The sequence below is a fragment of the Netta rufina genome, assembly GCF_964035555.1.
Source record: "Netta rufina genome assembly, chromosome: 15".
Lineage (NCBI taxonomy): Eukaryota > Metazoa > Chordata > Aves > Anseriformes > Anatidae > Netta > Netta rufina.
The window spans coordinates 8,277,692-8,555,201 of record NC_140138.1 but is presented as its reverse complement, the minus strand read 5'-3'; the positions used below and the strand labels follow the sequence as shown (position 1 = coordinate 8,555,201).

Sequence of the window (277,510 nt, the reverse complement as noted above, 5' to 3'; positions counted from 1 at the left end):
GTTTAGCTTAAATTCATCCCTTCAAGGTTTTAGATTATTGTAATCTAAGTGCTTTGTTTAAGAGATGGAGGAATTATCCTAGAAATAAGCAAGTATTTAAAGCTCTGAATTTGATAGCATGGGAGAAAAACACCCACTAATTAGTAAATGGGATGCACCAAGTTTAATTATGTAAAACAAAGAATGTATAAGGTGATTTATTGTAACTAGAAAGTTTTCACCTGCCCCCTTTGAAAAAGTCACAAAATCCAGTAAGAGCACAGTCTTTTAGGCTGTTAGACTTCAGAGCAGGCATGTGGAAGCTCACATGGGTCCATTTGACCCAAAATGTTTGCAAGTCTGGGGCCTAAATGCACTGCAGTTATTTTGCTGATGCTCTAAAGTCAGCATTTTTGCTGTTGCAACTTTAGAGCATTTTCACTGCTGCATTCACAAGTGGAATTAAATTCCTCCCCTACTGATGGGGACGATCCCCTACTGATGATGCCTTTCAGTTCACTCAGCAGTACATATGCATTCCTCCACTTCGAAAGGTTGGTTTTCTTCTGCTGAAAGACTGCTAAGGAAGAAAACATAAAAACTGAGATCTCTTCTCGCTACTCAGTAGATAATGCGTGGCAGAAAAACAGAGGCGCACTTTGCTCTTGCTGTCATTTCCTCTGATTGCTTTCATTCCCTTCCCATTTCTCATCTGAGTCCTGCCATCAGGAGCTGTAGCTGGTCAGCAGCAGCTGGCAAAGCCACGCTCCTATCTAGTGCTCTTTTGGCCTCCCCTGTACATCACTGACGCCCCACAGAGACACAATGCTATATAAAACAGGCACACTTTACTCAGGCAAAATTCTTAACAGCGGTACGACTTCTAAATCATATGGGGGAAAATGCTTTCTTTGCTTTCCAGGAGCCTTTCAAGCACCTAAGATTGCTCAGCCTGAAGTTCTCAGAGCTCTCCTGCCTTTATGGGCACACCTTGTAAACCAAGTGGGTTCTGAAGAGCTGCTTTGAGAGTCTGAGGCTACAGCAAAGGCAGAAGTCAGGGGTGTTGTTCTTTGTCAGATTGGACAGTCATTCTAACACAGAAATAACAAAAGTGTTACATTTCTGCCCAGGGTTTTCATTTATTTATCATTATAATAAAAAGCTGCAGCTCAGCTGATGAAACGAAATTAAGTGGATTATGCATATTTATTCCATTTTTGTAGGCATAAATACCCAGATCCATAATTACCATGACAGAACAGGCACTGTGCCCATGTGATTTGATTACTTGCATAGTGCAGGTTGTGGAACTCCTATGAATCTGTCCTATAACTTTTTTTTTTAAACACCAAGACTTGTTTAAGAACATCTCTGTGTTGGAGGAGTTATCAAAATTCTTTGATATCTGATGTCATGGTTAATCCTGTTTCCCAGTGAAAATACCTCCTCTTCAATCTTCATCCCTCAGCTCTTAGGATTCTCTGTAGTTCCACATCTTTAGCATTTCCCCAGTTATTCCTGGTACCCTGCACAGCCCTGACCCCACATCCCACAGACTGTTCCAGCAACGTGTAGGAGCCCTGGGGGGCTGTCAGCCTGCACACATTCACACTGCCATGCTACAGCCTCTCTGCCACCTCCAGATCTTGCTTGCCAGGCATATGCATAGCACAAAAATGTCCTGGCACAGGTGAAAGGCTGTGAGCATTACAGGAAAATGCTTACCTGTTGGAAAACCTGATAATCAAACAGATTTAGGAAGGCACTCACTTACCTTCCCTGATGCTTCCTCCCTTGCGTGATCCTATGCAGCAGACAGGCTGTGGGATGAAGACAAAGAGGGCCACAACTGCACTAAAGAACCTATACAAGACCATAACACAATAGGGTTGTTGTAGGGCACTATCCCTATAAAAGTAAGAATGAATATTATCTGCTTGAAATTCAGCCAAATCAGGGCTCTTTCAAGGACCCAGTTGTGTCCTATGGCATGCAACTGTGGCTATGTCATGAGATGTAGTGTGTTGGAGTGCGCTGTCCTGGGAGCTGTAGCGGTAAATCTGTCCTTTACATAACACCTTTTCCCAAGTCATTACGGCCAGTCTACACAGACAGCTTTACAGAGTGGGGAAAAAGGGTTTGTTTGTGAGCGTCCCCAGCCTGTGTCACAGCACAGTGTGGGCTCATCTGAGTCAGTGGGACCCTGTTGTATCACAGACTCGTTATCACAGGGCAACAATCAGGTCTGTGTCATTCTTAGTCTATGTCTTAGACATTTGTATTACCAGTCTCCTTAAGAGATCTGTATTAGGCCAAAGTAGACCTCATTTGCTTTTCAAAGAGTTATAATTAAATACCATCCTAATTAAAAAGAGAGAGGAATGGGATAGCTAAAAATCACAGCAGTGTCCTTGATACAGAAAATACATTCTTAGTGTAGTTTCCACCTTTGATTTCATGGGAGCATGAAGGACTTCTTGGAAGCCCTGGCCATGCCATTCTGTACTTGAAAGAGATCTGCTGCAGTACAGCTTTGGCTGAATGAGGGCCTGGCCTCAAAATCCAGTGCAAGTTCTTATTATGTCATTCCCTTTTTTCTGAATCCTAGCTCGTGTTTAGTTGGCACCGTTTGTATGCTTATTTATTTATTTGGAATTACAGCCTTTCCATACATGAACCATTCCTTTAAAAATAATTTTTAGGCTAAAGTAACTTCATAAATAATTCACCATAGCTGCAGCTAAGTAACCAGGATTCTGATCTTTTTCCATAGCTATCCTACATCTCTGTCAGGATAGAAAGGTGCATCTCTAGCCTAAAAGTGCTGTGTATTGCAGACAAGCAAAGCATTCTAATGAGCTTGTTAGAAGGCAACCAAGGTGTTTTGAATTAATTTTGTGAGTCTGGGGCAAGGTGGTGATCCAAATATTTGTTTGTAAGTATTTCTACCTAAACACTATTAAATGTCATCCATTTTAATTAATGTATCCCTGTGAAATATTGTATGAATGTAATACTCTTTTTTGTGTGTCTCTAACTGTTTTATCAAACATGCACACCGAAAAAATGGACTATATATTTAATGTCTTACTGTCTCTCCATAGCTGAATTTCTAGCAGAGCTATGGAAGCAAAGGACAAGCAATTAATGGCAAATTTTAGTGAACAGTGTGGCACTAATTCTGGGTTAGATGTGACAGGCTTCCCAATGTCTGGGTCAAACTAAATGAAAGTACTTTGTGTCCTAGACACTGTTTTTCTAGGAAAAAAAATGCTATCTTTTTAAATCTCTGTATGCTGATGCTTATGATTTGACTTGTGTGCAGTAGATGTTGGCTGGTGGCACTGGAGCTACAGCATCTGACTGCCTATCTTTTATGCAGATTTGGAGATCTATCCTCTAAAGCTGGGTCTGACCAAGCAAGTATTTAGGTTACTTTAGGTAGGAGTGGTACGTACTCGTTTTTCTATCTGAAAACAGGCTAACGCTTAAAAAGCAGTCTATAAACTCATAGCACATGTTAAATGTCTGCAAAGTCCTCTCAGTTCTCTCGTTATGCTGCCAGGATCCACAGTGATGTGCAGAAGAGTGGGAGCTTTACCCTCAGGCTGTTAGTGCTCATGATCAGTACTTGGTATCATGGGCTTGAGGCTGCACTGAATATTGAGACAGACCTTGCAGGATTGAGCTCCCAAAACACAGTCCAGGTTGGTTACCTCCTGTTAAATATTTGGCTCGTTTAAGGTATATTTCAGGTGAGGCTGTGGTAAGTTTTTAGGTCTGTTTAACAATTGTATCTGTACATGTGCAGAGTCTATTTGCAACGGTTCCTGGGAGGTGAATAATGGAGACTATTAAAGCTGCCACAGAGCTTTCCACTTCTGTAGATTTATCTCGGCTATTTTTGGTATACAAGGTGAGAAAACACAGCACAAATTCAGGAGATGCACTGGCAGATGAGACAGGGCAAATATTTCTTGCAGAAAAAATGGACACGATCTGCACAGACCAATGGCTGTAGTTGCGACCATAACACAGACTTCAGGAACTTACTTCTCTAAACTCTTTTCCTTCACACTTTATTTTTGTCTTAGTGGATTCTTTCTACATTCACTCTCCTTTTAAGGTACAAATTTTACAGCAAAAGCTGTTACAGCATCTGTCAGATGTTACTAATACCATGGGTGGTGAAGTCTTCCATGTAACAGTCTTATTTTTGGTGTTTGGAATCAGTCCATATGACTGGACTGACTGTTGTGCAGGTGAGTCATTACTGTGCAGGTGGCTTTTGTATCTGTGATGAGTGGCCATAGCTACATAGAAAAACAGATGTTTGACCAGCAAATTTAGATGGTGAGATAAATTGGTGTGGGACATTTTAGGAGACTTGCAAACACTGTGGAATTCAGTAATACTGAAGTGGATTTGTGGGCAGGACCATTTTAAAGTAGTAACTATACTGTGTAAAATTTGCAAACGCTGCACATGCTCCCCCAAACAGGGTTCTTGTAGGTTCTGAGCCTCTCATTTCTCTTAGTCCAAAGTTTAAAGGTGACTTTCTGTAAGCCTCTTGTTTTACCCACACAAATCTGGGTCTTACACACACAGCTCAGAACTGCTTGCAAGCTGCAGTGCACACACAGACTGTGTCAGTGCCTTGCTGATTCATGTTCCCATGAAGTGTATATGCTGCACTACACTTGTGTCATAACAGGCATGTCCATTTCTTCTGTGGAGCATTTTGCTACCACCTTCACTGGAACTGGAAGCTCAGCCCTGAATTCTGAAAGGGTTTCCTTGTGGCTTGAACTTCTCTCCAAACGTGGCCTTCAGTGATGGAGGGCCTGTATTGCATTGATATTTCAACTTCTGCTCAAAAACAGTAAGCAAAACACCACATAGGTAATTGCCATATCCTATCGTGCAGTTACTAGGAGCACATAATAATTCAGTACTGTATGATGGCCACTCTGAGCTAAGCATAGAACTAATGTAAAATCCTTCAATGTCATTGGTGTATCATGGGAAATCAGGTACAGCTAACAATCTTGTTATGTTTTGGATGTAAAATATGTGATGCATGAGATGGAAGTAGCTGAACACCCTTAGTGATTAAATAAAGGTGGTATTGACCTCAGAGAGGTATGAGCAATGGTAAGGTAAGGATACCACAGGCAGCAGGTTTACAGAGTTGGATGTCTCAAGGTCAGCATAGAGCAAGAGGAAGTAAAAGACTAGAGATGGAGAACTTCAGTTCCTAGCTTTATTTTCTTTTCTAAATCTTGCTGCAATGAGAGGAAGGCTGCTTTCCTGACAAATGAAAGCAGTAATAGTGTGGGGGTTTATTCCTGTGTATACACACCCTAAGCATACATCTTACTTATAGTAAGATACGTATATACTGATTCCAGGCAAGAATCTTGTACCTTATTTTACCCAGCTGCCAAATTATACCCTATAAAAGGAGACACAACTCAGAACAAAGCTGACACTTCCTCCACAGATAAAGGATCCCATGTGGCACAGAACTCGGTGTGCATGCTTTGTGAGTCCATATGGGCCAGGCACTGAATTTATCACAGCCATCTGAGTGCTTATGCATTTCATTTCTGTTGTAACTGGATGAAGTAGAGTAACAGAGCTGGGAACTGCATATCTTCTCTCTATATATCGCTAGTGACTGAACTACCTACTAGGTTATATATTCATAATCCCTCTTGTTTTTTCTTTGATTTAATCTGTTGTAGTCTAAAATGGAGAAGAGTGACTGCATCAAGATCCTGTATTTAAGGTCTTCTTCTCCTGGCAGAGGGAAGCATTTGCATGGGTGTACCACATCACATTGGATTACAAAGAACATGAATGTAAACAGACTCCAACTTGCTGTCCTTTTCCCCTTGTTGCTTTACAGCACCACTTCCCAACTGTCTTTCCCTGAACTCGCAGGGGAAATGATGCATTTTACCATTCTCTTTGGATGTCTGTTTTTCTATCTGGATATATGGTGCAAGCATTTTGGGTACTGCCACATTACATTAATAAACTAAATTAACTAATAAATTAATAATAAAAAAAAGGAAGGTGGGGTTTGTTAGGTCAAATGCTGTTGAAGAGCGTATGCAATGACCATACAGATATGCAATCTGCATTCTTTGTTCTTGTTTATACTGGATTACAGTAACTTTGATCATAGTGGAATGGCAATTGAATGTGAGTTCACAATGCAACTTTGAAATTAAGGGAGAGCACAGTCTTTGGGTGCTTGAGATTTTATAGATGGAAATTCTGTTCTGAATTTGTTCAAAAGTGGCAGATGACTTGGAGCATATAACTAACCTTTAAGTGAGGTGAATAATCCTTGCTTTCCTTTCACCCTGCTTGTGTTAACGTCTATGACATCAAATTGAGCTTTTCACTGCATGTGGTCCGTGAAGATCCCACAGAACTTTGCACAAGACCTGGCTTTTGTACACACACTAGTTAAAGACAGACAGAGCCAAAGAACAACATTCAAAGTTTATTAAACCTTTTCAAAAACACTGACATTTTTCAGTCAACTTGAAATTCATTATTTTAGACAGATTCAAGTATTTCTTGCACATCTCACTGGACTGGCACTAGTAGTAGCAGAAAGCACTAGCGGCACAACAGATGGCAAAAGCTGTATAGATCTCAGAGCCTGTGCTATACAGAGAAGTTACCTATCAGATACAGTACCAAACTACAGGCTGTTTCACCTTCACTACAGTATAAAACTGGTTATTTTATGCTGTGTTACTGGATGGTTGTTTCTGGTGTGAAGAAGACAGGAGCCTTCTGGTGAATTTCACATACCAGTAAGCACAGGAGGTTCATTTGCATGAAAGATTCGCAACAGAAAAATACATTTTCAAATTTTAATTTTGTCAAATTCAGATTTTAAGTCTCCACAGCTATCCAGAATAACATGAAGCTAGAACTGCACCTGATCTAAATTTGTATTCTCAACACATTTGCTCTTAGAGAGAATCCATGAAATGGAAATGTCATCTGAATGCATGGCTAGTAGCTGTTGGCAGCATGTTCCCTCTTTCCTGAGCACCTATGTGACGTCTAATTCTATTCCTATCTTTCTGGTTACTGAAATCTGCATGTTCAGCTGGCATTAAGAGCAGTATAATCCCTTGAAATAGTCATAAAACCTAACTCTCTTATGACAGTTTTTGAAAGGGTGGTGGAACAAAAAGAGGACAATTCTCACACAGCTCATTTTATTATTTTTTTTTTTTTAAGAAATAACTTGTGTTTGATTCTCCTAGTAATTCAGTAATGTATGTGTCAAATGGAGTTGCACTAGATGACCTGGTCTGGACATCCAGAAGTCCCTTCTAACTTCAACCATTCTGTGAAATTAATCTTCTAAGTCAAAATTTTATCAAGAAATAATAGTCTTTAATAACTAATAGGGTTGGTCCTCCAACAGACTGAGTTGACAGAGGTGGGAAATCTTTAGGAGGTGCATCAATTTATGCACACTGAGAAATTGACCCTCCCCCCCCCCTGACACTCACACACTTCATTTTATTGTATTATGTGGGTCTGGAATGTGTATTAGTACAAACAGTGCTGGTATTTACAAAAATATAAAAACATATGTGAAATGAGATTTGGGTTACTTAACCATCAAGTAGTTTATCAAGAAAAAGAGAGAAAGTGAAAGAGAAATATGCACAATCTTAAGTTTACTAAAATATAAGAGCTGCAGGCTCTCATTACATGAAAGAACCATGCTTCACGTAATAAAAATACAGAAGAAAACCCTGAAGCCCACAGTCAGATAAATTTGAAGACAAAGCAGGATTTAGCTCAAATTCCCAAGAAAAAGCTGGCATCACAAAAGCCTAGAGCAATAAACCTCAGCTTATGTAAGCTTTGAAGCTATTTAAAATAAAAGATGGATGTTCCCATTCATTAAACGCTCTTGCTGAAGAAAAGCATCAGCATTACAAAGATCATGAGACGAGTTTCAAGTTCTTGGTTCACCTAGGGATTAAGCTTTACTAACTATACACATGCAGAAATAATTCTCTGCACCACAGAGTTGCAGCTGACTATGGCATACTGCTACAGCATGCAGCAGAACACCACCATACCCCTACTTCATGCTCCTTGTAATGTCATTATTTTCCAGTTCCATTCTCCAAATGAATTCTATTAATCCTTAACACTTAAGGCACAAGCAAAAATAAAAAGTATCTGTAAAAATAAAGTCAAATACTCAATTATCATACATCATCTGAAAATTTTAAGTCTCATTGACAGAACAGACTAAAATACTGTTCTGATCCTAAAAATATATTAACAGCAAAACACTACTAGAATTGCTTCTTTATTTTGAGGACTTTAAATATATACACACAATAACAATTTAACAGCTATAGCAGCCTGAAATGTCTATTCTTTCAAACTTCCTTTTTTAAGTAGACAGATAAAATGCAGTTAGTTCCTCTGTGGATTTCTATTCCTACTGGGATGTCCTACTTCAGGACTGCCCAATATACGCTGCGGGATCTGTGCAACAACACCCACTGAACTATTCCCATAGAGACATGTAAGACAGACATTAAGAAGAGGAATTCATCCCACCACATATGAACACATACAATGAAATTATCTACATAGGAGCAAGTCACCTTGGACTGTTAGTGATGGTAAGAAACAGACACAGTGCACAATTCATCCTACCCTAAGACAGATATCCCAAACTACCTGTTTTCCCCCAATGACTATAAGTTGAGCTTAAAGTATTTAGCCAAGTTGCAGATGTCCATGCTACAGATGTCTAAAGTCGATTAAAATTAATTATTTACGGCAGGTGCAGGTGCCCTCTTCCAGGTCTGCCTGTGCCAGGTGATGATGGAATTGCACTGACTTCTCTGTTGAGAAGGAAGCTACCTCCTTCACCTGTCTGCCACCAAAACGGACTGTATAAAGAGCCCCCCCCCCCACCTCCTCCAATATACTGTAGTTCTGTAAAGGCCACACAGGTACTTTGCACCACTCTTGACTAACGGGTCCTGCTAAACTTGGTTTTACCTGGAATAGATTGGGCAGTGCTTGTGTGATCCCTTTCCCTGTCTGACCTAAGTAGCACTGGGCTCCTGCAGTGACAAACCATTGTAACTAACACATTAAGTAGTACAGCTGCTAGCCAAAGGAGTGTACATTTATAGCCTAAGCAGGCATTGGTTTACTGTTTAGATAAGACTGAGGAACTTAGATGTTCCTCAGAGTGGTTATTATCATCACAACAAAGAGGGCTAAGTCTTGTCCTTACAATCATCATAAAGATAGGTTAAATCAGATACTGCTTCAAGCTTAAATTTTAAGGCGTAAAATGTTGTTCTAATAAACTAAGAGCTCCCTTATTATCCCTACCTACATCCAGACCTGGTCCTCAGTTGACAAAATAAGTCTATAATTGATTTTCACCATTTCCTAGCTTCCTATGTATAGTTACTATATGACAGTGTCTCCTATGAACAGAATCATAGAATATCCTGAGTTGAAGGGACCCACAAGGATCATTGAGTCCAACTTCTGAGTCTGCACCAGGTCACCGAAAAATCAGACCATGTGGCTGAGAGCATTGTCCAAACACAATTGTTCTCCCGGTTAAGAGAAAAGGAACACAAATATATTTCTACAAATAGAGTCTTTTTTTTTTTTTTCCCTCTAAATAAAATAGAGTTGGTGCCACTGTTAAGATAAGAAATTATTAAATTTTGTTCTGCAAAAGCAATCTTGCACTGATAACAATTGTCAAATACAACAATTGAGGATTTAATGTTCTATTCCCCTTTTTCTAGAGACTACAAGTTGCTTGAAAATTAAATTACAGTTAATATTTCTCCCCAGTGAGACAGTCTGACATGACGTGCAAATGCTTATGCTGCCCTGTAAGTCAGTTGTTCCCAGAAGAGATGGGCTGGCAGCATGAAAATAATTAAGTGCCAATATACAATAGGACTATTTTATAAAAAATAAACAGGCAAAAAGACACACAGTTCCTACTAACCAAAAAATGTTGAGATAATTATTCTAAACACAGCAATGAGGCTGCAGTGCGGTTTACTGACTTTCATAAGCTCACTTTAACAATGTAGCATGGTTTCAGAACTGAAGTTCTTATTTCTCTGATGGTTCTTCATCTGCATTTACCTTCTCTCTTTGGAGCCACATAAATGCTGACTTTACTGTGCCATCTCCACTCTCTTGGGAAAAACAAATGAAGGCAGCCCAGACAAAGCCACAAAGCCCAGTGTAAGCTGTGCGCAGGTAAACGGGAACAAAAACAAAGTTTGACAGCTGTGTTGGAAGGAGAGAGAGCTCAGTTAGTGCTCCAGTCAGTGTTAGGTCTTGTACTTAAACACCCCAAAACTCCACTGACTTCTCATTAGGTTAGATATCCTCTAAATGCATAGCATAAGGTTTTACAGAAAGGCTCACTGAGTTACCCTGAAACTCACCTGCACAAAAGGCCAGTACATCAGTCCTGTCTGAAATGAAAATGAATCATGTTAATCTTGTAGACTTCAACCACAAAGATTCAGTTTTTCCTACCACATTTAGCAAAGACTAAAATATATTTTATTAAAGTTAATAGAAGATGGTCAAATATAAATTAAGCTGGTTAACTTTGAGGTTGCAATATTAAACTACTAATCATCTTTATGAGCTGCCATGCAAGGAATTTCTCCAAGAGATTATTCTGACTCATTTTAAATACAAAACTCTAATTACAGTGAAGTCTTCAAAGTCACCTGACACCAAATACATAAGCACATTTACCAGATGGGTGAACAAATGTTTAAATATGTGAACATTTGTTTCAGCCATGAATGAAAAATACCACTGAACACTATTTATTTCACACGTTCAATGCTCCCTCTAGTTACTCATACACGTAAGACTTTCTTGCAAAAATCAACGGAGAATTTACTCATAGAACATCAGGTCAATAGAAACCTTATGTTTTGATAGCATAGAGTGGGCACTGTTTTTAGAGTTATCTTCTCCAGCAGTAAAAATAATCCTTTTCTATCCTACCTACATCCTACCAGTGTAAAGAGAAATGCACGTTGTACATCACAGTTTCTCCTTCTATTATACTTTTATTGTAATCTATCTTTCTTCCCATGCCTGAGAAATCTTTAAAATTCTTAAGTTGCTCAGCTCTGAAATAGCACACATTTTTTTCCTCTGTATAGAGAAATGCTAACCAAAACCAGCTATTTATATCCAAGCCTTCTTAGAACAAGGGATTGCATTTCTGAAAGTGAGAAGACTGTCAGTGAAAAGTACAGGCTCAAAATGATTCCTAAAAAAGATGTCTCTATAACTAATGTTTTTAACAGGTGTTCACGTACGTGTTGTCAACAGTATTGCTAACTAGACACTGGAGCATGCGTACTTCTTAAGAGGAAAAGTAGTACAATCTTAGCGTATAACATTCGGTGTTGTACTGTAGGGCTCTCACTCAAACAGAGCTGGGTGCAAGTGTTTTATATATATACATAAATATTGTGCAATTTTGGAATGGGAATATTTCATCCATCTGGCAGTCCTGCCTTCCCCAAATTACCTGGACTTCAGATGACTGCTGGTACTTAAAAGTTTCCTACACATAATCAAATAATGAAGTAAGATGGAGGCTGTTAGAGGAAGACATAATATTTAAAGTATTTTATGCAATAATGTTATTTTTGTTGTGTAGCTGGGTGATGAGTTAATCGCTTGTCTTACCTTATAGGTATTCCAAAATTTATTTTTACAGTCTGAAAAGATGTCCTCTTTCCTCTGAAGGATGCTCATACCTGGTGGTAAAATATTTAAGACAATCAGAAAAAAATAATAAAACGTTCACTTTTTTTCAATAATATCCCAAACTGTTCTCAAAATACATTTTGAAAGAAAAGCTGATAAATATTACAAAGAAAAAATACCATTCCTACAACCTAAAATTGCTACATTGTATATCCTCATCTATTGACTTGGCTCTCCAGGTTATGTGGCTCTCAGTTATGTGGTCTCTGCCCACGTAACTCTGCAGTGGCAGTAGAAGCAGATACAACGCAAGCACATCTTACACCCAGGAGACAGAATGAGGCACCGTGCATATTGTTGAATTGCCAGAAGTGGCCCAGGTCCTCAACAGAGTTTAGGTGCCCCAGCCCACTGAAGTCAGTGGAAAAGGGCACCTTTTTTTTTTTTTTTTAATTTATTTTGGCCGTAATCAGCCTGCTATTTTTATCTTCATAAATATCTACCTTATATCCTAATCCTAGAATAGACAAGTAGAACAATTTCAAAACCTACTTGTTGAACTCTCCACAGGCAGCATTTCAAAATTGTAAATAAATTCTAGTTGGTCCAAGCTCCTCTCAATTCTAGGCAAACACAACCTTGCAGCAGGCTCCCAACATTAAACCCAAGAGAAGAGAAAAGCAGCATGATTTGAAATTATTCGACCATACAAACTGGAGATAAAATGCAAAATAGTCAAAATAATGAACCCTTTAAACTACTCCCTGTGATGGGAACCTTCACATGTCAAACCAGGGGTCTTTCTAAAAGCTGTAGCAGCCCTTCAGAGATCACCCACCGTGACTGGAAGATGTAGCCTACATTAAGTGAAGGTGGTGGGTGTTGAAGGAAAGGTTGGACGTGGTGCTTAGGGACATGGTGTAGCAGGTGACATTGGCAGTAGGGTGATGGACCAAATAAAGGTCTTTTCCAACCCTGATGGTTCTATGAACTTCTATGTCAACATGCTTGTAGCAAATTGATCTAAAATCTAAAGCTACACGTTTGCACATAGCAGAGACCCGAAGTCACTTAGCCCACCGCAGGTATCTTTCTAGATACTTGCATGCCACGAGGTTGTCAGTATCTCTCAGCTGACATGTTACAGGCTCCTGCTGCCACCTAATTTAGGTATTTTTACCCTCCCTTCCTTCTTCGGTCCTTCACATCCTCCTGGTCCTTGGGCAAACCTCTGCTCGCATTCTGACATGAGCAGAAAGTAAAAATGTCACGTTTGACTTCTTCCTTGGCTTCCTTTCTCTCCAGTCATAAACTGAGCGAATTCCTGGCAGGGTCATAAAGCGCAGACCTCCCGCTACCATGCAGACAGTCTCTTCAGAGTCTAAAGTTTCTTCTTATTTCTTGGCTGTCAAGGTTATCCCTTACCACTGACGGCAGCGCGCTGTGCTTCTACACACCCGTGAGGCAGAGCCGGGCACAGCCCGCTGAGCCGCCCCGCTTCCCTCACAGCCGCGCTCGGCTGCCTTTCGGCAACGGGACGGCCGGGGGCGCAGCAGAGCCACTCACCCGTGTAGAAGGCACCAACGGCGACCGGGGCGGCGAGCAGCTGGTCGCACAGCACCTTGCCCAGCACGGCGGCCGGCCGGCGGCCGGGCAGCGCCCTCTCCAGCGCCCGCAGCCACACGTAGTTGAGGTTGCCGTGGAAGGTGAGGGCCAGCAGCGCCACCCGCCGCGTCTGCGCCCAGTCCGGGGGCTGCCCGCGGCCCCGCCGCTGCGCCGCGTCCCCGGCCGCCGTGAGCCCGGCGTAGAGCAGCACGCTGCCCGCCCACCCCGCCGCCATCGCGGCCGGGCCGCCCTCACAGCCCCCGCCCTCCGCAGCGCGGGGAGCCGCCGCCGTGCCCTCAGCGCTGCCGGCTCCGCCCGCCGCCGCCTCGTCAGCGCTGCCAGCGTGGAGCCGCCCGGGCCTGGCGGAAGCGGCGAGCCGCGGGGCGGCCCCGGCCATGGACGCCTCTCTGGAGAAGGTGTGCGGGGGGACGGGAGGGCCCTGAGGGGCGAGGGGGCCGCCGGGGGGAGGGGGCCGCCGACCGGGGCCGAACGCGCACGGCCCCGGGGCTCCCGGGCCGCCCCGCCGGGCCTGAGGCACGGGGCCGGCGCCTGGCTGAGGTGTGAGCACGGCTCCTCCTGCACAGCCCGGCTCCTGACCGTTCCTGGGGGCTCCCTGACGGTTCCTGGGGGCTCCCTGGCGGTTTCGTTTCCTGGGCAGCAGCAGGGCACTGGGGAAATAGCGCTGTATGCTCTTTTCTGTTCAGTGCCCTGTACAAAGCAAACAGCAATTGTGTAATGATGTCAGTCACTAAGAAACTTGATTTTGCCGTTGTCAATGAGGGTCAGAATCTGGAGGAGTTTTCTGGGACCTGTCACGCTTCTGGCTCTCATTGCACCTGCGGTGTTTTGGGAGACCTGTCCTGAAAGCGAGGAGGGGCCGGCTGCTCGGATGTGGTTTATCACCCTTGTTCGTATATGGCTTATCACCATTACTTGTATATGGCTTATCTCCGTTGTTGTATGCCTTTCAGAACAGTATGCATTTGCAGCAGCGTATGCTCTGTGTGCTGAAGAGATGTTACTGCTTCCTTCCACTTTGCATCATTTCCTGTACTCAGCATGTTCGGTTTTTTGTAGTCTTTGGAATCAGCTAGACAAGTGTGAATGGGATATGCTGCAGTAAAATGAATGAGAAGGAAATTCAGAAGGACTCTTTCTGACGTGGTTAGTAAGTAGACAGCAAAACAATTAGCTGTATTAGAATCCAAATGAAGAATGCAATGTTCAGGAGTATTTTGTTGGCTTTAAATGCTTCAGGTCTTTACTAGCACTATCAGAAGTCATGGTGACTGCTCATTGTTCTGAAAAGTTTTAATAAGTAAAACGTAACTGACTACTAGTTTGGAATATGGTCTTTACTGTGCTTGAGTCCAGCAGACTTTAAAGAAGGCACGCTAATACAGGGAAACTTACTGCTCAATATTGTTGACAGACTGCTTATAAACTGCGTGCAACTAGGTCATCACAAGCAAGGAAAACAACCTGCAAGAATTAATGCTTAAATTTTGTGATGGAGTAGAAGTCTGTGTTTTGGTTATTTGAATTCTTGATGTCAGTAGTAGTCTGTCAGGGTGAGGGCCCTGTGAAAACTTGTGTGTCTCATTTTCAGTGTACACAAATAGATATGTGTAAAGAGTTATCATTTGTTTTACTTTCTCTCTCTTTTTTTTAAATCATGGCTCTTTTTGCCTTGGATGATAAAAAGCTGTAGCACCCTGTGTCATGTCATAACCCAATTACCGTCTTCCATGCACTTAGCAGTTAGTGCCCTCTTGAAGTAGCCAAGATTGCTGTGAATCAGTAAAATCTGCACTTTATTTGGTCTTGTGTGTGATATAAAAGAACTGTTCTTCATGAATCAAATTTAAATTCATCCAAGCTGGGATATTTTTATCCTCTGAGAATGTGCATCCACTTACCTTGTGCTTATTAAGCATTATCATAATGCATCTGAATGTCTTATTTGTACCATGTCTCCTTTTTATGTATTTATGCATACAGCTTATTGGGATATAAGTGATAAGTGCTTGTATAAAAGTTCGTCAAAACTTTTTATTTTTCATAATGAAGAAGGCCTTTTATTGGAATCACCTCACTGTGGGGTGACAGTGAATGACTACACTCATTAGTTGCATGCAAATGAAATGATTGAAGTGTGTGAGAAACTTATTGAGAGTTGAAAACATTGCATGATAGGCTTGCGAGGAGAACTTGTAGAATCTGATACGCGGTTATGCACACCAACAATCTCATGGCTTAGTTTTGCAAGTGATCTTTGTCTTATCAGATACGGCTTTCTGTTTTTTAATTTATGAACATAGTGTGTCTTCAGTGGTATAATTAGAATGCTTTTTTTTTTTTTTCTCCAGAAAATTTGGTGTGAATTTTAGGTTTAATTTCTTCTGGAAGCCTATGTTCAACTCGAGAAGTTTGGGCAGCAGATCTATGATTTTTTTTTTTTTTGCTTTCTTTATATTGTGGTATGTGACCACTCTTGAAGGATTTTAACATTTTAAGTTTCAAGTCAGGTGATTGTCACTGGTAAAATAGGGCAGATTCTTTCTTTGCATCTCCATGCTGTCTCCAGCACTGTTTCCCCTAAACATTGAATAAACTGGGCATTTCTCTCAGCCTGTGACTTTTTTTCCTTTGTTCCTGCATTAATTACCACAACATCCTGGTAACTTCAAGGAGTGCTTGTGACAGCAGATGTGTGTGCCAGTCCTGCTGCATGACAAGGAAGTGATAAAGTTTAAAAGAGCAAATGCCTGTAAGCAGAAGCCTTGTGGTAATATTAGCCTTTTGCATTCAAGACTAACAGTCAGGAAAGTGCTGCTTTTTTATTTGTCATCTAAGGCATTTCTTAGCCTGCAGAATAAACACAGTATTATTTTGGCTTGAAGAATACTGATCATTGTTTGAGATTAATTTATTGTTGAGAACAGTTTTTTTTTCTTGGCTGGTAAAACTTTTTTTTTTTCTAGGCAAATATAATAACATAGGGGGGAAATAAAGGCATACTTTTGGTGAAGTGCTGTGCTGCGCCTGTGAGTCTCTTTGCACGCAGAATAGTTTATGCAGACTGTTTGAACTCATCCCTTTCTGGCATTAGGAGTACAGCCAGCAGAAGTGCAAAGTAAAGATTGTAAAACGTTGATATGAAGCAGCATTCTCACTTTTGAATTTGTAATTGGTGTTCGGTCTTATCAAAACCGGAGATGACCCCTTATCTTTCCCCTGTTGCCAGGTGACCCCGAGGTGTGACATGCTGCCTGCATTTTACAGTTCAAAGTGCTTAAAGAATAATAGATTAGTTACAAAATGCAAAAGTAAACACAAATTGTGCCTCTTAAAACATTAACCTTATTGAATTTAATTAGTGCATCTCGAAGGCAACAACAGCTAAGAATGAGATAAGTGAGTGAGTGTCAGGGTTCTGGATGAACCGGAGGGGGCAGGAGGTGTTGGGATGCAGAATGAAGGACTAAGTGGTGGCTGGTGCCTCCTTGGAGCTTGAAAGGACGTGGCATGTTGTGGAAGCTACCTGGGTAAAGGATCAGCTAACTGTGGTCAGTCATCCAGTGATCCCAGGGAAGGGCTGAGGGCAGAAACTGAGGCTATTATGAGCAGTTTCAGTTTCTGCATCTGCAAGTAACGAATGTCCCGGTTTTTAGAGTTGTTTCCTTGTTTGCATTTTTCCCTAAGTGCCTTTTCAGCAAAGGAAAAGCATACTGAAAAGAAAATCTATAGTGGATGTTGATAGTGAGCCTGGATCCACTTGCTAACATTAGAGGTGGGAGCTACTGCAGGTACGGGGAGGCTGACAAGCATCAGAGCCAACAGAGCTGGCTTGTGCTGCAGGAGACTTAGTCCCCTGCTTCACTGGTTTGCTGCTGGACACAATCTAAAAGGAAGCAACCACACCACTCCCCTGTTCTTCAGTTCTGCAGGAAGTGTAGGCCTGAGCAACCTCATGAATCATCTCAGGCTTAAACAGGGAAAAAAAAGGTAAAAATAATTAAAGCGTGTTTAATGCAAGTGAGCTCACAAGATAGAGAAGAATTTAGAAGCATGAACGTTCCATTGTGCTGGATGGAGGACAGAAGTGCCCGCAGCTTTCCCACAAGTTCTCCTAGTACTTGGCAGAAAGAACTGCAGAGCTGAAAACAAATTTATTGGGATAGTGTGCGTAAAGGATGCAAACCCTGCAGGAGGTCAAACAAATTGGTTTGGAGGAACTCGAGGATGAAGCCTGTTGGTGAAAGTGAGCTCAGGTGGGGTGTCAGTGCACCCTGCTTTAACGTTGTATTTGCTTTGTTTGTCCTGTGAAGGTTTTACTTCTCATTTACTTCTTCTTCAAGATGGGTTGTAAATATACTCATATGGAGACTGTAGGCACTCAATGACCAGACAAGCAGCTTGTTTTGAAGGCAAATTTCTAACAGTTGTAATCAAGAAGCAAGGAAGAAGAAATCCAGCTTTGCTGGCCTACCCACTCATAAACAAGCAAGCAAAGAAGAGTCCCTGAAACTTAGTCTTTTTATCAGGCCAGTAAATAGCTAGAAGTCCTACATAAACTAAAGCACTGAAATGAAATGTGAGATTTTAAGCACAGTGCATTGAAGATTGACAAGCAGTGCAATGAAAGACATTCAGGCTTCTGAAAATACATTCGCATGAAAGTGAATTACGCAGCAAACATTTCAAAATGCTTTTGAGAGTTGAAACAGTCTGCAGTTTTGCTATGTGAAGGTTCTCAGGTAGGAAGACAAAAGGCTCTTTCAGGTGCCCACGGAGGAATGCTCTGAATGAGTTTGATGGCCTGGCAGTGATGACCATGCAAACCAAGTGTAGAATTTCAGGTTGCATAGATGGGTACTTAAATTCAGATTAACACCTTCCAAGTTCTGTCTCCCATGTTTGTTTTTGTGGGTTGCTTTTATAGGATCTTGAAATTATGGTTCCACAGTTTGCTGGGAAGGGCCGGGCAGTTTGTGCAGCAGGGCCACCTCAGGTTGCACCAGGCCAGTAATGTTTCTGGCATGCAGGTTTCTCTTACCTTCATGAGAAGGATGGGCCTTTGATGCACTTGCCTTACGCATATGTAAGTTCATCTTATGCTGTTCTCTAAGTGTTATGGCTACTGGTTCTACAGTTGTGTTTGTAGATCTTACAATGTTGGAAAAGTCTTTTTCTGGTGCAGGCAGGATGCCTTTTACATCTGTGCAGCTGTTTAGCACCCCCATCACCTCCCCCAAATGGATGTGGACCTGTGGTCAGAATGTAGTATTCCGCTTGTCTGCTAGTCTTAGTTCAAGAGCAGGAAAAAACCCTCTGTTATTGCTGCTTGGGGTCTATTCACACATGACCTTGTTTACAGACTGAACTGAGCAACGTACCACATGATCATGGCATGTCATTAAAGTGTGTCCAGAATTTCCCTAACTGAGTGGCTTGCTGTTGCAACTTCACCACACCTGTTTTTCTTGCTGTTTAAATTCTGCAGATAGTCTGCTGCTTCCCACCTCCATGATGTGAGCAGAGGAGGGAGCATGTATAAAATTCAGTGCGCAGCAACAAAAGGATTCTTTTGCATCCTGTAGTTCAAAGGAGAAAATGAGTTGCTGTGCATCCACCTAGCAGTTGGAAAAATGCAGAAGGGGTTCATCTTCCATTTAAATCCATATCAGAGCTTGAGGACTTGCTGGATGTCATAGCATTTTATGTTGCTTGGCGTAACTTCTCGTGAGTTTGTCTCATGACAGAAAACTGTATTTTATGTCTTTGTTCTGCTAGCTTATTGACACAAGGGTTTCATACATGGGTAATTGCCACTGAGACTCAGTGAGTCACAAGGTAAGCATATGCAGGCTTTAACATCTGCTGTCATTCCAGCAGGTGAATTAATTGTGTTAGTAACAACCAAAAGCAACACAGAGGCTTTTTTGTAATGGTTCTACATCTTGTGTCAGCATCTCCAACAGATCTGTTAGAATATTTGCATCTAACTCTAAGCAAAGTTCAAGCAAATAACTGCCTTAGCATTGCTTGTGTTTTATGGCAACTTGTAGCAAAGTATGTGAGATTGACTGGTCATGTCAGGAAATTATGTCTATTACTCCCTTAAAAATCAGTTGTGCTCCAGGGAGTCTATAAGCCCTTTTTCTCTGGACGCTTTGAAAATGTATGGAAATACTGCCAATGATTGTATTTAGGATTTTTGCCTAGCTGTGTATGTTGTGTTCTGAGTACCAAATGCTTGCAGCATACATGTAGGTATTTTTTATCTCTGCGGTGAGGTCACAAATTTTGCAAGTTTGTACTGCTGTAACACGGCATGTGAAGAAGTCCTGGGCCTCACCGCCACTGGATGTTATAGAAGCCAGAAGTGTAAAAAGCAAACAAACAAACATCCGTTGTTAGCTGCTGGGGGTTACTGTGGGAAAACATTATGGGATGCACTGTTCTTTATTCTGCCCCAAAGCATTAGTTGCTGGCCACTCCTAAAAGGACAGAGTGCAGAGAGCTGTCAGCCTTGGTTTGAGCCAGTGAGACCGTGCCTGGCTACTGATTCTTCCAGCCACCTACCACTTGCTATGATATGAGTTAAATCTCTAAATATTTTGGTAAAAATAGTCTTTGAACATATGGTAACTCTCATTTTTTTTCCTCCTTGATCAATCCTCCGGATGAAAGTAGTGTAAAATCCTCATGCAAATTAATCCCACTTCCTTCTGCGGTTAAATTTGTTTGTGTCTGCCTCTGCGTGAGCAAACATACTGGCCTGTGTCACACCACGGATGCAGCACAATTACATGCTTTTCCATCAGTGGTAATGGAAAGCATGTGCAGGCCTTGAGGACTACTGGTGCTCAAACACTGTGCAGACAAGGAATTATGGCCCTGCCCTATGGGTAGGGTAAGCTTAAATATTAAACTTGGTTAAGATATTTTTTAAAAGCAACAACCACCAATTCCACACACATACAAAGAAAAAGAAAGAAAAAAGCCACAAAAACACTGAAGTAGCAGTTGAAGTGGTTTACTACTGGAGGCTTTGGAATAAGGATGAGTCTCTTGAAAAATGGTTGTTACTGAATTTGCAGACACTATGCTTACAGTGCGTTTGGGAGCAGGGGAAGGGAGAAGAGAGACCGATGAAAGGGTCACCTGAGTATCTTAGAGTATTTTGCTGTCAGATCTGATGAGTCGTATCAGTGGTTTTACCTTCTACCTTCATAATGGGCTACATTTAATACTCAAATATTGTTTAATATCAACCACTGTAGGTAAACCAAGCCCTGAGATGATACCTTTCACATCCTCTGGAAGCTTCTAGGTCCTCCAATCAGATATCCAAACAGATAAATATTCCTGGTCAGATCTCTTGTGTCAGTGTAGCCAGGCATCTTGGGTTCAACTTCTTAAAGAGACTTCTTCAAAGTCAAAGTAGTTCTTTAGAAAATAATACTTGCTTGTCTTTGAACTTGTTACCTGGTTTGTTGCAGGAAGCATGGCTGAAAGCACGACAGACACCAGTAGAGTCAGATTATGCTCCATTTTATTGCCCGAATAGCCTAACTTTTATAGTGAACTTAAGAGGGGCAAACAGTGTTTCACACAAGATTATTGGTCAAAAGCACTCAAACAACTACAAGAAAACAACCCCACCTGCAAGAAAACCAACCCCCTTGTGATTAGCAGTCACATAGACCTTGTCCTTGAAGCCAGCTACTGGTAACAATATTTTTCTGAATTCCTCAATTGGGCGATGTGGGAACACTGTTACGGGAACTTCTCATAGTTGCCCTGGTAGCTTGGTTTGCTCAGCTACAGCAAGCCATGGGATTTTTGCTGTTTCAAAAAATCCCTCAACACTGGTTCATGGGAAATAGGTTCAACTTTTTTTTTTTTAAAGTTCTTCCACCCCGACAGTCTCTTTAACAGGGATCTGTTGCTACCTGGTCTCAGGAGTGAATTTGTTATTTTTAACCTGTTTTGTGCAGCTAGAGGATGCAACTCAGTGACCTAAAACCTGCCTTGGTCACACTAGTCAGTTTTCAGCTTTCCAAACAGCTTCTTTTTCTAGAAGGTAACTTTCTTGTAAGAAATAATAGTGTTGGGTTTATCCACTGATCGTGGTCTGTTTGTTTTGTTTTTCATGGCTTTTTCCTGTTACTGTTATGGCAGAGGGGCTAGAGGATTTTTTTTAATGAGAATCTTGGATCTATCAATAATAAAATCCACATCATAACTGTGTTCTGTTTTGAGTTAGTTATTTTAGGTTAATAATATGTTTTCATTTTTGTCTATTTAGGATTCAGGTTATACAGCATATTATTTTAAATTGAGTACACTTGCATGTCTGATGCATGAATTTGTACTAAGTGTCTTGTGGGGACAGTAGTAAGATAAATGATGTTCTGGTCTTTCATAGAAGTTATCTTTTATTTTCCTGACAGATGGTTGACCCTACTCTAGCCGAAATGGGAAAGAATCTGAATGAAGCAATGAAGATGCTAGAAGACAATCAAAGGTATATACAAAGAATAACAACCATAAAACAATACCTATTTGTGCTCAGGGTATGATTATTAATGCCATTGTCATTAAGTGGGATAGAACACATTTTCCTGGTAGTTGAAACTGTCCTTCTGAAGCTTATACCTAAACGAACTGCTGTTTCTCAAGTAATAGGATTTTTAAAATATCTACACATGTTTTTATGCATGTTCTCTAATATATTCAGAGCAAGTCCAGCAAGTCCATTTTTTTCAGAGTTGTTAGATCTTTTCCTATTGCTGTGCAAGTAGCTTTTAATATTTTTGTAAGACAGCTACATTGATGCTGTAAAACACAAACTAAATACATAATTTGTTCTTGTGTCTTTAACATAGAAAAGCAGAGGAAGAAAATGAAAAGAAGTATGCACGGAAGGATATTCCTGGACCACTGCAAGGCAGGTGGGCAACAACAGTTTTTGGATAATGCTCTATACTGTTTAGAATATGTAAAATACAGGTAACACTTCTGTGTTAAGGCAAACAGGAGCATTTACCAGGTCTGGCATTGTAACAACTTCTGTGACTTTTTCCATATTCATGCAGGGAAAAAGAGATTACTTGTCCTTATTGACTGAAATTTTGAACTATTGGAAACAATTGGTGCATTGGTACATATTGTTGTCATTAAGACTTACAATAAATGTAGATACACCTGTGCTATAGAATTGAAATTCATTAAAACACCAAGACAATAAATTAATAACTGACACTGACAAGGCAGAAAACCTTAAAAAAAAAAAAAAAAAAGAAAATAAGAACTTAAAAATCCAGTTTTATCTAAAAGTTTTATGGAGCTTTTGTGCATATGGCAGATAAAATCATTGCATCTGAAAACTAAGACTTAAAATTTGTTGTAACTTCTGCTCTGGAAGAGGAAATCTTTTCTTCAGAAAACATGGCAAAATCTATTTAAGTCTTCTATGTACATAAATTAATCTTGTTTTGGAGTGGAGACACTGAATTAGCTTTTTCTAAGAATAAAAAGCATTTCCAAATGTCATTATGTCCTAAATGGCCTCTTGGCTAGGCAGTGGTGCTTAATTTGTTGTTTGTTTGGTTTTTTGATGTGTTTTTTTTTGTTGTTTCCTCTCACTGGTAACACAGTGGCCAGGACATGGTGAGCATACTTCAGTTAGTTCAGAACCTAATGCATGGTGAGGAGGAAGAGGAGTCTTCACAGGCCTACCGGTAAAGTCAATATGAATTGTTGCATGTGAAAGATACCTGATTTATTCTACCCTGTGATATTAAAGAGTTTACACTTCAAAAATGCTTAAATGTAAAAAGATATTATGCAACTATGTGACTTTTAAAGGTTACTTAATTACATTATATAGCAAAGCAGAGTAATGCATTAGGCTTGGCTTTCTTAAAATTATCAAGCTTTCATCAAGTTAGGGCTATTAGTAAATGGAGTTGTACAAAGGAATTCTCTCTGGTACGACAGCTCATTTCGTTTTTTACTTTCTTAAAGTTGGTTCAAGTCTGAAAGTCTTACGTCTTTGAATACCAACAAAAAATATTTATTACCTCACCCTGTAAAGTTTAAAGGAGATTTCCATTTTCCTACAAAATGGAAATAATACTAACTTATCTGTAGAAGTGTAGTGAAAACTAATATTTGAAAAAAAAGTTTGGAGATGGGGAAGAAAAACAAACAGGAAAAAAAATCAACTAATGAATGCTATGCTGTAATAACGGTCCCCTGAGTTTTGTCAGCATGAAGAGGAGAAGGTATATGTTTAATGTATATTAAAGTCACAATGCAGATAAGGAGCCTAGTTCCAACTCATGCTTGCTGATTACAGTAAACCTTTGGTTATCAGTAGGATTTACCTTGGATGGCTAAAAAGAAGCTGAGATGTTACTGTAAGCAGCTAGGCCAAGTGAAGTGCAATGTCTACACTGGCATTTTAGTATGGTAACATACAACAGCAAGATGGTGACTGGTATACTGTATTTTCCTCTGATAAATATTTAAAATTACATGTCAACAAATTCTACTGCTGTAGTAAAAACACGCAAACCTAAATTTACTGAAATGTTTGTGACTTGTATTTAGTTGGCAGTTTCTCTGTTCTGGCCTGCAGACTTCAAAATGTTGGTGAACAGGGTCACATGGCTCTACTGGGGCATAGTTTGGCTGCTTATATATCAGTGCTGGACAGGGAAAGACTGAGAAAGCTTACAACAAGGATCCTTTCTGACACTACCCTCTGGCTCTGCAGGCTTTTCAGGTGAGTCACTCCGAATAACATAAGTAAAACTGGGCAGTAATAATCGTTTCAAAATACGTGTGATATCAACAAAAGAAACTGCTATCATGAAATTACAGGTATTCTTTGAAAGATCTTTAACATATCACATTATTTTTCTTTTTTTTTAAAGACATTGAATGGCAGAACTTGTTAGGAATATGGTTGCCATAAAAATAGTCCTATAATGGCCATATGGTGGAGCTAAGGACCAAAGTGCAGTTCCAACTTATAACTGGTTGATCATTTAACTTTTTGTTTTTGAGGTATATGTTGTGTTGCTGTGGTTTGAGGTTCTTCATATTTTTGAAAGTAGTATTCAGTTAATTTGTCCTTTGCGCTTCCTGGGTCTAGCTCACTTTTCTAGGTAGGGAGGGATTCACTGATTAGAAATTCCTTTTCCCTTCCTGAAACAACAAAAAAAACATTTTATCACTCTCATGATACTGTATCTTTCGGAAAATGTTCCCAGTGCTACTGAGAAGTGTTGGCTTTATTTGTGTGTAGTACAAGATTAAATAGTTAATATAACTAAATATGTAAAGCTAACACAAATTTGTTTGAATTGTAGATCGTAAAGGATTTTATTATTAGGCTTATCTTCATCAGGATTATTTTATAAATTCAATGATAATGACTATCTGTCTGACTTAAATATGTTGAAACTTTGTGTGATGATGAAATTTGAGAAGTTGCAGGTAACCCAGGTATTTTGCCAAATGTTTATTTATATGTAGGAGAGATGTGATTTTGTAATTAATGAGGAGTATCTTTTGGAATGTGGTCCCCAAAGTTTTGTGACTCATAGGCAACAGCATTTAACAAATACCATCCTGTAAACTGTTTCATACCTTTTGACATTTTCTGTGGCTATGAGCAACACTAGAGGGATTTTCTTGTGCCCACGTTAGGTTACAGAAATGTTGCATAAAGGTGAAGTAAATGTTTACATGTGGGTCATTTTGGAATTAAACCATGGAATACTCGGCAGGATTTGTGCATCAGATGGCAGTATGTTTCAGTGCTTTTACATATACTTGCGGATAAATGCTGTTCTGAAATGTCACAAGACTGTTGATTTACTTGTTGCACAAAAAATGCTAAAAGAAGTATCTACCATGCAAGTTGCTTTATAAATTGACATATCTGCTATTTCTGCTGTTGCTGTTTTCTGTAGTTACAACAGTTAATGGATTGCCCTCAATGCAGAACACTTACCCCTTATCTATTCATTTTGCTCCTATTTCTTGACTGTAAGTTTTAATGTACTAATTTGAGTTCAATGCTTAGAAAGGGAGGAGCAGGAACACACTCCCACACTCATAAGCCCCAAAGAAATGTTCTTAATAAATCAGATTGAAGGCAAAATAGCTATAAAATCATTAAAATATTTTCAGGGAAGAAAAATATTTTATTTATGTACCCCATCTAAAACATCCGGAAAATTGCTTTGCAGTGTACTGAATAAATTGTGGTATTACTCTCAAACTTTGTAAATTACAAATGGCATCAGTAACTTTTGGCTATTATGAAATATTTATTTGTGACTTCATAATAAAGTTTGCCCATTTCTGCCCATTTATTCTATTTCATGTATCTTATTCCTATTTTTACTAACATAACTTGAAGGATGTCATGTTGCATTCTCTTTAAAATTAGTAGTCTAGAATTTACATATAATAAACTCAGATGAACCCACCCCAGCTCTTACTAAGTAAGGCTTTGAACTCTGTAAAGGAATTTCTTTAGGACTGCAGATGTTTTTTTTTCTTTTTTACTTTGTCTCCGAGTTTAAATCAATATATATATACAAGGCTTCTCTCATCATCTCAGCCTGTTTGAGTAAAGCTTCCTTCTGCTGAATTTTTCCTGTTAAGGTAGTTTTTTGCTCTTTCTTTGTCCTCCTATAACACTAACCAGTGCAGGAGCTCATTTTAGTTGCTAAACTAGCTGTTGGTTTGGGTGTTGTTTTTTTTGTTGTTGTTTTGGTTTGTTTTGGTTTTTTTGATCATATTTACTCAGATTTTCTTACAGGTATGAAAATGGGTCAGCTTATTATCATGAAGATGATCGTGAAGGTCTCCTAAAAATCTGTCGACTTGTTATTCACACACGCTATGAAGATTATACAGTGGAAGGATTTAACGTGCTATATACTAAGCAGCCCATTATATACATTAGTTCTGCAGCTAGAACAGGCTTGGGCCAAGCTCTCTGCAATCAGGTAAAGTGAATCAGTTGGGGTTTCAGCTGTCAGTAGAACCTGGCTGGCTTCATATTGCCTATTAGAAATTTACATTTTAAAAATATATTCAGACTTTTCCTGCAAGACACTGATACTTCCTATTGGCAGCACTCTTGTAAATCAGTTGGGACCAGTTGAGAAGTTTCCTCTAAAACTAATTGTCTGCCTTCAACTTATGCTTTTAAAAATTCTTCCAAAGTTTTCTCAGTGCTACTGTGTTGACTGAATACATGTACTGTCAGGCAAGCTGGGCAGTCTCTCTGCAGCTCTCCTGTTCCTTCCACATGTTTGCTTGTCATTGTCAGATCAGTGTTCCTTACAAGCAGATTCTTCTCAACCTCTTCTCTACTTTGCCTTTCTATGGACATAACAGATTTTTGTACCTTATAAAATTATGGTTCTGAGACTTAGGATGATTCCTATGCCTGTTAAATGAAAGCATGAAAAGGGCTATTTTGAACAAGGAAGCTTGGGCCTCAAAAAAGTTCAGTTCTGATTTTAGGAATAGGTTATCTTTGGTGATTTTGAGAACTTGGTTTTCCCTGGTGGTAAAAAAAAAAAAAAAAAAAAAAAAAAGCAACGTGACAAAAAAAAAAAAGCAACACATTACAGGGGAGAGGGAAAGAGAATCTTAGGTGAAACCATACTTTGATGCTTTGATGCCAATGCAATATCTATAAGTTAGAAATACAAAAATACTATGTAGTATGTTGGTATTGTTTATTAACCGCACTTTCCAAAATTATAAAACATAGGCAAAGGAAGTGAAGTTCATACTGGGAGTAACCTTGGTAGCTGTAGTGGACTGTATATTTAAATTAAAAACACTTGACTGGGAAAAAGTAGTTGCAGGTTGCGTATTTGGTCTGTGTTTTGCAGCAACGATACAGTGGGAGGGAGAGAAATTTTCTGAATATTTTCAGTGAAACGACCCACATGCTAACTCCTTGTTTATTTATTAAAAAAGACGAGCAATTGTTTCTAGATTGCTTTGCACTTTTCATAAGCCACTGGTCAGGGTGAAAAAGACCCAAACACACTGGATTCTGACCTCTTCTTCTCAACAAATGTTACCATTTTTGAAATGAATACAATTCAGGGAGAAGCGTGGTTCCATTTCAGAAAGTTTTGTTTGGAATTGGAAACAAATTACCCCAAAAAGCAGTGTTTTAATGAAATCCAGTTTTTCTTAATTATGTTCAGAACCTGTTTTGCCAAGCATTTATTTGTATGAATTTTCATATACCTATATGAGCTGATTGAGACCATACGCAGATTTTCTTGTTGCATACCTAATGTTCAGTGATATTTTTAAACTTAACATATACTAAAATGAAGGGTCAAGTTCTTGGGACTTATATTTTCTCAAGTCTTTGGAGAAGGTGAGTAGGGGTACAACTAAGAAATTAAAAACGTAGACAGCAAAGAAATAAAATTGTTAGCATAGAAGGAACTGGTCTGGGCCAAAATGACTTAGGTAATAAGTGGTAAAAGTTCATTGCAGTAAGTTGGTGTCTTTTGCAGGCAAAATGTTGCATGTAGTTATTGATTGAACCTTTTTGATAAAAAAAAAAAAAAAATGCTGCTAATAATTGGTGTTTTGGGAGCCTTTTGCTTCTGAGTACAAACAAAAGATAAGACACTACTGTTAACTTGTCCTTATCAGGTAATCAATGAATTTAAGTGATGCTGTTTTAGATTAGATTTTGAGAAGTAGTGTATGTTGTAGAGCACAAATCGTAACTGAGTAACTGGACAATCAGTCATTAATTCAACTTCTGTCAAATAAAAGTATACACACAAACTGGTCTATAACTAGTTCTCTTCATTTGATGAACTTCCTGTTCAAAGTGATGAGCATGATCAACTATATTTCAATTGCCTAGTGATCTTCCAGGTTAAAGATTAAAATGGGTAAGAGACCTTCATCCAATCCCCATGCTAATTATGCAGAACTGTCTGAAATTTACCTCTATAGCAAAGGAAGAACGTGAACATAGTGATGTGAATTAAGCAGTATGCTCAAAGTTGACAGATCGCTCTCTACTCGGTAGTAAAGTGACTGTGAACTTCCAGTGGAGTAGGGTCCATGCAAAAAGCACATTTGCTTATAGGCTACATGTATATTCATTCAAAGGGCAGCCAAGAAAGAAAGGCTTGAGTTTAGGCTGTTGTACATTGCATAGATATTTCAGTAGAAATGCTGTATGAAGTTAATGTACTAATCAAACCTATTTTTTTTTCTGAGTTTCTCCTCTGCTTGCTTTTCTCTGCTAATAATTTGATTATAAGTTTTGGCAAGAAACTTACTTCATAATGTACTAGCCAGCTTTTTATTGACATGTTTACTACTTTTTGTGTCACTTAATATGTGTGTTTCTGTGAATGCTTGAAGTGACTATTCTGAACCATGTCTCAGTTGTTCAAATTCCATCATTTTTATTGCAGCTAGGGTTACCCCTCTCTTGCATGTGCCGTGTGCCTTGTAACACCATGTTTGGGTCTCAACATCAAATGGTAAGTTTGTCTTCCTTAAGAGCTCTTTTTTTGTTCCGTTAATAAACTTTTTCCTAACAACATTATTGACATTTACTTGCTGTACTTAATTTTTCAGCCGTTAAATCTGCCATATTATAGCTGTAATAATCAGACTGAAATCTTCTGGAATGTCAGCAGCTTGTGTCTTGTCTTGTTATTTGCAAGGTACTTTTAATGTCATATGGTAATGTGCTTTTTAGTCCAAGATTTCTAGAATATGTGTAGTAGAAGGTATGTTTATAAACTCCACTATGTATTTCCATTGTATTTTTCACAAAGGTTTTTTTTGACCTTTGGCTTATTTTACCTTTTTGAGAAGAAGAAACTGCAAGCCACAAAGACATTAAGAATATCTTTCAGAACTCTAACATGCTGTTCCCTTTCACTCTTAATGCACTTTTCCAGTTCAACAGAAACAAATCTCTATTGTTTGATACACATATTTATAAACACATATCTTTTTCTTATTGATAACAGGATGTTGCTTTGTTGGACAGATTGATTAAAGATGATGTTGAGTCTGGAAAACTGCCTTTGTTGCTTGTGGCTAATGCTGGTAAGTGCTATGGACAAATAATAAAAAAAAAGGCACTATTTCATGAATATATATATATAAAGAATAAAACAATATTTTTTCTTAAACAGCTTAGTGTTTGCATGCCAAAAAATGTCATAACATATCTTAATGACCAGACAATTGTCTGTCTAGAGGGGTTTTTATTTAATTGATTCAGAGGTGGATTGTACTATTAGAGTTCTGCTTGTGTCAAATGGTGCATTAATGTAACTAAAGTTTTTTTTAGTGAACACATCTCTTATTGAAAGTCAGTTTCATGTTAATGCTTCAGAATGTTTGATGGATGTGCCATCAACTTTAGCTCTAAAAATTGCGTGTTTCTTTTAGTTAATTGAACAAAATTGTTCATTAACAAAGTTAAGTTTGAATAAAGGAGGTGGCTTACCTGCTTTGGACTTAAATATATACGTCTGAGATGTTAATCTTGGTTTCCATTCTTTTAGCTGAAGTAATACTTTGAAAATATTAAAAACCTTTTCATTTCTTTTTTTGAGGCTGCTGAGCCCTTGAGTGCCTAGGACATCTAATTTTCTGAGTATTTTTAACATACATTGGCAAGCAAAACAAGCATCTTTAATTTTATCTAGAATACCAATTGTCCATATGTCACAATGAACCAGGTATGAATATTGTGTAGCTGACTCTTTACATATCCTCCTTCCAACTCTTGCTTGTGACTTTTTTGACAACAGGATAAGAGGTCCTCTTTCATAGAGTCCTGGTTTGCAGGACCTTTGTGATAGCTTTGTTTTTCCCGTTTCAACAAAGGTACACCAGGTGCTGGGCACACAGATAAACTCGGGCGGCTGAAGGAACTTTGTGAGCAGTATAATATGTGGCTCCATGTAGAAGGGTATGGAACTTGAGATTTCTTTCTGTATAAACCGTATTTATTAAGAAGTCTGAATAATAGACAGCACATAGCTTTACAGCTAACCAGCTAGGGGAGGACAGTAGGACAATCTTGATTTTTGCCACATTAAGCAATTTGTATGGCTATAATTCTTTCCATGTATGAGACACAGATTGTTTTACATATACAGGAATAATTGGAGTAATTATTTCAGCATAGGATACTGGTTACTTTTACTCAGAATGTAATCTTATCCGTCCATTCTTTGAAGAGCTGGAATACAAAGAAAAGAGGGCTTTATAGTTCAATTCAGGGGAGACATGGGACAATTCAGGGGAGACATTATACGGTGATTATTGAGAATGAGAAAGGAGGATGAAGCGTGACAACTTCAATGAAAGTTGTCAAGAAGGCTGCCATAAGAGCAGAATGCAGTGTAACTGGGAGGAAGATTAAACCAAAAGGAAAATAAATTGGAAGAACTTAGACAATGTTATTGAAGATTCCGGTGCTCTTAGATTTTTTTTGAACCTGGAGTAGAGACTCTTTCTTTTGATGTTTCATTGTATGGTGTTATATTTGTATGCTATTTATTTCTGATACTAGATTGTTGCTGAATTATGGGTAGGAGTTCAGGGGGATGATTTCCCTAAAGGTTGGTCATGTTTTTAGATTGAAATGGATTTTTAGTTTTGGTCTTAGCATCTTGGAATTCCATGTAGCGACATCTACTGCATAGTTCATTTAAAAAAAATGCATGAACAAAAATGACCTCCCTTTGCACGTCAACAAGCAATATTAAACTGAAGATTAAAATGCTATCTTAATACACACTTAATATTTGCTAATATCATTTATTTTTATAGAGTGAATTTGGCAACTTTGGCTTTGGGTTATGTCTCCTCTTCTGTACTGGTATGTTTTACTATATCTAGAAATCTTATAATGTGCTTGAGGCTTTAAGGTCATGATCTAATCAAAATACATATGGTTTATGTTCTGCTTATTGTAATAAACTTCAGGCTGCTACAAAATGTGACAGCATGACTCTTACTCTGGGTTCCTGGCTGGGTCTCCCAGCTGTACCTGCAGTGACACTCTACAGACATGAGGATCCTTCTTTGGTACGTTCAGCTTTTCAGTCTTTATTCTCAAGACACTGAAACTTTAATTATGATTGTAGTCTTCTTCTCTAATAAGCATCATTATTAAACTTACTAGCTTAATAAGCATCATGAGCATCTAAATTATAATTTGCACAAGACCCCCTATTTAAACTGTGGTGCATTCTGTAATCTGGCAAAAATGAAATAATGGAAAAATGTTAATAGAAGATTTTTGTTTGTTTGTTTTCCTCTTTAGTCCTTAGCAGCGGGGCTAACATCAAGTCAGCCTGTAGAGAAACTTCGTGCCCTGCCCCTGTGGCTCTCCTTGCAGTACTTGGGCCATGATGGAATTGTGGAAAGGATAAAGCATGCTTCACAACTAGTAAGCAGCACTTGGTTGGTTGGTTGAACAACATAGCCTTGATAATGGCTACATTGCTTCTCTGAGTATGGGCTGGAGGCTGTACTTGAGAATCATTATCAGAATTAACAGTCTGAATCTCCAAGCAGAGAAGTTGTTCAGTTAGCAGCACAGTACAAGTGATACCCAGATGGCTGTCACAGAACACTGTTACACTTAGGATTGTTTTTATAATAACTGTTAATACATCTTTTTGATCATGATGTGTTGTAGAGGAATCAGCTAGAAATATAGTAGTTATTGACTACATAGCATTAGTTCATACTGTTATGAACAAATAATGAAAGAAGAATAGTAATATCAGGGGGAACAATGTTTCCAGAATGTATATTTTATTAGCTTTAATGTGAAATGCTTCATTTTTGTTCATTCTAACTATAAAAATCCACAATCTTTTTTTTTTCAATCACTTCTATATTAACTGTTTTGCTTGAAAACTGCTAAAAGACTTATTTTTGTACTCTTCTTGGCATTACACTGATTCAAGCAATAGTAAATTACAAAGCTTGACAAAAAGGATTTCAACACATTTCTTCAAATGCAGTAGCAAGTGTACTATTTTTGAATTAAGATCCTTCAGTAAAACTTACCGTCCAATATAACATGTATGTTAGAAAATGCCTTGTTTATATACAAAGCATTTGTATTAAAAGTATAGCGCTTTCTCAAAATTCAGAGAAGAGCAAAGGGAAATGGAAAGCTTCTGTAAAGGTTAATGAAGAAACTATTGGCACAAAAGACCTAAAAGAGTGACAAAATAATGTTAGTCATTAAGATTTTTGTGGTGTTGAAGAGTGATCTTAGCTTTTATAATAGTCTATTAATAGTCTTTAACCACACAAGAGTGTCTTCTCTAATGAAAATAATTTAAAAAGCTATCATAACCAGTTGCTATGGTAGCTTTGGGAAAATTAACTGTTCTGCTACACACTGTGCTTTAGTTAGTCAACGGAGCTGTATTATCTCTGCTACTTTGTCACCAAATACACTTAAGACTTGAAGAAAAACACTGTACACAGTGTTTTACGAGTAATGGAAAAATAATTTGTTTTGTATTACATTTATAAACAAGAACTAAATGGATCTCCAGCACCTCGTAGGGGTTTGTTAACAAATGGAGATTATGGTGGTGAGTGTTTAAAGTTTATCAGAATAAGTTTCAGCTTCTAAAACTGTTTTTGTCCTGTTCTTGTTTCCTTTCTGCTGTGGTCTTCTAGAGTCAAAGGTTGCTGGAAAACTTGAAAAACCTGGATTTCATTAAAACTTCGGTACGATCTGTATTTAATACTTCGGTTGTATAGCTTAGTCTTTACTATATTAAATGATAAAACTATTTTTTGTTCAAAGGAAATTATCTAAAAATATTTAAAACACAGTAATTAAAAATGTTTGGTATCCTTTTTAGTTAAGTTCAGGTGTTCAGTGAAATTGTGTGGCTTGGTTGTGTATGGCCTCTAGATTGTACTTGTTCCATTGCTATGAACTCTTGCACTCATTGGAGCTGACAATAACATGCAGAAATTGTCTCCAGAGCTTGATTTAATTCCCATTTAAAATGTCCATTTGTTCAGTAATACATTTATGAAACAGATAATACATTTATGACAGCAATTTCCATAAGCCTCTCAAATACATTCTGCCTCCATCTTGCCCTTGAGATGGTGCTGTGAACCCTATGAAATTCTATGCAAAAATATCCACGCTGAGGGTTTTACTCCAGAATCTGTTTCAGAAATTGTACCTGATGTGCTCATTTAAAGTTCTATTTCAGTGAAATGTCCTGTTCAATTGTTTTGTTTGTGTTTTTTTTTTTTTTTTAGTGCTATTCTGAAAGACAGTTTTTTTTAAACTGTTTTTTCAAGAGTATTAGTAGCTTTGGGAGTTGGAATTACTGTAGCACTTGCCCCTTCTACCTAAATAAACCTTGCATTTTTAGGATTCTTAGGACTCAGATTGCCTCCAGAGATTGCCCAGTCCATTTCTCCTGTCCCCAAGGCAGAATCAATTATCTTACTGCTGGAACTTTCTTGACATCCCCCAGTGATTCTTGGCAGATCTTGAAGAATGTTTTCTTTAATCATTAATGCCTGAAAATATATAAAGCTAAATTGACTTCTGTCAGTACAATCTATTTGCTAGTGAATGTGCTTAGGTTTCTCGTTTTATGGTGTTCAAAGTTCAGTTATGCATACCTTAAATCAATACAGTTCTGCTTTAACTGAATAATGATTTATTTTCCACTGTTTACAGATACGCTTACTCAGACTCCTACAGAGTTAACATCTAATACTGAGATAGTGTGAACATTGTTACTGCCATCAAAATGAAATGATCTGCTTTACTCAGCAGTCTAAAAAAATTTGTATAGTGTTAAATCTTTAAAAAGTATGAAAATATGTTTATAAAATTATTTCACTTCTTGTTAAGGTTGAAGATGAACTGAGTTCACCAGTGGTGGTTTTTAAGTTCTACCAGAAGTATTTAAATAGAGGTATGTGACTTATTTAAAAACAAACAAACAAACCACAACAAACCAACTCTCTGTATCTTCATTTTAAAAAACAAACCTGCAAATTCTAAAATTAATTTGATTTAAGTAAATTATTATTAGGTACGTTATATGTGGTACACTTCTCTTGTGTAACATGCCTTTGAAAAGGTTGTGAACACTGGTCGTAATGTAGTGATAGCTTTTTTTAGATAGACTGCAGCGTTCTAAATATGCACAGCAAGTCATTTCTCCTGTCTTGACTGGAGGAAATTTGCATATGATTTTGATCGAGAGAGCAGATGATGATAATCCCCCATAAGCTGCAAACTGCATTTGAGGGTACTGTTGAGGGAAAATCTTCCATTGCTTTTGTTCAGACTTTGTTTCTTTCAAACATTTAGTGGCTAGTTGTCAGAACCATGTTTCTCTGCTTTATTGCCGTTCTCTGTTGCAATAGTTTTGGAAATAGCAGAGCATGTGATGACCAGCTCTGTAAATCGTGTCAATAGGTATGGTAGCCACACCAAACGTGGCTCAGGGCAGAACATCCCTACTTGGACGTCCTCTCACAGGAAGAGGAATTCTGTCCTTTTGATTACAGCAGAGGACTTTCTTTATGCTGCTCAAATGCGCACATTATGAATGTGGGGACCATGTCCACCTGGGTGAAGCAAATTATTGATAGAAAATTTTGTAGTTTTATTATGAGTGTTGATTTTAATTTTCTGTGGATTTTTTTTTGTTTGTTTGGCATGGAGGAAGGTTCTTAATCTAATTAGTGGTCACATTTATGAAGTAAACCTCTTCATCATGGTCCAGTGAAATGACTTATTGGATAGCTTTATCCATTAATGCATTTGTCTGAACAGCTTTACTAGGGAGAAGTCACCCACCTGAATTCTAAGGATATAAAATCTTTGGCCCACTTCTGCATAATCTGTGCATAGAGTGGGCTTTTAAGTCCTTACTATTATTTGTGTGCAGTAAAAAGTTATCATTCAATCTCAATTTAAAAATGTAGCCAAATGCATCAAAGTAAATACTGCAGCCTGCTGTGACAGGATCCTGTTTTGCAAAAGCCCTGTTTTTATTTAGGGGGGACTTGAACCTCAGCAATGTGAGAAATATTTTATGGATTGTTTTTAAAGCTAGTACATTCAACTCTTTGACTCCTAATATTTTTCTTGTTCAACATAGCTTAAAAAATTCCTTGTTAGTCTGCTTGACATAGCGTAGATGTGTCACATTACCTAAGAAATGTACTTATCTTTTATCTGAACTTTAGGTTGCCGTTTGTTTAATTAAGTAAATACAAATCTCTGTCTGTGATTCTTGTATTTTTGAATTCAGATCAAACCCCAAGTGCTGCACAGGCTTCAACTATTCCGCACCCCATAATAAGCAATGAAGGACACATTTATGACACTTTCAATCAGTGGGTAAGAATGGATGTTTTCCTCTTTAGGAGAAAAGGAAATGAGGGTTGAGTGCTTCCAGGAGTTCCTTGGTAACTATAAAAGTTTTAGTAGACAAGCTTGGTAATTACTCCTGATCTGGTATCCTTTGCAAAATCTACTGGGCATTTGGGATTACAAAGATGAACTTGAAGTACAGTTGATTTCTCACTCCTGATTGTTTTGCTTGTTACTAACATTATTACTTCATCTTAAACTTTTGGTAGTTCTGTGTTTTTTTCCCTTGGGCTTGTGGCAATATGCAAAATCTTTCAGAACTCTTTTTAATTGGCTGGATACTTCATTGATGATGCTTGTTTAATCACGAGAAGACAGACTTTCTTTTCCAGCTCTTAACAGAATTCTGGAAACCTGTGCTCACAGAGAGCTGAGCACATCACTCTTTTGTATTAATTGCATAGTAATCATAGCATACTTAACAACAATTTTATAGAAACTTCAGATTAAAATACTTGCAGCTTATTCTGAATTTTCATGATTTAACTATGTGTCCAGCTTTTGTCCTGTCACCATCAAGCTAAGGTACTTTGTTACCAGAGGCGATTTTGAGAAATACAGGGAACTGTGCTGAGCAAGTGCTCCTCCTTAGCTGTGGGAGGAGTCTGACCTGAGCCAGTGGCTGCAAGACCAAGTTTGAATTTCTTTAACTGGACGTTGTCTCTTCAGTTAGGAGAGCAGTTGGCGCAGCTGGTTCCTGCCAGTGGGGTTGATGTGGTAGAACTGGAAGATGAAGGCACGTGTGTGCGATTCAGCCCCTTAATGACTTCTGCAGGTAACATTCACTTTACTCAACCACTTGTAAAAACTGAAATTTGCCATAAAAGTGTACATCAATCTCCTAGTGTAAAAGCAGATATACTCAAGAAAGTCTTTACTGTGGTGAGGGTTTTTTTCCCCAATAAATCTATATTGACTTTATCGTTCCTTTGTGCCTTGGTAGCAGGTGCATTAGAGGTAGCTCAGTTACTGTATGTGACATTACCTCGTTACATCTGCAGAGATAGATGCTTATTGATTATTTCTTAAAATTCATTAGCAACAGGAGAAGCTCTTGGCTTCTGAGAGTTATAAAAGAAGTATGAAGGATAAGTCATCCCCCTCTTTCCTTCTCTCAGATGCTTAACGCAAGGAGAAGATGCTTGACCTTTCTACACAGGTGTTTCAACACTGAAACACTGCTTATGTTCAAACTACAATTAATTAACCAGAAGAATTATTTACTAAACCGAAGGTTTTTCTGTAATTACTGATGTAGGAGGAAAAAAAGTCTGCATTTTGGAAAACATTGTAAATTTGATGTTTAAGCTAGCACCATATGCATACTTTGTTTAGACCCAGCAGATGCATAGAACAACTTTCAGAGGCTCAGGCGATGAATGGTGGCTCCTTTTAGCTTGCGTGGGTTGAGTGGTTTAGGCTGGCAAAACATGTGATGCTGATGTGAGAGGATCCTAGTGTATATGGGAAGGTGCACTTCAGAATAAAATTATTTGGTGATGCTGTTATTTTGTTTTTTTTTAAACGGTGTAGAAGCAAATTCATTGTATTTAACTATGGGAAGAGAGTTCTGATGCTAGCTACTGATGCAATGAAAAGGGTATTGTCCTTGTCAGTTTATAAACCCACCATTTTTCACTGCAGATGAAGAAAACGGCTGGTATATAGATCAAGATACACTGATGCTATCTTGAATTATATTTACAGTTAACTTGCAAGGTGGTTTCTTTACAGATTACTTGTTTAATTCAGACATCTATGTGTATGTCCATTCACTTCCTTTACATGCTAATACATCAGCTCTTCAGTTTTAGGGACAGAAATACAAGATGTTGATCAGTTGGTAGACTGCTTAAAGATGAAGATACCAGTATTGACAAGTACACTGCAACTGAGAGAGGAGTTTGAGCAAGAAGTGAGAAGAACAGTAGGCCTCTTGTATATTGAAGATCTCAACTGGCCAGGATTAGGTGTCGTAAGGTACATTTTTCAGTATTTTCTTCTTTATGTTTGGATAGACAGTGCAGTAGCACAAATGAATACAGAGTCTCTTTATTAGCAATTTGGATGCGTTGCTTGAAGATTAGTCTCAGTCTTTGCCCTCACTTGACATTGTGGAGTGGTTTTATTTTAAATAAAACAACTTCTTAATTTTGTTTATTATTTAGAAAAGCTGATTTGCTGTTTCTGGAAAATTAGAGTAGTGGTCTAATATTGGAGGCAGTATGTTGATCTGTTAAACAGAAATGTAATATGCAGTGTTGCTTTATTTAACTAAGCATAGCGTACATTTTTGTCTAGTATGATGTTCACCTTATATACTGAATAAAACCCTTTAAATGTGTATTCTGATCATCTGACACAGTCTGCTGGGTGGGATTCTGTACAATCAAAGCAATTGAAGTATGATCAGTGGTATTACCTAGAAATCTGTTGTGTTCAGTTAAGTTTGCATTGGCCAGTCTTCACCTCATGTTCAACCAAAAAGCTGATTACAAATGCCATTAAACTGGTTGATTTAGAATGTCACTTTAAGCTTTTGGTTTGTAAAATATAGGGATTTGTAGAAACATGCTAGATGTGCAGATCTGTGTTTTGTTTTGTTTTTAAATGTACTGTAAAGTGAACTGACTCTTCTGGTTTGGTTTGAAGGTACAGCTATCACAGTGATGGGAAGAATGATGACAAGCAAGAAAAAGAATTAGAAAAAATTAACACAGAACTTCTGAAAAAATTAAATGAACTGGAGTCGGATCTCACTTTCTCTTTGGGTAACTGCATTATTTAAAAAAAAAAAACAAAAAAACAAAAAAACAAACAACCTTCCATTCAAGCTAACAGTCACTTTACTGTTGTGCTATAACCTTTCAAGAGGTCAGTTATACATAGGTCATTATAATGGAAAATTACACTGCTGTGTATGTAGTTCCTTTAGAAACAACATCTGTAACTCTGTCCTCCTCATCACTTATTTGAGTTGGTAAATGTTCAGCAGGGTGAGCTGCTTGCACTGTTTGCAGAAATACTTGTGAAAACTGACCTATGAGCACCCAGACCTGAAAGGGTTTCATTGTCAGAGGGAATGAAAGCCGCAAGTGTTCCTCTTTGTAAACTGAGCCTTCTCGGGAAGTTTGGTATCTAGTGAAAAGCAGGTCTCATTAAAAAAAATAAAATATATATATTGACCAATTCACTGCTTTCTCTGGCTAGATTAAAGCTTCAAATGACTTGTGGTAATTAGCAGCACTTTCGAGCATATACAGTGCTACATTACAGATGTAATAATACTAATTTGTTTACTTGACACTCTAAGTCCGCCTTTAAAAACTAAGTACCCTGGAACTGTGGAACCAAGCAGTTTGTAGATGGCAAAAAGTAGCAAGTCTGAAGCATATTCAACACTGCTATTTATTATATGATTATATGGCTGTATGAAATATCCACTGTTCATCTTGTTTAGATGTTTTGTAGTCTGCATAATTTATACCTATGCAGATATTGTACTTAATTACTGAAGTGTGTGTGTGTTTGTCTTTATACGTGTGTGTATTAGGATTTCCAGATTAATAAGCAAGGGCATGGTATGTATTCTGAGAATACGTTTTTATATATCACAAACACTCGATTCTCCCTATGTTCACAGGCCCAGAATTTGGAGGACAGAAGAACTGTGTTTATATTGGCATGGTAACTGAGGATCTTGATGTGTCGGAATTAGTTGAAACTATTGCAGCAACAGGCAGAGAAATTGAAGAAAATTCAAGAGTATGTGTTAATGAATCAAAGGGCATCTCAGCATCTCTTATTTTTCCATATTAACTTCAGGACAGTTTTGTTCTTTGTGAAAATACTTCGTACTTGCCTGCAACAAACTGTATTAATTACTATGGAAGTTGTCCACATAATCCATACTCATATTACAGGATTATAATATTCTGAGGATGTCTTTATTTATGTTCACAGTCCTGTCTTTGATGGTTCTATAAAAAAACTAGTATTGAAATAGGCTCATTTTATCACTAAAATTTAAGCTGTCAAAAAAAAAAAAAAGAGGGAGCTTATGGTGAGCTGGTTGCTTTGAGGAGCTAAATGTAGGGAGATTTAAAGCTGGTATAAAAAGTCTCAGATAACTGCCCTAATACGTGTGGAAAACTTTTAAATCAGTGGCATAATAACTAAAGTTACAAATTATCTATTAAATTACTAATGCTAATGTAAGTCCTTTTTGTAAAAGCATTTACATGACTAGAGTTCTCCCTTGCTATTAGGATCAAGCATAGCAGAATACCCAAATGACCTTCATCACAAATGAATGTCTGTCCTTTCACTCCTAAAGCACTAGGCATTTAACTTTGTCAACATTAAAAAAAAAAAAAAAAAAAAAAAAAAATTAAGACATCCCACAGGCCTATTTCTGCCCCTGGGAATATTGGTTTTGCAATTACATTTTTCTGGCAGTATTTTCTGGAGCCTCTTTACCCATTCTTGACATGCTGTGCTGTTTTGAAGGTGAGGTTATAGAAGATTGGCTGTAGAGTTCCTTCATTTTTTTCTTCTTTTGCAGCTGAGAGATTAGGAACTGAATTTTGGAATATTTTGATTTTTATCCTCCCAGAAAGCTGCTTGTGCTTTGCAATACAACACATCACTGACGCTGGCATAGGCTGCCACAAGGGTCATAGTGGCAGTCATACACTGAATTTGCAAGCCGTAGTTGAGCCTTATCTGGGCTGCCACACACCTGCTTAGGCTTGCTGTGAGTCTTAGTTTGGGGCACTTCTGGAAACCAAACCACACTTCATAAGCTTAAAAATTCTCTGTCAGATTTAGCTTCTGAGGAACACTTCTGTGCTAAGCAGACGTTTGATGAATTTGGGTCACAAGCTGATCTCTAAGTAAAAGAGAAGTAATGTACCATTTTTGCTTAAAATGATGTTCTGCCCTCTGGGCATATATATATTTTAAGTCCTATACATTCTTTAATTTACAGTAGCAATGAAATAGGGCTTGTCAAATGCAAATTTAAATTAGAAAAAGATATCTGACTACTCGATTTACATTCTCAAAGCCTGAATTAAAAAATACAATTTCAATAAATACTATATGTAATAATACAGTAAATATAGTAAATATAATACAATATAGTATAGTAAATCCTACTAAATACATATAATAATTTCATATAGTATATAATAATTTCTCTTTTTATTAGCTGTTAGAAAACATGACTGAAGTTGTTAGAAAAGGGATACAGGAAGCACAACTTCAGCTTCAGAAAGCAAATGAAGAACGACTTCTGGAAGAGGTAAGACTAAAAAACAGCTATCTTAGGTAACTTGTAATAACTTGTCACAACACAGGTAGCGTGCTCACCAGCCAGTGTTTGCTTGTGTCCTTCACAGGGGCTGCTACGACAAATACCTGTAGTAGGCTCTGTGCTGAACTGGTTTTCTCCATTCCAAGCTTCACCAAAGGGAAGAACATTCAATTTAACAGCAGGTAGGACTCAGTGCATATGCAGCCATGTTAAGCTGTGTTCTAGATGTTTCCGGTTTTATACTGAAATTGCAACGCACTTTCTTGTGATGATTTGATTGTGAACGACATAATCCACCCTCAAGATGTAAAGGAACATGCTCTTTACTTCTGTAATGCTCAGTAAGAAAATCTCCTACCTTCTTGTTTAGTTTGCATTTGGTTCTTGCATGCTGAGTCATTCTAAAAAAGCTGTATTAGACGTTGGCATTTGTTAATGCAGGAATAATTGTTGGCCACATGCTCTGCAAAAGTTTGTAGCCTTTAAGTTTATTCTGAATGTCAAAATATGTAAGGTAGTGGGGTCTTCTACTATTGCTCCCATGTATGTGCATGGGTATTTTCCTTCTGTTGTGATACTTGACCTTGATTTCTGTCTGAAATCCTGGTTTCAGATGTCATGTAGCTATGGCGCAGTGATGAAGTACTAGTTTCCAGGCAGTGGTGTAATGTCTGAGAAAAGGGACAGGCTAAAACTAGCTGAGGACAAGCATGAACACAGCATTGCAGGAGACAGTAATGAATGGAATATTACAGAATATAGGGCTATTATTTTACTCATCTATCTGTAATTCATGACTGGTGATGTGAAAAGATCTATCTATAGCATGTGCATCATTCTTGGTGATGTAGTAGCATAATACTCTCAAATTATAAACTTTCCTTGTAAAAATTGCAGCAGTCTTAAGAGTATTTCTGAACTCAGCAAAGTGTCAGTTGGACCTAGAAAAATGGCCCAGCTGTGTATGTCTCTGTAATTAGCCAGGAAGGCTTTCTGCTCTGACGAGAAGGGTCGTACAGCAAGGAACTACAAGGTTTCCTTGGGAATGTTGTTCCATTGACAGCTAGACATCCTTCCAGAGCGCAGTGCTCAATAGCTTGCACCTTGGGATGTGTCAAGCTCAGTGGAAAAGGACAAGTGGAATACTGGAGGTAGCAGTGTTGGGAAGCAGGAGTGAGGGGAAACTTCATTCATCTTCGTAAGACTCAGCACGCCTGTCCCCAGGTGCTCAAAAACCAACTACACTTGAGTGGCTGTTTCAGGTCAGCCTAGGCCATACAGTTTCAGAAACACGTATTACAGATAGACTGCTGCATATTTTTATAAATACAGATGAAAAGTTGTCTATATTCAACTTCTACTTGCCCTTTTTTTTTTTAACCTGCAGGTTCTCTAGAATCCACAGAATCTACGTATGTATCAAAAGCCCAAGGAACAGGTACTACTCCACCACCAACTCCTACTTCCAGCCTTACGAAGCAAAGACTTCCTGGTAAGTTTCTACTCACTAGTTTTATTTCTAAAACTTGCTGAAGTATCCTGGCCTCAGCACACATATGAGTAAATGCACCTGTAATTAGAAGCAAGGATTTATATGGTTAGGGTGCAGGTTAGCACCCAAATAAAAGCTATTTCTTTGCAGTTGTCAAATTAAGATACTTCCTTTGTGCATACCTTGCGCATACCGCATCTCGCATTTGATGCCTTCATTGGTACTGTATTCTTCCAACACTTTACAGGTCAAAAAATTTTTAAAAGGTCTCTAAGAAATTCCGATGCCTTTAGTGAGACCAGTTCAGTCAGCCACTGTGAGGACCTGGAGAAGACGGATCAGAGACCCCCGGCTCTATCCCCTGGCCAAGAGCAGAGGTCGCCAGAGACAGAAAAACCAGAGCAGCAGCAGCAGGAGGGGACACAGACACCACCTAAAGGCACTGAGGACATTCCAAGGGACTGCACAAAGGTAGAGGAACAAGAAAGTCAAAGATAAAATCTGTACTGTGGATTTAAGACTTTGCAGATGAATCACATGCCCTGGAAGGCAGGCCATTGGTGATGCATTTAAAATGTGAACAGTGCCACACACTAGTACAGTAATAACTACTGTATCTTATTAACTGGGATTTTGCACAAATATAAATTCCCCCCATGGGACAGAGATTTGTCTTACTGTACACTTATTACAGTTGCTTTAATCCTGTACATGTCAGTGTCACCAAAGTAGTAGTGAGATTTATTAACTGCTCGTAAATATTTGTAAAAAATAAAAATAAAAATTGGCAGTTACAGTTTCTGTAAGATTTTAAGCATGATAGTAGTTGCTAACTGGTCAGCCATGCACAAGATTAAGACTACAGTTGCACCGAATAATTGTAAATTGACTTTATTTTATGTGAATATATTTAAGAAACTGCCAATTTTTCACCTTTTTTATATTTAAAATTCAGTTTAGCCTCTCCTGCAAACCATCCTAGTCACACTAGCTCTATTTTGCCTTTTTTTAACCCTTACAAAGAGCATTGCCAAGCGGTTGTGCAGTGAGTGTTAGGGATGGATGCCCATGTGTCTAGGAGTTCCTAAACTTTGCCATCAGCCGTTTTTCCCCGCTGTTGTATGACTTGACCCTGAGTACAGCGGGACTTTGAGAAAGGAATTGTGTCTGCATGCCTAAATGGCTTCTTGCTTCTACCACTGAAAAAGATGACCAATCCCTTGTTACTTTCCTTTGCACGCCAGTTAAAAACCAAATACTATTGAATACATCTATGTAGTGTAACTGGAATTCTTTTCTGTTGTGTATTTTTAAAGCTAGTTATAGTAAAGCTTGAAAAAAAATTGTGCTGGTTTCAACACTTACTTTTGAATAACAGTAACTTGCCTATAGTAGAAATTGTACAGATTCAGTGAAATTACATAGTTTATTTACACTACAGCACAAATTCCTAGTGCCCAGGACTATTTAATGCACAGGTTATGCTTTGGATACATCTAAAGCTAGGGTATAGAAGTGTTTGTCCCCAAAAAATATTGTAGTTACTTTGCTGCAAGTTTTCAGCCCCTTGTGGAAAGATCTTTGGAGAAGGTTGCTTTCCCCAAGGGAATCCCATCCCATCCCTACAGAGCTGGATATACCAGTACTGTAGTTTGCTTTGTTTTTCCAAAAGATGTTAATTAACACTAACACAATGGCTGTAGTGGTAGCATAATTAACTTGGATAATCTGAAAAATTATAATTTTTTTTTGAATTGAACTGTCACCTGATTTGACTTTCACCCTCTAGATCCAGTGGGGCTGGGATGCCACAACAAGGTTAATTTCACTGCTGGGGTAATTTACGTAAATCAGAGTGCAATTTTTCTAAAGTGCAAAAACAATTAAGTTGACTAGTCTTCCTTATTCGTTTCTTTGGTGCAATGAAGTATGTTAATAAGAGTAATTTGTTGGGGATCAAGGTATCACCACAATGATTAATTTTTAATGTTTTTATATTTGGAATTGTTAAATCAGTTTTGTTGGAATGAGCTTCATTCTTTAGATACTATCTGAATGTTTCAATAAAGATCCTTCAAATTATTAGCCTTGACTTATGGGAACCTCCTTCAAAAATATCACTTAAAGTCAGCTCAAGCTTAAGTGTAGGCAATTTTCTTTCACCTTTTCTTAGGAGAAAATCATTTTCTAAAGTACAAATTCATGCAATAATGGCTTTTACCCACTGCCTCAGCACTGCTACCTCTGTCTATCCGCACTGATCAAATTACTCTGTTAAAGCAATAAACCAGAAAGAAATAATAATACTTAATTACTTAATAATATTACTTAAATAATGCAGAACAAGTTACTTCTGTCAAAATATTTATTTTGGAAAGCACAAGAACAGCAGTGCCTATAACCAGCAATAGGCATTTTTGCACCAGCTTACTCTTCCTTGGGCAAGGAGGATGCATAGGCGTCCCTTGGTTAGATCTTGTCAGAACAAACCTGTTCCCATAACCCGTCTTGATTTTTTCTGTAGATGCGAGGTTTCCTATCAGGAAACAGGGAGCGCGATGGAAAGGGATGTTCTTTTAAAAATGTTAATGTAGATCTAATGTGGGAAACAAAGTGGGGTGGCTCAGCCAAGGGTGACGTGGAAAGATTCTGAAAAACAAGATGAGAGCAAAAGCTGCCTGAGATTCAGAATAGAAAGTTGCCAATTACTCTGCCTTTTAATAGGAGTATTTTCCACCCTCCCCAGCAGTACACTGAGGGAAGCTTTGACAGCCCATACCCATCGCTGTGCTCAGCTAGGAGGGAGAAGGAAAAATAAAAGCCAGTGTCCCAGTGCCAGGTACCTGTAAGATCTGTTGATCATCTTGTTCCAACCAGAAATCTACGTGTGGGAAAGGCCTCCAGAAATAAGGCCCAATGTGGAGCTGTTCCTTCTTGGCATCATAAATGTTGGTCAGCTGTAAGGACACAGAACAACTTACAGGGAGCCTTAAAAGTGTTTAAACTGATGAAAGAAACAGAATTAATGCAGACAATTAATTAATAATAATAATAAGTTAATTCCAGACAATGTGGAAGGCATTAAGCAGCAGCTTTTGCCTTAAGACACGTGGGTGCCACCTTCATGCCCTTTCCATTACGATTAACCAATTGTTCTGACAAAGACAAACCTAAACTGTAAGAACAAGCCCAGAACTGAATGATACTGCTGGTATTATTTATGGCCATGACCTGAATCTCATTTTACATAAATTATGCTGCCAAAACCTGTAGGGCTACAGGCGTAACAGCACATGGAAGTGCTCTACTTCCAATAAAAGGGTTACCCTTGCAGCAGAAAGTTCAGAAGAGTTTGATGTCCACTGCTATCCTTTGCCTCCACTCTTCCATATTTCCCATATGTTTTGCTGCTGCCCAAACACTACCACTGTATTTTTCCCCCTTGAACTACTGCCAGTTCATTGCCCCTCAGTGGTCTTCCCTTCCAGCAAAAATATCCAGGTTGGAGCTTTTTTCCCCTCTGGTTTTTACTCACTCTTGCTCCTGTTAAAATATGGGCTGAACGCAAATCCTCATCGGGCCCTTTTTCTGGGAAGGTTGCAGGGAAAATCTCTGCTGTTTTGACGTTCACAGCTGGTAGGAAACAGTTTAAACACAATTAATTCTCACAAAACACTGGTTTGAAATGACCACATCCACAACACTACTATGTAGTGGGAATTTTAGAACGTGTCAACTGCAATTCTTGCATTTCTCAGTACCCCAGACCCATCAGCTCTATGGTAGCACTTTTCTACTTGTTCTAACAAGAAAACTTCTCTTTCTGCCTACACCTCCAACAGCAGCAATTCACAGGACAGGCTTACGTAGTCATTAAAGGCAGCTCATTAACTATCAGAAACTGAATAAGTAACCAGTTAAAAAAAATAACCAAATTCTAATTTAACTCACCTATTCCATAAATGATTGGGAAGTGAATATCCTTCTCTTCTCTGTCATTTAGTTCTGTAACAAAAAAGGTCAAACATGTAGAGCTTTGTTTTTTCTCTGAGCAGCATTCACTTAGTTATGTGTTACCAGAGAAGAGCAGATCTGATGTTGCAAAAAAAAGACAGGAAAACAAACAAAAAACCAACACACACAACCAGGAAGCCAAAAAGAAATATGGGAAGGTCAAGGTCAATATCAATATGCCTGGGGCCTGGAGTTAGAACTTCATCTCTTAACAGCATGGCCAGCTCTGGTCAGCTGTCATTCCACTTTCTCTTCGGGCATTTTACAGAAAACAAAGAAACAAAACTACCGTGTTGCTAAGTTCAATGGTGCAAGTCACCAGGGATATTTAAATGCAATGACAGTGGAAATACGACCTGAATACAATACAAAGGAGAGGAAATTACTTCTGCCTTTCTGCAACATCACACAGTGTGACCTAACTGAATGAGTTTGTAAAGGCTCTAACAACACCAAAGGTGGGTAAGTTCCTTTCTCAGTTGCCTCTCAAGATATTCACAGCTGTACAGTCTCCTTCCACAGGACAAAGGTGGGGAAATGACCTGGTAACGATTCCAGGTGGCACTACTACCAGTTGAATTTCAGCAGCAAGTAAGGAGAGAATCCTCCCTGCACTGGCTATGGGACAGCAACAAAATCAAACCTTACAAACCAACGTGGAGGACTCGTGCTGTTCTTCCAGAACAGATTTTAAAAAGCGATATGAGAAAAGACCCCTGCACTCTGACTTCAGTGGCTAAACATACTTAAAAAATAAAAGTAGACATTTTCTTACCTGTTACGCAGAAAGTCACCAAATGAACGTCATCTGGTTGGAGATCAAATGCTCCTACAGCAACAACGATAGCAGCAATGTATAAGAGTGACTGGTGGCAAAGCAGGCGCTGTATATAGACGAGGGGGCATTATCAGTGCTGCGCACTGCGGAATGGGTGGGCAGAAAGTACCTAATGCACTGTTCCTGGATAAGGCAACAGAGCAAAGAGCAGTTTTCAGATTTGCTTCAAACCAAGTTTTACAAAATTAAAGCCACAGCTACTAAACGTAATTGACAGAAAGTAGCCATTTTTAATGGCAAGAACATGCTAAAAATGTGCCAGTTGCTCTTGTTACTAGCTTAAAGTAGCTCTGGTACCATCACATCATCTCTGCTTTAGTTCACTATACATTTAATAACTCATATTTAAATGTACTTTCCTAAAATGTTACATGTATAGTGAGCCAACCCAGCCTTTTATTAGATTTATTTTAATTCTGCTTTTCACCATCCCACACACAGGGAATTTTTAATTTTTTTTTCTCAGTTCTATTGGAAATACAAAGTTACTGTTTTAAATTGTAACCTTGTGCATGAAAATCAAAAGGTTTTAAACTGACCAAAACATTCTGTACACAACTCTCACACAATAGATAACACACAGAATAGGAATCACATCACAGCACGTGAGGGGGTAACAGGGGCACATTCCAGGACCTTTGCCAGTTCCAGTTCCCTTTGCCACCTCCCTCCAAACCTGCTATGCATCCCTGCCCGTTCCCAGTCCCAGTGAGGTTGAGGCCTCTCCACACTTGGGAAGTGCTCAGCACGAGCCAGAGAACTCCAAAAATCCCAGCTGGTCCCTTCCGTTCCCTGTTTGTTTGTAAAGCACCACTGACACTCCTCCAGGCTACAGATTTCACAGACAGACATCCATCTTTCATGAGATACTTCCCAAGTGTAATTAATTTCACCCCCCACATTAAGGTACAGAAGGAATAGTAATTAATGAAGTCCCTGCAGGTACAGATGTAGACAGTGGCAACGCCTGCCCAAGATCCCATAGCATGTCAGCAGCGGAGCCAGGAATTGAGCCCAGCTGAACTAAGCCCCAGTTCCACACGCTACAGTGTAAACCAGGAATAAGTCCCAAGTCCCTGCCCTCCATCCCACACATCGGCTACAGCAAGCCGCAAATCCAACCCTCCTCTGTGCCAAGCTCTCAGGTGGAGAAAGCACCCTGCTAAAGGAGTCCAGATGTTTTTCTATTAGATGACAGGGGGCTCAGGTTACAAACAAACTTCACCCAAATCCAGTCAGAACTATTTGGTTTGGACATGAGAGTGGAAAAAAAGGTGAACTTACTAAGAAGCTGATTAGTAAGTTTTTGTGATAACTGCCTATCATCATTGAAACCTCCAACTAGGTGCAATTCCAGCCTAACAGAGATGGAATAACAGGAAACAGCAGTTAAAAAGACATCCCAAAATGAATACCTTTACAAAATAATCCCCAGCCCAAACTACAAAGCAATTATTAGAGAAGCCTCACTTGTTAATGGCCACATGGGTAGCAAATTACAGTTGAACAGTTCTGAACATTGCAGGGATCATCCAGGAAACATCACAATTTAAAAAAATTCAAGAGGCATTGCACATGTGCAATTATGACTAACCCCGGGGCATCTGTGACGCTCAGCACCAAAGGTTTGGGCTTAATTCTATAACCACCTTTCGATGCCCATGAAAAGGGTAACTTAGATGTGAAGAAGTTTGCTCCTGTGATCTCCAGAACTATTCTGGACCACACAGCAGGGTTCTTCTCTGAGAGGTGTCTATGTAAAGAGAAGTCTTGTTTGCAAACCTTCTGACCAAACGTCTAGAAAAATGACTAGAAAATAACTAGGGACAATATCAGTTTGGGGTGGAAAGTCTCAGAAGCAACAGAAAAGTGAGAGTGAGCATAAATCACCTAACAAGGCCATAGCTCAGTCTTTCAAAACCAGGCAAGCCAATTAATAAGACCATCTCTTCTAAGTTAACTGAGCTTTTGTTCTTATCAAACTACAGAGGCAAAAAATCTCCAAATTCAGGATAAACCTTGTTAGCTAAATTCTGGTTTGGAACCCCCTCCCCCCCCCTTTTTTTTTAAATGTGATTTAAAAAAAAAAAAATCCCAGATGGATTCCCAAATCCCGAAAGGAATTCACAAGATCAAAACCAGCTATTTGGAAAATTCAGCACATTTAAAACAGAAGTTACTGGGAAACAGTAAATACCAAACCGCACAATGGCATTTTTACAGAGACACCAGTCAGAATAGAACCGTGCTTTAAATCACTGATAGAAAATACCTTGAAATCATCAGCAAGAAAATAGTTTTCATTTTCCATATGGCCCCGATCAAGAGGCATTTCCTGCGCAATTACCTTGTCTGAACCCCACAAAATCACATGAAAATTCCCCAATTTACAAACTGCAGTTACCTTTGCAAAAACACAAAGAAATAAAAAAACTGAGCTGACCTTCCATAGTCTGCAGAGTTAGAGAAAGATTTTACTGAACTCATGATGAGCGACACCTCAGCTTCTGTGTCCGATCCATCGCAGTGTGTCAAGCAGGTGGCTCCGCTACCTAAGGCGTGAAAAGACAGTTAATGACACCAGCGGAGGCTCTTAAACTGCTGTCAATTCAGCATCAGTTTACACTGCTATAACAGTGCAAGAACTATATCTCCCACCTTCTCACTTCCCAAAAGGACAGCGGCCTCCAGCAGAAGAGATGGGCTGGCTGAATGAGACCATAAGCTCTTTCCATGCCCCATTAGAAAATCAGCAGAAATGATGCAAAGGGTACAAACACTACCAAGGACCAAGCAATAGCTCAAATGACAAAACTCCAGGAAGGTAGCGGGGCGTAGCAAGGCTCTTTGCACAAATTCTACCTCTGTTATTACCAAACCCTTCAGACCCAAACAGTTAAACGCTGCCTCCGGCATCTGCGCACAGCCTGGGACGCGGCAGCCAAGGGGCTGCCACTGCCCACTGCAGCCAGCAGATCAAGTTTAGGATCGGCTCATTCTGCAACCAGAACACAGAACCTCAGGTACTGAACTAACTCTCTGAACAAGTCATTCAATTTATGCATCATGTGACATTTTGAGATTCAAGTTTATATAATGTAATTGCAGTTTACTTCATTAACGCAGCATAAATCTACGCTGATCCTACATGCATTACTTTAGAGAGGCAGGTTTTGGTCTGAATGCTTTTTAAGATACCTGTGTGTCGGAGCACAACTAAGTGGCAGGTAGTTGCATCATCTGATCCAAGAATAGAAACAGAACCTATTTTAGAGGAGAGAAAGACTGTAAGAACTTTGCAGTCATAATCATTGCTTCAGGAGAAGTGTTTACATTCCTACATACCATCCTTAGGAGTAGTCACTGCAAATTCTCTCTGCTGGACGTAAAGAAGACCTTTAGGTTCCACAATTTGAGTAGGCCGACTTCTCAGAAGTTTTGCCTTTTCCTAAAGATAAATGATAATAGAGACTACAGTGGCTGAATTCTCAGGTGTATCCATTACTTGACAGAAACATCACCTCTGAAAAGCAAAGGGATCCAGGTCAGAGATAAACAAGGCTCATTTTGGAGTATTCTGAATTTATTCAGAGTGTTCATTTTCCTGCCAGTGACCTAGTCAATTGTTAAATTCCATTGCTCCCCACACACACAGAACCCTCTGGGCTTGCTTTATAGGTGATAAAACAGAGGCACGAGAAAAAGCAGCAGGGTGTGGCTAAGCTGACACTAGATGATCTTGAAGAGCTGATCTTTAAAGAGGACAAAGTTTAAAGAGGACAGGAAACAGGTCTGCTCCTTCTCTGAAACTTCGGAAATGTAAGTTTCATTCTCCTACTGCCACAATCCAACATTTTATTTAATACTTATCAAAACACTGCTATTTATTTGCACATTCAGTAGACAGAAAACCCAGATTCCTGGGCTCTGACTGCCACAGTGCTGTCACAGAACTGCTGGGTAGGCAGGGAATTTCTATCCTGGGGCTAAAGAAAACACTTTAAACAGTTTTATCAAATTCGCACTTTTTTTTTTTTCCCTTCAAAAACATAATTTCTACAAAGAAGTATTTTCTGACGAAAACCACGTTCCCAACAGCTCTGCCCAGCAGCCCCTGGCTGCCAGCCTGCCGTCAGGACCATCACACAGCCCTGGAAGGCAGCAAACACCTCCCACAAGTTACAACCTTCACCTTTTCCTCCAGCTTTTCGGCCCAGCCCGCCGCCCCGACCCCTACCTCTCCGTCTCCTCAGGACATTCACCGCCCGGCCACCCCCGGGGGACGCGGATTTTAGTTAATTTTGGGCCAACCCCTGGCTTTTGGGCGCCCCGGCGCCGCCCCAGCCCGCGGCTCCCTCAGCGCTGGGTCCCCTCAGTGGGCGCCCCCTCAGGGCCTCCTCCCGGCCCCGGGGTCCCGGCGCTGCCGCCCCTCACCTCGAGGTGCGGGTAGGCGCGGATCATGGCCGCCGGGGGCCGGCCCGGGTCGATCCGCTCCCCGTTGACCAGCAGCGGCATCGCGGGCAGCGCCCGGGCCCGGGGCGGCTCCGCGCTTCCAGCCGAGGGCCGGGCCGCGCAGGGCGCTGGGAAACGGCGGCGGCCCCGGGGAGGGGAGGAGAGGGGAAGGGAAGGGAGGAGAAGCGAAGGGAGGCGGAGCGGCGCCGCCCGCCGGAGCTGCCGGGAGGCCTGAGCCCCGCCGTGCCGCGGGGAGGCCGCCAGGGCCCGTCCCTCGCAGCGCTGACAGGCCCGAGGCGGGCACGGCCCCCCCGCCATGCCGCTGCCCGGGCTCGGCCCCTCACGGAACCCCGGGCTCGGCGCCTCACGGGGCGCCGGTCTTGCGGCCACTTAATTGTGGCCGCCACAAACAAACCAACAGTATGCTCTAGCTCTACCTTTCAAAACCCATTTTCACAAAGTAAACACTTACAGCAAATACTTTCTTCAAATGATGCACTGTATTTCACAGGAGACCTAACCCAGTAAAGCAAAATTTCCATCTCCGAACCAGCAACCCTCTCGGTATCATTAGCAGCTACAGAAATCTTCAGCAAAACACCAGCACCTACCAGCACTCCTGGCTGCAGTTACGTGAAGCAAGCCAAAAATGTCATAAGAACTCCCTGGTGTTTCTATGATCTCTTCTAACTCAATTTATGTTTTAAACAAGTCCCTTTAGTATACTGAAGTTGACTATGCAACTTGAATAGTATGCAATGTAACGTTACAAACCTGCAGACATTTCGTGTCACAGATGTCTTTCCTTATTCTGTTTTAGCTCTTAAATGCGACATAGAAACTCATATCACATACCTGATAACACAGCTTGCGAAGTTTTACACAGCCTCATTTCCTAATTGACTGTCTACATTGGAGTTAGATGAGCTTTAAGGTCCATTCCAACCCAAGCCATCGTATGATTACTGAAGACATAAAAGTGAATAGAAAAAGGCAGAATTCAGAGGACATTTTCCTTGTTCATGCTGTGAGAAGGGTTCTTCTATGCCAGGAGAGATACAATTATTTCAGATGGAAATCGTTTATTGCTCAGGAAAGACAGTAAAGAAGGCTAAAATTAAAAACAAAAGCTAAGCCCCAACTTATCCAGTGATGAACAGATCCCACCAACAAATTTTACAGTATCATCCCTGAAACTCATTTTCAGTCTGTCAGAACAAACATCCCAACTTTTGAGAAGCTAGAGTGCACAGAGATCTCTAGTTACATAAAAAGATGTTTTCAAAGGTGTGGAATTGGCACCGTTTACATCAGTCTTTATTGTCTCTGAATAAATACATTGCCTAGAAAGCCTGCAAGTTCAGACTCTAAAGAAGGGTTGATGAATGAAGTTCATCAAGAACTACAGAAGCTATAAAGAATTTAGTCCAATGGGCATGAAATTTTCAACTAAATGTTACACAAATAACATTTTTTTTCTGTTTATATTCTCGCATCTAGAAGTCAGCAATCATGGAAAATGTAAGAAATCTGTACAGAGAAACTCTTCACTGACACACAGACAATACAATAACACCACTGACACAATTCCTTTCTATTAGGGATATGGATGATCGTGTTTGTTTTTTTTTTTTTTTTTTCTTCTCAAGCACCTCAAAGGAAACTATCTACAAATCATACATTCAGGTACTCTCATTTTCAACACTTCCAATAATCACCACTCTACATGCCTGACCATTCTACATGCCTTAACAGCTGAAAAAAACGTGTCAGCTACGTTTTTAAGCAGCAATAATGCTTACCATCTGAACACATGTACCACTATCAAGGGGCTTTACAAAATACTGTTCTACAGATAGGAAAAGCTTAGAGATGTGTGCAAAAGAATCACTGTTAAGAGTCAGTTCATAGCTTTCCTATCACAGGACCATACCATTAATTGAAACCAACTTAAAAAAAAAAAAAAAAGTCATCAGAGTTCAAATACTGACAGTGTACTTCTGGTCCCACAGAAATCAATAGGAATAAAGACCAGAATTTCACCCCTGATATATAAAACCTCATAGAGAAACATTAGTAAACGAACGTTTTTAAAAAGTCAAGAAAACCTATAAAAAACCCTTGGTAAGTCATAAAAAACATTTCAACGTGAAATTTGTAAAATATCACCCTATTTATTCTCTAGGCTTTTCTAACAATATATGAATTTATCATAACACATCTGTAGAAATCTGATGATGAAGAAATAACATTTTTTCTTAAATGTAGTTACTTAAACATTTGCCAGTTTGGAAAGTTGAGCTCAAGTCTCTTTACGAGCAAAAAAATTGCACACAATTTTCAACCTTTTCACTTCTGGTTGGTTATCCAGGTCACTGTGGATATTGCACATAACAGTCTGAAGGAGAGCCAATGCTGCTCAATGGGCTCCGGGTATTTGACTCATAAGAATTTGGAGCAATTTCAACCACACCATCATTTTGAGGAGTTTCTCCTTTCAAGAAGTCATCATCTTCATCTTCAGAAGTACCCTGCATAAATGTAAAATGAACAGTGAGAGCAGAAAGATACTACACGTCTCTATTAAGATTTGACAGAATTTATGAGTGCTAAGACCAAAAAGGGTATTTTAAAATAAAATTTGAACAAAAAACTGACAAATAATAGACAAGAAGGTAAGTAATAAACAAGCTACGTACGAGCAGTGGAAGGACGTAATAAGACTTGGGTTGTATTACAATTGTCTTAACTAGTTGGAATGACAAGAAAATCAGACATACTCTCACTAGCAAATACTAAACCATACCTACAAAGTATTTTCCAGTGCCACCAGACAAATTTCTTCTGCAGAGGGGAAAACTATTCTCAAAGCAAGGCTGGATCAATCCCTAAAGCTTCCTTTATCTAAGTCACTTTTCCATAAATGTTTATTATGCTTATACTCTCTCTCAAAAAAAATAAAAATCCTGCAACAGAAGCAGCTGACAGAGATTTCGCAAAAGTTGAACTAGATTTTGATCAGGAAAGATTACCCGTTTAATGGGTTTCTTCAGATTCTCAAGATCTTCAGCACTCAATTCTTCCCAGAACTGATAAAAAGGATCAATAATCTTCTTTGACCTGAAAGCAGAATTAAAACACAGTACAAGTTAATTTATTCAGTAAAAATAGCATTTTTTTAAATTTTAATAATACAATGCAAAATGCTTGGAATTTTGATAGCCTTCTTTAGTATTTTACAAGCTATTAAATCTCTATACATGTATAATCCCCAACTAATCCCATGAATAACTTCATTTTGCTGATGAATACAAATTTAAAATATTTGCTTGAGGAGTCTGGCTACAATCAAGTCTCCTATGTGAGTATTTTTAACAGCTACACTATCCTCTCAATTAAGCAAAATTTTCTTCCATTTTTTTAACTGATAGTTCTGTATGGCTTCTTTTAAGCACATGTATTTCTAAGAAAGGTCTTCCTTCTATGGAAACAACTTTCTTTCAAAAGGCAACAAAAAGAACGTTGCTCTCATAACATTAAAGTAATTAAAGCATCTGTCCTAGTTTCAACTAGGATAGGGTTAATTTTCCTCCTGGTAGCTGGTAGGGTGCTATGTTTTGGATTAGGATGAGAAGAGTGCTGATAATATGCTGATGTTTTAATTGTTGCAGAGCAGTGCTTACACTAAGCCAAGGACTTTTCTCGCTCTGTCCTGCCAGTGGGCAGGCTGGGGGTGCAGCAGGAGGCCGCAGGAGGGGACAGACCCAGGACAGCTGACCCCAACTGGCCAAAGGGGTATTCCATACCATCTGGCATCACGCTTAACAATTAATATGGGGGGACCAGCCAAGGTGGGGGGAGCGGCTGCTCGGGGATAGGCTGGCATCAGTCAGCAGGTGGTAAGCAACTGCATTTTGCATCACTTGTTTGTACACATTATTAGTAGTAGTATATTATTATTATCATTATCCTGTCTTAATAAACTGTCTCTATCTCAACCCACATTTTCCCGTTTCTCTTCCCCATCCCAGAGAGGGAGGGGGGAGGGTGAATGAACGGCTGTATGGTGCTTTACTGCCGACCGAGTTAAACCAGAACAGCATCCCAGTATTAGACATTTGGAGAACCAGAAATAATCCACTATTCTTTAAAAAAAATCAAGCTACTTAAATAAGATAAAGTCTCCAATCAAGAATCCCTATGCTCAAGTTTAAAAAAAAAAAAAAAAAAGAATACACACAAAAAACACAAAGCAAAGCAAAGCAAAACAAAAGAAAGACACACTACTACAACTGCTCCGACAAAATATGTATCAGGCTAACATTATGGTATTTACATCCTGGAAAATGGGTTCTGTTTCTTCTTCATTGCTTTACACCCAAGTAGGGGTAAATTTCTATTAAAATCTCTTGACAGTCTCTGGTTGAAATACGCTACAAGAGAAGTACTAAAGCTCAGGGAAAAAAGTGATCTGTGGGAACCTAAAAGTTTCTTACAGCTTTTAGTTTGTGTTTTTTTACAAGACAGAAATGAATTGTGTATTTTCAAACTATACCTTTTGAGCACATAGGGATCAAAGGGGAAGAAACTGTCAAGTGGGTTAGTGCATGTCTGCACAAGGTCACCCCCAGTTCCACTCCGAACAACTGGTATGAACTGCCTGTTGTTCCTCTCAATAATTGTGTAGCAGAACACCAACTGGTATTTCCTTTAAAAAAGCAATAAAGGAAAGATAAGCATTTTTAGCGCATTGAAAGCAAGTATTTCAGATGGCATTGAAATACAAAAGTTATTTTTAACAAACATAAACATCACTATCTATTTTGCAACTGGTATTAGGGGTTTTCAAGGCAGTCACCGGAAGAACACATGTAGGAGTCTATTTTTTTCCTCAACACTCCTGAAGGCTTCACTCCAAATAGAACCATACTGGCACCAATACAAAACAATAAAGCAGTTCTATAGTACTGTAGGATTTCATTGAAACAGAACCAGAACTAAATTTATCTCACCCTGAATATGGGGAATCTTACACAAGTTCTCTTGGATAACACTCAGTACTATCCTAACAAAACCCACATTCTAAAATAACTGTGCTGTTATTATACACATACACTCAAATCTATATCTGCCTGAAACTAAAGTAAATGTATAGATACCTTGTAATAGCAGCAAATAAGTTCACAACAGAGGGTATACATATCTTCAGAGGGTTTAGTTGACACATGACAATGCGCTCGAAATTTAAACTCTGCAGATATGACAGACCTTCAGAATAAGAACAATTGACAAACATATTATATAAAGGTTATTTATCATCTAAGTTTAGCATTATTTCTAAGAATTTCCAGTCTTACTAGCCTGCACTCTGCACGAGACCACAGAAGCAGATACTAAGGCTCACTCTTACAGTAGAGGTCTACCCCACGGCCTTCTGATCAGAAAAGCTGCCACAGCTGAGGGACCCTTCCAACAAAGACGCTACACTTACATAGGGACTGACAGAGATAGCACCATTATGGACTACAACAGATTACTAACTGAAGCTCACACTAGTTTTATACAGCTGAAATTCAAACATGCTCAGTAAATGGGGTCAGAAATCTATGCTGAGGAGTAATTTGCACTGTTTTCAACAGCAAAGAAAAAAAAAAAAAGATCATTTAGCTTTGTAGCACAGGTGTATTAACCATCTTACTTCATTTAGAGTATAATGTAAATTTGCCATCAGATACTTGATTGAATTGACTGTTAAAAAAAATAAATAGTTAAACTTACAAATTAATGCCAATGCCCTTCAAACCTAATACACTCACCTTTCCTTAAATTTCCATCCAAAAGCTGCTTGTGACGGAAAATAAGTGTATAGAATGCTGCCTGACATGTAGAATAAAATGGCCCATGGAGAGCTACATCACAGTAAGCATTAGCCCCTGTATCCTGATTATCAATGTATTTATGCATCCAATTAACCAGCAGATCCAGGCATGCTTTTACTGTACTATAATGGAGAAAAACAATGTGTAAAAATAGCATCTGCAAGGAAAGACATTAAACAAGTATTCAAAGATCTCAGTGGTTATAAAAACATCAGTAAGAAAAATCTCACTGGAAAAAGTAGGTTCTGTTATGAACTTTCTCCTTTACCTCAGCAGGCAATGAAACAATATATTAACACTGAAAATCTCAAACAGTGAAAGCACAAGATGCCAGAAGAGATGAATCGGTGAATGCACGCTGCATTTGACATGCACAGTAAACAATAAAAATCTTGGGCCATGAGCCGTACAGACAGAGATGCCTCCAGTGTCCGACAATTGCAATACCAAGTTAACATTAAAGTCACCAAGCTCACATTTCGAACAGCATAAAAATACACAATGTGTACATAGGAGAGACAACATTTTCACTCATTTGCTGAAGTACTTGAATCCTGTGTGTATCCAGATACTTGGACACAACTTCCCTGTCTCAGAGTCTACGTAACATGCTTAACGGAGGACATTAAAAAATCTGCTTCTGAATATCAGATATACTGAGCATCCATGACTCTGCCTGAAGACAACATAACCTACCCATGCTCACTATTTCTTGGTAAGTGAAGCCTTAAACAGCAAGAAACGAATCCTAGCAAACATTAACCTGCATCCCAGAAATATAACACCTTCCTGGAAAATTCAAGACAATACTGAAATATTATTGTGGACAAGAAAAACAAGACTATCAATATTGGCTTACTGGCAAACCTGTGTGAACAGAAAGCTAACACTGGATGCACATTCCATGAATTCTGTACTTAACCTCAGCGTTTATCATAAATTGTTTGGTTCTACTCATATATCAAAACAACTTACACAACTGGAATAAATTTAGCTCTTGCCAAAAAGCTGCCAATATAGCTGCCAGCAGTTTGCCTGATCACTGAAGGATTGTTTGGATCATGCAGTTTTTTCCAAAGATGGTCTAAAAATGCCTCAGCGAAACCCTAGAAACAAGATACATAGAAATCATGAGTTGTTATGCTGATAACACTGAGTAATAGATTCCTAACATTCAATTCCCACAATTTCCATAAGCAAACCATAAAAAGAATCCCTCCATCACTGTAAGTACGTACTCTCACTGGTGGAAGAACGCTGGAAGAACGCTATTTTCTGTGTCTTTTTCTGTATTTAGTTGTAAAAAAGTGAATGGAACCTGAAATTTAGGACAGAGTGTGGAATAGACACGTGAGAAAAGTCTATAAAAACAAGAGCATTAAGGTGTTAAACAGGAAGCAACTGTTCACCATCTCTTGTAGCAGAAGGGCATCCAATGAAAATAACAGGAAGCTGATTTTAGGAAACAAAATACATGATTCTTCACTTTAAACAGTTATATTCTGGAACTTTTTGCCACAGGAAGTTCATGATGCCAAAAGTTCCCATCACTACAAAAAGCAATGAGGTACCTTCCCCCCTTGAATTTGTCCATCACCTGCCATTACCACAAAGGAACATCACTTTGGCTCAGGAAGTTACTGAGCTATTGCCAGAGGCTGAGAGGGCATTCTTGCAAAGCACCATAATATGCTAGCCCCATTCCAGTACTCTTTCCAATACATACACTATTCACCACTGCCAAAGGCCAGGCATTAACTTAATCAGATCCTTAGCTATTCTTGTGCAAGAAGCATGGATGTTCTTATTTTAAAATGGTAATAGAACAAGCAGTATTTTGCTTAAGAGATGGGAAAGTGGAGGAAGGAAATTACCAAATTGAAGAAATAACAGTCAGTATCTTTAAGATAATTTTGGGATGCTGAAAAAGTTTACTAGAGCACTGTGCCTCAGGTTCAAGAGTCCAGTTGATTCTTGTAAAAGATGTCTATTAACCAAGTTCCTTCACCGTGGATTAGATATGAGCTATTTGCTGTTTACAAAGAGCATGGCAAGACCAGAGATATAATGGAAAGCTTGAAAACGCAAGTAACAGAGAAGGGAAGGAAAAGTAAAGATACTAATGAATCCTGATGTATCTTCAGCCAAAATGTAAGGTAATGGTAGAATTACCACAGAAAACAACTGATTTTTGTAGAAAAGGCAAAATAAGGATGCAGAAATAGTAAGACAATTTTTAAAACAGTTTCTACTCACCAATTTAAAGCTACAGATGTAAAACATGAAATACTGCACGTGACATGAAGCATGAGTTGGTAAAATGAGCTTGTCAAAAACAGAAACCAGGTCCCGATACAAATCCTTTGTCTTGTTGATATCAAGCTTGCCTACACAACAACAAAAAAAGCTATTTCAGGATTTTTCTTCATGTTGTGAAATTGACATTTGTATCTTTCTGAACCAACAAGAGACATGTTAAAAAAAAAAAAAAAAAAAAAAAAAGAGAGAGAGAAAAAAGAAAACTCACTATCAAACTAACTTCTACGCTTATCTGGCATCTGAAACAAAAATGTTTTTACTAAGACCTTCCAGGACGCCAGTTCTATTAGTATTTACATTGGTATATATCATGAATATCTGCATGATTTCACATATATAAAACTGGCAGACATGCAAACATTGCAATAATGTGCTAATTCAGAGAAGCCAGAAGAAAACACTAAAAAATAAACATGATTAATGTGAAAACAATAAAGCAACATTTTGCTAAATATTATTCTAAATAAGTAAATCTAACACATTCAACCCCTTAGTAAATGCCTATTTAACTAAAAAGCTATTTATCCTTCCACTCCTTGTAATGCTACAGCTTGAATTCATTCTCCTATTTATATAATTAAAATGTCTCCAACTGAAGACTAATGTCATAAATGAACCTTTGCATCTTCAGCCAGTAAAACTGTGGTCAAAGACAGGAATGTGCCAACAGCAGAATTTTACTAATGAAGAATTTAGGGCTCTATCTTGTGGCAGCAGCAGAAAGCAAGAATTCCTCTTAAAGCTTTTCTCACATTAGCAAAACAACAAATTCAGTGCTCATGTGTTCTTACCATCCACATGGCAAACATCTTTAATATAGGAAAACAGGATGGTCATCAAAATATCAAGCCGCTCCGCAAGTGGATGGGCCATTCTCTCACTACTGGAAGAGACAACTTTGTTTCCTTTTCTTTCTTCATCTTCCTCCTGTTTGATAAAATGGCAGTCATGCATCTTTTACACATACAGTATCACAAAGACAGCAATAAAAAACAGGAAAAGTTGAACTAAATTTCTATGTTTGTGCTGAAGGGTTTTTTTTTTTGTTTGTATAGTTTGCTTAGCATAAGCAAATTTTTGCAAACTAAGTCAATTAGCACAAACTCTTTAATAAGATTTATATATAGCAGCTTGTGTTTTTACATAAAGAAATTGATCCACTGTGTATATGCTGGATATTTACATAAATAAATCCAATGCCTGGAGAATGCTGTTAATGTTTGAAGATGTTTCACTTTTTCCTGTTTGTACTGCAGCAACAATAAAGTAATAATGTATTCCTATCCGCAGTACAGAGACATCTCAAAACTGAAAAATTTGGAGTAGCACAAGATAACCAACCATGTCAAAAAGTCCCTCCTCTGCAGATTTTTCCACACTATCAGAGTTATTAGCAGCTTCTTCAGCATCCTCAATATCTTGCTGTGGAGTACTAACCTACAGTTGCAAACAAAAAATTGAATTTTATAAGACTATAACAGCAACAGGAAACCTTCTTGTATTATCTATATAAAATAAAAGGCAACACTAATAACTTCTAGGCTAGATCTTGACCTTGACTAAATAAACATTTTTAAAGGGAATGATACACATGCAATGCACACACACTCCAAACCACCTCCAGAATATAAGCCTTCCCCATAAATCAGACATATGCTGAGGTTCAGACATATGCTCAGAATATGCTGAGGTTCTCCAAAATTAAAAGCCTTAATCATTTACAATGTTATCCCTTCTGTCTCTTTTTAGGACTATAAATCCCTTTGTTTAAAAAACTCTCAGGTGTAGTAACATCATAAGACTGGGAATGAAGTACTTATCTGGTTGGTTTTATACTGATGACCACAAGCAGTATTAGAACATAACTTTTTGTTGAACTTAATGCTGAAGAGTATCTATTTTCTACTCCATTAATTTTAACCCCAAGCTTTCTTAAAAGGTGATGCAGAACAAACTTACATCCAACTTTAACAGTTTTTCAACAATAAGCTCCAGAATCTGAAGCCTCAGTGTTGGAAGGTACACTGTTACTCGTAGCAGGTTATGTACGTAACATTCCTATAACACAAAATTAAGGGATAGCTGTAACAATGTTAACTGAAAGTCTCATTTCTGCCAAGGATTTTTAAATACATTTCTCACTTTGTCACTTAAAGAGCCAGATATAGGTTAAGACAGACTGTATTCAGTCTAGAATAAATTAACATATAAACCAGACACCAACTTACAATTGTTAAACTGTGTTATTATTAACTTCTTCATCTACTATTTCCATGCTAATTTTTCCAAGTATCTCCAGACAGAATGAGTATAAATATTCTGTAGGAGTTATTCATTTCCACATTCGTTTGTCCCTAAACTTTCCCCAGGAAAATGAAAACAAGCACATTCCTCCCTATTTGTAGAATCAGATCTAGTAGCACTGTTTGAAGTAAGACTAAAAAAACTTTGGTTTAGATTATCAGAATAAAAAGACACTTTTAAATTCTACAGGTAAGTGTTCTCAGAGTCATTCTGATTATAATTCACACAAATTAATAAACAAGTTCTGTAAGTGTGCACATGCCCACACAGACACATGTACAAATGACAACACTGCAACTTTCATATAGCAAAACTGTCAAGCTAACACATTTAAGTGCACCATAGTCTCTTTGTGAATATGCATTATAACACAACCTTTAATTATACAAGGACATATGATTTTTCCACAGGCCATCTGGCTCAGTGCATAAAACGGACAGAGCTGGTTTACTGAAAAACTATAAACTGAAGAGATTTAACAACAATGCATGGACCATACTTTCGTTATACTCCACTCAAACCCTGCCCTGAAATCACAGTTTTTAATTTCTTCACAACATGTTCCTCACTGAACTGCTTAAATAAGTTATTCCCATATCACCTTTTGAGAACAACTATCCACCTCATTTTACAGATAGGGATCCAATATCCAGAGTTGTTATTGAAAAAAAAAAAGTCTAGCAAGGTATACAACTTTTTTTCTTTGTTTTTCCCCAGTGCTTGTAAGGTTCAAAACACAGCTCCAACTGACCTTAGCTGGTAGAGCAGGGCTCTGCCCTTCTGTAAAAGAAAACACCAACATATCAAGTTGGTAAGAATAAATATAAATACCATACAAGAGCAGTAACCTGTTAAGAGATTCCAGCTTGTTTTCTATGACATAGGAGCATCATACTAGAGATGTAATAAAACATTTTAATACCCTACTCTACTGGCAAATTGGATTTCACCTACATCGCCCTTTGCTTTCTGTATGCTTATCAAATCCCCTGTTCTGATGAATGCTTTCCATTTTTACAATAAATGAGACAGGTAGCCTACCGTCTCCTTACTATACAACCCTGAGATTCATCGCCAAACAGGTCCATCTTGTGCATTGATTAAGAATGCAATCCTGTGGAAAAAGATATGCAGTTATCTCATTAAAGACTGGCATAATGCCTATGCACAAGGAACTTAAGTATGTTTGGACAACCTTTTACTAAACCCACGCGTGGACATAAACATATAAAAAAATAACAAGATTTTAAAGCAATACACTAAAAAAATTATATTAAATACCTCCAAATCAATTGTCATACTTTAAAAAGCAAATGAACAAACAAAAATAACGTTCATGGCTCTTACCAGAGTTCTTTCTGATTTATTAATGAAAGGAAAGCTTTCTACAAGTATTGGCATAAGAAATTGCAGTGTTCTGCACAGAAGAAAAAGAAAAAAAAAGAAAGAAAGAAAGGTACAGGTTGTTATCACGACAGCAAATACTAAAGCTCCAGCACTCTGAAAACAATAATACTTGGAATATCTTATTATCTGGAATAAGCTTATTCGCTTACTTCACAGTAACCTTATTTTAAGGTAACTAATTGTATCAAATCCCAAGAATCCCAGAATAGACAATAAGCAGTGAACTTTCACCGTGGGCTTGTTAAAAGCTACTTCAATTACGTTGCTATAAGCATGACTTTCCCTACTTCCTATTCCCATTCAAATTAAAAGGATTCACAACTAGCTGCTGATGCCTATGGAAATTTCATAATGATTGGACAGAACGTTCTACCATTTAGTGAATATTAAAAAAAAGTTACACAATTATTTATTGTACTACCAATTAGGAGAAAAAAAAATCTTCAGTTTTGTAGCTGTAAGGAAAGGGCATATGAAACCTAGGAATTAAATACTTACGAAGGAACATATCTGACAACAGTTTGCAATGCTCTATGGCATGTATTAAAGTTTTCAGAAAGGTCTAGAGAAAGAAAAAAAAAAGTATTGTTATCCATTGGGTTGCAGAAAACCAACTCAGGAACCAATGAAAGCAGTTCATATCAATTAAATATTTTAGAAAAGCCAAATAAAATTGCATTTGCTTTTTTTTTTTTTTTTTTAATAAAGTTGAATTGCCTTACTACTAAAATAATTACAAATATTAACTTCAAATAACATTCATGGTATCAGAATAAACTCTGAATTCGCTTCCACCAAGCCAGATATTGTTGCTATGCTGTCTCATATGGAAGCTAAACTTTGAAATACAAAATGTACCCCACGTTACAGAAATATTTACAAAATGTCAAATCCAAGTCTAAAATTAGATAAAATCTATCTAAAGATTATGCTTCATTTTTGCACAAGTCAAACAACTAATTAGGCTTCTATAAAGGTAGTGTTACAGGTGAACACCAGAATAGTAGTTGGCTCCTCACAAGCAGAACTTAAATTTATTTCAGCTTTCAAGACTCATGAAACTCTTGAAAGACATTTAGTTATGTGTTTGCCTAATCAGTAAATGCACTAATTACATGGCATTTTTGTTACTTTTATCAATTGAATTAGCACAGACACACAACAACACTCAAGAATCCCCCAAACTACCTAATTTTATTGAGATAAATAATATTAAAACAAAGTAACTCCTAACTTTTCTTTGGCTTTGAAACAACATAGGACTAGGAATGTTTTCCTACACATCCAGCCATATTCCTACAAATGTTCTACAAGGAACAGTATTTTGGAAGTACCAAGGAGTGGGTCACCACACCACTAACTCAAGTACAAGGAATTTAAGGATGTCCTGTTTCCTTCATGCTTTATATTAACTCCAGTAAATTAATTTTGTAAAAATGAAGCAACATGCATTGTATACCTCTTTAGTAAATGTTTTACAATAGCATACTCACTTTCATCATCATCATCAGAATCTGAAATATCCACATCTTCTTCCCTGATGGTTATTCGAGCTACCGAAAATGAGATCATTATTGGAAAACTGTGCAAGTCTTACAGGTAGCAGTTTCAATGCCAAATCAAAGCATGCTGGACAACAAAAGCAGCAAAATTATCCACAAGAGTTTTAAAAATAACAGTCAAAAAGACTGATTCAGAGAACCAGGAGGTTCTTAAGAACATCCGACATGACCATCATCTCAGCTTTCCCTTTTCAGGAGAAACAACATTACACAGTTCATTCCTCATCTAAACATCTTCACAAACAGGGTTTGTTATAAATCTAATTGCCCCTCAGAACATGACTTCTGAAATGCAGGTACAGAAAAGGGTCTGTCACAATTCGGCCATTCAAATTAATCAATGGAAAAAAAAACAATAGATTGTGATACATGCTATATAGAATTTAGCTAAGAAAGAGACATTTTAATAAAGCAAGCAAAGAAGATGAAAAGAAAAATAACTCACGGGGAACAAACTGGGATACAATCATGCGGAGGCATGGCCTAAGATGGACAGTTTGTGCTGACACCAGATTGCCAAGAAAACCCAGATATTCTTCCACTACTTCTCGGCTTCTTCGCAACCATGGCAGCTTCTGAAAGCAAGTAAAAACAGATGTCAAACAGATGTTTTGAGCACCAAGCTCTTAAACTTCCCATAGAACAAACAGATACTTACTAGCAAAAGGCTGACCAGTTGGTCGAAGTCCTTGGTCAAGTATGTAACAGAAGCTCGGAATTCATGCAGCCAATTAATGATCTGGGCATCCTAAAAATAAGCAGAAAAAAAAAGCAACTATTTCAATAAACAATATGATCAAACTATTTTTAATAGCAACAACTATAAAACCACAAGTCAAAGATTAAGACTAAATAGAAAATATTTAGAATAAATATAAAAGGGATTTCTTGAACTAAATTAGTGCACTCACTAATGGTATTCTTGAATGAAAGAATAAATGCCTATCAACTCCTAAACCAACAGTTTGCCTGGAAGGCTTAAGTTACAAGCTCAGCAAGGCATGCAAAACTCACTTGGACAGACTCAGAATCAATTTTTTTTTGTTCTTAGTTTGCAAAGAGCCATTCGAGTTTTGAAGTAAGACATATATTGAAACTGTAGCAAATCTACACAAAAAACTGTACATTGAATTTGCTTGTACTCCCCAAAAGGCCTGCTAAAGACAATACAATTTTACTAAATGTCCTCCTTAAAAAGAAAAGGAACTTAATATAACATAATGCTTCCTGCAGCACTCTTTGTATTGCTGGGCTCTGTGGTTTGATTGAAAGAGAAAACAAAATGGAAAAAGGGCAGCAAACATGGCAGGTATTCACAGCTATAATGAACATTCCTGAAACTATTATTTTAACTGCTAAATACATATGCACCTTAATGCTTAATTAACCATACTTTCAGTGAGAACAGGAGGTAATGATTGACACAACTTAAAGGCACTGCAAGTCAGTAGCCATGGTTTGACGTAACCATGGTTAGTGATCTGCAGACAAACATCACTGACCTAGAAGGATATCTTGAAGAAGAAGACCCCATCCATCATAAAACAAAGTTTCTCACTCTAAAGTCAATAAGCATGAGGCATCGTTTATAAGATTCTGCATACAGGATATATGTATAAACCAACAGTTGGTGGTTTTCATTCAGAGATAATTCTGATAGATTCCACAAAGCAAAAAGCTGTTAAATGCTGCTAAATGTTTAAAGCAAAGGATTTGGTGACACCAGCGCGACCTGTCTGACAGGTGACATTCAGACAGCTGAGCATTAAATCATCAGAGCTCCACGCTGACACGACTTACCTTTATGTCTGGGTCTGACAGCTGGTGTTTTAACAACTCATAGTCAGTGGTGTCACCCTAGCAGGGGGAAGAAAAATAAAGAATATTTACTACCCTTCTGACAAAACCCACATGTGCCGCTACCGTACCTAAGCGGCCTAACGCTGCTTAACAGCGACACAAAGAAGGCGAACACGAGGGGAAGCCCACGAAGGGCGGCGGCAGCAGCACGAGAGGGAGCTGGAGCTGACGGGCCGTTTGTGCCACCCTCTCTGCAGACAGCGCCGGGGTCGCCGCCCCTCCGCAGGGCCGCTCCCGGAGGCTCACCTGGCCGTACTTGAGCAGGATGTCGGGCAGGGTGCCCCCGAAGCGCACCGCCTTCCTGGGCGGCGAGCTCAGGAACTCGTCCCCCCGCAGCATGGCCGCGGCGCCGCGCACGGGGGGCCGGTCCCGAGCGCTGCGCGGCCCCGAGCGGCCGGCAGGGGCGGCCCCGCCGCTGCCCGCTCCTGTCCCGGCCCGGCCCCGGCAGCGGCCCCGCCGCCCGCCGCCGCCACACGCCGCCGGAAAGGGCCCCGCGTCCCGCCGGAAGCGGGCACCGCTCCTCCCCTCGCACCATAGAGATGAGCGGCTGGAAGGGCAGCGGCCGCTCTGCCTCCGCGTCGCTGGGGCGGGAGGAGCAGAGGGGGCGGGCTGGGAACGAGCAGACCTTGCTGCTCAGGAACACACTGCTGGTCAGGAACAGCAGGCGGCACTGGGACGGGTTCCCCAGCGGTGGAGTCACCGTCCCTGGGGGTGTTCAAGGAAAGGTTGGACCTGGTGCTTGGGGACATGGGGTAGCAGGTGCCAGTGGCAGTGTGGGGATGGTTGGACCAGAGGAGCTGCGAGGGTTTTTCTGACCTCAGCAATTCAGTGGTTCTGTCTGCAGCAGCACCAGAGAGCATCTGGCATTAGTCCCCTTCACCAGCTCTGCACACCCTGCCCTGTAGTTAATACTTCCCTCCCACCTGCTTGCCTCCCCAGAAGTCCCATGGGAGCTTTGCTAGAATTTATGAGTAACTTCCATTTGGTTTCTCCATGGATTAGATGTTCCTATTGAAAGAAGAAAAAATTATTTTATATATATATATATACCCATACACACACAGCATTAAAACTTTCTTCAGGTCCAGTCCACATCTGAAGAGCCCCAGGCCAAGCGTGTAGCCTTCCATGTGGCTATGAATTAAGGGTGATGCAATGCCTTAGCGGTCGGTCAATGCAGGAAGTGGCACAGAGGGTGCCACGCTGAGCTAGTTTCAGGTAACCAGCTCCTGTATAACCACATAACAAAGATCCAAGCTGTGGCTACTGGAGACCTTGGCTACATTTTAATAGAACAGTCCTATGTGTTCTGCAAGGCTGAATAAATCCAGCTTCAGATGTGCGACCACGTTCACACACCAACAGCGCTCCCAAGCATGTACAGCTGCTTTACCATCCACAGCATGAAAGTTCTTTGAATGGACTTTGTGCTGCATTGAGCTACAACTGATAAGGATACCAGGAGACTAAAATAGTGCTAAATATTTGTTAATGTTTAACTGCTGACAAATGTTGGAGCTGCCAGTTCCTATTTAGTGTTAGCCTTCATTATTTAGAACACAAAGAACGAACTGCATGAAACGGTACCTACTTCACATTTAAAAAAAAGTAAATGTGAAAACAAAACAAAACCACAATATAGCTTACAGTAGTTAGCACTGCTCCACAACAAGTACTTTTTACATCACTGTTTAGACACATCACACTAGTAACACTATAGTGCTTCTCTGTGAAGACCATAATCTTTCTTTTCTGATGTTCCAACTCCTATATTTAATTATTAATTCCACATACTATTCAAAACTGTAAGCATTTAAATCCTATATACTCTGGGTGACGTGGCAACGTTCTATCTACCATCCTACCCAGCAATCACTAAGTATGTGACATTGCATACAAGATTCATATCTCATAATCCACAGTGAATTCATAGCCCTGCTCAATTTACTCAGATAATTATGATCACAACACTAAAGCAGAGAGAACTGTCACTAGACTAGTATACGAACAGCTGCACGTGCAAGTTTACGGTTAATTTATCGCTCCTACCGACCAACTAGACATTACATCTCATAGTGCAGTTTAACAGTTGGAGCTACAGGGAATTCAGGAAAAGCAAGTGGCTTTTCAGAACACAGAAAAAAAAAAAAGGGAAAGACGTTGAAATGATCAGTAGGTTTTAGGGAGGAGGGTTTTGTTTGTTTTTAAACCAACCATTGTAATAAAACAGTGGTATCACATTGCAGTTCCTCTAATAGGAGGAAACAGCTCTATAAAACTCCTAAAACCTGCAGTCAATAAAGAAGAAATTATAGACCGTCAAATCTAGGGTCTACCTGAACTTGCTGAAAGATTGAGAGAATTTGGAAAACATTTTAAAAACACTGGATACCTGTCAATGTTACTCCAGTAATTTTCAAGAGAACATTTGAGAGTTCACAAGGAAATACAGCCACAGTATTCCCAGTGAGCCCTTTTCTTAAACCCACTTCCGCTATTCAATAAAGCTGCAGTATAAAACCAATTGCGCATTAAAAATGTAAGACCTACCTGTATTTGCTGATGGTGGGCTCAGACTCTTTGTATTAGTGCAGAAACAGAGGGACTCAGGAATTCCTCACATACAAAAATTTTACATATCATTAACTTTAATATAAATTTTCCCACACACAACCCAACCCTAATTTCAATCACATCTAGACATAAATTTGGCAAGATTCTTTAAAATATCATTGTGCTTATTAGTCTTTTTTTTTTTTTTTTTTTGACTTTGTAGGTTTTTTTTAGTGCTTCAGCATTAGAAAAATAATTCTTGTATCATCACTGGATTAAAAAAGCTCTTCTAAAAGTCATCATATTACATGATACACAACTATAAAGAAAAGATTGGCGTACCAACATAACTATTATTATTTTTTACCTATAAAATTTCAAATTCTAAATTATTCCAAAATAATGATGAAAATTCACAAGAGACACTGTAAATTATCTATGTACACTATAAACAACTACTACATTTGTACCCTTGCATCAACAGTTTTACATTTACATTTAAAAGCACCCTTACAAATAGAAGTATTGCACTGGCATCATAAAAATTCACAGTAAGTTCAACTTCTAAACCTTCGTAAAACAGTGCAAGAGTTTTTCATTGTGCAAGAGCTTTTTATCCAAACATTCCCGGGTTATTACAAAAGATACTTCTACATTACATGCTGCAGTTATTTTCCTGTGAATTTGTTTTGTTTCCTTTTTAGTTCTCACTTCTTAGAAGATAGATTTTAAATTCTGAAATGGTTAAGAAGTGATCCAGTCCAACACTGAGAGAGGTGCATTTGGCAGGGATATAGCTCCACTTTATACAGAGTCCACAGTGGTTGCAGAAATTATTCCAGAATGAGAGAATCCTATTGCATTGAGTAGGGAATTCTCTTTCCATAATTTGTAGCACTTTCCCCACTTTTAAAGGCAGTAACTTCAACAGTCGTGTCTTCAGCAGACCCTGAAGATAACACATTAAGAAAAGGTTACTCCAAAGTAGTCTTAAAACAAATCAATACATAAAACTCTAAGCCATTATTTGAAATAAGTCTTAAAAAAATACTTTTCTACATGCTTAGCAGCCAGTTGGGGCCCAAATAATAACAAAAATTACATTACTAGCCCACCTCCAATGGTAACCACGTGTGGATGTTAGATAAAGACATAAGATCACAGTTCTCTCTTTAAGATATTATCTCAACTTCCACTTACTGCCCCACATCTTCTCCAGCCAAATATATTATCATTTTATCACTTCTGTTTTTTCCTCCAGCTTTTTGAGTCTGTAAATTTTTAAGCACCACATTACCTTATGCCAAATATCACACGGCCCAGTTGCATAACATGCAACAACTTGTGAATGCCCACTTTGTCTTGGAAGAGGTAATAAATAATCATTCCTTCTGCACTTTTCCATACCATTTATGACTGTACAGACCTCTAGCATATGTTATATTCTGCCTCTCCTTGCAGGCTCCAGGATCTTACCATACTTATTCCTCCTTTAATAGAACTTATTCCATATCTCAAGAGCTCACTTATTTGCTCTTGAAAATGGTGTAGTTTTCAAGAAACAAAATCAGAACAGCATGCGGTATTTCATTAATAGCATTAAAAATTAGTAATCACAAGAACCAGAAAGTTACATAAGTGCCAAAAAAAAATGCTTAAGTAGTTTCTGGAAAGAGCAGACTTCCTTATTAAGGCAACAGTTCATTTCCAGACGTTTGCACTTCTCCTTACCATTGAGGCTTTTATACTGGGAGAAATCTCAAGGTAACGTCTCAGGAAGCAACTTCTAATGGCCAGTATGTTTTGGTGGTTTGGGTTTTTTGTGCATGTTTTCCTTTGGGGAAGGTGGGGTTGGAGGATTGTAATGTTTTTTTTTTTTTTTTTTCTCTCTCCTTGCTCTCGACATTACCTGCCCAAACACGTTTTACCTGCCTGGTGAAGTTCATAAATATCTCCAGATATGCAGAAGATTTGGTCTATCAATAAAGGGTGATCTAATTCAGACAGTTGCTTATGAGAAGGTACAAAGTATTTCAGATGCACCTACTTCAAAGAGATCCCTAAATTATCTTGGAGGTGCAACTATTTGTTATTTTGTATTTTGCCTTGAAAGTTAAAATTGGAGTTCATATTACAATCTGTACCACAACTCATACACTCATTGTTTTGGTTTCTTCTGAATTATAATTACTAAGGCACCTGCACTGAAGTCTGTTTACTGTAGCATTAGAAGTTGCTATTCAAGGGGGAGAACTCACAATGAAGTCCTCTAAATATTTGCCTCCATGGGAAATAACAAACCATAGATTTGAAATTAGCGACATGCAAGATTTGAAATATTTAAAAATACTGGATAACTTTCACTACTAGTAGTTTATTACAGCAAAGCACACATCTATGTATGCATATTGAAAATAGGACCATCTACAGAGATAGCAGCTTATCTACTCAACTCAATAACCGTATACTTTAGATGAAAAGTGTTAGGCATATTCATTTACAAATGTCATTTCTTTCCTGCAAATGTAGATCTTGATCAGTCATTTCTAAACCCATTTCAGCAAAATCTAAAAAGAGTATGGAAGGAGAATGACTTATTTTCAACAGCCCATTTCTTGTTGCAGATAGTTAATAATTAACTACACAGCAGCAGTAACAAACCTTCCAAGTTGTATTGCTGTTCTTATCCCCCCCTTCTACAAGTTTTCTGTTAAGCAATGTTGTATCTCCCTACTGTTAGAACTTCCTCTCAAGAAATTCTGTGGCTTTTACAGAAGGCAATTTTCACATGAACTTTTCTGTAAGCCAGAAGTTGCTTCAAGATTTACTTTCAAGGAGCAGCAGAAAAAGCTAACCTCATAGACAATGCATCAGAGCCATAAGATGTTCGGCATCCCAAGTAATTCAGGCAGTTAGTGCAAAGTAGGTCTCACAGTTCTTTCAGAGTAGGATTTTACACAGTGAAGTGAAAAATTTACTTTTTTTGGACACTGTCAAGTCATTACTCATATTTTTCTTCCTAAATAAATATGTTGTATTAATGAACATACTAGGGATATTTTGAAAGCCTTGATGATCTTTGGTGTTTGCCAAGAAAGAAGTATTTCACATTGCTAGAGAAGGATCTTTCTCACAAGAGTTCATGTGGGCAGTGGCTCATGGCTACGTTACCTCGCACTTATTGCTCGCAGACACTGTGAGCTGTACGAGGACCAGTCCCAAACTGCACGGCTTGGTTCTTGCCCCTGACAGACCTCGCAGCGAGCGACCCCATGCCAACTGCCTCATGCTCACGTGTGCTTTGTTCACGGTGGCCCTATCCATCCTTCAGTGTCTTCAGGAAGTGTCACACCTGCCTAACCAAACTCGGGACACTTCCCTCACTTGATTTCTATTACTATCAGGATCGAGTAAGATTCCATGAGATTTCTATTACTTCCCAGAAGCGGGTAAGATTCCACAAGATAATTATTTTTAAAATTTGTTCTGCTGTGGGCAGGTGCTTTCACTTAACAAGCTTTTTAACAACAAGGTAGGAGGGTTTTCTGGGGCAAGTCTCAGGTAGGAGGACTTTGAGGGGTTCCAGACACACACCTGCGATTGTCCCCCCGCGGCTCCCGGGGCCGAGGCCCTCCCGCCCCTCACCTGCCGGGCTCGGCGGGGCGGCCCCGCGGGCCCTTGAGCTCCAGGTCGGCGGCGGCGGCGGCTCGGGTCCTCGGCGCGGAGCCGAAGGCCGAGGACAGGCGGCGGCTAAGGCCGTGCACCAGCCCCCGCAGCACGCTGTCCCCGCGGCCCTTGGGCGGCGCCAGCCCCACGTCGTCGCGCAGCTCCTCCAGAGGCACCTCCAGGTTGCCCGCGTACCAGAACACCCACCAGATGAGGCTGAGGAAGATGCCGATGCCGCCCGCGTAGATGAGCAGGTCGGCGAAGAACACGTCGGCGAACACCCCGGCCAGTAGCACCGCCAAGCCCAGCGCGTCGAAGGCCAGCGCCAGCCAGAAGGCGGCCACGCAGCGGCCCAGCCCGCCGGGGGCCGCCATGGCGGGGGAGCGGCGCCGCCCGGGGCCGCCCGCACCTGAGGCGGAGGCGGCGCCACACCTGAGGGGGACGCCGAGGCCGCGCCTCCTCCAGCCGCACCTGCCGGCCCGCCGAGGCGAAGGGCGGGAGGGAGGCGGCCACCCTCAGGCTCTCTGTAACCGCCCGGAGCCCCGTCCCTGCAGCTGGGCTTCTCCCTCGGGTGTTGGGCGCCGCCGGCAGGCTGCTGCCTCCTGCCCCTGACGCGTCGAGGCTGCTGCTGTCCGGTAGTCAAGTCGTGGCGGCGCTGCCCCGCTTCGTGAGGGAGGAGCAGGGCTTGGAGGCTGCGGGTGTTCCCGCAGGTAAGCTGGACCCTGAGGTGAGGTTTTTGCCTCAGCTGGCTGATGTGCAGCCAGCTCTTCCCCGGAAGGGAGGAACGCCAGAAGGAGTCTTGAAGTAAAGGTACCTGTCCCACACAGCTACGTGTGTGAGATGAGGCAGTTCCTACTGGGCAAGGCAAATATAACGTACACCTGTAGGGTCATATAAAGTGCTTTAACTATGTGCTTGAGGAGATTGCCTTAAAAAGAGCAGTCAGAATACAACTTCACGTTAACAAGCAGGAAGCTAGTTGTGAATGCAGGTATAGAGGGGAAAAACCCAGCAGGTAAAACTGTTACGTAAAAGGCAAGCTGCATATCTCAGTTCAGTCTTGTGAGAATTAATGACCTGGCACACAATGTCCCCAGGCCCAAGAACTATATACAGCTGTAGGCTTTCATGCATGTACCCTCAGGAGGCTTTTCTAACAAATTGCTTAATGATGGGTAGCCACGCTATTCCAGTAAGCAAAAATATCAAACCAATGAAAAGATGCAAAGGCCTGACAGTATGTGCAACTGCCACATATTTCCCACAGTGTGCCAAGAACAGTCCACTGAGGACAACGGTGACAAGGAGTGTGATTGGTTTACTGCACTAAGACCATGGACTCTCGATTTCAGTCAGAGCACTTAGTTCACATATCACTGCTCCTGCTGGAGATGGAGAATCAAAACTAGATGAAGCCACTTTTTTAGGGATTGCCTGCCTCCCTGATGTTATTCCATAAAAGATATCCTTAGGAAGACACAAGCTGAAATTATCTGAGAAAAAATAATAATAAAGTTAAAAATACACAGAGTACTTCAACAATAAAATATCTTTCACTTTGTTACTATAACTGTTAAGATAGAAGTGGTCTAAGGTCTCAAAAAGCCTGTTCTGCTATTCTCCCTGATTAATTTCAAATATCTTTTGCATTTTAAAGTTTAAACCTAGTTTCAGTAAAAACCCACTTTTTTTTGTTTGTTTGTTTGTTTTTTGATTCCTCTTCTGCCTTGTGTTAAGTAATGTTCTAACTTTTGTCCTTCTCAAAAGTGTAAGAGAAGGAATTTACCAGTTATCCAAATCTGAGTGAGGTTCAAATACCTACTTAGTTTTATTATTATTCTATTAATTCAGGACAGTTTTAGGAAGTCAAACTAATTTTAGGGTTATACATATATATAGGGTTATATATATATTATATATATATTCTGACAACAGGGAATTCCAACAGTCATATATAATTTTGGCATATACATATTTTGGTGGTTGGCTATGATCATTATGCTTTATCTGAAGATCGATAGGGGGAGAGGTCATGTCTTAGTACAATGGAGTAAGAAGCACTGAAGGAAGTTTAAATAGAAGTCAGTATTAATAATCCTGGTCAGATGGTATTTTTCTTCCCTGTTAATCTGCCTATGGAAATCCATTTTTGAGGAAGAGCTCAGAGATCAAGACTTGACACCGCTGAAATTACTAACCTGTTGAATACATCTCCATTTGATTCTTTAAAAAGCAACTAGACATATAAATCAGAGTAGAAGAACAACGTAGCTGTTCCCTCTCTTGGCAAGAGGAAGTAGTACAGCAGACTTTTTTTTGGGCTCCAGTAGAATAGTAATTAGCAAGTTAGCTGCACTAAATTGTTTCAATGTAGTTTTCTTTTTGAAAGATTTAGTTTCTGACTCCGGGTTTTCCTTATAATGGACATGTGTTAGTTCCCACTTTAAGAAAAACATGGAGAACAAATGAGCAACATAAAATGAATTCTGTACAAAATAACCACACTGTGTACTACTAGAGCATATATTTTGGCAATATCTTTATCAAAACTTTCAACTAAAAGACTCCTTACAGAAGCTTTCTTTGACCTAGCAGCAATCAGCTCTTGCTGCAAATAGTAAAAATGAACCAGATTACTTTTTGTTTGTTTGTTTTCTTGTGAGAGCGCTGATGTTTTAAATGTTACTGATTTCCTCTTCCCTTCTATCCTCTGTATAGCCTCTGTGCTTTCAGTTCTTCTAAAGGAAGTTTAAGTTCACATGAACAATCCACACAAAGATGCACCGCAAATGGTTTCTATGTTTCATTCCTCCTTCCCACCTTCAAGAAAATTTAAATTATCTATAAATTGCTTGGTCTATACATGTCTCTAAGCATTTACCCAGGAACATACTTGATTTGTTTTAGCCTCCTGATGCTCGTTGCCACAGAGGCTCAGCCTGGACTAGTACCTGCTAGCTGGTCTTGTAAAGCTGAACTGAATTCCTACCAATCTGCGTTGCAGAGCTAAATCAGCTTAGCCTTAGAGGGTGTATTTTTCACCTCAGCTGCTTCTGATTGCATAAACAATTTATTATATTTTATTATTTATTTCATTATATGGGTGCTTATATAAAGGAAGTGAAGAGATGGTTTTGTCTTTTCAGCTTGGTAGTTGTAATTATTTAATTGAAAACAATCATGTTATACAGAATTGATTATGTAATACATCAGCAATAGGCACAGTTTCAGTTTATTTGGAATGAATATGAGTTTTTCTTATTTCCTCCTTTTTTTTGTTTGGAAAGCGTTAAGTTTCCCTAGGTCTCTTACGCAAGGAAAACATAACTGAGAGTGAGTTGAGAAATGTAATTCTCTGTTAACTGTGTTAACTTACTGATTCCAAGCAAGGGTGACTACTACAAATGTCTCCAAGTGAGTATCTGTGATGACTATGTTAAATTATTACCACGATTTTATGAACTCTAAATATACATATATATATTTAAAAAAAAAAAAGATTACATTACTTATAGGAAATGTAAAAATTGCATCAGTAGTGGCACATCTTAGTTAACTGGCAGAATCCTGGATACTTTGCAACTTGAAAAGGAACAAATTCTGCTATATAGAGCATAGAAATTATATGTACTTTCTCTCCAGTGGCTTAGTTTGTAGCTTCATCGGGTTCTTTACATCTTACCTAGCTATGAATTCCAGAGCTGCTATGACCATAAAGGGAAGGCTACTGCAATCCCAACATAAATTGCCTCAAACTGCTGTAGAATTTTCAAGCAGTGCTTGTTAATTTTTCCAGTGCAAAGGATGTGCTTTTCTACCATCTACAAGCTAGTATGATTCACTGTTAATTACACAGACGGAAGTTATGATCTTCATTTCCTAATTTTCTGCGTATCTACAAATTAACAAATGATTTATCATGGATAATTAGATACCAAAACGTGTTTCCAAAAATGGAGGTAAGTTCTGCATCTACTCTCTTAACTTCACTATTATGGAAGTAAAGTGGTACTTTGCAGGTCACACTAGAAAGCAATAGGATTATTTTTGGTCAAGAATTAGATCTTCTGTTAGCATGAATCTAACAGATCATTGAGCCAGACTTGCTATTTTGGCTAAGGTTCATTTATATATTGATTAAAAACAAAAAGTTTGTGGTAGATCAGAACAGGGGGTCACGGGTTAAAGGAAGTTGACACCATGGATCAAACAGAATCTTTTCATATTCTTTAGTGACTCGTTTACCACTTTTTATTTAGTACCCCATCACTTTGTAGGCAGCAAATCTTAATATAGGATGTCCCAAATAGGAGATAAGGTTGGTTTTTGTTTTTTGGAACTCTGCAAATTAGGCTGGTTACAGACTGTTGGTTTATATTCTTTTGTGAATTTGAGTAATATATTGTTAATGAAGATTAGTACCGCTAGGGCTTTCCATCACCAGCCTGCCTTTTATTCTTTCCAAGTATACGAACTAATCATAGAGAAAGAAACTATTTGGTTATTCTGTGCAAATTCAAATATACAACTTTTCAGTTCTTCAGTGTGTTTTTCATGCTTTTGTGGGACTGATTCACTTTGGTGGCACATGTGAATTCAGACTGCTTGGTGTTTTTCAGATGGAGGGAACAGCTCTACTGTGACCAGCATAGAGGGATACTCTCAATTGTTCTTGTAGCAGAAACAGGTCCCAGAACTGGAGGTAAGGAAATTCTGCTTGATGTCACAAAGAATAAATGGTCAACACGTACAAAGATAGAGGTAAAAAGACCAATAAAGTAGCTTAGGAAAGTATCTTTTTCTATCAAATTACAGATTTGGGATTCATTTCCTTCCATAGACAGAAAGCATAGTTTTTTGTTTGTTTGTTTAAAAAAAAAAAAAGATCAATCTCACTTCTCACGTTCATTAAAATATGTATATTCTTGGATCTCAATGAATAAATGCATATGTTATTTCCCCTGAAAAATGCTGGAGTGATATATATTGTAAAGACTGCTTTATGCTGTATCCCAGCCTAGAAACTGGCATCTGCCTTTTACGGACTGCAGGTATTTCTCTAAACTGTAGTTCAATTACGGCCTGAGCGTCTATATGCTGTTACTATTCTATTTAATGGCTAGCAAACAGCTGCAGTATCAACTGCTTACACTGCTAAACTGTAGCTATAAAAATATTAAATGCAAATACCCTTGCAGTATATTTTATATATTATGTTAAAAAAGAAATATATTTGACATTGAAACAACTGAAACAAATCAGTTTATTATTTGTACTCAAATAGTGTCCAGGAACCCTTATCATTGACCAGAGCCCTATTCCCCTAGATATGCAAACAACTCAAAAATAGTCTGTCTCAGTCATATTACAGCTTTGAAAAACGTATCTAGTGAGTGTAAAGAAAGATGAGACTATACTGATAAGCATGACTTTACTCGCAAGATAATCTTTTTCTTTGAGGTGTAGCGAAAAGAATCAGTTCTGTCTCCTGAAATGTTACAAACACCATTGAAGAATCGCAGTTAGAAACTTTTGAACAAAATAGGCTCATCATCTGGAAAGCCAATACATTAACGGGGTTTAAGAATTACGAAGAATTTTAAATTGTGACAGGCCTGCCTTATATGGCAGGAGAGCAAAGGGAAGACAAGCCTGAGGGTTTAAAGAAGATATAGTCAAACCTGTAATTTAAGAAATTGATGCCTGTAGTTTAAGTAGTAATTTTGTAGTTTAAGACCAACTAAAATCATAAGAGACAGGTGTCTGCTACATGAAGCACGAGCACATTGAACAGCTAAGTCCTTAGATTTCAGCCATAGCATTAATTACAAAATACAGAGAATTTGGAAGCGAGGTGGCAGGAAAGAGCTCACATAAACTGTGGTCTTGCAATGAGAACATCCATTCTACAACTGAACTAGACAACACAGATAAACATCCTTCAAAGAGAAATAACGTCACCCAAGAGGAAGCAAGCTTTAGAAACCAGAAGATTTGTTTGAAGTAAAAGATATAGCTGTATTTATTATTTTAACCACTGAAGCAAGTTTGTATTTGCAGACAGATTTAGGGGTAAAGTACTGCATGGAACAGCATTCTCTGAAAGATACTGCTGCAGAGCCTGTGTATAGATAGGAAGACGACTTCTTGTAGAAATGTAAGGAAGACAGATTTTGCATTCAATTATCAGACCTGCTGAAGGAAGAAGGCAGGAAAAGGTTTTAGTATCCGTTCTTGAGAATCATTAGATTCCCCTGTGAGTATTTCCAATAAAGCACAGGCTGGACTGGAGAACGTCAAACTGAGAAGTACTCCACAAGAGGCTTTAGAGGATTGTATTACTATACTCTGGTTCTAAGGAAGAACAGACTTCTCTAACCTCAGGACGGAGAATTGGAGAAGGGAAAGCTGCATCATTTCCCTTGTAACAGATCCACACAGGGCTATATATAGAATAAGAAAGAACTCAAAAGAAGTTGTATGCAGACAAAACATGCACAGATTTCAAGCTAGAATGGTTATAGCAAGAAAAACCGATTTAAAAAGTCAGAGCAAGACATACAAAACAACTGTTTCCTAGGCAAAACTGCGTGGACATCATGACATGAAAAACACTATAAACAGTTCAGGCAGATGATGAAATGAGACACAGCAGATACAGACCAGGGCTCCAAGTCACAGAGGAACTCTGCATATAGTGAAAATAAACTCACCCAAAAACTATTAGGAAAAAAAAAATTGTATTACTTAATACTGAAAAAGAACCCAAAACATTCCAATAAAGTTTCTGCAGTGTGAGAATGACAGTAACCAGTATATTTTATCCCCCTCTCATAGTGACAGTTCTGTGAAGTGAAGAATTGCTGGTTTTAAAATTGTCCATAATTTATGCATATACCCTTGATAAAAATAGCTTAAAAAAAAAAAACAAAAACAAAAACACCACACAACAAAACTTTTGCTTGTAATCAGGCTGCTAACTTGAATATCTGTAATAACATATTTTCATTATATTGAACAATTCAAGAAAAATGGCAGCAGTGATTTCATGTTTTAAATCATGTTAAATACATTGTCTTTCTTGGGATACATGGTTTTTATTTCAGCCCTTTTTCACACCAGTGCCAAGTTATGCTTCTGGAAAACATCACTTTCACAATATTTCTCTACTTTTATCTGTAATAGTCCCTTCCCTGCTCTTTGACACCTAATGAATTTGGGTGCTTTCAGTTTGGACTAGGAGAAAGATAAGGTAATAAACAAAGCCAATTAAAATGAATGTGTTTATTTGTTCCAGCTCATCCATTAGAAGAAAACACAAATGAATCATTACAAGTCAGTGAAAAAAGCTCTTAGGATGAGATTTTCTTAACAAGGTATGTTATTCCATGAATATGCTTGTTTTCTAAAAAGACATAACTGAATTACTATATAAAAAGTTACAATAGACAACAATCATGCTGACTGTGGCCTGCCCACTTTCTTGGGTGTTTGCTTTGGTGTTTTGGAAGGTTTCTTGCCTGACTGTACTAATTTCCCAGCTTTAGGTGTTGCAAAAGACTTTGCTTCAGGCTTTTTGGGAGTCTTTTTCAGCTCTTTTTCTTTTATTGCTTCCTTTGGCATGCTGGGCTGCTTGACTTTTTTCTGTTTTGGTGACATCTGCACATCTGCATGTTTTGGTTTTGGAGCCTCAGCATCTAGAGGTTGTTTCTTTCTCTTACCAAGGGTTGCTTTTGTTTTCTTGCCCAGGTTGTCGCTTTCCACGGGACTCTGATTTGGTTCCGCTTCCTGTAATTAAGACAAAAAAGTATTACTTTTCCAACTAACAAACATCACTGTTTTTTTTCCAAGAGCGATCAATGAAAACCATTCTAAATGACAAATGCTTTCTATTGCTTGTACTATTCCCTAGCCCAAATGATTTTTTCCGCATTTCAGGCTGGAAACAGAGGAACTAAACACAGAACTAAATCATGAAAAATTAACAAAATAATTACTAAGTAGATTGAACAGATATGAGGATGTTCACCTTCCTGGCTAACCAAGTCATTGAACTGTTATGATGGCAGAATTTAAACCACAGTCCCCTTCTCGTCCTGCGTTTGGGTTTAATAGATTCCAGAGATCAACTCTATTCAGAGTCCACCTGTACACACACAAACTGCACTTTTATGTGTGCACTAGGCCCAGTATTCCTGAGAGATCATCATATATTCCCAAATGGCCCTCAGGAAAGAAGGCTGCTGACACCGGAATAGCTCATACCAACTCCAGCTGTACCTATCCCACGTCTCTAGCAATCACATCGTGTGAGCTGACAGAGGCCTGCTGCATGACAGTAGCTTGAAGCAAGCTGTACGTTTGCTTTTTTTTTTTTTACTGGGCAGCACATAATCATAGTGGTAGTCTAGATATACCTGAAGAGATGCACAGTTAGAGTGTAAAGATACGCTCTAATCACAAGTGTAGTATAACTGATTTGAATTTAAAAGCATTACTGTTTTTTTCACCCATTTCTGTCCACTAGGTATTTGTTAGACATGCGAATACTGTGAGTTTGGTTGTTTTGCAGACATGTGACAAAATCCATGCTACCTTCAATATCCACAACAGTAAATCTATACAGTATTTCATGCAAGCTGCTAGCTCTTAATGTATATTGTGATTGTTAATGTTGTATATTACTGTCCTAGAGAACACATGCATTTGTTTTTCAAGTTCTGCACTTGATAGATGATGCATTAAAATATATAATTTAATAGGAAATTTTGAATTAATTAATTAAGTTACTGATTTTTTAAAACATAAGTGTTTCTCAATCATTTTACCCTTTCTTCTGACTTCAGGCCTAGTTACAAGCTAGACAAAATTGCCACTATTTAGGAAAACAATAAAGAGGACAGTAAACACTGGCTTCCTTTGTACAAGGAATTTACTAAAAATAAGTAAATAAATCCTCAGAGCATCCCCCCATATACACACAGATCTTGCTTTCATCATATTTTAAGAAAATTCAATTCACCTGAAGTCTGTTAAAAGATGTTATCCCATAAAGAACAATGAATGATTTACATAGTTCATAGTATTTAGTTTTAACTTAAATGTAAGTTTCTCGGTATCTTAAAATTACCTTTAGCTCAGCTAGGGTGGTTATTTGCATGGGCACCAGTTGTGGAATTTCTTCTTCATCATTATGTTCATCTGGTTCTTGGACTACTTCTACTTTTTCTTTAATCACAAGTTCCTGGGTTGCAGCAATATCCTTATTTTCCGTTTTCACAGCAACTTGACTTGAATTCACTTTTTTAGCTGTCTTTTTCGTTTTCTTCTTCTTCTTCTTCTTTCCCTTCTACAAAGAATTCAAAGTACACCTCAGACAACATAGCATTTCTAAACACAACAATTGTTTTAATATGGTTAAGAATAAGACAGTCTAGCAACATAAATTGAAATGTTCTTCATTAAACCTGGACTGGTCAACCATAAGGAAAATATGAAAATATGTTACATTCAGCATAGGAGAAGCTCCACATAAACACCTCATAAATAAATGAAAACAATGTAAAAAATAATCTTTAAGTTGTATATATATGCTCCCCATTTGTTTTAGAAATTGGGAGAAAAAAGGCAGAACCAAGTACAAAGGAATAGCTTTTATTTTTATTTTTTTTAAATTTAATGTAGATGAAGCCTTCCCCTCCCATCCTGGCAAAATAATATACAAACATCTGAATAATTCACAAGCTCCTATGGCACTGATTAGCAAATATATAAATGGATGCACAGTCTAAATCCATGTATATGTTAATGAATGTAGTTTCAGGAGGCAAATACAAATACACTATTTAAGCAAGAGTTTCAAGAGTGAATCTCAGTTGAATCTATGTTTCAAGACTAGAAACTCTTAGCTTACTTATTTCTAATTTGCTTTATAACTTATAAGGAAGTTTCAGTGATTTCTTGTTACTGTGTATGAGAAGTGCTCAGTCAGGAGTGCCTAATAACTTTGTGGCCATAGCTGCCTGGAATCCACAGCTCAAGCTTGTAAGCCCAACACATTAGTTGCTATAACACATAAAAAGAAGCCAAAGAGCTAATGGTTCTGATCTGGTTTTACGGCAAGTTTGAAGATTTTTTTTTTTTCACCTCTCCTTCCTTTCTGTCAACAACTGGCTGTCTGTCAAGCTCATTTAAGTTGGAGATACGTGCAGTAAAAATTGGAAGTGCAACTGATTTAAGTGTCTTGACGTGAAGAACTTTCACATTTTTCCAGTTCTGAAACAACAACAAAAAAAATACATAATTTAAAAATAACAAGGCTAAAGGCAAGTTAGTTCATAATTTGATGCAATCAATCAGCAGTACCTTTGGTAACTTCTTATCAATCACTTCAGCTGCTGCAATGATGTTATCTACTATCTCATCAGCTTTCATTCCAGTGTGACCAATACGTGCTGTACTGAAAACAGAGAAGAGTAACATTTATATATGAGTAAATAAACATACTAAGTTACTTGTTCTTCACTATTCCCTGAAATAAAACAGAAAAGCACTCATCTGCAATTATTTTAGCTTTCATGGAAGATGGCTGACTATCACTGAAGTCTTTTATAATAACAGTCAGAATAGATTTACCTGTATTAACCATTTTAATATTATGAAATGCAATTTCTGTCTTTTATTGCTAAGATAGATTTAGATCGAGATTAGTTTAGATACACAATAGATTAAAAAGTCTCAAAATAAGACAGTATCTTAGAAGTGGTTGTTATCTAATTGAACAGCAATATTTTTCTTTGACCGTACATGCTGATTGACAGTGATAGTTGCCTAGAAATTCCTTAGCAACAAGGAAAAAAAACTTCGGAGTGTGACTTCTTAGTATGTAGAATTTCTGATCTCTTTATATGGTTTGCTGGTTTATACCTCTTTTCTAAGGTTCAAAATGACCTGTACCTGGAATGGTGACCCTTAACATCTTACTTGCATCTTAATGGAATAAACAATTCAAAATTCCTACAGTTACTTCCTCTGAAGTATTAAACTCCTCATACTTACTAACAGCACCCTTTGTTGGTAACTGGGAGTGTTGTACCCTGGATATGTTTTTGAAACTCCTTAGCAAGATTTTTGGCTTTTAGGTTAACACATAACGGTGCCCTAAAAAAGAAAAGGTGGAGGGAAAAATAGTAATTAAAAAAAAAAAATCAAAGAAACTACCAAATAACTAAGCAAAACTTTAGTAAGAAGAATTTATTAAAATAGTAACAATGCAAAACCGATATACAGAATTCAAAGACCTACTTTTTCCTTTCATAGAAGTGTTTTCCTATATGTGAGGGCAAAAGCCTTCTAATTCGGTCATCAGACAGGAAGAGATCGAATCTGTTCAGGAGGCGACGCTTTGCTTCAAATGGTTTATACTCTTTTTTGAGAGTTTTGTATGAGATCACCTGCAATGAAAGTAACAGTTTAGTCCTGCCACTGAAAACACAGCATAGAATATTTCTTATAACCACAAAAAATTAAGCTGCATAACTGTTAGTTAGTCAATAAGAATTATTTTAGAATGTTGAAGCCAAATGATAAAAAAAAGGATACAGTAGATTTTAAGAATTAGATGATATGGATCTCTTGCATAGCAACTGCACATCACCAAACAAAACTAGAGTACATGGTAATACCTAAATCAAGATAAATACAGCAATAGAAAATGTTTTCCAATTTTATTGAGGGAAGCATAAGTGATCCAATCCAGCTGCAAAGGACTTGAATATTCTTTTGTACTGTGAGTAAACAACTAAAAATTTTTAAACCAAATACTGAGTATTTATTTAACCATTACATCTGATTGCTAAAGGCATAGTCTTAAATTTAAATTATTTTGAGTAATTTTTTTAAGTTTGAGAAACATACAGTTTGAATAGTCAGAAAAAGCCTTATTTGAGATTGTTAACTGCTGAGATTAAAATATTAAACACTGAATTTTTTTTCCTTTTCCACTGAAGAAGAGAGACACAACAGTACTATGCTATATCATCATCTCTTTTCCTTACCTGGCTAACATTCGTGATCCCATTCTGTGTTAAAAGTTTCTTGTACAGATTTTCAGTCTGTTCTGCGGACAAATTCGGTTCATCCTTTGTGAACAGGCAAACCTCTGCTGTTTCTGTTCGGATGCTATGTGGCAGTGGTCTACAGCGAGGACATAAGATGGAGAGGAGACACAACCTTTATCCAGAAGTAGGAAACTACATTGCCTACAAAGATCATTAGAGCAGGTAGCGCATATATCCTGGGAGGAGATGGACCATCCATGCTCCGCACCATGCCTGCACCCGCTGAAGCTGGGTAGTGCTGGCACCCAGACAAAGCGCTGTGAGCTTTCTCAGCACGGCAGGGTACAGCTAAAAGCAGTGCCAGGGCCGTGGCAATGCAATCCCCGAGCCCCCAACCAACGCCACGCCGCAGGACGGGAGGCTCCCCGCGGGCCGGTGCCTTACATTTTGATGACCTGCTCCACCCGCGGGATCTTCCACACGGTCACCAGCAGGTGCAGGCAGTCGCTCTCGTTGAGGAGCAGCTCGTCTCCCTTCGCCTTGCTCTTGGAGAAAGCCAGCAGGGCCTCCACCGCCTTCCGCACCTGCAACGGCATCGGCCGCACTTGAAGCAAAGCCAGACCAAGCCAAACCCGACCGCCCCGGCCGGCTCCCCGCAGTACCTGCCCACGGTGCAGCTTTGCCGTGTCCCCGGCCATGGCTCCCCCGCCGCCACGTGTGGTCGCCGCCTTCCGGGGCACGGCGGGGCCCGGCCGCCCCTTCCGGCCCTCCCGGCAGCGGGAGCGGGCGCGGCCTGGCGGCGGGAGGCCGGCAGGGCCGAGCCCGGCTGGGCGCCGTGTGCCCGGGGGGCGGCTTTGCCTCAGGGAGGGCGGCCCCGGCCTGCCCGGCTCACGAAGGAGGGGCCGGCCGCTCGCGGCTGCCTCCGGTCGGTCCTTCGCGGCCCCCCGCGGGGAGCTCCCGCTCTGTCAGCCCTGGTTCTCCTGCCCGTGTCCCCATGGTACGCAGGATTCCTGCCACAGCCCGGTGCGGCGCTGTACAGCTGCCTGCAGGGAGCACGTTTAGTCGGCCCATGCCCAGCCTGCTGTCTGTCCCCCCCTCCCCGTCCTTCGCAGCAGAGCTGCTCTCCAGTCATTGCCCAGCCTGTGTTGGCACTACTCCTTCCCAAATGCAGGGTTGTGTTTATCTTTGTTGAATATGGACAGATACCTGTGTTGCCTAATCCCTCAGGTTTGTCCAGGTCCCTCTGTACAAAAGGGTTTTGACTGGTCCCTGAGTTTGATACCATCTACAAATTTAGTGAGACTGCTCCAGGTGGCTGATAGATGTTAAACAGAATGTGTCCCAGAGTAAAACCCAGTGGTACCCTGCTTGTTAGCGACCTTCAGGTAGAGTACAAGCCATTACCTCTGTCCTCAGAACCCCATTTTCTAGGTAGTCACTAGCCAGTTGGTTGCCACCCACCCGGACCATAATATTTAAGATACCAGAATACTGAGGGAGACTTGAAAAATATGCTAAAGGTGAGGTAAATGCCATCCGCTCTGTTCTCCTCATCCATAAATTCAGCAATTTTGTCATGGAAAGTAATCACATGGGGCAGGCATGATTTGCACAGTCAGTCCATGCTGATTGTTCACAAGCAGCTCTTTCATCTATCTTAAGAGGACTTGTCCCATGATTTTTCCAGGGCCTAAGTGAGGACGACTGGTCTGTGGCTCCTGGATTGCCCTCTTGGTGCTTTTTGAGAGTAGGTGGACCTCTCGCTCCTCTCAAGTCATTGGGACCCTTGCTCAGTTTCCTTTCAAAGCATTGGAAGCTATTCTTGTTGCCCCTGGTATTCATGGACAGTTTTAGCTCTAGGTGAGCTTTGATTGTCCTGTGACAATACCTACATGCCTTAGCAATGTTTCTAGATTCCTTCTTTGCAGACTGTCCTTGATTTTACCTCCTGCATTACTTTTTGCACTGGAGTGCTGCCATAAACTCCCTGTTTAGCCAAGACAAACTCCTGATGCATCTACTTGTTTTCCTGAGTATCAGGAGGTACCTTTGTTAAGATTTGAAAAGATTGTCCTTAAAGACCTGCTGCCAGCTTTTCTGAGCTCCTTTGCCCTTCAGAGCTGCCTCCCATGGAGTGCCACCTCCTGTTTCCCTGAATAAACCGTCGTCCCTTTCCTGAAGTCTGCTACTCATCTTCCTTGCAGCCATCAGCATTTCCTGGTCACTACAGTTGAGGCCACCATTGATTGTCACATGTCAAACCCTTTCTTCCTTATTTGTGAACACTAAGGAATCTACTGCATCTATGTTCCAGTTTAGAAATGCATTGACTGATTCCATGGAACTAGCTTAGCTGTGGGACACATGCCGTCCAATTCCACATGGCCTAAGTGCATGGTATTAACATCAGATCTACCCTGGAGCTATTTTCACCTTGTTACTGTGCTGTGCATCCCCTGGCAGCTTTGGTGCTCTGCATTCATCATGCAAGTAAGCTGCCACCTGGGTAACGTAGCTCTGCATAACCAGGAGTTAAACATACATAAAATAAGGAATCTTGGTCTTGGTCACTCACTCGTCACTTCCAGATTTTTGCTTGTTTTTGCTTTTCTAGTTATGGCTTTATTCCTTCATATGTCTTCCAACAAAATTTGTTACTCAGTCGGTGTGCCAGTGCAAAGAGAAAGGGATTAAAATACCCTAATCAAGACAAGTTCCTTTACGTAATGATTTATGTTTCCACTCTGCTGGCAGAACTCACGGAGTAACAGCAAAGAGTCAATGGCTTTAAGACTTGTCCAAGGAAGACTTAAGGCAGTAGCTGCAACACTGCATAGTTGTGCCTTCACGATTTGTAATGAGACAGGCATATCGAGTTCAGGAGGTTGTTTGCATACTAATTGACTTGATGTAATTTACTGTAGATAGGTTATTTACTGATTGATACTGGTGGGAAAAAAATGTCCCGGAAAATGGAAATTTTAACCTTCTATTGTGTGATTTTGGACCAACAAGATAAATGAAACTAGCCAGGAAAAATAAAAGCCATCCTTTGTTGCCATGTAGTCATAGCATGAAGTATTGATTAGAGAAATTATTGAAAGGCTAGGACCACCCAGAGTAGCTAAATCAGGCAGACTCATTAGTATCTTTTCAACACTAGTAGGACTTACGCATATGATGCTAGCTGTGGCATTTTATAATCTGATAATTGTATTAGCCTTGCTCCTATCCCTGCATAGGCCTTGCATATTTTACAGCAGATGCCTTAATAAAACATCAACAGATTATTGTGAGATGTTAAAATAAAACAGATAAAGTCAGATGACGGGGAAGGCTCTTTGAAAGTATGCTAGGCTAGTGTTGTAAGAGGTGATTGAACAGTATGTTTGAAGCCTGACTATACTGGGTCAGCATAGCATTAGTAAGATAAATTTAAGGGACTATTATTAGTCACTATTACTTTGAATCACTATGACTAATGACTCAAATTCAAATTTCTCACATATCAATCTCATCCAAACACATTTTCCTGCCACTTTTCAAGTTTGATGTGACTAAATTTCAGTAGATGCGGTTTAACTGACTTAGATAATTTTCTCTTGAAAGGTGTTTGACATAGTTAATAGAGCTGTCACGGGAAAATGAGTTAATCTCTGGATAAGAAATATTTCAGCATAGTACGTGAGTTATATGCAATGGGTACAAACTATAAAGAGTAATGTTAACTTTTAATTTTTCAAGTTCACAAATTAATACTCTAATGAAAATTATTTTTTTTGTAAATGTTACCCCATACTAAAAACAGATCGTAAAATACTCTGGCGTAGCTTTGAATTTAGCTTTCTCTGCTGATAAAAGTATTTTTTCCTTAAGTCCAGTCACAACTAAGATTTGAAATGACATACTTGCCAGGCTTTCTACCTTATTACTTACTTAAGATGATGTTTCTATTTAACTCTAATTTTGTACTTTGTCCTGGCAAAGGGGATGTACAAGCAGCAATTGTTTCTGCTGTAAACAGATCTTTGAGGTTTAAAATTATTTTCTTATTGTGCATTCCAGAAGTTCCAGTACCAGGTTTGTGTTCCTCCAGATTATTTGATGGCAGATAAAACTCCAGATCTTGCTTTATAAAGTATATTTCTTTGTGCAACAAAAGTGGCACACGGATCATGGAGAAAGGAAATCAGGAGTAAGAAGTACACTTTATCATAGAGACCTAAGAAAAGAATCCGCATCACTTCTGTTCAAGCACTCGTTTTCTTTGATTGCATTCCTTTGCAATCCTAGTGTAAGCCTCTAGCTATACTAGTTAACTGTCAGCTGGATGGATACTTACATCCCAAGTTATTCAGTTATTCAAAAACTACTGTTTCAGAACCAGAGGCACTTGTCTTTGTGACACAAGCTGTAAACTTTTCACATTATAATCCTTTGCCTATCACCAGTTCTACAGGTTTAACAGAGGACAGGAACACAGTCTCAAATACAATTTTCATCTGATGGCTAATCTGTCATCTCTCAATTTATTTGGAAGTATGTGGGCTTTTTTTGGTGTATCTGTAATTAACTGAGGGTAGATTCCTTACATTCAAACTTAGATTGGAAGTTGAGACTTTTTGGGAGGGAGAGCTGATGAAAGCGTATTATTAAAACTTATATATACACACAACAGATTTTACCTTTGTTAGCATAGATTTCCATTTTATATTTAGACTAGACTCCTTTATAGCATTTCTTCAGAGGGAAATAAATATTTTGTTATGTTTATACTGCATTAAAATAAACACAAGGAAAGAAACAGGTTCACAATATGAAATCTTCAGTAGTAACTCCAGTTTTGTTGGTGTATTTTTCTTTACCAAATCCTCTGTAGTGTATACAAAAACAGCAGAATAAGGAAGAGCCTTGTATCAGTTCAGGAAGAAAACAGTCTTATCTGGAGTACATTTCATCTGCTTTAACATCATCATTTAAACACTCTGCATTAAGAACCAAAAAGCCAGAGTAATACAGAATTAAATACTTGGGACAATTGAAACAATCTTTTTTTCTTTTTCTTTCTTAAGTAATACTCATTAATAAACACTTATAAAAACACATTTCTCATAATTAACAGTTTTTATGGACTGGTGCCATAAATAGTCTAAAACAGAGGTTCTTCACTGAGCAATCTTTGCTGGGCCTTTATGTCAGAGAAAAAAGACAAAACATAAAATTCATGACCAGCAAATATCCCCATGGATAAACCTCCTTAGAGCAGCCATTTGTCTTACAACACAATTACAACATCATCAATAGCTCGTTGTTCAATAATACAGTTTACTACCAGAATGAGTGTCTCAGGAAACCAGTGCCATCATACATTTGTATATCAGTTCCCGATTGTCTGCAAAGATAACCAAGGTAGCAGAATTGGGTTTAGATGGATGATGACAGTGTTAAGTCAACTGAATGCTGTACTCATTTCTCCATTTAGTGTGCTTTACTTCTTGGTAAGTTGCAGAAATAAGTAATTATTTTCTTGTTGCAAAATAATTAGTACTGCTGCACACTTTTTTTTTTTTTTTACATTTAATTATTGTTACATATACCAAGGCTTTCATTTAAATGACATACAAGGTCTTAATTTACATAATTATAATTTATAACTTACATCATGGCTATACACTTAAGCCATATCTACGCTACAAACTTTGGCCAACAATCAGGGAAAAGAGGTGTGATCCTGATTAGTATCACATCGCATACAAAGGCTGCTGTAAATGCAATTATACGGGGGAGAAACACCCCCAAATTGCTCCTTTCTGCAGAAACTCACTCACAGTTTTGCTGGTATAAGCTATATCCAGTCCAGGACCCAGGAATACTCTGCCAGTATCATGTGCTAGCACAGCTATACCAGCCATGCTCCTATGGTTCCTATAGCCTCAATCCAACTTTTATTACTTATTTTTGTTTACTTATTTTTACTATTGTGGTTGCACAGCTTCTTAATTTTCATCAATTCTTTAAAGCAGCATACCACATTTTGACAAAAATAAGTATTCAAAATGGTCCTTTAAAAAAGTTTATTACCCTCAGTGAAATCAGCAAGTAGTATTTATATCAAGCAAAGCCACACTTTTTTTCCCTTTCATCTAGATCTAGCTGTACTCAATAATAGTAAAAATGGGACTATAAAATGTAGAATGGAGGTGTAATGAAAAAGTTGAGATGTAATCTGAGGTTTATTCAAATATAATGGACTCTTAGCTCTTCTATCTAAAATGTAGCCAAACTGTGTAGACCTATGCTTTACATTTTCGTATCAAGTATGTTTAAATTTTAGAGAATGCAAATATCTTATACCCCCCCCCCCAAAAAAAAAAAAAAACTCTTACAGCTTAGCAATATCTAATTGTATTGTAGTCTGTTAATGAACTTGAAATAATTTAAGTTCTCTTTACAAACAAGGTTATGTTAATTAGATTTACGGAAGTGGCAATCAAATGCACTAACTGGGGTGAATTATGGAAATGCCAAAACTTTCTATATACTAGTATTTCAACCCACCAGATGATTTTTCAGTTTAATAATGAATACTCAGTACAGTCCCAATATAACGAAGCTTTAGAATTCCTCATTAGGTTTGTTCTAAAGTGAAAAATTCCACTGGAGCATCACGTAGCCTTGAGATGCATTTCAATAAATGAACAAAATTTAAAAGTTTAACAATTTAGGAATCAAAGTATTAGCCAAATAGTCAGCAAATTTCAAATTCATAAGCTTACTTCAAGAAAGGGTTATGATATGAGATACATGGAAATCCTAAATCAATCCAGAATGAGAACAAGACAGTAACTTTCTTTGGCTTTTAATTTCTTCATTAATTTAAGAGCCAAGGAAATACGGGGTTTGTTCACTTGGTAGGGAAAAAAAAAAAAGGTACTTTAAAACTCTGATTTACCAAAAAATAAAAGCCCAGAGATTTGCAGACATAATAAAATTTATTTCAATTCCATGCATTACGGTAGCTACAAGTGTAGTCATATGAAACTGAAGGACAATAACTTCTTCTGTCCATACAATGTAGCCGTAAGTGAAATGAATGGGAGTTCCACAGTTACAAAGAAACAAACAAAACCAAAAAAAAATCAACAAAAAAAAATCTGTTTCAGTTTTGAGTTCTGTGAATTCAGATACAGTCACTAGACTGTAAATTTTTGGGGGAGGAGATGGGCTCACCACAATTGTACAACTGAAAATGTTTAGTTTAAGACATTCTGAAGAAGCTCTGAGATACCTTTTAATACTTGCTACTAATATTCTGGAAAATGAAAAAAACAGTTAGCCTTCATCCTAATTGTTAGAATCAGGATAGCAATTGTAGACAGTCCACTTTCAAAGTGCAGCTAAATAAGGTTTTATTATGCAGCTCCTTCAAGTTGTACTGAGAGTAAGCTTTATGTTGAGCCAGTTTTTGAAGAACTTCACTGGTCCTTATAAGCTTACATTGCTTTTTGATATGCAAAAATTTACAGACTGTGCTTGATTCTGACCCTCCCATATTTCAGTATGTGCAAACTCTTAGGGATTTAAATAGTCTTTCTCCCTCTCAGTCCAGACTGATCTTTAAAACAGCCAGGATTATCCAGCCCTGTAAATTAAAGACAGGGTGAACTGAGTAACTTATATAAACTGGCACTTTTTCATTGGCCCAGTTCTCCCACAAAATGTAGCTCTTATAAATACTAATAGGCACTATTGCCACAGATTCTTATTTTCGCAATTTCACTGATTTACTGGTTGTTAGCATTTTCTGCAGTTAAGAATTTAACAACGCTGAATTTTTATAAAGACACAATATGTAGTTTTAGCCTTCAAAATTGACTTACTGTGTCTAGTAATGATGTTAAGTCAACCTAAGTTTGCTGAAGATATTAACAAATGTAAAGCTAATGAAGGTGCCACATTTGCATGAATGTTTTTCATTTTAAGAATGCCTTCAACAAAGGGAAGGGGGCAAAACTAATTCTTTTAATACAAACTTGGCTGAGTGCCTAATTGCCTCGTTTAAAACTGTGTGTGTGGGGAGGCTGAGGAGTTTAGAAAAATCCAGATAACCAAATATCGAGGTTACTGGAAAGTTAAAAAGCTAATGCAACTGTGTTACATCTGGATAAAAAACATTATTCAAAAGCAATTCAAATACCGAAAAAGATTTCAAATTGAATAGTTTATTAACATGGTAGTCATCTTTGTAACATGTGCACACACACTCGCACACTCTGAATGATCTGCCTGGAAAAAAAAAAAAAGGTCTTCATATATATGTTGGGGGAAATTAAACATTAAAAATCCGTTAGATTTTCATAATTATAGGCAATTATGTCCACATCACTTACAAAGCTATTGCCGAATCTTTCCAAGGAAGCAGAATTTGGGAGAAAAAAAATTTGGGGGGGGGAATTCAACAGTGGCATAGCAGAGCTCTCAATATGAGAAAGCTGACATAATGTGGACCTTTGCTGTGAAATTTGTCTTTGCAAAATATGGGGAGAAGTTTATCAATGGGCAGAAAATAAGAAGGCGGTGTGAAGTAGGCTTTTGCAGAGTCGATTTTCCTCACAGTATTGTGCGGGGGTCATTGAGAAAAATGCTTAGTCCTTCTCTGGAACCAGTTTCAGAACTTTTCCAATTGCAATGGTCTTACCTAAACCAAGGAGACAAACACTACAGTTACATATATTGCGAAAAAGCGTAAATCTCTAAGAACATGAAAGCTTTCCCCACACATACAGGCTCTCCAGAATACTAGAAATAACACGGAATAAATTACTGTATTGTAAGATGAAAGCACAGCAAAAACTTAGAGAAACTGTGATTTTCACAGGAAAGAATACAGTATGAGTTGTGGGAAGTGTACTCTATGTTCATTTAAGGAGTGCAAAGCAGAATCATTCTGCCAGACTTGTTTAATGCTTTTAAAGGTAACAAACTCCCTTATCTTTTCTGCATTTAAGGTTCCAGGGTGCGTTAGGAAAACAGTGCTGCTAATTTTTCAGGTTCAACCATTTGTTTTACAATGCACATTATTCCTCTAAAATAAAACACATTTCTTGTTACCAGCAGGAACTCCGCACAAAAATTTACTTATGTTTGCTTTCCATTGTTATACAGATACACTAAGTTCAACTAGATGCCAGCATTTTAATACTTCATTGCCATGCATGATCTATTTGAAATAACTGTATTTTTGTAGCAGTTAATTGTTGATCAAGCACTCTTACCCTCATCTCTTAAGGTAAAGCGACCCATCTGAGGGAAATCTTTGAATGTCTCAAGGCAGATAGTTCCTGCTGTCCTTAAACGGGCAATGCATACTTGATCTTGTTTCACAAAGCGTGGCCGTGTCTTACTTTTTTCTCCTGTTTTTTTGTCCACCAAGCAGATTAAGGCCTGTAAAAGAAGGGAAAAAAAGATGGAAATGTTGTCTTAGAGAGGAACTTCTGAGACTTACTGCATAAAGATAATCCATCATTACCTACTGCACTTTTCAGAAGGCTTATGCTAACAGTTGCAGACATTTTTGGTTGTGTTACAGTACTGACCAAAGATTCCAATCGAGGCTGGAGCTTTGTTATATTAGTCACTCCAAAGAACTCTTCACCCCAAGTGCATTGTCTGTATTCACATCACAACAGAGCTTACTGATATTTTAAGGACACTTACTGTTATCTCAACTTCTTCAATACAGGTGTGGATGTGCAGCACAGCATTATAACCTGGACAGATAATGGATTTGTGCTCAATTATCACTATCTGTAAAACAATTAAAAATAAGTTCATTTTTCCTCATTTTAGTATAAAACAGCATAAAATAACTGAATACAGAACTATATTAAAATGCATATTTCAACAATACACAAACAACATATTTGTTAAAGAGATGACCAAATTATTTCTAATATGAAAGAATGAAACATTGGCATACCAAGGTCTTTCTTTTAAGATTAGAGGTGACCAAAACTTAATTGAGAAGTTCCGTTCAAAATGGATGACATTTTCAAAAGTCAGACTGATGATGTTGGAATAGGAATGTAATTGTCAATTTAGAGATTCGATAGCAAATGAGAAATCTCAACTGAAACCTAGAACTACTGAAAATCGGATTTGGTGAAACACAGGCAAAATATTTCAATGCAGTTTCCCCACTTACACGGTAACCAAATGTTAATTATTCTACCTGGGCGTCAAACGTGCGTCCAGAATGACACAGGTTGTTGGAATCACAGAGAATAAATCCTGGAAGGATCTCTTCCTCTTCAATTCCCTTCAGTCTGATCTTTAGATTTTCACCTGGGGCTACTGAATCAGTTTCTACATCATCAGAAAGGATCCCAAGAACTTCCACATTGTGCTGAAAGCAAAAATGCAGTTTTCAATTATTGAATATTTCAGCTGGGTAAAAAAAAAATAAAATCACTGATATGACAGGATTTTAAAGAAACCCAAAGTCTAAATCCATTATATTTAGTTCTCCAAGCTTCAGAAAATGTAAAATAGTTGAATGACTAATGTTTTAAACAGCATATTTATTCAAATAGACTTTAATTCATATAACTCAATATGTTCAATGGAAAGCAAATTTCAAAGACATCTGCTATGTCTCAAAGTGAAGTTAGTTTAAAACTTATGAAGTGATGAGAGAGACAGACATATTATTGACTAATTCTATAACAGTTTGGTTAAAAGCATTTAGTTTCTCAATTTCTCCCAAATAATATGTCAAGCAGTGTTATTAAGAGCTATTGTCTGTTACAGTTTACTGTTTGTATCCTTTTAACTTTTTTTCTTATTTCCATCTGGCAAAAACTTAAAAAAAAAAAAACTTAAAAAAAAAAAGAACAAAAAAAAGTTTTGAACATTACTAACCCACAGCAAAAGAAGTCTGCATTTGTACAGAAGGCATACAAAGTAATACACAGTTCAAACGAACTATGATGTGTAGCCCAGCAATTCAGTTTACTGAGGATACATAACTTGAGTTCCAAATTCTAAGGAAGTCAATGAGACACAAACACATACTTGGGTACATTGCTCATATGAGATGAGTGCTTACTTCTGCTCAATTAAACAATAGGAAGTTTTCTGATTTAAAGTAATTAATATATTTAAAAACCAAGCTGTTTTCAGAGCAGAATTGTTCTAGATGTCTAATCCATACCTTGTTTGGCATCATCACAAGCTGTTGTCCTTTGCAAATAGAACCTGATTCCAGCTTTCCAAGGACCACAGTGCCCATATCCTTCAATGAAAAGAAATTACATAAAAATTACAAACTTTTTTCTAAAGAGTCTGTCTCTTTAAAATATCATACTTAATTCTAAGTATGATTACCTAACCCTATGAAGTTATATACCACTGCAATATTTAATATTTTGGAAGCTATTTTCATGAAAGATTACCAGTTTTGAGTCTCATATAACATCAAATGAATTACATCCCTTCCCCGCCACTATTCCACTGTTGGAAATGCAGACATATCAAAGAAAACGGATACGCTCTAACAATATGTTAAATAGTGCATTTACTGCTTCCTGAAAATAGTACATTTATATTTTCAATACTATTATTTTAAATCATACCTTATATTTATCCACAATTGGCAGCCTGATTGGTCCATCAGCTGAACGGTTGAAGTTTGGCAAATTATCCAGGTAGGGAATAAATGGTAGTCCACTAAAAGCAGAAGGCATTTGTTTCAGTTACATGAGCACCCATCTATTTAAAAATTGCTCAGAATGGATAAATGCAGTTTCACAAAGATTTTCATTCTGTCATCATTAAGTACCAAGACCTCTTAGACATCTATATCTATCATAAAAGTCCACCATTAACATTACCCTAAATAACATGTTAACACCTAGGAAGCACATATAGTTTTAAAGTTACAGTCCCAGGCATATTTCACATACATTCATTATCCCCTTGAGAATCTTGCTGGATTTACTTAATTTGTTTTGGATATGCAAAACCATTAGCTAGTTCCAAATAAGATTTTTTTGTTAATACATTTTAGCTGTCATGAACAATATTGGAAAATATGAAACCCAGTGGGAGACATGACTTGCCACTAACAAGAATCCATTTTCAATCAAACTGTTCATATCAAACAATTACTCATCCTAGCAACAGGTCCAATGCAGCATCACTGGAAAATTCACATGATGGTATTGCATTCCATTTCACAAAGCCAAAAATTAATAAATACTGCTAATATTTTAAAGAGTCTGCTAACTTTAATCTTCTGCAGTTAGCAAATGGTTTTATTTGGTTGATTACATAGCTCTGTGTCCTTGTTGCTGTGATCCCATTTCCTTAAGCACTTCAGCCAGGAATTCCTGAACGCAGCTACAATACGCCATTCTATACTTCTTCCTAACTTCACTGTAGCATTTTGCTTTTATTGAAACATAACTAATATAAAAGTAATTGAATTTACAATACATACATATACCAAGGGCAGAATTCTGACTGTTCTTTAAGGTTTGCTCCAGTCAGTCCTGAGCAGGGCATGAAATGAATATCTTTTTTGGGATTGAAGCCAACTTTCTTCAAAAACGGCACCAGTTTCTCTTTACATTCCTCATATCTATTAAAACGACAAGCACATTAAGATAAACTGAAATTATCCAACATGACATAATATTATGCTTAAAAACAACAACAAAATCAGACTTGTTTAATTTTTGTGAGTTAAGTTATTCTGTAAGTAGCAAAACTAATAGAATTTGGTGGCCTGTTTTCATCTTCTCCCCAATCTTCCAGCACAACTTGGTATTGCTTACTTCCCTCATTCCTCTGCTCCATAAAGTACCACCAGTTCTCTCCCAAATACCCCAATTACTAGGCTGGGTAAGCAACAACACATGCTGCATCTGCTTTTAAGCTAGAGATACAGGCGAAGGTAGCAAGACAGACCAAGCAGACAGCTACTAAGGTCATTCTGTGGGCTTTCACCCTAGCAATAGTTTTCTTTCTTCCAATCTTCTGTATCGTTTTGTAAAAACTTACTGCTATTTTTATCTATTACAGTTCTTCCTCTCAGTTTCTGATGAATTTAATAATGTTAAAAATTGAGGAAGGTTGGGGCAGGACCAAGACAGCACAATTGGCCACGCCTTATCCTCCTAGCAAACCAGGCTGATGCTGTAAGTTTGCATAATCCCTCATAGCTTTCCTCAAGAACTTTCATGATTCTTGATAGCACAGCAAGTTCTCTGACAACTCTTCTTATCATACTGTAGAAGGAAAAACTGTATCCCATCACTACACAAGTATCTCTAGGAAAGGACCAAATTATGCTTTTTAGCATCTAGCTTGAAGGGACAAGAAGATGTGACAGAAGCCTTACAAAGACCTAAGTTCTGACACTTAAGAAAATTAAAGCTCTTTTGTAACATTTGAGCATTAAAGCAGAAAAGAAGAACTCAATCCTTACTATTACAGTTATTTAAGGATTACATATTGTCTTTCTAGTTATTTTTACCTGGCCCATAACACTGCAAGATTCCCTTCCTCCCTCCTTCTCAGACTGCAGTCGTGAAATACTTAATATATTATTTGCTTATTCAGTTCAGCTTATCGTAAAAGAACAACTCCACCTTGTATGCATCTACCCTGTGTTATTTGAACAGGATAATGCTGTTCTCACCAAACCTAAGATATGAGCTTTGCAGAAACGTGGCCAAACAATCAAGAATCTGGCAAACTGAACTACTGAAAGCAGAGTCACTTCCTTTCAGATTCAGTATAAAGCCTCTAAGTTTCCAGCAAAGTGGGATACAAAATTACTTTGGTTAGGAATCATTTCAGTATCTTTCACTTTTTTTTTTTTTTTTTTTTAAATCAAACTCACCTTTCATTACTCCAGTTTACAGTTGGATCATCCATTTTATTAATAAGAACTATTAAATGTTTTACACCTGCTGTTTTTGCTAGCATGGCATGTTCTCTTGTTTGTCCACCTTTCTCAAATCCAGTTTCAAACTCTCCTTTTCTTGCAGAAATAACCTAATTAAAAACATACATTTTAATAAAAGTTCTACAATTTTCTCAGCAGAAAAACAGACAATGGGTAATATCACCTTAATCAAAAATAACTTTTGGTAGTCAAAATTGGTAAAAGCTTTTAAAATACACTGGTATAACCTCAGTATTATCCATTAGTTTCTGCTGGGACATAAAAAACACATGAAAACCGTGGACAATTTTATGAAGCTGTTTAGTTATCCCAAAAAAGACTCAACTTACGATTTTTAATTTTTGGCCACTATGACCAATGAAATGAGTAAACCAACAAAAATCAAAAGACTAATTCCACAATAAATAAATAAATATCTGATTTGTCCTTACCAGCACTGCAAGATCAGCTTGAGAAGCCCCACCAATCATATTTGGAACAAAGCTCTTATGCCCAGGAGCATCTAGAATAGTGAAGTGTTTCTTCTCAGTTTCAAAATAGGCACGACCCACTTCTACTGTTTTACCTTTGTCTCGTTCTTCTTGGTTTGTGTCTAAAGCCCACGAAAGGTACCTACAAAAAAAATGACGAAATATTGCTTTATATTAATTTTTACTAAAATTAAGTATGAAAATCCGGTTATCGTAACATCTTTTTTCCACTCAACACTTTTAACCACATTAGCACTGCCAAACTAAAGCTTGTCCAACACCAATAGTCACTTTTATTGAATATCTAGTAAGCCATATTGCCTAGTGCTAGCTGTCCTTCACATAGACTTGTGCAATTCTGAACAACAGTTTTCAATTCCTAACTTCTCCAGGTATGATCTCACCTCAAATACTAAAGTATTAACCTTTGCCTCAGTTTGAAAGGCAGTTCTGGATCAAATAAAAAAAAAAAATCCTTTTTCTCAACACAATTAACGCAAAAATTAGCTCTGATTTGCATATTCTTATTGCCTCAAACATAAACAGAAGTTGATGATGAAATAGACAGTATTCATCCTATATTCATACCCATCCTATATCCTTTATTCATCTTATCTTTGATCATATCAATGCTTGTTCCTTCCTAATTATATTTTATCCCACTGACAGACAACCAAGTTAGACTTAAAGTTAGGCAGATGAAATGAAACTAAAAGGTTCCAAAAGCGAAATCAGCTTTCCAGAAACTGAGGGCAAAAGAAGCAGGATGCTATATGGGCTGTATAAAAACACACACACACAAATAAAAGAAAAACACAAACAAAGCCCCCAAATCTATACATGGGAGTAGCATCTTCTTACCCAGAGTAAACTTAACAACTCTGGACCTTGTATCTTCGTTTTTATATGAATAAATACTACTGCCAAAACCGTTCACTTGCTCTCATCTTGCATCTGCCCTACTGACTGATTTGATCTCTGTCTTCAGATACCTCTCTGCTGTTTACAGGTAAAAGACAGATACAATAATCCCAAAGGCTGCCTGAGAAAAGCTTCTGCCTTGTACTCCTTCTACCAGATAACTAGGCACTTTCTAAAAATAAAAAAAAATAAAAGAACAGCAAAACCTGTTGCAATGTGAATTGTGAATCACACTGTTTTCATATAGACCTGGTTAAAGAAGTAGTGGAGGAAAACAAGTGATTCCTCCCCCCACAAACCAAATCAATTCCAGCAATAATAAAGTTCCACGGGGACAGAGATTAAAAAACAGTTTGTTTTCATCACAGCACAAAGTAAAAAGCAGACTATTATCTTAGTAAGTTTCATACCATGTTTCTCTGTTTTTTTCTTTAGCTTCTCTTTCGTATTTTTCAAGTGTTCTTTTATCAACCATTCCTGTCAAATACCTAAGAAAAAAAAAGCAATTTTACATAAACAAAAATGTAATTAAGTAGTTACGCAATTCATACAGATTATTTTGGAAAAAAAATAAAAAAATCGAACAGTCTGATGTGAACAGCAGTGGAATTTCTCTGTAGAAATCCGCACAATTATCAGTAAAAAGTATGACACTATTTCTTTAGCTGAGATCTTTTTTTTAGCCTCTGTAAAACATTCTGCAGTGGCAAGTTTTGAAAAGGAAATATGTCTGCTATGTACATGTCAGAGAAATCCAATCTTTCAAAATTTGAGTAAAAATTGAGATAAGAATTTTTAAAATAAATATAAATGAAATATTTCTAAAATGTAAAGGAAAATATTTTTGTTTTCACTCCTTACATAGAAGAAGTAACCTGATATTTTAAGAGATATCTTTCAATTATCAAAACAGGTACGTGAGGAGTATACAGTTTTATAACATTACAACTTTCAGATTTTTCACTCAGGTATTTTTACCTGATCTTCTAATAACAGTAATCTGCATAGTTTACAAGGAAAATTTACAACAGTAAATAAAGGTTTACTGACAATTTGGTTACCCTCTTTCCCCCTCCTTACAACAAAGGGATCTTCTGCAAAAATGAAAAACAGAAAGATTCCTACAGAGAACTTTAGGAACCTAACACACTGGTAGGAGTGTTAAGAACTGACATCTCCTTGTACACAGAGAACATACATCAGATAACAAAATGCTAATTTGCTGTAGTATGAGCAACAAGGTTAAATGTAGCATGACAGTTCCGACATTCCAGTTTGGTCAAAAACAAAACAGAATGAAAATGCCAAGACAAAGACCTCCCACTTTTCCTGAGAATATTATTTTAAATCATAGCAATAGTTTGCATCAGCAGGATAGCATTTATTTCTTCATGTACTACATTCCATTTCTTGTTTTTGACAAACTATAAGATTGAACTGCATTTATTTGCTTTTGTCTCATAAGAGTATTGCAACCTCTAGATGCTGTTTGTAAAACAGACTTAAAAGGTTAACTTTTTATTTTCATATTTTAAAATCCAGTCAAGCTTGACGATGTTAACACTAGGGAATAAGCATTTTCTTTGTAAATTCTCACAAAAAGGACAAAGTTTAACAAATGATACAAAGCAATTTCAACTGCATTTAAAAGTACAAAGAAAAACAGAGTTATGCTCTAAAAAAGCAAGTTTTAAAATTTAATAATGCATGCTTTTGCAGTTGTTTCCATTAAGTGAAACTTCTGATCTTAAATCTGCTGGAATTTAAAAAAAATCCAAAGAGAATAAGCAACTACACTAAATAGACAATGATATTTTATCATAAAAATATTAATCTATGATGATCAAATACAGAAAGAAAATATTTTATGTAATATATATTAACCCACAAAACAGATCAATCTCTTAAATATTTTTAGTTTCCTTACATTATTTGTCCTCCAATGGTTGACTTGCCAGCATCTAAAAAAAACAAGGAAATAGTTAAATCATTCACAATTTAAAATAAAATCCTAAGAAAAAGGAAAGTAATTAAGATCAATGTCATCTGATTTGTTTCCAAAGATGCCTTTCCTAATTCTACTTTTTTGAAGTATCTCTCAGCTTCCCTTGTTTCCACAAGAGTTCACTGTCAATTCAATTACTGAATTTTGAAAATCATGTTTTTGATACATATCAACTTGGCATCATCTGTAATCAAAGAACACCCAACAAGCTGTGATCCAGCAAAAGCATGGGTTAAACATGTGCAAAAGCCCTTTCCCCACTCCCTTTCTCCCTTGTTACCAACTCCTATAGGCTACTCTTCAATATTGGGATGTATCTCTGCCCACTGCCTCTTTATTTTGTGTGACTTAGTTCTGAGCTTACCCAGCTAAGTTACAATGCTTTTAAAGTAATAAGTCTATACATGTGAAAAATCTAGAGCTCATGATTCAGTCACTCCTAAATACATTTGACATCACTTAAGATTCTTCTGGAATTTGTTGAAACTACTCAGCTGGGATGCTGTACTACAAATTCTTACGTATTAGCCCTATATTAAGTTGTTCCATTGTTTAGAGATCTGTAATTTTTAATCTTCTGAACATTATTTTCTGATTTAGTAATTACTAACAATAAGAGCTTTCTGAAATTATTTAAAGCAGAAAAGAAGCATTGTTTTCTGATTCTGTCCTTTGGAACGCTAACACAGATACATAACTTTGGCATTTAAAAGAGCAGGTACTTGAGGAATCATGAACACAGATGCTGTTGTGTCCATGAAAACCCAAGCAGTACCTTGTCACTCTATCCCTGAAAGATCTGCTTTAAATTATTTATTTTTTCCAAAGTAGCTTCATTAAGATGAATGCTCCTACTACCCTCAAGACAGGATGAATATATGCATTACTAGAAAAAGCAGGATTCATTTCTAATCCTTTCACCTCGTACACAATGCAAAGATTCAGTTACCTCCCATTCACTTACAACTTACCTACATGACCAATGAATACTACATTTACGTGCTCTTTTTTAGGAGCACCTGGTGGCGCTACAACAGATTTAGGTTTTGGTATTTCCTCCTCTTCTTCCATCATTTCCTGAGCGCTTTCTTCAGAAGGCCCTGAATCCACTGATGGACCACCTCCTAGTTCCGCTTCACTTGTTTCTTCTTTGTGGTCCCATGACTCTTCTGGGGACATTTCTGTCTCTCCATTTTCCACTAAAAATTAACCAATTAGATATATTCAAATAGAACAAGAAACTAAAAGCAGTGACTACTGAGAAAAGCTTCCACCCCTCAAAATGAAATGACAAGATTTCAATTATTCAGTCTGTTAATGTATTTTTCTGTTAAGAAAAAAGGCAACTGCTTGTTTCTGAAATGGTTATTTCTTGGAGCTTTCAAACTTTTTTTTGCATGCTGACATCAGAAAACTGATTCACAGAACTGAAGAGACTTCTGTTTTAATAAAGTAAAAACTTAATGGGAAAAACACATCTGAAGATCAACACAGTCTATCATGTTGGTCTGAATCTGTAGACAGCCATGTTTAGAAAGAAAAAGGGAGAAAGAATGGTTTAAGTTCTCCCATAAGCCATACAAAGAGAATGATACAATTTCCATGTTCTGATTATTCATACTACTATTTTATGTTAGTTGCCATTTCACATGTTAGTGAGACTATTTTGCAATATAAAATGACTTTTGAATGAAGAGCTGATGCTTTTTTCACTGTTCAAAGTAATCTAAATGCGTCTGTCAATGCACACTAGTGGTCAATTATCTCTTTGCTAATCCAAATATAAAGACACAATGAAAAACAGTAAAGACCAAAATACAATGGCTCAATAAGGTATTCTTCAATTTTGTTTACAATGATTCAGCAAAAGCACAGTAATTGTTATTTTGTAGCCCTATTATAGTGAAATTGAACAACTCTCATCTTACCAACAGATTCTGAAATTTCCATGTTAGCAGCAGCATTTGAACCTAGGGAAAAAAAAAAAGGAATCACAAACTACATCTATTTACCAAGACAGCATCAAGAACACAGAGTAATAGAGTAAATTAATAAAAGGATAGTTCAGGTGATTGGGCACTTTCCTATGCTATTTAATATAGACATTCAGATTTTTAAATTTTGCTTCATGCAAGCTTTATGGCCTTCAATAAACCAGTTGGTCCTTGTGTGCTTTGCTTGATTTGGTATAACACTGTAAATAACCACTGATAACCACACTGCCTTACAACAGCAGCATGGTGACAAAGAATGAATATTAGAAAAGGATCGCACACATTTTTAAAAAGGAGATGCTTTGCAATAATTTTGTTAAAGTTTATTTAATGGAGCTACACTGCATGTTGTCAGAGCATGAGAACAATTACCTTCACAAGAGGCTGTCTGCTCCTCCGGAGAAGCTTCTACGGGTGCACCTGCAAAGAAAAAAGTTCAATTTTTAAAATATACTGTTGTAACCAATTTCTACACTTAGACAGCAAAGACCATTCTTCCAACTTTATTGCCAAGTGTATTTAACAACCAAACCCCAGCAGTACTAAATATAGTTTCCAAGCACAAGTACTTCTAAAGAACACTGCTTAAAAAATTTGAAAGTAAAACATCAATTCTGAACAGTTCCATCCCCAACTCCCCAAAAAAAAAAAAAAAAAAAAAAGGATACACTTATCAAGTTCTAAAGGAAGTAATTTTTCTGCACATAGTATTGTTCCACCCCACACTTTGGGGGCACACTTGCTATTTTAAGTGTTAGTATCTAACTGATGTTTAGAAACATGGAAAACCAGTTTCACTGAAACAATGTGTTTGCCGCATCACAGCTGTATGGTAACGTTCTCCTAGCTTCACCTTCTAGTTGTGCCTACAATGCTACTGGGACTCAAATTTCACATTCTTCATAGCTTGTTTCAATGTTTTTAAGTTCTTAAAATCTTCTCTAGTTATTAGGGTCAAGAGATAATTCATTCATATACCTAGTGAGTTTGCCAGTCCTCTTAAACACTGTAATATAGCCATGGTACTCAGAGAGCAATCTCACCAGTTGTGTGTATCAAGGCCACAAGTAGGTTATTTGGATAGATCAACCTCCTTAAGCACTCAACGATGCCATTAAACTATATGCTGAGGTATAACTAATTACTAAACCTACTAAGTATGGTATGTTCCACTTAACAATTATACCACTTCAAGTTTAGGGACGTTGTTCCACACAATCAAGAGGCATTCTGAAATTATCCCTAAAATCTTAACCTTTTTATTTTTACTGTGGTATAAAGTACACTTCAAAGTTCTTTGAAACAAGTTCATCTCCTTATTTTTTTTTCACCTAACATATTCATACCCTCTATGTAACTGTACTGCCAGCTCTCCTTCAGCCCCACTATAAAAATACAGACCTTAAAGCATTACTTGCTCTATATGCATAATGGGACCTACAGAATAAAAAAAAAAAAAATCCCTCAAAGGAACAAAAACATGTAGAGAAGGACCTGATTCTAAGCCTCTTTACTTTAGCATTGTTTGTGTATTTGCTGCAGACTTCTATAAACTGGAGCAGCGCTGGAAAACCTGGAAGAGGTCCAGATGACAAAGCTTGCAGGCAGGGTGAATGTGGGTCAGAGCATAACACCCAGTGACCAGCAGCCGCAGAAAGGGCACAGCAACACAGACAAAACTGTTCAGAACAAGTTTCCCTACACTCCTGTATCATATCATACATGATCCTCATGCCAGGGTCCCAATATCGCAGGAATAAAGCTTTAAAAGAATGATTTCATAGAGTAAGGAAAAACATACGGGTAGAATACCTTGAGAGTCCTTGCAAGAAATATTACTCTCATTTGAGAGCTGGAAGAGACCCAAATCATCCCACTTGAGCGTGGTAAGCAGGTGGCACAGAATCTAGGCATGAACCAAAGGCCTGTTTTGCAACGCTTCAGAAGACTGTTGGCTATTTCACACGTACTGTGGTTGGCCTGCAGAGCTTTCATTACAGCGCCATTTCAGCAAGCTCAGGATTTCACTCCTGAAGTCTCTCCATAGTGAAAAACTTCTTACATGACAGTACTTACACGCTTGCCTCAAAACAGAAGCTCTACAAGTAGCTGAAGAGTTGCTTTAACTTTTAAAATACAGCAATCAACCAACATTCATAAAAATTTTGGTTCTGATTTTCTGGTATGTAATCCAACAGGCATACAGACTAGAGAAGGAAAGAAAAGTTCCTTCACAAATAACAGATGAAATAACAAATTGTTAACCTAAGAAGTATGGAAACAGAGTTCATTCTCTCAAAGAGCAGCACTCCTGAAAGCATGCCCATCTGTTAAATTTTATACAAATCTAGGCATGCTAGAAAGAAATCAATAATATAGTTTGTGTATGGATGCCAAACAGTACTAATGCCACACAGAAACAAGGGGCAAGAGACATTCAGCTATTTCCACAGTCACTGATTAAATTCTGGTCACTTTGATACACAAAGTGGGAGACACATTTTGCAAGAGGACTTCTGTATATGAAATACACTGAAATATGCACTGTTCCTTCAAAGTAGGAAAGGAATACAAACCACTCTCTTAAAGAGTGCATTGTAGAGAAACCAAGTAAAACAGAAATACTCTTAATTTCAAGAAGAACAGGCATTAAGTGATAGAAAGAAATCCCTTTTAGGAATTGCTTACTTCTGTTCAATGACTTCAGGTTAAGGCAGGTTATTCTGCGCACTGGTGCATTGCAAACAAATAGACGAGAGAAGTCTGGGCTTTGAAGAGTCAGATTTATCATTTGCTCTGTGTGGAAATGAGCAAATCCCCTGCAGCACGCCTGAAGACAAGCACCCCAAAAGGATGCAGTTCTACTGCTGCTTAAACTGCTGGGTTGCCACGTTGTGCTTTTTTTTCTGTCCCTTCTGTTGTCAGCCCTGGTGCACAGACAACCAATGAAGTTCCACAGACAGAGCTGGTCTGACCAAAAACTGAACTAGCACAAAACTCTTTCAACCAAAAAACAGATCAGCTCTCTAAAGCAATTTATTAGCTGGTAGATAAGTGCTCCCGGTGCCATGACAGAGGTGACAGAACAGCACTCTCAATAATTCAAGGAAAAACACCTTAAGTTCTGAAGCAGCCTAGGGAATCTGTGGATCACAAAAAGACAATTTTAAATCTAGTTTAGATAGGCTTGCTACCTAGGACTCAGTACTGCATTATGACATGAAAAGAGGTCCAAACTCCATGCTGTCTCTGCAGCAAAACATCTGGACAAACCCAGTGAACTGAAGTAACCTTGCTCATTTTCCCCATGAGGTAAATGTCATTGTAACAAAACGCCTTTAAAGGCAAGGCAAACTGAGATAGGTTCTAAATTGCCCTTGTAACTTATCCTATTCTCTCCACTATACTCAAGCAGACATGCAAAGTTTTAAATTCGGTGTTTTCTGGAAGTCAGCAAAGTAAGCTCAACATTTCAAGTTGAGCTTGACAACTCTAGATCCTCATCTGCAAGCGCTCTTCAGACAGGATTCTTGTCACATGAGTGGGATTCAAAATGCAGCTTGCATGAAATACGGTTTTAAAGTCAGAACATGCCTTAAATGATGTCAAATTGTAGTTAAGTAATCTTTCAAATTCTTGGCTTTACATATGGCTAACAACAATTAGATTTTATATAGCATCCTTCATACTCCATCTCTCCTCAAACTGTAAGTCAGGAACTGCTTTTGCATTTCTGACTCGCTGCATTACAGGAGGCAAGCACTTTATCTTCAGTTCTCTTGAACATCAGAGCCCTAGGACATTTTTGTTTTAAATCAATGCTGAAGGTAAAAGTGGATACATATGTTACATTAATCTACTGCTAGACCATTAAACAAGGACTTGATGTAATTCATAATCTCATCTGAAAAGGTAAAACTTTTTAAAACACAATTCTCTGAAGGAGTATGCATGGTCCCAATGAGTCCAGAAGTGCACTGTTTTTAAAGCAGGATGACTGGTCTCTTAACTCAGTTGATGTTCCCCCCAAATAGTGCAGGAACATACCTTGACTATTTAATTCATTCTGTGTTCTACTATAGCTGATGCATTTGTTGTGTATCGCATCCAGTTTTGTACTTGCATGTGTTTTGGTTGTACAATAACCAAGACTGCACAAGTAGAACCAATTAAAAGTTAAAGTATGTTTTTCACCCTGAAAATATTGTTTTAAACTAGTATATAAGCCAGGAACATAACAACATCAGTAGTTTAGCAATTTCAACAGAAAACTGCTTTAGAATTAAATTTATATTAGAATGGAACAAGATTTTCAAGTATGGGCCAGGTATAGCTGGTATGCTGAGGACCAATATCAGAAGTGTTGTTCCAGAGACAGGGTAAGACCTGCCGAGACCCCTCCACTTCATCACAAAGCACTGCATACTGGAGCAAACACAGGGTCACAGCTGGCCAGCTGTGGAAAGAAAATACAGAAAAAGAAGTAGCTAACTACAAATGGCATGCAATCAGACGTTCTGCCTCCCGCTAGCCAGAGTGCACAGTGTTACTTGCTGGTCTGGAAGAATGTGTGGCACAACAGGGTCGAGGTTTAGTGATGGGACTTGATAGGTCAGGCTGATGGTTGGCCTCAATCTTGAAGGTCTTTTCCAACCTAGATGAATCCGCAGCTCAGGTACAGTCTTACAGCCAAATTCAAGTGCCAAGCAGTAACAACAGCTCCAGCTACACCTGAACTGGAGCATTTCCCAGACGCACAAAATAAGCAGATAGCTATCTCCACATAAGCACATCCTATTCAGTGGGAACTCCCCAGAAGCAGCTACCTGAAGCCACAGTGCAAATGCCTTCATAGAGTCAGTTATCATGGCTTGAAGAGAGGCCGCAGTTTGTCTCTCTGCCTAACACAACTCGGCTCCCAGGCTGCTCTGCTGCAGGAGAGATAAGAACCTCAGCAGTGCTGGTACCTGACAAGTGAGGTTGAAAATGGGGCTAGCAAAATGGTTTGTACAACAGAGCATAAAGGGAAAGGATAAACAACAACAAGAAAAAAAAAGGGGACAAATTCAGTTTGAAACAAGTCTCATCTGCAAAACTTAAGATGGTCTGGACAGCAAGTGTGTTGTTGCTGCTCAAACACAGGCAAAAAGTTCCTTCAGAGGAATTCCTAGAAGGCTAGGGAGTAAAGAAATGCCTTACACCCACCTTAGGATTTCCACCACCTTCTCTTACTTGTGGTTTGAATATCTGAGTTCAGTGTATATTTACAAAATAGTCATTGTCTCAAAAATTTTAATGAATTACGTAACATGTGTTTGTCCCTAACCTTCTCCCTTTTTTCTCTAAAAAGAAAGTATAAAGTAAAATCACACCGAAGTAGAAAATTAAAGGTCTAAGTCAACCCACAGAGCAGAAGAATCAATAAAAGATTCTCAGTGGACAAAAAACAAAAGAACATTCTAAGCACAAATAAATGCTAGAGCTAAACAAAATATTTTATACTCAATATTTTAAAATACACAGAAAGAAAAGGTTTTCAGGAGTTCACTGTGAGCAGTAAAGGCAGTTGTTTTGAAAGCTAACTTATATCTAAAATTATTTTCTCCTCTTCTCTGCCCTGTTTCATAGCCTAAGACCCAGCTTAACCAGGGGACAAAAAGTATGCCCAGTTTTTACAATGAACTGATATAAAAGCAGTTTTAAGAGTTTTAACATGACTTCATAATATTAATTAAAAATATTAGCACTTGCTTTGCATTCATATGATTTTACTACATTCTGACTTAGCAAAAGACCCACCTTTTTCCTTCCTCAGTGAGGACACACCTTACGTTTATCTTATCTAAAGACAACATGCTTCTTCATAACTGAGTCTAAGAAAGCTTATGGGGATTTTCAGGGTTTTTCAGGGAAAACCTTTTCCTTACAGCCAAGTATCTGTGCTTAATTGACAGTTTGATTTTTCAGGCAGATAGTCAAGAAATCAAGCTCTGTATTAAGCCATTTAAGGATTCCACTCTTTCATGACTATATCTCAAAAGCCTGTAGAAACAGAATAAAAAATAAAAAACAAGTATATCCCACAGATTTTTAGAAAGTTAAACCCAGGGTCTTAACATTTACACAGAGAGTTCCGCATCATGTGTAACTTGCCCCAGGCTGTTTTAGAGAATGCATTTTCAATATTCCATCACCTGTCCCGAACGAACTTTTGTACTGAAATTTGATCAGCTTCACTTTCACATAAACCTCTTCAAAGCAGCCAAATTTCACTGATCAAATTTTGACTGGTTTATTCCTTCATAATAGAACAAAACCATCTTTCTATTTTGGCTTCAATCATCTGCGTCTCTTGCTTCTGTGTGTCTCATCACAACACTGGAAAAAAAGCCCCAAATTCAGTAAGTGAAATTGTAAAATGAAACTGCTACTAGAATCCAAGAATTACCCCCAAATTATTTGTGTTCATTTCAATAGAGCAGCCAAGTCCCACGGTCAGCAGCCTGCACATAGGCTCCAGGACAGTTCATCTAATCCACAGTCTGCTCCTAGTGGTCTGCCTTTTATTGGAGTCAGGCAGAGGCCACAAGCCTGATGAATTATTCTAACAGGAACAACACAGCGCTGGCTACCTGCCTGGGGGCAGTTCAGACATGGACAAACACCATCAGTGCAACGCGCTGGCACCTTGACTGCACTGTATGTATACACTGTGTCTGGTAATCGAGCGAGCCTGTGCCAAGACACAGCCTTTCTCCATGCTGGCCAGGGTACAGGAGGCGACGCAGCCCATCCGTCTGGAGAGGCTGATACACAGACCACTGATCTGCATAGTCAAGTGGTGATGCAAATCAAGACTTGCTTTTGATAATGACAGGAATTTACACCATACATTGGCATTCACAATACCGCATTAATTTGCTTTCATGTAAGCAGTTCAAGTTTACAATTATGATCTATGAACAGTGGCATTATCAGCTCTGTATTTCTGAGTAAATCATCAGCATGTGGCTACTCAAATGCTGGTATGAGTAAACTACATAAACTTGCATTCCTTTATATGCTAGCTTCTTGTACAGGGACCTACCAATTTTTTGCAAAGACTTTCTTTGCAGGTTCATATGCAAAGTGAAGTCTGGCGAAGAAGAGTCTTAAAACAGAGAACGAGGCAGAGCAAGAGATGACCATTTTGGGGGGAAAACGTGATGACACCATCCTACTCTGGAAATTATAGGCTTCAGAACGGAAACAGAAGATACTAGAGGTCCTTTCCTTGCTTCTGGTTGTGAAAAAAAAAAAAAAAAAAAGAAACAGTGGAAGTTCCAGCTAGCTACAAGGTCAAAATAAAGGCTAGGGAAAACCAAAAAGATAGATGCTATATCCACTTATTGAAAGCAATTGAAGAGTGAGGATGTCCAGCTGCTTGAACATAACTATTTCCAAAGTGCCTGCTGCAGGCCAGTGAGGATATTTAGGGAGTGAAACAATCTAAAAGGCATCGAATCTTAAACAAGATGTCTGCTTTACTCAAGACTGTATGGTCAAGTTGCCCAAACTAGTCATTGCTGAATGCACTCAGAAGTTTGCTTCATGTGGCCAATACACATACTAAAAGAAACAACAGCGCTAATGCCACCAAAAGGCTAAACATTATCTTTCCTTACTCCAGCTGCCATGTGTCACGTACATTTTGTTCACGTTACTGTTCTATTACTGACACTTTTTTCTTACCACAAGCACTGCATACTTAAAAACACTGAACAATTCAGGTTGAAAGGGACCCCGGGAAGTCACCTAGTTCACTCTCCTGGTTCAAAGGAAATCAACAGAGAATAGTTAAAAATGACTTCAAAAAAGGAGAAAACCTAACATAAAACAAAGCCCATACAAGGGAGCTGTGATCAATTCTACCAAAAATCCTGTGAGCGTTCAAGAACTATGACAAAAATGTAACCACAAAAATGCAAGTTGATGCTGCGTTTTCAGAGATTTTTCACTTGGATAAGCTTTGTTTGGATCTCAGGTATGAGAAAACAGAAGCCTTATTAATCCTAGTAAGAAAAAAATATATTGTAACTATTCCCTGGTGTCTGGAAGTAGAAACAAACAAAAATGCAATTGTATCTTATACAGACTTACAAAATTAATAAAGCATAATAAGAGTAAGTCATAGGTGCTACAGAACAGTGAAGCTGCAAGATGCAGTTGTGATCAGGAACGTTTAGAGGCACTAAGACAATCTACTGCCATTTTATTGACTATCACACCTTGGCTTAATTTAGTTGAGTTTGCTAGTCCAGCAACTGCTATCTAAAATAAGCTTTCCTAGAAGCACAACTTGTCCATGATGTACTTGACATGACTCACTGGAACGTACTCCGGTACAGGGATGTCTGTTGCAGACAGAAAATCCAGAAGCCTCTATTTCACATTTCTGATGGAACCCAGAGGTTCTAAGCAAATGAGTTAGACTTTGACACAATTTGATAAACACAGGTCCTCACAAAGTACAACACTTGGAATAGATTTTTTTGAGCTGTTCCTTAGGTTCAGAAATTTAAACAACGTGCTCTTTTCGCATGTAATCAAACGGTAATTTAATTCCAAACTAGTTCTGAAACATCTGCAAGCAAAAATTACATTAGGGGTAAACATTGGTCAGGTATTCTCCCTAACACACGATTTGCAATCAAACAAAAAGCACACACAGGACATAACTTTTAAAGTAAACTACTTGGAACACAAATCTCAGGAGTCTCACAGTTTTAGGAAGTTTGCATCTCGTTCTCTGACTGGTTTCTGTGAACATTATTTCAGTGCTCTAGCCATAATTTACAGAATTCTTACAAGTATCAAGTTATTGCGCCTAAGAAGAAACACTATTACATACTACCACCAGACAACTGAGATCAGAATTTTTCTACATCCATTGCTGCCACTGCACATCTATCTTGACCTCCAGCATCCTTTGAATTACTGAGAAATTATGGCCCAAACAAAATTTCAGCAAGAAAGAAAGTTTTAAGGAGAAAAGCATTACTAAAACTTAAGTTTAGGCCACTTAAGTCCTTTAGCTGACAACTAGCTTTTTAGAGTCCTCATAAGAATCAAGATTTATTTCGGTTCTTGCTAATACAAAACAGGTATTTCTACAGACCTCAAAACAGATGGTAAATAGAAGTATTTTTTTCTCACAAGGTAATACAGGATGCGTGCCATGAAACACATAATTGCCTACAGGAGCAATAGCAAACTGGGTTGCTGAAAAGTCACCTATTCAGCACCATTGTCTGGTCACGTGCTGTTCTGACTTATTTCCAGAGCAAGCTCCACCCAGCTCTCCTAGCCAGGAAAGTAGTTGTCACCTTATATGAATATCTGCCAGGACAAGACTGTCAATTATTCTTTAAGCAAGTACATCGGAGCTGGAAAAGTGCATAAAAAAGACAGAATTCCAGTGAAGAAAAAATGGATGGGGGGACACCTGCAGATTTGTGTCTGCTTAACCCTATGGACACCCAAATCAATTATAGAAACTTCAACTTATAAAACTTAAAGAATTCTAAACCTTAAAGAAGATACAGAGGCAAGCCAAATTCAAATCAGGTAGATCATAGCAGTATAAAGGAAATATGCTCAGCAACTAAGATGAAGAAGAAAAGCTATTCCTGATCACTCCAGATGACCAACAAGCTTTCAGTAAAGTTGTCTTCAACCTCTGGAAAGGCAGTAGCTTATCATGAACCTGGCAAGTAGCAAAAGAGTGAAGAAAAGGAAAGCCTGAAGAAATAAATACAAGTAGGTGAGGGAAAGTAACTTAACTCTTAAATTAGGAAGCCTTAGAAGAAATCTTACAGAAGTAGCCAGGAAGGATAATCAATTATTCTAACATTCAAAACTCCAAGAAAGTTTTCAGTCACAATATTGATTACAAAGTGAAAAACAAACTTTGACGCATGTTGTAATAATGGCTGAAAAACACACCAGAATTAATTTTAGAAATGATTTAAAAGGTGTATTGTATGTTCAGTGCAGCCTCAAGCTATCTGCTTTACCTTCACACCAGTAAACCTTAGCATACACAGTTATTCTAAGCAGGATCCAGTCGTTGGTCCATGGCTTCTGGAAAACATATTTTCATGCACTTATACATTGCCTACCTACAGAGCACACAGGCTACATTTTCAGATTAGAAAACAGAGTGCTGCAGAGAACACAGAATCCTAACATTTACTCTAACAAATAAAGGGGTTAATATTCTGTTCTGCAAATTTTAAAGCATCACATATGAAAATTACAGATTTCAGTTGTTAACATCAGATGACTAGATCCTAGAGAGTGCAAGACTAATTCATATATTAAATCAGTATGCAATAAATAATAAGCCACAATTAACAGGAAATCATAACAAACACGATGTAACAAGTAGTAGCTTTAGTGAAATTAAATTACTAGAATCAATATCTTAAGTATGAGTTTGTTTTACAATGTACCAATAGAGATAGAGAAAAATATAAATTAAAAAAATAGTAGAGCATTAAACTACCATACTTAACCAGGTCCCAAACTCCTTAGATGTAATGTGACATTAAAACCCTGCCACAACGCTAGCTATCATGTCTGATGTTTGGGAGGAAGTGCAGTCTGGAGCTGGAAATTAGAAAGTAGCTCTCTTTTAATTTCCCATATGCAAAGTAAATGTAGCATTAACACCGTTTGCATACACAAGGATCCTTTGAAATTAAAAGCAGGGCAAATTTCAGGGCCTTCCATTGACTGAGGCCAGCCGGACAAACCTCCCTCCCCTACTAATCTTTTATCAGCATAATATTAGAAAACAAGTTAACTACTCGGTGCAATCTTCAGGAAGGCATTGAAGACAGGTCTGAAGCAGGCAGCAGCTGCCATTTTCCCCACTAACATTTCGTCTATCACCCCCCAAAACCTCCGGGAACTTCCCGAGCTGCTTCAGCAGCAGCTCCGTGCGCCTCCGCCGGCTCGGGAAGGGCCCCCCCGGAGGGCAGGGAGCAGCCGGACCCAGGGGGCCCCTCCCGCTGCGGGGCAGCGCCCCGAGACCCCCCCAAACCCCCGCGATGGCCCCGCTGCGTGGCGCCCCTGCCCCAACCCCCTCAGCTCCCCCCTTAGCGCACCCCCGGCTCCCCTCAGCCCCCCCCTTTGCCCCCCTCAGCACCTCCAGGGGCTCCCGTAGCTCCCCCAGGACCCCCCCTCAGCTCCACCCCCCGATCCCCTTCAGCTCCCCCCTTTACCCCCTAAATCCCCCCCTTACCTCTCTCAGCTCCCTCCCGACCCCCTCTCAGTACCTCCCCTTATCCCCCTCACCCCCCCCCAGGACTCCCCGCAGCTCCCCTCCTTACCTCCCTCACCCCCCAGGACTCCCCCCTCAGCCCCCCCCGGACCCCCATCAGCCCCCCCTCACCCCTCCCCGCCTCCCCCCGCCCCTCCCTCCCGTCTCCCCCCCCCCCCCCCCCGGCCCCCTCCCGCCGCGGCGCCCGGCCCCGCTCACCGTGGGGCGGCGGCGGCAGGCCGGGCGGGGGCGAGGGCGGCGGCAGGCCGGGCGCCGGCCCCCCCCTGAGGAAGGCCGGCACGAACTCGGCGGCGTGGACGTTGGGCACGAAGGGCTTGGCGTTGACGTTCAGCTGCCGGCTGAAGGCCGCCCCCAGCAGCTCCTGCTGGGCCTCGGCCTCCCCGCCCGCCGGGGCGGCCCCCGGGCCGGCTGCGCTGCCCGGCTCGATGTCCGCCTGCTCCCAGCAGTCGGGAGCCGAGTCGCTGCTGCTGCCGCTGCCGTTCGCCTCCATTTTGTGTCTGCCCCACAAGGCTCCGCGGCCCCGAAGCGTCTCCCAGCGGCCGGGGGGAAGGGGGAAGCCGGCGGCGGCACCGACTCAGCACTCGCTCCGCCGATTCCGCGTGTACTCCGCCGCCCCGACGCGCAGCGCGGTGTGGCCTGCCGGAGCTCCCGTACCCCTCCCCGCGGCCTCGCCTGCCGCCATTTTGGTAGTTTTTAGCTCGCCCGGGCCTCGGCCCGCCGCGCGGCGAAGGCGAGGCGCGGGAACTACAACACCCATGGTGACTCGCGCGAGCTGCTCCCGGCCCGCCTCCCCGGAAGAGATGGGAGATGTAGTTGCCTGCGTTTTCTACGCGCTAGGAAACTACGCTTCCCGTCAGCCTTTATGCCGCCCTTGCGTTTCTCCAGGCTCCGCCTCTGCTTCCGGGGGGCAGACGGGACATGTAGTTGGCGCCAAGACCCCAGGCTGGCCGAGAACTACCCGTCCCAGCCGGCCTCGCGCCAGCGCTCTCTCAGGAGACGCTTGAGGGCCGCCCCGCGGGCCTCTGGGAAATGCAGTGCGCAAAGGGGCAGCGGCGGCGGGTGCCGGCTCCGCGTTCCTTCGTGCCCCGTGAGGGGCCCGGGCGGCAGCCGGGCGGGACGGGCGCGGCCCCGCCGGGCTGCGGCCTAGCGCGTGCCTGACTGGATTCCCCCCTCACACCCGGCCCGGGGGCCAGGTGAAGGCGTGCCGGCCGTTACCCGTGGGAAGCTGCCCCTGCCGCTTCTGGAAAGCCCGGGTTGGCGGTGACAGCGCGGAAACTGTGCTGCTGTCACCTCCGTGTGCCCTCACGTTAAGGTCCCTCACCACGGCTGCTCCCACGCGAGGCGCCTGTGAACGTTGTGCAAAGGTGGCCGTGGGCCGACAGGGCGCGTTGAAGCTTGGGGGTTTGGCATTCCCACAGCACGCCGACTCAGTTGTTGGCTATCGTGAAAAAAGCCCCGTTAAGCTAGGTGCCAAGTACGGAGACCTTCGACTGGTAAGGCTATGAGAACTTCTATTCAGAAACAAAACAAGAAACAAAACACACAACCTATACGTTACGTATCTTTGGAGGAGAAGGGAAGGAATAACAGGAAATAAGAGATTTGTTTGGCAGGCTGGACATGGCAGCGGCTGTGTTCTGGCTTGGAAGGTTAAATATAGGTGTTCAGAGCTGGTGCCTGGGAACAGGGAGGCTGCTGGAGTGCTCGCGGGCGAGGACTGAGTCACTCACAGCGTTATTTATGTTAGGATGCTTAGGACAAGTCATGGAGTTGTTTTGAAAGTAGACGGCCTTAAAACTAAAATACAAAGATCCCCATTCAGTGCAAAATCCACTACAGCTTGGGTTGCAGAACTGCAGAAGCTCTCCTGACGTGGCATTTACATGACTTTATGCTGACTGAAGAGCTGGATAGTTCCTAGTTGCACATGAGGAGAAACATATAAGCCCTTGACAAGCAAAAAGTTCTATGTGGTAGGTAACATACATGTTAATGCAGAAATGTACTTCTAACTGATCATATCCAGGGATAACGCCAGTGTGAAGGGCAGCACTTAAAAAAGCTAAAAAGAAAAACTCCCCACCAACACCACAGATAGTTAACTTTGAAAGAAAATAAAAGTAAATTAATTCATCATTATAGACTATATACCTGGTTGGTGAAGGTCTTTCCTTCAAGCACCATTAACTTAGTATCACCTGGACCTTAAAAATGAGTTTTAAAGACCTTGTGAAAGGTATTGTCTGGTTATTCCCTGGTCTGGTTATTCTAGCTCCTTTCTAGTTTTCAGGCACACATTGTCAGGGCTTCTATTATTCAAAGTTGACTGTAATTAGGAAGATTCTAAATACTACAACAGTAACACGGATGAGCAGGCTATAGGAGTAAGGGAAGCTAGAATCCTAATGAACACCTTGAGATAGGACTCTACTTTTAAAATTATTTTTTCTAAATGCGAGCCTTTGCTTGTTAGGTGACATTTGTTGACTAGTAGGTATCTGATTCGTTTCATTTAGTATGGAAACAAGGCTTTTGCAATTTTTTTTTTCTCCCTATCTGTAAGTCTTTTACTAACTTTTGAAAGCATTGTCCAGCTTCAGCAAATTTCACAAGAGATAAAAGTTAATTAATTTTTTTTTCAGTTTTTGTGGAAAGAAACAGCTGGATAAAGCAAAAAGATTTACATTGGTAATTTCAGTGAAGATCAGACAGAAGTAAAATCCTCTTCCCTAGTGATAACAACATTTGGAACAAAAAAGGAGCTTGGGAGTTACCACTGTTGAATAATAGATAAAAATCCAGTGGAAACCAAGCTTCATGAATTCTGCTGACAGAGTAGCTTGCTATTGTACACTTTTCCTGTCGTTAGAAGCATTTAATAGCTCAGGTTTATAGTGACTACAATGCTGCATTGCAAGCCTTTTAAAAAAAAAAAAAAAGCCTTGACAAAGCCTGCAAGTCAGGAAAGGCTTAACTGGAGGCAGGTACTACATTTTCAGAGTAATTAAGGCTTATTTTAAGATTACCAGCACACAGAACATGTAGGCAGCAATCCTTACAAGCATTTAGGCGTTCCTTAGAAAGACTTCCTAAATATTTTTGAAATAGAGCTTTGATCTGACAGCTCCCAAAGTTGTGCTACTCCTTCTTCTCCTGCCTTCTTAGCTTTTTTTTTTTTTGTTGTTGTTGTTGTTTTGTTTTGGGGCACAATTGCATTTTGGTTAGAGGCATGGAAGTATGTATGACCACTGATTTTGGGGAAAAATGATTACTTGTGGTATCCAAGATTCCCTGCTTCCCTGACAGATGCTTATTTCCTAGGTACTTGCTAGGATATAAGCAATTAGCCCACAGAATTTCAGAAGATGCCAAACGTCCTTCAGAGTGTACAAACCTGTTTTGCAGGCTGTGTCACACACAGGAATTATGTAAACTCAAACACGAAGTTTTTAACAGGGCTAGTAGTTTGTTTTTCCACTTAGGAACAGCTGGTACTCAAAACAAAACCTAAGTGGAATCGTGATAATTTTATTGGCAAAATATCGACTGGAATGTAAATAGCGGTGTTCTGTCGAGGTTTTAAAGCATTATAAAATCTTTCTGGGTTTAAATCTCTCTGCATCACAGTGTTTAGAATAAATACACTATCTCTGCTTTTAATAAATACCAAAAAGCTTTTCTCAGTGAGAACCACCTATATTCATCACCACCTATTCATCATCAAATCATGGCTGATTTGCATTATCAAAGCACTGCTTAGAAAATAAGTGATTGGGTCATGTCAGGGTGAACAAGCTGGGACTGGAGGGCAGAGAAACTGCCTCCCCCCCATCAGTCGCATTTCTACCCATCCCTGCACTGCCTTCTAGGTCTTGTCAGACACTTCGCAGAATGAGTTCATCCTATTAATCTAGTTAAAGAACGGTCTACTTTCATTTTCCTCCTGGGTTACTGAAATGAATCAACTCTTAAGATGTTGCAAATGCCAGAGCTGGTATAAAGTAAGAGTGGGGACCAAGACTTCCTTTTTTTAGTGATACCTATTCATATATTAAACTACCTTGGGTATGTTCCACAAGTTTACCACTAGTTTCTAGCCTGTGATAAGTCAATCCTATGGCAGTGAAATGGAAGTCCTCGTTCATATAAAATTGGGACTAGTATTCTGTACTCCAGTAGAACCTTTCGTCCAAGGTTCTTACAAACATTTTGCACCCCAGCAGACATACCTATAAATACCAATGTTTCAGTTATGTGAACTGAAGGCAAAAAGAAAAATATTTTTCCCTAGACAGCTTCACACAAGTTCACAGCTCCAAACAGTCAACAGTTCATTACCAATTTCTTAGCTCATTGAATTCCATAAAGTAACTAAGGGAGGAGAGTAGTTTTAGGGTGCAGGATTACCAGGAAATTGACTCAGTTTGCCTTGAGATCAGATCAATTCCAGAGCTGTTGTAACACGGGGAAAGAAAGTGTTTGGCTGAGACTGGGAGGAGCAGGAAAGGAGTAAGACCTCCCTTTCTGGTGTAGCAGCAAGCTGAAATTCAGCTGACGCACCGTGACGCTGTGCCCCGAAACTTAAAAGGTATTCAAATATGTACATTAGTTATGCACTTAAATGAGTAGCCTGATATTTAGGATTGCTTTGAAGTCAGATTGAGTCTTTAATGAACAAAGCCAAAAGAACAAGTTATTTACCTGCAAGGAAGAAAAGACAAAAGATGCAAGATAAATTACTAACATTAGAAGAATAACATAGGAAACAGTGCTCAGCTATGACACCGCCATTATGGAAGCACAGCTCTTCATGTGAAGCACATGTGAAGGAACAAGCCCAAAAGGCATTCTATACATTCAATTTAACATTACATAAAAGAAACAAGAGGAGTTAGATGAGTCCAGACAGTTTTTGTGACAGATATAGATTAAGGATGTACCGAAATTCAAGTGATATACCTCTCTTGAGGGAAAACTGCATTTTTATATATACATATAAATAATTTTTTTTTGGACTAACTTTCATTATATTCACCAGGTCTGACACAGAACTGAAAATAATGAACTAGTTTAAGTTTGGTTAGGTGCCAGGAGACTATAAAACAATACTTCTAAACTCTGGCAATTTCTCTTTCCAGGTAGTCTCTGGAGACGTAGCTGAGAAGTAGAGACACCACCACCACCACCACCACGTTATGTTTCGACATGATGGCTTTTTCAAGAGCTGAGGCTATCCTAAGTTCTGCACGTGTTCTCGGAAGTGTAAGTGAATGACAAAGAGGCTTTTATATTTGCACGAGACCATGTATAATCCAGACTAAGATATCTTGACCTGGAAACGTCTTTTCACCGATTTGTTTGTTCTAACCCTGCTATTTAACAAATGCTGTTTCAGAACCTATTACTCTCCCTCTGCTGGACACTCACATGATTGCTGTATTTGTGTTTTACGTTCAGTCTTTATTTTAAGCTCTCTGACAGGAGGAGATATAAATAAAATTCTTCTTTGGCTTTCCTAATGTGGGAAAGCATAAGCTGTCTTCCACAGTCCAGTTGTAGAATTACTCCAAGCTAACAAATGGGTATCCTCAAAGGAATTCAGCAACAACTTTTACATTTTCATTGTGGGTTGGTGAAGTGTGCTTCCGACCTTGACTCCTCTTTCCAAGGCCTCTAATCTAGAGTTAAAGCTTTTCTTTCAGTGCAGGTAAAGCACGTATTCCAGGCTTCATAAGGGGTATATAATCAATTGTTTGTACTTCAGAAAGCAAAAGAAATACATAGATCTGTATACCAAAATACCACAGTATACTTCTTTGTTTCCATGTTCTCATGTCTCAAACACTCCAGATGCTCAGCTCATTGTCTTCCAAGATGGTCACATGTTTCTCACTTTTATATGTGGACACAACATTTCATTCTTTTGCTTGTACATCTCTAGAAATAAAGACTGAAAGGTCTTCTTTTAATAAGAGCCATCGCCTTCCTCTACCCTCCCCCCCTTTTTTTTTCAGGTGACTTTAAATAGAGTTCTCAGCTGAGTGATCTGTAGCTTAGCTAGCCTGTTGTTTGGATTTGAAAAATCTTTAAGATGGATGCTAGCTAGTTCCTCATTCAAGGTGCCTCCCTTTGCATGTACAGTCATGGCAGTTTACTCCTTAGGCAGAATTTCTTTTGTGGTTTTGATGTCACAACCCTCCAAACAGATAAATAGTAGGGGGAGATGGTTTGGTTAAATAATTTTGCTATCAAAACTGTTGTTTATGTATGTTTTTTTGTTTTGCAATCAAAGATCAAAATAAACAAAGATTGGGGTGTTTATAAACCTTATGACAACTGAAAATGTAAATAGCAAAAGGATTACTTAATGTGGAAGGAATGTGCTGAGCAAAGAACACATCCAAGGAAGGGAAGAATGAGATCACTTTAATGATGTGTGCAGTGACTGAGTTAGGAATTTAAGTGATGGGAGAATCTGTTTTGAAGAAAGGCAGACTGTGTGGTTTTAGAGCCAGGTGTAGGATCAGTGAGAGGAGGTGTCATGTCAGTGAAGATACTGAAGCAGCTGGAAATAAATCCTGTTAAATACAACTCAGATCCCTGTTCAACTGTTCCTATGCTTTCATCTTGCTACTTTGTTAGCAACATTGTGATTAGGAAATTAACCTTCTGCTTCGTCACAGTAATTTTGCTTTCACCCATAAGTTTGTTGGATGCGGCAAATAAACATTATGAGCACAGTATGTATAAATTCTGTGGAAGTGACAAATTGAAACAGAGTGTATTTTGGCTCCCCTGAGACAAATTTGAGAATCTCGGAGGCTGGGACGCTGACTTGACTGAGCAACAACTGTAACTTTTAAGTTCCAGGTCCTCAGAAGATTTTCTTCCACTGGTTATAAACTAGTATTTTTCTAAAATGGAGTTAAATAGTGGAGAAAATTTACTATTCTGGTTACCATCAAATAGTCAGGCTTTTAGTTTGACGCAAAGATTTAAAAAAATGCAGAAAAAGTGGTTAGCATTTAAAGTGGGGCTTACGGTCTAACATAGATAGATGCATAAGGCAAGTCCCTACTATCAAACAGAGTTCAGCTGTACCTGATACAGTTTTTCCAGGCTATGTTAGCAAAGAATGTTTTTGTGAGATAATGAAAATGTTGATCTTAGCTCTGAAAATATCCATATAGGTTGTTAACGCAGGGTCCATAGAATGCTGTGTAATCACACCTTTTTTTATGGCATCAACTACCTGACATGGAGAAGCTCAGAGTTACCATGTCTATTGTTGGATTCCATAACATTTCTAGGCCAGATCTCCTGCATTAGACACATTATACACATGGTAAGAGTTTTATGGCACTTATGTTTCATACAGAAATTTTATGTGCTGTATCCTGGGAAGTGGGAATAGAAAATTAGTTCCATGTGGGATTTTCATATGCTTCCCCCACCCCCCGCCTCTTAATTCTCCAAAATTTAAGTGGAGGGAACGTTTTGTCCAGTAGAGATCCCATAAGATTTTAGTTTCAGTAGCGACTAAAGCAAAATGGCATTATTGTTAAGAAGAGAGAACAACATAATTTGATTTTTAATGCTCTTCTATAGCTCTTCATCATGTTGTTGCAGAAAGTAGTTTTGTTATGAAATCTTGAGAACATAACAGTGAGCTTGTTTCTAGATAGAACTAATCACTCTGGAATTACTACTATATGTGAGTATTTTTATTCCAGAAAATGTCATTTGCAGAGGGAATTATTCTGGAACAGGGATAACTACATCAATTAGAATTTTCCTCCTGTCTCAGGAGGGAGCACATATTGGCAATGTGAGGCCCTACAAGGGAGTTTGAAATAGAGTAATTGTTGTTACCTAAACTTGTCCACAGAGACTGAATGGCTAGAAAGTTTGGCTTAATCTATCAGAAGAAACAATCTTGTCAGACTGTAGCGTCTGCTAAGCTCTTCATGTCATTCATGAGTGTTCATGCACATGTATTTCTCTTGTAACAGCATTAATCCTGTTGGGACTATATCACTGATTAATTTTATTTATTTATTTTTCCCCATCTGCAATGTCCCTAAAATGGTAGTATGTGGGAGATTATTTTTGCAGTACAAAATGTAAGTGCTTACATTAAGAAACAAAGGAAAAACTATGTTCTGTGGAAACTATTGCACCATCATAAAAATGTCACTGGCATTTTAAGAAGTATTAGCTTAATCCAAACTTCCTTGCACATTTATTGTTTTATGCATTGTCCTTAGTAGTTACATAACTATGTTGGCACATGTGGAATATCAGACGAATGAAAAGATCATCTTCCTTCCCCAGAGGGAAAGCCTATTAACACTGCTTTTCGTTTCTGTGGAGTTCTTCTCTTCTAACTTAGCTTCTAGCTAAGGAAGCTTAGAGCATAGTAAAGAGTGCAGAAGTTCTCTGACATTTAGTTGAAAATGTTTATACTATTGCTATTTGAATTACTGCTTTTAAGGAACATTTCTTCTTTGAGTTGTTGGTTTTTGTTTTTAACCTTTTTTGGAAATACCAGATGTAGCAACAGCAACATCACTCTTTTCAAAGCAGTGGTCTAATTAAAATGTGGTGAACCGAACAGGCAAAATCCACATTTTGCACTGTGCCTGAACAAAATTAAACAATATTGTGCCTAAAAAAGAGCATTGTTCTTTGCTGCATGTAGAAGTTGATGAGCACAACGGATCCTTTAACAACCCCTTTCTTTTGTTTATTAACAGTGTGTACCCTATTCCTAGAACAGTTTATCTCCTCCCAGCCATAACATATACAATTAGCAGAATATGGATTTCTGAAAATAATCGTTTCAGATGATTTTAATGCTTTTTTAAGGAGATAACTGTCTGTAAGACTGCTGTTCCCTGAAGTGCCGAAACTTCTGGGAAGAAAAACTGTTTTTTTTCTTCTTTGTATGTGCATTCATCTCAGAGATTTTTAGGATTGTTGTGATGAGGCCATTTATAAAGGACTCTTTTCTTTGGACTTTCTTAGTAAATAGCTTTAGAGAATTGGAGAGGACCAAGCCTGTACTGCCTATACTAAACTACTTGAAAGTGTAGGTTGGTTAGTTGCTTTAGTGGGGAGAGGAGGCTTACATATGCTACCCAGAAGAGCTGTATCAGCACGAAATGACCGTTGTAGAAGCAGCTCTACAGCCAGAAAAATTCTGCTGTAAGCCTTAGCTAATGTTGTTTGTGAAGGGAATGTAATAGCCCTAGCAGAAAACCCTCTTTTGGTTGTTAAATGCTATGTAATTATGCCAACAGAATTTCTGAAGTACAGCCAGGCAAAGAAGCTGGCAGAAGCATGAAAAGAGAAATCCCAAAGCAGTGTCAAAACAAAGCTTAGTTGTTGAAGTTGTGTGGTACATAGACCTTGAGCCAATGATTTGAGAGATGAATTTCAGTCTTTATGTTGTATTACTGACAAAAGTGTATTATTTTTTTTGGGGTATTCTGTCCAGAATTTTCATTATAGTATTTCAGTGTTGAAACTCATAGGTGTTTTTAATTTTTCCTTTTTTTTTTTTAATTATTTTTTTTTCCCAAATTAAATAGTGAAAGATAAAATTCTCCTTACCTATGCTTCAGAATACTGTAGGGTGCAGAGCAGGACTATCCCTTTCACTAACACCAAGACATTTAATCAGTTTAGCTGTATATAATCTACCATGTCTCTGATGACCTGTAGACCTGTCTGACTAATTAGACATAAATCGGCTTTGTGCCAAAATAGCCTGATTCAGAATATAGCTCATTACATTAGAGTAACAAATTATTTTAAGACTCACGATATTAACAGTTCTGTGTTTCATACAGCAGGGGTATTCAAGTAGAGTGTCAGCAATGTCAGTTTTGGAGGGAGAGGTATTTTACAACATCTATACAAAAAAAAAAAAAGCCATTGACAGTAAGTAAAGGCAGACCTACTTCTTATGGACTAGGAAAAGAGAGGAAGGAATTTAATAGCAAAAATTAAGTAGTTCAGAAGTCTAATATTAGGAAAGAAAGCTTATTTTAATAGGTTCTGTGAACCAGAAGACTGCTAGTGGAGACAGATTATCAACTACAGAAGATTTCATCTTGGAAAGAATCCTCACCTCAATTTGTGATATATGTGATTTGAGCCTTGTGTTTTCCATTTCTCTCCTCCCATGGGTGGGGAGAGTTTAGGTTATTTGTGCACTGGGTTTGTTGGCACTGATAAAATAACCAATTAAGACATACAGCAACCATTCAGCAAAGTACCATTTCTGTGCAGGAGGAAACTACAGGAGCTCTTCAAAGATTGATGTAGGGACTAATTTAATGTTTTGATTAATGGTAACACAAGAAATAGGAATAGATTAATAAAGTTTGTGAACTAATTTTGAAAGCATCATCAACATGAGAACTGCAGACACTATATTAAAAGGAGTATGTGTCCTTTAGGATTGAGCAGAAACAGGATGAGTTATTTGCTTAGAATGCAATGTTTTTCACTTAAGGAACGGAAACTTACATCACGAGTTGGGGAACTCATTAGTCAAAATTGGAAATGAGAGAAGAAGTACATGAGGTGCAGTGAATGATCAACATATAACTTTTGGGGCACAAAGGTGACATGATTATGGAAAAAAAGGAAAATGCAGTGTTGTGTATATCAAGAGAGATTTCTGTAAGAAATTGCAGTGTCTGGGTGCCACCATGCAAGACTCAAATACGGAATAATTCATGCAATTCTGATTATCCATGTTCGTGAGATGCATTCAGACAGGTTCAAAGAAAAGTGAAATACAGATGTAATGAAGTATTGTATGAAAATGGATTAGGTGAGCTTTTTTATGCTGCAAAGGAAACAAAAAGAAGAAATGCTGCTGTTCTTTTTAGGTAGGAGAGAGAGTGAAAAGAGAAGTTACTATAAAGAAATGCAGTGATACAGTAATAAAGGAGAATAAACTGGTCAACAGATAATGGAAATCACTGTTTTTTTGTTTTGTTTTGTTTTGTTTTTTAAATCATGGAAATAATGACATTTGGAATGGTCTTTCTGGTACGTTTATTATCCTCTAATGGGGATGCATACGGGGGAAGTCACAGACACTTCTCAGTAGAATCACTCTTCCATTCAAAAAGATTCTGAAGAAGACAAATGGCATGTAAAGGTATTTTGTTTAGCAGTACCCAGCACTAGCAAGCAAGTTTCAAGGATCCTTTCTCCATGCTCACAACGCTGTATTGTTAAGGAGTTTATCAATTATCATTGTTCAAACATAACAGTACTATTTGTGTTGCCTACTTGGGATTTCTACACGCTATTTAACAACAACATTTTGTCATCTTTCAGCAAAATTCTCCCCACTGTCAATCAGAACATCTTGCTCTTCTTTGAGAAACTTCAAATCAATATGAAAATGCTACAAACCTGTATATTTAGCAAAACTACTTTGTTGAAGAAAGCTAGTATTTTAAATTAACGTACTTATACAATTTATTCAAAGGAATATTTGAAATTAATGTACATATATAATTTAGTTAAAGGTCAAGACAACAACAAAAAAAGCCAATGTTATTACTGTACTTAAAAATGAGACAAGAAAACTGTAAAAAGCAGACAAAACGGAGAGAATCCCCCCATATCCCTAGTACAATTGGGGGAAAAAAAGCATGAAACTGATAAAGGAACTGATTCATTCATCTGTTGTGGTGCACATTGTGATTTCCATAGTCCACTAAAATAATGTTACAAGCTTTCAGCAGCTGTGATATAATTTGCAATTTTTGTAATTTGAGAGCTGTAGATTTCATGAGGAATTTTACTGTAGTAAAGACTGTAGGATATAATCCTACAGATACAGTATTGTGTGGCAGCCAGCTGCAGGAAACAATAGAATTAGGCAGCTGATTTCTCTCTAAAATAGTAAGAGGTCTCAGTACAAGTTGTATACACGAATATAAAAATACAACAATAGGAAGTTGTTGGAAAATATTGTATAACATTAGAAAGCACTTCACTGAAGTCAATGGGATTATATTGATAGATAAAAGCATTGGAACCAGCTTTCCTGAAATTACAGTCTGTCCTGAAATTCACTCATCACACTTCGGGATACCATGAAGATACCTTCATGAACATCTGCCTTCTTCAGAGCACGGTTGAGCATGCAATTGTCTTCTCCATGACTAAAAAGGTTAAGCAGCACCTTCAAAGCAAAAACTTCAATCACTCTATGGATAAGCTACCAAGTGGTGCTCCATCAGAACTAGAAATGATACACTAGTGCTAACTTAGGCTTCCTCCCCTAGAGCGTGAATGTATGAAGCATGAATTAAATCAGAACCTGTTTACGACTCTAGTGCCAGCACTGACTTCACAGTGACGTTTTCTGCATCACTCACAGTCTGTATCAATGTTTTCTTTCAGCACACCTAAATCAGTTTTTGTCAATTCATGTATAGTTACTATTAATCTTGAATAGACAGAAAAGCTTGTAATAGCCTACAGCTGTGCACCTGGCCTATAGAAAAAAAAAGTGCAGAAGCTACAACAAGCTATTAAATGTGCTAGAGACTAGAATACAGATTGCTTTATTAGACTATTCCACTAAGAACAGTTTTTGCATTCCCACATGGTGAATTTCCTGGGAAAATGTCTCATACATAGTAATGTGGTATGAAATTATGACTCCTTATACAGTATTTTTCTCTTCCCTTTCTGTAGTCAAAAAAGCAATTAACTTAATCATATCAAGGAGAAACTTAACTATAAATAAGCCTGTAATTCTAATCAATCTTCAGCAGTGATACTGGATTGAAGCAGTTATTGCAGCTTGCTAGATGACTAACTTTGTGCTTAAAAGAAATTCTATTAGACAAAATGTCCATGCAGAAGTAGGATGTGTAAATTATTTTAATTGTAGAGGTCTACTGTCAAGGCTTTTAATTCATGGGAGGAGACCAAATATTATTTTCAGAAATGTTACACTCCCTGCGTATATACAGATAAATCTACACATGCTCAGTGTGCCCCATCACCCGGCTGGGAGGGAGGTGTCATGTATGCTCTGCCACAAGAATGAAATCTATGGCTCATCTATTTCACTGTGCTGAGTACCACAGTTTTAGAACAGCATAGGTTCTGCATTACATTTAAAAATAAATAAACAGGTATTATTTTAGATAAAAAAATATGAAATGTTCATTAGGTCTTCTGTACTCATTACTCATACAAGCATGGTTATATGCAAAAAGAAAAACAAAACAAAACAAAGAATCCCCCCCAAAAAACAGCCAGTTGAAAACCCAAAAGTGAACCAAGCAAAACAAGTCATCCAAAACCTAATAGACCAGATAAATGAGGATACTTTGGAATTCAGGAGTAACATGCCAGTAACTGAACCTCTGTATTTTGTCTATCCATTCTAGCTGAAGGTCTTAGATGTATTTGGTACAATACAATGTTGTTGAACTTGTACATTTAGAGTATCTTATTTAGAAAAGCATTTACAAAAAGTAATTCTCTCATCATCTGTGTATTCTAAATATTATTGTACATACAGAGAAACAAGTACGAAGGAAGTAGTCTGAAGTTGCAGAATGACTCAGTGGCACACCTAGAAACTGGATTGTTCATATCTTGCTACTGCTGTGCCTTCTGCCTCTAATTTTTAATCGCATTCCCTTTGGACAGGGACAGAAGAACAAAACATAAACATCTCATAGTTTGCAAATTACAAGAAAACACTTACTGCACCCTATCACCCTGAAAAAAAAAAAAAAAAAAAACAACACAAAATTCTAAAACCAAGAAAAACTATTGTGAGGTTCTGTTTGGAGATCCTTTTGCTTTTCTACATCTTGTAATGTTTAACACCTGCTCAAGAAATGTCTTCTATAAATAACCATTTTCTGTTTCAGACAGAATTTACATTGAAAATTATCTTGGTGCAGCTGTTCTGTTTTTTCTACAATTTTGATTTGCCAAAAAGGAACATAAATTTCTTGGGAGCCTCAGAGTTGAACCCTTTTGACATGATGCTGTGTAGTAGAGCTGTGATCAAAGTCTGTTGCTGCTAACAGTTCTTAGAACTGCTAAAACAGAGAATTGAAAAGCCCTTTGTAGATGGTCCCTACTCTTTTACCATATCTGTGGCTTTTCAGTTCCGTAATTACTGACCGTGATGGCACGCTGCCCCGAAAATGAATACTTTGATAATCTGGTGCTCTCTTGTAAGCCTTGTCATCTTCGATGTTCTGGTACACCACCACCTTCATGTGAAAACTACTGTGATAAGAGTAAGTAATTTTTCTGCGGTACTTTATAGCTATGCTGGGTATTTTCATGTTCTATTTTACATAGATTCATATACATAAAAACTTAAAAAAGGTAATCTAAAACCTGGAAGATGTTTATCAGAATAATATATAGGCTCAACAGTATTAAAGACATGTACAGTATATCAATATATACATATTTCAGTACTGTATGAGTATGTTTGAGTGTGTTAAGAGCTGTTAAAGCTCTTTAGCTTTACTTATGCTGTCACTTAAAAGAAATAGAAATTGCTCCTTTGATAAAGAAGTTTTATGTATTGGGCATGTGTTTACTGTTCATTGGTTATTGCTTACAATGAATTTAAATGCATCTTTTTATTTCATAAGGTACTGATTCAGGTGGAGTTCTTTGGATTTGTTTGGGCTTCGGAGTAATTTTAATGCTCACTTTATTCACATTAATGGTCTTGTTTAAGTGGAAGCACCTAAAGCAACTAAAAGAAAAACTGAAAAACACAGGTGAATAAGTATGATTCTTTATCAAATAATTAAGTTGTTGTACCTTCTAGCTGCTCTTATAATGTACACACATTACATATTACATATTACGTATTACATATAACATATTCCAGATTCTGATAACTGTCTGTGGATTGTTTCTTATTTCTCAGATAGTCTCAATGAAGTTATTAGAGTTTTTAGGGAGTAAAATATCCAGATGGTGACTTGTAAAATGAACAATCTCTGTTTGTTAGTTCTAGATTATGTCACAACTGTATTTGGTTACTTATTTTTATACCTGGCTTAATTGCTGGTGTTTGAGAAATCACTTAGGAACCTTAAATAGCAAATGATTGTTTTAATGGCTTCATTCTCCTCCTATTGAATGGAAATGTAGAGGATACAGAATCACAGAATCACAGAATTTCTAGGTTGGAAGAGACCTCAAGATCATCGAGTCCAACCTCTGACCTAACACAAACAGTCCCCACTAAACCATATCCCTAAGCTCTACATCTAAACGTCTTTTGAAGACTTCCAGGGATGGTGACTCCACCACTTCCCTGGGAAGCCTGTTCCAATGCCTAACAACCCTTTCAGTAAAGAAGTTCTTCCTAACATCTAACCTAAAATTCCCCTGGCTCAACTTAAGCCCATTCCCCCTCGTCCTGTCACCAGGCACGTGGGAAAACAGACCAATCCCCACCTCGCTACAGCCTCCCTTGAGGTACCTATAGAGAGCGATAAGGTCGCTGGCATTCCATCTTAGAAGAAATTAAATAATGTTACTTAATCTTCTGGCCTGTGAGAAGTGTATGTGGTATATTTTTGGAAGGTGGAAAAAATTTGTAAAATGTAAAAATAACTTCCACTGGTATCTGTGGAATGTTCAGCCAATAAATAATAACTGATTAGAAAATATGTATTTGATAACTTGAATGATTATCCTGAAATACAGGGGGAACATTGTCATACAATGAAAGATTATTGTTTATAACTGCATCTTACAACTTTCACTGCATCTTAAAACTTTCACTAAGGCTAGGAATACAGGTGGAATATAAAGAAACTTGGATCCTTAATAACTGTATGTCTGGTATAGCATGACGTATGTACTAAATTAACTTTTGTATAATTACAGGTGCTTCTGTGGAGCTGAATGATGTTCTCAAGGCTAATACAGAAAGCAGTGTGCAGACAGATGGAATTAGACACTCACTTCAAAGTGAAACATTAATGTATTCAGTGGAGGAATGCACTTGTAGTGACTGTGGCTTGGTAAAACCTCAGACTGGCTGTGAAACTTCATTTCCATTACCAGCTACAGAAGAAGGAGCTACTGTTCTAGTTACAACAAAATCCTTTGATTACTGCAACTATATTCTGGGTGCTGGGTGTCTATGAGAGAAGTAGCTATTTTTTACTGCATAATAATAATTCAGTTATTTCAGTATAGCTATTAATCTTCATACTTATAGTGGGAAAGGCTAGTACATCTTCCTTTTAGACCCTGAATCAAACTTTCACTGATATTGTCATATTATTTTTAATTCTTTGTTCAATTTTTTTTTACATTATTCTCAAATACCAAACTAGTGACTGGAATTTTAAAATTCTGAAAGTCCCTATGTAGAATGGCTCTTTCAGTACTTTGAGATTTTATCTACTTACACCAGATATTTGCAGACTCATCAATAAACAATCTTGCAATTATATGTTTCATGATAAATTCAGATCTTATGCTGAAAATTGTTTGAGGCAGAAATGAAGATCTACATAGCATTCCCAGCATTGCAAAGAATAATTTCAAATAGCCTCTGTGATGCTTGAAATAGGAATGTTCCAATGATGAGTACCTCTGCTGAGTACAGAGTCCCACCCAGCTCAGATAGGATCTCAGGGTCACATAAAAGGGGGTTGTGGTGCTGTGGAGTACCACACATGTAATCCTGATGGTGGACAATTTCCTTTAAATACCAACTTTTTTTTTTTTTTTTTCCAGACCGTCTTATAAAGATTTATTTTTACTTAGCTTTTTTTTTAAATTTATTTATTATTATTATTATTTTTAATTGTTATTTGGACAAGTACTGCTGATTAGATACTGTCATGGTAGGCTATCATGTGGCCTGAAATTAGGAATATACTTGTGTCACCTTGCCTCCCAAATGTCATTTTCCTCGTATTAAGCCAGTGTTATTCCTGAACAACTATAACATCAATCCTTTTGTTTGTAGCTAACTTTCCATCTAAGGTTCTTGCATGAAGGATAAAATATAAGCTTGTAAGACTAGCAAGTTGCACAAACGCTATGAACGATCCGTATTGCAGCATCTTTGTGGCTGACCACAGCCAGTTTGGATCAGTTAGGAGTTAGCTGTGCAGGTCTCCCACATGCAGCCAAGAACTCGGAAAAATGCCTACAGGACTGTTACAGTTTTTATTATTGCTGTACCTAGGAAATCTTGAGAAAAAAGGTTGTGATCTGCTGCTCTGCATGGTGTGGAGCAACTTAGAACATAGAATCATTAAGGATGGAAAAGAAACTTCAAAATCATCTGGTCCAACCATCCCCCTACTACCAATGTCACCCACTGAACCCTGTCCCTGAGCACCAGGTCCAGCCTTTCCATGAACACCCCCTGGGCAACCCATTCCGATGCCTGACTGCTCTGAAAAGAAATGTCTCCTCATTTCCAACTTAAACCTCGCCTGGCGCAACTTGAGGCCATTCCCTCTAGTCAACTTGTGGTAAATACACACAACGCTGCATACAGATTTTTTATTTTTTGGGTGGTCCGTTGTGGACCCGGGAGTTGGAGTTCGCGATCCTTGCAGTTCCTCAATTCTGATTTACACAGCGGATGAACAGAAAACAGTGACATAAAGCCTCAAAATGAATCCACGAACGTTCAGAAAAGCCTCAAATTAGCTCTGACAGCTGTTCTGGAAGGAGGTTTCACACTCCCCGGGCCGCTTTTGGAACGCGATCGCGTCCCGAAGCGCTGCGGCCTCGCCTCCCTCAGCGCCCCCTCAGCGCCCCCTCAGCGCCCCCTCAGCCGCGGGGCCGCCGCCTCACGGCGCTTGGGACCGGGCGGGCCCTGCGGGCGCTGAGGGCCGTGCTCGGCAACCGACAGCCGGTGCAGAGCCCTCGTTTATCCCCGCCGTGTTTATCTTCCGGAGCAGCTAGGGGGTGGCTTTCCGGGGTGGAGCGTGTGGCGGGACCGGCCCGGCTCCGGGCCGTGAGGGAGCGGCTCTGGCTGAGGGAGGTGGCGAGCCCAGCGGGCACCATGAGTGGTGAGTGGGGGGATCTGGCCGGTTCTGGGGGGGCTGCTGGGGCTGCGGTGGCCCTGGGGGTCCCCTGAACGGTCCGGGGGTCCCCTGAACGGCCCCTTCCCGGCCGTGCTCCCCCGCGGCGGGAGCGGGGAGCTTCGGTCCCTGGTAAGGGTCCCCTCACGTCCCCCTCACCGCGCCCCGCTGCTGCCCCGGCCCCCTCACGGATGTTTTATTTCGGCAGGACTCAGGGATATTCTGAGGAAATAAACGGCCAAAAGTAAATTGAAGCAACCCCTCACAAAATAAAGACTTTCTAACGTGCAGTTGGTGAGCCCTGGTGGGGTGACTGGGGTGCAGGCACTGGGCTGACAGTCCATTCTGACGGGCAGCAGGTTTGTTTGCCGTGACAGCATGACAGCATCAGTGGCACTTAGTATGTCTTGAAGCACATTGATAAGTTTTTTTTTTTATTTTTTTATTTTTTCCACGAAGAAGGGAGGTGCTTTAGAAAATACTTTTCAAAGCTCTGTTTCTACAACTTCAGTGATGGATGTCATCTCCAACCCTGAGTGTTGTCTGTGCTGAGAATTGGATCATAACTTTTTCTTCCATCCTGATTTGAGGCATGGTGAGATTGCTTGCCAAAGATGCTAAGAAAAAAAAAATTGAAGAGCCAACTGAATTACCTAAACATTATGTTTTTTAGGAATAGCAGCCATTTCTGAAAATGAAACCAAAAATGAAAACAGCTGTATTTTTCTCTGTTTTGTTCTCGCCTTTGTAGTAAGCAGAAAATGAAATACTATGAAAGAGATGAAGAAAAAATAGATTGTTGTGGGGAAAATTGTAAATTAGCATTGTGAAAAATGCAAGTACCAGTCAAATCTTTCAAACCATGGAAGAAGAAAGTTTCTTGAATGTTTCAGGTCTTAAAACTGTAGACTAAATCCTAATTCTGAAGTTCTTGAGAGTCATTATTTTCATATGGAAAACCTCAGCCCTTCAATGATGAGTTCAGGCTGGGAGTGGCCTTGTGCAAATCAGCGCTTAAGTCTGGCTAGGTGACTTGGGAGCTTCATTTCAATTCAGTTTTGTGACTCAAAGGCAAGGTGGCACCTCTTGTGGCATAAAGAAAGGCTCATAATGTAGTTATTAAAAAAAAATACAAAATTAAGGGGACAGAAAATATTAAATTGCTTAAAAATAATAATGTCTGGTGTGACACTAGGGCTAGTAGTCCAAGTGGCTGGCTAACCTATGTGTATGTAGCCCTTGCCAAGACCTATGTGAATTTTCTACCACTTGACACCATGGTCTATACTTATTTCCATGCCCGATTTTAGACCTGAAAATTAAAAGGGTTCCCCCTAAAATATATGTGTAAGACTTCCTTTCTTAATGCCTGTTATCTATTTATAACATACATATTTTTTAACTATGGTGTATTTCTAGTGGATGTGAAGGCAACTTCCTGTTGATTTCAGCATTTCTTAATAATACCTATTAATTATGTACAACTGTTTTATTGGACAGTGATGAAAAAAATAAACTTTCAGTGTAAGTTACACAGGGATAGTAGAGTTATATACTTGTCAAAAATCAGGGATGTTGTCAGTTTTATGACAGCTTTGCACAAGAAACAAGGCTAATTCAGTATGAGGCAGTGGAATCACAATAGTATAGTACTACAAGGTAGTATGTAAATCAGGCCTGGGGTTGCTTTTGACTTGTGTCCTTAGAATGTATTAGAGCAAGCAAAAGCAGTTACAGGCTGCAATTTTACATTTAAGACTTCAAGAAGTATGTGAGAGCATTCTGAGTATTTTTTTAAAACAAAACAAAACATTTTTTTTTTAAAAACAAAACAAAACATACGGGGATGAGGACAACCATACTTGTAAAGAATTGGATGGAAATCCTGTTTTCCTGTACTTGCATAGTGAATTTCTTCTGCTATTTGTGTGGATATTTCTGTCACAGCATGGAGAGAAGTTTATTTTGAAAACAGGAAAACATGACCATCAACAGCGAAGAATGGCAGGGTTACAGAGGCAGGTGCAGGACTTGAGGCTCTTTTTAACTTTCTGACTGAACAGTTGGAGATAGGAGGAGGCTCTTGTTTTTGCTATTTTATACTTATGTTTTCACAATTATTTCTAGACATATGTATGAACTTCCTTTTTTATTGTGGTAGTCTAAATATAGTCTTCTTCTGAGTAATGCTGGCTTTTGCGTTATATGTTTTGTATTTCTATGTGCATTATTGGAGCTTTTACTTCTCTTCTCAATCGGTAGAAGGGTATTTTGCTCAATTTGTAGTACACTGTTATTTTTTAAATTAACTAAAGTTGATCACACTCAGCTGGTACTTTTTGTGTGTGAATATATGCATATTTGTTTGAAGACTTTGTTTAGAAAATCATGAAGACTGCAAAAGAGGTAAATCTTTAATAGAGTTGGTAGAGGTTTGCTTTTACGTTCCATCTAATTGAGACAAAAATAACTTCTAAAAATTGTGTACCAGTTACAAGCATTGTTAGAGTACGACATTTTCTAGGTTTATTTCAAAGAAAAAACCCTATCCTTTGCTTGGAGGGAAAAAAGCAATCTTAATGTTTCAATTTCTAAGACAAAAAAACATAGGCTTTGTGAATATTATTTTTCATCTACCAATGAACTTTGTGTTAAACAGAGCAATAGTTGAGTTCTGCAGGCTTGCACTGAGCAGCAGCCTCAGCCAGCCCTCTGTATAGACATTCAGTGGCCTACTAACCCTGTTAACGGTGAAGGTGATCTGAACTAGCTATGGAAATCATTGGTCATAATCATGTGCGGTCATAATTGTTATTAGCCCAAATTTAAGTACAATAAGGACAAAATAGACATTATACTGCACTCTGCGTAAATTTAAGGCTGTTTGATATCATGTTCTTTAGTCTTTGGGAACATTAATTAGCACAGTGATCATCTTCTGTGGGTTTTCTGTATTCTATGTTCAGAGTCTGGTATCTAGTTGCAAACCATTTCCATGTTATCAAGTAGATAGAAAGGTGCCAAAGAGATTGAAATTTAAAAACTGGATTGCACTTGGAATACAAACTTAAGCCACATCATTAGTATTTTCATTTGAAAGATGTTTTTCAGATCGGGGTCTTATTAATTACGTGCATTTGTTTAGAAGTAGTCTCAACCTTAATGTAAAGAGCAATGCCGCGTTACGCCTATTCTCCCAGGTGCACGGGTAGCATAAGACTGTAGAAGGAAGGAGTTTGAAACAGTGTGGAATATCTCCAGGTTTGTGTATGTTTGATGTTGCTGTTTATAAAGAGTTGTATTAAAAGTTGGGATTTAATCATTTTCTTTGTTTTACAGTTCTGGGATTTATTATAAGGCAGTGGATGCATAGGGGTGTGCCTCCATTCTTGGCGATGCGCGCATGATAAGAACACTGAGCATGATTTTGTAAGACTGATTTCTGAAGCAGCACACAGTAGAGTAGTAAGGTTTATATGAATTAAGTGTTCTCTTCATAATGACGTAACTGTTTGGAAGTTAGAACCTACTTGGTGTAGGGTTTGTTTCTGGCGTCCCCTGCTAGTGTTGAGCATTGTGTGTGTTTTCAGCTGAGTTTGTGCACATCGGAGTATTTAAGTAACAGAACCAAACCTCAGTCACATGTCTGCACAGTTTGAGTCAGACTGCAGAATTGGAACTGTAATTTCTTGAGAATTCCCTGTAATCAGACAAATAAGCATTGTGAAGCTTAGCACCTAAATCATACATATTTCCTCTTTTCTTTATTCAGGCATCATGTGTATTACAGACTTTTTTTTTTTACTCCCCCTCCTAGCCCCACACTTAAGTTGCAACAAAGAGTAATTTCAGTAGGACAAATTCTTTGCCCTCCTGCTGGGATAGAAGTGAGCCCCTGTGAATAGGATTATGAAGATAGGAAATCCTGGGGCTGGCACCTGGCAGTGCTGGCCAGCAAGAGGTAGAGTCGCGTATGTTTGATAGCCCTCTTTACTAGAGGTCTTATTGTGTGCTGCTTGATTTTTCAGTATCTGGAGAAACTTGCTGAGTTTTGATAATTGGCTTTGTCTGTGCATATATTAGTTGTATGTTCTTTGAGAGAAAAAGGAGAATAGAACGACTTTAACTACAGGCAGGTCAGAGAGATTTTTGAGGGATGTTTTGAGCCCAAGCTCAGAATAAGAAATGGTAGATGCAATGTAGGTTAATTAAACAACAAATTTTGTACTATTCACATGAGTTTATGAAGCATGTTTAGACAAGCAAAGTGGTATTGTTGAAATGGCTCAGTTGTGTTGTGTGGTTGCTGGTGCAGTAACAAACTATGTTTTATAGGTTTTAATCTGGCAGAAGGCTGTGATGGTAGTTAAATTTTAAGGGTTTTATCGTAATAATTGTTCTACATTCACCTAATTTAAAACTCTTTCTACAGTAAGGTTGCTTGGCAGTAACAGGGTATTCTTACTGTCTCTTTCCCATTTTCTATTCTTTTCTTGTGCTCTGATGATATACCACACTGGTAGTTTGTCCCAGTATGAGAATTTATGGGGTTGCAGGGTGAGCTGCATCATACACCTAATCCAACCAAAAAAAATATAAAAATCTTAAACTAGGTCAGTTCCAGCCTTGCAATATGGCCCCACAGGTGGTTGTGCTAAGAAGCTAGGAGCAAGCTGTGCTGCCTGTGCACAATTAGATTATTTTTGATATTGCTGCAATATACCTTGTATCGTGAAACCACTCTTATTTTTAGTAAGACTTCAGATTGTTTTTCAGACAGTATTCCTGCATATTAGAGAGACACTACTTGAAACATCAAAATACAGGCCTATACCACATCATTTTACTTAGAGAAAATACATAAATAAATTTAATGGAATAACTGGCATATGAGGAAAGTTTTTCACAGTGCTGATGTTGACTTCAATCTACTTTTCTCAAAACAGTGTTTATTTAATAATATAACTTTGTTGATTTTTCAGTTTCACAGAACAATGACACTAAAAGACAGTTTCTTCTAGAACGGTTACTAGATGCAGTTAAACAGGTGAGAAATCCAATTAATATTTCTACAGTATACATACTCTGTGTTGTCAGTACTGGCAGGATCTGTCTGTCTGTCTTTCTGTCTTCTTACCAGATAAAGAAGAAATCTTGTTTTGCATACAGTACTACTGAGTTTTTGTGTCTGCTAGCAAATGATTATTATGCATTGCTTGTTTAAAGTTCTTGTGTAGACAAATTATATTTGCAATACTTATTCTATGTCTGAGTTAAATAGTAGTGTCCTGCAAAGCTAAATTGGATAATGTTACAGTAGCAACTTTTTTTCTTCACACTAGGATTTTAATGAATGGGTTAAAATACAGTAAAGATGAGATTGATTTTCGTATCAATGTGAAGTTTAGCAAGTAGAATTTCATAGATTTTACTCAGTTTAAGAGAGCTTGTGAGGTAAAAGAATGCCTCAAAAGTTAGCCAACCAAATGTTTTATAGAGATTGATTCTTCTTTAATTGTAGCACTGAGCCAAGTAGGATTCACTGTTTGTTTTCGTGGGTATATGTTTAAAACTCAAAAGTAATATATTTTTTTTTTTCATTGGGAAATGAAGGTGTGTTGTTCTGGCTAGCAAGAATTATGTGAACTGCAGGAGTCTGCTAGTGGAGCATAATGGTAAAAAGCACTTCTTGGTTGCAGGCTGTATTTGCCCATACTCTATTTTGTTTCCTTTTTGATTCTTAAATGGAAGTATTTTGGAATATTGAGTGTCCTAGTGTAACAAAAACTTCTTAAAATCTTTTTATTTCAGTGTCAAATACGATTTGGAGGAAGAAAAGAAATTGCTTCAGATTCTGATAGCAGGTAAAGTAGTCGAAGAAACTGTTAATATGCTCAGATTATGTATCATAATGACCCAAACCATAGGGCACGAAAAACTTGATACAAAAAAAAAAGACCAAAGCACCACAAAACAAACAAACAAAAACACAAAATAAAAAACTGTTCCTTTTGTTTGTGTAGACACTAACGCAGGACTCTGAACTTTTCATATTGTTACATGAATTTGACAGTTTAACAAAGAAGATTCTTCAATATGAAGTTACAAATGTTTAAGTGGCTGTAGAGTTAATGACTAAGCATTGAATTCTTGGGCTTGAACATGAGACTAGTAGGGCCTATTTTCCCCCAAAACTCTCCTAAAATGAATGTGTCTTTTACCTTGTATGACTCTGTTTTGTGTAGCTTGATGCTTAAGTGTTAAGTGTGTTTAACACATACTCATAAAGAAAATTTTCATTCCTTTTTTTTTGTTATTCCTGACACATTTAAACCTATTTTCCTTTGTTTTCTGTATGACAGGTTGTTTCTTTTTATTACTGCAAGTCAAAAAACTGTCATTTAAAGTTGCATCTGTTGTTGGATATGGCTTATTGGTTTCAAAGGTTTTTAAGAAGAAAACTGGCAGACAGGAATTGCAGTGTTTCTGTATCATGGTTTCTCAGAATTTGGCTTATCAAAGAATGTCAAATAAAACTGCAGGATTAAATGCAGTTGTTTATTTTCCCAATTTTAATGTCCTTTAAGTTTGACTCTGCATTTTTGGGAAAGTTAATTATCCACTGACCACTTATGAATTATGTATACAATTGTTTCTTTCCAGTCCCCTCCCAATGCAGTCTTTAAGAACATGTCTAAGGATGTGGTTTCATTGCTTCTGGAAAGCCAGCAAAACAATTATTTGCTGCTAAAGGGAGGGGTGAGGCTTCGTGTATCTGTAGCCTTTCAATATACAAAGGGAGCTTGTAAGAAAGATGCAGAATGACTTCTTACCAGGGCTTGTAGTGTAACAGGACAAGGGGCAATGTTCTTAAACTAAAAGAGAGATTTAGATTGGATATAAGGAAGGAATTTTTTTGCAATGAGGCTGGTGATACACTGTAACAGGTTGCCCAGAGAAACTGTGGATATGCAATCATTGGAAGCATCCAAAGTCAGGTTGGATGGGGTTTGGCAACCTCATCTTGCCAAAGATGTCCCTGCCCACAGCAGGGTGGTTGGGCAGAGTGATCTTTAAGGGTCCCTTCCAACCCAAAGCATTCTGTGATACCCCGTTAAGGTTCCTGGCTTCAGTACTAGGCACTTGCACCACCTTTTTATGTAATTCCTGATCATCCAGTCCCCTCTGAATTAATTTAACAGAAGTAGTAGTAATGCAAAAGGATAACTTGCTGCCATTCAAGTGAGTTGAAATCAGTTCAGTAAAATATCTGGTGAATGTTAGAGTCCCTGCAAGGAAGGGAAGATAATGCAGTGGAAAGCGATGGGAAATAATAAGAAGGAGGAAGAAGCAACAAGAGATGAGAGGAACATCTTTCAGGATGCTTTTTGTTTCATCTTTTTCACCTTTCGGGAGCAGCTTGTAAATGCAACTGTAATGAAACTCCAGAGTAATGCTACTCCATGGCAGCTTAATCCTGCCTGACTTTTGGGTACTACTGTCATTCCGTCCTCTCCTAGCTGTTTTGGCCTACATTATTTTGGGAAATAATGTAGTGTCCTGTTCAACTGGTGTGGTGGGAACAGTTCAGTGGAGGGTTTGATCAGTTTGGTGGACAGAAGTTGGTGCAAGGGAGGTAGCAGGAAGGTGCATGTGGAATAAAGCGATGGTGGGACTGAAGCACCAAGCAGTTAGTGACTGCACAGCTGTAGCTGTTGGCACAGAAGCATCCACTAGAGATTGTTCTTTAATCTCTGTTGTTTATTTAATGGGAGATGGTATACTGACAATGGTTTGCCTGTCTAGCAGGCTATATAAACTCAGTGAGATGGAAGTACTTCCTTTGTAGAACACATTCTCTGGATATAAAACTTCTGCTTTGTGGCTCACACAAACTGAGGAATTACTTTGCAGTTGTTTAATACTTTGAGGGATGGCCTTTAATACTTAGCTTCTGATAAACAGTGGGAGTTACAATTCAACAGATAAAACGCTGACGAAATTTTACTTATATTTTCCTTAGAATTCAGTGGACATGCAGAATAATGGATTACAGCTACATAGTTTAATTCAGAACATTCAGAAGGAAGTGGAAATTGCATTAATGGATACATAGATCTTTAATTTCATTGCATTTTGGATTGTTACTATGGTATATTGTTACTTGTGAGATAACTCTGAAGATAGGCTCAGAGTTTAGATCAAAATCCAGTGAAGTCCATGGTTCTCCACATTTTGTACTCTGAGCTTTTTTTGTCTTTGAGGTTATAATTGTTCAGAGTGCTACTATGTCTAGTAGTCTAGATTATTACTCTGTTTTTCTACATTTCTTTATTTAACATGCATTCATGATACTATCTAGTAAATTCAGGATGTGTATTGGGCATTGCAGAATACTTTTTTTTTTGTATCTTGTTTTACTAATGGTTAAAATCTATAAAATGCTGCATGGTTTTCTTGCTTTATTTCTCAATGCATGTAGATTTTTAATAACATGGTTCACAGAAACCAGTTTCTGTTCTGCTTTTTCTGAATTGAAAAGTCAAGTAGACTTTTTTTTTTTTGGTCATTTATCTGCTGGAATTTCCGTTTTTAAGAGCAGTGGTTATTTTTAGCAACAAGTAATCATAACTGCTCAAAAATCTTCTTGAGAACTGTTAGAATGATATTCTACTTCATTAGTGTTGCAGGTTAAGTTTTCCTAACATAGATGTACATGCTTAAAAGCTCTACTGCCCAGGCAGTTATGGTAGACATGCAAATTTTTCTGTCTTCTTTCAGTGCTTCTCCTGATATCCTGTGCTTTTTTTGTGACCCTGAATAGAACCCTGTTCTCCTGGAATGCACAGGCAAAGTCCTCAGCCACTTTATCAGCTGTTCTTATCTAATTGCTTGATTTTCAGTTCAAGTATCTTTCCTTCCTTTAAGTAACCAGTTTTGGCAGCCAGGTGACAGCTCTCTTAAAACTTAAGGTTTAAGTGTTGCTTACTTAGTAACGTTTAGAGAAAACCAATGCAAATTCCTTGTTGGTCTTGTAACTTCCATTATTCTTTAAGCCTTACTATTCTTTGTAGGTTACAATAATATTCCTGGTTTTGGCAAGGGCACAGTTTTAATACTTGTGTAAAAATTGATATGTTAACTGGGTTATGTATTAAAAAAAAAAAAAAAAGGGGGGGGGGGGATTTATAAATAGTATCACAGAGAATGACATCAGAAGCTGAAGATTAAATGCATCACTAGAAGATCTTGCTTCTTGTTTTTGGCATAAAGAAGCATAGTTTATGCCTAAAATGTAAGAGGGACATTAAAATGTTTAATTGTTTTCCTAGGCTTGAATTATAATGTACAGGTCATGTACAGTATAGGTCATTTTAGTATATTTTCAGAAAATCATTTGGTGCCTGTGTAGTACATAGTACATTTATGACAATATAATTATGACATTTATGACAATATAATTACGTTTTCACATATGCATTGCATTAAAAGTAGGCAACCCAGAGTTGAAATACCATGGTTAAAGAACACTATAGCTGGTGTGGATGATTTTTCAAAGCGATTGCTAATTCTTCTAAATGTAATTTGTGCCCCAGCTTTGAATAGCCATGATGAGACTATGGCTCTGTTTTACTGTTTGCAAATAATGAGATTAGTGCATACAAAGGATCTTCATTATGCATAAAATAAGGGTTCACCTTTACATTCTCTGCTCAGAGATTTGGAGTAAATCTGTTATAGAGAAATGTAGTTGATTGTGCTTTTCACAGGATTTCTTGTTAAAATTCTGTTGCAGAGTCACTTGTTTGTGTGCTCAGTTTGAAGCTGTGTTACAGCACGGTCTGAGGAGGAGCCGAGGATTAGCATTAACAGCAGCAGCGATCAAACAGGCAGCAGGTTTCTCCAGTAAAACTGAAACAGGTAATTCATTAATCATAACCGTTCAATTTTTTTAAAAATATGTTAAGCGCAAGTGATAAGATTTCTAATGGAAGTTTTGAGCAGTGAACCAAGTTGTCAGCTGTTGGTGGAATACTTGGAATCTTGTTAAGCAGTGAAAATGGTTATTGCTCTTTTAATCCAGTGGTTAACTTTCATACTGAGCTTCTGTAGGAGTTTTGGTACTTGAAAATGTTTATTTCCTACAGTTCCATCATGAATAATATCACTGACAAATATATTTTGACATCTGTTAGGAATGAACGTTGTGTAATTGTGTTGTTTATATTCCAGTGGTTTCATTTTTAACCTTATCTTACTCTGTTCTTTAACTGCCATTTTCTGTAGCATCAGATATGCTTAATCCATAAGTATTAATGTCATTTTAAAAGCAAAACTTATATTGTTTTTATTGGGTGGACAGCCAAGACATTTTTTTAATTACTTTTTACGTATTTTGAAAAAGTGATACCTTTATTTTTGTTCTTTCACTTTGAATCTCAGCTTGTGTGCTTTATCAAAAGTATGTGCAGGTGTTCATTAGTTTCGTGGTGAAGTTTAACATACAGCACATCTTTTATCTTCTCCTAACCAGTATGCACATCTTAAAATGAAGCGTTTCTTTTTGGCTTTCAAAACATGTAACACAGTGTGGTGTTTTTTCTTTTTTTAATATTCTATGATATTGGAATTGTTAAAATGCTTTGATCTCCAACCATAACTTCCCATTCCACCACACAATTGCATATAATAATGTTTATGTTAACACTTTATGTGTAGGTTGATATATTGGTGCTCTTAAATTGCCGTAACAAGGGGCTTGTTTCCAGCTGATGATAGGGGGAAATGTTGTTCTTGTGTGCTGACTTTCCTGCTGATCGGTTAGATCCTCCAGACTTTGCTTTCTTGGGGAGTTGAAAAAGCTATGCTTTTAGAGAAGTCTGGAAGTCTCTTTTACTTAGTAATGGGCAGACTAAATGAACAAATAAAAAAAAGAATCATCTGTTTACATAAGCTTTGCAGATTTTCAGCTCTCCTGAATGCTTTTATTCTCCTTGTGAGTGTTTGTAATTGGGGATTAGGTACTCTGTGGTGCCATTCATTCTCCAGGTAGTTTTCATTCTATTTTATCACTTTAATGGGTAGCGATTTAGTTGTCTGTTCTTTTCTTTTCCTCTGGCTTGTAGGTGATAGTCTTATGCTTTGATGTAGAGAATGCTCACCTGTGTTATGCTTTCTATGATTTATGCAAATGATGCATCTTTTAATTTTATGCATTCTGTATAACCCTGCTGTTTTTCTCATCTGTTTGTAACATAAAGGGTGTATGACATCTTTGGTCTCGTCTTTTGAGATGTTAGTCATCAGATGTACAAAGATGCATCTCTGCTACTTGGGAACTTAACAATTTAGCTACATGGCTGTCCTCTGTCTTATTTGGGAGCTTGTCAGTGATGTGGAGGAAGAGGAGAAAGTCAGGGAAGTTATTTATGGTTGGGGAAAGGAAAAGGAAGGAAACATTCCTTAAGCTTCTTAAGGAGTAAAAAGAATGTATTGAAGTTGAAGAACAAAATCAGGGCTGCTATGTAGCAATCAAACTGAATGCTGTACAGTGACTAAAACGAGGAGCCTTTTACTTCATTACTTTATTTATTACTTTACACAGGGAGATTACAGCGCTCCACTGCATTTATCTTTGCAAGTTAGAGTATTTCTTTTCTGAAATTAGTTGCAAGGTACCTCCGTATTTTTATCGCTTTCGGACAAATTATTTTGGTATGATTTATATCAGTTTCTGTCTAACATAGTCACAAGTGTCATTTTTTTCTTTAACATTGTGCAATACTGCTGTTTAGGCTGTATATTCAGCCTTTGACAGTTGAAAAGCAAAATTATCCGGCAGTGTTTTTTATTTGAAATTTACAGGTAGCTCATAACAAACCTCTCTTCCAAGAGGTTTAAAAACGTGGGGTACTCACTTCACATCTAAGATCTTCAGTTTTTTTTACTTATTTGAAAATTAAAGTTTTAATTAGAAACTTCAGTTGTAGTTGATTGAACCTATCACTTAAGTCTTGCTTAAAAATTTTTTTTAAATACATATTCAAGTAAACAACAACAAAATTCTTAATAGCAGTCTGATTCGGTATCATTTTATGGCATAGGCAAGAGAGACATATGCAACTTCTTCTCGTATATTAAGCAAAATAAACAACAAACAATAAAACCACATTCTCTCTCATTTGTAACAAGATGAGAGTCTCTTCATTTAACTTCAGTAAAGATTATGTGAGAATGAATATTGTAGCTGATTTCATTTAATGATACTCTCACTTAAAAGTGAAAGAGTTAATATTTCCAATTATAGCAAATGTCTCTACCATGAGATACTTATGAGAAATATGTAACAATTGACAGAATAGACATAAAAATGCACAATGGCTGCACAGTTTTCTTTACTTTTTTTTCCTCTTGTTTTCTTTTCTTTGCATAAGAAGGCAGCAAGCATGTGTTCTGAACTGATCTCTATGCTGTCTATGCTCTAAACTTGAGACATAACTAGTGGTTCACGATGATTAATGATGCAATATGGGGTATTGTAGTTATTGGAACTGCAATACTGTTAAAATTACATTAACTGTTTTCACAAAATGATTAATATTTGTGTATTGCATAACCAGGGTTTGCCTATGGTACAGTTGTCCAAACTGTATATTACTGAAATTAAAATAAATCTTAACTTCTAAATAATAATATGTATTGAATTATTTGTTATGAAAATTAACATTGACAGTTAGGACTTGGATTTTTCATTTAATTTTACTCTCAAAGAAAGTAACTTATTGTCTGAAAATGTCCCTTAGATCACTATTTTTAGTAAGTATATCATGGAGGGACTTAGGGTACAGAATGCCTCCACTTAATTTCTGTCAGATAGATCTTGATTAAAAAACTGATGATAATCCAAATTTTGAAGCTTGTCAAAATCCTTGATATTTGTAAATAATCAAAAATACCAGGAAACACTGAGTCTCATGCTAAGCACATGGGTAATGTACTTACTTCCTCTATTCCAGTATTATTTTCACTTCCTTCTTCAGTGTTGTTTTGACTTTTAGCAACACAGACAAAAATTTTATTGGTTGTAGGAAACAAATAATTAAATCATTGTTATCTTGATACAAATCTGGCATTTTAAGAACTGTTTTATTTTTTTTTTTTAGATAAACACACACTTTATCTTTGAGATGCAGATCAAATAAGTTGAAGTCGAAGAGGTAGAACATAGAATATTTGCATGCTCTTGTATATTCTGCGGACTTCCTTATTGTTTGCATGTTAATCTGTCTGTAAGGTCCTACAGTTTGCATCCCATGTCCTGGGCAACCTGCCCAGGGGCAGGGCCAGATGACATCCAGAGGTCCCTTCCAACCTCAGCAATTCTGTGATTGTCAGTTCTGTGGTTCCCTTGCTTCACACATTTTCCTCATTTAAAACAGCTCTGGGTTGTTCTTGCATGGGTGTCAATCCTCACTGGCAAAACTTCAAGTAAATGAGTCTAACCTGTTTGTTTAGGTTTATAAAATTACAGTGTAAATTTTGCTAATCTCATAGCTTTCTGTGGAGACTAATAAACAGAACTGTCCCCCAAATCTGCAGGTTTCTTCAGAAGTCATAACCTGTAGTGAAAACCTCTTCAAAACCTGATTGCATGTTCTTTATTTAGTGTATAGAAAGAGAAACATCATGGAAGGCCTTTTCTTAAAACTGTAACTTCAGTAAAAAGGTTTAGAGAAGGGATAAATGAGTGGAGGTTTTTATGCTGCCTAAATTGAGGTTATGATCAGAGGCCAGCATAATATTTGAGGTGATAGTGCACCATTCGCTCCTACAACAGAATTATTTTCCCTCTTTTATAATTTATTTTATTTTTTTTTTAGAAAATAGTGAAGACTTCCATTAAACCGTCAAAAGGAGTGTCTGCATATTTTCCTCAACAGATTGATGTTCTGAACTTTGAGGAATGCTTAGTTTTCTCAGTTTTTTTCTTCTTAAAAACCTGTCTTCCTTAAATTCAGTCTCTTAAAATGTTGCAAACTAGCTTTCAAATCAAAAAATAGCTTTCAAACTCTTCTCGTTATTTGAACAATTCTATTTATAACAAATCAAAGCCACATAAACATACTCGTTAATATTGTTTTTGAGGTACTTGCAAGAAGTATGTATTTGATGCAATATTAAGGTCTATTGATTGCAAACCTATACCATGTAATAATGATTCAACTGGTGAATTATCTGATGTTTGGTTCTTCTTTCCCCCCTAAGAAAATGGTAAGAGGTCAATTGGGATAAGTATGTCCTTAAATTGTGTTCTTACTCAGTTAAGAAACAGGAATACCTGAAATACTAGGTGTTCTATTGTGTGTGTACAATTGCTGATGTGGATTTTTGTTACCTGCAATTGAGAAATCGCAAGGAAAGTATCTTAGTGGAAAGGGGTATTGTTGCCTTTTCACTTTAACACTTGACTTTGTCACTTGCATGTCTACAAATTCTGGAGCTTCCCATTCCTTTGGACCTTGCTTCTATCATTTCATAATAGACAGCAAAATAGCATTTTAGAGCATTTTTTTTTTTCATTGCATAGTATATTTACAGCTGAACCTGTGAACCTGTTTTATGAATGATATACTAGCTTAAATACACTTGAAAATTTGAATTTGGTTTCAAGATGTAAGATAGAATCCTTTGATGTGTTTGGCTTCTTTAGTGAAGTAAAAAGTTCGAAGTGCTTAAGTAGCCTAAGTTCTGTAGAAATAAATAACCTATTTAACTGAGAAGTTATACCAAGATGGTAAATGATTCACCTTTTGTACAAGTTATATACCATTTTCTTGTTTTATAAAATTACATGATAGGAGATGATTTACTGTGTGTAACAATGTTGGTTCTGAAATTATATGTAATGAAACTCACAAAATAAATTTTGATAGAAGAAAGTAAAATAGGTAAAAGAGCTAAGATGGATTTTTTTTTTTTTTTTCTCCCCAGAGCCAGTGTTTTGGTACTATGTGAAAGAAGTTCTGAATAAACACGAACTGCAACGCTTTTACTCTCTGAAGACAATTACTACAGATATTGGCAGAGGCCGGGCTTGGTTGCGCTGTGCACTGAATGAACATTCCCTGGAAAGATATGTTCATATGCTGCTTGCAGACAAGAATCGACTTAGGTACTGTATTCGATGTCATTGTAATGCTGGAAATGTGCATGTTTTGACAAATGAAATATGGAGATTTAAAAAACAAAAAACAAAAACAACAAAAAACAGCCAAACAAAACCCCCAAATACAGCTGTCATAATATACCATATTAACTGTTGTGCTAGTGATGCACATGTTTATTGTGTTCATTTTTGAAATTTTGACAGCCATTGAGATACGGTGTCTTGTGCCTATGTCAACACGTAACCTGAAACTGGCTTCATGCTTACATGTGAGAATATATTTTCCTATTCTCATATTAATTTCCATTCTCCTTCCTGACACTCTTCCCTACTCTTCCAACAGTTTTCCACCCTGAGACCTGAATAGCTTAATGAGAGGGGCTTTGAAATAGCCCCTCCCCCTCTAATAAAATAACGTATTATTGCAGCCTTGATCTTATCAATTCCACAGTAGTTGTTTGTTGCCTGTTTGGAGGTGCTGACCCTGTAATTTTGAAGCTCCACCGGTCAAGCAATATGTAGCTGGTGCTGCAGGTTACTTGGAAGTGGTTTTGTATGTATTTGCGAGCCTTCTTGTTTACAGAGTTACTGTGAGAATAATTTACTGTGTATTGTGAATTCGGAAGGTATTTTCGATGTGCAAAATGCACTTAGATTCATTCATGCTTCTTTTCTCATACGTGTTCAGATCATTTTCTTTTTGGAAATCTGTGATATTTATTCTCAATAATTGTTGAGTTTGAGCCAGCCCAGTAAATTCAGCAGGAAGTCACTCTTTCCATTTGCATCAACTAATGGATATAATAGCAGAGCTGAGTTCTTTAGTGCCTTTCAGTCTGTCCCAATTCTCTGCAGCCTTCTTGCAAGACAGATTTTGGTATGAAATCAAATAAATATATGAACCAAAAAAAATATCTGAAAACTGTTCTGAGAGATTAGTGATTTGGATTGCTAAGTCACTACTTACTACTCTGATGCTTGTACCAGTATTTGTAATATATCAAGATTGTCAGCACTCTGAGTGTTGTACACGAACTCTTATTTGCTACAAAAGTGTATTCTAGAATATTTAAGGTTTAAATGTTATCAAAATTCAAGTGGGAGTTGCAGAATCACTTTATATCCTGAACTCTTACCTGGTTTGGAAACTTCTAAATGAACCTGTCTTGTTTAATACAGGTTGAGGTCTTTCTTGCTGTCTGTTTCTATGTTTAGTTAACTGAATGCTGATAGCAAAAATACAGCATCATGCTACTAAAAAGAGCTAGATTTAGAACAAGTAACTTGATGCATTCATAGTGAACTTAAGCATTTCTTACGCAATTGTGTAAATGGTCTATATATTTCAGGGCTTCAGGGAGTTATGGTAATATATTTGATCTGTTGGGTGTGCCCATGCTTATTTTTCAGAGTTCCCATGTTTTAGAAGTGGAACATACGTTAATATCAGACTGCATATTCTTTGCTTTTTTCCTTTCAAATTTTAGTGTCTTCTATGAAGACTGGTCTTTTATGATGGATGAAGAACGTTCTAGTATGATCCCTACAATGGCAGCGGGTAAGACCTCTTATATGCTACTATTCTGGGAAAACTATTTCATTCTGAAGTGTTATTTCTGTTCATGGTTGTAAGGTGCTTCTCTCACCTTTATGTGGAGAATGTGCATCAGATGCACATTCAGGGGTCAAGGTATTATGCTAGTTTGTTATGAACTTTTAAAACACTGAATCTGACTTTTCTACTGTTCAGAAGTCTTCCAGGCAAATTTTCTGACCCTTCATCTGTAATAATAACTCCCCACCCCCTTCCCACCTCCCAAAACTGTCTCAATTAAAAAAAAAAAAAAAAAAGGGGGGGGTTGTTCCTGAGCATAAAAGAACAAGGATAGACTTTTCTTAGTAAGGCCCAGATTCTAGGTAAATAAATGGGAGTAGAGTAAGAGTTAAGAACTGGCTACAAATAGCTTACTTCTATGGAGTTAATATATCACAGAAGTGATATATTGTTACTGTGTACATCCACTTCCCAGATACACGATCACGTGCTTCCTTCCGCAAGATACCATTCACAGGAGGTTTTTTATAGAGTATAGGAGCCAACAAATAACAAAGCTGCAGTGAAACTGATTTAAATATGAGCTTATAAATACACCAGCTCAGCTGCACATTAAGTATGCAAAAAGTACTGTGAGCAGCCATCAAGATAAATTCAGAAGTGATTGCATGAGCTTGAATAGTATCAAACAAAGAATGAATGGTACAGGGAAGGGTAAGAATTCAGGCTCAGAGGAATGTAGGTAAATTTTTGGGAAAAATATTTTACATGTCAGAGCTTTGTTACGTGCTTAAGTTTTATTTTTGTAACTTTTGCATGAAGTATATAGTGGGGTTTTGATCTTATTTTTTCCTTTATCTAAAGGTCTGAACTCCATTCTTTTTGCCATCAACATTGATAATAAGGATTTAAATGGACAGAGCAAATGTACACCCACAGTGTCTGATCTGTTAAAGGAATCAACGCAAAATGTAACCTCATTATTGAAAGAATCCACTCAGGGTGTTAGCAGCCTTCTCAGAGAGATAACTGCATCCTCTGCTGTCTCCATCCTAATAAAACCTGATCAAGACACTGACCCACTTCCTGTTCTCTCAAAGAATGTAAATGCTGGTAAGCATTTTTGCAGTGTTAGAATCATTCAAAAACTTTCAAAATGTTAATGTGTGTTTAAATATTTTTTTCAATTAAATTTAATATACTAGTGACCTGAATTTTAATTTCTTAATCATAAGATTATGCCTCGCAGTTTCTGATGTAATGATTTCTTTTTTTCTTTTTTGATATGATTACATTTGGCACTTTATCAGCCATATATCTGTCGTTATATACTGGATTAAAAATTTAAATTGCTGTCTTCAAACACCACCCATGTTTAGAGTCTGAATTCCTATATGAAACAGATAATTACCACAAATGAAAATCTACTCTTTTTTTTTTTTAATTTTTTTTAATGTATTTTTTTTTTTTAAACAAAACAAGCAAAAACTCAAAACATCAAAACATGTTCAAATGCTTTTGTGTTGCAACCAGCTTGTAGGGTATAGTCAATAACATGAATCCAAAGTCTTAATGTCCTGTAATTTGAAATTAATCAGGTAAAATGTGATATTTATTCTACATTTTCAGTTGCAAAAATAACAAAGGAATATTTTACCATCTTTATTTCCAGAAGTAGAGCTGAGAAGATGCTTTGCTTTGTAAAGTTACAAAACTGCAGAAAGACTCTTGGATTTATGTATTTTTCATTTAAAAAGCAAAGTTTGAATTTAGGCTTTAAATAGTTTTGGTTATGATAAAAAGAAAAAATGTGAATGCTATCTGGTAGGAATAGATGTTGAGATAAAATCTATTTTTTTATTGGCATTTAAAATTTTGTCTTTAAAATGGCATTCAAAATAAGCTTGAAGTAAAGCTTTGGTTTAGTGTTTTAAATGAGATTAAAGTAGATGATATTTAACTTGGGATAACTTTTTAAGTATAGAGTAGGCTTTCAAGATGAAATAACTGACATGCTGCACATGTCTACAACACAATGCATGTTATTTGTCTAGGTCATGCACATACAGTACATGCACTGTAAAACTTGCAATAAATTTTCCATTGAGAAAGTTGGTGTATTCAAATGAAATTATGTGCTGAATATAAAGTTAAATGTTTACATTAAAGTCAATGTTCTTTGCTGGAATTCTGTTTGCATTAAGAATGGATTTTAACTTCTTGCTCTTAAAAGTATGTTAATCACTGTTGTGGATATATAACAGTGGGACTTTGCTTAAAACAGTTTAGTCACAGTGTTGTGTGGATGAATAAATTTCTGATGTTTCTAGGGGTGCTTCAAACTTGCAAGATCATTTATTCTCACTGATTATGATGTGCACATGAGGCTAGCTAATCACTGAAAAATGACCGTCACATCTTAGATATTATGTAGTCAGGATTTCATTGTATTTCAAAAGCAGGAACTAATTAGCTGAGAGAAGGAGCAAGATTTTTTCTTTCTTTCTTTCTGAAAACTAACTGCTCTATTTCTAGAATGTAGACAAAACTGTCTTTACTTGATTACAAGTTTTTTTTTTATTTTCTTGAAATTGTTGGATGTTTTATCTGTTGTGTAGACATTCCTTGCAATATACACTAGCTATAATCCATGTGAGAAGGTGACGGAAAGGCTAACTTTGTCTCTTAAATTTTATTTTATAAGTTTGAACTTTTTTTCCACTTTCAATTGAATACTGTTATTAATGCACATCTGAACTAACTTTTAAAATCTGAATTATATAAAGCATATAAACCTTTAAGTACCATCTTTATTTTATAAGCTAACATGTATGGAAAGATAATGAATGGCATCAAGGATCTAATTGTCTTTTTTTTTCTTAGCTCATTTAGTTCATGAGTTCTGTTAGGAAAAATTACAAATGTATTATATTATTTTTCTTTTTTTAAAATATCAAAATCTTTATGTTGCTTCTAGATTTGAAATCTAAAAAGGATCGCAAAAAGAAGAAGAGAGTGACAAATATAATCTCATTTGATGAAGAGGAAGATGAACAAAATGTGGGGGATGCCACAAAACCTCTGGTTACAGGAGAAAGTTCAGAGGAGAATTTAGATAAATCTTCAGTTTTTATATTACCCTCATCTGAAACCAGTCTTGGAAAAAGTTTGAACGGGAATGAAAGTAACCATTCATGGAAAAGCAATTCAGTGTTCATGAATGGAGAATATGAATACCAGAAACTAGACGTGAAGAGTATTGATGATGAAGATGCAGACGAAGATGAGCTATATGGAAAAACACTAGGAAATAAAGGCACAGAAAATGAAATTGAACCTTCAGAAAAGTAAGTAATTGAAGGAACAAGTGATAATTTTTTCATGCTTTTTTTTTCCTCTTTATGTCTCTTTTTTTCAGGGGTACTGGCTAATTTGTGTAACTAACAGAAATCCCTGCACTTAGGGTTTTCTTTATTCATTCTTTGTTTGGACCACTTGGACTAGTTTGGGGATATTTTGCATCTAAATTCCACTTAAAAAAAACAATATTGAGATTTCAGATGTTCTCCATGAGGTTCTCAGATGTTTAAATTCTTGCGTGATATAGCCAAGCTATAATTCTTACTTTTTATGCTACTCGCTTATTTTTGGTATGATACCAACTTCAGTTTGGCTTAACAGTAAACCCACATATTATTAAACAGAGACTGCCAGTATTCAGTGTAGACATTAACCAAGACAAAAACATAAAACCGATGGTTTGGAATGATCTTATCGTAGAATCATGGAATTGTAGAATGGTTTGTATTGGAAGGGCCCTTAAGGATTATCTAGTCCCTGTCCATGGCAGGAGGTTGGAACATCTACTTCCCAAGCAGACCACCTTGCTAAAAGCCCCATCTAGCCTGGCCTTGAACACTGCCAGGGATGGGGCATCCACTGGGCAGCCTGGACCTTGCCACCCTCATAGGGAAAAATTTATTCCTAATGTCTAATCTAAATCTCCCCTTTCTTAGTTTAAAACCATCACCCCTTGTCCTTGTCTTATCGCTACACTCTCTCATAAAGAGTCCTTCCACATCATTCCTGTGGGCCTGCTTTAAGTACTGGAAGGCTACTATTAGGAATTTATGTACATCTTTGTCGATTTATGTACATCCAAACCAAAAAGTTGGCAGGCAGATTGAAATAAAGGTTTTTCTTGCAATGATACTTCCAAAAGAAATGTGAGTGTTGTGAAAATTAATGCTGACTGTTTATATAGGTTTTATTTTCTTAATCTAGGCCTCATGAAATAGTCACATGCAACTCTCAGATATGCAGTTGGAGTCCTCTGCAGGTCCTGAATGATGACTCAGATGTTCTATTTCCTGTCAGTGCTGTTGGCTCTTACTCCCAGACTGGTAAGTATTTTAATTCTATCTCATGCCAACAGAATTTGTAAGAAAACTTCTAACATGGGACAGTGACAAATAGTATGGGATTATAAGGATTTAACAAGATACCATACAGCTGGGACAGGATCTTTGAATACATTTTTTTTCTAGATAGGAGACAAAGTTATTTGAGTAGTCTTATATTTAGCTCATATCTAAGCTGTTTAATTGAAGAGGATTTACCCATATCAAAACAGACCAGAATTTTGTTGTGATTAAGCTGTGGTCTTGTATGTATAGTATTTTACTAATGATTTGGATGGTTGACTAGAAAGTATCCTTATCCAATTTCTAGGGACAACTAAGCTGGAAGAAGCTGAAGTGTTTTTGATAATTTGAATTTAAATTAATCTTGACAGATTGGAGAAACGATTAAATATTGGATGTAGTTCAATAGAAGCTGTTATCTGTGTATATACAGGGTAAGGAATGATTGGCTAGGAAATACTTCTTTGGAAAACGATATGGGAGATATAGTGGGATACAAGCTGATAGTAAGTTATCAGTTCTGTGCTTCTACAATAAAAGCACATTTCATACTGAGATGCGTAAATGGAAGTATCACTTGTAAGTTTATGCTCATTTGGCTCAGCTGCAATATTATATGTAGTTTGGGGTACCGCACTTGAACAGTGATGAGGACCATTTAGAGATCTTGACGAAAGCAATGAGAATGGTCAAAGGTATAGAAAAGAAGGTCCAATATCTGTATTGGTAACAAAACAAAAGAATTCCCCCTCAAAAATCTTGAAGTTAATATTTTGCTAGCTGTTTATAAAGCATTGCTTTTATAAAACTTGGGGTGTGTGTTCTCCTTTCAGTGACTATTAATAACTTCTCAGTGGCATTCAAATAATCTATTGTAGTGGTAAAATATTTCATGCTTTTTGCATATATATTATTTATGCTGGGAGTTTGAACAGACTGTTAACTGAGTGGCTGTGAAAAAGAAATTCACTTCTGTAAGTAAGATGATAACATGATTCGTACAATAATGCTGTACTGCCCTCTGCTGTATTTTAACATTTGTACCTCTTACGAAATTTGAGTGGCTAATATAAAGTACAACCCATTTTCTTCTAGCTTTCCCAGTAACTGGCAGGCTCATTATTATTATGATAAGATTGCTGCTAAAGCATAGTGAGCTTTTATAAAATACAGAGTTTAACCCAGTGTTTTACTTCAAAGGTCTTACACAGATAACTAACAAGATATGTATCTATTTCAAATATATTACAACATAGTGTTGTATGCTTATATGAGTTTTCAATTTTAGTCTGCTGCTGTGCTTCAAGGATGTGTCAGGGCATATCATATCTCCATGTACCTAGAGATGAGAGAGCCTGAATCAAAAGTCAGGTGCCTGGAAGAAAACTGGAATATACAGATCTATATTGAGCTTCAGTAAACTCTACAGCTTAAAAAATGAACTTTCTTCTCCATAGCCATCCTGACATAACTCTAATTCCCATCAACTTCTTTCCTGCTTCTTAAATTCTATGGAATATTTTTTTAGCTCATAATTTCAGGTTTGTTTTAGGGTAACTTTGTAACCCTTACATACTGATACCAGAAAATGTAAATGATTCTTTTTTTTTCTTTTCTTAATATGTTCACAGAAGGTAGGTGGTGTTGTTTTTCCTTTTACCTGACCCACTATTACAGTGGGCCCAGTGATGTGTATATTTTGATGCTGACAATTGTGGATGTGTGGACAGATGTATATTATCCATGCTTTTCTGAAAAGTATCTGATTCCTGGTATTTGGTTCACAGCCCTATGTACTAAATGTATACATAATAAGTCAGAGAAAAGCTATGGTGCTCTGTTGGGAGTGTATAAAGGACTGGTGCCTTTGCAAGGTTTCGGATATTGGGGACTAACCACAGATTTATTTCCTGCAAGTCACAAAACAGATTTGTAATGAGTATCAGATGCCATGTTAATTAAACTCCTCGGGCTTGCAAAAATAACTTCAATAAGAAGTCTCTTCATAGATTTACAACATCGCTGTCAATGTTAAATGTCAATGTCTAAACTATAAAAAGAAGTTTTGCAATAATTTTTTGCTAAACTGATGGCTATGTTACAGTCCTGCTGGCATTCAGTGTGAAAGTACAGAAGCCAGCTTTGGAGAAAGCTTTTAAACACTTACAATTCTTTAGTAAAGGTAAGTATTGCTTTATTTAAGTACTGTTAATTGAAGACGCTTATGCATGTGCATTCTACTTTAGATAACCTGGAGAACGGAGAGAGGCATGAAAGTGGTGTTCATGCAGTAGAACTGATTCCAAGAAGATCTGATCATCCTTACAGGTACATGTCAAATATGTTTTAAAATAAAAAAAGCAAAAAAACGCTTTCCACCTATAGCTGCTAGTTTAGTATTGTTGCCTAACAAATAGCTACTCAGTATTGGAAAACAAACCATTATCAGGCTACTCTTGGAAATTTTTGGAAAGACAAATGCAAAAGCCTACACTTCCCTATTTTTATAGTTTTAATATATTGTACTTTTCCTGGTCATTTTCAAGAAGTCACGTAGTTATGTCAACTTGAATTGATTAGCAAGCATAGCCTCCAGGTTTTGGAAATAGCTTTTATGTTGTTGTTTATTAACCATACTCTCCATGGTCTGTTGATTTGAACCTTTTTTGTGTGTATTGAAAAATCAGATAAAACGGATACATTAAAGGTTAATTAAACAGAAGTTGGTTGAATATGAGTTGTTTTCTGTGTATGATTACATGCATTAAATAGATGACGAGACTTCTAGTTTCTTTTTGCTTCAGTTTTGAATTCAGGTTTTTGTCTTCATTAATTGATGACATTGTACTTTTATGACTAGACTGGAAGTCAATCCTGCAGCTCAAGTGAATACTTTAAGCAATATGTTGCCTTCAGCCACTGTGCCAGAATCCATGACAATTAGTAAGTACTTCCTTGATGTATCTAGATTAATGGAATTAACTTTTGAAGTCCTTCATTTCTACTCTTATTTCGAGGAGATCTATTTAGAGAGGCATGCAGCACTTCATTTCTGATGTGCTGGTCACATTAGAAATGATTCTGAATTGGCTGATAACAGGTTATGGTTCATTGCAGCTTGTATGACATGAGCCTCTTTTTCCACAGAACTGCTATAAATATTCTTATACTAGTTGTGGCCTCAGTATTTAAATTAATGGTAATGATTTAATTTGTTTAACATCATTCAATTTCTGCACGTTCTAAAAATGTTAATGGCTTGTTCTGATGTGATCTTAATTATTTGTCCTGCTTTTTAATGCCAGGAGAGCAAAGAAAAAAAACCCAAGAACTCTACTCAGTCTATGGTTTTAATAGGGAAAATCTGTTCCAAACGTAAATGTGGCCTTTCATGAACAAAAACTTTATTTAAGATTAAGGTGGAAGACTTATTTTCATTAGTGTTAAGGGTTGAACTGGACAGAATAAAATGGCCTTTGCTGTAGGAGAGAGATCAGTAGTACTGTCTGTTTATTTATTCCATCTTCCATCCTTTTCTTTACATAAACTTGCAGAAAGAAAACTTAATACTTATACTGGCTTACTTATTTGCATAGCTGGACAGTTTGGCTTTTTCTCTCTGTACAGAAAGTTCTGTAACTGAGCTGGTCTATGTGGCTTTGTTCCTATAGCTCTAGGGTGTGCATCTTTTTTTTTTTTTTTTAAACATAAATATGTACAAATCTTAAATGATAACATTTGGGAATACAGAAGTGATGAGACAAGATTCATTTGAGAAAGTGATTTATGAAATCATCAAAATGAATGAACACTATGGTATTCTAACCCTGTGTTCTATTTTCATGTTCAAATGGTATCTGGTTGATGTGTTAAAAGTAAGCCATGAATTTTTGCTGGATTCTGATTCAGGCTCTAGTAAATATCTGCTGAGTGAGCCTTACAAAGCTGAAAAATCCTTTCCTACAAAGTGCTTTATAAAGTGAAAATCTAGTTTGAGACTTTGAAGTGACAGTTGAAGATGTAGATGAAGTTACTGTTGAAAGCACTGTGGTGCTTTTGGTCACTGGGTGTTTTCTGTCCATGGTGTTACTATAGTCTAATCCTTTTGTACTTACGCTTTAGCTTTGTTTTTCAGTCGTAGAATTTTAATGGCAAATGTCCTATTTTTATTGCACTTCATTTTATTGTTTCATAGGTACCAGCAGGGGCCACAGTTGGTCTCTTTCAGTTGCTCAGTGCACATGTGTAGTTAGGACAGCTATAAAACAAAGTAAACCTTGGGATTTTCAATTGTTAATACTTAGCAGTTTCTAAATGAAATGAACCACAATATCAGAAGAAACATAATCATTAGCTTTCCATTTCAGACAAGGTTTTGAGGAAACACATAAGCTATGAAGCCAGTAGAACCATTGGTAAATAATTACTATAATGAAAATTCAGCTGGCTATACTTTTAAGTTAATATCTTTATAATAGCTGATCCTAGATACATTAAATAAAAATCATTTTTTTCAAGTTTGTTTTTACAGATCGTAGATTCTCTATACAGTAAGAATTCAGTGCTATGATGAACCCAGACACTGAAGCTCTTTTTCTATATTGCAATTACCAGAAGAATTATTAAATGGTGAGGCTTATAGCTTGGTTGCATGGCAACTAATTCTAACACATCAGGAAAGAAAAATGTAATGCAATAGCGTAGAGAGAAAAACTTTGAGGTCTCCAGTGGTTGTGGATTTTTGTGCTGTTCAATTGTGAAGACAAAGCTTGAAAAGAGTTTTTTTCTGAATCTGTTCTTCCCCTTCTTCCTTTCCATTTTGTTTGTATAGTGCTAACTTTTTTTTTTTTTTTTTTTTTTTTTTTTTTAAAGTTAGGACAATTTGTTTTCCACAGTAGAAGGCCCAAAGTATATTGTCTATTTTATTTCCTACTAAAATTTGCCGTATTAATAGTGACATGACAGGCTAATATTTAGAGGATTTTGGAGCAGTAAAGCCTTAATAGCCAATGTTCATGCAAGCGGCTTTGGTAGCATGTCTTGAAAGGTCAGACTTCTTATTTAAGATGTAACTAGTCTGCTGAAGGTTTTATTTTGTCTCAGAAGATACCCGTGTAAATTTGCATCCAGGAAAATAAAAAAAATCATTTCTGTAGACTGCTCCCAGCCCTCCCTGGTATTCTATCTGCAGGATTGCAGAGGAGTGCTGCATGACCTTGTGTACACTGAGAGATGATTTCACTTACAGCTTATTCTTCATAACAGGTGATTGCAACTCATATTTATCCAATCTTTCTTTGGTTAAATAGCTCAAGAGTTGTGAAGCTTAAGAATTTTCTGGAGATTGCTGGGAAATTGACAGGTGCTCCATAAAGCGTGTCACTTTTAAAACCTATTTCATGCTCTGGATGTGAATTTATGAAAGCTGTTTAGAAGTTAGATTATTCAAGTAGTATGCAAGTGAATTAAAAACATTTTAAAACAAATATTTACTTTATTACTAACTAGGCACTACAGATTAATTTCAATAATAGAAGTTAATTATTGGAATTTTAAAATGTGAGATTTAATATGAAAAATCTAATAAGCACATTCTTGGAATTTCATGTTATCTTTTTTACTGCTAAAGAAAGAATTGGTTTAGAGTTTTTGGTTTGTACCTGGGAGTCTTTTTTTTTTTTTTTTTTTTTTTTTTGAGGTGGTTTTGTGAAAATAGCTGTTGAGATTACATAATTTGAAAGACTTGCTGAGTTATTTTATATCTGTCTTTATGAAACACTGATTATCACTTGGATTTTAGATATGTTGGTGCTAATGCTGCTTCTTATGAAAGTAGTGTATCTCTTTCTGTTAATATTACTTTACAGAGCGTAAATGACTATATCAAGCTCAAAGCAGTTCAGAAGTAGGACATAAACTCTGACATCAAACAGTTGTCTGAAGCGGTTACACTTGGCTATCTTCCCACTGCTTTATTAAAAGAAAAAAGGGGAGGGTGGGGAAAAGAGGGAGAAAGATTGAGGCTGCAGGTGGAAGTCAGAAATTTGTGGTTGCTGGTACAACCTTCAAGTTGGTGTGTATCATCCTGATTCCCTCTCCACCCCATCCCCAGTTCCTTCTTCTAACCCCCACACTGAGTAAAATATAAGTGCTGGAAAAACATTATAATCATAAACTGATCTGAGGCAAGCATAACACACAAACAAGAGTAATGAACTGTGGATGTTCTGGCAGATTTGAGGTCAACTTGCTGCAGTGCATGATGCTGGATTTACTTTGTTGTGTTCAGCTGACTGCTCTCACATACGGCAAAAAATTTAGAGAAGCACAGGTGAGAGTAGGAAATGGCAATTTTAAAGTTTTGAATGTTAGGCTTGAATTAGGATAGGATATGTCCTTTTAATTCACTTCGGTTATATCAAAATATCATGAATTTGGAAAAAAAATGTTGTGAACAATGTTTCTCTTCTTTTTTTTTTTTTTAACTTGGTAATCTATATTTATTTAGCACTAGTAAATACTAAAGTAAGCACAGGCTGTGCAAGCCTTCCTAGAACCTTGGCTGTCCAGCCCAGTCCAGCCGTCTATGCTGATGCTTCCTTCCACACCTCCACTGCTGTTGGAGTTGGACAAAATTAAGGAGAAATACTGAGTATGAGTGTTTGCTTTTGTGGTCCTAAATTAAGCACTGATTCGCTTAATTCCCATTCCTATACATTATCATGAAATTGGTAGTGTCTGCTTTGTTATATCTTTAACAATACTGCAAAATCTATGATTTTCGGGAAAAAAAAATCAAATATAAATAAGAGTATTTTAACTTTTATTTCAAGAGACTTTTTGCTCTTTTTTTTTTTTTTTTTTTTTTTTTTTTTTTTTTTTTTTTACCAAAATACAGTCTTTATGAGAATCTTGCTTACATGATCTGCTCACGTTGTGTGTGTTGCAGAGAGAAGTGAGAGAAGATGCAATAAGGGAAAGAAGATCAAGTTAGTAGGCAAGTTAAGGTTACAGTTTTAATAGGCAGGTAGAATTGGAAAAGTGGAGACAACTTAAAATCTGTCAGTTAAATGTTAATAACTCAGTACACATTTAAACAGACAGGATGTATACCACCAATTATTGTAGAGTAGTGACCCCAGTGTTAGTACAGTCAGCCCTACAATAACTTGTTTGAGTGGCAATGGCTTTAATTTATTGAGAAGCAGAGAAATAATAGCAGCTTACTCAGACTGTCGCATTACCATATTTTAGTGACCCTCTTGAAATATTTAAAAAGTGTTGGCTTAATGCTTTCTTGAGGAGGATTCTGAATTCAACATAATAGTTAGAGATTGTTACTTTATTGTCGTGTTACTGTAGTGAAAGCTTACTGTGAATGTTTTTTGCTTGTACTATACACTTGTATAAGGCTTGAACAATTCTTGGATTGTTCTGTTTTCCTCATCCTTTAAACAAATTTTTACTCTTCACGTTGACAGAATGTGGTCCATTTTCATAACACTATGTATTAGTGGTGGTTACATATCATAACATTACATATTAGGACTATTAGAATCCACCAATTTTCTACAGGTGCCAAAACAAAAATAAAAACTCCAATTTTTCCAAGCTGCCCATAAAGTGGCAGTGTCTCATCATGACCAAAAGAATACTAATAAAATAATACCTAAGTCTCAGAATACAGTCTTTTTTTCCCTCCAAAATAACTACTAGTAAGTAAGAAGCTATTACAGACTCTTCTGAAAAACAGTCATGAAAATACTGGAGGATAGTCTATTTGGTAGTATCAAATCTTTTCGCTCTAAGATTTTTTTTTTTTCTCCCTACAATTGCTCCGTAAATTGCAGTGGTTGCCTGGTCAGAACTCTATTCTTGCAAAAAGGATGTTCTGCCCTGTACTCCTCATCCTTAATGGCTAAAAAGGTGTTCTGTTCTGCCCTGCCTGCTTTCTGCTGTGTGCCTTTTGCCAGCAGCAGTACTGAACTTGCCACTAAGATCACTTGGCAACTCTTTGTCTGAAAAGTAGCCCAGCAGAAAAATGTGATTTTGAGCTGGATCAGTTCCTGCGAGGACACTGTATACAAACACTGGTGCCAGCACAGGGATGGCAGTAGGAGTGATGGGTGAAGAAGCATGCTAGAACATTCTTCATGCTGAGAGCACTGCCTTAGGAAATCTGATTAAGTACTTAATGTAATCGCAGCTTTGGTTTTGAATGCTAGTAATATTATTGACGGAGAAAGCAGAAACCTCAATTTTTTTTTTTTAAGTTAGTGTTTAATACCCACAAATTTTACTTTGGCTTCTCTACAAGATTTGGAATCTTTCTTTAGGTTGGCTGTATAGAGAACTCATAAAGATGCTAAGTTACTGTACAAAAATAATTGTTCTTTCTGTGCTGAATTAATGGAGTGCAAAGTCCCTCGACCTACTGAAATGTTTCTTGCTAATGCCAGCTACTTCTCAAGCTGTAATGTGGAATGGGTGGAAAAATAATTGTCTAATTTCTCCATGGCCAAAGAAGCAGAAATTGTTTGAAAAGAATCCACCATGAGCAAATAGGATTGGCAGATTTCAAGTGATAACAGAACCCTGCAGAATCCTGCAAGGGGGAATTAACCAGCAGATTAGCAATGCCAGATTTGAATTGGATTTGAATTGTGGTGTCTGCACTGACTGATACACTCGATTGATGTAGTATAAACTTTTACATTTTGTCCTTTACTAGGAGTTTGACAGACTTAATCTGGTCCACAGTACAATGTTAAATCTTTTTTTTTTTTTTTTTTTTTTTATGGGCAAAAACTCCTGTCACTGTAGAAAAATATGAACGAAGTTATGGGTAAGCCAGTGAATTTAATCTAGGGAGAGAAGAAAGTTGTCCAGTGGCTTTGCTTGCTCGCAGAAATTAAGTAATACCAGTTCCATTAATACGGTTTCAGTAAAAGCTCAGAAAATTCGCTGACATCTGCTTTGAATACTTGCAGAACACAGTCATCTGATTTATTGTATTTATAAACAGGAACAGTTTGTTTAACTGTTAGGGGAATGTTATAATGTATTTTGTCCCTGCAGAAGGTCTCTAAAATTATTGATAAACCTGTGTGAAATTGTTAATCAAACTTTCAAAAAAAAAAAAAAAAAAGATTAGTTTAGGGCACATGTCCATTCAGATGTTTGCAGATAAGCCATTCAAATCTTTGAAGATGTGCTTCATGTATTTCATGAATTTGTGCAATATCTGGAAGTTGAAATCTGTTTTAGATTAGGTGATTAATTCCTAATATTTTTCAGTAAATTTATAGTAAATAGTAATAGTACAGCTGTACAGTTGCATGGTAAAAACTTCATAATAGCTGCAGGACTCCAGGTGCATGGCTTCGAGTTGACACTTCTCTGTACAGCACAGAAAAGCTACTCTAAAAAAAGCTAACCCTAAAGAAGGCAAGGAAGTACTGACTTGTGTACAGGCAGAAGATCCTTAACTTATCCCCTCACTGAAACTGCAAATCTCCCTTGAAATGGTAGTGCTGCTGAAGATGGCATTTCTTACAAGTTCAAAGAAAATGTCAATTATTATTATTATTATTATTTTTTTTTTTAGTTCTAGATGTAATGATGTGATGAGGTATTTTTGAAGGTATTTGTAAGAAATAAAAAGTTTTTTGTAGGTAATAGCAGAATTCAGAAAGCCTGTTGTCTCTAAAACAGTAGACTGAGATTGAGTTGAATCAATCTCTCTTCTCTGGTCTCACAGTAATACTGTCCTGCATGTCCTGCATCAGGTTTTATAGCAAGGAAAACACTAGCAAAGATATATAGCAAGGAAACATTTGAAAATGGTACACAAGTAACAATATATTTCACTAATATATTTCCAGTGAAAAGGTGCATTGTATCCTAAGATGCCCCATGTGGCTGTGATTAAAAATAAATCAGTTGTAGCTGTAGACAGACATTTACAGTGTTTGCATTAAAGCCAAATACAGGCTAGGTTAGTTTGATCAGTACTTCTGGTACGATGTTTAAATAATACAATTTTTGAAAGATTGCTCAAGTTGGTGATGAGATGAAGAGAATTGTTAGGTGCTTTGCTGAGTAGCAAATGACCTTGACATCATGTTAAGTGTGTTGCTTAATTAATGACACTGTGTATGTGACTTAGATCTGAAATGAACAAAAATATAAATGGAAATTAACCTTTTTTGTCTTTAGATGAACTTCGTCAAGCTATTGTGGCCATGATGAACAGAAAGGATGAACTGGAAGAACAGAATAGGTAGTTTTCTTTTTTCTTGTCAAGAGGCAGTATATAATTTCAAAAACCTGTTATCATTTGATTTCTTTAATACCAGCTGTCCTTTGTATAAAGGACAAAGGACATAATCTTTTTGTCATCCTCCTGATATATATATATCTATATAAATATATATATAGATATATTTGTAAAAGGTATGCTTAGTAGTTTAATATTCAACTGTGGATACTGACAAGTAGTGTTTACAGGTCTACTTTTTCCTTCGACTTCAAATCACATATAGCCATTTGTCTTTGGGAGGTTTCACAAGTTGTAGTTTTTTCAAAACCAAAACTTACAGCCAAAAGATTCCTACTATCTCTTAAGGCAGCTTTCTGAAAAAGTGAAAGTTTGTCCTGATTTGTTTATGCAAATATTCAGAAAGTTTCGTTTTTCCCCTTTCTCGTGCAGAAATGATGTAGGACCGCCAACAATGTTACACTGGAAGTGGCTGTCATTTGTGAATGTCCTCATGTTTACCTTGGACAAAAAAATGATGTAAAAAATGTCATTCATTTAAAATGCCATCAAACCTACTTTTTTTTTTTTAGTATATTGGAACACGTGACAAGACAAATGAAAATATATTTGAGATGTACTATTGCTACTCTATAGAAAAACTTTTTTGGTAATTTATGCTTTTAAAAGAAATGAAGTTTTTTTTTTTTTTTTTCATGTCGAGACTACCAACTGATCCCATTTTGCTGCCTCTTCTCCACACTGACGTAGTTGGTAGTTATTGTTTCATTCAGCTTCTTTTTTTTTTTTTTTTTTTTTTTTTTTTGGTGGGGTGGCGTGTTTATGTCATTCTGCTGACCTTTGGTATCTCATCAAAGGTGTTACACAAAGATATATCACAGTACGCTCAGTAGAGGCAAGAGTCCTACCTGTCCCCTGCTCTGGCTAATAAACATGTTGCTTATAGATTCTTTCTGAGAAGTAGGAGCTTGCACTCCTACTTCTGCATGGAGATGAGATTATAAGCTACTTTCTATGATGGGAAATTCTTTTTGTGTGGTGGTGTAGTAGATACTGTAATAGGTTGTGCTTTGGCCATGCTGACAAGATTAATACAAATTAATAGCAAGCACTTGCAACTGATTTTTGTTGGGTACTTTTTTCTTGCAGCTTTTCATATCCTTGTATAATCAAATCAGGTGTTTTTTACATTGAATAAAGAAATTTTAGGATGACATTAGTGGTATCATTCAGATAACTTACTCTGTGATTCATAGAGGATTCTCTAATTACTGTTAGCGGTGTTCTAACAGATGCTGCTACCTTCTTCCAGGTCCCTGCGAAACCTGCTTGATGGAGAGATGGAGCATTCTGCAGCACTGAGGCAGGAAATGGACAACTGGAGAAGGAAAGTAGCAGAACAGGAAGAGCGGCATGCCACAAAAGTCCAAGCCTTGGCAAGGTGAGGAGCACTAAAATACTCATAATAGCAGCAATTAAAAAGTAATTTTCCGAAAGAAATTAGACTAATAATAAGAAATATAAGCCATGAAAATAGTGGCAGTTAAGTAATGAGACTGATACAAAGGAACACATGTCAGGTAAATGTAAGTAGACTTCTTTCTTTATGTACCTTTTCTTTTGTCCAGTTCTAACCCCACACTTTTTTTTTCCCCTCTTCTACTTAGAAGTTTGGAAATTCCTGGTAGAGCTATCATAATAATCATGGTCCTAGGATTTTTCCCTCATATGTGATATATTCTATTCTTAATGTTGTTGAAGTGCCTAACATGATCTGGAATTAGTACTCCCCAAACCTTAGTTTTATGACAGAACTTAAATATAATAGGGGGAAAATTGTTTAATTAAAGTTTTTTCTGAATTTTAAACCTTTCAGATATTTCCTTTTAAAAATGCTAGCACCAGATTTTGACAAAATGTATACTAGGAAAAAATCACCAAACAGCTTGCCTTTCAGTGAATATGAAAGAATATTTAGGGGTACACACACATACTTTTTTTCATGGAATCATGTATGTAGTTAAGGTTATGAACCCCCAAATCCCACAAATATTTCATCTTGCTCTGTCAACAAGATGACAATCCTATCACAGGATTTCTCATAGATTTGATATCAGGTATATGTGCTTACATGAACATTAGTTTTCCAATTTTATTCTTTTTTTTGTTGTTTTATTACCAGTAATATTTCTAATGTATGTTGTAATGAATGAATTGGAACAAGAATGAACAACTGTTACGTGTCTTTAAGCTTTGACAAGGTCTGGAATACTTTTCCAACTTGTATAACTTTTTTTCTGGCAATGCTGTTAAGGGATCTTGGAAGCCAACAGGCAAAAAAGTATCACGAGTATCTAATTGTTAAGCAAGAAATATGTAAAGACTGCTTAGAATTTTTATATTTCAAATAGTTTCTACACTTTTTTTGTATCATTTAAGGAATGCTGAAGTCTTTGGGGGGGTGGGGAGGAGAGGACAACAAAACTTTGTAAAGACATTTATTATTTAGTCCATTCCATCGTTTTTCAGCATTAACAAAATAAAAAAGCAACAAACAGTCCTCTTTTTTAAAAAAAACAAACAATGTCTTTTTTCATTAATTTTTGTTCTATTAGCAAACTGACAGAAAGTCAGGTTAATCTGTCTTGTTCCTTCCACAATTTACTGTTTCTCTTAATTCTTAATTTTTAAATCAGGTGTGAAAATGTCTTTATGCTTTATCTCTGTGATGATTTATGGCAAAAAGCATGACTTCAGTTTTCATCATTACAGTACAATATGTTATTTAACATTCTTCAGAAGAAATCTCATAATCAGGCCATATTTAATGTCAATAGATCAGCTGTTGGACACCATATAGCCAGAAATACATAGATGGAAATGATGTGAACAGCGTGGTTCACTTGAGATAAATATGTTTTTCCATTCAAAAATCCGTTTATATCTTTTTAAACAAGAAGACTATGAAGTATTTCACAGCAAAAGTTTTAAGTAGATGTTATGCCCATACCAGTGGGCCATGACTGAAATATTTTCCCTAAAGCACAGAACAGTCATCTTTAAACTATGTCCTTAGGGATATAGTATTGCTTTCTTGAGCTAACTAACTCTGTGGTACAGACTCTATGGATGTGTGAATATGTTGTTAGTTTGGTACTGATCTTGGGAGAAGGTTCAGACATTGCACATTAAATCTGTCGTGGATGTGCTATTGGGTCCTTGAGGTTGAAGTTGAGTTTCAACCATCTGGCTTTTTCTCATGGTTGTAGAATGAGTAAACAGTGAGTTCTCATTCATTTTCTGGTCCTCTTGTCAGGTTTTCATGGCTGACTACTTTATCAACTGCTGTATCGTAAACAACAGTTGTTGCCAAACATTGTGAATAGTATAAGATTCTGAAGTGGTGATTTTTTTTTTAAGTAATTGTTTGTTTAAAATTAAGTACTGGAGCACTTTAATAGCGTACAAAGTGTTGTCGTGTCCTCTCTGCATGGTCATCTAACTGCTCTTGACAGTAAAATAATGGATATTTCATTTTAAGTGTTTAAAAATTAATTGAATTTTTACCTAAGATGAGTAATTTAACTGTTAATCACACAGAGAGAGGCTTATGATTGTCTTAAAAATTAGAATAGTAGTGATGCTTTCTGTGGTCCTGTCATGCAGTTGTATTTTTATTACTACATCTCATATTTATATGTAAAAAAAAAAAAAAAAAAATGTTTTTGGCTTTTATCTACATCTTACATCGGTGATTGTCTTTGCCAAGTCTTATTCTGCAATCTGTTAACTTTGTAGTAAGTCCTTTTGTTAAATTCAATGTAATTATTTTAACTTTTTTATTAAAGTGTATTTCTATATAAGCGATTTTTTCAAACTTTTTTTGTCACTTAATATCTGCTTTCAGAGATATTTTTCAAATTTCTTCAGATGTAAATTATACATATGTATTGCTTTTATAAATCAGTTATTTGCCTTTTCAGAATTAGTGTTTAAACAAAACAAAAACTGACTTCTTATTGTCCTAAGTTTATGTTGATTGCTTACTGTAATCTAAAACATACTAATTGTCTTAATGGTTTGTTTTGTATGAGTTTATGAAGTATTCTTATGAGTAAATTTTGACATTTTGCAGCCTTAATTGGCCTTGAAATTAAATCATCTCTTGGTGGAAGACAGGGCGAAGTGAGGACATGATAAAGCGTATATTGACTGAAGCCTGCAGCTCATTGTATGATCTTTAGCCCATTACATGTCTTCAGCCAAATCAAGGGTGTTTTAGTCCCTGAAAGATAAATAAAGGCAGAATAAATAAAGGATGTTGCTATCAGTATTTGTACTCATGTCAGAGAAGTCAGCATGGTTTAAAGCTGTGGAGCAGAAACTGAACAGTGCACATGTGCACTGGGAAATGAGCATGAGACCTCTTTTTTGCCTATACCTAAGAGATTCCTTGTACTGCAATGTCAACCTTCAGAAAATAAGTGACTTCTTAAGTATGTGTCCCCCTTCCCTTCTCTCGGTGTGTCATCAGGAACACTGATGTGTTAGAAAACACGTTTGCCAAGTATCCAAGTCTAATGCAGCTTACTTCTTTGCCAAGACAGATGAGCTGAGGCAGAAGCAGAGTTTTGAGTCATACCCTACCTAAATTGTTTGTGTGACATTGCCACTAACTTTAGATTTTTAATCTTAATTGTTATTTTTTCTAAGTGTGTCTTAGGACTAGATGTATTTCCAAGTATTTTCTTGGACTTTCTCCCCATCTGGTGTATTGGCCGCTCCTCCAGTTTTGTATGGTCTGTGAACTTACCAAGGGTGCACTCTCTCTGTATCCAGGTCATTAATAAAGATGCTAAAGAGCATTGGCCCTAGTATTGAACCCCGGGACACACCAGTAGTGGCTTACCTAAAGATTGCTTTTGTGCTACTGTTGTGCACAGCAATGAATTTTAAACTGTCTTTTAAGCTAAATCACTTAAATTTAGATAAGTAAGGCTTTTGAAGGTGAATGCAGCTGTAATGGTGTCTTTGTCTTCTTACAACTCTAAACAAGCTCTGGAGTAACCTATGATGCCTGAAATCTTGGGGATGATTCACATGTATAGTAAACAACAAGCCTATTCCGAATGTTAAATAAGGTTAGTAATCTGTGCCTTGTTACAGAGAGGAGTGTTTGTTTTCTGCATATGCAGGCGCAGTGTTTACTGTCAGTCGTGGTGAACTACCATGACTGAGGTTCCTATAAGCTTTTTATTGCATAGCAGAACTAGAGTCTGAAAATGATAAACATAAAGGTAATATAAATATATTTAGAATGCTTCTAATTCTGCTTTTGATGACACATAAGACCTAAATATGCAGTTTGAGGGAGGGAGAGAGATACACAAGTGGGTTTGACATTCATATGATGTAGGGCAATGGAGACAATGCAAATACATCATCATTTAATATTCACGTTTCAGGTTATAGGATTTGTATATTCATATTTCTTTGACTCACTTCCCCCACAGTTTTAGAATTTGCATTGACATGTAGGTGAATCAGGTATTTATCATGCATGTACCCTTTTAAAGAACAGATAAGGAGCTTTTTTAGAAGAATCTAAAGAGATGCTCACTTAGACTAAAACGTTATTTTAAAACAATATTATGTAATTTCTCTAATTATGATGGAGGTTGGGTGTGTTGTAGTGATTGTTCTTCTGAAAGTCATTTTGTCTTATCCCATGATATAAACAATGTTGGGAGCTGCTTAGATGCAACAAATTTTAATGTCACCATTATTTTGGACTTCAAATGCATTTCTTTAATGATTCATTGCAACTCATTTTCCAGCAAGTAAGAAACTTCGTATAGAGTTATTTTTGGATGTAGATTTTTCTTTTAAGTTGCTTTTGTTGGTTCACTTTCTATGATGTGGGTGCTGCTGCTGCAATATTAGGATTAGTAAAACATTTTTAGTAGCATTTTAAGCCCAGAATTTGGACAATCTGAATAATTCTGATATTAAAGAAGTTGAAATAACAAAAATTGTGGACATGATTTCTATGTGCCACATAATACATTAAGTGAATAAGAGGAAACAAGTTTTCAGATAATTTGTAGTAATGAAACCTTCACTATTTACCGCAGAAGCAGTTAATCACATGACAAGAGTAGAAAACTTCCCTGAATTATAAAATTATGAACATATTAGGTCAGGAAAGTAATTTAATAACCTGACTATTGTAGTTTGATGAGCAAATATACTTATTTTATGAACTAATATTTGTGTGTCCCCAGAACTCTTGCTAAGAATTTGATGTAAACACCTTCTTGAATACTTTGAGAACGCTAATTTCAGCCTTTCTGGTGACAAAAAAGAAAAGAAAGAGAATAATCTTGAGTTGTTTGCTTAGTGAGGACCAGTAATTCTAATTAATGACTGAGGATCAGTCATTCTAGTTAAAAATTTTGGAATACTGGTTTTCTCACCCCCTTTTTTTCAATATACAATGTGTTCATTTTGTGAAATAAAAGAATTAAACAATTATTTGAGATGTAGTGGAATTATATTTATTAGTAAATGAAGTGACAGTTTAGGATAGATGCTTACAATTTATTCTGGTGCTGTTTACTTTCTGTGAAGATGATTTCTTTTGTAAGTAGAAAAAGGAACAGGAATATCTATTTTAAAAAAATATATATATGTATATATGCACACCTGTTACATCCCTAATATGTTTGTTTATTGACAGTACACTCAAAAGTAACTTTAACTCACTCTTTGTTTTTACCCATTGTCGTGTAGCAGAATTAAGAATTAACTGCAGAATTAAGACTCAAGGGAAGAAGTCACTTGAACATACTTTAGGCAAATAAGTATTCTTGTTCCTGTCAGTCATATTTCACAGAAAAAGGCCACAGGTACATTTCAACGCAATGATAGTGTCTTGCAATGCAAAAACTCTTTGATTCTTCATCTTGTTTTACAGAGCTTTTGGATTTTTTTTTTTTTTTTTTTTTTTTAATTTTAGATCTGGTGTTAAGTATCTGTGGTAAGATGCAGTGCAGTTTGGTAATGTCTCAGTTGAGAATTAATCCAATAACCTCAGCTTTACATGGATAATCATATTAGTTTTAGTAAGACTGCGTGTGTGTTTGCAGGATCTGGGCCACTGGAAAAATATTGCTCTGATTGAGACATCATCAGTCAGTGCTGAAATGATTATGTCTGGACATCTGCAAATTTGACTTATTCAGCTGGTCTTCTGTACAAAATACTAGCTTTTAGTTAGGAAACTCTGAAATATTTCTATAAGTTTTCTTTTAAAAATGGAGAACTTCTTAGGTCATTTAACTTTCAAGTAGCAGTAATCTCTTTTTTTTTTTTTCCATGTGAAGTATTTCAATAGTTCTTTCATAATAGTTATCTGATTGTTTTAAAGGAAGTAGTTTCAGTGTTTAACCTATTTCCTAGTCTTTTGATAGAATAGAATAAATAAACTCTGGTATTATTTTATAAGCTGTCTTTTTTTTTTCCCCTTGTCAATGATCCTTTCTCAAATTGCATGGACATTTTGTGCCAGTGGCTCCTTGGCAATGTTACTGTTTTTTAATTGATTCTTTTTTTGTATGGTGTACTATTACATCAGTTTGTGAGGCAGAGAGGTTTATTGAAGTTGAGCGTGAAATTGGCTAATCTCAGATTGCATATTCTTAGATTGTGTTCAGGGATGCTAGAGGAAAGCATCCCTTACAAAGGATGGGGTTTGTAGCAAGAAGAGCAGATTAAATGTACATTACAATGTACTGTGTAGGGAAATGGGGGAGGGGAAACAAACTGCTTTTTTATTGCAGCATTTGGACTTTTATGTACCTTCTGTTTACTGTTCCTTCTGTAACCTTATCTGCCTCCTCATATCTAGCGTCTGTATTATTTAAGCCACATTGGTTTTGATTTGGCATTTTGATTAATATATAATCTGTTTTCCAGCAATTCCTTCAGACTTAGCTGCATAGCACTTCAGTGATAGTACAGTGATACGTTGTGCATCTTGAAATGATTGCGCTGCTTACCTTAAGCAACTTCTTAGACAGAGGGGAAAAGTATCTCTTGTCCCTGCTTGTGAAAACTAATCTGAATATTCCTTTATTAACTAACTTTTTTCCACTTAGTTGGTGAAATGCCACAATTTAGGAAAACAATTATAAAAAATGGGATGTTAATTTGTAAGAAAGGTGAGGAAGTTGTTTATCTTAACCGCAAAGCCACTTCTTCGGATTTGGTATCAGTGCTGAGAAAGAGAGACTAACATAACTTAAATTTGAAAATTGAAAAGATTTTCAAAGGTTGGTTTTATACTATAGTCTCATGTATTATATATAATTCAACTTCTGCTGCCATGAGTAATATTTCTTATGTTTCATATTTCATTTAGGGCTTATATACAACACCCTGTTTTGCTTTGTTTTAAATATAATTACAATTAGCAGTAGTTTTGCACTTCCTAATAGTGTGATCATAGGATAATTCAGGTAGGAAGGCATCTCTGGAGGTCATCTAGCCCCAGCTCTCTATATGAACTGTACATATTCTTTCAGTAAGGTCTTTATTTCATGTTGTTATTGATATTCATGTCTTTTTTTTTTATTATTATTTGGAGATTTTGTACCTTTATAGTATTTTCTAAAGAACTTTTTTTAACAAGACAAAGCCATCTTGATTTTTTTTTTTTTTTTAAGCCTGAATTTAGAAATAAGACATGTTTTAGGAGTAAGTTCCACAGAAAGCATTTGTCAATATCTGATACTTCTTCCAGAAGCTTAATTACAGTATTCAGGCCTCTGTATTTGAGACATATGAGAAATTGCTTTTCTTTTTTTCTTTTTTTTTTTTTTTTCCTGAGGTATGGGAAAACATAGTTTTATCATAAATACGGCAGAGATTATATATGTGTACTTCATCTGTTTATCATGAAATTGAACCATAGGCACAATAGTGGAAGAATTCCTATTTTTTTTCTGTGTTATTGCAGTATGGACAGGTGCTGAATCTCTTCTCAAATGCAGAAACAAGATGGTTTATGATTCTGTCATGAGAGTCCTTAAACCTCAGTAGATTGTAATTGATTATAGTTATTTACATGCAGACATGAACAATTCTGTGGTGATAAATTTTTTTGTTCCAGGTGTCATTTATGTTTTTTTTTTTTTTTTTTTTCCTGAATGAGTTACTTAGATCTGTTTTTATTTGTCATATAGTTATACTGTATTTATTTATTTATTTACACACACGCTGATCTGAACATCACCTGCCATCTCTTGTGGAAAATCTGACTTGTTCTTTGTAGCATAGGAAATGAAAATATATTAAAATGCATAAAACCTTCAAAAGCTTCATTTAAAATTTGATTGTTGGGTAATGAATAGTTTCTTCCCAATGACTTAGCAACCTCCTACCTAAATGATTGAATAAAGCTGAGATTACATTGAAAACTGATTTGAGATCCATCGAAATAAAAATATAGCATCAATTTGGATAAAAATATATATTTTAGGAGGTTTGTGGATATGTGGATATATTTGTGGATATGTGGGTATGGGTACATGTGTAAAACATGTTAATAAAAAAAGTCTTCTAACATAGACCCATGTAAAACCCTCCATTACACATGCAGTAGCTGTTTAAATTACTGCAGGTAGACTGGTATCTCCTGAATTAAAATAAGTTTTTCCTTTTTTTTTTTTTTTTTCTTTTTTAATAATTTCATTAGATAATATTATAGACTTTTGAAGCTGTACTTTAAAAACCAACCAACCAAAGGAGAAGCAAAACAAACAAAACAACAACAAAACAACAAAAAAAAAGCCACCCTTTCTTACTCCTCTCCTGATCTTGTTCTAATAAATCACTGACTTCTAACTACTATGATGCATTGGAGTGACTGCACTTCCATTCAGGAATTTGGAATAACTCAACTTCTTTTGAGGCCAAGTAACTGGCGAGGAAAAAAAAAAAAAAAAAAAAAAAAAAGTCTTGAATGTAGTACTTGGAGTTTGAATACTTTACTACTGCTGATGACCAGTTTTGCTTACATTTCATTCACACTTTCCACTGAAGTGGGACTGAAGGTTTCAGTTGAAATATTTTGTTCGTGTATCAGTCAACTCCAAAAGCATAAGAAACACTTTGTGTAAATTTGTGCATTTTCACTGGCCATATGTAATATGGTTGAAATTTTGACACAAACTACTCCTCAAACAATTACTAAAAGCAATTATATATGTATTTATATAATGTATGATAAGGGCCATCAAACATTTGCAAGTGTTTCTGGAGACTTCTCATTCTTAAATAAATTCCCATGAATAAAATGCCTGTCTTGTTAAGTTAATCTATTTACAGTTTTCTGTAATCTGTGTTATATATCTAGCCTGTCAGCATTACTTACATGCGTACCTGGTCGACTAATTTTCCTAGTACTTTGCAGTTGACATTACTTAATGTCAACTAATAATTGCTTAAAGTCAATTTTTTTTTTTTAATCTTGATGACACAAGCTAGATAAAGCTTATTATCACAGACATGATTGTTTCCAGTGAGAAAGTCTGTCCTCTATTTTGAGAAAACAATAATATTTGCTTTTTTTTTTTTATTATTTTTTTATTTTTTAATAAACAGAGAAAATGAGGTGCTAAAAGTGCAACTTAAGAAGTATGTTGGAGCTGTCCAGATGCTCAGAAGAGAAGGTCAAACAGTGGAAGGTAAGGATTAAATGAAGGAAAAAAATCCATGCACAGGATTTGTTTTTCTTTTGTGGAGACAGTTTATTGGGGGCATAGTTGTATTAATCAAATGATGTAAGTGACTCCTAGACCTATATAAAAATCTACAAAGAAAAAATGGACAGTGAACAGCCATGCATCTTGTTTACAAGAATCTGCTTTTTATCCATCTTTTTATCACATTTTATCCAGTATGACACCATACCTCCCCCTGTTGAAGATCCAAGCTGAAAAGAAGTTAATTCTGTTTCTATGGGCACTGTTGTTAATGCATCTCTCACTGGGCTATTTGCTGTTGTGTGAACAGTTTTGTAATGCAGATTGATGTCAAATGAAAATAATCTTATATGATGGCACATGATCAAATTAGTGCTGAATCAGGATGTTCTTGCTCAATCTTCATTGCAGCAAATAAAATAATTTACATGAGAGTGGGATTAGCAAGGTATAATTTTATCTATTTGAACCCTGGTAAAATCCTATCCCCGACAGTAAAAATAACATATTTGATATATTTTGAGGAAAACGTCAATGTAGATTTTTCTAGTTACATTTACAGGGCACTTTTTGATAGATGAGAGTCTTATGAAGGAGGTCGTTTTCTTTTTAGTAAGTAATGCTCCAGAAAAAGCTATCAGACAAAAAATTATTTAAAAAAATAATCTGTGAATTAATCTGTTATTGAAAAGTAAGAATTTAGTAACTCTAGATTATAGTGTTAGTGGTATCTATTTTGGAGATAAGCATTTGTAGACTGTTTGAAATAGACTTTGTATTAAGAACAACCACTTTGCTTTCTGTGCTAAGCCTCTTTGACTATAATTAGCAAATGTTTGATCTGAAAGATAAGTCATCAGCAGTGTTACCTGTATTTCTTTAGTGGGGATAGAAGTTTCTATGACAGTATCTTTTTGGAGTAGTGATTTTGAATTATCTTCTGGTGGGACTGTATTACTACTGACTACAGAAGATTCTTCGAGAGAGTAGGTGGCTCTCAAGAAATTGGTACAGTCTTTTTTTCTTTTTAGATTGTCAATGTTGTGCTCATACAGGTGGTTGTATGAATGAATACTAGATTAATTCTGTCCTTACGGGCTAGTCACTATATTTACCTTGAATTTAAAAAGTTTAAAAAGTTCATTCATCTTTAAAGGGTTGTTGTTTGTAAGAACACGTTTTTACTTCTGACGTTGCTGGAGCGTAGTGATTCATCTTAAGAGTTATTCACAAAAAACATCTCTTAAGCTTCTTATAATAGCAGAAATTATCCTTCATTAGATACTGACGGTTTCCATGATGAGCCTAATTATAGGAAAAGGAAAAAAAAAATCCTAGGCTAGCTATATTCTGCCATGATAAAATTATGCAAATTAGTGAGTGATAAGAATAGAAACCAAGTAGGATAGTCAGATTTGCTGGATGAAAAAGGGGGGTGGAACATTACCAACATTCTTAAAACTGAATACATGTATGCTTCACACTTAAAGGATATTTAGTCGATCCACACTATTTGGCTATAGTATTTATCATTAGTGACCAGAATAAATTTCAGCTACGTGAACTATTTGTAATATTTGTAATAATTTATCTTAACATTTTTTTTTTTAACAAAAACAAATAATTTTTTGCTCCCTTCTGTCATTGGTGATTTATGTGAAATTTTTAGTAGTATTGGGGCCTCTGATTCAGAAGAGTACTTAAGCGTGTAAATAATCACTGAATAGTAATATTTATAGAGAAAGGAATGTGAATATTGATCACTGAAGAGCAATATAGGCATCACAAGCCTACAAGAAGTAGAAAACTGTGCTTTTAACAGTGGAGGAAAGTAGTAAGAAGAACCAAACAAGCTGTCTTTACCTCTTGTGTCTAGGCATCCTGTTTAAAATCAGTCACCTGTACTATCTCCTAGTCATAACAAGACATAAATATAGACCAAAATCCATAGTCTATGCTGTGTTTTATTCAGTGATCTCAGGACTTCTGTATCAGCCCTGTGTCTTTAGAAATTGTTTATATTGTAAAGAACTTGCACATAGGGTTAGCAAATGGGGTCCAGGCTTGAAAACATCTTCTGGGACAGGTAAAACTCATGGTGTAATTTCTGGCAATCATAGTGTAAAGACTTCCAAAAGTTTTCATTGTTTAGTAGCAAACAAATCATGGTAGAGTGCTTTAAAGGATTCCAGTGTCCCTATGTTCAAACATGGCAGCAGAAAACAGTATTTTTTTTTGAAAATATGGAAGCAGTTTTGCAGCATAAAATTAAGAGTTCTGGCCATTCAGTAAAATGGTATCTCTGAATCTTAATGAACTAAGTGTGATATAATTATATACATAATTATGATATAATGTAAAGTGACCATAACACTTGTTTAACTAATTAGGAACTAATTTTGTTCCTAATTAGTTTACATGTTTAAAGGATTAGAGTGTATATTTGCAAGATCTGTTTTATTACTGTGATCTGAGATTGTGACAATCTTGTGACAACAGGATGAAGAAACTACTGTTTTCTCTGCTTTTATCATTTTTAATTGAAATTCTCATTTCTTTCATGCATATTAATTTACATACTCGTAGATTAAGGTTCTGGACATTTAGACTTATTTGTAGACAGAGAAGCAGAGTTTTGTTGTATTTATACTTGGAAAACACCTGGCCATCATCTTGTGCTGGAATGGTAGGAAATTTTCCTCATCAGAGATGATTAAACTGTTGCATAGAACTAATTTCAATACAGCTCTATGTTATCATAATAGGTAATTTAAATGATGATTAATCTTCTTACAAATAGTATCATAACAAAAGCCTTCTTACATATATTACAGATTTTAGAACGCTATACGTTCAGAATTTCTGTGAAACTATTTTTAAAGATTCAAAATAATTGAGCTTCTGCTGTTATTTTTATGACTATAAATAGAGAGTATTCAACATGGTTGCTACAATAAATCAGATCAGATGCTATTGAGTATGGCTCTTAAATGGATTCCTAAAACTATAAATGAAATTCAGCATAATAGTTTGCCTCAAGGTGGGTGACTTGCTGAGTGTTTGGTTTCGAAAGTGTGATTGTAAATAAGTTACCAAGCTTCAGAAGTGTGTCAAGTTCATAATGCCACACCAGCTTTCAAAGTGAGTGCTAAGTAGTATTGACTGAGCAGTTTGATATTTGTATTTAAACATTTAATGAATGAACATCCTTGTTTCTCAGCTGTCAGCAGGAGTTGGATGTCTACCATTTTTCAAACCTGCTGAGGTGTAATAATTCTAGACCCTTTGTACTCAACGATTTTTTTTTCTCAGTTGTCCAAACAGATTCCTGAAGCTAATTGAGTAACCTTCTTTAAGAAAGTTTCACAAAATGTGTGGGGTGGGGAATGCTGAAATGCTTTAATTGTATTTGTACCACCTTTTTTTTTTTTTTTTTTTTAATTCGAAGGTTCTATTTTTTGGCTATAATTCAGTTGTTATTACATAGCTGTGCTTTTGATGATGTCTTCAAATCTATAAACTGTCTGATGGCAGCCACTAGAATAGGAAAAGCTTCTCACTTTAATATTAGGCAAATGTTAAAGATAACTGAATATTTTTTCATTATTAAAACAATACATACATGAAGATTAAAAAAGTTAACAGAAAGATGTTAAGGAAATTTTAAAGAATTTAATTTAAGATGCATCTGGGGAACGTTAATTTTACCTTCTTTATGAAAGCATTATTCAATTCATTATGTATTCCTTCAGTAAAAGCTATACAAAAATCGTTTCGAAAATCAAAGGTGATTTCTGAGAATAGAACACTTGCAACCTGTAGGGAGAACCTTCTAATATGTATTAGAACTCTTGGAAGCTTATGAAATTAATTAAAAGTAATTAAAATGCTGTGAATATTTTGTCCTTCTTATGGAAGAACAAGGAACCTTGCTTATCTTGATGGAAATTAAAGCCTTTTGGCCTGTAAGGTCCTCCTACCTTGCAGTACAGGTAGCATTGCCTAGAACTGCTTGTGTGGGACTGTTCATTGCTGGTTTACCATTGGGCAGAAGAATCTGCCACACAGAAGTGATGAGTAGGAATGATAAGTGCATAGTCCTCTTTTTCTGTGTTCCTGATTAATTTAAAAGGAGTATTGTCTTTGAACATATCATTTGAGCTATTTAATTGGTATTTCAAAATACAAAGGGCAGGTTTTGGCATTGAGGAGCCCTCAATTTCAACTTTTCCATTTGAAATTCAGTGTAGTGCTTTTGTATGAAAAGCGTACCTTGGCCATGTAAGTTAAGTCATTCTTTATTTTTCCTTTTTTTTTTGTTTTCAGTGTATGACTACTTTTTTTTTTTAATGCCATGAACAGAATAGCAAATTAAGATTTCACCACACAAAGCTGAGTTTCTGCTACCATAAATAAATGATGGCTAGAAGAATGAGAATCTTTTGTTGCTGGTCGTCTGTTTTTGAAGTTTAAGATGAAGAAAAAACAGGAAGAGATGATTCTTTATCAAGTAATAAACTAATAGAACAAAATCATGTAAAATTTTAGGAACAAAGGAATTGCAAATTAAAAATTATAGTAATCATCTTAATTTCAAAAAGGCTGAGTAAATTGACTATTAATCTGAATTGGGAGCTACAGACAGCAACTTGCAATTAATATTGTGTTTGCAAGAAAACAAGGAATAACATGCTTTTGAAAGCATAAAGTGGAAGCACAAAGTCCAGTGAAAGAACAAAATTAATTTCAAGTTATGCCTTGCCATCTGGAAAAATCCTTTCTTCATCTACCAAAAGCTGTTTCAGCTAGCAGAGTTGTATTTTAATGCAGGACCTTTTAATAAATGTAACAAATTGTTAAAAGCTAAATCAAGAAAGGATTCTTTTCGTCAGCAGTGCTTAACCAAATGAATAATTTTAGGAGCATACCTAAGAACTTCTAGAAGCTGACCATTGTATATTAGAGTGGCAGGAGGAAAATTTAGTTTTATTTGGTAGCCTTTTTGTCAGTTTTTAATAATGTTTTCTATGTGTATTAATAAATTTCTAAAAGTGAAGCCAATTTATAGTTAGTGAAGTCATATGTTTAATAAGGATTAATGTTCCTATATAGAGTATTTTTATTTTCTTTGTGTGAAGAGTCACAATTCTGTCTCACTCCTTGTTCAAAAATTAATGATTTCTCTTACTCAGAGCTCACTGTAGACATTCACTAGTAAACTTTATGAACTAATAAATGCATGTATTGATAGAACCATGATGTTTATCCTCATGGCATAGCTTGGATGATGAGTAGCAAAGCTTTGTGCAGTTCCTGCTATAAGAGGAGCATCTGGCCACTTGGCATGGCTAGCAGTTAGCCATATTGCAGATTAGCTTTAAGGTCTCTTGACTTGAAATGGTAATTAATCTCCAGTCATCTAGTTTACTTGGATACTGTATTTCTTTTAGCATGCAGGTGATTGGAGTCAGGGCAAGAGAAGTATTTTCATTTATAGAAATTCTTGTGGCTTATAGACCCCCTCCCCCCCAGTATTTTTTTCAGTGTTTTTGTATTGGTATACAAAATAACATAAAACAGTATTTTTATTAATAAAGTAATAAATGTACATCCATATATATATATATATATGATAAAAAGAGAATTGTCTTAGAAATATCCAAAACACATAAGCTATTGCAAATAAGCTATTGTAAGAGAATAGCAATTGATATGATTTGGGGTGTTTTATTTCTAAGGTTGCTATATATTTTTTTTCTTTTTTTTTTTTCTTTTTTTTTTTTTTTTTTCCAGAATGTTCCATGTAGAAGCAGTATGCTCATGCATGCATTGTACAAAGCATGCAAAGAAAGTGACTTGTGGGGTTTCCTAGCATTCAGTGCCATGTTTAGAGCAGCTGTTGTTATTACATTCCAGTTGTTTGGAAATCCTAGACAGATGGCCCAAGTCCAGTAGAAGTCTCTACAGAATTTCCAAAAGTTTAACGAGGATATGTCTGGGAATAACCTCTCTCCATGACAACCCTGCTTGCTTCATTCACTACAGGTTGTCTAAAGGAGGCAAACACTGAACTTGCAGAAAAATAATTAATATTTTGAGTTGAGATACATTCCTCCAAACAATCATTTGTCAGAGTATAGGAACTGCCAGTATCAAAGCTAACTGTCCATTGAAGGAGGATTTTCTTCTGGTTACATTAAAAACAAAAACTGGCCAACCCTTTTGCATAAGATTTCCTCTGACCTGTGTGCATCTCTGTAGCACTTCTCTAGTTCTGTAGAATGCAGGCATTCCAAGCTTAAAAGCTTGCTATAAGGAGTTTTATTCAGCTTACTCATTTCATTACTCATTTCATAATACATCCGATACTTCAGATTTAAGTCTTTGAATAAATACGAAATTACACTGCTCATTGTATATCTTGTGTAGCACATAATTTACTGGATTAGTTTGGTATGAATTTATTTTTTTTCTCCTTGATGTTCCATAAAAGCCTTGCTTTGTTTCCATTAGTTACATTTTCATATAGCAGTTTGAGGTGTTATAATCTGACTTAATTACTCCTTGTTAATTAATTACATTACATTGTTTTCTATAGTTTCTACATTTAGGGTTTAAAAAGGAGAACTGTCAGTACATTATTTTCATAACAGACTACTGTTTCAATGAACCATCTTAAAGTCTGCTCAGTTAACATAACTGCAATTAAAGCTTAAAAAGTTTTATGTGCTTTTTTCATTCCATGAGTTGAGCAGTAATCACCTAAGAATAAATCACAACACAAAGTTTTTTTTTTAAATTTATGACTATTTTATTTTTATATTGTTAATGGCTTATACCTATGAAGTTTAAAAAATATATATGATCTGAAAATTAAAATAAACAGTAAAACCACTGCCATAAATTTAACCAACATGGAAGGTTTAAAATCAGAGACTTAGAGTTTTTTGATTATCTCTTTCTATTAAAACATGAAAATAAGTGTGCATGGCAGTCCATGTATTAAGTCCGTGTATTAAGTAAGTGAAATCCAAAGAATAATCTTCTTAAATTTAACAAATTTATTTAACAAATTGGTCTATGGAGAAAGTATTCTGTAATAAGATAATCCTATGGATTCTCTCTTTGTTGGTAGTTAAGGAATAAGGAAAGCATAGCATATGGTTAACAGTAATTTACAGCATTCCTGAAATGTATGTCAGTCTTCTGTATAGGCACATTATTGCAGTTTATATATGCTGGTTTTAGGAAACCATGATAAATGAGAGTGCTGTGTTGTGAACTAATATGAACGTTTTTTGGTAAAATTGATGTTAGTTTCTTACTGTATCTTGCCTTTTCTTCTTTTGTGTCTTTATCAGTCGTCTTAGCTTTCTTGCTGACCTAGGTTTTTGGTTACTTTGAGTATAGTAAGTCCAAAAATAACTATGATAAATTATATGTCATTCCTGTAGTCTTTTATGGCATTTGCAAGTGAGATGTATAAATGTAAAGGGAATACTGACCATGTGCAGAGACATTTTTCATCACATTGTGAAAGCTGTATGCACAATTGTTTAAACAAAAGTGCTATATGTAGTCAAACTTTATGCTGAAATAAAATGTTGATCTTGAAGGTCTTCAATCAGAAAATTCTAAAGAAGATTTACAAGAAAATTAGATATTAAAATAGCTTTCAAAATTAATTTAAAATACTAATTAGCTTCTGAATTTATATATTCTTATTTGAATCAAAAGTCAGTTTGCAGGCATTTAATCAAATGAATTATGGAGTTTTCTCTCTACCTTAATATGATTGTATGTATAATCTAGATTTTGAAAAACAATCAAAGCATTTATTAAACCACTCTCATGAGGGCTTGCTTACTTTATATGTGCTATTGTGTTTTCTTTTTCCAGAAATTAATGATCTATGAAGAGAAGTTGAATTGGAGTTTGTGTAATTTGGGGGAGACTTACTCAGAATAGGCCTTCAAGTGATCTTCAAATATGGAAATGGTAGTTGGGAACAGGAATAGGATAAAACAGTTTTCGTTCAGTGTGGATAAGGAAATAATGGGCTTAAATGGCAGGTGAAGGAAGTTTGACTAATTATCAAGAAAACCTTTCCGAGAAGAACACTTGCATTTAAATAGATTGTGCACAGAAGCATGAAATATTCTTTATTGAAGGTTTCTAAGAATAAATTAGACAATTAAGTGTCAGTAATAAAATAAATACAGATGATTCTGCTGTATGGAGAAAAAAAAAAAAAGGAAATATTAAGCATTTCACACTTCATCTAATATCTATTCTTAGCCTTATTGTCTGTAATTTCTATGATGTGCGAGTAGTCCTGTGTAAGTAATATGAAATGAAAAATTTCATAAGTAAATTTCAAGTAAAATGAAATGAAAAAGAATGGAAATAAAAACAAAAATAAAAATAGAAGCATAGGCTTAGTTTACAGTGGCTTTGGGTATGAATTGGAGTCACTACATATTGAGCTGTAGTTACAAAACAGCCAAATACTTTGTTTGCATTTGTTTCCTGTTAAGATGAGAAAATGTGCCTAAACAGTGCTTGCAAGAAAGCTCCCTGCAGCGCTTATTGTAGTACTTGTAATATTGTTTTATAGTATTTTATATGATGTAAAAGTATTTATTTTATAAATTTTTATATTATTCAAATAGTTTATCTTATTTTGATACTTCTGATAACTGTTTCTTTTAGAGCTATTACTTTTAAAATAATTGTCTTAAATGTTTATGTAATTTATCATTGTAATTTGATGTATCTTTTAATTTTAGTTCTGCCAAACATTTGGAGCACTGATGGTGAATTTACTATTCCAGACCAAAAGCAAGCAGAAAACAATGAGGAGCTAGCCAGCTCTTATGAAAGAAAATTGATTGAGGTAAAGTCTGCACTGCACAAATTTTATGAGATAATAATGGTAAAATAAGACTTGAAGCTGTGTAAGCATTTTTTCCTTAGCTGTCTTTTTTCCCCATTAGTCTAAAATACAATTCTGATTTTTGTTCTAAGAATTAAAAATGAAAGGTTCCATCTTCTGACTTCTGTGCTTAAAATACAGTTTTGTTCATTTAACTTCAAAGCCCATTTAAAACAATTCAGGAGATTAAAAATACTTAATAACGGTACACATTCATATTTGATATTAAAATTGACTGTTATCAAAATATATTGTAGTTTACAGAAATAATGGACCATACTTGTTTAAACAGTGGTTTCATTTATCAGTTTCGTTCTAGAATGTTTTACTGCATTAAGACATACAACTTTCATGAGGGTTTTAATAAATAAACAAGTTCCTTAAAGTTATAATGGATGCTGGTGAAGTAATAGGTGTCAGCTATTGCATAAGCTACAGTACATAATTAACAAGCTTTGTTGTACTGTGCGTTGAGCTTTAAAGTTTCCTGAGGACATAAAGAAATCTGTCACTTTTTTCTTTTGCTTTTATACTTTTTTCTGATTGTGCTATTCTGTTTCATGTTTATGTTGTTTTATGTGTAGCTTATGGAGTAATGCAGTATGGAAATGAATACTGGAAGTTACTAATTATTTTGATATGATCATGTTAGAAAAAGTTTCTAACACAGGATTCTCTGTGGTAAAGTAATATCAAATTCATTAGTTTTAAAAAGAAAAAAATAAGAAGAGAGAAAGATTAGGGGTTAATCCTGAATATAAATAAAAATTATTTTTCAGACATAAGTAATGAAATTTAATATCTAATACCCATTTCTGTTATGAAATATTAAATGAACATTTCAATAAAAAGTAAAACAACTTTCTGTGTTGTTCACTTGCCCAAAATACTCTGAAATTGGATACTTACATTAACTGATTAATATGCAGGTGACTGAAAATTTGAGTCACGCATCAAAGAGATTAATAAAGTTCTTCTAAAACATTTGTCCGTGGCTATCCTTTTCTCATAGGACCATGTGAAACTAAATCTTTACGTAATGCATATCTTTGAATGGGTTCTTGACTTCTTTGTTCTGTACCTTTCAAAAGAATATCTGTAAGAGCAAAGGTAATATCTATTGCAGCTTTAAGAGCACCCTCCTTTGTTCTACTAAGCTTTTCTGCATGTTGAAAGATTTATTGGTAACACTCGGGATTTTTGTGGAAGACAGTGGTAGCAGTAGCACTGATGCCACAGCAATAGATATAATCGCTGGGAAACCTTGGTGCAGATCACACCCACAAGAGGAACTCTCCATTTGAGTCTCACTTGCCAGTCTGTAACAATATGTTCACGTATTCAAAATAGGATGCAGTCTCTGTTAAAATCCAAACATACTTGCCGAAAATCATTACTACTTTTTCTTTTCACAAGTGAAGGATGACAAGTTAGCCTGTCCTGTGTTCCACTTTGAGGACCAGGCTAGAAACCCTACTAAAAGGTTTCCTGGCAGTTCAATTCAGCTATAAGTGGGTCTGAAACATGTTCAGACTTTAAGCAGTTTTAAGACTGTTAGTTTGTGCCTAGTAGACTATTTCAACTGAAGACAGAGGTCCCCTTGAACCTCTTGGTAGAAATTCTCTTGAGGAAATGATTAGCTGTGAAGAGGATTTAAACAATGGTTTGACTATTAATTAGCAAAATGATTTTGTTCATAATAACATATTTAGTTATTTAACTTAATATATTGTTTCAGTTTCTTACCATATTTTAAATACAGTTAAAAATTTTCAAAGTTATTTATTTAATAAAATATGATCAGAAATTCTGATATAACAAAGTAGATGTAACAAACAAACAAAACACTGCAGCTTAAAATTCTGAAAGAGTAAAGGAACTTGAATTTTGTTGGGTCTTATGCTTAAAACAACATTACAGAAGTTTTTGTAAAAAACAAAACAAAACAAAAAACAAAACAAACCAACCAACCAAACAAACAACTTTCCATGTAAAATATATTGTGTGGAATATTTCCTTTTAGACATAGTAGTGAACTATCTATATAGTTATCATAGTGTTTTCTAAACCCTGACTGAAAGCTTGTGGGATGTTGCTAGGTCTTTGGCTACCATTAGTATTATGCATACGTGCATGCACTCATTTTCTAATGTCAAATGCTTTGGAACTGTAAGGTTATTTTGAACCAGAAGAAAAAGTATATTAGATGGATTTATACAACTTTCAAACCATGAATAATAAGATGCATTTAAAATCATTACGTTTTGGGCCTTCGCCCTGCATTGTTTGCTGTATGTAAGTTATAAATACATTCCATTTGGTTTGTCCTGCTTTTGCAAGGTCTCTCCAAATAACATCAGTGGAATTTTTCCTGTTAACACACCACGGGAGAGACAAATTCTTCAAAGCTTGCATTGCAGCTAAGCTCAAAATAAACAGTTTCTAAAGACTTGCTCATGTCAGACCTGATATTGCTAAGGATTTAAAATGAAGCAAAACAAACAAAAACCTAAAACAGCTGGTGTGTCTGTCTGCACATCCTGACAAGCAGACCTCTGATGGGATTGTTACCTGTAAGAGGCTGTTTCTAATGGTTCTATTACTTCTCTTTGTCTTCTATGTCTGTAATCCAGTAATGAACTAGTGAACAAACCTAAATAGGCTTTAACCTGCATTCCATCAATTTAAGTTGTAGAATATGCTCACGATGTGCTAAATAGTATTATGAGAGAGCTCCGTTAAAGACTCAATAAATGACATTGAATTTTCTGTTTCCTGGAATAGACAATTTCTGTCAGACTAGGGAATGAGGAGACTAGCTCCTCTGTTGGACTAAAAGGTTTCCAATATCCTAAAACTACGACAATATATTAAACCCTCATCTCTGTGAAAAAAATACTTGTTCTATAAGAATGTTGGAGGGTAAGCGAAATATCCTTTTTTTTTTTTTTTCCCCTCTATATAATAAGCACATTCCTTTCCAGCTTTCCAGGGGTTTCCTTCTAGAAGCCAGTACATTTCTGAATCAGAATTTTTCTACATAAATTACCTGGTAGTTTAAAGTCATGTTCACCAGAATTCTGCAGTTTGCCTTTTAACAAACTTGAAAATATTATTTTGAACCTTTTCCTATAGCTTACGGGATTAATTTTTTATGTGTTAGATGTGTCATTCTGCCTGAAGAACTTGTCTCTGAACATTTGGTACATGAGGTTGGGAAACTTTTTCTGATGTGGAAGGTGTGTGTATGCTGTTCATGTGAGCTTGAGGTGCGAATCACTTAATTCAAATAAGTACGCTCAGTAGAAGATTAGAGTTGAGAATTTATTTATATCAGAATATCAAATATTCTGGAATTCTGAAAAAAAGATTAAATTTCTTAAAAAAAAATAAAAAAAAATGCAGCTTTTCTGAGTAGTTGAATCATCTCCAACACAGGATCTACAAAGGGTAACTTTAGATATTAAATCAAGGTTTGACCATTTAGCAGAGTTCTGGTCAGTTTTCTAGCCTTTTCTTTTTAGTAGAACAAGTAATTTGGCCAGTTGAATCCTGAGGCCTCAAAAGCACGCTGCTGATTATTTTTGCTCAAACTGCCATCTTGATTGAGTTTTAACTTTAATCTCTTCAATTTCATTTCAAAACGCTCAGAAGACTTTAAGCTATCTTAAGGGTTTTTTCTTTTTGATTCAGCAGCTACACAAAAGGGTAAATTATGGATTTTTATCACAGTAGTTGGGTAGCTGAGTCTTTTAAACACTTTTAAATGTCTGACCTTTCATTCTTCTGTGTAATGGAGTACCGAAATAGGATAGTATCTTGTGAAAAGCACCTGTGTGACTTTCTTTAAGGCTCTTTGTGCTGCTCTCACTGTGAGTAAATGGAAGTTCAGAGGTACCCTTTCAGTCTATAAATTTCAGATTTCCATTTATTAAGAACTTTTCAATTGTATGCTGTTGTATAATCCATGTTTTTGAAAATTAGAGGATTTTCAGCCACGGGAATATGACTGTGTTCATGATGAAATGCAACAGTTTTTTGTTTGTCTGTTTTTGTTACACAGTCCTTTCTCATCTTGTAAGACATATGGTCAGGGAAGATACCTTAAATCACTAAGAACTTTGCCAGAAAGTGTCAACATCTTTGTAGAATCATCTCTCAATTTCACCTAGCAAATAACAGTATATTGTTATGATTTTTTTTTTACTGTGTCCAGAATTGAAATCCTAAAGTGGGGAATTTTGATACGGCAGTTTTGCTAATGTCTGCACAATGTACTGCTTTAATGCCATATGATTATGTGGAAAGGCTGTGACAGTGATATAGTAATATGTATCTACTAAAAAAAAAAAAAGCAAACACCACAACTCCGACTACAAAGAACTATTTCGCTCTTGCTAATTTTTCTTGTACTCTTCTGTGTAAAATAAATAAATAAAATTGATTTCATAGAATCACAGCATCATAGAATATCCCGAGTTGGAAGGGACCCATAAGGATCATGAAGTCCAACTCCTGGCACCGCACAGATCTACCCAAAAGTTTAGACCATGTGGCCAAGTGCACACTCCAATCACTTTTAAAATTCAGACAGGCTTGGTAAAGTGACTGCTTCACTGGGGAGCCTGTTCCAGTGTGCAACCACGCTCTTGGTGAAGATTTGTTCTTTTACCTCTTTTTTGCAAGCTACCGGTAAACCTAGAACCTTTCACTATATTAATAGAATTTGCTCTTACGTGTTAATGATATTTTAAGAGAAGAATAAAAAAAATATGAAAAAGAAATATTGAAAACTTAGTTTTAAAATTATATGAGCACCATTTTATTTAGCTACATAACCTATTTGAAAGTCTATACGTAAGTAAGCAGATAAGTTTTGTATCTTCGACAACTGTATGAAGACATAGATTGTTCCCCTAGGTATTAGAGCAGAATGCCTATAAATACACTGATTAAATAATAGCACTTGTTTGCTTATAGGAGAGATATAAAAAGTAATACCTTCTCTGAAAAGTTAAAAATCTCTGGCTCTTGTTAGTATTGAATAAATGGTGCAAGTTGGCCAGCTGTATTAGTTACTGGCAGCTACTTTGTTAGTGTACTTGCACGCAGTGTGAGTTTCCATTCAGCAGGCAAATGAGATAGATCAGTGCATCATGGACAGTGAAACCCTTGGAAATTCGGTTACTTTTTTTTTATTTAAATACCTTAGCATGCCATGCAGCCTTGCTATTAAATGTTAGTTTACTTGTGTTTGAAATGAGTACAGCAAACAGTCTTAAATTAGTAAATTGGTCAGTGCATTTTTATGGCATCAAACCCTTCTGTAGCTTTCATTGGTTAAACCATTATTGGAATATCGTGAGATGGAGTTGCATCTGGCCAGTACATATTGACACAAGGGCAGACTTTATTTGTTAGTTTTTACAAAAATGTTTATTATTTCATAAGAATTGTGAAATCTGCTTATTTATGTTTATTTTCTCGGTAATAATGCATGTCAAAAAAAAAAAAGATCTGGAAGGATCTGGACAAGCTGTTTGCCCACAAGAGTGCACAGCACACAAGTGAAGTTCCTACATGTGCTAGTGCTAGAAGTGTATTAGCAAGAGCAAATTTTTGTGCAACTCTAGAAATACAACGTGTAGTTCTCTGAATAATGTGTACAGCATCTCTCTCATTAGCAGCGTAATCCTGGTGTTCTTTTCTGAGGCAAAGAATGATGTGCCTATGAGTTGCTGTGCACTTTGTGATCCATTTGTTAATGTGAACGCTGACCACTTTTTAAATTTCTTTATAAACTTATTTTTCAGTCTCCCTACTTATTCAGATAACAGTAAATAATTATGGTGTTAAGCTGTCTGTTCTGCGAGGAAAAAATAGTGTGGTATTTACAGTTAACCATGGTTATTTCTTATCTTAGCCCCTGTATTTTAGCAGTTACAGGTTACTGTTTTCAAGGCTGTTATTGAGCTTTTCAGGGAGAGGCAGTACCCTTTATTATACCTAATCACATACTTGGGAAAACATGGACAAAGTTCTTCAGGTTAAACACACGCTGTGGTTTATATGGCATCTTTAGTGGCAATTATCAATTATGCAGCCATCTATTGCTCAAATCCTCCTTCTGTACATGTATCACAGCACCTACCCTGCAGTTGTAATGGCACAGTAGTTTCTAGGTCTGTGGTGCAAACTGGCTTAGCTTAAAACATGTTGTTGAGGTGCTTGCATTTGGATCACTTCTCTAACATGACAGTCCTGCATGTAGAGTAGATGGAAATGTATGACTGTGAAGAGCAGCAGCATTGTGCAATTTCTACCAGATTTCTTTGTTGTAAAGTCCTCAGACACAGCTGACATCAAGGTACATCTGAAGTATGGCAGCAGCTGGTGAATGTTACCTAACTGTGGTAATCCATCATGGTTTAAAGGAAAAAGGAAAATGTGTAGCTTAGGAGGAGAGTTGCGAGCAAGGGGATAAATGACAGCAATTTAATAACTGTGGAACATTGAAACCACAGATTGATATGAATTTAAGCATCCCTCTCCTAGGAGGAAATACTGGGGTCCAAAAATTGAGCCTGGGTGGGGGACAGAGAGGAATGGGACACACTGAAGTGTTTCTTTGAATGATGACTTAAATGTTTGTGACTGAATTATTCTTAAGGTTGGACCTGGAAGAAACTTTTTTTTTTTTTTTTTTTTTTGATCCAATGATGATGATACAATTCCTGCCAGGTTATTATGACTTTATGTATTATTGTGTAGTGTGTGATTTCTAATTTGTGTGATGTGAATTTATTTTTCTCAAGTAATTTCTTTTAATCCTAGCAGAGTGGGACAAAGTAGTGGTAAAATTCAATGCTACACGCAAGTAGTATGGAAAACTGCTACAGTCTCAGAAGTGCTACCACACTATTGAACAGGAAATGCTTTTGAGTATGTGCATGTGTGCATTGCCTATTATCTGCTAGCAGCTGTTTTGAATTCTACTATTTTTCATTTGTAGAAAAAGTTAATTATTCATATTCACTAAGATACATGCTGTTTTTTTAAGAACTTGGCTTTATTTCTCTTGGGGGGGGGGGGGGTGATAGTTCATTTTTGATAAAGGTCATTTTCTCATGGAAAATATAGACCCTGGCTTCTACTGGGAGGAAAGTGAAACCACTTCCCATTTCCTCTCGGGTTTCTTGGGAAATATGTTGTTTTGCAACCGTAATTTAATAAAAGTTTTTTTGTTGTTGTTTTTAGTGATGTATGGGGAAAATTACCAATACTCGACAGAAATCCATTGATTCAAATGTGGTTCTTGCAGAATTTTTAATGAATTTACTTCAAGTTGCATTTAAAAAAAAAAGAATCTGAGTTCTATTAAAAGACTCATAAAAAAGAAATTAATGTTTTGATGCAAGTTCTTAAAAGGCAATTTCTATACTCTAAGAGCTTGTGCTTCTAAGGGTGATTATATTATTCATATGCTTAGTGAAACATACCTAGAGTGTTTTAAGTTAACTGCTCACTCCTTTGCTGTGGAACATTAAAGTGCAATTTACCTCTGTAATTTCTCTGGAGACGGTTCTTAAATCTGGTCATGCTGGACTCTATAGATGCAGTGCTGTTGGAGAGCAGGAGCAGATTTAGATTTTCTTTTGACAACATGTCTTTGGAAATCTGGTAGTGTGAAGTCTTCTAAATACTTTGTGCATTAAGCTCACTTCTTTGAGATAAGGATATGGGCTCCTTAAGAGTGCTTTTTGGTATGACCAGGACCAAATCTGAATGATCCTGTGACCAAGGGAAACTTAGCCAGTTTGTACGTTAATTTTCTGCATTAAACATTGTCACAGAGAGAAACAATTGTGAAGATGAATGAAGTCCCAGTAGGGAAAATTATTGATTAGACTTCAGTGTGGAATGAATAAAGGAAGATGTGATGACATAATATGTAAGTGAAATGGTATAACCTTGTTATTACCTTAAATAATATAAATTGTGGTTTAAAGAGCCAGTTGTACAAGAAGTTACTAGATTTGAAGGACTCGCTCTAATATAGAAATAAATTCCAGAAGAATACTTGATGTTCTGGCATAATTCTTAGTAAATTTTTATTACTTGATCAGTGATGTCATCTCATTGCTTGTCAACTTGAAGCTGTGTTTCACTGTTTCTTTATCATATGAAGGACACAAATTGTCTGGAACAAGGCTGAAGTATTTACTTTACTGAAGTAAAAGGCAAGCAGTAAATTAAAGAAATTGAATTAAACTGCTTTATCTTGGGGAAATTTCCTGGGCAAGAGGGAGAAGGCAGAATAGTAATTCAAGGAAAGGCAAGCCTGAAGCAGAGTGAACTGCCTCCAGAAGGAAAACGATGAACTTTTAAGAGATTTGGCAAAAACCCAAGTCCCCATGCTATTGCTGAAGTAGCAGATTGAGGCTCATCTTATTCAGCTCTGTTCCTAATAATGTTACCCCATTGCCTCTATATTCTCCCAGCTTTGGATGGCTGTAAGAGATGTTTCAAGAGTTGCTGTAACCTGAAAAATAGAATGTTTAACTGTATTGTTACGGTAGTGTGCTATGTCCGCAACTGGGGTCAGCCAGTCACTGATTATGTTTTCATCTAACCTCTCTTGTTATGTGTAGCTTTTCTTGTTCTGCTGTAAGACTGCTTTTCTGGCACTGCACCTACGATCACGGCCCACATCAGTATTCCCTTTTGTTAGAGAATATAGGGAGACTGCACATGGAAACTTCTAACAACAGGATTTTCTGAATGGAATCTTTCTTTTCCCCTCAAACTAGTTCTACAGAAACCTTTGGGCTCAAATTTCATTGCTATAAGGCTACAGGCACCATTATCAGTTCCAGACAATTCCCTTGCCAGGTGTATTAGGTATTGATGGGTCATCTATCAAAACTGAAACTTTCATTCAGCCTCATAGTCTAGATTCTGGAAAGAGTAGCTCAAAACCTTGTTGAACACAGATGTCTTTCCTTGTTCCAGATAGTTTCCTCATCACCCTTTTTTGAAGATAACAGATAACTGCTACAATATAGATCTTTGCTATTCTGGATCCCTTGTCCTTTTGGAGTTCTGCACCCCGTTGGTTTATGCTTGTGTGTAAGAAAAATTCAAGAACTCGGTATTGTCTTTAACCTTGATTTGAGTTTTATTGTTTTTTTTTCAGATCTCTTTGCAAGAAATCAACTTAAACGTAGTTTGCTGTGCAAATTGTACTTTTCTTGCACATCATTCGTCCAGCCCTGTTTGCTTTCATATACATACTACCTCAGTTGGTGCTTCTTTAACCATTTTGATCAAAAATGGAGAGCACAGACACAGCAAGACTATGTATGAATTAGCCATGCTTGAGGCCACCGTGTTTTACTTATGCACAAGGATGTGCGTCACAACAAAACTGTTTTATTTGTGCTCTTTTGACCCCTCACAGATTTGCCTGGGATGAGTGGACCTCTAACTCTGTGTAAGAGTACAGAATGTTACTCGTGAATTATTGACAAAGTTGAATTTAGTTTGTGTATTTTACATTATTCCCAATTCAAAATATTCTGATTAATTTGTACCTGTCAAGCGCTTTGCTCATCAAAAATTAAACTGAGAACAAGTTAATAGGTGTTTCATTAGAATCAGTTACCATGGGATCTCCTCTGATTGGGTAAAATCAGATATAGATCTAAAGTTGTAATGTTTTTGTGTTGAATTTATAATAACAAAACCAATGTTTCAAGGCATGAGTGAAAATTGTTTTGTGTATGTTACTAATGGTCTGTTTAAAATGATGTAGTAGCAGCACTGTGTGCTACTTGGAGAATGCTGTGAAATAAATACAAGTTGGTATGCATGTAAGAAATTATATAGTGTATTTTTTCAATTTAGAACAGTTATCTCTGGGCTATGTTTTTCAGGTGGCTGAAATGCATGGGGAACTGATTGAGTTTAATGAGAGGCTGCACCGTGCTCTGATGGCTAAAGAAGCTCTTGTGTCCCAGATGAGACAAGAACTAATTGATTTGAGAGGGCCGGTAAGTGTTTGTTTATTACACTGAGAAATACTATTCTCAAAACCATTACTCGTGTTGAAATAAAATCTGCACTACCTTATAAGAAATAACAGCTAATAAACCATCTGTCAAGAATACCTTACTTGGTATTTTTGCTATTGTTTCATTCTCTTTAGCAGTATTTAATTTATATAGTAGTATTGAATGTATTCAGACAATAAAAATGTCTGCAGTGCTCAGATGCTTTTAAGTTTGTTTGTTTTTGCTGAGCTTTTTACTTTGGAAGGTTGAAATAATAAAAAATAATTGGTAGGTTTCTAAATGAGAAGTTACCCGTATCCATATATCTACAGAGGTCAGCATCACTGTTCTAGAAACACTTTATAATGTGCCTAGAGGCACTGAAATTTTCAGTGTTATTCTCAGTCAGTTTTAAAAGGGCCATGAAGACTTATTTCTGTTGTTCTAATTCTTTTGGTTATTATACCTGTCTTCTTTCTCTGCCTTTAGTTTTATCCCTATTTTTGCAGCCTGAGCTAAATACTAAATAGCAGTTTGTGTTCATGAGCTGGTTATTTGAGAATTTTTTTTTTAAAAAACAAACACAACAACATAACAAAACAACAATCTCCTCCCCTCACCCCCAAGTCCCTAGAAATCAAAGTTTTTGTTTTCTACCAGATACTGCTTCCCTTTGGCTTTTTGTGTTAAAAGATTTGGTTGAAACGTGGAGATGTGCAAAAGTAAAGGAAGTTCCTGATAGTTGTCTGTCTTAGCAGGAAGGCGTACTTTGATGGGTTTTGTTCATATGGTTGCACAGTATTGCACCTTAGTTTTTTGTTCATACTGGAGGCATTCATGCTTATTTTATCATAACATTTGTGTCAAGTGGCTGATAAGAATTCCATGTGCATAAGTGAAGCAGGATTTCACCTGTAATTTTCAGCCTTTTAGATGCAAACAATCTCATTATTGTGTCAAGAAATGACAAATGATAAATCACAAGTGTATTATGACTATACTTTCTTACTCAGATTTTAGACTGTATGTCCCTGTTCAGAGATTATGTTTTTACTTATGTATCCACATATCCTATTAATAGATACAAACTGTGTATAATAACTTTGTTCCTGTATAAATTCCTGCTTTATTTTACTTACGAATGTTGTGCAGTCCCTTCATCTTGAAATAGTAAAACTAGATAGTGTTCAGGAAAGAGCAACAGGGATAATCAAAAGCGGAGTGGTGTTCTGTATGTGGCTGGTTGTGCAGCCTTTCCTCAACTTGAAAAAGAATCTGCTTTGGGAAGAGTATGGTAGAGAACTGCAAAATGGTGTGTGAAAAATGGAGATCAGCTCTGTGTGACATCTCCCAGTTAAAAGCAGGTTCAAAACAAGCAGGAAGTCATTTTCAATGGCAGTCTTCTACAGCAGCAAAGCTGTGGAGCTCTTTACCAAATACTAGACAAATACTTAGAAAAATCCATTAGGAGTTACCAAATATGCTAAGCTATGTCTTGGTCAAGAAGTCCCCTGACCTGAAAATTGCTGGAGATGTAGAGAGTTTTGGGAAAAGTTTTGTATATGCTTGCTCGCATGAAGTGTTCTTGAGAGGTGGGCATCCACTTGCTTGGTCCACTCTTAAAAACATTTGTAGTAAATAAATTATACTACCTAAATTGATCTGTAGGATCAGCTGGTGCCAAAGGCAGGAATCCCTTGGAATTTTTGCAGCCATGGTATAAGCCACTACTCTCTTTTCCGATGAAGTATTTCTTTTAAAAAGTTATTAGGTGCAGTCAGCTTATAGTGTAGTGATATAAATATATCAGCAAGCATGTTTCAGGTAATTAATCAGATATTGTTACAAATTTTATTGTATGAGATGAGAATCTAGCCTAATCATTGAAATATTGTTGTAGTAGGTACTGTACTCCTGAAATATGTGTCTATTTATGAAACCTGAAACGTAAGTAGCTTTAACAAATCATCAGGTTTTATGATTCTGACAACTGTATTTAATTACTGCAGAAGCAATACTGGATTAGTGAAATGCTAGTCTTCATTAGTTGCTGCGATCCAAAATGGAACTGTGGGAACTGTGCATTGAATACAGGCTTTTGAAAAACTTTTTGCATTATCCAAAGAATTTAATATATGTAATTGCATATTATTAAGCATAACTGTGCTGGTAGTCTATCTGTTACTTAAACTTTAATTAGAACTTTAAAAGTTGGTCAAGTGTGCAACTGTCAGAAATTCAGTGGGATATGAATATTTGATCTCCCCTTGACTTGTTTGAAACGATCAGCCAAATTCTTAACATTTTATTATTAAAATAGTATATAATTTACAGATTCTCATAAAAATAGCTTCCATAATTCTTCACTGACTTCTTTCATTTTAATGCTAATAATCAATTTTAATGGCTCTAATTTATATATGAAATATCCACAATGATCTTTCCAAATTTTTAGTTATGGGGTTTCAGAACTTCTGTAGCAGTTGAAAACATGGAGTGTAATATTAATGCAAAAAGTATGTGCTTGCAGGGAGTGAGGAAATACATTAATGCAATATGTCTCCGTCACTGTACTTTGTGTTACAATGAACAACACATCAATTACAATCTCAGCATAAGTAACAATCTGCTTCAAAGTAGATGTGCAAGCACTGGAACTTATTAATGTCATTCTTTCTTATTTCCAAAGTCCACACTCTGTTTTTGAGGTCTTCATGCAAAACTCTTACTGAAGTTAATGAAAAGTACTGCATATGTCTGGGGGTAGGACTTCCATTTCAGATATAGGCAAAGATAGGGTACAGGTTATAGGCAAGACAGAAAAATGTCTGCTCTGTATAAAAGCCCTGGAATGCCAACCAGTGTGCTGTTGCACAAGGATGGACTGGAGTGGGAGCACGTAACAGCTGATGCTAGGACTTGAGAGAGGGGAGTTACTGGCTCTTGCCAGCATAATGACTACCCTATTCCACCAGAAGGAGGGCAGCAGACCTGTTTAGGACTTGTGCTTCCATACGTATACTCTGTAGCTGTCTCAACTCTGCACAGCTTTTCTTCTTTTCTCTTCTCCAGTAGGAATGACTCAGTTTTTGCCGAGCCATATCTCTTGAAACTTGGGACAGCAAAATTCAGTTTTGCCTTGAGTATTGGTGGGAGTTGAGCTGGTCTGTCAAAACCTTTGGGAAGGGGATTTTCCTTAGTCCCCTTTGAATTTTGATATGGCTTTACAGTAAGCAATAATGTATATTTATGTTTCTTAGGCAGATATTCTGAAAAACAGGCAACATATATTACGGAGATGTATTGAACTGATAATTAACTAATGTAGATACCTTATCTAGAAGTTGACAACTTTCAGCTGTTCTTCAGCAAAACACGCTAATTTTTCGTAGTTGCGGTTTGTGCTTCAGTGTAGTTAATGGCGAGAATATAGCCTTTTATGTTTAACTGGCTTTAAAGTAAAGGTTAAGAAAAAAAAAAAAAGCTTTTATTGATTTATTTCCAAATGTTCTTTCTATCTTGTTTTCTTACAACTGTTACTTCTTGGAATTCTGTAGGTGTTAGCTCATCATTACGTTTTTTTATGAAGTTTCATAGCAATTTGATGTTTTATGATGACACGGCTAACATAAAATGATCATGTGTCTTCTTAGTAGAATGTGCAGTATAAGACAAAATGTTCACTAGGTTTTATGTGCTTCAGCTTTTCCCATAAATTCTTTATACACACAAGGTACTTTGTTTTAGCATGCTTTGTTTATAAAGCTCTAATATTGATGCTCTGGGATTTCTATACCTTTCAAAATTACATCCTTTTACAATGTTTACAAAGTAAGATTTGTTTCTTCACAAAACTGTAGCAAATTCTAACAAGAAAACCTTGCAAGGGTGATACATTTATATTACTGTTACACAATTGTTTAATTTTTTAATAGTTTCTCAATAATAGTTTTTTTGGCTTTTTATAACTTGAATTTTAAATTTTATTTTTCTTATCATATGCTTTCCATTAAGAAAGCATAATAACTAGTGTGCGGGAATTGTTTCTGTTCTGTAAATATAGGTCCCTGGAGATTTGAGTCAAACATCTGAAGATCAGAGCTTGTCAGACTTCGAAATGTAAGGTTTCTAATATGCATATTTCTGCTTTCATGTTGTATTTATGGGAAAGAAGAAAAAGCAAGTAGAGTGAATAATTTCATTTTCCTATATTATTTCCAATAAATAAATTTTCAGATATGGTGCTCCATTGTTAAAAAGCATGGAGAGCTACATGGTCCATGTTGTATAGTTTTTAATAATGTATGCAAGGCATTCAGATTCATGGACATTTTCTTGAAGTGCTCTTCCAGTGTCCTAGAACCTAGTATTCTAGCACAGCACCAAACAGTTACTGTTTTCTGTTGCTTTGGTTTTGGTAGATTCTAGATGATACTAATAACATGATGGTCCTCATTTTTCTCATCTCAATGCATACAAATAGTACTATTAAAAAGAAATAAAGTAGGTCACCACAGATCACTTTAGAGTGGTGTGATTTAAAGCTTTGCTTTTATTAGTCTGACTAAGGAATCTAGCTTTTTGAGGATGATGGGGTGAAAATATAGCTGGTGTTTTTCTATTGCAGAAATTTGGAAGTAAATCACAAAGAGAGAGGGTGGAAATTGCTTCTCCATAACTGTTCAGTGCTCTTCTGTTATTTGATGAACTCTTTTTTTGTTGTTGTTGTTGAGTTTTGTGGACCTCAATGTTGAACTTGTTGAAATGAATAGTTTTTGTTTTATGTATGTAATCAAATGTTGTCAAATTTACACAAGTAAAAAAAAAGCTGATTTGCTTAATCTTTTCCCCAGTTACGTTAATTTTAGGGAACGCTTTTACATATAGTAAGTATAACAGACTCAGGCAGAACTACAAATTTTCTGGTATTCCATTTGAAATGTTAAGTTGCTTCGTTGATGACCATGATCACTACCTAAATACCTGGAAGTAGCTACTTTGCAATTTTAATACGTAAACATGATTATCTATTTTAAGTTTATCTCTCATCTCCTCAGATCAAATCGTGCTCTTATTAATGTTTGGATTCCCTCTGTCTTTCTGCGTGGAAAAGCTGCTAATGCATTCCATGTTTATCAGGTAAGTAACACGTTCTAACAGAAATTCAATAAACACTTTCTGACTGGAATGGAACATTTTAATATTTTAAGGATCTCAGTATAATTTTATTAGAGATCAGATAAAGGACATCAGCAGTAACTTCATACATGTTCCTACATGGGATGACAGTGATCCTCAAAATAGCGTTATTTTGATTGTTGGCTCTTAATAGTATAAATGCATGTTAATAAAATGGCTGCATTGACCAGAGCACAACAATTCAGTGCTGACTAGTAATACCTTCTTCAATATGCATGTTGTAAATACTCTATTTCAGTTCTGCAATATCAATGACCAGAAATGTTACTTGACAGACAGACAGATATGGATTACTTAGTAGCTCAAAAATATTTTGAATGGTGCAGAAAGCCTTACCTGTGTGTCACTGGGTATGTTCATAGTGGGTTTTGCTTCTGCTGGGTCTAAATTTAGAGTTTGCACTCTAGCCTGCCTTGTAGCTGAAGCATTGAAATCCCATACTCTTTTTTGATTCATGGATTTTCAGCTTTAGACCAATTATAGCCATTCTATAGGCAAAATGGCAGGGCTAGCCTTAGACAGCTCTTTGATGTGCTTTATCAATCTACTTGTATTTCTCTTTGTGGATTATTTTCATAATTATTATGATAAATTTTTAAACTTTTGAGCATTTTTTATAATTATTAGTATAATTATTATGATGCATGAAAACATTTATTCTTTCCCGTGTTTCAGCAATGTGTACTTAGCTTTAAACAAGATTTCTGGGGATTTTTAACATTCCTCTCACTTTGAACAATGATTTTTATAGAATTCTGAATTATTTATGGACTGTTAGTACAGGAAACCACCTTTTTGGCCAGTAAAGTATAATGAAAAATAAGTCTTCAGCTAATGCAAAGAAAAGCTGGCAATAGTGAAGTTGTTCTGAGTTAGTAATTTATTCAAAAGTGTTGAACAATCAGTTAGTCAGATTTAGGTGTATGAGTGCGTCTGGAAGGCTAACATGTTGACAAGTGTGATTATTTTTGATAATTCCCTATTGCATTTCTGTCTCTCACTTGTTCTTCCATTGTACTGTAACTGCCTACATGTTCCCAAACCCAGATACCAGTCTGGCAAAACAGAAATCCTTAGATATACCAGTATCCCACCACATCTCTGTTACTATAATGCTACTGCAGTTCTGTGATGACTGAAGGAGCTCTCATTTCTCCTGTTTGTTTCTCATTGTGTTGGGTCTGTCTGAGCTGGAGTCACCTTTTCCCTGCAGCAGCCCGCACAGTGCTGTACTCTGCACTCATAGCTGGAACAGCACTGATATCACTCCAGTGTTGTGTCTATTGCTGCACAGTGCTGGCACAGCATCAGGACTCCTTCAAAGCCCCCAAGAGCCTGCAGGCCGGGGGTGGGCAAGTGATGGGGAGGGGACATTGCTGGGGCAGCTGACCTAAACCAACCAAAGGGATATTCCATAACACCTGATGTCACACTCAGCAATAAAAGGGGGGGCTCTACTGGGGGAGGGGGCTGTTCCTCCTGAACAACCACTACGCGTTTGAGGCCCTGCTTCCCAGGACGTAGCCGAACACTGCTCGCTGATGGGAAGTAGAGAATAATTTTTTCTCTCTCTGTGCTTCCGCACGGACTGATTGCTTCTTTTGTCTCTGTTTTTTCCTCACATTCCCTTTCCCTTTAATTAAACCTTTCTTATCTCAAACCTCGAGTTCTCTGTGTTGTATTTTCTCCCCCTTCCTCTTTGAGGAGACGGGGAGTGAGAGAGCAGTTGTGGTGGATCTCGGCTGCCCACCTGAGTAAAACCACCACACTCATGTTGCCCTGTTTATCAACCTGCTGACATATTGGAAGGTTCTCGATGTCTATATTTACTTTTTCAAGGAAATTAAGTTGAAGTAAATCCTTCTTCATTAGCATACTGTTGCTAACAGGGCAGAACAAAGTAATGAGCAAACCTTGGAAATCATTTGGTTTACTGATGAAAGCATTCTGCCAGCTATTATCTTAAAACATGCACTTCTATTAAGGCTTTCACTTTTACAGTCTCAGTGTGAATGGCTGGGTAGCATTATGTGCTATGTGGTAGTGCAGACACGCAATTTGCGAATGTTTGTGTAAGATACTAAAAATTTGAGAGAAGTTGTGATTATCACTGCCTGGGAAGGTGGAGAACTTGGGTGAATTAGTACATGACATTTATTGTGATTACTTTGACAGAACAATTGTTAAAGGCTTGCTTTGTAGGGCAGAACCAAATATCGAGGCTGTGCTAATGCCTTTGTCTCAAAAAAACAAAACCCCCCAGAAGAACCCTATGCAGCAACTCCAAGTTGGGTACCTTCATCAGCTGAAACATCTTGCATCACCAGTGCTGTTGTGATACTGTTGCACATGATCTTGAAGTCAATTGCATTTATAGCTTGGTTGTGTAAACCTGGATCTGAGATTTTTCCAAATGACTCATCATTTAGAAAATCTTAGTTTATATTTTTCACAATATAGATAACTAAATGTCATTTGATATTCTACTTCATTAAAATATAAGGTCTTTTGCTTAGGTCTTCAAAGAATTCTGTTTACTTTTAATTTAATGGTAACTTGCTGTCAAACTTTGTTACTCAAGAGTTCAGAGTTTTGGACAAAATTTGACTGTACTTGACTATAAAAAAAGGCACCAAGAAAACTGAGAAAGCATGTGAAATTCATGTGTATTATAGACGTTTGGCATGTTTTCTAAAGAGGAAGAAATAAACCTAGCTTCCTGGTTTATAGCATGTTCGGAGCTTTATCCAAAACCTGTGTGAGTGAGTGGAGGGTGAGACACTGCTCTCAGTTGGCTTTGGATAAGGGCCTAACTACAGTGACTTGAACTAAATTTCATTCTTTATTGTGCTTCTGCACCTTATCATTTCCATCATTAGCGTGGCATTTTAGAAAATAAGTTGTGCTGTTAACAGGGTGGGTTTTAATAGACTTCATTAATTACTCAGCATTGATGGAAAACGAAGAACTTCTGATTAAAGGGTGGGCCTTTTAACAAGAGGACGAAATGAAGCAAAATATCATTGGAAGATTCTAAAAAGATTTGAAATTTTAGATTGTCAGAAGACAGCTTTGAGAATTTACTCATTTCTGCAATATATTGTTATGCATATATGACATGTTGGACATCACTAGTATGCAAAATTTGTTTATGGGTATATTTATTAGAAAAATGCTCAAGTTACTTTTCTGAATGTTCTATTCATTATCTATTCACACTAGGAAGTTACTGATCACAGAATCACAGAATTATTTAGGTTGGAAGAGACCTCAAGATTGAGTCCAGCCTCTGACCTAACACTAACAAGTCCACCACTAAACCATATCGCTAAGCTAAGATCGCTAAGATATGTGATATGGAAAGATAGAAATTTCTTATTTATTATAGACATAGAACATCCATAGTCAGAGTTGTTTGTCTTTAATTACAGAACAGCACAGAATGTCACAGAATTCCTCTGGTGAGCAGTTGTGTATTTGCTCAACTTTGTCTTTTGAAATTTTAAAAAGAAAAGTGAGCAAAAGCTACCTGTAGAAGTGACCTAAAACTTCTGTCGTTTCTATTAAACTTTGATCTTAGTACTTGTTAAGATCTTTCCTTATGGGAGAATACATCAATGGCATTCCTACTAGTTTTTGATCTCTTGTAGTATGACTGATAAGAGTATCTGTCTAGCAAATAACTATTTTCTGCCACCGTGCACCTGAAAAAAAAAAAAAAAAAAAGGAATCTGTCCAAAAATAAACCTATGCTCTCTATATAGCACATTATATCACTATGATTAAACACTTGGAGTTGAAGTGATTGCCACATCTCTGATCAGATATGTAGTCATGTGCTTACTGAATATATATTCTGCGTTTTATAGCTATCAGGAAAGCATTAATTTATAAAACTTCAGAATAGCCTCAATAACAGCACTGTGCATTTATCTTGTTAAATCTCTGCCAAAACATGTGCTCCTGATTACAGGGAATTCGATTCAATGTTGAAATTGTGGAAGAGGATATTTACTAGGCTACCAGTATGTAATGAACAGACAAGGACTAGGAGTGACAATTAGGATAAATGACTGAGCTCATTTCTGAGAGTCCTCTTATTCATAATAAACATTATATTTGATGTTTTATCATTTATTTCTCCACAGCAGAAAATAAAGTGTTTGTAACTCTTTGTATCAGCTGTGTGAGGATTCTGCTTGTAGTATATCAATGTAAAGGAAATTGAGAATTCTTGGTGGAAGTATTGCAGCATTTTAATATGCTGCAATCATTTAATATGCTGAGATCATTTCCAATATATTTTGAAATTCGTATTTCTCTGAATGCTTTGGTAACCATAACTTGGACATAAAAATGGGCTGTTAATTGTGCTGGCAAGTTCTGAGGAAAAAGTTATGAAATAAATGGAGAAAGCAGAAATGTGCCAATTGGTACAGGCAAAATTTCAAACTTGTTTTGGGTAAGCATAATTTTCAGATATGATAGATACTTACAACTGTACTTGAATTAGAAATATGCTTCGCCTGCCTGAAAATTAGATTGTATGCATAACAGTCTTGAGGTAAGATGTTGCTGCCAAGTGAAGATGTCACAAAAAGGCATGGACCTTGACCACTGCTTTTCCATATCCAGTTCATGTAAATATATTTGAAACAATTAATGTTTTCTTCCTTTTTTTTTTTTTTTTTTTTTTTTAAAGTTATTAAAAAGCTAGAGAGACTGTCTTTTTCCCTTTTCTTCTGTTGTGGGTTGTCTTGTCTACCTCTTTTGGTTAGAAATTGCAGATTTACAGCATTTGTTCAGTTGATGGAGAGCAAAAGACAGTGTACAGAGATTTGCTACGTCAGTTTTATTACTGACGCACTTGAGAACTGTCATGCATCTTCTGTCCCTTTTTATTCATAAACAGATATTTTCAGCAGAAAATAAGCAATGACATACTTATTATGTGGCTTGGAAATGGCCAAAAAAAAAAAAAGGTGGATATATTTGCAGAGTGTGTCAAATAATGTTGAAAACTATGAACCCATAAGTATAGTATCTGTCATCCTTTATCCTGGAGTTATAAGTGATTCTTCTTGGAAATATTAAGAATTAGGAAAAATAAACCTGCGTAGCTGTGCCTCTTCAGAATCAATGCCAGTTTTCCATTTGTGCTCCTTGAAACAGGAAGAGAAATGAATAGCATGTTAACTTTAATTTATATCTCGGGGGGCCAGACCTGAGCATTACTAAAAAGATATGAATAGACTCTGATCCCAGCAGGAGTTTTGTTATGGTGTTTTTTGCTATGGTCTTCCTTTTCTTTTGTTTTTTTTTTTTGGTTTGTTTTTTACAGCAGATTTTAATGCTTTAAATAGTTTCAACCATCAAATAGTTTTTTCTTTTTTAAATTTCTGTTAAGGATTAAGGATTCTGGACTAGCTCAGAAATCAAGTTGTGCACTCTTAAAGCAAGCAGCATTTTATAGAGAATCCTATTAGACGTGGAAACTTTAAGCAGACCTCTATGTTTGCAGAGTTACCCCACACTCCTGTAGTAGTAATTAACTGACAGCATTTACCTATTATGAATCTTATGAATTTAAAAGCAAGGTCTAGAAACACAGCCACATTTTATTCTCAGTTTGAATGACTTGAGTTCAAGAGGGATAGTTGTGATTGATAGAATAATCATCACTCACATCTTAGCACCATCTAGCACTTTCTTTGAAATTACCAAAAGCCACAGACTTAAGTCATTCAACTATGGATGGTAAAACAATTAGTGTATACATTTTAGTAAAAAAGCTGGTTAGAATTGGCCGTGCGCTTCTATGTCTTTATTAAGTTTGCTTCAAAAATATTTTTTCTTGTTTTCTGAAATATCACTATTTAACAAAAATAGACCAACATTGAGATGGCTACAATAAATAAATGGTGACAACAAGAATACAAAAAAAAATATTGCCATTTATAATTTTTGCCAAAATTAAATAGGCATTTAAAGCTTTCTTTCCTCTTGCACTGCAAGTAGTCATCTGAAGAAGGAGATCCCTACTGAGAAGAGGTAGCTATGTGTTGTGAAGTTCAATTTTGTCATTCCCTAAGATAACATAAGGAAACTTACCTGCTAAATTGAGAGAGAGAAGATCTATGTTTATAGATGTGCTACTATGAAATGCTAGGGAAGATATTGGTCCATTTGATATTCACTGATACTGGGTAAAGGAGGGTATGGAAGCATCAGAGGGGTGCAGGTCCAGTATTTTGCTACGTGAATGAAAATGGGGGGGGGAAAAAAGGTTTGAGTCAGGATTCGGGGATGTTATGATCTTGGGTTATCAAGAAGAGGCCAGTTGCTAGAGTCAGTAGAGCAAATACTCAAGCAGTTAAAAAAAGGTTTCAGAACATAAAGCAGTAACATAAAAATGCATATTTTTTTAGACTTCTGTTCACCACGGAGGTCTTATGGGGTATTCCCATTCTGGATTATTCCTTGTGGAGAATTAGCAGATTGTCTATTTTAAATCGAAGTATCAGTAGAAGATCTTGAATGAGTGGATGAATAAATCTACCCTTACAATTCATCATGAAATAGCTGAAAACTGGTTGTGATAAATGGCTTTTAGCCTGGTTACCAGAAAATTTTAAAAAGGGATTAGGGAAGTCTTAAAAGAGCAAACTGTTAGAAATCATTAGGAAGGTGATAGAAAAGCAGAAAACACTATTATGCCATGTATAAAGCTCTGGTTTATCTGTGTGTAGTTCTAGTCCTCTCTTCTCTAAAAAATAGAACTGGAAAGAATATAGGCATGGATGGAAAATGATAGATTAAAAAAAAAAAAAAAAAAAAAGTAAAAATTTGAAGCTTTTTCAATTGAGCATCGTATGAGGAATTCTTAGCCTGCAAGAAAAACAGCTAAGAGGGAGAATACAGTAGCAATCTTTCAAATCCTGAAAGGCATGGAGAGATTTTTAAACTGTTTCAATATGCAGATTAAAGCATCTATTGAAACCACTAGCATGCAGTTTCAAAATAAGTGTGACAGTGGCTTTCTCCACAACAGAATTGGAATTTGAGTCTTCTTACCTTAAAGCTTGCATATTCACTAAGTTCACATGGGTCTAGAAAATTATTGGGCAAATTAAATTGAAGAAAATCAATCCAAACACAAAAGATGTTGCTTGTTTATCAAGAAATCCCTGGATAGTAATATCTTGGAAGATGGGCAACTTTTCTGGATATATATCACTATTTTGTGTACATTTCTAAGTGTACTGGATAAAATACATTCCAAAATTCACCAAAGAATATTCTGAACTGTAAGTGTTGAAATCGGTATGCCTTGCAGTAACTGTACATTGGAAGAAACTTGAAGGTCATGGTGTAGGATTAACCCAACATGAATTGCTCTTGTAATGCTATGATAAGAAGGTCTAATGTAGTCCTAAAATGGAAATAACAACTATGATTAGGAAACCTTTCCTTCCACAAGTGTTTATCTTCTATGCATTGCAAGTTTATTCTAATGTATTCAGAAACACAGCCTTTCTCTTTATACTTGCTCTGTTTTGTTTTGCTTCAGGTTTGTATCTTGAATATTGTCTTGCAGTGTATTACTGCTGACATAGTTGTATATCTTGTACCTGGGCAGTGAGGTGAATTTGATGATCCGTTGATGTTGTTATGAATCAATAAATCATAGGGATTATTTAGGCATTATTAGATGAAATTCTTTCTGTCAGGAGCTCAGATTGGATTGTTATAACAATATCTTCTAATAAGAGCATTAGAAAAATTATGTTTATCTACTTTGACTCCAGAATAAGCTTCAGAGGTTTATTCTCTTATGAAGTTTGTGACAGCTATTACTAAGTGGCAAACTAATCAGTTATGAACATTTAAGGACCTGGCCACATATGAAGAAATGAATATTCCGTAAAAAGTAAAAGCTAAGAAAACCTAGTCCTTTAAACAGACAAATCTAAATATTAGGCTTCTTGCTAAAATTTGGGGTCATGCAAACGTGCTTCCCTTACAAACATCCTGTATTCTATTTTTTTTTTTTTTTGATCACTGCTGTTCCTGATCTGTGCAGTCTGATGCCACTCTTATTTGTGAGCAAGGTGTTGGTCAGTCATCCTACTGTTAGAAAATAATATGTCTACTATATTCACGGGCATGAAGACAGAATCCAGATTAGAATTTAAGAAAAAAAATATTTGCATTTACACTTTACCTCTAGGTGGTGATAGTTAGTTGCAATTTTGTTTAGCGAGTGTAAAGCAAGATGGCAATTGCAATAGTATTTCTTTGTCGTATTTCTCAGCTGTAGAATATTGTGCTATTTGCTGCATACATATGGATTGCACTTTCCTGAGAAGTGTACAGCAAATGCCATAATGCCATTAGTCATGTCTTTTGTTGTTATAATTACCAATGACTGACACTTAAGATAATGAAACAGATTTTGTGATTCTTAAAGAGATACCAATATTTATACCAGGACTTGCAGTCCTCCTTGTCTGCAGGGTAATATACATTTCAGGTTACACAAAACAAAGTTAAAGATAAACATGCTAATCAGACAAGGCTGCTATTATTTGAATATCAATAGGAGCCCTCCATAGATTATCATCAATAAATGTTCTTTTATTCTAACTTAATTCTTCTGCATCTTGAAAATTTTACTGTTTAATATTGACTGACTCATATTTTTTCCTCATAATATTTCTTCTATTACTTCGAGTGATCTTCTATTTGTCTTGTCCACTTCCTCTCAGAAGGAATAGCAATATACCTTCAAATAGAAGAGGATTCACAGTATGAGTGCTTCTGCATAATCAGAGAGAGTAGTTTTCACAGAAACGCCGCATAAAAGAGGAGAAGAACAGTGTCTGAAGCTAGGAGCTTTTGTGGGGAGCAAATTCCCTGGGTGAGAGAGCCAGAAATTTCATAGTGTTAGCAAAGTGCTTCTTTAAAGTCAGAAGTCTTAACAATAGAAGGCAATGGATTGACAGCTTATAAACAAAAGAAAACAAACAAACCAAACCAAACAAACGAAAACCCTTAAACTATGCAAAGAATTGGAAAAAAAAAATTAAGTTCAGAGTTTGATTTTCATTTCCCTCATACGTGAGGAATTGGATTACTTTAGCAGCTGTGGCAGTAAGCAGGCAAAAAGGAGAAAGAAGAGTGCAGTCTTCTAATCATATTCTATCTCAGAACAGCTCAGGGCAAAGAGAGAAGAAAATGGCCTAGAATGATTGGGCAAATTTGAGAGAAAGATATGGTTCATGGCATTCTGAAAGAGAGTGGTTTCCTAAGCCAAAAAGGTGAGTGCACTACATTTTCCATAATGGGACCTGAGGATATGTCAGAGAAGCATGACAGTAGTTAGAGAAAGCTTTAAACAGCTGGGATGGAGGGAGTGCACAATGACAAGACAGAACATCTTGGAGAGAGAAGAAAAATGGTTTTATTTATAGCAGGTTTTAATATATATTTTAAAGGAAACCATAATACAACTCAATGTACAAATGTTTCTATAACGATTATAATCTGGATGCAAAAAATATTAGGAAAATAAAAGTAGAATTTCTGTTTTCAAATTATTTTGTACCTAACAGAGAAACAAAAACATAGTTTGTTGTTTATATATCCAGAATAAGTAGCACATATCTTATTTACATGCTGATTGGTAAGATACCTTCTTTCCCTTGGTCAGAGCACCCAAAATCTTTTACTTGGAGACCAGCCTATCAATTCTGTCATTTCCCTGTATTCCATTCTGCAGAAACTTCTTTCACTGCAGTGGTTACCATGCTTTGCAATGACTATATGGGTGCCTCCCTTTGGAATAGTGCTAATTATTTTGGGGCATTACAAGTAGTATTTCACTGTCAGAAAGAGCTAATTATGTTGTTATTTGAGTGAAATCTACTCTGATTTGAAGAGTTAAAGATAAAAATATTGATTCCATCCAGCAAAAGCATCGGTAGGCTTCTTTTGTTCTTTATTGCCCAGTCACTTTAGTGCTGATTTGATGAATAGCAATTGAACCGTGACTACAGAAACACACAGAGCATAATTCTGCATGTATATAAGTGAGTGGAAAATCCTAAAAAATATAACACTTTTCTGTCTAGTATGACAACATTGGCCGTTTTTAAAGTTAATGCTTTGTGCATTCTCTCATATACTTGACATTCCTATTGCTCATATTTATGAACTAAATACCAAAAAGTTGGTTTTAACATAGCAAATAAAATACATTATGGTATCTGTAGTCTCTATGCAAGAAAGTAGGTAGTCTTGTTGAGCTACAAGCTTATTCACTTTAATTGCTATTATGTCTCTGGTAACTGTGCACTAGAACCACAAAATGCTGCTCGTATCACAGCTGAGAAGTTTCATTGTTCTGTTAGTTTTTCACTACTGCAGAAATTCTGAAATTGGATCACTTTTGGAAACTTTACCATAAATGCAGTCCTGCAGCTGTGTCAAAATATAACTTGCATTTGTACTCATTTCTTCCACTTCTATGTTAACTTCAGAGAATTTAGCCTGAATTTATATTCCAAACAGAATCCTATTGTCCTCAAGTAAAGTTAAGAAATGTAACTGATTCTTTTTTTTTTTTTTTTTGCTATATTCTTCCTGTTTGAACTTACACCTTTTGTTCTTTCTGTATGTTTTAAGCAGAGAAATAATTTTTATAAAAGCATCCTAACTAGGTTGAGATACATGCATCCTCTCAGAAAAGCACACTATGAAGTACGAAGAAAATGTAGTTCCAGTCCTTTGAAAAACATTTCTCTAAATTGTAAATTTTGATCAATTTTTTTAAATTTACTACTCCTGAGTAATTATGATGTACATTAAAGTTGAGTGATTAATTTTAAGAATTTATTAACATCATAAAACAGTTTTTGAGAAACAGAACAAGTAGTAGTTACAGAAACTCACGTCCTGCTAAAGTGAATGAATTTCCTTCTTTCCACAGAAAAATTACTTTGTAATTTTTCTCAGGTTACTGTAGCAATACTCTGCAAAAGAATACCCAGGTTATATCATGTCTATAACTTTCTAAGCCAGTAAATAATTTCTTTATGTGTTAGTGAGAGTTTTGCTTTATGATTCAGAGCAACAAAATTGTTGCTTTTCAGTTTCTTATCTTTTTTTTTTTTTTTTGTCTTAAATAAATTTAACAGACATTCTTAAATAGTTTTTGTTGTTGTTAGTTTTTTGGTTTGTTTTTAGCTTTTGCCTTATACACAATGGGAAGCTACAGTGGAGATGGTAAAAGTGGTAAGCTGGGGTAGGTGGCTGAAGAGAACATCAAATGCAGAAGAGCTCATCTGCATTTGATCTCTTACTACCAGCAGCCTTCCATCTTTAATTCTGAACTGGACTTTTAGAAGTTCCTGACTTGTTCTTGATGTTTTCTCTCCACAGTTTTCACAGAAGAGAATGTATTTTTAGGGAAATTTTCCTGACTGTTAATATTTATGAAAGTTATGAGGATCACAGTAGAATTAAAGTATTTGAGAAGATAATTTTAGTATTTTAGAAGAGAATTTTAGGAAAAGTGTTAATTTTTTGAAGTTTGGAGCTGGCACAAAATTATTTTTGTTTTATTATTTTATTGTATAATAGATAATTTCCTAAATCAATGATTTAAAAGGCAAAAGATTAAAGGAGATGCCAGTTTTGATGCCAGTTTTGTCTATAAGAAGGGGAAAAGCTGAGATGCTTGCAGTTTGAGCTTCTCCTTGCATTTTCTTTTCCTTGTATTTTTTTTTCTCCTCCAAAAAAAGTGATAGAAATGGTATATGGAAAAAAAAGGTAATTGGAGTAATCTGTCGTATATATTTTGTAATTGTTTCAAGCTTTCTTGATCTTATTGTGGGAAGGGGGATGGAAAACTAAGCACATATCTTCCTCCCTGTACAATCTCTTCTCCCATCTCTCAAAATGTTCAAGTTGCCAGTCTTAGAAGACACACAAAATCCATTTAATGATGGTTGTTCAGTCATTGGTTTATCCTGCTGAGTGCTAGCAATATGTTTCTTAAGATATACATGTTCTGTTAGCATTTGTAGGTTTGATTATTAATCTTTTTATCCTTTTTATCTTAATCTTTTCTATCTAAACAGATAGTCCTGTTTCTGAAGTAAATATTCTCCTCTTCCGTCCTCTTCCAGAAACATTTTATAAGTTCTTTACTAAGAATGGAAGTCTAGGATGCAAAAAAAAAAAAAAAAAAAAAAAGTGGGGGCAAAGCATCTCTAGTAGTTGATGTCTACTTTCTTCTGTTCTGAGTTCTAAAGATAAGACTATGGACCAGTAGTAGGCCAAAATTAGTGTTACTTAAAAGCAAATGTAAACTTTAACTGGTCAAGGGAAATAGCTCAGTTGAGTTAACCTGCAAATTGGCACTTACTTTTTTAAACGTTACCTATTTGTATTTGTGCTGATTGGCTTGTCTCTACCAAACCAGCTGCGAATTTTTCTTTTTGTTGTCACATGCTTGGGCATTTATAACAAACAGCACAATCTCCAGAAAAACTTTTTTAGTTAGTTTGAAGGACAGTAATACAATAGAAATACAGCAATGCAGCAATATGGTTTGTCTCAGTCACTTTTTTTTTTTTTTTTTAACGATGGTGCTTAGGTGGCAAATGTCACAGCAGCTTCCTTAATGTAAATCAGGCTCTTTTGCATTCCTTGTACTGCCCAGCATTTTTTTTTTATGCTCGTAAGAAAAACTATGACCTTGTGTTTGCAAACTTTCTCCATATTCATTATATCCTTTGAAATGTTCCAAGTTCTCTTGCATCTTGTGACATTGAATTCTGCACATTTTATAGTAGTGTCTTCTCCCCTTCAGAAGTTTTTCTTGCCTCCGGAATAGGCTCACAGGGACTTCTACTCTGGCAGGCTTGTATTTGCGGAGCTCCCATCTACAGAGTTCTCTGGCTAGCATCCATTTTTCAGTGTGTTCAAATTGTTCTACCAGGAAATGTGAGCCCTATTTGTAGGAAAGATTTTATGGTCATTCAGTTTACGGAATTTTGTTCCTAATGCTTCATCTGGTATTTTTATAATCCTGAACATCAGTGCAACAGAAGAATCTCTGCAATACCCCGTTCGCTATCTCTTTCTATGAAAGGTGCTTGAAAGAGCACCAAATACTGAATTGTAAATATACCAATTGATACTTATGCATCCAAAAAGAAAAGCACTCTCTTGAGACTACTGCAGCTCTGAAGAAAGAATTTGGATTATAAGAATTTAATCCAGGAAGATACACGGGGACCTAGGGCAAGCTGGAAATTTGGTCCTTGTCCTTTCTTTTCCTTAGGTTTTTATGCATAAGTGATGGTGTCAGTGGTTACTAATTGAAGGTGTCAATAGTTATTAATTTGTTACCAGGGTCTGTTAAGCAGCTATGAGTCAAAAATGCTGTTAAAGATTCCATAACCAATTAAAGAAACTTTTACCTCAATAAAACAGTATCATGGAATTAGGTTTTACTCATTTCAGTATAGAATTGTTAAATTAGTGCTTTCAAATCGGCATTTCAGCAATACCAATTTATCAGGTAGTTTTCTAAAAAACAAAACGCTATTAAATTACTACTGTTTCAGCTATTTCTCTTCAAATCTTTAACTTCAAATATGTTTGTGATGAGAAAATAGCAGACTAATTCATTATATGTGCTTATTAACTATTTTTTTCTTTCAGCTGTTGTAAATCATTGCTATGAGAAGGTTACCAGTCGGTCTTTACACAGGAGACCCAACTGGAAAGTGCTCCTAAATTACAGGCAGAAGCTACTTAATTCATTTCTTGATCAAATCAAAATCTTAAGTCTACAATCAAGTAACCTTTCCAGCAATGATTTTAGTTTGCTCTATGAATGCGTAAAAAGTTTGAATATTACTTAATTAGATTAGGAATTGGATGATTTTCAGGAAAACATTTGGGCATTTGAAATGAAATGTTATTATTTGGAATTGAATTTTAAGTGGACCGAAGAATGAGGCCCTGAGTAGTCCTTTAAACTTTCTAGAACGTGATCCTAAAATATTGTTCTGTACTTACATGACATATGCTTAGTTTTTTTCAGTAGCAGAAAGTAGTGACCCTCTGAGGTGCAACGTGATAATTTGGGACAAGAATACACAGAAGTCTTGTAATCCACTTCAATGAAGTGTGTGATAGTATGGTTTAGCTGCATCCATTAGGCTTCCTATCATTACTCACCTCACTCTTGAATATCACCCACAGCTTCTCATATATCTTTTGTTATATCCTGTGACTCAGTCCCTTATGTCTCACACATGTTTTTCTCCAGTCCTCCATATTTTGCTCCCTGTTGTCTGTCTCTTTAATTTTTCCTTTCTGAAATTTCAGGCATCTCCATTTCTCCATTTCCCCTACATGCCCCTTGTTTCAGACTCCTTGCTTCCCTCTGACCCCTTTTTCAAACAAAGTCCCCCTGCCCACAAGAAGTTAATTATAGTTTATCTGCTTTTGTGCTGAGATCACTGGAATTGCTGTTGTGAGCTGCGGATGAGTTGGCTGGACTTGGTTCCTTTGATTCCTTGATTGACCAGAGCAATGTGTTTCTGCATCTGCCCCTTTCTTCCTTCGGCCCTTCCTTGGGAAGGGCTGTTGAGTTTGGAAGCAACACCTGGTTAGAGATTTCTTGGAGGCTTCTTGAACAAGTTGCAGGGAGTATTTTTGACTCAATTTTTCCATCTGTTCAACAGGGATAAAATTATGCTGCATCACCTGAGTAGTTCTGCAGTGTTTAGATATTCCATGAATAAAAGCTACAGTAATTTTTAGATAGTAGAGGCAATTTGGGGTTATTGATATTGCAAGGGAACTATTCCCAGGGTAAAATGTGGTTTAAAAAACCTGGAACCTTTCTCTTGCTCAGAAACTGAAGATCATCATCACCATAGCATCTGTTTAGTGTATTCTGTAATTAGCATCCACAGATTACATTGATTTCCCATTAAAAGATCACAAAAGAAATTCTGAATATGTTGAAAATGATGAGAATAGTTCTAACTACTTTTAAGACATATCAAGGTTCTAGATTTTGATTGTATTTCAATTTTTTGACTACAGAGATTATTATTCCCTGTTTCTGCTGTCCTTAGATTGTATGATCTGTATTTCATTTAAATAAGGATAATTGCCTGTATGCCTTGTAGGACTAATTCAGAATAAATTTATACAAGCAGTTTTATCTTTAGGATTTACTTTGCTTGATTTCCCGATTGAATTTGTGTTGAGTGTTTTGAAATATGTTGGCTTGTGAATAGTATTCCCTTTTGAGATAATAAAACTTTAAATGTGTACTAAATCATGAACTTTAATATGCCTTTCATAGTCTATTATACAGTTGTCAATAAATTGAATATGGCACAGGGTTCCAAATGTTGCATTTTCATGTTTTACTGTCTAAAAGAAATCAATATCTATGTACATAAAAGAACAGGAAGAAATTTTATCTAAGAAATTAATATGTGTTTTTGCAGAACTTAAAAATTGCAATTATAGTGTACTGGATTCCTTAATTAGTTAACTATGGGTTACGGTTTAACAGGTAATATTGAACTGCATGATTCACTGAATCACATGTGCAAAGATAACTGCTTAGCTAAATTATGATTTCTGTATTAAACAATTTGGTTAAAGATGCTGTTAACTTTTTTTTTGTAGTCTAGCTGAAAGAAATTTAATTTTGGGACTGTAGACAATTTCAAACAATATACTGGTCATGAGAATAGGCAGAAAGGTTATATCTGAACAAAGAATAATTAAAATAATTATTATATTAATATAATTTTATTCTACTATTACAGTATGTTTTTCTATAGTAATTTACAAAGATCATGCAAAATACTTGCATTTCATATTTTCCATTTTTTTTTTTTCAGAGGTATACTCAGTTATTATAAGACAGTCTTGTAGGTGTCTAATTATCTTCATTCTGGCTTTATTTTCGAAATTAAAATCTGTATACTTCTTGCAGACTTATTACAGGATCTTTATCATTACGTGATCTGAATTCCTGTTGCCAAAACCAGTTGTATTTTTGTTTGTGTGCATATGTAATTTGCACAATACTATCAGTGTCTAACATTCTTAGATGTGCCAATTTTGGAATCATAGACTTCATTTTTGGTTATAATCATGAAACATGATGAAATGATGCACAGTAATAACAAAAAATATAGTTGTTATCCAATAGAGTCTGATTTTATGAATATTTCTTTCAGTGAAATACTATAATTTGACAGACGTATATCTGTTAGAAAATGTATTTTGTTACAAGAAGACAGAATCCTCCTGTTTTTTGAGAAACCAGGTGTCTGTAGAGATGAGGACCTTAAGACCTCTTAAGAGGACCTTCTTAAAGACCAAACTAAAGGAAGGCTACATCGACCAGACATCAGTCAATCTCCTCTAAAATACCATGAGTCCTTAGTAAAATTTTGTATTTTGTCATAAGGACTCAGTAAATCTAGAAGAGAAAGGCCAGGTGAATGATTCAGCTTAATTTATGATGCAAAATACTGAGATTATTAACATGCATATGACACATAAACATGCCTATATGCATGAGAATGAGCAAGGTACAGATTCTAATGAGGAAGCTAAGGAAAACTTTACAGATTCAGAGACTCTGGACCTTGAGATTTGATGCTTGGCTGATAGTTTCTGACCTGTGCTGTTTCAGCATTTTTTAAAACAGATAATTTCTGTAGAGGTTATTCCCTGGTAATGAATGAAATCTGAGATTTCAGTAAGTACATTTCACTTCTGTATGAATTTTTCCTAGAGAATGTGACTATTTAGCATATAATTGGTAATATGCTCATGAAATAATTGAGTGGAAAAAACCCTACAGAATCACAAAAGCTACAGCTGTGTTAAATTATACTTAATGTCCTATAGAAGCAGAAAGAATGAATTGTGTATATTTTATAAACAATAAGATTTCTGGTTTATTTTTCAATATAATTTTTTTTAGAAAGTAAATTAAGTTTCATACTTTGAATAAAATTATGTTATGCAATTCTGATGCTACAAAGCCAATTTACGACGTTGAAAAACTGTGCTGAATACATAGACATCAATTTTGTAGTGATATTGAATTATTTTTCCCTTTGCTCACTGGCCAGTAGAATACACTGGAAACCATGGTAACAAAAAGCACTACTGTGGTTGCCCCGGAGTCAGCTTAAAATGAGCAGGCTATGTTTTTCTTGATTAATATAACAACAGGACAGAAAGAGAGAAGGAGGGGGAAGAAGGGAGAGAATTAGATTAATGACCTGCAGTAACAGAAGCAGCGAATGTACAATCAGAGATGGACCTGTGAATCCTGGAACTTCTAGTACTATTGCAAAATGAATGTGAAAGTATTATATTGTGAAGCTTTAAAGAGTAAAGGAGGTTCAATATAGGAGGTTCATAAGTTCAATGGTTTGACTTAAAATTATTTTCTTACATGTCTATGTTTTGCAGGTTTATATTAGAATAAAGGATGATGAATGGAATGTGTATCGAAGGTATGCAGAATTCAGAAGCTTACATCATAAGTTACAGAATAAATACCAGCAAGTAAGGACTTTTAATTTTCCACCAAAAAAGGCCATTGGAAACAAGGTAATTAAAATAACTCACAGTATTTGAAAGAAACCTTTCTTACACACACACACAGACACACACACAGACACAGACACAGACACACACACACACACACACACACACACACACACACACACACTGGGGTGGTTATGATAAATAATTTTTGCAACTGCTATATGGGCAAAATATGCAATATACTTCTAGAAACCAGTATAGAGTGAGAAGTGATCAAAGTAATTCATCTTTACAAGTAGGAATGATCTGAAAATTAAATTTAACTATCATAAGTCAAATATTTGAGATTTAAATCATTCTTGTGACTATAAAAACTTTTTTACAATGAACCACTGAGTTTATAATAAACTAATTATAAAATCAGCATTCCTTACGTTAACCAAATTTTTTTCCTTTTATATCTGATTTTCTCATTTTACATATTTTTTGCCTTCATATCACTGTTCTTGTATAAAATATCTAAGTACCCATCATAAAGAACATTTCAATCATCAAAGGAAAGCTGAGATAACAATTAGAATACCCAAAGATTTTTGTGACATATTTGGCTTAAGACCACATTAATTCTTGTATTGTTAAAAGGCCAGAATCATTCTAATTATATCTGTGGCAACTTCGTCTATGGAAGAAAAATCACCATCATTAATTCATACAACATTATTTCATATGAAATAAATTTTCCAAAACAAATAGAAAAAAATGATGTTTGCAGATTTAGTGGCATTCAGACTTGAGTGAGTATGGATTGTGAATGTTTATAGATAGTAACTCTGCTCTGAGTTAAAATGAGTTCCCAAGTGTTCCATAAAAATGAGTAGGTGAGCTTGGCACGCATGACATAAAATGAGTAGTAATGCACATAAACTGGAGTAATAACTGATATATGTTTATATGGAATTCACCAATAAAGTCGTAGATCTGTTTGCTTGGCATAAATATAGTCCAGAGTTAATGCAGTGCGTTGTCTACTAACCTAATAAGTGAAAGTACTTAGAACTTTTCTGCTTTTTCATGTGTTAGAAGATCAAGCGCTTTTCATTTCTAGTGGCATTTTGTAATTAGAAACAACGTATTTTCCTCTTTGTTACATAACTTATTCTCTTTTTTGAAGTGATATCAGCCTCCTCAATAAATTAGGAAAGCCTTCCTTTAAGCTTATTTTATAGTCTTTCATCCTAATTACTTTAAATACTAATTGAATTATAACTTCAGTTACATAATTGATATGTAGAAAACAGTTGAGCAACTTAAAAAAACTTGCGTTGCTTTTTCTTTCAGTGCTTGAGTCAAAGTTCCCCCTTAATCGTGCATAATCCCACAATCACTTTCCATTATACTGGGTTTTAGAAGAAGTATCTGCTCTTTGGGTGCCATCTATTGTACTCTTTAGAAGAGTACAATGCTGAGACATTAGCCAACTGTAAGATTGTCATTGAGGCTGCCCAGGGAAGTAGTTGGAGGTATTAAGAAGGCATGTAGATGTGGTGCATAGGGAAATGCTTTAGTGGTAGATTCGGCAGTGCTAGGTTAAGGGTTGGGCTTGATGATCTTGGAGGTCTTTTTAAGCTTAAGTGATTCAATGATTCCTGACTTTCAGTATAGGATGAGAGGTTTATGCAGGATCTTACACATTAAGGTATTTGGTAATAAACATGGGAAGAGATACTGTCACTACTAATTGCTTTTATTTTAATGCTGCTTCTTATTTTTAATTTTTAGGGGCATTGTTGCCTGTTTGATGTGTTGCTAAATTTCAGAAGAGTTTTTTTTTCCTCTCTAATCTTAGTTACATTTTTAAAATAGAATAACAGCTCTCTTCACATTTCTAGATTAATCAGTACAATCTTAACTTAGTACCTAAAGAGCAATTTTGTAGCTAAATTCTGCTAACAAAAGCATCTCTGAGTTTAGGTCAGTCTGTGGCTTTCATATTTTCTACAAATCCTCAATGTTGTTAGGTGCCCAAATAGCATATTGATAAACAGTCCTCCATGTGTAAATTCATAATCATAGCTAGTTCACAAGTTTTGGAAAATGGTGTTGTAAGCTTTTAAATCCACCAGGCCTATATCTGATTGATATTACTCATTGCATCTCTGCAGAACACTTTGCTTGTGAGGCTAGTGAAGGTGATGTGCTTACTTGAAACTGTAGTGGCATTGAAAGAACTTGTGTTGAAATCAACACCTTCCTTGATACCCACACTAAGTTTTGTGTTTAGGTACATGCCTCAGGTTTAGGGAACCTCCAGGACAAGAGGACCATGTTCTACAGTATGACCTAGAACCATTACTGCATAGTAACAAAACACTATCCACTGTTTTACTATGCAAAAAATTGGAGCACAGAGGAGGAAACTTAGCAGAGGACAGTAATGCAGAAAAGACTATGGAGAACTATTTATTTTTGTTCTTATTTTCTTGCCTAGTGCAATAGGAATCAGGGATATCATGTTCAAATACAAAATTGAAGTTTGACGGAGAAAATGCAAAAATCAGTATTTCAGCTCATTTGGAAAGTGAGAAAATGAAATATTTTTTAGTGCTGATATGTTGTCATCAAGTAGCAGTAAAACCGGAAAATATTTAACAATTAACAAATTGTTAAAATATTTAACAATGTTTAACAATTATAAGACAATAGATTAAGAATCTAGTATTCTTATTCATAGTTTATTCTGTTTTTAACGTATTTGTGCCTTCTGCTTGTTAGCATTAAGGTAGGACAAAAGATCTTAGAGTTCATTTTCATGATCTTTCAACAAATTATATGGGATTAGAAACTGGCTTTAACACTTGAGGTAACATATTTAATGTACAGAAAACTGTCATAATAAAGTCACCAATTAGTAGAAAGTGAACAGAGAAGGGGAAAGAATACTGCTATGGACAAGTAACCTTTTTTCAATTACAAAGAAGTGTGTTTATTTGGCTTTCAGGTTGTTAACCTTACTTTCAGTGTCTCAGTTTAATTTGCATGTAGCAAATTAGAACTAATGTAAAACAATGAAAAGAATAATTTGATTTATAAGTGTTGCTTTGAATCAAATTTGAACAGTTAATTACTAAAGTGGGTAAACTGATAGGAAATCGTAACAGTAATGCTTGTAGAACTTGATGTATTTTCTTATTTACTCTAGTCCCCATACTGTGTATTTTCAACTAATGATCTTTCAGTGCTGCTGCCAAGTAGTTGGCGAGATCTTTATAAGAAGTCCTTGCAAGAATAAATATTCTTCCTTCAGTTTATTGATATTTTGAGCAAAACTGAGAAACACTTGTTCTTGTTACATGTGTAAGAGAAATGTCACAGTGGAGTTACTCATACATGTTTGTACTTTGCTTTTTTAAAAACTGCAAATCTTTTTATTCAAAACTTATGAACTGTATTTTTATCATTTGAACCATTTGTTGCGTAATTTTAAAACATTCTGTCCATGTATCGGCCTGGTTGGTAGTTTCCTAAGTATTTTATATGCAGCTGTATATACCAAGACTTGTAATTTCTAACCATGGTTTTCTTGCAAGAAATAGATCTCTGCATTTCAGTTTGCCTTCAGGTACTTTGGATCTTTTGAATTCATATTTCCATTACTGCAGTTTAAGTTTTTGTTGTGACTGCTGCCTTCCTGCCAGGTTCTTAAAGCCAAGGGACTGGTTTGGTTCCACAAGCATTTCTAGGTCTAGAGAATACTGAGTTTGTGAGTTCATGAAGACAAACTTCATGCAATCATAACACTTGATTGCAAAGGGATCCCTGTATGCGTTTGTATAAAACTATAGCTTTTTTTTTTTTTTTTTTTTTCATTTAAGAGGAATTTTAATTTTCTTGCAGTTAGTTTCTGACCTCTGTTGGTGCTGTGTTGGTGCCTTCCTTCTTGAACTGTTGCTTTCAAACTAATGGTTAAGTAATAATACGTGAGTACTTCCTGAGCCATTATTCATTTTTTTTAATGTTGCAATGTCCTTAAAATCTCAGTTGCTACTTCATTAAGTGTTAGAATCTGCCCAATGCAGAATGGGATTTAGTAACTGGATAAACATCTAATTATCCTCTTGCAAGGGTATTATTGTCCTAGTAGAGGACATATCAAAATAGAAATGATTCTTTGCTCCAGTGAGAGATGTGAATTCAGTGATTGTCTAAGTGTGTAGAAATTGAATCGGGTAGCTTTCTGCTGAGTGCTGACTTGACTGCATGATATCCTTTGCTTTCCTTTAAAATATTGGATATCCAATATGGAAAGAATACACAAGAATACACAGCACTTTTCTGAGATTAGAAGAGTGACTTTGCCATGACTCCTTGACTGCATAGGAAGAGCAATACAGAAATTTAAAATAAGTTTTCTGTCTAGGAGAAAATGTTGGGAGCAGCATCATTCATCATTTTAGCCTGTGCAGCTGAAGTCTGTTAGCTCTCAATAGCTTGTTCCATGCCCAAACATCAGTCCAATAAAGTAGATTTGTGTCTCTCTCACCCCAGTGACTAAGCTAAATGGTAGGCTGTTCTGTGTATGTAATTATTTTTAAAGTTTGTCAGTATTATGTGTATGTATCTTAAAAGATCTATTCATATAGTCACACTAATACATAAATATAGACATGTATGGCAGCATTAACTGCAACATTTGGGATATAGGTGAAGGTAGTTTCTAGAATATATTTTAATTCTGCAAATTCTATGTACCAGGGAATTTATCTTTTTCCTGTTTGTCAGTGGACGCCCTGTCTCTGTCTTTACATGAACAGTGCAGACGGCTTCTTTTTTTTTTTTCCCTGCCAGCACAGGTATTCTTCTTCTTATTTTTTTTTCTGAACAATGTCTGGTCTGTTTGCATGTTGCTGAAGATGCCGAAAAGATATAGACAGTCTCCAGAATAACTGTGTTTAGGGAAAAAAAATCTTAGGGAAGGATGTAATTTCACTTTAGGCTTGGGTGGCTTTGCACCCTGATTCAGCAGGGTACTTAAAGGCATCCTAAAATTTAAGTACATTTGGTTTTCATTGAAATCAGAAGTACAGATACATGTGCTTTTGTACTTTACGAGGTTTAGTAGGTCAGAGAAACTATTCTTCGTTAAAATAGTTTGTCAAAGTCAAACTGTTATAGTGACTTGTGGCTTAGAAAGCAGTGACAAAAGCAGAACTTCTAGCTAATGCCTTTGGGCCAGTGGGCTAAGTAATATTTCTTAGCGCTAAGCTGTGATAGCCCGTGTCTTCACAGAGAATTAGTAGAAAATTATGACTCTCTATTGCTGTAGAAATAGAATAAATTTATTTAAGGCAGAAAACTTTGGAAATATAAATCCTTAAGTTATATCTTAGTAATTTGAAGTTGAAGATTACTTTCACTAATGCTTACTTAATTTGATTTTTGGATGTTGTAATATATATGCTTAAATTCTATATCATTCTTGATTTTCAAAGTGATTAGATTTTGGTTTTCTTAGTGGAAAGTTTTCTTAGTGGTTTTCTTAGCCTTCCTAGTGGAACTAGTTATTTCAGTTATTTTCATCCACTATCTTGCTTGTGGGTTTTAGAAAAACTATACATAATATAAATTTGGCAGACATGCATTTTCTGTAGCTTGATTAAAAAGGAAAGAAAGAGATCCATTTCTGTTGTGTTCAAATCAGGAAAAACTCAGGTTAATTTTACATATTTAGCCATAAATGTTAATTCCATAACAGTGATTCTGTAGCATTCTGTAGTGATAAAGGAAGTGTTGTCCTTTAGGCTCACCGTGTTACTTCATAACTTGAAAGTTCAGTTAACAAAGATGCATAGCCATGCAGATTAATTTAAATACAGTCGTATTTACAAATAGGTAACTTAATTGAAGTACCATACAGATAGAAATAAAAAGAATTTCACATTTGCCATAATTAAGATTTCTAGACACAGCACATCTCTTTTCTGTCACCATGGCATGCGCGTCAATGAGGACTACAGAGTATTTCAGATTTTAAGTCTTGGGTGAAGTGAAATCCAATTCCATAACTTTTATTTCTGTCATGCTTTTCTCTTGAGGTTAGAGTCACCTTTAAAAGAATCATCACAAGGAGCACAGTATACAATATGCAGTCTGAATTATATAATGTGGCACATGAAGCCTGTTTGTAGCTACTTCTGTCTGTTAAAGTGAGTTACAATACCAGCCCCAACAAAGCTGGGTAGCTTTTGTTGTCAGTTCACAATTTCTGGCTGCTTGTGTAACTAAATACATTTCCTATGAATTAATAGGGCAAAAATGTAAAAGAAGAAACAACTGTGGTATGACTAAATGTGATGCGAATGTCAATAAGACTGTGTATTATAACAACATTTTATAATTTATAAAATTATAACATTAATTTATAAACATTTTATAATTTATGTTAATTTATAACATTTTATAAGCCAGTTGGATCAGAATAGTCAATTAAGTTTGCTATTGTAGTGTAGTACAAGAAGAGATGATACAGTGATGCCAACAAATACTACATTTGTTAGAGATTCAAAATAAACCTTAATGGAGGAGGAGCAATTCCCTTTCCTAGTGTATCGGAGGAGATAAATGGCCATACTGATTCAGGTCTGTGATCCAGCCAGCCATTTTCACTGTTGGTGTCCAAAGTGGGTTCCTGGATTCGTGCAGATCCTCTGGGTTTTTACCTGGAAAACTTGATGGACTCACTTGATGTTTTATGTATACAGCACTTAAAAAAAAAAAAAAAAAAGAAAAAAAAAAAAAAGAGAGAGAGAGTTCAGGTTTTTTTGGTCATGTCACTGTCTAAGAGAAGAGAGATAAATCAGTAGGAAATGGTTAGCTTTTATATTACAAATACTTTATAGGAAATGCTTCATCTTGAAGTTCTGTGCTATGAAATGTCTGGGTTACCTAAAACTCAGCATGAAGTCTAAAGCTAGCACAGTGCATGGCAGTATATTTTATTTTTGGTGGCTTAATTTAAAAGATAAACAGTATGACAACTCATACTTATGCATCTCTTTCAAAATGTCTCACTGAATTCATATGTGCATGTAGGTGTTCATTTGGTGCTTATGTGTAACATTTCATGGGAATCGTGAATTGAATCTTTTTATTTTCAAATTACAAAAAAAAAAAAAAAAAGATACTAATTGCTGTTGAACTTTAGTTAGAAGGAGCACAAAATATTTGGGATCTATAAAATAAAGTTTTGTCTCTCAAGGGTTTTCTTTTCCCTGTCTTGAAATACTGCAGTTAAGAGAAGCAATTTGTTTGAAGAAATTACTGAAGATGAAGCCTGTAGAAACAGTTCAGATGGTGTTGCTTTACATGATGACACTGGGGGGGCTGGGGGGGAGTAATGTAATTTACATGCTGCTTGGACAACTGCTAGATAAAAATATTGTGGTTTTATAACTCCCCATGCGTCATTTAGGTATTCTAGTAGCCTTCTGGTATAAAATGAAAATACAAAAATAACTTTCTAAATTTATTTCTTATTGTGTTGGTGATGCAAAATTAGCTAGTTACTGGGATTAATACGTTTCTCTTTGGGGAGATGTTATGAGAGACACCCGATGACAAATATAAAACTAAACCCTCCTTTCTCTGAATCTGAAATTTTTACCTTAATTTTTCTGTCTTTTTGTACCTATCGATATGCTTGATTTTGTTTTTTCCTCTGAAATTTGTTATTTTATAAATATTCATATTTTAATTTCACTACCTTTCAGGGGGACTGCTGATAATAAACATAATAAGTGTTACTTTTTTAATTTGAAGTGGAGAAAACTGAATATCAAATACTTCAGATCATGTTAAATGCTAGAGACATATTCCACATTTATTTCTAGAAACTTGAATTGTGTTATCTAGATAAAATTTCTGTTAAAGGAGAATCCAGTCTTTTGAGTGGGAATGAAGTTGAGGGACCATATTTCATCCCTGTACTATTTGACATTTGGGATGGTCAAATGCTGAATTAATTATTTTTTATGTTTTCTGGAAAATCATGTGTTTATTGCTAGAGTTAAAAACATTTCAAATAGAAGTATTTGGATAATGTTGGTCTCCAGGTGTAGATGGTAGTCAGAAGCTAGCAGTCTTTAGAAGACCTTCAGATCTCTTTTAAGATGTCTTGATATTGTTGGTTATCAACAAACTGAGCAAGGTTGCTGTGCTCTTAGCTAAATGTGTTGGGAGAGATCAGCCAAGGCAGCAGGGCATTGACTACCTACCTCCTTGTAATGCTGCTCTGTCACTTCTGGGGCAGTCTGCACCCATCTCTAAGTACCCCCTTGTCCTGCCTTGCTAGATCCATGCAACAAGAACCGGGAGGCATAAGTTCTACTGGAGGGTTTTTGCTGGGAAGGGAATTAATCTATGGAAACATGGTAGGGAAATGATTGTTATTGAGCTCTGTGGAAAATACAGCAACCAATTGCTTTTGCTTGCTGAGGAGGTAGAAGAGAATTTGTAGTTTTGGTTAACCTGTTTGTGGGTTTGGATTATTGATTGTTATGATTTATTTTATTTTGAGGGAAGGCATCACTATAAGCTTGTTTATACGATATTGTACGCTAAGCACTGTTTGTGCCATGTTTCTAATGCTTTTTTTGGGGGGGATTTTGTTTCGGTTTCTCTTAATGTCTTATTTATTGGTCTTTGGGGCATTTTCAAACCTGATAAAAGGAGGAAATGAGGAAAGAAAACCGCAATGGGGAGAAAGCACTGAACTGAGATGTATTTTAAATAATGTTGCTGATAGTTATTACTGCAGTATAGGCTAGCGAAGAAAAGGATCTCAATTTCATGAACTGTTTTGGTAGCTTCCAGAAGCTCCTGAATAAAAATGCAGAGTAGATTGATATGTACTTGCTGTAAGGAGAAAACAAATACAATTTCCCTGTTCAATAGGTGAGCGGAAGATAAGCCCTAGGGGTAATGCTGTAAGCTACAGTTTTCTATTGATGCTTTTTAATGAACAGTTGATTCCATGACAAGTTGACACATGGTGGGCATTTATGCCTTTAAATAATGAAATATTGAGATGAGCCTGGATTTTGTTAGAATAACGTTATCAATTGAGTGCTTCTAGCAGTGAAATTAAGTACAGTGATAAAAAGGGATCAGTTCTGCTTTTGTTCTCAAGCTTTCTTTTTTTCATGTTAAACTCTTTTTCTCAAATCTGGTTTTGAGAAAATTTGGCTGGATGATACTGCTTGGTTGAAAATACTGGGTATTTTAAGGTCAAGGTTCTGGGATTGCACTGGGAAGGAATTTAAGAAAACAGGATTGTTTGTTGTTTTGTCAGGACCTGGGGAGTTTCCTCTGTCCAAGCAGACTTTTATGTGTCTGAGATGCTTGCTCTCTGGACCTGCACATAGGAGGTCTAATAGAGCACCACTGTACATGTATTCCAAGAGCACAGACAGAACCTTAATATGACTAGTTGGGTCAAACGTAGTGATGTATAAGGTACCCCCTTGCTCAAAATAAAAGGTAAAGCTTTTTTTCAGAAATTATCATTTGGGGAAGAAAAAATAATAATAATTTAAAAACAAACAAACAAACAAAAACCATACTTGCAAGGCATAGCTTGAGCTTGCAGCTCTTTTGGTGACCCGAGAAGCACCTGACACAGTACCAAGCAACCGTTTCCTTACTGAGCAGCCCTGCGGAGTACTGCAGGGGACATCCCATATCTCAAGCAATTAGCAATGCTAATGAGTGTGGCATGTCTCCAAGTAAATTTGGGCCCAGCTGAGGGCATCACCAGGGCTGTGGTTTGCCCTCAGCATGGCTGCTGCTGATCTGTAGCGGCAATGCCTTTTTCAAATGATTTAACTTCAAGGATTGCTTTCTGGTATCAATAAAATAAAGCCACAGCTAGAGGTGGAAATGTATCAACTACTCTGGAGAAACAGAGTAATAATTACAATTATGTAGTAAATCTCTGTTTAAAGAAAGATTTATTTTCAGAAGTGACAGTTCCTTGATTCCTTCTTTGTATCTTATCCCCTTGAACTCCTGTTGGCTCCACTGAACAGTAAATGTACAAAAAGGTCACACAGTGGGATGGTTATTTCTGGCAATTTCATGCATTGTATTCCCATGTGTTATTGTATAATGCTAGCCTTATTCTGCCATACAGAAATTGGCGTTACAAATAGGATGGAGATTTTAATTTCATGTAACTTCAATCATTTTGCTTTTTGTGCAATATGGCAGTGCTTGGTACATTTAGGATTGGAAGCTGTACCTCTGTAAAATTGTTTCTTCATGCAGTAGTTACTGAAGGACATACATGCACAGGTCTATTCAAATTGGGTTTCATTGTGACCTTTGCAAATATATCAGTTAATGTAAAAACTAATCATCGTAATCTAACTATTTTTTAGTCATGATGATGACTCAGCAATTGAATGTTTAGCTCCCATTTCAGCCTCTTATTTCAATCTTCACTTAGAGGTGTGCAATTTGGTGTCTTCAAAACAAAAAATGATACAATCATTTGGTTAAGACTGGTTGACCAAAGTGGTGAAAAATATTAGACTACACCAGAATAACCTGAGTTTATTTCTGCATTTATGGGCTCATCTTTGAATAGCACTGTTGTTAGCTGTATTTAGGAAGGGATGCATGGTGTGCTCTGGCAGAGGCTGATGCAGCTCTCATTGAAGTCCAAAGCTATATTTCCTCCTATTTTAATGGAGTTGGATTGGGCTGTGCTTTTTCCCCAATGATAACAATAGGTTAGTTAAATGATAACTAGTGTTCAGAACATTGGAAGCAGTGCATTTTATATTGATTGCAGCAGCACCAAACCCACAATATAAACGTGTTTTATCTGTCCCTAAATCATGGCAGGTAACCATGGCAATCATACCATTTTCAACAGCCCATGGAAAATGTTTGAAACATCTTAAGTGAGCTGTCCCATTAATAATGAAGAATATCAATGTTTTGCCATCTGCTACATACTAACAGTGTATTGAAAGACCAGCAGTTGTGTGAAACAATTTAAACTGCAAGCTGGAATGAACTTGGCTTGTAATAAAAAACAAAACAAAATGAAAAAAAACCAACAACCAAACCTGCAAAATAGTAATAGAAAATATGATTTGTAAGGCTCTGCTTTTTAGTTTTATAGCTTAACATCATCTTCTAATATTTGATAAGTCTGTAAGATTTCCATTGTATAATCTAATTCTTAGAAATCTGTAATTTGATATTAGTAGTTTGCTAATGTATAGTTCTTGCCAGGGTAGAAGCTTGGAAAATTCTCAGTCAAAAATAATTTCTTAAAATATTTTGGGTGCTATTAATTTAAAAATTGAACAGTAAGAGCAGTGTAGTTTCCCAGATGTGTTTTGATGCTTTTGCAATCTGAAGCCTTTTTGCTTGTTAACTGAAGTTTTGTGGACTGTTAATCAAGGTATGTGCTCTTGAACTGAGGGCGAGGAAGTCATTTTAAGAGTGGTTTGTGGAGAACGTATAGGTAGTTCTATTTTTCTGAAAATATGCTAACAAATTGAAGGTGCATGCTGGTATGTTAGGTCTCATTTAACCATTTGTTAATTTAATTTAATTAGTTTACAGTGTAAGTTTACATAAATGGGTGGTACACGTGGCCAAGATGCCCTATAGACGTATATCAGAATCTGTCCATATTTTTTATATAATTAAGTCCCTGTATTACATATCATCCTGTCTTTTAACACGGTCAGAAAGATTCATAATCAAATAGGAAGGAAAATGGATTATGGTTACAGACAATGCATCCCTACAAGTGCTGGTTCCTTTCTTACATGCCAAATGCTTTCATGGATTGTTACTCAAGTGGCACTGAATATGTGAGGTTTTCTCTTCAGCCAGATCAGAGCTGCTTCTTAGGTAGAGTATTAAGACAGTTTCAGCATCTTGACTAAGAACAGCGGTAGCTGTCCGTAAATAATTTCTTGCACCGAAGTTATGTGAGTGCAAAGTGTTTATCTCTGATGAAATCTTAAATCTTAAAAGCAGAGCTCCTGTCTGCTTTGAGCACACTTTTGCACCTTCTAGTGCTGTGGGCTCAAGGATTGGGGCTTATCACGAATAGGGTAGGAGCTATTTTATACAAGGAATAGTTAAATTTCTTTCTAAATAAATTAACAAATTAAGCTTGGAGGGCACATTCAGTCTATCACCGAATTGAATTATAAGAACTGAAAGGGCCAGCTAGTCTTGCCTCATGGTTTTACAGTTGGTGAGACTGGAGCCTGTTGTTCAGATATCTTCACAGGAAGACTTACTTTAAGCCTAGCTCAGGAAAGTACTTGAAAATGAGTGCTCCCAGAGTGGTTATGGAAGGATCTAGTATGTTCTGTATTGAAATGGAGAAAAGCTTATTATAGAATCGTCTGTTTTTTTCTCTGTAATAATTTCAAATGATGTATAATTTGTGTTCTATAAACAGATACAGTTCTTGAAAGTATAGGAACCAAATTTGTAGAAAGCTGTTTTTAGTGCCATTTTGGTATGTGCTTCTGGGAAAAAAAAAAAAATCAGTGCAATTATTCAAAAAATTTATTTTTATAGCATTTTTTTGGTTTTCTGTTAGTGCTGTCTCTTAAAATTAAGCAATGCATGTGGTAAAGACAGGTAAAATTCATAAAGCATTCCTACAATTAAAAAGACTTCTTAAGGTACTGATGAGGCAAAGTAAAGATCTTCCTTTCATAACCTAACTGGTTCAATGACTAGGTTGGCAATTCAAGAAATAAATCCTTTTTCCCTGTCGTAAGGCTGTGACCTCCTATTTATTCATCCTACCCTTTCCATTTCTTCTGTATGTTTCTCTTACCTAAATTTCAGAAAATAGTTTTGATCCTTGTAATAGTACCATCCATATTTCTGAGGGCAGGTCTCTCCTTTTTAGCCATGTCACTAAGATCTCTCTTCAGTGAGAAAATGTGTACCTTCATTTAGTACTGTTACTTTGTCTTCCAATACATGCATTTATTTTCCAAAAAATTAACCTTGAATGCTGTGAAAATGTATAAGAATGTCCTGTAGGAGTTGCAGATAACTGGGTCCAATGAAAAGAGGGTTGCAGTTACCTTCTTATAATTTGAGGCTGAAAAAGCTGGCCAGGCTTTGAACCAATTGTGTTTTTCTGCTATCAATTGCTTTATTTACTACTCTGTGACAAGAACTCTTTATCACTGCTGCTACTTGGCAGTAACAATGGCAAAATAATTCCTCTGAGTAGCCAACCTGCTGTTGTGCCACACACATGTGGTGACAAAGTACAGACCTACAGCTGCGTTGTTTTGACCCCAGATTACATTGCTTCTGGTGAGAATAGTGGGCAACAGTACACATACCGAATTTTGTGGTAGAGATTGCTCTGTACTGGTTTTGGAGATCGTTTTTATATCAGGCTAAAGGAGCATTTTTAAACTGTTTTCAGGCTGAGTTTCACTCCTGAGACTTTCTTTATTTCACTTGAATAAGTGGCAGAAAAACAGCTATATTATAAGCCCTAATAGGATTAGCTGTAAACAGCAAAAATGCATTCCCCAATCATGTTCTGGCAGTTTAATTAAAAAACTGCTTTGTGCAGTTATTATCTTTAGTTAATGAGATTCTTTACATTAGCCATAAGTGATATAAAATACCTATATTCAGCATTTTGCTCCTGTGTTTATTACCAAGTGGTCCTGCCTGAGAAAGAGAATGCGTTGGTTTAAATACATGTGCAGCACACACGGGGGACTAAAAGAGAGCAGCTTCTGCACAAGAGCAAATTTTGACATAATTGCAATGACTTCACTGCAAATACTGTTGCTGAGGATTTGTGACCAAAAAACCTTAAGAACTGAAGAACCGCTAATGATTGCAGTACTGTAAAACGGAGATTTTCTTGAGGGCTTGTAAACAACATTGAGTGACCTGATAAAAGGAGAACCAAGGAAGTGCTGTGGGGGATGAGGCCAGTTCTTTGGAAGGACTCAAGGCTTGAGGCTGTGTCTGTGCTGGGAGCAGGCTCTTGGAGCGAAGTGATGCTCCTTACATGTCCATTATATGCAGTCAGGATCAGGGAAAAGGGATCACACCAAACCTGGAACGGCCTCCCAGGCCAAACATCACTGCTACTCCTGTACTTGAAGCTTTCAGAACTAAGTTGTTCCACAAAGGTTTTCTTCTTTGAGATCTCCTCTGCATGACACCCTATGATGTCTTCTGCCTCATGCAGCTGATAGTAGCAAATCAGTGTCCCTAGCAACGTGGCAATGTGGTACTTGAAACCTTTGCAGTGAAAAGATACGGAAGGCAAGGCTGCTTCTTGAGCTAGGCAAAGGAATCAATAGGAATGCAAATCTTAGTGAAAAGAGGGGGAAAAAAATCTGTATCAACTATCTATTAAAATATTGCATTAGGGTTGTTTTTATTTATTATTAGCATTTCATTCTATTCTAATATGTGTCACCACATATTACAATTTTTGCTTTAACGTTAACCAACAGCTTGTATAGACTTCTGTTCTGCACTCTTGTCCAGACTTCATCAGTGTGGTGGGGCGCAAGCAAGCTGTTGCTCTGTTCCTTTGAGCAGTAACTGTACTCGGCTGGGGAGTGACAGTGGAGTGCATTGCATGAAGTGTCAACAGTGCAGATTTTTCTTTTAAGTATTGGTTTCCAAGAGTTCTCAAGCTTCTTCAGTTCTTCATTTTTCAGTGAAACAATTAATACCAGAAGCATTTGCTGCAGGATTTGTGTGGGGGGTGTGCATGTGTGTGTAGTAAACTGTTGCTGAAAAACATTGTGACTGTTAGAAAAGAAATAGCAAACTGTATAACTCATAGTTGTGGGGTTTTGTTTTGTTTTTTACTTCTGTACTGATCTTGATTCTTCCATGCATTAATGTAACATTAGAATGTCAAACAGGATTGGACATCAATGTGAGTTCATATCTAGAAAATAGAAGGAACAAAAGGTATTTTGAAGTTTTGTGAGCTTAACTAAAGAAGATGAGCACTGACTAGCTTTTTGAAACCTGTAAGGATGAATGTCTTCAGTGGTACCTTACAGTAATTACAATTACATGTTGTTAAATATTCATTTGCCAATAAAAGACTAGAAGAAAAGACTTCCTTACATAATCATAACTGGGGTTATTTTTTAATATACAGGATTCGTATAGTATTTCTGTAATACCTTTATGTACATTGTATTTTATAACCATAACTTGGGAAAGGGATGCTAAGATGATGGTATGTGTTTGTTCAGAGATTTTAGTCTGGGGAAACAGGATCTATGGAGTATAAGCACTGCAACTGGAGTCCTCCTGTGTCAGTTTCTGTTAATTTAGCATTTTACCCAAATGATTAAGAAAACAGTTGATATAATGAATTCAGTTGATAATTTGTCCCTGATTTTAATGGAATTAAAAATCTGTTATGTTGTTTTAATCCTACACTCAGATAACGACAATGGTGGAAATGTCAACCACTTGTGAAAGGCTCGTCTAAGCTAAGCCATGGCTAAACTGAGTAGATTGCTTGCTGCACTAATGGAAAATTTTAAAAATTCCAAAATGTTAACATATATATGGTTATCAGACAGAAAATACACATTGAAGCTTAAAATAAGTTTAAGCCTTTGTAGAATGTGTCTTGGTTGCCAATATTTGCTAACATACCTTAGTTAACATTGTAATTGTTGTAAATCTATGAATATGAAGTACTGCACTAAGAAATGTCATTCAGATTCATTCTCTTCTTTCTTTAAAAATATTGCTGTTCCTGCTAACTTCTAATGAGAGATAAGAAGAAAATGTCAGTAAGGGTTCTAGAAACTCTACAGTGATCATCCTGAATTCTAAGGAGCTTTCCTGTTTTGATGATGTGTTTGTTTAACCTAAGGAAGGAATAACCTTCCGATCTGCATGGCTTGAACCTTTTCAATACACTGAAATTCTTTAGTAGCATATCAAATGCATCTATGGTGTTTTGTTGGTGAGTTGTCACTTCTTTTGCAAGAAAAAAAAATGATTTCAATAGTATTTCTTACACAAATAACACAGGTGGGACAGACAAATTTTGTAGAAAATAGTCTTCCTTTGAGAGCTTTAACTGTCTAATAATAATTTTGGCTTTGTGCCTAAAGAACATACTCTGACATTTATACCAGGTGAACAGAGTGCCTGCATTTCTGAGATACAACTTACTGGCTTCCACACAAAGCAGGCAGCACCTGGTTTCATTGGAAACCTTTGTAGTCCTCTGTGAGAGTGATATATGGATAGACGTTATATTGTAGTTCACTGTAATTATGAATCCTCACAGGAAGTTAAGTTAGATGTAAATTCCAGAATATGGGGAGCTGTGCTAGCTATTAGGCTTTTAATCTGTAAGTCCCCCAGCAGAATGTGAAGTATATAGAATTATTTTATTTAACAGGGCCAATATCCTATAAAATACTGAGATCTAAAGTACCATAGGAACATCAATAAAACAATTTTATTGGAGTTGTGATATAGTCCTTAAAAACAATCTACTGTATAAAAATTCTGTAAGATAATGATTTATTAATAATAAAAAAATGTAGAGAAATATGAACCCATTTGGGGGTTTGTGTGCCCAGTCTCTGAAAAGTATGAATTATGAATAAATTGTGGGAATGATAAATTGGTATTTCCTTCTGCAAAGACTAGTAGTTTGGGATCTCAAAAGAGATTGCATAAATGGCCACTGACTCTGTTGCACTGTTACGCACTGTCTTGCTAAGACTGTAGTACCTTCTGGAGACCTACTACTACAAAAAGAATTTTAGTCCGTAGGAGAGACCTTCTGCCAAGGAGAGAAGTCAGCATCAGTGGGTGTTTTTATGATAAGGGGTTTTTACTAGGTTGTGTGATTTTCTTTTGTCAAGTGCGGAGTCAAGGTGTTGGTTTTCTGATTTGTTTTTACATATTGCTAACATATTTGTATAGGCATGCTATATACAGATCATCAGAAGATTGAATTTGATACTTATTAGGACTATTTAGTGACATTATGGAATTGGAAAACAAAACCAAAACATTCTTTGCACTGTTTATATTTTTTCCTTTTTATTTTTAGGATGCAAAATTTGTAGAAGAGCGACGCAAACAGCTACAAAATTACCTAAGGAATGTAATGAACAAAATTATTCAAACTGTGCCAGAATTCACAGCCAATCCCAAAAAAGAGACTCTTATTCAGCTGATGCCCTTTTTTGTGTAAGTATCTGTCAAGTAGTCAAGCAAGTATTAAGCCTGTTTCATCATGATTTAAAATATACTGCCAGTATCTACCAAATCTTAAAAAAAAAAAAAAAAAAAAAAAAGTGCTTTTCTAATAGAAGGCACCTGTTCAGATTATAAATGCTTTTGAGCATTTTTGTAATATTTAAAGGAATATATGATATATATACTAATTTTTGTTTATTTAAATGGTAGTTTTAAACAAAAATCACTGTGTAAAGCTTTCAAAAGTGTCTGATTCTCTTTTATTTTGGCTTTTTAAGTTTTGTTTTGCTTTTGTTTGTGTGGGTTTTGTGTTTTTGTGTTCAGTTTTATTTTGGGGATTGAGGGTGGATCACTGTTAGTGTACTTACCAAATTAAAAAGTCAAGCTGTTGAACTCTTTCTAGCTGAACTTTGCAATCTGCTGATGTATGTTCTGACTTCATTGATGTTAACACTGAATACGTCCAGAAATAGTTTAACACAGTCATCTGTTAAGAATCTGAAAGCAAACCGTTTGATACAGAATCATATCAGGATATCATCTGTTAAAATCTTATCACTTGCTATAAACAGTTCCTTATTTGTAAATGATATTTAGAGCTGTTTAAGTAATATTAATGCAAAATTATGAATACCTATTCATACCTAGTAAGCCATATTAAATTTGCTGTTCAAAAGCCTCTACGCAGGCACTGTGCAAGCATGGATGGATCAATTTGCAGAATCAAGACCCATTTAAAATCAGTATGTTTCAGTAGAAGCATACATACTTAGCTGTACTACTTGATGGCCTTATCCAGGGTTTTAGATTTTCAAGTTTAAACTTAACTTCAGGACAGCTGTGTTTATTAGAACTGTAATAGATAAATGGAAGAATGCTAAGATTTTGTGGCACTCGTTTTTTCAGTTTTTCCTGGATTTTAAAAAGTCAAAATCAATTTGAGGAGACACCCTGAGGTGGTTGTCATAAATACCAAAACAGTGTTTGTAGAGGCAAATATCTCAAGAGACTTACCTTTTTCTTGTTCTTAAGAATCTATTGTGTAAAATCTTACTAAGGGCTGTAAAGACTGAAATGGTTTTGAGTACTTCCAGTTGAGAGGCCAATAAATGACAATTTGTTAAGTCACTTTAAAGTGACTGTATCATGCTGTATTTTGTTTTTAAACAAGAGGGGGGACAGTACAGAATACATTTGTGACTGAAGTTTCAAATCAAACATTTTTTGCTTTTCCTCTCCAATTATATTTATTTTTAAGATGGTAAATTATAGCTGTGTGAAGTAGTGAACTGATAATTCCATGTCAACTTCATTTCATAATTTGTTGTTTTAGATATAGAGCAAGAAAAATTCTCAATGGTATCTACATAGAGGTTTAACAATTGTTACTTAAGTTCCCATTGTTTCTTTTGTTCATTATAATTAATAATCTTGAGTTCCACACAGACAAGGAGTAATGCAGAATAACATCTGGAAGTTAGGGCTAGTTAGTTTTTCCTCCTCAACCAGTGAGAAGGAAAAACTTGTGAACGAAGTTAAATTTTGAGCCATGTGGGGTAGTAAATTATGATTTGTTTCCAAGGATACATTGAGTTGCTGTAGTAGCGATCTTTATCTTAGCATTACAATGGTTCATAAAGACAGCAACAAAACAAATATTAAAATAGGAGAAAAGTGGACAGTAATTTAAAACAGAAGCTATTAGATTAGGAAATGCAATGGCTACTCTAGTTAGAAATATTAATTTGAAGCTTTTGCCTTAACTGATGAAAAACATGTCCATAGCAGCAGTTCGTTACTTGAACTGTGATGGATTATATACATGCTTTTACCAAAATGATAGTGGTTTATGTGAGATTATAATTCTGTGAGTTCATAAACTGAGACAATATAGGAATGATGTAAAAGCAATTATACTACTTTTCAAAGCAAAATAAAAAAAATACTGCAATCAAATTATTCTCTAACAATGGTAAGATGATTAAAAGAAACTGAAAAGTGATACTTCAAGAACAGTGTTTTTTCCCTTCCTACTTTTAACGAAAGAGGCTGAGAGACTCTAAATACAATTTCCCTTTGTTTCTCAGTCCTAAACAATGAACTTGCTTTCCGAAAGTTGATCTTTGCCATTTTACAAGTGTGTAAATAGAATTTAGATCTCATGTTTTTGTGTATTAAACAAGGCAGTTATTTTAAAGAAAGAAATTTGTTCAAGGAGATTTGTCAATGCCTTTTGTCAACACTTTGTAAATACCAATGTGATGCATTGCATTGATGCTAAGTATCTTCAGATAATATTGTAACACAAGTTGCAAGAGGACTACTACTTAATTCTTCAATTTATTTATTTATTTATTTTTTTTTTTGCATTTGGCAATTTCATAATTCTTAACACATTGAAGCAATAGATTATAGAAAGCTAAAGAAAATTCTTTCGTATTCAGATATGGCAAAAAGGTTCTGTTTGTATATGTTGGACTAGGTGATTTTGGGGGTCTCTTCCAGTCTAAATGGTTGTGTGATTCTGTATTCACTTTGGTGAATTATTTCTCTGGAGCTTTTTCTCAAGTCATAGATCTGTCAGCATTCTCTCTTAACTAGACTGTATAATTTTATTTGGGAATGTTAGTGGAATTTGGGAAAGGAACTTTAGCCATTGAGGAAAATAACTATATCTACAGCAGAAAAGGTGATTTTTTTTTTTTTTTTTTCCCAATCCATATTTCTACTGAGATATCAGGCTCTATACAGCTACAACAAAATTATTTAAATAATACATAGATCTTTCAGACAATGATGGACCATATTTTAGAAAGTATCACAGTATCATCATAGCTAGGCTATCATTTGAATTGTCAATGTCCTTTATTTTTTGAGTTTCACAACCTGGCACAACTGGTAAGTAAGAAAAAGTATTTCTATTCTACTTCGTGTTGCCAACTTCTCCAGTATTGTCTTTCCTTGCTGGATTTTGAGCTTCATCAACAGGAGACCTTGAACATGCTGGATATTGTGAAGTGTTTGTTTAATTATTCAGCTGTAACATTTGTACCTGCATTTATTCTATTAGTTTTAGTAATATTTTAATATAAAACATTGTAAATACAAATGATAATTCTGATCTACTGAATTTATGCTTTGTAACTGTATGGTTCCTGAAGGGTTACATCTTTTTTAATGAAAGAGTTCGCATTGATATTATTCTTTGAACTCTGCTACAGAGAATAGTGGTACCTCAGTCTGGGAGAAAAAAGTTAGTCTTAGTATGCAAAAAAAGCCCTTGTGGCATTAGATCTGTCTATTAGGAAGTAAAGAAATATATAAAATAATAAAAAAGTGGTCTTAAAGAGTTTCTTCTTGTTGTGAAATCAAATGACCACACTTCAGTGAAAATGAAAAATCTGATAAAGGTTCTGTCTGATTAGGAATCCTATTGACAGAAATTACAAGCCTAGTTTTAATTAATCACTTTAAGTCTCATCTCCTTCCTAGAATACAATGGTGGTGAACACAAAACAAAATTATCTTTAAAACTGAAACCAGTGATTATTACGCACTGGATGAAATATGCAAAATATTTTTTTGTTGTGAGTTGTTCCTTTGGGGTTTTTCCCCAGCTTGAGTGAAGTAATTTCATACAATTGGGCACAGGTCTGATGAGGCAAAACATTTTGATTGATCTGTATGAAATAGCTTGCCACTGTTACAAAGAAAAAAATTAATTTTATTTTGAAACTCAGATACAGTTAACAGTTTGCAGTAAAATGATTTGAATCAGCTTGCTAGCAGTTCTCTTCATTGTTGTATGAAATGCTAGTGGTTAATCAAAGTAATGTAATTGGTTTTGATTCCTTATCTGTGAACTGTCATTAATGTACTCTTTCTGATGTCAATTTTATTTGTAATCTTGGTTTGTATATTTTTTTCAGTTTTACTGGTGCATAAGCTCAGTCACAAGTTTGGTCAAATAATTTCCGTTATAGTCCACTTTTATGTCTCAATGTAAATAAGAGATTCTGTCTCTGCTAATTTGTCTGTTTACATGCTGAATGATACATTCTTTTTAATAATAAAATTGACACTGTAACTTAAATTTTTGGAGTCCATGCAGAGCAAAACCTAAATCAAGAATTGGCACTGCTGAATTAGGTTGCTGCATCTGCTAGCTGGTGAAGCCCTGTCTGTTGATACTTAAATTTAACTTTATTTGCGCTCATGTTTGGTATGTTACAGATAAATAAAACTTGTTATAACAAGTACACTTGTGTTTTAATCACATTTTTATCAGTCTCTCTGAAAATATCACACAAGTTAGATCTTTGAAAATGCATGTATTATATAAGAATATAAGTATATATATCTTTGGAATCAAGTGTCACAATTCCTACACATGTAGTTAAGTCTTTAAGGTTAAATTATTATGCATAAAAATTGTAATAGACTATATGATTTCAAGTATGTAAAAAGCTGTAAGAAGTTCTAAAAACAAACTCAACAGAATGTTGTAGTGTTTCATTTTTGAGTGGCTTCTGTATTTCTCAGAAGGTGAAGGTTTTCCTCCTGTTATCCTCATAATAAGCACAAATTGAAATAGAAGAAATGTAAGAAAAAGCTTTTACAGTAAAAAGAAAAAGTGACGTGGTGCTGTAACAGGTTGCCCAGAGAAGTCTTTGACACCCTGGCCTTGGAGATACTCAAGGCCTGATAGAACACAGTGCTGGGCAAGCTGCTCTAGGTGACACTGCTTGTGCAGGGGCATGGGCTAGGAGACCTCCAGAAGTACTTAAATACTCTGTAAGTCTGTGATTCCCAAAATCTCAGGCTGCTATTTTAACTTGATTTGTGTTTTATATAAACACTGCACAAAGAAGAGTTAGTTAAATAAACAGCTGGTCAAACAGATGTTACATATGAACAAACAAAAATCTAAACAGCATGAAACTACTAAAACACATACTAGGCATTTTAGCTGCGCTATGCTATTCAAATAAGAATAGTGCCACTTGGTTGACTCTATTGCTTTAACAATGCATATGTTTGTATTAAAACATATGCACGAATGGTGTAGATACAATTTTGTAAGTATTTTCATAGATCAGCTGTGCCAAGTATTTACATTTTATCTAACTTTCTAGGCTACAGCTACATGTTAAAAGAGTTTCTTGGCTATTATTTCTTTGTTCTTCTGAGATACAGTGTTGGACACTTGTTCTCTCCTGGTAGTTGCTCAAACATACGCTTTAAGGAAAAGAGAACTAACTCACTAAATCATCAGAAAACAAAGGCTAGAGTAGGTCCTTACAAACTGCTGACTATGTGATGTGTTTGAACACCAGAGCAGTCATCAGTTCTCAATGATTATTAGAAGATTATAATGTTCAAAAAATATGTTGTCTTCGTTTCACTGGATGACATTATTTATTTAATAGCAAAATCTGTGTTCCTTGCTTGTTTTGTGTTGGTTGTCTTTAAATCACCTGTCTTTTATGCTAAGTTGTCGAAAATTCACAATTTCTGCCCTTCCTTCTCATTTTGTAAATGTTTCCTCCCTTCTGGAAGGTAAAGTTCTGATAATGGTAGAGTGATCATGGGTATGAATTGTCAGGCGAACTTCAGTACCAACCAGTCAGCCACTTAGAGCAAAGAAGTTGCCCTGTAAATATTGCTATAATATTTATTTAGAACTGAACAGTGTGGTAAGTCAAGTATCTGGTTTTGGTCTTGCAGGCTGCGAAATTCAAATGTGGAAGAATAGATGTTTTCTGTGTGGTTTGAGGAATTTGTCTTGTTGGGTTTCTTATCTTTATTTCACTTAGAACTGTCAGTGTTCTCATCACCATTGAGAGCATTTAAATTGGTATATTAAAGGTACGAGAGAGAAAAAGATACCTGCTCTACAATACTGCTAGTGTTAAAATGTTGCTTTCAAGCATAAAAGGTTCCTACAGATAATGAATCTGAGTTGAAATTGAAAATTCACATTTTCAAAGTTACTTTCAAAATATTTTGTCTATCAGTTATATTTCATTCAGTACCTTTGTTTCTCAAGAGAGGTTAGTGTATTATACAGCAGATATGGGCACTTTTTAAGTGTTTTAAGTTTAAGGAACTTAATTTGCCTTAAGTTTTAGAGAATTTAAGTATCTTTTCCTTTTGCAGGACTTTAAATCTCGATCTGAAGTGAGGTGAAAAATGTCTTTTGCAATCTTATCTGGTTATGCCATGTTCCAGTGTTCTCTCTCTCACTTTATGATTGATAGGAAATCAGTTTTATAGCTACTGAGAGGTTTCTGAAGTATTGCAATTATTTTCTCCCTTTATGACTTTCTTAGCTGGACTGATAATAATATATTTATAGCAGCAGTAAAGCACTTAATTAACTAGTCTTTCTGGATGAAAAGCTACAAAAGATGTTCCTATGAGAAAACAAAATAATTGTAAGCTGTGTTTCTGTATCATGTAAGTAAAATAGCAGAAATAGTAGTTAACACAGAGTCTATTCATTTAATGATAGGAATCCCTTCTCTTAAGTGAATTCCAGGCTGTCTATATCTAACCTAACTAAACGAAAGCCTGCACACATACATACAAATATGTCAACCCAGCAGTGAAGTTTTTATTTTATGATTTTATTCTGAAGAAAATGTTAGCTTGGATTTCAGGTATTGATATGACTACGGGAGTGATGAGTAGTCACTGAGTTGATGTAGTTAGGAGACATGGCATTGCTGCATCAGTTGTGTGTGTGGGGATAACAGGGGATTACTTCAGTTGCATAAGTGATTTGAGAAATACTATTAGCATGATTCTATTTTGGAATTTTGTTTTGCTCATTCTGTAGCACATGTTCAGTCTGCAGTTGCAGCCAGAAAGTTCTTGGGGCATTTGGTAATAAGACAGCAAAATGTCCTGTCCATGGAATTCATGCTATATGCAGCCCCAGTGTTCTGCTGGTGGTGCAGGTGTTTATCTGATAAACAGTAACATTCAAAAGCAAATAATTAAACCTTGAAATACTGCCAAACAATATCTGTGTGAAGTAAGGAAGTTTTAAAATGCAATTCTGAATAGATTAATTTGTCAAAAAAAAAAAAAAAAAGAGTTGGTAATGGCATGACACTTTTATTAAAGCTATTGTACATATATATATGTGGCTTCTAATAGAGTAAATGATAGTATTCACGTAATAGGTTCTAAACTGTTGTGGCCAGTGGCCAGATTTTTACCTGATTACATCCTTTGAAGACCAGCCTATGTTACCAGCTTGGCACTGAAAGAGTTCATTATCTCTTTAGCAAATCTCAGGCATGGTCTGTAATAGTAAGCGAGCACTCTGATAAAGTGGAATACAATTTACGTGAACAGTCTGGGAATAGCATTTGCTTAAATATGTGACTTTAATTAGTAAAGCACCTCATAATACCTGAAACATGGTAATGAAGCTAATTTATTGCCATGTTAATTGATTGATCTACTCATCAAACTATGTAGAGACATTATACAATATTTATCTTTCAATAGAACTGTTGCCAAGCACTGATGATTGTTGAAATAAAAATATCCTAGGTATCTAAAATTTTATTACCATGCTGAGATAATGCAGGAAGTTCTATTGCAAAAAGGTACTATTCTTATGTGGATGTTTCAGTGACAATTTACAACTAAAATACTTGGAGTCAATTGTTTTTAGAAAGCTATAGTTGTCTCACTGTGTTCTTGCTTTCTGCATTCCTTAATGGAATGGAATGGAAAGCTTCCATAAAGGAAGCTTTCACTTGCGCTTCCTTACTGTTTCAGTTTTGAGGCAATCCTCAGCAGAAGCCTATCAGTACTCAGAGTACAATTGAAATAATTTTCTCCCCCAGATTATGGGTAATGTTGAAAGTATTACAGAAACACATCCTTCTAAACTCACCCTACTGAAGTATCTCAGTGTTATATTGTTCCAGGACTAAGACAACTCAAAGTGTTTTTCTTGGTGTAATGCACAATAAAACTGCTATGTCATACTGCAGTTCCATAACACTGAGAGGTTTCATGTATTGTATTTATTGTCTTCATTATTGAGTTTTGCCTTAAAGGGGAAAAAAATCAACTTCACTTTCAAATACCTTGATTTATATTGGTTAACATCTCCATAAGGACAGTGAGACTTTTCTTGCAAAGTTCATTCCTATGAATTGTTCGACGGGCCTCAAAAATAGGTGTTAATGAGCATATTTCCATCAAGTAGATTTTGGTCTTTTTTTTTTTTTTTTTTTTTTTTTTTTTTTTTTTTTTTTGTGCCTTCAGAGTGACCTCTACAGTGCAGTGCCTCTGAAAGGAATGATGTCTTGTGTGCTGGACTAGAAGTGAATGCTTCTCAGTCAGCCCTTGAAGCATTTGAGGGCTTCTGATCTTTTGTAGTTGACTCTGAATGAAGTAGGAACTTATGTTTAATGCTGGATGAGAAAACAATGTTAAAGCAGGCAATACTGATGTTTTGTATGGAAAACTGTTGAAACATATGAGGGAGAGGATGTAGTATGTTGTTACCTTCACATGTACAAGACATGTTCTCCATTTCGTGGTTTAAAAGTGTGTGGGGAAGTAATTTAAAGCAAGTGGACTGATAGTAGCAGCCATAAAGGACTTGTGTGTTGCTGTTCAGACCTAGCTGGAATAGATCTGTTTCCTTTATAAACACTCAACGCTCAGAACTGTGTTCTGAAATAAATGCAGATTATGTTGAACAAAGGCATGTTCAATGTTACAGCAAATTTAAGGGCTTTACAAAGAGCTTTTAAATGTGCTGTACATTTTCTGATGGGTCTATTTCCATCCCCCTTTTGCAGATAATAAAAAAGGCTGTAGGAGATGGTCAAAATGCCAGATTGCCTACCGTGAAAATATAAAATCATCGATTCACCTAGTATTTCTTAATTTAACATGGTTATAACATGCAAATACAGTTTAATGTCTCTTCAGTCGCTCTTGATTACTCTTGGCCTCCCAGTTTGTACAAGACAATTATTTTGCAGACCCTTTTTCCTTAGAGTAGGAAACTCAGGTCAAGATGGGAAGTTGCTCAGTTTAACTAAGGAGCTGTGTGGATCAAGATGCTTTTGAATGTTTTTTTTTTATATATATATATATATATATTTTTTTTTTTATTTGGCCCCAGGAGTTGTGCCATCACTTTCCATCCTTTTTCTTCCTAGTTAACAATGGGACTGGTAGTGAAGGATCATTCTAAGAGAGGAGCCATCATTGTCAAGAACATTTGTTTCTTCCTTCTCGTCTCACTCTTTTACTGCTTGCAAATAAACTCAGTCAGTCCTTGGTAACAGGCAGATTTCCTGATCTATGTAGGTTCTCTCCATAAGTTTTAACTTGTAGCAATACAAGAAAAGGTTGAGATTTTTCTCCAATAAGAACACGCAACCAGTTCAAGTTGTGTCATTAGAGCAGTGAGCCAGTTTCCTTGGTGACAAGTCCCATGCACGGCCCCATTAAAAAGTGAACGCTTCATATATTGAGGCATTTGTGTTGCAGCAGGTGTTTCTGAAATTGGTAGCAAAGTATGGGCTCTATAACCAGTAAAGAAAGTTGCAATTTTGAGGCTGGGTGGAAAGGAGGGAATACATTTATTCTCATTTTCACTTTGAAGTCAAGATAAAATTAAACCAGAAAAGAGACCTTCAAAAATACTCATCTCTGCCATCCCTGTTTTTCTATCTTACAGTTCTCAGTTTAAATTCACATTTCTGTCAATAAGGCTGAGTATCAGAAGTGCAGGTTAACTTTCAGCAATAAAATCAGATCTTTAATGTGTTTTACAGAGAAATCAAAATAGCTCATATTGTAAATCATCTTCAGTAAAACATTAGTTGAAAGACTGGTCGATACATTTGAGCACCAGTTCTTGATATCCAACCTTGAGTAATCACAGGTAGGAAGAACATTGTAGAATAGGAAAGGAGTTGTCTCACTTCTGCAAGTGACTGTGACTCATAAGTGTCCATCACCTTCACCGTGTTTGACAATTATTGCTTCTGCAGCATGTGTCTTTTTTTGGGAAAGCAGTTTCTTTCTGCTTCCTCTGGCTGGAAAGTTTAGTCCTTTCTTGAAGGTCAGGGTTTGTTTTTATTTTTACTCAGTTCCAGTGGCAGCAGTGACAAAAGAGCTATTCTCCTTTGAAGTCCATTAAAACAAACAGACAAATCAAACAACAACAACAAGAAAAAAAAAAAAACACAATGCAATTAGTTGTCCATTTTCTCTGCTGGGATTTTTACAGCAAACATTAGCCCAGTAAATGAGAATAATGCAACACAAGGCTATGAACTGTAAACTGTAAGATAAAACTGTCATTCATTCCCAGATACATCTTACATAGGTATGAAACCAATTTGTAGAGCAAGACAGGTGTTTAAAATACATGCAGAGATCACTTGTTTTGGTAGAAAGAGGTAACTAGTAAGATTTTAGACATACAAGCATTATACTGAGGAAAATATATGAAGTCCTTTGGTGAGATCTGTAGTTTTGGCTCTCAATGTGAATCAAACTATATTCTATTGCTCAGCAACAAAAATGAATCATTTGTATGCAAACACTTATTACATATTCCCCAAACTGGCAAGTATCTGCTAAGGCTTTGGTTAGTTAAGTTAATAGCTATTTCTAATTATAAACACAAAACACAACTCCCATACCTCTTTCATAAACAATAGATCCAATCTTCTTTAAAGGTCTTTATCAACTTCAAATCCTAGCTACAAAAAGCAGAATTCTAGAAATGCTATCGTAATGGTGTACAGTGTGTCAAAGTACTGGCCTCATTTTTGGTAGCGTGAAAGCATTTTATTATGCAGTAAGGTATTAATTTTTTTTTCTTCCAGAAATGTCAGCAGCCATCTTGAAATATTTTATTTATAAAGTGACACGATATTCCAAAGTGAATAAAAGAATAAAGTTCTTCTCGTCAGGCTATAGTAATATAACTTGTCCGGCCATTCAAGTATAGAGTTAATGGATGTTTCTTGTAAGCATTGTTTTTGTACCAATATACTCACTTTTTACTGTCTATTAGCACTGGTTAATAAAATTAAATAATTACATATAGGAACAGAATTTAACACAAGAAGGTATCATAATATGTTAGGGTACACAGCAGTGTCTAGGCTCTAGATTAAATTAATTTAACAACCGTGCATAAAAGCAGAGAAGTCCAGATTGCAAGTCCCGTGCAAGAGTTGGCAGTTGTTCACAGGAGCAGTTCTATGAATTGCAGGGAGTTTTCCAGCAAGACCTTTTAGGAGGGTTTTACAGCCTGAAAAAGTGTACTAGAAATGCCTTAAACTCGCAGCTTTCACAAAATATATTTTGGATGGTGGAATAAAAATGTATCAAACAGCAGAGTTTCTTCCCAAAACTCTGAGTGAGGTCACTGTGGTTGAAAACCTGAAAGAGTCAACAGGGAGCTGAGGTCTGTATTGCAGTAAAGAAAACGTGAAATGAGGGCAGTAATAGGTGAATTGATTTGAAGGAGATAAGTCGATGTGTAGGTTGTTAAATGCAGGAGTGAATTGGTTTAGATGGGGAGCTGTAGAACTGACTGACTTCTGGGCAACAGAGGTTTGGCTCAGCTAAGTAGTATCGACTGAGCGTAAGAGTTTGATGAGAGAAGAATTAGGCATAATTAGAAGCAAACAGAATAGATGGGGAAGTGTTGGGCAATAAATTGTGTTTTGGCTGTTGGTGTGAATTAGTATAAAAAAGAACACAACTGGAGAATGTGAGGATTAAAAGAGTGAATTAGCAAAGTAAAAGCAGTGGAGGCATGGGACTGCGCGAGGCAGGTTGGAGTGAATGAAGGGAATATATGCTAAAATTAAGTGAGAAAGGAAGATAGTGGGAAAGAATGAAACATGGAGACAATCTCTCCTATGGGATTTGTTTTCCTTTACTGGAGTTTGCACACACACAGAAAAGAAGCTATTTCATTTAAGTCATTGTGATGTTTTCATTTATTGGAAATGGCAGTGGTAGCTGAAGTAACAGATAGAGAAAAGGTTCACCATAGGCACAGAATTTTTACTTCTCCATTATGAAGAAGGTATTTTATCTTTCCTTTGAAAATAAGCCTTGGTATGGGAAAAATGATATATATATTGTCTATTCTGTTGTTTTGAAATATTGTTTTTGGGTATAAAGATTCAACTCTGTCTAAGATCTTGGTATGCAAAGGTCTGGTGTAATAAATATTCTGCATTCAGTTGTTACGCCTTCTGTAGAGCAAATTAAATAATTGTCAGGAAACAATTCCTCCTCTTCAGAAGTGTCACCTACTCGGTGGTCATTCAGTGTACCTATTCTCTGTCTGCTAATACAAAACTTTCTTTCTTCCTTTAATCCTGAGCTGTCTAAGCTCCAATTTTCTCCTTCTAATACCCTGAAAATATTTTCGAGAAGTTCCTTTACCTAGCAAATAATCTAGTTCCTTTTAAGTAAGGAGTGACAGGTGTGGTATTTTTTTTATAAGGTTGCTGCTTTTTTTTTTTTTTTCCCCAGAATATTGGCTTATTACAGCCAGACCAAATGATATTCACCGATTGTCGCTAACGTGGCTTAAGCCACATTTAAGTTTTATGTCTATAGTTTGAACTTTTTCAGTCATGTTAAACATATCCTGAATGTGCAAGCAGGGCTGAGTGTTAATGAAGTTATAGCATCACCAAAAACAGGTGACTAAAGCTAAGCTGATGAAGTGAATTTTATTCAAACAATTTGAAGTTCTTTTTATTTAATATCTGTCTACCTCCAATGAATAAGATACCTTTGTGTTCAAGTAAGAATTAAGATTTCCAAAATGTTACATTGCCATGCATATTTTAGGCTTTTGAGCAGTCTTTCAGCATAAATCAGGATGTCTAGATGTAAAATTACTTTTTTCTTTTAGGTCTAGAAACTTAACAAATGCACAAGTAAATGTTTTGAATTGGAGTTGGATATTTATGCCTTCGTCTAAAGCAGTAAAAGATGATTCAAACTGTTTAAAAATGTTCTGCATTAGTCTAATATAGCCTAGTCTTCTGTCATTCCTAACTACATCGTCTGCATACTTTTGAATCAGTTTTTGCTCATGTAAGCATTCAATAGATTCTGTCTATTTATATCTTGATTTTTTCCCCCATGCAACATCATACATACACTACTCATCCCAAAATCATAGAATCCACATCTGTATTTCATCAGCAAGAAATTATTTTCTTGCACAGATCTGAAACAGTTTACTGCTATCTATATACTGTGAATGAATATAGAAACATAAATGTTCTGGGGCACAGACGCATCCTCACTAAATTAAATCTAGATGATAATTTTATTATGATTTAAAGTACAAATGTTTGTAATATCATCTGTGTCAGGCTACTGTCCTTATTGTCTAGGCTTAATGTATGAATTGTATGGAACTGTGTACAGGAAACTGGAACACTTACCAAGGTAAGCTAATCAGTAACTCTTCCAGATGCAATATTATGCTTGATTCTGACTGTATTTGTGCTTCTAATTCATGCTGGCATTCTGCTAGTCTTTTAGCAGTGTGTGCCACTGAATCTATGCACGCTGTGTAGCTCAGCCAGGCTTGCCCAGAGCTTCAAAGTCTGCCTGTCAACTCAATTTACCAGTCTCTCTTTGTTAAATTAAGTATCATTGAGAGCCTGAGATAGGTATATTCTCATTTCAGCAAGCTCTGCAGTGAGTTAATACGCTATTTATATTGTGTTTGTCTCCAGGTGGAATACCATAGTGTTATACTCAAACCTTGCATAAAATAACTGTATTTTATTTTTCATGCAGAATGATAATTGAGAGTTGTGAAGTATAACCATGAAAATAGTTTTTTTTAAAAAAGTACTTAATACTCCTTTCAGTTACCTTCCTAGATTAATTACTGATTACTAATAGTTGTCAAACTATTTTAACTTTTTACATTTCAAAGAGGTTGAAGTCTCTACAGGATTGATAAAATCCTTTTCTTGTAAGCCCATAGATCTTATTTCTAGTTGAATAGCTAAGAAATCTTACAGCACATTTCCTTTCCTTTAAATAATAATAATTGGTTCTATCTTTTTTTTTTTTTTTTGGTGTGCTCACTAACACACACATGATTTGTAAAGGGGGTTAAGTCTAATACTCTTAGCCAGAACTCACACATCCTTTGTTTGAGATTATGTAGTTATGTTTTCATACAATGTAAATCAGTTTCTGGCATGATTACTTGAGTAGGAGTCTTAAAAAAAAAAAAATATATATATATATATATATATAATTATATATAATTATATATATATATTATATATAATATATATAAATGCTCCAAATATTCCTAATACAAAATAAAATCCTCTTTCATTATATGAATTTTCCTAAGTTCTGTAGTAAACAAGATAAGATGCGTGCCTGTGGTAGCTTGACGCTGTATTTCCTGGCTGTCTTCTCTGTCCCTAACAATTTACCCTACTGTTCTACTGGAGCTGACTTTTCCAGAAGAGGGGAGCACAGAGGAATTTGCAACTCAAATAATCAATAGCTGAGAATATGCCAAAACTTTGAGAGTCAAGGAAGTACAGATACATACATGTTTATACCGTCCCTACTGTATAATGGTGTGGGAGTTACTATGTTTTAAACTACCACAGCTGCATCCTTCTGCCCCTTTTCAATCAATCCTAAATATTATTAATGTTTTACAGTAGGCACAGAATTTCCGATATAGAAGGTCCACAAACACATTCTGTTACATCCTAGTACGTATTTTTACATAGCATCCAAGTCATCAAAGAGCAGCAAGCTGGCAAAAAAAATAAAAAAAATCAAATGGAATATTTTTACTTGATATCAAGATAATTTTTTTCTCTATATATATTTTAAATTTCTCAGCAGCCTATAATACACTAAATTGTCTCTATAGTGACAGTTACTAGAATGAATACATAGCGGTAAAAGTGGATGGTGTGTGATTCATTGCATGATAGTTCAGGACTGTTTCAGGTACGTCACTGCTTTGTATGTCGGGTTGTGTGCACCCTATGGGTATCTCTGATCCATTGGAACAATGTGTTTTTTTTTTTGTTTGTTTGTTTTGTTTTGTTTTGTTTTTTTGTTTTTTCACAAAATTTCCCCATCCTGAGGCAATTTCGTGCCTACTAAGCTACATTATCCCCTGCTTAGTACCATCTGATATCAGACTTCATGACAATTATAAACGTGATGCATTGATAGCCACTTAATTACCCTTGTTCAGCATGGCAGTTATATTGTCAAAGAATACAAGTTAAACAAGACCTCCCAGGCCCAAATCTGCATAAATCCTCAATAATGAAATTGTGTCTTTCAAAGAGTTCCTCTACAAAATCCTACTAGTCTGTAAAATTTATTCTACAGATGCACTTGAACTTGCTGATCTATAATTGCTTGTTAAGTTTCTCTTTATGGAGATTATTTTAAGAAAATTGCCAGCTTTAGATATTCACAGTCACATATCAGCATATGTAGCGGAAGATTGCATAACAGCTAGTTCAGGAGATATATTTTGGAGAACTCATAGGTAGGGGAAGGGAACCATCTGCAGGTCTCTTGCAGGAAATAAGTGTGCCACCATGAATTGTTTTGGAAACTAATCGTATAAACATGTTGTTTTGTAAGAAGCCATCTGGTCAGTTACAGCAATTTATGTGCAAGTGCAGCTGGGTATGAGAGCTCTGGGATCCATAACCCTTAGTTACCGTTCATGATCTTCACAACAATGCCTTAGTGCAGACCCCTTTCAACAATGTATTATTCCACTGTGTACAGCAAGAGATAGAATGCTCCAAAATCTGATCTCTTTTTTGGAAAGGCAAAGTACTGGAAAAAAACAAAAAATTTTAAGGAAGAGAAATTTTTCAAGTTACGTTCTCTGTACAGCTGAGAGCAGATTTAGGGTAGGTAGTATAGCACAAGGGCTTTTAGTAGATGGCACCGTGTATTTCTTCATTGAACTTTTCATATTCCAAATCACTTTTGGTGATTTTTTTTTTTTTTAATTAGATTTTGAAATGTGCAACTGGAGAGAGAAGTATTTACTTAAATATATGTTCACAGAATGAATAGAAATTGATTAATGGAACTGAAAAAGAAAAACACCAAATAATCTCTACTTTACTGTATCACTTAAAGTATTAGGAAATTGCATATCATGCAACTGTGGCACTTCAGGAGGTTTTGGAAGCCATGCTGTTCTAACACAGGATGAGGTGGTTTCTAAACCTTCATCTGTGCATTGAAAAGAACTGAAAGGCTTCTGACTGACTTTAACCAATCTGCATGGCAAAACATATCACTTGAAACCATTCTGGTCGGGCCTGGATGACATGACCTAGACAAAACTCCATCTGGAAATCCATAAGAAGTTGAAATCTCTAACTATAAAAATAATCCCATTAACTGTATTAAAGATGTACCTAAAAACTCATGAACCTGATAGAGCTGATCATATAATCGTAGGGAAAAACAACAGGTTTGGCTTAAGTTCAGAGAAACTGTGACGTGCCATTTTCAGCTTGAATTCTATTACAGAGAAGCTTGATGAGATATTTTCCAATAATGCAGACCATACAAAAATTCACTTTTGTTCCAAGGTTTTCTAAACAGTGGAGGAATGGTAGAAATCATAGACCAGTAAGTGTGTAGTTGATATACAAAGAAGCATTCTTTACTGAGAACATGATTTAGTGGATTTGTTGTTTAGGAACCAGAATCTGAGTAACATGACCTAACAAGTTAGCTGTATGTCCTTATAGTCAGGGCAATAGGCCTGTGTTCTCTCTTCAGTTCCCAAATACTCATTGTTTTATCTCTAAATTGTCTTTTTGATGCTCTCTGGAATTGAAAATGTTATTTTTTTCAAGATATCTGATGCTGAAAAACAATGAACAAGTCTTGTAAGTCACTGCATGCTTTCATTTCCTGCTGATGAGAATCACAGTAGGGCACAGCAAGCATCAGTCAAACACTGTTTGTATTCTGTAGCCTGAAGATCAGGCCTTGAGCAGAAGTAATCAATCACTCTAGATTAAGCAAAGGGCCCTTTTCATATTGGGTGGTTCTCTGTGACATTTGCAAACACTTTTTTGGCACAGAATGGCATTTGCAAACAGTTTCGGCATAGTGCATTTATGTAATCTGTTCTCAGAAATATCGCAAGCTAAGCTGTCAAACATGAGTTCATAATGTTTGCTACAGATCTCCTGAAATGTCATTGTCCCAGTTCAATTTTGCTTGAAGAATCTGTTGGGGGTGGTAGGCCAGGGGGAGAATAACTATTGAAAATACACTGTTCCTTTAATCAGAAAGCTTATGTGCAAATATACCCGCATATGTAAATTTTACATTATTACTTGAATGGCAGATTAAAAAAAAAAAAAAAAGTAGTGAAACAACACAACTTCTAAATTTTTCCTCTTCCTGTAATTGTTAAATTTTGAGTGTTGCAAGAAAACAAAGAATTCTGTAATGGATATTTCGCTGGGAATTCAACCAAATATTAAGTTTAATTATTGTTCCAAAGTAGAAATTTTGAAGATTTTCAAGAGTTAGAAAGAAAGACAAAAGTCTTTCTAAAAGACTTTTCAGAAGTCAAGCTGACAGATGGATATATAAGCTTTATTCCTTTCTCTTAACATAGGAAACTGTAAGGAATACTTGAGAAAATGTGGTCTAGAAAAATTAGTTTATACCTCTTACATTGCAGTCTTCCAGTGCTTATTCATACTGCTTTCTGTGCAATGCTGACAGTAATGGGTAAATGGATGCATCCATTCAAATAAATGAGGCAAATAATCTTCGTGAGGGAGGTGTCTTTGTACTTGTGTGTGTACTTGGCTTTAATCCAGACCATAACAAGTTTGTTTATGCCTAACTGCATGGTTTTTCAAAAGGAGGTGGGTTATTTCTTTTCCTCATTTGAACTCATATTGAAAAATATTTCAGCAGCCATCAGTCCCTTATGTGAAAACAGCATGAATTAGCTACAGGCCATCACTGAAATTCAAAACATCATACAGAAGCTTTGTTTCTTGGCTTTGTTAATCTGCCAGCTATAAACAGGGCCCATTGAATTCTGTTGTATTTCAGATGCTATTTTTATGATGTATTTTTAATAGATTTGGCACTTCTGTGGTGACAGCAGAATCCATGAAAAGTTAGCAGAATTTTAGAATAACTTGTTGTAATTATAGGCACTCATCCATTAGTAACAAAAATTAATGGCATGCATGATTGTCTTTACTTCCCTGCCATATCACTTCACCTCATTAACAAATTAGTAATGAAAATAGTTGTTGCGTGTTTTTTAGGAACTTTGTGAGAATGCTTCAGAGGTCTCCAAATACATTCTCTATAGGGACAAATTAGTCCAAATGGCAGTTCAAAATTGCAAAATGACCTCAGCTATTGAGGTCTGTGCAGAAATAATAGAGGTAACTTCATCATGGAGTTCTTCTGCAGCATGCAGAAAATGCATACCTATTCTCTCCGTGCTTGATCCACCAGCTGTTTCGGTATGGCCAACATGGTATGGTCCAGGGACAACATGACTGGAGTACTGGGTCTAAGTATAACATCAGACTATTCTTGTCTATGATGATGTACTCAGAGGAGCTGCAGATTGTCAAGTCCTAATGCAGATCTGTTTTATAGTGAAACAGGTTTCTTCAGTTTACTCTTGCTAAAATAACCCCGTTTTAGTCAGAAGTTACAGGAAGGATTTGTACTGGGATGGCTGATGTCCCTGTCTCCGAGAGCAGACCAGAGTCACTTTTTCTTATCTTCACATATGAATTACACAGTGCCCCAGAGGTTGATTATACCAACAGCATTATGAAGGCTTATTTTTAGATTAAGATTTTAAGTGTAATGCAATTGCACTTAAGAGTTTAGTGAAATGCCTGATGTATGGGAATGAGAACCGCTAATATGTGGATCTGCAGAGATTGCTGTTCCCTGTAGAAAATGTTAGAAATCTGTGCCTTGTAAACAGCTTGCATAAAATCGTTTAATTTTGCAACTGCAAAATGAGCCAAAAAGCCTGTTTCTTACTAATCTGTGTCTATTTTAACTGATATCTTTTTTTCTGGGATTTTATTCTAAGCTGTAAGAACTCATAAATTAATTCTTTATAAGAGATTTAATTTATTAGTCTTAATACAGTTTCTGGGCAAGTCATAAATATACTGAACAGCTCTGAATGTCTGACTACTTTTAAAGTCTTTCGGTAGAAGACTTCTACAAAATAAGGAGATAAATCCTGAAGCACTGCCTATTGAGAACAGCTAGGTATGACCAAAGGGAAATTAAATGGGACTGGTTTGTATTGTCAGGCAGACTGAATAATTTATCTTGTTTTTACTGTTAGTACTATAGCTGAGTCAAATGAATCTAAATCCTGGGGACTCCAATAAACCCCAGCACCCAGCTTTTTCTAAGCACAGGGTAGCTGTATGTGTAAGAGGAAAAAATGTTTCGATATCCAACTGTAGAGCTGTTGTTACTGCAGTTAAGTTGATGTATATCACCTGTGTTAGGGCTAAATAGTCTTCACATTGTGTCAGTGTAGGCCTTTGCTTTTCAGGACCATACAGTAATCTTGCAAGGAGGAACCATAGGCTTGTGCTGTGTATGGTATCTTTTAAGACTTTTCTCTCCTCCTGCTGCTTGCAAAGCTGGAGTATCCCAAAAAAGATAAACTTCTCCATCATCTCACTGCCTCCTGGTACTGTACCATTCATGTATAATATTGATTTTTACATACAGTGTTTCATTGATCCATTTCTAAACCAGGGAAGGTGATATCTCAGCAGCTTTTTCAGTTGCTGTTTAGCTTGACATCTATTCAAAGCCATAAAACGTCCTCTATCAAGGTTGGCTAGTCTTGCCAATGCCAAAGTCTTCAAGTGGCTGAAAGCCACAAAGCTTAGAGAGACAAGGAGAAGAACAGCTTCCTGGGGAGTTCATAGGCAAAAGTGAAAGTGACTTTCTAGTGATCCCATAACTTCCTAATGGATCAAATGTAGATGGGCAGCAAGCATTTCTGCTGCTGCTTTATGTAGCTAAGAACAAGCTTCTTCACGTAGCTGAGAAATGGAACACTGAGCAATCCCCAGGCTGCTCCTGCCCAGTGGCTGTGCAGATGTACTCCAGCACTGCAGTTGCACTTAAACAGCTGCCAGCAACATGAGTCACAGCTGATGACCGTTGTCCTAAATTACAGTTCATTTATTTTTATTTTAAACAGTTTGGCAAAGTTGCACCTGCATTAGAGAGAGACCAAGATGATTTACTTTGTAAAGGTTCTGAATCTGATGATACCTGGAGAACTGCACTGGAGCTTCAGGATCTTATGGCCAGCAAGTTACTGTGTGTTTAAATCCTGCTGGAGATGGCAGCAAATTTTGATTCCGGTTAACTTTGTGGGTTTAAAAAAAACAACAACAACAACAACATTGGGGGAGTGGGGGTATGTTTATCATTGACATTTTGTTTCTTTCTTACAGAGTAGATAATTGAAATCTGACTAAACAGAAAGTCTGATTTGGTTGCTGACTACTGTGGTCTTCTCCATGCTGGCCTGCCTGCTGTCTGTTTAGTTTTTCTCTAATCCAACAGGAACGTTGCATCCCAAGTTGGCTCCCAGAGTTATTTACCAGGCAGCGTCATACCTTCTTTGATTAGCTTCCTTTTCTGGGTTGGATGAAATATAAACATTAGTCCTTGTCTTCATTACCAAGAACAAAGTCAGCATTTCCCTTGTTATTCTGTTGACAGTACTTAATTCTGTACTTATACATATTTTCCCATCTTGATTACTTTTGTTTATTTGGAGAGCACACATTTAATTTCAGTACGCCAAGTCTCAAATCCCTCTCTGTGATTGTTTCCAGCTGCAGGTGCTCTATTTCTATGTGCTATCCAACTCAATTTGAAATATTTTAGCTTAGGGAAACTAAAAATAAGTCTAAAGTTAAGAACAATCAAAAAGCTACCAAATATTGAGGTGAAAACATCCTATATTTTCAAGTTTTTAGGTCATGAATCTCTATTAGTATCAAGCTTCTGGTTGGGCTGCAGGAACTTGCCCTTAGTATTAAAAAAAAAAAAAAAAAGCAACCGCTATAAAGCACTGTTCTTCACTTTTTATTATTGCTAGCATATCTTCCAGAAACATTATGATATTTCAGGGACACGTCTAGATGTGCCATGAGAATGGTCATGTCAGCTCTCTTCTGCCTCGTTGCCTATATTAATGTCATGGTGTAATCTTCATGAGAAATGAAAAATACTTGAGAAAAGCAGCTGATACCTCTTAACTTGATGGAGCAATTAAAACTCAAGCACTTTCTTGGGAGATCAAAACACAATGTATTGATCACAACTTTTCTTTATAATTCCATTTGCTGTTATGGTAGTTTTAAAAGAAGGGTTTTGTTTTTAAAAATGAAATAAACATGGCAATTTGTGCAGGTGCCTTTTTATGATGGGCAGTTTACTTGCAAAACTAAGCAAAGACAGCTAAGTTTCTTTATTCCCATAGAGACTATTTAAACTATCCTGAAAAGTGTAAGTGCTAGTGCTTGTGGGCACATATTCTTGCCTGGCTGAATTTGGAGTCAAGAAGAGTGAAGGAACATGGAAGGCACAAAGCTTCTCTACAGGGAAATGTAGGTGGCAGGATTCCAGGACGGGAAACCAGTCACTGCTGCAGTGCTGCCAGCCCTCAGGTCTCAGAGCATCGTCCCCCAAGACGCTAGGTTACGTGGTGTTGCAGGTTAAAAGTCAGACATGGTGCAGTGCATCAGAAATAGGAACCAGGTTTTCACTGAAATTACTCTAAGTGTACTAGTGAGCTCAGTAGCAATGATAAGCATTGACAGGTGGGAAGAAACTTTCCAAGTTTTCAGATTCTTCCTCTTTATGCTATTGGCACAATTAGGAAAATTAGAAGAGATGGTAAATCTCTCTTTTCACCATTTGTCATGAAAGATGGAAGCGTTTTTTTTTTTTTTTTTTTCTCTTCTGGCTAAAGAAGAGGTGTGTAGGTTAGAGTGGTAAATATATAATGCCTTTTACTGGCTTCATGTATGCTAATGTCTGAGAACACACTTCCTGTAAGCTTTCTGTTGTTATTGCCAATGCCAAACGTATCGATCATGGGCTGTTTAGAAGCTAATTTGGTAATTAAAGTTGTCTCCATGTCACTTTTCAATGCAAACAACTTGTGAATATGGAGGAGGAGGTGTCTGGCTAGCCTCCCTGTAAAGCACTGCTGTCTCAGCACACTGAAATTGCTACTCGTCAAACAGGAATTTTACTCCATTTATTTTCACGTACATTGTGAATCCTGATGCAGGTCTTCTGTTTTTAGTTACCTCAGTGGTTTTTAATAGAAATGTATCCTAGAGCTTTCTCTGCTTTCCTTAAAGATAATTACAATACTAACAGGAAAAAAGCAAATCCAGATATTCACCAAACACTGTTCTTCTGAAAGCAAATACTACCTTTTATATGAACAACCTTGGAACACGTCCTGCTTCTAAACCATTTGTTCATTCACTTACCCTTCACTGAGAAGTGGTAGATTATAATGCTTACTCAAATTCGGCTAACCCCCGTAGAGAAGAATGCTGTTTCCTGGGGGAAAATGGATACAGTAGCCAAACTTGCCACCTTTAACTAATCATTGCAATACACAAAATAATTATATCAATATAAATAAATAGTACGTTATAGTGAACTTTCTCTTATATGCATGTTCATTGATTTTTGATTTGTGGCTTTCTAGTTAGTTGTGAAGGGATCATTTGCTTCAGAACTGTATTTAATCATTATTTTCCATTTTTGGTGGTATTCCAGCTAAGATAACCACTCCCAGATGTAATACACTTTAGGTGCTCAGATGTTAACTGGTGAAAGGTGATTCTTGTAGGGTTCTGAGCATTTCCTGAATGAAAGAGTGTGCGTGCCATCCAAAATTACACATGGGTATTCCTCACTTCATAGATTGTGACTAATGCATTCTAAACATTCACTGGACAGTTAGTATCTTGGTATGCCAAATTCAAAGTAAAGTCAGTGGAATAAAAAAGGTCCAATCATCAGAATTCTGTAAAGTGTAATGGTTTATGGAAAAAAATCAAGTATCAATGCAGATGATGTTTATGAAGAAAGTCTTCATGCTGATACGGAAACTCATTTGTAGCATGAGAACGTTCAAGTTAGGATCATTTGGATTATAACAAATTTAAGCATGATTACAAGTTGGAAGTTATTTCACAGCAAGAAGAGATTGAATATATTATGAATACTGTATTTTGTTGTAGAAGTGTGTATTTTGAAGTAGAAGGAGTTGCATGTTAATAAAGCAGATGAATAGAATATTAGAATAAATGTTCTTCATTTCTTGGTCAATTCAGTTCTAATATTGAAGGGAATTGTTTTAATAATTTTAATAATTGTTTTAACTTGACAACTTTGCTCTAATAGAGTGTCTTCAGGAATTTCAATGCCAAATTACACTATAGAGGGATTATCTAACCCATGTTGTTCTATTTCTTCTATAAACAGTTGACTATTTAAACTTCCCAGCCCAGTCATTTGTATTAATAGATGAAGATCACTGCTTCTCATTAATAGTTGTATTTCCTTTCTGCATAATTGGAAATGAAGATAGGAATGTGGGTCCAATTATTTTTACACTTCAGCAACTGGAAACAAATATATTAGCCAGAGTAACAGGAGTTACTAAAGTATACAAAATGATTTGATGAAGTCAGAGTCTTAGTTAATAGTGCCACTAAGCAACTGTTAGAGATGATTGTAGCTGGCAGAAGAAGGTGCTAAAGTGTGTACTGGCAGATCAGAATTACACTTTTTTAATAAGGACCTCATCATATAGTATAAGCTTTGTTTAATATTACCTTTTTGAGGAGGCCTGCTGACTGAATCGAGTTTACCACATTAACTATTGGGATTTTAACCAGAAATTCGATTATCATGACAAATGAAAATATGAATCACACAAGAAACTGTCAACAAAAAGTCATCAAATTTATCTGCCTGCTGATGTTTGTTTTTTTTTTTTCATGAGCTATGTTTAACACAACTCAGGCAAAGCTAGGATCATGAGTGTCTCCAGAGATGCATTTCCATGCGAGATATGTGAACAACCTGATCCTGAGCTTTTCTACACTCCCCGGATGTGCTTATTGCAATTATATTCTATTGCAATTTCAGACTGTTATTCAGACTGAAAGTATTTCCAATTTCAGGCATGTTACTTTATTTTTACTTCTCTCTCTAATTTTATTCTGAAGAGTAGAAAAGGAGATGAGAAATAAATTTCTTTATGTAAATGTTCGTGATGTCATTTAAAAGAATGCTGCAGTTCCAGGTGCATGTAAAGAAAAGCGCACAAAGCATGCTTTACATTTTGATACATGGAGAGCCAATGAATGAAGCGTATGAAGAAACTAGAAGCTGATTAAAAAGACCAGTTATTTTAAGCTGTTTTCTATAGATGCACCTCAGGCAGAACTTGACACCTAGACAAAATCAATGCATCTGAATTGGTATCCAAACAAACGCTGAGCAGATCAATCATGAATGCTTAAAAGCTAAACAGTGACCTGGTGGGAAAAAGGAATTGATTCTCAGCAGGATGCTTTTCTCTTCAGACTGGGACAAGGTGAGAATGCAGAGAACTGGAGCCTCTAGTGCTTGAGCATTCCACTGCTCAACAGGTTCATGCCTGGCAAGTGTCCAGATGCCTGCCAGACTCAGTCTGGAAAATTAAACCCTGTTAGGATCTCAGTGGCTAAGAAGGTAATAGAATAAAAAGGAGAATATTATGTTAAAACTGAAGTGGTGTAGCTCAGATATCAGATGTAGACTTGAAGAGTAAGTGCTTATCACAGGGACTGGGGGTAGCTGTTCTGGAACAGTTATTCTAAAATAACTACACGCTGGTTTAGATTTACATATTTTAAGTTTGTATTTTAGTCTGAATAAAACTGTCAGCTATGGGTGAACCCTAAATCATGCCCAAAAATACTAACTGAAAGACTGCTTTCACTGAATAAGACAAATGAGAAAGTGGATTTGAAGACATTGCATGTAGGTTCTTCCTCAGTCCAAAATGCAAATTGTTAAAAATAGATTGAGAACAAGTGTTCCAATTTCATCTTCACGTGCATTTGCCAGAAGAACTGGTAGAATTGCCTTAAGGTGCTCATACTTCTGCCCAAGAGTTCATAGAATATCTGACCTGCCGAACTGTCCAGCAGTGTCTCTGGACAAAAGTGTCTCATTTAATGCCAGAGACTCTATAAGTATCATTTGACCTCAAGGCCAGAGCTAGAATTGTTAAATTTGGTAACAATAGACAGAAGAGGTGGAAGAATAATCTTCCCCTCCTCCTTTATTACCATTGGTTTTGAGGGGGGGTTGTTCATTCTTTTCCCAAGTTTAGTTGTTACATTTTCTGGGTGTTCTTTGAAAGTTTGGTTTTAATTGCAGAGCAAAAAGCTAGAGCTGAAATAAGTAAGTTAGATGGCAAATTATTGCATGAGTTTTTGAAGTAGGGAGGAAGGAAAGGTACTTAAGATATATACTTGACTAATGTATGACTTCTCTCTTTAAACCTTTTTGTCATCGTACAACCTCCAATTCCATGCAAATGGATCAGGCCAACAAGCAATAACAGCTGAAATTTCAGCTCTTGTTTGTCTTTTTGTGCTGGATGCATGAAGATCTAATTCCTTGGTTATAAACTGCTTTCTGTAAATCTGTGTAACACAGGGATTTGTCTTAGAGTTTGGATTGTAATGATAAAAATTAGCTTAGACATTTAAGACAAATTAGCTCTAATTTGGTTATTAGATAAATCTAGTTTAGGAGTAGTATCATTTAAATTAGCAGAATTACTTGCGATTTTTATTTATTTATTTACATAAATCAGTGATCATGCAGCCATCCTAAAATGATCTAACTATCTCAGCCATTCTTATGAAGACAGATGGATATTAGTTCATATTTCTTCCTTTTAGGGGAATTCATTTTGCATCTTTTGCACTTTTTTCTTTTAATGGTATTTTTCTTCCACAAGGGAAAAGTGACTTCTGCCTTGGGCTGACCCTAATGTCATTTTGTGGATGTGCCAGCAGGAGGAGCTTAAGTATTAAAATGTGGTTTCAAAAAAGCAATCACCAAATTATAGTAATTGCACACAACACAGTGCTTTCTTTTGCAATGTAAACTACCATATAGCCACAAAGTAGCTGTCTGTCAGCCTGACGGAACTAAAGCACTATCAGCAGTGTCCATCCTGCTGGCAAATTAACATAATTTATTTTGAGAAAAGTCCAACAAGACAAAAAAAAAAGTTTTAATTTCATTGTATATTTGATATTTAGAAGGTTTTATGTTTACATGTTCTGAAAGATACACATTTAATACAAAATCACAGCCCTCTGAAACCACTACCCCATGCTGTTCTATAAACACTGGAGAATACATAGAAAACATGAGAGAATAAATAGTATAAAGAGTAATGATATTCACGTTACTGAAAGCAATCCATGATAATTAGCATAGCTGAAATTAGATTCACATGATCGAAATTTTCTACAGCATCTGAGATAGCAATGTTGAGTTTCAAAATAACTTATCATAGGACTGGGTTTGGAAGTCCTGTTATCCTTGGCAACCAAGAATTAATAACATATGGTAAATTAATTGCATAGCTTGGACTTTATTGACAACAAAAATATAGAATTAAAGATCTAGATTATTATTCTTATTATTAAAGAAGATGAAGATGTATCCCACAGGTGTTTTATGCAGTTTTTTCATGTGAAGGAATTCCTAGTTACCTAGGAAGACTCAATATTATGTGTATGGTGAATCTTAATTCAGAAAAATCTAACTTATTATTTTAACTGTTACTTTAGACTGTTCTGCAAGGAAAGCTAGACAAGCAAAATACACTGTCATTAAAAATACTCCAATTGTTTTCTGTTAATGTTTAACATCTAAATTGGACACATTTTTCTCTGTACTGCTTTATTATTATTTAGCAAATAGCAGCAAATGTGGGCGTAGTAGTTTCAAAGCTAATGGCTACCAGTGATACAGTTACCCTGTCTTTCAGGAGTACTCTGCTTCCTGCAAGTGAATTTTCCACTCAGTCCCAGGACTTGTTAAAGGCCTTTGCTTTGCTAAGATCTCTAAGGTGTTCAAAGTGCTTGAGTGGAGCCTGCATGTGCCTACAGCTTTTATAGGGCTGTCTGAGCTGGGAGGAAAGTCACTGCAGGAAAAAGGGAACTACATAGGGTAAATTCGGTGATTTTAAATATATACATATATATATCATATATGTGTATTTATTTAATATGGCAAGAACTGCAGAAGAACGATTCTTCCACTATTGACTTGTTATTAACTCACTCTGAAGATAGGTATTACATTTTTTTTTTTTAATTATAAAAGTACATTTGACTTTGTATGCTGTGTAATTTTATTGCCTAGCTGAGTTGCAATATGCAAAATTTAGTTTTATTTATTGATCTGTATTTAAGAAGCATAATTAAAAACCATGTGGAGTCCTCTAAGAGAATGGCAAAAGTACAATGCTATCCCTTTATACTGTAGTTTTCCGAGGAGTCTATAGCCTCTGAATATCACCTAGGTAAGCTGGAATTTTCTGTTACTGCTTGTTGTTGAACTTAATGTATTTCTTCTCAGAGCCTTTTCAAAAAGGCTCATTCATCTAAGACTATAGTCTGTTGTGGGTCAGAAGAGACTGAAGAATTCCCAACAGGGATGTATTGCTAATACACTTCATCACGTGATGATACATCCATCCATAATTAGAGGATTGTTAAGTAGAGCATCATGCAAGCTCTTGTCTATTTTGCTTGTACTTTTATCACTTCAAAATGCTTATACCACCATTTCTGAACTGCAACCCATAGAGATATGCTTTTATCCTGTAATTTGCAGTCTTCCATAAAGTATTGAAAGTTCTACTAGTTCTCATTTCTGAAAGAGCTCATTTGTAATTCACACTTGAGATACCAGTAGAAAGAATGCAATTCTGTGTAGTTGAAGATGTGTGCTGTACTTTGCAGTCATGTGCCAGGCTCTCATAACATCTGCTTTTTTCATGTTGAGAGTAACAACTTAATAGTTTGCATATAACATAAACTAGTTACTTCTGTCTTTTTCTTTTCTTCCTAGTGACATTCCACCTTCTGGAGAACCAGTAAGCAAAATCAACCGCTCGAGAGTGACTACCCGTTTCCCTAAACTGTCTCGCAGCCATCAAAGAGAGCCCCGAAGCCTGGAACCTCAGAGTGGTGATCTTTGACCCTTTTTCATAATTGTGAATGCTGGAACCATGTACTTTAAGTTGCTCTGTGATTCCTTCCTAGCTTATATTTATAATTTAAGCTCCTGAAGAGACTACAGCTGCATCAACTTAAATCCTGAAAGGAGACATTCATAACTAAGGGTCATATCCTGATTAAATACTTTGGAAGGCAGTAATCACTTTCTCAAACGGAATACAAGAGCTCTTCACTGGGGCTCAGCAAACAGATAGGCATTTTATTTGTTTTCTGAAGCTGCATTGCACATATTCTCCTTTGTTCTTCTGAAGTTACGTTCTTCTGAATTCCTTGTTTGTATTGTGTTGTCTCACTTTCTACATATACATTTTTCTGGTCCAGACATGGGTATCGTGTCACCACGATTTATTTTCCTTAAAGAACAGTTATGATTATTACTACTTAATATGTCAGAAAGATGTGCTTGAAAGAACCTCACTAATTTATTACCTTTTGTAAATAGAAATACTTTTTTTTAATTATTATTGTAAACCTCTGATACACACAAAAGTTTTTTTTAAAAAAACTTGACAAAGTAGGTGACAAGGGAAAAACAGTACAGGTGTAAAAATAGCTTTTCTATGTTTCTAGTTAGGTGTTCTCAATAGCTTTCATTTGTGGGAAGTAACTCTTTAAAATCAGAGAATGTAATAATTTTTAGTGAAATTTCAGTCTTGCTATAAGGCTGGGTGCAATATTATTAATTTCTACAAACCACCACAAGTATATACAAAATCAGCATGATACAAAAGTGTTTTCAAGTCTTTGGTTATATTTTAGTATTAATTTGTCACTGATGCTACAGAACAGTCCTTCATCATTAACTGGGCAGTTTGGAATTCTTACTCTTTTTTAAAAATCCTTCATATAGTGATAATTAAGAATTGCCTGTAATGAAAGTGCCTGTTACCCATCACCTCTCACTGAACAGTAATCTGTGATGGTACTGCTGCAAGAATAACAGAAAAAAAATTGGCAAGAATTATTACGAGTGATGGAAGTCCTGACATGGATTAACTGGAATCCAGTTCAGCATCCATTAGCTGTACTGCCATAGGCAGTTAATTATGTGTCAGCTATCTTCCTTTCTTCATTAAGTTTAAGCAGTGCACACTGAAATTTTCTATCAATTGTATTCTGGTTTTCCGTTGTGTAAGAATATCTTTCTTCTCAGAAGTTTTTCTTTTGGAGAGCATTAACATGGTGTATCTTGTCATTTTATTATCTGTTAATTTTATTCAGTTCTTCTATCAGTAGATCATGAAATCTCATGTTACCCTGCAAGAGAAAAAAAAGCCACCCCAACAACAACTGATGATTAATAAACTCTTTACATCAGTGCTCTATCAAAGTTCTGGCAAACTGGAACTTCTGCTTTTCAGACCTGTGACCATTGTGTATTCTTTAGCCAAGCATGGTCCAGTTGTTTTGCGACACTTCTCAAGTAGGGATTCATTACATACAGCAAGTAGTGTCTGTGGGCTGGTACAAAATTCAGAATCCAAAAGGGCAGCTTGGGAGCTAACCATTTTTTTTTATTATTAAAAGGTAAATAATTATTGGTGTTTTGTGTAAACTAAAACAACACATTTATTGAAGAAGGATGGAAAGTGTGTATCTTGTCAGCTAACACCTCTCCAAACTCTTCAGTCTGATACACTGCTGACACATTAAAGTTTGCCTTCGTTGGAAGGAAAAGTAGCTGTAATGATGGTCCCACTTGGAAACAACTTTAAATTAACTTTTCAGAAAATAGAGCCTTGTTTAGTAGAAATATGACACACATCTATTAACACTGAATTGCAAGTAAATCTGAAAGAAATTGTAGTGTGGTATGCTTTGTGATTTATCTGTTTGTCATGTGAGGCTGTATTCATTTTCAGGAAATAACTCACAAATTAAAGGATTCCTTATTCAGAAAGTTGCAAATGGTAAGAATTCTCATTTAGCATAGCCTAAATTAATTTTTTTTTTTAGTTGCTTAGAAGAAATTTTTCTTGTTACTACATGTGGCTCTTATTTCATTCCTCATTATTTTGTTTCTTGTATTTTCTAATGTATGTATGTAGATCACACGAAAATACTAAGCTTGTTTACTGTGTACAAATTGTTCTTTATTAACTTTACCTGAATTGTGTATCAGCTCCTAAGATTACAGTCTGCAGTGTTCGCCTTGTGATACAAGGTAGGGTAGTGGGTGCATTACTAATCCATTTAAATACCTATCTGTGGTTTCTCTAAAATCTCAGAAGCTAATTAAATTAAGCCTCTCTTCACAAGTCAGCTTTTCCTATTGACCTGGTTACTGCTGAAGTAAGGTGCTTGCATGACTGCAAGGAGATAGGTGTTGATATCTATCAACATATGTGAATGCCCACATTTTTAGCACCTCAGGACATTGTGAAATGCCCTGTCTTTCTGAGAATTGTAGTTCTCTGTCACAAGTTCCACTTTTTCATTTATTTACAAAATCAGGGAAGTCTGTTGATGAAGGATGACCAGCTGTTATTAAGAATCCTAGGATAGATATATTGCTTTTATAAAATACCTGTAACTGTAGCAATGATTCTATCAATTGAGTGATCATACCACTTCCTCCTGTGTCACCTAATGCCATGCATGTAGTTACCATTTTTGTACATCTCATTTATTTTTGTACTATCTGAGAGCTCTTAAATCTTTATATCCGCTCTATGGCTTATGCACAGTGAGTTGATGGGTGCAACCAGTTCTTGAACATCTCCATAATCACAGAATAGAGGACTCAGGCCAATCTGATCCCTGTTGTTCCTGCAAGCCTTGGACTACAGCATGGTATGAGGCAGCATGGAGAAACTTGCAGTATCATTTGCATTTCAATTCTGTTTTATATTTAGACATACTGGTCATCTGGATCCTTTAATGACTATTCAAAATAAATTGTGAAAATAAATGGCATTACTTTTTAGTTTTAATGCTGTTCTCTTATCACATGCAAAATGAACAATTTCCTAAGAAATACATGGCAGGCAAGACTTGCATCTTTTGCAGATGTGATTGTCTATCAGTATTAGTATAAATTAAATAATTTTTAACTGTGTTTTTTGAGAACCTCATCTATTTAGAGATTTTGTCATTTATTATAGAGAATGCATTGTATTGGCTTTGCTTTTGCATTAAATCAAGTTTCTCAGTAATTATAATAAATTTCCAAGGTTTATATGAGGCAGGTTATTGGCATAGTTATAAAGGCTTAAATTGATATGTCCATTAAATCACATCTTAGGAAGATTAATAATTTCAAAGCCAGTCTTTTTTCTGGAATATGTTGTTGATGTGATAGTTGTAATCAGATTATATATACTATTTTACAGAACCTACCACAAGTCATAAACCTTCGTGACTGGATTAATACAAGTATTTAGAGAAAGGACATAACAGTATTAAAGATAATTGGTTCAAAATTGTGACCCATTGCTAAGGTACATTTTTTTTTGTATTACAAAATGTTTTATTGTATAGAGCGATATCTGCATGGTAGCTGTCAAATTAATTAATAAGAACCTGCTAATAAATGGGGTTGACTGTCTCAGAGCAGCAAGCTAATAATAAAAGAGACTCAGTAAGCCCCACGTGAACTACTGATACTGTCTGTCAGGACATATTAATGATTTAAAAAATGATATTTTGTTAACAGAATCAGTTATTAGTACTTTCAGACACGGATGTTGTTCTCTTTGATTCAAAACAGGCAGGAATCATAGTTCTGCTATAAATTTCTTGTCATTTCAAATGTTCAACCTACCCCCTTCCACACTTGTGGAGAATTACAAGAATATCTTGTAATTCTGAGGACAGATAATCTATACCTGTGGATAGAAATACAGTTACCTGCTTATAATTCCCAAGAAAAACCTGTGGAACAGCAGTTTAAATGAAAGAGGAAGACTTTTTTTTCTTTTTTTGCAAACACATTTTTCTCCTTGGAAACAACAATACTTCTGTATTGGAGCTTATGTCACTTCTGGAAAAGTGGTTAAACAACTCAAGAGAGTAAAGATTTTTCTCCTTCAATTTCTGTAGGTTAGGATATTTCAGTCAACACCTTGTATCACTACATGGAATATTAATTTGATGAATATGTAGCCATTTCTGTAGTTTCTTAGCATTATGTATTGAAAGACTAACTTCGATGTATGAAATTATATATATGAAATATAGAAATATCAGTTAAGCTGCTTGGTGTTTCACATATTGAATGGAAGATAAAAACTTTCTCTACACAGTGGTCTGATACTGTACATTTCATTTATTTCCTACTCTGCACTAATTGTACTTTTATTTATTCTGTCCAATTATAGATAACATAGATAATCAGAGCATACTTCTAATTAATGATAGTAGCTTACTTTTTGGTTAATAATGGCATAGAAAACACCATTGAAATGTTTAGAGAGGAATGAATTTCCATATTTACAAATTGCTGCAAATATCAGGACTTAAAAAATACCTTTTTTTTTTTTTTCCATCTAAACAAATGTATTGCAATTCCATGTAGGAGGAATCAGTTTGCTTAACAAGGTTTCAGAACTGCTGTCTGTGTCATGACAGAAGTTAGATTGTGGTAGTTGGTTTCTTGAGAAAAGTGTTAGCTATTTAGGACACTAAAAATTACAGAAATGCAAATTTGGTTGAATATCTAATTCTGAAAAGCTGCATTTTCTTTCTTCCTGAACACTGAGATAAACAATTAAGTATCTTGTATGTGGGACCAAACCTGCTGGCAAGTAAAGAAGCTGTATTTCCCTTTTGATTTGGGGAATTTTTTTTTTGTTCCTTTTAAACTGTAAGAAAAATTGTATTAATTCTAAAGCATATATATGTACAGTATTCACCTAAGTATTAATAAATGGTTTGTAATATTATTTTATCTTGTTATGCTAATGTTTACATTATAGAATTTTTAAGCAAATGTACATATATAATTTTCTAAATACTTTCTTGTATTTTTTTTTAAATATCCTGTGGTAATTTTGTTGTAATCTGGTTGAAATATACTACTTTACAAGGACAAAAATAAAAAATAACATCTTTTCACATTTGAAATAGAGTATGTTTACACCTTATTTGGTCTTTTCAGCTGTCTCGTAAATGATTCTGTGATTTGTTCATTTTTTCAATGAGTTTCTAGAATGATGTACATAGATGTCAGACTTTAATTTGTTAAATAATCTTATATCATCTTACAAGAAGTCGTATTTATTGACAGAAATCTGGAATATTTCAGTTTATAATCACATATATAGAAAATTCTGTAAAACAGAAAGGAAATCTATGTTACAAGTTTTTTTTCTTGAATGTTTTCTTTTTTATTGAGATTTGATGTATTTGGCTATTCAGACTGACACTTTCATATACAGTTAATGACTGGATGCTTCCATATCACGTGAAAATGAGCTGCTGGATTTGGATGCTTCGTTGAAGAGGAAAGTTTTAAATTGAAGCCCTGGTATACATTTAATCAATTTCCAGCTAACAAACAAAGCTGTAATTTAAAAAGATGTAGTGTTAGTTGACTCTAGTACTCACAGAACAGTTTGCTGATTAATTCAATTAAAAATTTTCAAGGCACAACTGTTATACAGAGATCTAATTAGTTGAACTGCTCATCTTTTAAAAGAAAAAAAAAAAAAGTTGTACAGACACTTACCGTAAAACTCATAATGATGTTTATGCATCCACATCTTTTAAAACTGTGGTAGTCGAGATATCTTTATAGGAGCTAGATAGCAGAACTTTATTTGAAATTGTCTTTACAATCTGTAGGATTTTCTTGTTTCTAAGCAAATGTGGATGAGACTTCTAGAATACTTCCAGTACTAATAATAGCTACTAATAATTATGGAGTATAAGCTTTTTGTATCTCAATTATTTAAGATCTTAGGCAAAAGACTTATGAAGTTGTAACAAATAGCTTGAAGCCATATTCTTTTTTTTCAGTTTCTGTCTGCTTGAGGTGTACCAGACCACAGACAGCTCCAGGTTATTGACAGGTGCTTGTCTTTGGGCTGTAAGAAGTTAAAGCCCTCACTGTGCCAGGATGTACAGAATTTCAGCCTTATGGAACAAGGCTCAGTTCTAAAAGAGTGTTTCTTGGCCACTTGAGCTTTATTTTCTGGTCTAACAACATCTGAGCTTTTTTGCTGCTGTGGGAAGAGTAAAGTCTGATCATCAGGAGAAAGGCAACTAGTGCAATGTTTTAGATTCAGAAACCTGGGCCAGAGAAGCCTGGAAAGAAGAGAGTTTATGTAAAAACCCTTATAGGCCTGTGGCAAAACCAGTGTCTGGCTGAATTTAACTGTTACTGTCCTGATGGTGGGATACTGCTGCTTAATTACTGCTTTCAAAATTCCAGAAAGAGCAAAATAGTTTAAAGGTTCTGCTAATTTTTCCACAAATCCAGGTGAAGATTAGGTTGCATATGGGGACTTGCACTGCCTTGGTATTTCTATATGGGCCTACAGATTTTAAGGATTTTCTCTTTTCAGGAAAAGACCTGCACAGGATTTTCTGCTTTTCTTCCCCCCAGAAATTTTAAGAAAATGAGGAGAAAGCTTTGCAGACAAGATCTGCCAGAAGAAGAGCAAAGATTATTTTAAGATAATGTTTAAAATAAGATTCTTGCTACTGCTCTTCAGTCTTTCCCAATGACTTTCTAACTAATAAATACTGTAAGTAAACTTGCTCTATTTCAAATATTAAAATAATAGATGGCTTACAATATAAAAAAAAATCAGTTATGCTTGATTTTATGTTATAAAGTAATTGTGCAAACGATGGCATGTCTGTGTGTATGTGTTTGTCATGCTCATTTTCAGAATTTTTCTTGCAGTTTTTTTGATCTGGACACTAGTAAGAATTTGTTGTGTGTGGTTCCTAAGTAGGATGATTAAAACTTTCTTTTTACTACCAATAGAATACTCCTGCTATTTTCAACGTTTAAAAAAAATTTCCCAGTATTTTAATTTACATTAACTTAGGCCATTAATTAATTGCACCATTAGATTTCGTCCCATCTAGCTTTCTTCTGAGCAGCCCATTATGCTCTTCCTCAGCTGTGTGCACACGGTGGTGTCTCTTACAGAGTAGGGTGAGCCTCTGAGCTTTCTGTGTTTTTTTTTTTTTTTTTTTTTTTTTCTTCCCAAGTGCCAGGCATGCAGTGGCTTGTGCTTTTTCATTGTCTGTGAAGCTATATGTACTCTTACTTGTGCACTTGGGACTTTTGCTCTTTACACCTTCTTCTGTTGAGCTTGTGATATTTTTGGGAGTTTTTGTTGGATCACAAAGACCTGCCTATCCCCAGTTTTCTATAACTCGTATGCCCGGCGAATTTCTCTTTACAGAGTGCTTCATCTGACTGTCACTAGTTAATTTTTTCTTTTAAGAATATTTTCATAGTTCATTTTATTCCTGGTGCTATCTGTTTTTCAGATGCAGGTGAGGTACAGGAAGGCTTTGTTTTCCTCAGTGTCTGAGTCCTAAGTCATCAGCTTTGCATGAGATGAGCCTCTTTATAGCAAATCGAACTCACATCTGCCAGAGTTGTCAAATACAAGGCCTTTCTTTTGGAATTACTGTTACAGTAAACCAGACTTCACATTCATATTATATAGCTTCACTTTATGAAAAATACTGGTTGAGAGAATTTAGCAAGAAAAGAGTTAAATCAATGTAATAGTAAATTTTATTATATATTATTACATAATTGTGTATTTTTATAAATTATAATGTGCATTATAAACAATTTATTATAAGTTGTTATATATTTTTTAAAATAACTCTTCTTTACTCCCTTGGTTGCGTACTTTTTCCAAGTGCTAATTCATCCATGAATTAAGTCTTTCGCATGTGTGTGAAGTTCAGTGACAGTTTCAACATCTCAATTTCTAGTAGGAAACTAATTTAAGAATATTAAGGTTCCTAATTTTGTGTGTTAAAAGAAAATGAATTTTTCAGTAGTGGAGATCCCCAGGTTCCTTCCAAAGTGGGAATGTGGGCTTATAGATAGGTAGGAAATTAGATATCACTTAATATAGTTAAGTACCTTTCTGGTGACAAGTTAGAGCAGATAACACTTAAAACTTTTGTCATCAGAAATATGTATCTTGTCTCTACTGATGTACACAAGCAAGTCTATTTCTTAACTGTAAGACTAAACAAAGAATCAGTATGTCCTTTGTACTGTGCTCTTTAAGCTGCTGAACTATTTGAAGGAGCTGCTTTTCAGATCTAAGCATTAGATACACATTAATAATTTGTAGCATACAATTTAGCTATTCACTCAAATTTATCTTGAAGCAGCTCAAATTCTCAGTAGACTTTTATTTAATACAGTGATGGAATACGCAGTTTTTCATGCATCCAAAGTGCTACATATAGCTTCAAGCAGTTAATAACATGTGAGGCATTTTGCAGTGGTACTTTAATTTCAAACAATATATTAGACATAATTGGCATTTTTTTGAAACCATCTGGTTGGTATTTTTTAAGGGTGAAAGTAAAGTGTGAATTGGCAAATGATACATTAGTACCTCTAAGCAGTTTTACTGTATCAGAAAATAGAGGGTAATTGGATACTAGAAAAAAGGAAAACAAAAGAAAGCACACTTTCTGACGCAGCAAGAAGCAAAGGAAAAAGGAGTTCGGACTTCAGTGTAGGAATAGACACAAAGAAGATATCTGTACTCCATCAAACTGCCACCATATGTTCCATGATGAGATACAACAAAGTAAATAATGTATCTGTTCGGCATTCTGTCAAGCCATAGGACCCTTTGGATATGTCAATAATTAACAAATAACATCTGTTGTCAACTGCTGTATCTAATCAGCAGGGGCAAAGTTTTCCTCCCTGCATGATAGAGGTAGACCATGATACTCTGCTTTCCCTTAGTAATTGAAAATTTCTTTGACCACATCATTTTATGCAAAACCCCTGCTGATGTGTAATTAATGGGAAATCTGGACATGCAGAAACAGCGGAATCCAGCTAGATTGGCAGTACAATGCTGAGTGAGAGTTTAGAGTTATCTTTGACTAGTTTTCAGTCAGATATACTTTTCCTGACTCCCTAATGTCCTAATGTATATACATACTGCACTTTCAGAGTGGGTGAGCAGCCACTTCAGGTATGTGGAGAGAGCAATAACAGCCCACTACCTCACTTAAAGATGCAGACCAGGTACATGCTTGGTTTGTAGACAACAGGAATTTTAGACAACAGGAAAACAAAAACATGTTAAGTCAGACTTATTGTGAAGTGTATGTTAACTTGTTATCTGACTCCTTTGATACGGAGAAACTCAAATGCAATGTGCATTGAGAACCAGTAAAATGTGAACTGAAAAAGAGCAATTTAAAATCCTGAAAATGTTCTTAACAGAACCAAGTCTCAAAGCTTCTCTCAGTTGCAGTTGTGGAAGTCTGCAGGAGCTGATCTACCTATCCGCCTCAATCCTGAATCCATTCTGTCCTGAGAGCATCACAACATTCCTCTAGACTAGGAGGAATATTTAATGCTTTGAAGTAGCTCTGTGCCCTTTATGTGCAGCTGGTACAGCAAAATGCGGATTTGTCAGTCCAAGATCTGACCTTTTATTCATATCCATATGTTCAAGAAAGATTTAACAGATTTCTTAGAAACCTTGTCCCAGAACAACAATTTGAAGTAATGAGATTTTCCTTTAATCTTCATTAGGATTCATTACACACATAATATGTGATTCATTGCATAGATAATGCATAATCTAATTAGTTAAGATAATGCTCTAAACTGTCTAGTAGGTGGTGCTTCAGTTCGTAAATAATTTTCGTAAATTAAGTAAACTTGTTTAATCACAGTTGGTTGTTGCTGCAGGTGAGTCACTGTGTCAGCGTAGTGTGAGTTTCAAGCATTTCTTCTGCTCCTACCAGACTGGTCTTGGTTGCACAGAATATTTCAGTCTCCAAGATGATCTCTTTTTTCTTTTCTTTATGATAACAAAATACAAACTTTAAATAATAATTGCTTTAACTAACACACAGTAATATCAAGGTGCTGGACAGTGTACACACTCCCATTTTGAAGAGCGCTGCTGATTTTGTCCCTGACTGTTCTGCTCAGCCAACACATGGAATTGTGCTGCTCCTCTGTGCCATTCATCCTCACTTTGGTCTTGACCCATGGGCAGGGGTAAGTTAGGGATGAGAAGCCTGTCTTTGCACATAGACTGTTTTAATATCACTTGAAGAGGAGAGACCCCTTCTTGAGTCTCATATAAATACATTGTAAATGTCATTCTTTCTTGTTGCTTGTTAACTCATGAGGGAGTTGCATCTAGACTTCTGCTGTCTTGGCTGTAAGAAGGGTGCTGAAGAGCTGAAATTGTCACTGAAGCCCACAGAGATGCATTTTTGGTTGCTAAAAAGGAGGCACATAAAATATGGAAAACATTGTCTGACCTGACAATGTAATTCTATTTAAGAAACAGAAAATGTGCTGGATAATATATGCAGACACCTCTGTCATGAAGCCTCATGTGGTTTCACGCCCAATTATGTGTGACCACCTTTGGTTACCATAGCAATTCTCTGTTAATTAGAAACTCACCCTCTGCTCATGGCCTGTTTGTGCTAAAGCATGAAATTCTGCTACACACTCAGACTATTTCTTTATTTATATATTGACAGTGACTTACTGTGCCAAATGACTTCTTTATGCAGCAGTACTCTGTTTCTTTGACTCAAACATTGATTTAACTTTTAAAATTCTTCAATGTGTCCTTGGCCCACTTTCAGTCTGTGTATAATGGGCAGGCGACATGAAGAGAGAAGGCAGTGGTGTTGGAGGTGTTAATATATGAAATATCAATATGACCAGTACGGTGGAGGCAGCTGTCTTACACTTGTCTGTGAAACTACTCTGCTTCTCTGTGGTGCTCACAGATGAAGGAGTCTTTGTGAAACCTTCAGTCTGCATTCAGGTGCGAGTTGTTTTAAAAATGATTTCAAATAAAGGAGTCTGCCTGTATAGAAATATTTTATAATGTATGAAGTTGGCTGGATAAAATACACCATAGGGTGTTTTGATGAAAGATGCAAGGGTTTTATTCCTGATCTTATAAAAATAAGTGTACTGGGTCTGGCTGGGATGGAGTTAACTTTCCCCACAGAAGCCCTTGCTGTGCTGTGCTCTGCACTTGCAGAAAGATCAGCACTGATACCACACCAATGTTTTGTCTGTTGCTGAATGTGTTGACACAGCACCAAGACTCATTCCCAAGCCAGTAGGCTGGGGGTGGGCAAGAAGTAGGGAGGGGACATCACCTGGGCAGCTGACCTAAACCGGCCAAAGGGATGATATAACATACTGTATGGTGTTATGCTTGGCCACAAAAGCTGGGGAAGGGGAAAAAGAAGGGGATATCTTGTTATGCAAGTGTCTTTTTTTTCCTCAAACAGGCGCTATGCATGTGGAGGCCCAGCTTCACAAGGCATGGCTGAACAGCATTTGCTGATGGGAAGTAGAGAATAATTGTTTTCTACTTTTGCTGCTGTGTGGCCTTTGCTTGTTTTAGTTTTCCTTTAATTAATCTGCTCCTTATCACAATCCATTAGCCTTTTTTCATCATATTTTCTTCCCCTGTTCATTTGAGGAGAGGGAGTGAGAGAGTGGCATGGTGGAGTTTAGCTGTCTATCTGTGAAACAACTACTGGGGGATGACGACAAGATACCTGTAATGTTGAAGACAATTCTGAAAGTTGGGCATCAGATCAGTGCTTGGGGTACAAGCTTGAAAGTAGAGATTATGATGCTAAGCGCTTTCTCCTGTAATTTTGGAGAGAACAGAGACCTACAGTCCTTGCGGTCCTGTCCAAGAACTATGGAATTGCATCTCTATGGTTTCTGATCTAATTGTAGAACCTCAAAATACAAACACTTCTTTCTAATGTAAAACAAATTCCTCCCCAGATAAAATACTAGAGCACAGATGATTTATTTTGAGAGAGTAAGATAAGAACAGAACACAAGTCAGAAATGTACTCAGATAGCACATTGATAAGGCCAGTGCAAGAACTTGCTTAACAGAATAGAGTAGAAAAGTAAAGTAAAGAAGAAAACAGAAGGGATTCTTTTATTACAAGGTCCAGAGAGATTGTTTTTGACCCTTGGATCCACTTCTTTCAATTACTTAAAGCATTCAGGGAGTTCAATCCCTTAATCTGGAGTTCTTGGGCTAAAAGAGGTTTGGGATTGCCCTTTGGAAACTTACTTGGCATGAGATATGAGATGACTGAGAGAAACAAAACCACAAAACATTCAGCTGAAAACAAAAGTTTACCAGAACTGCTATCTTTCACAAAGAACTGTGTCATTGTGTGCTCTGCAGGACCTGCAACAGAGGCTAGCTTTAGTATTTATGTAGACTCATCAGCAAGATTCAGGGACAATGCCACGTGGAGCAATGATCTACTGTATGCTATGAAGCACATGCAAATGCTAATATCATGCCTCACTAATACATACAATGCTAATATCACACTGGCATAAGTAGTAGCAAGAGCAATCGTATCTTTTACAAAGTGCATTGCACTTTGTCTCCAGATTCTTGTTTAAGATACATTTTTGGCTACTGCTCACAAAAAAACACTGTTAGATATGAGTAGGATTAGACAAACAACAGCAAAAGAAACCCTCACCAACTTCAGCGTTGTGGTCACTTCATGGAGGTTAGGAGATGTCAGTCAGCTGATAGCTGAGCTCCCTCACCTTTTCTTTCCTATTTTTTATTTGATGCTTCTCTCAGCAGAGGACTAAATCTGAAACCCACGTACTGGATTCTGAATGGAAAAGCAATTTATACTTTGTTTGAATATGCCTCCCATAGACAGAAATGTTTTTAAACTAATCTGTTTGAAAACATTTCTCAAACAAGTAATAAACAGCTCTTAAGAAGCACAAATGAATTGGGCAATAGGCATGTATCTTTAATTATAATTTTAGACTTAACAATTGTTTTTGAATCAGCTGTACATTATTACCAGAAGAAAACCAGCCTGTTTTAAAACCTAATGTCACACGGTGCAACTGATTAAGGTGCAAAGAGATTATCCAGCAGTCAAAAGCTTAACCACATACTAAGGAGAGCAGTCAGCTTGTATACACGTAAGTTTGCCAATATTCCCAGTATAAAACAAATGACTCGTTATCTGGTATCTCTGTTGTGCCTAGATTCTGATTTTCCATGAGTCATCTCTTGATTTACTGAAATAGAATAAGATGAGTAAGAGAGTCAAATTTTAGTGGAAAGAAGTCTGCAAACT

General features: G+C 36.5%; 9 protein-coding genes across 13 annotated transcripts; 3 read left to right on the top strand and 6 right to left on the bottom strand.

Moving 5' to 3' along the window:
• Positions 1–10,146: 10,146 nt before the first annotated feature.
• Positions 10,147–13,630, bottom strand: MPV17L (MPV17 mitochondrial inner membrane protein like; the record flags this gene model as incomplete). Its single annotated transcript, XM_084296129.1, has 4 exons — positions 13,351–13,630; positions 11,764–11,834; positions 10,488–10,517; positions 10,147–10,326 (listed from the first exon to the last, which is right to left on the bottom strand). Exons 1-4 carry the CDS (start codon positions 13,622–13,624, stop codon positions 10,147–10,149), a joined length of 555 nt encoding a protein of 184 aa, XP_084152255.1. The 5' UTR covers positions 13,625–13,630.
• On the top strand, positions 13,357–44,798 carry PDXDC1 (pyridoxal dependent decarboxylase domain containing 1). 3 transcript variants are annotated; one of them, XM_084296126.1, is made up of 23 exons: positions 13,357–13,490; positions 21,852–21,925; positions 22,287–22,352; positions 23,058–23,141; positions 24,044–24,190; positions 26,243–26,432; positions 28,902–28,970; positions 29,469–29,547; positions 30,337–30,421; positions 31,288–31,336; positions 31,444–31,545; positions 31,784–31,909; positions 33,166–33,216; positions 34,376–34,439; positions 35,790–35,878; positions 36,581–36,686; positions 37,720–37,891; positions 38,564–38,682; positions 39,555–39,676; positions 41,124–41,216; positions 41,314–41,410; positions 42,616–42,720; positions 42,968–44,798. In XM_084296126.1, the coding sequence occupies exons 2-23, from the start codon at positions 21,852–21,854 to the stop codon at positions 43,216–43,218; spliced, it is 2,340 nt and encodes a 779-aa protein (XP_084152252.1). In that variant the 5' UTR covers positions 13,357–13,490; the 3' UTR covers positions 43,219–44,798. The 3 variants fall into 3 exon arrangements, with proteins under 3 accessions (XP_084152252.1, XP_084152251.1, XP_084152253.1); XM_084296125.1 differs by lacking the exon at positions 13,357–13,490 and adding an exon at positions 13,674–13,805; XM_084296127.1 differs by lacking the exon at positions 13,357–13,490 and adding an exon at positions 14,469–14,557.
• Positions 44,799–45,077: 279 nt separating this feature from the next.
• On the bottom strand, positions 45,078–52,207 carry NTAN1 (N-terminal asparagine amidase). The gene is made up of 10 exons (XM_084295686.1): positions 52,007–52,207; positions 50,918–51,020; positions 50,771–50,836; positions 50,016–50,124; positions 48,857–48,930; positions 47,510–47,563; positions 46,672–46,725; positions 46,256–46,353; positions 45,564–45,677; positions 45,078–45,369 (listed from the first exon to the last, which is right to left on the bottom strand). The coding sequence occupies exons 1-10, from the start codon at positions 52,085–52,087 to the stop codon at positions 45,190–45,192; spliced, it is 933 nt and encodes a 310-aa protein (XP_084151812.1). The 5' UTR covers positions 52,088–52,207; the 3' UTR covers positions 45,078–45,189.
• A 1,966-nt stretch (positions 52,208–54,173) lies between these two features.
• Positions 54,174–67,841, bottom strand: RRN3 (RRN3 homolog, RNA polymerase I transcription factor). The gene is made up of 17 exons (XM_084295741.1): positions 67,602–67,841; positions 67,296–67,352; positions 66,154–66,243; positions 65,941–66,070; positions 65,427–65,486; positions 64,432–64,495; positions 63,874–63,943; positions 62,182–62,280; positions 61,564–61,659; positions 61,014–61,149; positions 60,160–60,290; positions 58,879–59,009; positions 57,841–58,025; positions 57,184–57,292; positions 56,580–56,732; positions 55,057–55,144; positions 54,174–54,555 (listed from the first exon to the last, which is right to left on the bottom strand). Exons 1-17 carry the CDS (start codon positions 67,692–67,694, stop codon positions 54,397–54,399), a joined length of 1,851 nt encoding a protein of 616 aa, XP_084151867.1. The 5' UTR covers positions 67,695–67,841; the 3' UTR covers positions 54,174–54,396.
• Positions 67,842–73,549: 5,708 nt separating this feature from the next.
• LOC311215131 (transmembrane protein 238-like) lies at positions 73,550–73,948 on the bottom strand (the record flags this gene model as incomplete). The annotated part of the gene is made up of 1 exon (XM_084296158.1): positions 73,550–73,948. The coding sequence occupies one exon, from the start codon at positions 73,946–73,948 to the stop codon at positions 73,550–73,552; it is 399 nt and encodes a 132-aa protein (XP_084152284.1).
• A 4,987-nt stretch (positions 73,949–78,935) lies between these two features.
• On the bottom strand, positions 78,936–86,385 carry RSL1D1 (ribosomal L1 domain containing 1). Its single transcript, XM_084295764.1, has 9 exons — positions 86,296–86,385; positions 86,078–86,217; positions 85,631–85,769; positions 84,879–85,027; positions 84,633–84,734; positions 83,940–84,033; positions 83,721–83,849; positions 82,705–82,923; positions 78,936–81,362 (listed from the first exon to the last, which is right to left on the bottom strand). The coding sequence occupies exons 1-9, from the start codon at positions 86,329–86,331 to the stop codon at positions 81,030–81,032; spliced, it is 1,341 nt and encodes a 446-aa protein (XP_084151890.1). The 5' UTR covers positions 86,332–86,385; the 3' UTR covers positions 78,936–81,029.
• Positions 86,386–93,835: 7,450 nt separating this feature from the next.
• Positions 93,836–116,952, bottom strand: GSPT1 (G1 to S phase transition 1; the record flags this gene model as incomplete). Of its 2 annotated transcripts, none has more annotated exons than XM_084296138.1 (15): positions 93,836–94,331; positions 94,909–95,077; positions 95,351–95,440; positions 95,865–96,038; positions 96,846–96,926; positions 97,267–97,360; positions 98,133–98,273; positions 99,540–99,694; positions 100,037–100,217; positions 101,407–101,484; positions 102,924–102,957; positions 103,973–104,200; positions 104,930–104,971; positions 105,368–105,415; positions 116,520–116,952. In XM_084296138.1, 15 exons carry the CDS (start codon positions 116,809–116,811, stop codon positions 94,279–94,281), a joined length of 1,860 nt encoding a protein of 619 aa, XP_084152264.1. In that variant the 3' UTR covers positions 93,836–94,278. The 2 variants fall into 2 exon arrangements, with proteins under 2 accessions (XP_084152264.1, XP_084152265.1); XM_084296139.1 differs by lacking the exon at positions 116,520–116,952 and adding an exon at positions 115,846–115,918.
• Positions 116,953–117,428: 476 nt separating this feature from the next.
• TNFRSF17 (TNF receptor superfamily member 17) lies at positions 117,429–132,789 on the top strand. 2 transcript variants are annotated; one of them, XM_084295825.1, is made up of 5 exons: positions 117,429–117,814; positions 121,460–121,583; positions 130,496–130,630; positions 130,997–131,128; positions 132,252–132,789. In XM_084295825.1, the coding sequence occupies exons 3-5, from the start codon at positions 130,516–130,518 to the stop codon at positions 132,512–132,514; spliced, it is 510 nt and encodes a 169-aa protein (XP_084151951.1). In that variant the 5' UTR covers positions 117,429–117,814; positions 121,460–121,583; positions 130,496–130,515; the 3' UTR covers positions 132,515–132,789. The 2 variants fall into 2 exon arrangements, with proteins under 2 accessions (XP_084151951.1, XP_084151952.1); XM_084295826.1 differs by lacking the exons at positions 117,429–117,814; positions 121,460–121,583 and having other exon boundaries at positions 130,275–130,630.
• Positions 132,790–134,326: 1,537 nt separating this feature from the next.
• Positions 134,327–269,083, top strand: SNX29 (sorting nexin 29). Its single transcript, XM_084295801.1, has 21 exons — positions 134,327–134,407; positions 139,402–139,466; positions 140,231–140,283; positions 144,216–144,340; positions 149,411–149,591; positions 151,073–151,143; positions 152,005–152,253; positions 154,118–154,487; positions 155,425–155,543; positions 157,811–157,892; positions 158,425–158,507; positions 165,783–165,846; positions 167,156–167,284; positions 176,509–176,591; positions 185,399–185,505; positions 195,480–195,596; positions 199,660–199,715; positions 200,654–200,735; positions 218,337–218,477; positions 235,555–235,694; positions 264,021–269,083. Exons 1-21 carry the CDS (start codon positions 134,401–134,403, stop codon positions 264,148–264,150), a joined length of 2,454 nt encoding a protein of 817 aa, XP_084151927.1. The 5' UTR covers positions 134,327–134,400; the 3' UTR covers positions 264,151–269,083.
• Positions 269,084–277,510: the final 8,427 nt, after the last annotated feature.

Bases quoted from the DNA above. Each gene is read 5' to 3' on its own strand.
- PDXDC1 (XM_084296125.1), top strand. From the start codon at position 13,785: ATGGACGCCTCTCTGGAGAAG. The intron at 23,142-24,043 runs GTAAAGTCAATA...TCTGGCCTGCAG, and splicing joins GAGTCTTCACAGGCCTACCG to ACTTCAAAATGTTGGTGAAC. The intron at 24,191-26,242 runs GTGAGTCACTCC...ATTTTCTTACAG, and splicing joins TGGCTCTGCAGGCTTTTCAG to GTATGAAAATGGGTCAGCTT.
- NTAN1 (XM_084295686.1), bottom strand. From the start codon at position 52,087: ATGCCGCTGCTGGTCAACGGGGAGCGGATCGACCCGGGCCGGCCCCCG. The intron at 50,125-50,770 runs GTATCTTAAAAA...TTCACGCCTTAG, and splicing joins AGTTGTGCTCCGACACACAG to GTAGCGGAGCCACCTGCTTG. The intron at 46,354-46,671 runs GTGAGTTAAATT...GTTTCCTACCAG, and splicing joins CCCAATCATTTATGGAATAG to CTGTGAACGTCAAAACAGCA.
- RRN3 (XM_084295741.1), bottom strand. From the start codon at position 67,694: ATGCTGCGGGGGGACGAGTTCCTGAGCTCGCCGCCCAGGAAGGCGGTG. The intron at 61,150-61,563 runs GTTGGTTATCTT...TTTATCAAACAG, and splicing joins AGGAGGGACTTTTTGACATG to GAGGAAGATGAAGAAAGAAA. The intron at 55,145-56,579 runs GTATAGTTTGAA...TTCTGCTTTCAG, and splicing joins GATCCCTATGTGCTCAAAAG to GTCAAAGAAGATTATTGATC.
- RSL1D1 (XM_084295764.1), bottom strand. From the start codon at position 86,331: ATGGCCGGGGACACGGCAAAGCTGCACCGTGGGCAG. The intron at 85,028-85,630 runs GTAAGGAAAAGA...CTTTCATTGCAG, and splicing joins GGATCACGAATGTTAGCCAG to GTGATCTCATACAAAACTCT. The intron at 83,850-83,939 runs GTACTGCTGATT...TTGTTGTTTCAG, and splicing joins TTGATAAGAAGTTACCAAAG to AACTGGAAAAATGTGAAAGT.
- TNFRSF17 (XM_084295825.1), top strand. From the start codon at position 130,516: ATGGCACGCTGCCCCGAAAATGAATACTTTGATAATCTGGTGCTCTCT. The intron at 130,631-130,996 runs GTAAGTAATTTT...TTATTTCATAAG, and splicing joins TGAAAACTACTGTGATAAGA to GTACTGATTCAGGTGGAGTT. The intron at 131,129-132,251 runs GTGAATAAGTAT...GTATAATTACAG, and splicing joins AGAAAAACTGAAAAACACAG to GTGCTTCTGTGGAGCTGAAT.
- SNX29 (XM_084295801.1), top strand. The intron at 144,341-149,410 runs GTAATTCATTAA...TTTTCTCCCCAG, and splicing joins CTCCAGTAAAACTGAAACAG to AGCCAGTGTTTTGGTACTAT. The intron at 176,592-185,398 runs GTAAGGATTAAA...TTTTAATTTTAG, and splicing joins AGAAGGTCAAACAGTGGAAG to TTCTGCCAAACATTTGGAGC.